At 42.2% G+C, this 288,358-nt stretch overlaps 10 protein-coding genes and 2 non-coding genes across 18 annotated transcripts; 3 read left to right on the top strand and 9 right to left on the bottom strand.

The window, feature by feature from the left end:
• Nucleotides 1-12,105: 12,105 nt before the first annotated feature.
• On the bottom strand, nucleotides 12,106-17,429 carry ppdpfb (pancreatic progenitor cell differentiation and proliferation factor b). Its single transcript, XM_070909747.1, has 5 exons — nucleotides 17,280-17,429; nucleotides 15,815-15,902; nucleotides 15,124-15,201; nucleotides 13,367-13,460; nucleotides 12,106-12,639 (listed from the first exon to the last, which is right to left on the bottom strand). The coding sequence occupies exons 2-5, from the start codon at nucleotides 15,867-15,869 to the stop codon at nucleotides 12,525-12,527; spliced, it is 342 nt and encodes a 113-aa protein (XP_070765848.1). The 5' UTR covers nucleotides 15,870-15,902; nucleotides 17,280-17,429; the 3' UTR covers nucleotides 12,106-12,524.
• Nucleotides 17,430-19,690: 2,261 nt separating this feature from the next.
• trnas-aga (transfer RNA serine (anticodon AGA)) lies at nucleotides 19,691-19,772 on the bottom strand. Its single transcript has one exon. It is a non-coding gene; the product is annotated as a tRNA-Ser (tRNA).
• Nucleotides 19,773-19,979: 207 nt separating this feature from the next.
• On the top strand, nucleotides 19,980-20,051 carry trnae-cuc (transfer RNA glutamic acid (anticodon CUC)). Its single transcript has one exon. It is a non-coding gene; the product is annotated as a tRNA-Glu (tRNA).
• A 3,640-nt stretch (nucleotides 20,052-23,691) lies between these two features.
• On the bottom strand, nucleotides 23,692-42,392 carry tpd52l2b (tpd52 like 2b). Of its 3 annotated transcripts, XM_070909744.1 has the most exons (9): nucleotides 42,167-42,392; nucleotides 38,881-39,038; nucleotides 38,075-38,223; nucleotides 30,116-30,163; nucleotides 27,570-27,671; nucleotides 25,859-25,885; nucleotides 25,361-25,402; nucleotides 24,537-24,585; nucleotides 23,692-23,924 (listed from the first exon to the last, which is right to left on the bottom strand). In XM_070909744.1, the coding sequence occupies exons 1-9, from the start codon at nucleotides 42,183-42,185 to the stop codon at nucleotides 23,838-23,840; spliced, it is 681 nt and encodes a 226-aa protein (XP_070765845.1). In that variant the 5' UTR covers nucleotides 42,186-42,392; the 3' UTR covers nucleotides 23,692-23,837. The 3 variants fall into 3 exon arrangements, with proteins under 3 accessions (XP_070765845.1, XP_070765846.1, XP_070765847.1); XM_070909745.1 differs by lacking the exons at nucleotides 25,361-25,402; nucleotides 25,859-25,885; XM_070909746.1 differs by lacking the exons at nucleotides 25,361-25,402; nucleotides 25,859-25,885; nucleotides 30,116-30,163.
• Nucleotides 42,393-45,643: 3,251 nt separating this feature from the next.
• trim101 (tripartite motif containing 101) lies at nucleotides 45,644-57,731 on the bottom strand. Its single transcript, XM_070909903.1, has 11 exons — nucleotides 57,720-57,731; nucleotides 57,030-57,239; nucleotides 54,065-54,249; nucleotides 53,802-53,976; nucleotides 53,171-53,266; nucleotides 52,858-52,935; nucleotides 52,390-52,545; nucleotides 51,708-51,730; nucleotides 50,032-50,156; nucleotides 49,152-49,579; nucleotides 45,644-45,730 (listed from the first exon to the last, which is right to left on the bottom strand). Exons 1-11 carry the CDS (start codon nucleotides 57,729-57,731, stop codon nucleotides 45,644-45,646), a joined length of 1,575 nt encoding a protein of 524 aa, XP_070766004.1.
• A 4,962-nt stretch (nucleotides 57,732-62,693) lies between these two features.
• Nucleotides 62,694-79,745, bottom strand: dnajc5ab (DnaJ (Hsp40) homolog, subfamily C, member 5ab). Of its 2 annotated transcripts, none has more exons than XM_070910654.1 (5): nucleotides 79,626-79,745; nucleotides 65,222-65,424; nucleotides 64,220-64,433; nucleotides 63,341-63,512; nucleotides 62,694-62,791 (listed from the first exon to the last, which is right to left on the bottom strand). In XM_070910654.1, exons 2-5 carry the CDS (start codon nucleotides 65,326-65,328, stop codon nucleotides 62,694-62,696), a joined length of 591 nt encoding a protein of 196 aa, XP_070766755.1. In that variant the 5' UTR covers nucleotides 65,329-65,424; nucleotides 79,626-79,745. The 2 variants fall into 2 exon arrangements, with proteins under 2 accessions (XP_070766755.1, XP_070766756.1); XM_070910655.1 differs by lacking the exon at nucleotides 79,626-79,745 and adding an exon at nucleotides 65,751-65,771 and having other exon boundaries at nucleotides 65,222-65,319.
• A 1,102-nt stretch (nucleotides 79,746-80,847) lies between these two features.
• adrm1 (ADRM1 26S proteasome ubiquitin receptor) lies at nucleotides 80,848-86,311 on the top strand. 2 transcript variants are annotated; one of them, XM_070910459.1, is made up of 10 exons: nucleotides 80,848-80,924; nucleotides 81,754-81,994; nucleotides 82,513-82,629; nucleotides 83,231-83,441; nucleotides 84,133-84,211; nucleotides 84,351-84,487; nucleotides 84,730-84,864; nucleotides 84,991-85,148; nucleotides 85,443-85,545; nucleotides 85,874-86,311. In XM_070910459.1, exons 2-10 carry the CDS (start codon nucleotides 81,785-81,787, stop codon nucleotides 85,960-85,962), a joined length of 1,239 nt encoding a protein of 412 aa, XP_070766560.1. In that variant the 5' UTR covers nucleotides 80,848-80,924; nucleotides 81,754-81,784; the 3' UTR covers nucleotides 85,963-86,311. The 2 variants fall into 2 exon arrangements, with proteins under 2 accessions (XP_070766560.1, XP_070766559.1); XM_070910458.1 differs by having other exon boundaries at nucleotides 84,130-84,211.
• Nucleotides 86,312-86,353: 42 nt separating this feature from the next.
• lama5 (laminin, alpha 5) lies at nucleotides 86,354-171,756 on the bottom strand. The gene is made up of 80 exons (XM_070909902.1): nucleotides 171,454-171,756; nucleotides 166,162-166,314; nucleotides 141,892-142,009; nucleotides 140,272-140,390; nucleotides 139,551-139,721; nucleotides 138,860-138,957; nucleotides 131,115-131,230; nucleotides 127,116-127,234; nucleotides 126,781-126,871; nucleotides 126,529-126,663; nucleotides 126,329-126,397; nucleotides 125,642-125,782; nucleotides 124,441-124,578; nucleotides 123,884-124,018; nucleotides 123,027-123,161; nucleotides 122,638-122,775; nucleotides 122,082-122,134; nucleotides 121,795-121,894; nucleotides 121,630-121,682; nucleotides 121,250-121,355; nucleotides 121,027-121,126; nucleotides 120,523-120,679; nucleotides 119,502-119,640; nucleotides 118,404-118,546; nucleotides 117,847-117,950; nucleotides 116,877-117,030; nucleotides 116,605-116,768; nucleotides 115,751-115,859; nucleotides 115,257-115,354; nucleotides 114,945-115,158; nucleotides 114,157-114,283; nucleotides 113,906-114,045; nucleotides 113,195-113,310; nucleotides 112,806-113,017; nucleotides 112,016-112,217; nucleotides 110,657-110,801; nucleotides 110,415-110,555; nucleotides 109,748-109,909; nucleotides 108,302-108,409; nucleotides 107,957-108,040; nucleotides 106,736-106,966; nucleotides 106,388-106,501; nucleotides 106,144-106,274; nucleotides 105,952-106,032; nucleotides 105,363-105,577; nucleotides 105,097-105,197; nucleotides 104,782-104,965; nucleotides 104,026-104,166; nucleotides 103,690-103,841; nucleotides 103,420-103,530; nucleotides 103,169-103,280; nucleotides 102,667-102,840; nucleotides 100,160-100,356; nucleotides 99,952-100,068; nucleotides 99,539-99,693; nucleotides 99,283-99,412; nucleotides 99,045-99,147; nucleotides 98,777-98,890; nucleotides 98,374-98,556; nucleotides 97,725-97,867; nucleotides 97,429-97,608; nucleotides 96,964-97,103; nucleotides 96,382-96,541; nucleotides 95,926-96,059; nucleotides 95,552-95,717; nucleotides 95,264-95,398; nucleotides 94,915-95,066; nucleotides 93,751-93,883; nucleotides 92,608-92,751; nucleotides 92,326-92,456; nucleotides 92,077-92,238; nucleotides 90,972-91,104; nucleotides 90,670-90,824; nucleotides 89,816-90,008; nucleotides 89,457-89,594; nucleotides 88,857-89,016; nucleotides 88,643-88,773; nucleotides 88,398-88,491; nucleotides 88,180-88,299; nucleotides 86,354-87,480 (listed from the first exon to the last, which is right to left on the bottom strand). The coding sequence occupies exons 1-80, from the start codon at nucleotides 171,754-171,756 to the stop codon at nucleotides 87,332-87,334; spliced, it is 11,109 nt and encodes a 3,702-aa protein (XP_070766003.1). The 3' UTR covers nucleotides 86,354-87,331.
• A 10,554-nt stretch (nucleotides 171,757-182,310) lies between these two features.
• rps21 (ribosomal protein S21) lies at nucleotides 182,311-185,699 on the bottom strand. 2 transcript variants are annotated; one of them, XM_070910511.1, is made up of 6 exons: nucleotides 185,662-185,699; nucleotides 185,142-185,225; nucleotides 184,954-185,017; nucleotides 183,419-183,490; nucleotides 182,893-182,948; nucleotides 182,311-182,374 (listed from the first exon to the last, which is right to left on the bottom strand). In XM_070910511.1, the coding sequence occupies exons 2-6, from the start codon at nucleotides 185,189-185,191 to the stop codon at nucleotides 182,365-182,367; spliced, it is 252 nt and encodes an 83-aa protein (XP_070766612.1). In that variant the 5' UTR covers nucleotides 185,192-185,225; nucleotides 185,662-185,699; the 3' UTR covers nucleotides 182,311-182,364. The 2 variants fall into 2 exon arrangements, with proteins under 2 accessions (XP_070766612.1, XP_070766613.1); XM_070910512.1 differs by lacking the exon at nucleotides 182,311-182,374 and having other exon boundaries at nucleotides 182,889-182,948.
• Nucleotides 185,700-196,238: 10,539 nt separating this feature from the next.
• On the bottom strand, nucleotides 196,239-220,757 carry LOC139289410 (cryptochrome-1-like). Its single transcript, XM_070911011.1, has 15 exons — nucleotides 220,663-220,757; nucleotides 218,565-218,728; nucleotides 209,961-210,069; nucleotides 209,610-209,752; nucleotides 209,029-209,213; nucleotides 207,607-207,695; nucleotides 207,215-207,355; nucleotides 206,621-206,932; nucleotides 206,287-206,438; nucleotides 202,481-202,683; nucleotides 202,088-202,198; nucleotides 201,832-201,978; nucleotides 200,997-201,077; nucleotides 200,523-200,647; nucleotides 196,239-199,694 (listed from the first exon to the last, which is right to left on the bottom strand). Exons 2-15 carry the CDS (start codon nucleotides 218,720-218,722, stop codon nucleotides 199,686-199,688), a joined length of 1,965 nt encoding a protein of 654 aa, XP_070767112.1. The 5' UTR covers nucleotides 218,723-218,728; nucleotides 220,663-220,757; the 3' UTR covers nucleotides 196,239-199,685.
• A 5,725-nt stretch (nucleotides 220,758-226,482) lies between these two features.
• On the bottom strand, nucleotides 226,483-230,281 carry LOC139288906 (ras-related protein Rab-7L1-like). Of its 2 annotated transcripts, XR_011597449.1 has the most exons (7): nucleotides 230,136-230,281; nucleotides 229,898-230,024; nucleotides 228,959-229,030; nucleotides 228,692-228,873; nucleotides 227,822-227,943; nucleotides 227,015-227,333; nucleotides 226,483-226,610 (listed from the first exon to the last, which is right to left on the bottom strand). XR_011597449.1 is itself a non-coding variant. In XM_070910365.1 (6 exons), exons 2-6 carry the CDS (start codon nucleotides 230,013-230,015, stop codon nucleotides 227,210-227,212), a joined length of 618 nt encoding a protein of 205 aa, XP_070766466.1. In that variant the 5' UTR covers nucleotides 230,016-230,024; nucleotides 230,136-230,281; the 3' UTR covers nucleotides 226,646-227,209. The 2 variants fall into 2 exon arrangements, 1 of the variants encoding a protein (XP_070766466.1); XM_070910365.1 differs by lacking the exon at nucleotides 226,483-226,610 and having other exon boundaries at nucleotides 226,646-227,333.
• A 2,797-nt stretch (nucleotides 230,282-233,078) lies between these two features.
• On the top strand, nucleotides 233,079-235,557 carry tmem81 (transmembrane protein 81). The gene is made up of 6 exons (XM_070909900.1): nucleotides 233,079-233,291; nucleotides 233,415-233,560; nucleotides 233,866-233,981; nucleotides 234,118-234,311; nucleotides 234,462-234,554; nucleotides 235,525-235,557. Exons 1-6 carry the CDS (start codon nucleotides 233,079-233,081, stop codon nucleotides 235,555-235,557), a joined length of 795 nt encoding a protein of 264 aa, XP_070766001.1.
• The last annotated feature ends 52,801 nt before the right edge of the window (nucleotides 235,558-288,358 follow it).

Genomic DNA, 288,358 nt, shown 5'->3' with positions numbered 1-288,358 from the left:
ACACCAAGGACTTTCTGAAGTAACAGATTTCTGGTTGAGCAAACACGAAAGTCTAAAACTGTGACAGGTTTCATTCATCTAATGAAAGATGCCAGAGCAGAATTATTTGAGTCATTTGCTCTTTGGCTTTTTAATTTGTGACTTGTGACTTGAAACTCTTGGCCCGAGTGCAGCTCTGCTCTCATCCGGCTCCAGTTGCAGCAGTTAACATGCGCTGCATCCACTGCACTCTGTTTGTAACGTTAACACAGTCGTCCCCGACAAATGCACTATTTCCTCCTGTTTGAGCGACGATCAGCAACAAGCCGTGTATTCAGCCGTGTTTTGGTGGAAATGTGATTATCTGAAGGGCGCTAAGAATATGAATAACAAAGGAAAAGTAGATTATGATGCAGGAGTCTTTTTTGAGTGAGTTTGACACCTAAAACACATTTTCAGTGGCGTACTCCTTTAATGTCACCTCCTACTACAGCATTAATCAGAACCCAATGAGTCTGAAGTGTGCACAAACCAAATCTACTTCATTTCCAACATTGCAAAAAGGAATGAAAGCATGTTAAAGCCTTCATGGAGCATGTGTACGGAGCTGCTGTTTGATGTAATCCACCAGAGATCAGAGGATTTACAGCTTGTTTTTGTCAACTCCCTGCCTTCTGAGACCTTATCGCTCCGCCGTCTGCTGGCGAGGCAAATCTCCTTGGCATCCATGTCATTAGTCAGGATTAATAGAGACTTGTTGTTTCACAGGCTGCAGGGCAAAGTCTGCTGGAACAATCATTTACAGCCGCAGGAGGTAGATAGTTTCATGCAACCACAACAAAATACACTGTGGTGGAATTAGCTTGAGGCAGTAAACAAGGGGAAACAGTCAGCTTCCATCAAGAGGAAGAACGCGCCTTTCAGCAGCTCCAAAACCGTCATATTTACATGACGATTAAAACTTATATTAAAATGTACAACTTCACAACGAGTCACCATCTGCCATCTCTCAAGTTTCCACAGAAAACAGACAGAGTGGAAAACCAGCGAGCGACTGTGTTTAAAATGCTGCTGCTGCGTCTGCTGCGTGAACCAGTGCAGCTTTGTCTACGCTGGTCAGACTGAGGAGAAGTGAAAGTGGATTAAGAGACTGAGGCTGAGCTGCCGGACAGAGAGAGTTACAGAAAAACGTGACATGTTGTGTCGTTAAAACAGCGGTGAGCTTGTCTGAGAAAATCATCACACACAGAAACCCTGTCATCTGAAACTGACGACTGTTTTAAAGTTCCTAACAAAAGTTTGCTCCACAAATTAAAATGAAGACCTCTAGAAGTGGCGACCCTCCACTCTGGAGGAGAAAAAAAAGGAAAGTTTCACAAACTGAGCTGCAGTATTATATCATTATATATCTAATATACGATGTCAGGAGCCCAGTTTCAACTGCACAGCCCAGACAAAGCTCATCTTCCAAAAACAAGCTTATTTGTAATTTTCACAGCTTAATATCTTATATATCATCTCTCAGAAAAGTGCACTACCAACATTAAGTATACAGAAGTGAACGGGGAAACATGCAAACCATCTGCTGCCCATTCTGCGATTCAGTTGTCTTTGGAATAAAAAGACAATAACATTTCCTCCGAAAGAAGCAGTTTGCATGAGCGATGATCGCCATGAACCAGTCCAGGGCTCTTCAGCTGACAGCTGACTTCAGACCCACACTTTTTTATTAATTAGTGTGTGAAAATCTAAAGTTTTCACATCGCAGAAGATGCAGCAAAGCATTACAACGCGAGCCTTGATGCGTGAGCAGGCGCTCTGGACGGTACTTTACCTGGACGAATGCTGTGAATAATACATTTCTGATCATCTCAGAATATCAAACTAGCAACTCAGAGTCGACTTGGACGGTTCAGATACGGCCACCACGGCATTTATTCTAGCGGTCACCAGTTAACGCAGAAGAAGACCTTTTCTCGCCGTTTGACGGGGACCCTCCAGTTACATCACTGTGACCTCTGACCTACATCCACCTCACATGTGGGTCACAGCGGAGCTAAAAGCAGCAGCTGTGTGTCTGAGAGGTAAAAATGGGGCCGCTGACCTTTTGACTTGGATGCTACTCGACTCTCTGGCTAAAACAGAAGCCACTCCTGAAACACAAAACTGCACCATCACTCTCGTGTGGGGGGGGGGGGGTTGGCAGACGTTGGCTTCATTTCCTGCACATTCTTGTCTGAAGTCTGGGGATGAGATTTAAAGAGGGTGGCGAGCTGACCGGAGGTGGGTCTTTGCATGAGAAAAGAAATGTTTGTTTATCATCAGTGAACCGTTCAAGCTGATTGAATTAGTGGTGCAGAGGACGGTGTTTTCACATATCCTTCCTCCTTCCTTCCTTTCTTTCCTTGTTTCATCGTTCTCTTTCCTTCCTTATTTCCTTATTTCTTTCCTCTTGTCTTTGTTGTTCTTCTGTCTTTCTTTGCTGTTCAGCTAATGTTCTCATTCAGGCCTACTGACGGATGCAACAGTTGAATAAGGAGAGATTCTTTCTTTTCCATATTAAAAGTGTTAATATGAGCTCGACGTACAGATGAACGAGGTGGAGGGAGAGAAAGAGAGACATGGTTACAGCTTTAAGGGGAGAAAAGGAGAAACAGACTCTATAGGAGGCTGAAACAACAGTGACCTCTCCCCTACATGTTACTGGCACTTCACACTTATATAAGCTGAGTTTAGGTTTCTCTTACACAACGCAGCAGCAGCAGACGATGAAAGATGGTCACATAAGAAATAGTTCAGGTCGGTTTTTCCAGGTTTATAGAGTTTACTCATCTTGTCACTGGATACAACTCTACACGGCATGTTTAAGTTTCTTTAAACCAAAAAAATCTGATCAAGTTTGTGACCCACATTTGAATATTCAAGCACTTTCATAAGAATTGCAAACAGCCGCATGACAATAACTTCATCATTCAACTCAGGTGGAATAAGAATAAATAATACGGGATAAGTGTATTTTTCTTAGCAAACAAACATTTTTACTCTGTAAATCTCTGTATTTTACGCTCTGTAGTTTGGACATGTTACGTCTTCATCAGTGTTATTGTCCACTCGTGTCTTTTCACTTGGTACTGATGATGAATGGATGACAATGGTCCTGAACATGTAGAAGGTGTATAGAGCCAAACAGTGGAATGTTCCTGATTGGCTACTTCAGTCACCTGATGTCAATCCACCTGATCAACTGCTGAAGACCAGAGTGAGGGCAAAAAGCCCCAAAACACAATCATTTATCCAGTAGAGGCCTGACAGAGGGTCTGCAGGGAACATCTGCCAATGATTTGACACCAAATATGAATTATTTTACTTTATTTAAGTTTATGTTAATTACTTTCTGTCTGTTGGAATCAGGGAACTATGTATAAAAAAGGCTTCATTCACTGTTTGGATATCCAGTGTGGATGTTAACAGCCTCAGATTGCTTTAGCCTCACTAACGTGATGCATTTGCATGTGAATCGGAGGTTGGATCACTCAAAAGGGGGCGAAAACAGCGCGATACGAAGCTCCAGTGAGTTACGAAGCTGTAGATGACCTCCTGATCACCTCCACCCACACCTCCTTCACTTGCATTGTTAGATCAAGAGAATGACGGAGGAAGTCCAGCAAAATACTAACGTTTTACTTGAAGAGTGTATTTCTTTATTTCGCGGTCTTCGTCCGTGCCAAACTGCTTACAGACTGCATGAGAGGATGTGCTGTTGCTGCAGCGGTGGAGATGCATCATAAACACCACACACGTGATGCAGCACAGAAGTCAATACTGAGAATTCAATCCGCCTCAGCGTGTGAAGAGAGCCTGCCTACATATGAAACACCACGAAGACTCAGAGCTGTGAAATTACCCACTTTAAGTCTGTCAAAGTAACATCCATTAGGAAACAAATCTCCCTAAATACACGAACGCCAATATTTACTTACACTGAACTGACAAACACACATCCAGCTGCATGTTGTTCTGTCTCTTATTATATATTTGCACATATAGAGCTAATCTTCCATGCTTTTATCAAACATTCGACGTTCAAACCCACAGAATCGCAGAACGAGGACAACAGTGAAATGAGTGTTTACAGGACAAACAAGAAAACCTGGAAAACTGGAGCAGCAAGGATTATCTGTAAAAATAAATGACCAGCTGCTTCCATGAAAGCTGTCACCAGCCTTAGATTTCAACACTAAAACAAATATTGTGGCAGCTCCTGTTACCCGAAAAAGTAACTTTTATCTAAAGCTAACACTGAACGAGGACAAACATACATGCAGCCCCCGGGCTGTTGACTTTGACTTTCAGGACACGTCACTTTAATCCTATTTTGACAGTTGATCACCAGCGTACCTGCCAAAATCCTCTTTATTATCTGATCCAAAGAAAGAGACCTGGTTTCTGAGCCACCTGACGGACCATAACCACAAATCAAATAACTAGCCTCTGTATCAGAAGGTGCACACATTTCAGGGTGGAACAGATGAAGTATTGTGACGGACAACTTTGGTAGTTTGTATGTTCCTGAGGTGCATCTCAGAGGCATCGCTTCAGAAGTGTTGGGAAATTATTTGATGCTGAATCTGACGAAGCCTCCCAGCTTCCCTTGTAAATTCCAAAGGACACATAATCGATCTTTGAGGCTTTACGGCTCAGATATTTGAAACCAGCAGGATCTTGACGAGCAGCAGACAAACAAAACCACACACAGTTTCTAATAATAGCAGCATCAGGTTCTGATAACAGCAGCATCAGTGTTCCAGGTTGAATAATCGTTTCCTCTGTTTGCTTTGCTCAGCTCAGTGTTTGCATTTCCCTCTTCACGGGTTAGGGTTAGACTTTATTCTTTGGACTCTCGGTTGGTGAAGTTTTCGGTCTCTGCAGGTGGCGCTCTATTCTCTGTCTGTTCTGGCTATAACTGCTCATGCCAGCTGACGAAGTTTTCTATGTGCCAACAGTTTATTTCCAGCACAGACAGACCAGGAACCCAAGTTGTGTCCCGGTTCAACAGCTTTATTTATTTTATTTGGTCATTATACAACACAGGATCGCACAATGAAGCGCAGTTGTAGCCTCCTCCACGCTACGCACAGAAAACAAATAAACGAATATTCAAATATTTTAAATTGGAATAGTATAAAACAAAGTGAATGAAGGTATCAATAAGGGAAGAAATAAAAAAGGAAAATATACAGATATTGACAATGAACTGTAACTTTATTAACTAAATTTATCAGAAGCTAATCTATTCTGCCATCTTTTACAAACAGGAAATGAGACGTGGATTAATTTTGAATTTGGACTTAATATAATCAGCAATGATTCTGGTAATCAATTAATTATCGAAGTTGTGTTTCAAGTAACAATTTTCAATTCCAGCCTTTTATAAGTGAAGATCTTTATTAGTCAGTCAGTCTGTCTTTATTGTCCACAAGGGAGAAAAGAAGTTTGCAGTTGTTTCAAAAAGATATTTGAACAGGGAACTTGTGAGGGACACTTTACTCTATTTTCTGACATTTAATAAACCAAGTAACCGATCAATAATAATCAATAATTAAAGTAATCTAGAGTTGCAGCTCCACAGTAGATGTTAAATCAAGCTGTGACTTTGGAATTTCAAAATTAAAAAACTTCACAAAAAGCTGGTAAACTGTCTATTTTCTGTCCATGTTGTTGGATGTGTGTTTCATTCAAAGAGAAACGCAGCTCTAGTAATATTTTTACTTCGTCATTAACACAATATCTGATGTCCAGCTGATGAAAGTGAAGTTTAGACTCAAATGTGAAAAATCAGACAGCTTTGTGGTTTGACCTGAGTCACGACCCCCCCCCACTCTCTCTCTCTCCCCAACCCCCCTCCCCAGGATGTTGACCCTGTAGGTCGACGACCCCAAACATCTGACTCGCCATGACCAGCGTCAACTCTCCAGCCTGTCTGCTCGCCCGCAACCACTTCTACAGAAGTATGATCACACACACACACATTGAACCTTTGACCTTTGACCTCTCTGGCTGAACTCTGCATCCCTCCAGGGAAAATAACATCCTTTGCTTCTTCACTCATTTTGCTGGACTGGGACGTTGTTGAGCGCTTTAAACACTATTTCTGTTTTCTATTATTTGAGCTACAGAATATCTGCTGGTTTTCTTTGAGTGTTTGATGAGAATCTTTCTTTTTTTTTCACAATTTATAGACTAAACAAATAAGCAAATCTGTGATCAATAAATTCAAATAATGAAAATTATCATTAGTTGCTGCAATATTTCAAAAAAGCTCATAATTGCTTTCAATAATAATATGTCAATAAACAGGGAGCCAAAACAAGCAATTCAGTTTGAAGATGTCACCGTAAGCTCTGGGACATTTTAATGGACGTTTTTTTAACTATTTTCAACCATTTTAAAGATAAATGATTAATTAGAATATTGAGGAAATAATTAGCACATTAATCAATGACAGAGATAGTCCTTCAGTTGCAGATATAGTGTGTTCTGTGGACACTGTTTCAGGAAGGATGACACGCAGCTTTTTTTAATGTCATGTTTCAAACAACCAATAAATCAATCAATCAATCAATCAGTCAATCAATAAATAAATAATTTGCCTCCATTGTTTCAGAGTGGAGACAGAAAAACGTTCACCAGGGTCTGGATGAGGGCCCGGGACACTGAGGGCAGGTAGAAACTCGCCTCTGGAGAAAACTGGAGGTAGTTAGAAGGTTTTGACAATGATGAATTAATCTACTGATGTTTAAGTTTGATAAGAATAACTTTGTTTAGTGAACAAAACTACACGCAAAGACAAATGCAGACATTAAAGAGGTACAACATGCGACTCTTTTCAGCATTAAAACGTTTTTTATTTTGTTGAGTTGTTTACTTCTTACCAACAATTTTCAGACGTAGAGAAATCTTTCATTTTAATCAAGGTAACGGTCGTCATATAAAGAGCATGCGTCAGCGTTGTGGTTGTCTGCCAGAAGCTGTCGGAAATGTACTTTTTACCCAGTTTAAAGTCACGTTTTTACACTTTTTTTTTTAGAAATTAAGCATTTTAGACATTTATCAGGGAAAAAAGCTGAGCAGACTCGCAGCCCCCCCCCCCCCCCCCGGGACGTCACGTGAAACTGCTTTACGATGAACACTGAAGGAATCCTAACTGTGAGGAGATGACTACTACTAACTCCCATGATCCCTCGCTACTTCATGACGTCACCAAGCGGCGTCTTTTGTTATTGTTTTGATTGAGAGAAAATTACATGTTGAATAATGACAAAACAGGAAGACGTCACAGTCCCGCCCACACTGTGTTTGACTGACAGGTGATCTTAAAGATGAGGAACAGAAACACTACTACTATTCATGCTCCCTTCTCCTCTTCTTCTTTCTCAGATTCTCTTCTTGCTTCTGTGTCACAGTGACATTTGCTTTTAGCAGCAGTGTTCACTTCATCTCTCTCTCTCTCTCTCTCTCTCAGACTTGCCCCCCAGTCCGGAGCAGATGAAGCCGGTGTTCAGCTGTCACAACGACTCCGTCAGACACAAACAGAAACAGCTCACCCTCTTGGTCACCATGGCAACGCCACCTGGTAAACCTATTTACTTACACAGTCACTATAAGAAGAGGGATCTGCTCCCATTCAGCCACAAAAGCATTACTGAGGTCGGCCACTGACGTCGGGTGATGAGGCCTGGCTTGTAGTCGGTGTCCCGGTTCATTCCGGCTGGGTGGGGTTGAGGTCAGGGCTCTGTGCAGGCCAGTCAGCATACGGGGGCCTTGTCATGTTGAAACAGGACAGGCCTGCTGGAACAAGAAAAGGGTCGTCCTCAATCTGCTGCCACAAAGTCAGAAGTGCACTGCTGCCTAAAATATCAGCATCATGATGAAAAAACAGCCCCAGGAAGTTGGATGTCAGTGATGAAATGAAATCTTTCTTTTTGGAAATGGACTGAAAACTTACCCAACATTTAGATCAAACATGCATCACGAAAAAAACATGCGATTTGGGTGAAATGCAAAAAATATATATGACCAGTGGAGGCCCTGGTGTTCAAATAAGTAGGTCTACAAGAACACATGCTGCATATACACAGACATGCCTGCACGCTCAGTAAGTAGGTCAGTATACAGTGTACACACACACACACACACACACACACACACACACACACAGCAGTCTTAAACCTAGTTCCAGTGGCCTTGTTAAACCAGGTTAAGTCCAACTGGTTTTTCAGACATGGTTTAGAAAAGTTATCTTTGGCCTATTCTGCATTTAAACGACAAGGCTGAAGTTATTTCAAAAGGCCAAAACTAACGCTGTGTCAGTCCGTCGCTCTGTACTTTCTGACTTCCCTGCTCTGTCTGTGGCTCCGAGGCCATTCTTTCCCACTGAGGACATAAATCTTTGAAAAGAGGCCACAAATAGAAAGTTCCCTCAAACAGGAGGAAACAGTGCATGTGTTGGGGACTATTTTCAGCCGGGGATGAACATTTGGCGCTCTAGTGTTTACGTCGTATTTGGGATTCGCTCAAAATAAACTACAGTGACTGAGATCGAGATGGAGAAGAGAATATCTGATCCTTCCCTCCCAGTTTGCAATGACCAGTGCGCCCAGTGACCCAGAAAAAAACGTATGAATTGATTCATTTGCACATTATGGATTTAACAAAAACTCACAGGTTGGATAAAAGGCAGGAGGAGCTAACGCAAGTTATACTTACAATAAGATATATTTCTAAAACTGTTTTATGACTCAAGTGAGACTCTGTGTTTCCCTCTCCTCCCAGGATTCCCAGGCGGCATTGGAAGCAAAGGATTATGGGTCAACATTGTCCTGGGCTCTTCTTCTTCTTCTCCTCTTCACTTCACCTCCAAACCAAGCAGCCCTGCTGATCGGGGCGTCAAGTAGAAGGAAACGAGCGCACCTCATTGGTTCATAAACTGAAAGGAAGTTAGGAAATCAGGATCCTTTAACTTCCCATTTCTCAGCCCTCTGCTGCTGCTCAGGATTTGACAGCCAGGGTCAAACGGACGAGCACAGACCAGGTGGACGAACTCCACGTAAAAAGACACTTAAGAAAGTACCTGATGTTTAATATCAAAGCCTGTTCATGCAGCGAAATATTTTAGATTGCAATGTGAAAGTAGAGGCTTCAAGCGGAGTCAAAAGTTACCAAATATCATCAAAAAGTTGGATTTTGATGATACGTGTAATGTGGAAACTGGTCCTGAAACTGAGCCTCACAAAGTGATCCCTTCAGGGGGCCAGCGCCGTGACAATCCAGGACTTTATGTTTGTAAGATTGTTCCCAGTGAGTTATTTTAACTCCAATCTCAAGTTAAATGTACAGGTAAAAAATACAAATATACACACACATATGTACCTAACAAGTACCTGGAGAATATGATTTATAGGCATCTATGTAGGACCACGATGCTTCATTTATAACAACATGTTGTGACACATTTTACCACCATCAAAAATGCAGATATTGCATTTGGCCAAATTATGATTTCAATAATATTTCGAAGAATTGTTCGGGATAATTAAATATATGTCATGATGTCCTGCCCAGGTTCACGGACATTTGAATTTAAATTCTGACTTTTTTTAGTTGGTTTTGTGGAAGAATGAAGACGGCTGCTCGTCTCCGACGCGTCCCACAGAAACCTGAAGTATCCACGGCAACAAATAACTGCAAGTCTGAATCTTGTGGGAGAAAAGCTGTTGAATCAAAAGTGCATTTTGAAATCAAGATGTGAATGTGAATAAGAGAAAAGATGAAGGGGGAAAATAAAATATGAAAAGTGTTTGGGGTCGTGTTTATGAACCATCAGGAACCTGCAGAAATTAATAGAGAAAATGATAGCCGAACGTAAACCTGATATTCACTGTCTTTCAGCTGTGTTTTGGTCTCCATCACTTTCTGAGGGAAATATCTGCCTCTGTCTCGACAGCTTCATGCTGCGGCTGAAAACTAAATTATGAGAGTGAACCAAAACAGTGAGCTGGTGGACGCTGCGAAGCTCTGCAGAGTCAGGTAATAACTCTCTGTGGGTCAATCACTATGAGCGGCCCTTTTCACATACAAGTAGTCATGTGATTAATATAAAAATATTGATTGTAGCCTAGCCCAGCCTCAGGATCTGAAATACTTGAACCACCTCCAAATCTGACCCTTGAAAATTCTTAATTCTATCATGATACTGATTTGAACCATAACACCCGGCACTGTGACCAGGGAGAGGGAGGGGAGCCCGACAACAAGAGACTGAGATCCGGATAGAGAAGATCAGCTACTTCACTCCCACTTTTCGATGACCCTCTGAACACCCAGTGACCTGGAAAAACTGCAGCGTGGGAGGACGGCCGGCCGCAGAACAAATCCTCTTTTCAACCTTTCAACACTGTCATGCAGAGGGGGCCACTTTACAGCAGCGCCGCTCCCATTGTTTGTCTTTCCCCCGTCTCATAGAGACACACAGAGACACCGAGGGGCTGAATAGGGGACAGCACTGCTTACACAAACCCATTTTACAGCCAAATGGGAAAGTCCTTGCGTCAGGATTTGTGCTGCAGTCAGCAGAGAGATTTTTCTCCACCTGTCAGGAAAAACTGTACAAGTGAAATGGTGTTTGCTTTCTGCACGTCCTCTGTGACTGATAGCACTGTTATCATATATCTTTATATATTTTTTACATTTGACTATTTTGAACTATTTTGTATCGGACTGCAAATAGTGATTATTTTCATTAAGGATTAATCTGATGATTAACACACATCTTGTAAAGTAACTAAAGTTATCAAATAATTGTTGTGCAGTTAAAAGTACAATAATACTGGACTGTAGTGGAGGAGAAGTACCTCAAAATGTGTACATAATTTACAGTACAGTACTTGAGTAATGTACCTAGTTACATTCCACCACTGCTTATTTCTCCATTAAATCAACAGCCTGAAATGACGTAAATATTCCTCTAGGAAATAAAACCGTCCAGACTAGAGGCAACATCACGTGACTGTCGGTGGGTTAGCTTGTTTATAAGTCTACAGGAGCGGAGGTGGTGGTTAAAAGGAGTTTACGAGACTTAAAGTAGTTATTTGGTTTCAGCAGCAGATGCACAACAAACACCAACAGAAGGTAACAACCTTCTTCACAGAAGGTGCGTTTGATTTATGCTGCAGGGCGGGAAGAGTGTGTGTGGAAGAATACTTATTAATTTTTATTTTTTTAATTATATTTACTAAATACCATTAGTGTATGGATGTTATCTAGAAAACTGGACTTTATTAAAAAAGAGGAAGCAACCAACAAACATGGGAGGTGGATGGAAGTGCGGTAACTACTGATAATTGGCATATAACCAACTTTTATAGCAGTGTGCTGTGTGTTTTTTTTATTATTAAGTGTTTGCCCTTCTTCCAGATGACTTCGAAGTTTAAATGTAGACTGTAAGGCATTTTTCTTTCCTCTGCTAAAGGCACTGAAAGCAGCTAATCCTGGAACTATCAACATGAGAGAAAAGCTTGTCCAGATATTATTTTGCAAACAAAAACACATCCAAGATTTAGGCCTTTAAATTTAAAAAAAAAAGGGAAGTTGAAAGCCGAGACTGTATAGAATACATTATATATGTTATATACGGTCTATGGTTGGAACCCTGGAATGTGTTTTTACCCATAGGAACTGCTGGATACAGTTTCCAGATGTGTTCCAGTGTTTGGACACTGATCCAACCAGCAGCAGCAGCAGTTGGAGGACGTGAAGTGCTGCTCTTTCAGTGTTTACTCAGTTCCTGGAATAGCCCTGTACAAAACCAGTGAACCACTCCCTGGCAAGCAGACACCTCCTGGTCCTTACACCGCTATGGAAAACATCACTTGGCAAACTAATAAATTATAAATCATTTATTAGGTTAAAAAGTTAAAATCATGTTAAAACCACAGAGAAGGTTGTATGTGTACTTAGATGAACATTGAATTCGAACAAAACTTCTTTTGTAATGTTTAAACAAACCTCTCTTCTGTTTGGTAATTGCAGTGTTTGAGAAGAACAAAGACGTGAACCCAACACAGAACATTAGGCTGCAAGAGTCTACTTTATTGCATTTGCAATCACAGGGTGACAAAAGTGAAAAATGTTAAACAAAAGGCATGTGGATGTCTACGCACCACAGTATGACAAACACTGAACAGTACAAATGTTAAAAAAAAGAACAAAGGAGCCTATCAGTTGCATCATCGTCTTGTTTTTTTTTTTGTTTGTTTTTTTTTTATTTGAATTATTTTTTTTTCTTGGTTGTCAATAAAAATAAAAAAAACACAAGGTTACCAAAACAAAACACAAGTAAGGCAGCCTATACTACAATGAATAATAATAATATAAAAAAAACTAATAAGGTTGTAAACGGGATGTCTTCCCGTCACCTAGCGTTGGTCGCTGGTTTGATCCCCCCCCCCCCCCCGAGGTGCGGCGTGGATCAGAGTGAGGCTGCAGGATCAGGAGGAGGTGGGGCTTCCTGCGTCGCTGCTCTCACTCACTTGGCGTTGCATCACCATCTCCCTGGCAACGCAGGTGATCTGACCATTCGTCACCGCACCTGGGACCCCCGCCCTGAGAGAGAGAGAGATTGTGAAAAGCTATTCTTGATACTGTATAAACACAAAGGGTGTGTCTGCCAGCTAAGCACACCAGGACAGATTTCATTGTCTACACCATGGATGTATTAAGGGAGCTCAATGCAGCGCGCCACTCAACCTTTCTGCCAATTTGTCCTAGTGGCCACTCGCGGTGTTGCAACGAAAACCTCCCCTGCAGCCCCTGAAGCATTTCCCTCAGAATATAAAAGACATCCGTATAACTGTTGACAGGACACCTCACACTTTAAACAAGCTCAGTTATGACTCTCTGTTCTTCCTTTTTAATATCTTTGATATTTGTTGAACTGATCCACAGCCCTGAAAAGCTCATTTTATTTGCGTGATACAGAGTTGGACTGAGCTGGACTGGGCGGGGCCAGCAGGGGTGCTCAGGTGCAGTGGGCCGGGCAACATGGAAGCAACTGCAGAAGCTAGAAAACCTTTCTGGCTTATGTGCTGGCCAATCAGAAGGAGGTGGGGCTGAGTCTGATATCCAGTTCCTATAATACATCCAAGGTCTACGCCCTGTCAGGTGGTTTTGGTGAACAACATGTAGCAACACGTTACACAACATTTATCAGTGGAGTCTCTAACAAAGTCTGAGACAGATAAATTGGGTGAAATTATGACACTGTAAGGACTATGACCAGGATTAGAGTAAATAAGACACCGTGGCTGTGTGTGTGTGTACTTATACTTACTTCTGCTGTGCCTCCTCCGTCAGTGGGGTCATCCCTGGCTGCTTCCCAAAGAAGAAACTGGACCACCAATGGCCAGAGTCCTGCTTGGGGAGTCCTGTGGAGACAGAACATGGAGGCATCAGGCTTTAAGTTTATACAGGTAACACTGCACCTACTGTCCATTTAAAACCAACCACAACATTAACTTCCAGAGGACAGTATTTAATAAACCTTCCTCAACAGATTAAAGATTAAAGACTAAATTGAGGAAAAGTACCAGCAGCTGCAGTCGCTGAAGGGAGACAGCAGACCGAGTACGACAATGTTAGATTGTGGAGTACGTGTGTTTGAGTATGAGGGTGTGTTTCAGCAGCTACACTCAGAAATGACTCAGGTTTCCCCTCTCAGGACTCGTGTTTGGCTCTGTGTCAAACTGACTGCGACACCTCGATTAGTGTCTGAACAGCTGCTTTACATTCAGGCTGTTATATTTATAATACAGCTGCTGTGTGCCATAATTAGCTTCTAGGCCAAGCTAATTCTAAAGTCATATATACTGTGTGTGTGTGTGTGTGTGTGTTTATACAGTCTACAATGTGATCTTGTTTCCTACATTTCATCAAGTATAAACCAATCATTGCTTACTTGGTTATAACACCAAGAAACAATGTAAACCATCTAATCAAGTATTACAATTTAATACTATACAGTCCAATACAGTCTTAAAGTTCTCTTTTCTCTGTTGTTTTTTCATCTGTTTGTGGTTGTAAATATAATTTTTCCATTATAGCTATGATTTTACTGCTAATTCCTCACTCATGCCACTTTTTATTTATTTGTGTATTTATTTTGTCCTTTTCAATCAAATTGAATTTCAGAAAACTAACAAAATAAGCAGTATGAAGGGCATGTGCACTGAACTGTCCATGTATGCACACACACACTGTCACCTACTGCACTGTGGTGTGTGTGTGTGTGTGTACACTTTTTAGCACCCTGACACCATTAAAAAGCTGACGCAGCCGTTAAAACAGGCATGCCAACACAAACCTGAGCCAGCACTAGACTGTTGGCCCAGCTGGTTTTTACATAAAGCTGCACTGAGATGCTGATCCAGAATTACTGGTCAAGTCAGCAGATATTAACTGGTGCTGAGGGTTATATTGGTGCACCGGGGCTGAACACGTGTGTGCCAACGCTGGGTTTTTTATGTGAATACTGACATCTGAATGGGAGGTTAAAGAAATCCCGTAATCCTGAGAGAAAAGTGAAAATACGTTTCTGCTCTTCCGCTCTTCTAGAAAGACCAGAAACGAGAGCTCGGTGTATTCCAGGATGACTCAACCATAGTAAGTCTGTGTGATCTGAGGCAACAGCTGACTCAACCACAGCAATGAGGTTAGTGAGGTTCCCGAAACTGAAGGTCTGCCTGCGATATTGGTGTTGTGACGTGGATCAAGCAATGTCACAATCTTTTGACATTTGTTGCTCAAACTGCACACAGGATGTGGGCCAGTTGAATAAAACAATATTCAAACAGCTGGCTATAGGCTCCGACAGGCAGAGACACCTGGATCCGGTACAGGGACACACTCCAGTGGTTGCTGATCCTCTTGAGCAGAACACACTTCTGTCCAAATACACAGCCATTTAAATGACTCATTCTCTTGTTAGAGTTTTGAGTTTTAACTTCCCATGAGGGTCTAAAGTCTGTTTCTAAGGCTTTTCCGCACTAACACACATTTTTTTTCCCCTTTTGCATGGATCCAAACACACACCTGGATGGTGAGGGATGACCTCCCCGCTGTACTCCGAACTGCCGCAAGAGCTGCTACTGGACGTAGAGCCGATGCGCCCTGCAGGAGGAGAGAACGATCAGAAAAAAGAGTCAACCAAACTGAGAAGGTGAAATGTAAGGTTCATTTAACATGAATTACTCTGAAGGGTTAAATATTTGACCCAAAGAAGCTGTAAGCTGTAATGCACGCTTTTGATTTGATTTACTGAGGCAGATAACAGGTCTGTTAGGTACCCTGGGAAACCTAAACAGAACATATACTTTACATATATCTACACGCAGAACTCCCATCATAACGAAGAGATAGGTGCCAAATATGTTGCTGTAACAACGGATGTGAGCTTGTATGACTTTAGCGTCTCGTGTGAAGCTATGCTACATATATGAACAAAAAAAAAAGAGAGGCTGGTTTTACACTTCAGACTCTGACCTGGTTACTAATACAATCAGCATTAAACCAAGCTCTCAGCTCCAGACCCAAAGTCACCCTGAGCATAGCCTACACATACGAGTCATGTTTTATTCAGGGTAAAGCAGTGACTCATTACATCTCAGTCTGAGGCACTTTAATGATGCTTTATCTAGTGGGAGTATACTGGGAAGTGACCCGACAGGAGGAAGGAGTCAGTTTCCGCTGTGATGAGGGAATCAAAGGAGAGAGAGAGACTCACTTCGGTAGTAGTCAGTGGTCGCCACGAGAGAACCGCCTGCTGGAATAGCTGCCATTCTACTGTTGATGGTCGCTGTATTGATGGAAACCTGCAGAGGAAAAACAGTTTGATCAACACCAGACTGGGCTACATCACTCACCCAAGCATTTTATTTTTATATTCCCTTCCAGACAAATGCCCACACACACACCGGTCCAAGCCAGACATTCTGATGATCTCATTACAGGGGCTTCAACTGATGATTACTTCATCATCAAAACCATATGTAATTAACCAGTTATTGAAATTATGGCTGCAACTACACTACACTGTTCATTATCGATTGATGTGCCCATTACTTTCTCAATTGATTAAGTAATTGTTTGGTCTACAAAATGCCAGAAAAAGGTGAAACATTTCTAACCAACAGTCCAAACCCCAAATATTCAGTTTACTATCATAGAAACCCACGAATATTCACACCAGAGGCTGGAACCACTGAATGTTTGGCATTTTTTGTAATCATGTATTATGAATCAGCTAGTTGCATATGTCTCATTATATGTCGGTTGTTTCCATAATGACTTTTTTCCGATGAATGGATTAATAACGTACTCCATAATCATGTCAGACAATACCAACAACAGGCAAGTGTTTGGCTGTTTTGCTTGATAAATTACTTCAATCACCGTTTGATTTGTAATCAGATTTTGATGGTGATTGATCAATCGACTAACCAGTTAATCAACGAATCCTTTCAGCACTTATTACATGCAGGAAAGGAGATAAAAATCAGAGAGAGAAACATCTTTGACTCGCAGAAACAAACGAGATGCTTCGATCAGGAACAAAGGAGACACAAATAAACTGATTATGTCTCACGACCAAAATATGTAATTTATAAACCCACTAAGAGTCCTGTTCTCTACGGTTTTGTCCGCAGCAGCACGTCCGCAGCTTCAGCACGATGACGCCACCCCATGTTCTGCAGGGGTCTTGTTTACATTAGAGTCGCTGCACCAAACCGACATTTTGACGTTATGACTGTGTTTCATCACAAACAGCAGGACGGACGCGTCATTTAAGGACACGATGCGAATAAATCAAGCGGATAAAGAGCCGGTCGTAAGGCTGGACCATTTATCTTGTACAGGAGGACATCGTTGTCTCTGACAAAAGACAAAAAACAACATCTACAGATCTGTTGACACTAGAATCGTCAGCTCGTTTAAATGTCGGCACCGCTGTTAATATGATTGTTGGCACTCTGGGACAGAAAACTGGACTACAACGAGAAAAGACTACACACACAAAACGTTTCTTCTTCTTATAAAACCCCAAAACAAAGACACCCACACAGCTCTGCAACAGCTGCCATTATAACAAGCGAGCTAGCTAGCATCGTTAGCTCGCCCCCTCAGCAGGAGCCCTCCACCAACAATAAAACCACCATTTTATAACCTCACACCACCCGAGAAACCCTCACCTGTTAGTGACCCAGACGTGCTTGATGTTCAGTAGCAATTCAACTCAGTCGGCGAGGCTGGGGGAGTAAACGCTAGGCGACGGGGCCCATTTGAAAATAAGTTTTGGGTGAATGTAACCCTCCAAGGTCCGAACGGATGTCAACGCTGCTTCTTGCTGGAACCAACGGTCGGCTCGTGCTTTTATAGAGAGGGAGGGTGACGTAGGCTGCCAGGGGCGGGGCAAACTGTATCATCACGTCATCATGTACTTCATGCAGCATGTTCTTCCAAATGCCGGCAAGAGTTACTCATATTTGTCTTTTTTTTTTTTTTACTTGATTGAAATCAACAAAATCCCCAAAACATCCATCTGTGAAATACGTACTGGATTATGATTAAATCCATCTTGTTGCAAGTAAATTCAACCTTTGTATGCGTAACTTCTGGAAAGTTATTCTTAGTTTATACAACTTCTCATCTGAACTTTCGCCTCAAACACTAGATTTCCATGAATGGGTGGAACAAACTTTTCTTTGTAAATTATATCAATCCCTCGATCGATCCCTCTGTTGCTCAATTTAAAAAACAACAACACATGACTCACGCTCACACTGAAGTTTGTGGTGATTTGTTGTCTCTATACTGATTTTTTAAAATATATTTTATTTTGTTAATTTCTGTTTTTACATTACAACATTTATAAACATTGTTGATCTGGTTCAATACTCTAATACTGTAATACTTTAGCCTACATGTCGCACAGTTAAAATAACATAAAAAAACAAATTTCAATGACTTTTATGGAGTCATACTGTCGGTCTGTGTCCAATCACTGACTTTATCATAGTTGACAGAGGTAATGGCCCCTACATAAACACTCTGCACCGTACAAGCAGCTCTCTCTTGTGGTGAAATGTATGAATTACAGTAGTGTCATCATCCCTCAGGTAAATGCAATATAGTAGGTACAGGAGAACGTTTTTGGTTGATAGAAGGGACACACAGTGGTGGAAGTACTCAGATCATTTCCTTAAGTAGAAGTAACAATACCACAGTGTAAAGATACTGTTACAAGTAATGCATTTGAAATTCCACTTGAGTAAAACTACATATATTACCAAAATGTACTTAAAGTATCAAGAGTACTCACTATGAAAAATGGTGATATATACAGTGCTGTGAAAAAGTATTTGCCCCCTTCCTGATTTCTTATTTTTTGCATATTTGTCACACTTAAATGTTTCAGATCATCTAACAAATTTTAATATTAGACAAAGAACCAGAGTAAATACAAAATGATTTCATTTAAGGGAAAAAAGCTATCCAAACCTACCTGGCCCTATGTGAAAAAGTAATTGCCCCCTAGACCTAATAACTGGTTGTGCCACCCTTTCTTATTGTTGAATCATGGACACTGACCTCAACTGAGGCAAGTGAGGCCTGCAGTTCTTTAGATGTTGTTCTTGGTTCTTTTGTGACCTCCTGGATGAGTCGTCGATGCGCTCTTGGAGTAATTTTGGTAGGCTGGCCACCCCTGGGAAGGTTCACCATTGTTCCAAGTTTTCTCCAGTTGTGGATAATGGCTCTCACCGTGGTTCACTGGAGTCCCAAAGCCTTAGAAATGGCTTTTTAACCCTTTCCAGACTGATAGATGTCAATGACTTTGTTTCTCATCTGTTCTTGAATTTCTTTAGACCTCAGCATGATGTTTTGCTTTTTGAGATCTTTTAGCCTGCTTCATTTCGTCAGACAGGTTCTATTTAAGTGATTTCTTGATTCAACAGGTCTGGCAGTAATCAGGCCTGGGTGTGGCTAGTGAAATTGAACACAGCTTTCCAAAAAATGTGGTTAATCACAGTTAATTCATGATTTAACAAGGGGGGGCAATTACTTTTTCACATAGGCCCAGGTAGGTTTGGATAGCTTTTTTCACTTAATAAAATGAAATCATCATTTAAAAACTGCATTTTGTATTTACTCGGGTTATCTTTGTCTAATATTAAAATGTGTTTGATGATCTGAAACATTTAAGTGTGACAAATATGCAGAAAAATAAGAAATCAGGAAGGGGGCAAATACTTTTTCACAGCACTGTATATATAATTGATCATACGTTTTGTATGTAAAATCATAGTAACTAATAACTACAACAGTTAAATATATGTAGTGAAGTAAAAAGTACAATATTTCCCTTGTAGTGGAGCAGAAGTATAAAGTAGTATAAACTGGTTATACTTGAGTGCACCTCGGTACAGTACTTTCCACAACTGGAAACTTGAGTTACAAAAATTCATATCGTATAAATAATTCTTCTAACGTTAAATATCAAAAGCACCTACATGTGTTCAATTCACACAGTTGAAGGTGATGATTTAATTAGAACAATCAAAGGTTTGTAACTACAGTAACCGATGTGATGAAGACAAAACGTCGTTGTCGGCAGGATTCGAACCTGCGCGGGGAGACCCCAATGGATTTCTAGTCCATCGCCTTAACCACTCGGCCACGACAACTTGCGACATTACGTTGTCTGTGCTGCAATGAAATCTCGCGATAGCCGAGCGTGTTTTTAGTTTCTGCTTTGAATCGGCGAAACGGAAAATTAGAGTGAGTATTCTACTATTCATACTCTTATCGGTATGAGTCAAAAGCCCGGAGCAGGAAAACAGCCTTCAGCAGTGCCAAGTTTTGTACATGTAGTGTGATTGAAAGCACAACCGTCCCTGGTGGTCTAGTGGTTAGGATTCGGCGCTCTCACCGCCGCGGCCCGGGTTCGATTCCCGGTCAGGGAACGCGCATTTTGTCATAGTAACTGTCAACTAAACATCATAACAGGTGAAACTCTTCTGCAATCCGACCCATGTGGTAGATAACAAAAGTGAAATGTAACATTACTATACCATTTTTTTTAAACAGTCAACAGAAAACAATTTGACAAAAAATCTAAACATTTCCTGGTTGACTTTTGGTTTTAGAGCAAAAAAGGTAGTAAAATAAGACCACCATCTGATCCACTTCCAGATTCTAGCATTAGGAGTTGTGTTCAATAAAAGTAAAAGACTAAAGTCAAAGTAATGTGTATTGTTTAAATAGCAGATTTCAAGGAGGACATATTTCAAATAGAGTCCAAACACCACTCAGTCATTTAAAGGAATGCTTTATTGATATCCAAACATATACAACAAAACCAAAACATGTTTTTAATTCATTCACCATAATCTTCCAAATCTGATCCCTTTTGATATTCTACATCAGCTAGGCCCAGGACCTAAATAAAGCTATAAGTACTCTACTGTCCTCCAGCCTCTGCAGCGGCTGGCTCTGAGCAGGCTCGTCATGTGCTGCACATCATCCTTTTCCATCGCCAGTCTCCCAAAACTGACTGCAGCTTTAAACAGGCGACAGCTACACAGCAGAACACGTCCATCTTAAGTCATTTAATTCAGTCTTTAATTCATATTTTTCTTGTGGGGTGACATCTTTCCAAAGCATCAACTATGAGGGAATTTCTCCACTTTGTGTAAGAAAAATATGATTTTAAAAGCCAATTCTGAAGTAAATGAGTTGAGATGAACATTTCTTGCATCTACTGTTTTCATGTTGGCGAAGCAGAAAGTCAGAGACTCCATGAGATTTAGAGGCAGAAAGAAAGATTTTGTAACAGATATTTAAATATTGGCAACTTGTTTTTACCTGATGGCAAATTATTTGTACAAAGAACAAAATCTTCTCTAAAGCCCACCTCTCCTAACAGAAGGAAAGCCAAAAAGGAAACATAACACCTAACAGGAATATGTTAACTACCAAAACGACAAACACAAACAAGAAAGTACACTGAAGTTGTGATACTCTGGCAGCAGTTTTGAAGCAGCCTGATGGTTTTGTTTATAAGCTGTGTATATTCCACTACGTGTTTGTTCGTTGAAGAGCTATTTCTGTTTCATCTGGTCATTATTTTTTTAATTTTCTGCTGTTTTGTTGGTCTACATGCAGGTTTAAACCTTCCTGGGAAGTTTTGGCTTAAATCATTTAAAGATCCAAAATATTAATGTATACAACTATACGCTTTTCTACTTCCTCAATAAAACACTTGTCCTCCCATGACACTTTGAGACGTTGCACTGAAGCTGAGCCAGGACACAAGAGCAACATTTTGTAGTTGTAATGAGTGAAAAAGATTTTTGGCAACACGAGAGGCAACATGAAACACCTTCGGGATATAACCAGCGAGACAATTTTGGCATTTTTTTTTTTTTCAAAGAGTTGCCCTGAATTTTGTTTGCTGGGAAAACAGCAGTGTAATATTTTGTCAAACCACCAGAGGCAATGTTGCCCTTGTATCAGCAACTTTAGCAGACAAAAAAACAAAAACAAAGTAAAGTATACAACCTTCTTCTTTGCTTTCAGGTTCACCGTCACCGTTTCTGTGGCCGTGTAGTTTGTAAGAGCTTCTGTTTTGTCACTATGGGGTCACTATAGGTGCACAACCATAAGGGCAACAGTGATTTTGTACAAAACGTTTGTGTTAGTTTGGCCTTGTGCAGTGTGTGTGTGTGTGTTCAGGACATTTAGTAGAAGTTAGTGTGTATTAACAGGAGTGCATTTGTGTTCATTAAGGGGTTGTTGGCAAAGTTTCGCCTATGACAGCGAGATGTTTTCCATGACACTTTTTGTGGCCCGTCGGACTCTAAATATCTTAATGCTAACTCCCTTTCCTTCAATCGAACCAGTCTGTACAACTAAACAAAACAAACAGAAAGAAAGAAAAGACTTTTCCACCAGCTAAACTATAATAACAGGTGAACCATTTAAAGTGAGTAAGGCCGATAGAGAAGCGTTGACATTCACCGGGTAGTGTACACAGCAAAGCATCGTCTCACACTGACTTCTGTGTGTTAACAAAAGGGAGCAGCAGTCAAACCAGGCTGGAAAGAAACACGCAGTCAAAGTGGTGTCAAAACACTTTCAACCCTTGAGCTTTAGTTTGACTTGGAAACGGCTGCAGCAGCAGAGCTCAAACAAATCATTTTGTCAAATGAAACCACTTCGATTATGTTCCTTTTCTTGGCCTGATCAGTGTAATGAGTCAGTTTCATTAACAGTTTTCAGACCACAGACGTACTTTAAACAGAAAAATAACTCATGCCCGTGAAACTGACCCATAGTGTTTCTTTGTTTAGCCTCCCCCTGCTTCTCCTTAAACCTCCCAACCTGATTACTACTGATCGGCAGCATCAGTGACAATATATTTATTCATATATATTTATACATATTGATAAAAGTTATGTAAAAACATTATGCAAAGCAGTGTAAAATAGTTTTAATACAAAATGGTTTAAGGTTTTTTTTTTTTCTGTTTTTACATCCTGGGGTGTTTTTAGGGTGTTACACGAGACCTCGGTCGACTTTGCATGGTTGGTTTTGTACAACTGAGATGAGATATGCACATGCATGTAGCAGTAATAGGTCTAGGAGGGGTTGAGATGTGCTGGATCCTGCCCCCCACCCCCACCCCCACCCCCCTCCAGTCAAACCCCTAACCTCTAACCTGCGAGTGTTCACCCCGCTGGCAACCGCAGAGCTGTGAAGCAAACCGGGGTACAAGTTGGAGAAGAAGGTGGGGATCCTGTGGTGACACTGGCAGGAGCTCACAGTGTGAACGCACGATTTAAGAGGAAGATAGAAGTCAGAAACTAGAAGACAGAACTAGAAGATTTAACTAGCATATAAACTACCATCTTGCTTATGCCCGTAAAATGCTCCTCCACCCTCCGTCTGCAGATATCCTGGTTCCTAAACTCTGAGTTGGGGCCCAAAAATGCACTTGCAGCAGTACTTTTTAATGTTTCACCATGGCCAGATTAACCCACCAGGGGGCCCCGGGGCAAAAATAAACTGTGGTGATTCTAAATCCATGGGCCGTACATTCAACCAATTTGCACTTAGTCACTTTATCTCAAACCAATTGGTGCACAGTGACCCTGGTGTTTTTGGGCCCCGCTTCGCCCCCTCTGTAATCCAGCCTTGTGTATCTTTAAGAAACACAGAATGATGAAGATGAAGTTTATTTTAAGAACCGGACATCTTATAATGCCGTATTAGCCTTTTGTGTAGCCAGGTGATCTGCTGAAACAGCAACAACCCGTTTATAAAAAGGTGTCTGAGGACTGCAGGAGACCAGAGAGTCTGGACTAACAAAGGGGTGAGGGGTTAACTGGGGAGGAAGAGGAGGCAGGAGGTGGTGATGTAACAAAGCAAGGTCTGTAAATTATTCAGGTTTAGACATCAACAAAACATTTTCCTTTCCCTCAACAGCGAGGCAGAAGAACGGAGGCCGTGGGACCAGTAGCGATGGGACCGGCGGGAAAAGCTCATCCCACCTCAAACCCACGAGTCCGCCTGTCAGCGTTTACAGACCTTGGGGGGGGGGGGGGGGGGGGGGCAAAGTGAGTGGCGGCGAGTCGGTGACGTGGAGGGTCGAAGGTCAGGGCTGACTCTGCGATGTGAGGTGATAACAGTACAGTCTCAGGTCGTGAGGAAGGTGGCAGCGAGGAGGAGGAAGAGGAGGAGGGATGCATTCAGAAAGGTGGGTTCTCCTGAGTGGGGGTGGTGTCAGTGGGGGAGCCGACGGCCTCCCCGTTCCCTTTGGGGCCAACAACCTTATACTGACGAAGAGGAGAGAGAGGAAAGAGAGTGTTATTGATCGACAGCGTTAACATAATGACTCTGTTTCCTGTAGATGTTCACAGACTGCATTTAAAATCCATTAGCGTGTCCCAAATCCACACTGCATGCTAAACACACGAAGCACACATGAAGTATATACTACATACTAGTATGTAGTATATACTACAAACTAGTATATACTACATACTAGTATGTAGTATATACTACAAACTAGTATATAATACACCCGGTCCAATTTGGACTTTTTCAAACAAAGCAAACCTTAGAAACAGAGTCCACTTTTATTGGTTGATTGACAAAATAACTATTTTGATAATTGATTAATCATTTCAACTATTTTTCAAGCAATAATGACAAATATTTTGTTATATTTATTATTTATATTCCCAAAAACGAGATGATTTATTGGTCTCATATAGTCTCTTTGACTTTGTTTAATAGTAAACTGTTAATTATTGGGTTTGAGACTGTTTGTCGGCATTTCTCACTTATTTTCTGACACTTTATAAACTAAACAATTACTCAATATAATAATCGTATGATTCTGGACTGTCTTGTAAACTGCTGAACACAACTAACTGTCTGCTCACCTTCAGGTTCCCCATTTTATCCTCAAATGACTTGAAGGTCGCAGAGTTCCTGCAGAACAGAGACACGATGTTACATTCACAACAGAAACGTGTTAACATTACATGTAATGACACCATGGTTATTAATAAGGCTGGTTAACTGTGAACTCCAGCCGTTAATAAAACCATAACTATTATTTATGTTCCACTAAATACATACTAATACTGTCCTACATGTTTAAAGTGTACAATATGATTTCAGTTCAAGATGATGTCACAACTAAGAAACTCACAGGGACACTGAACCAGAACCTTTTGAAATCATAAAAAGATACTGACGACAACATTAAAATTAAATTCTGTATTTCATAGCAGACATGTTCAACACATCACAAGCAAATAATGGATGAAATACACAAAAATACACTTTTCATGCTGTCACAGACTGAAATTCTCTTATCAGTTAGTGTTTGAATAAGATTCACAAGAATACAAAAGTTGTAATCGGATCAATTAGCTATTTGTTCCACTGAGGTTTCATCTTCTAAACAGGTCTTAGCCATGAAACAGATCTTTTTTTAACTGAAACATAAAAGACACCTTCTCATCCCGCACAATGCGAGGACGGTGCACGAAATATTGTGTCCACTCAGTATTTTATTTAACATTTACTCAACTTAAAAGAACCTCATGGGTAAAACGTCTGGCCACAGAGTCATAAGAAGCACAGACATGAACAGATTATCAACATACAGACAGAGTGATGCAGTAATGCAGGTAGAGGTAACGTGTTACACTGACAGGTAAACTGAAGCAGAGGCGAGCAGGTCTGAGTGTTACTTTACCTCATGGCGGGCATACTTATCGAGTGGCGAATGGAATAGTTGCTACTTTGAAAGCGTTAAAGAGAGGAGACAGAAGTGCAAGTGTTATAAAGCAAGCAAGCAGTGACACACACACACACACACACACACACACACAATATAATGCAGTTGATACACCAGTTAAAGGCTCTGTTGGCAGTCTTTAGTCAGCACTTGCCACAAAGCTTCATTTCTCATTCACATGTACTTTAAACAGCAGATTTCACTCAGAAACTAAAGTAAACTTGACGTGTTAATCACTGAAATGCTATGTATAACCATCATCAAAGTAATAGCAAAGCTAAGTATCTATGTGCTGGGGAAAATATACATTAAGGGAATAAATAATAGAGGATGCAATGTTTTTAAAAAGCAAAAGTATCAACAGCAAAGAATGGCAGAGCTTCTCCTCTATGACGAGTTACATTTCCTTCTCTTTAACAGATTTCAGGTTGGTCTGACAGGACATGTTAGTCTTACCTAAAGGAATTAGAGAAAGGTAGAGCTCTGCAGATCAAACCAAGGCAGCGATTAAAAACAAGAAGGAGAGAGAGCGTGAGCCAAAAGCAGCAGCATCGGGACACGAAACCCAAACCACAACAGACGACAGACGACACACAGCAGATACAGCCACGTTGTCAGCTGTGTAACTAAGGAGTTACGGTTAAGTGACATGGTTTTCATGTTTCCTTATCTTCATACCAATGTGATTTAGGGTTAGGAGCCACTGATGGAGGCCTAACAAGCTGAAATGTATTCAAATTGAATTACTAAGTACAAATTAAATGAATTACATCACTCCTTAGCAACACAACCTGCACTGACAACTGTATCAAGGATCAAAATAGGGACATTTAGGACAAGAAATAAATTAAATATGAGAGGAAACACGGTGGATGAACAGATGGAAAGCAGGCGACATGCAGGGAAGGACACTGCAGACACGTAAACAGTAAAGCCGGTGAAAACTGCTGAAATATGATTTTAGTGGGATCTACTGTATGAGAAGCAGCAGGCACGTATCACCTCCTCACACACACACACACACACACACACACACACACACACTTGCATGGAGAGCAAATGTCAATGTGGGTGGATAGATGGAAACATAAATATAATTATAGACGGTTGTGTAAGTCAACAAGGCGCCATCAGACAAGAGACAAGTGAGATGTAAAGGAGTCGGTGGTTCGTGCATCGTCACCGAGTCTATTTGTTTTTCCAGACGTACACATTTTCTCTCTCTCACCCCTCAATCACACGTGAGGAGTTGTTGCTTTGTTCCTTTACTGAACCTCGTCTTGTTACTCATGTTTTCTCACGTTTGGTGCTTTAAGTCTGACCTGAGGGAATCTTCAAAAGACCTCTGAACAGTTTAACAGAAGCAACATAAACACACAAAGTGTGATTTCAGGGTGAAAAGAAGAGGTTCAGCACATTACAGGGATGGTTCAACTATTTTAAAACAAACCTAATTTACTAAAGATGCCAGTTTATATTCAAGCGGCTCAACTTTAAATTTAGTGAACTTCACTTCACTGATGTCTGATGCTAAAAGATATAAATGTACTTTGAACAGATGGAAAATAAATGAAATCATGTTGAACCACCCCATGAGTGAGAGTTAGTAAAATGACCTTTCAGGCTATAAAGCTGTTAAATAGACAAACAAACACTACGGTCTGTTAGAGTCAGTCCTGCAGACTATCTACAGCTAAGGTTAGAGCAGAGAATCTGATCACTGGTCAGCTTGTTGAGACAAATTCAGTGCTACAAGAAAAACAAAGAGCTGTGGACAGTGTCACAGTAACCAAATAATTCAGCTGGCTTCAAAATGATAATAAGTATGTTTATAACCCAGTTATGATCATATTCAGGATGTGAAGTTAACAGAAGACAGAGAGCTCGTCCTCTTTGTCTCATCACATCCAGCTACGCTCTTATTTCTGAGTTAACTTCACATTTGAAGCTGCATTTACTGCTCTGCTGTTTTCTTTTCCATCTTGTCAACTGTAATGGTGAATAAAATAGCTCCATATTAACGGTGTCACCCTGTGCATCTGTATTATGACCAAATGTTTTGTATATTCTGGGTTTGGGATCTTTCTCTTTCAACACTGTCCACTCAGCTCATTTGTTCTTGCAGCCTGGCCAGAGCGTCTGCCATCTTGGCTCTGCTGCGTCGTACCTCATGTCGCCCAGTCTCTTGCTGATGACCGTGCCCACTGTGGTGAGAGCTGCACTGGTCTTCTGCCCCGCCTGGGAAAGAGTCTCCTGAGTCTTCTTGTATCTGCAGAGAGGAAAAGAGAAAGAGGGGGAGGAGGGAGGGATGGAAGGAGAGACGGAAGGTGGGAACAGGAGAATGGAAAGAGAACAATGGAGAAAAGAAAGGAGGACAGATGGTTGGAGTGGAATGAAGAAGATGTGGGACGACAAACAGAGAGAAGAGAAAAAAAAAGGACAGGACAGGAGGGGCGGAGGGGTGGATAGAGGAAAGAAAAAGATGACAGACAGCGAGCAGAAAGAAAGAAAATGGATGGAGCGACAGAATGAAGAAAAAGGCAGATGGATGGGAGAGGGGAGGGACGAGAGGGCAAAAAAGACAGAAATGAATTAGACCAAACCATTTGACCGCAGCGAACACAAAAGCTAACAGTGATTGAAGTTACTGCTCCGTAGAAATGAAGAAGCACAGTATTCACCACCTCAATGGCTACTCACACAGAAATACAGTCAGACATCCTGGGAATTTAGGCCACAGCAAAAAGGCTGCGTATCAAAAGAATATCCAGCAGCCTTTTCCTTTTGTAAATGTACCAACGTGTGTGTGTGTGTGTGTGTGTGTGTGTGTGTGTGTATGATGGCCACTCTGAATTTGACAGCTTACGATCATTTACAAAACAAACATCCGATTCTTTCGATCCTTTTTTCAGCATCTGCTGTATTAGAGAGGAGTTTCAGCACATAGACCAAATGATTCCCTGGAAACACCCCCGAGTACAGAAGCACAGAGAAACCCATCAGTGTTAAAAGGCAGGAATGATTCAGCATGTCCCACTGCAGCCAAGGGCTTGGGATGGTGATTACTTCAGTGCGATGGACAACCCCATCTCTCTGGGTGTGGTTATATATCACATATCACAATACAAACAGTATTTTCTGATGCACATTATAAAAATGCAACTATGACAATGTGTTGTATGTGTTAAACAGGATATTTTAACAGGACAAAGTGGATGAAACGACAATCCAGCTGGAAGTACAACAACTTACAGTTCTTCAACAGAGCATCTTTGTGTACAAAAGCTCAGCAAATAAACTTGAGGAGGGAATGTCAAACTGTTTCACAACAGTGGCTGTTCTGTGTACCAGGCTGGGTGTGGTGGATCATGGCTCGGATCATAAACCCCAGTGGGCTGCTGCCAAATACGTCTTAAGGTAAAACCCAGAGAACTCAGGATGGAGGTATTCAGATCTCTAATTTAGACGATTAAAATCAATGTGCGAGTTGTGGAAAAACATTTTCATGTAACTATTTTTAAAAGGGGATGTTTTGTTTGAGCTGTTTCAGGTTCAAGATACTCTGAATCAGAGCAAACTAAATAAACATGTATTCAACCAAATGGAGTCCAATACAGCCTTCAGCAAAAATCATTTAGCAGACTGGTGTGTTTCCCCTGAAGCCGACAGGAAGAAGTTTTACGTGTTGTTTGATTTCATTCAAGCTGAAATTCAGTGCATCATCTGTGACATTGAGTTGCTACAGGCCTCTTTGGTTTCAGTACATTCCTGTTGTCTGCAGTCTGCAAGAGCTCCTGTTTACTCTTAACATGTATATTACATACTAAAAACTAACACGTTAAGCTTTTAAGGCCTAGGTTAGTCTGTCCTTATGTATGCAGGAAACGATGGATTCGTGTGCAGACTTTTCTGTTCCATCAGAGAGGTATCGACCTTCTCTTCTCACCCTCAGACAGAAAGCCATTAGTAAGTGGATTTCCTAAAATGTTTAACTATTCCTAGAAATATCTGGGAAGTTGGCCTGACAACGGGAATCCACCAGAGAGACAGGTGTGGTCAGACTACACCTGCTAGTATGTGCATGCACACACACAAATACCCTCAAACAGACAAATGCTCGGAAATATGCACCAACTCAAATACATCCAAACTGGCAAAAGCTACCAACAGGCTGAAATAAACACTCCCTCACTGGCTGTTTGTATGAACACACACACACACACACACCTTGGTCAAAAGCCAACATCATCATCAACTGAGGCACTCAAACACACATCAAGTCTCAGCGGCAGAAGGTTCACACAGGTTGAGTAAATACAATTTTGGAGATAAGCTGGTGTGGCCGAGTACCAACGCACACAACTGTGTCCACCAACATGGCCGACCTTCCACACTAAAGCAACACTTGCTGAAGTATATATACACTATTTCACCATTTTAGCTGAATATAAAATGTATAACTTGTCTTTAAAAACATGTTTGGTGTCTTCAGACATAAAGCAGAGAAACATAAATACTAAATTCAGCCACTAACACAACTGAAAAAAGATAAAAATATACTGCAACACCCTCACCACCACAGCAAAAGGAAAACAGAAGAAAAAGGATGGATACAAGAGGGAAAACTCCCCAAAAACAAAGCCAAACTTAAAGAAACCTTAGCTCATCTACAAAAACAAAACAAGAACACAAAAGAGAAAGGGGTCAACTCACGCTTCAGATCGGGCAATGTCATCCAAAGTGGCTGAGGCAGACAGATATCTGAAGACACAACAGCAGGATAATGACACAGGGGAAGAGACACACACTCACAATATAGTACAGTAAAGCACAGTAGATCACAGTAGAGTTAGAGAGTTGTTTGTCATTTCCAACTTCAACGCGGACTCCAAGCGTTTTACTGGCTGGATTTTAACATTCAAACGAAGTTGGTGAAGCTTTTTCTTCACAGGAGAAATGACAGCGTTAACAACATACAACACAATGTAAAATCATAGGAGGAATGCCGACAAACATTTATATATTCAAATGATGAAACAAGACTTTGAGAGGTAGAAAATTAGGTGGGTGGAAAATTAATGAAATTAGATTTTGTACTGCAGGATACTGAATGTGACCCACACAAAATGAGCTCAATGGGATGGGAAACTGTTTGCTCATCACCAGAGGAGAATAATTTGTTTATCTAAACTGCGGAAGAATAATGCCAGCTTATGAACCCAACATGCGTTTATATTTATTTTCAATATTTACAATTGCATAAAAATCTGCTATAATGGAATCTGATTGCAGCAGACTTAGAACTACACTAATACTGTTATTTTATTAACTCAGCTGTTCTCACAGGTGCTCTAAACACCAACACTTCCTCCACAATGTGGAAAATATACCAGATTTCTGAGCTCCAGCTCAATGGAAAATCTTCCCTTCATCACATTTTCTTAGTGTAACAACACCAGTTAGGTAAATAACTAAAACAGGGTAACATGGCATCAGGTAAACGTCTCTCTGTATTGATTAAAAAAGTTTGATCCAGACCATTTTGTCCCATGACTTTACCACCATTGCCTACCCTTGCTTAATCCTTAGTCTTTTTATTTGTTTTAGCACTTAAATTTGTAATCTACGCTGACTCTTAATCAGTGGTTCCCAACATAAAGATCAAGATCCCCACAAAAGGTCGCCCAATAAATCAGAGGTGTTGCAAGGTGACTGTAACCACATTTCTTTTCCCAGTAAGTATTAGGCAACAGCGCGTTGCTGTTCGACTGGCCTGATGAAAACTACATTACTGTGTTACACATAACATTTTAGCAAAATGATGCTACAGTACATTGAAGTACACCTTGTACCTTGGAGATGTTGTGTTGGCTCACTGTGGAGGTGGGAAAATACTACAACGAAGCAGATGAGGGTGGCTGCTCTGATGAAATCATTTTGAATTCATTGTAAAAACTACAACCAAACTTCTCAAGCAAAGTGTCAATGCGCCATAGAGGTGTGCAGTATTTGCAGATAGCAGGAACTGATTTCCCTGCAGATCCTTCTGACTCAACACTACAAGTAACTGTGTTCAGCCAATTGTGTGTCTACACTGTGATAAGAGAGCTACAGGAAGCTGTGACGGCAAAAGGACACAGAAACACACTGTTAGTGGAAAAGCTGCATGTTGATGCTTCAGTGTGGAAAACAGTCCCATAGTAACTCTCAAACACCAAACAGGTTAATAGATCAAACACCAGATAGCACCGTCTATTCATGATTAGAGACAAAGCAAACACACACACAGAGTCCTGCCTGTACCGTATCTAGAAAAGGAGAGGAAGTGTGTTTGTGCCGACTGCTGTGTCAAACAATAGAGCAGATAAGGAAGCACAGCTAAAACACAAGAGATTCATGTGCTGGAGGCTTTGATCACTTTAAGATCCCAACGCTGTGAACGTCTCCCTCAACACAGCCAGCAGTACAAACAGCTTAATAGTATTTGTATATTCAAGTGGCTGCAGACACATGACCGCTTTATACAAGAAGACATCCTACAGAAGGACAGTGGTTCAGTCACATTCCAGAGATGTAAAACTGCCACTTTCAGCTAGCGTGCATGCAGTCAGCGGATGGCAGACTTTGACACACACACACACACACACGTTATCTGAATGCAAGTTGTGACTGCTCACGTAAAAACCAGAGAAGGATCTAAAGGTCTGCTAAACAGGATCAGTATCAAAATTCATCTTTGAACAACAAAGAAGTTGCTGTAATCATCCAATGTCACGTAAATCTAGAGATACATTTGACTTCAGCCTGATGAAGCCTCGGACTAAATACTGAAAAAAGATGTGATATCTAGACAGAGAATAAAGGTGTCTTCAGCAGAGCGATAAACAGTTTGTACTGTGGTGGTAACACTGTCTCTGTTGGTCAAATTAGCCTTCTGTTTAACAAATCTGGCTCACACTAAATCCTGGAAAACCCAAACAGGAAACAGTTTGAATTGGGGCAGACTTCAACAGATTCACAGAATACAAGTGTAATAGGATTCTTAGGTCAAAGGTGAACTCTTCTTCTTAAATTTGTCAGTCATAAGTGAGAGATGGAGCAACTGTATGCAGGCTGGTAGTGTGACTGCACACTTTACATTTTACATGCTTGGCAGAAAAAGGAAAAGCCAAGAAAGGTACAGCTCACAGTTGGACTGAAAACGATCTACGACAACCATCACTGCTCAGTATCCAACATGCTAAATAATAAAATAAAGGTGACCTAGCAGCTATCAGGGGTACATTTACTACCCCGGTCCAGCACTGTTACAGTAACGGGAGACGGCTCTGCTCCACACAAGGCCAGTCTCTATATCGTGACTTACATCAGCACAATGCTGCTTACAGTACAGCACAGTGACTTCATGCAGACCAGCCTCGTCACAGTACACCGTCTGTCCACACTTCACTGTTGAACTGCTGTATTTGTCTCACAGCAGGCAACACAATCATTTGAACAGAAACAGGGTTTTTGTCTCCTTTACATTTGGACGTTCGTGTGTAGAAGTTTTTCTTTGTCAAGGATTTATTTGTATGTAGAAAGAGAAGCGATAATTAGTAGAAAATACTACATTGTTGGGCGAAATACGCACACAGCTTTAGGGAAGGAGGTGAGACCTACTTTCTAAATTGTTATTAATTTCCCCAAGCTGTTAGATTTTTATTGTTATGTTAATAAAGCGCATTTTAAGTGAGCTGAACATCGAGTACAACAGCTGACTGACTCTCTGCACCCACTCTAGTTTTCATGGCAACACACTCTGAGGCTTTGTGCCTCCAACGTATTCATAATTCATAACCCATTTATTTCTTTGTTTAGATCCGTTCGGCTCTGCGGACCTCATAACCTCTCTCTCTCTCTCTCAACATCTGACTAAGCAAAACACCGTCTCTTTCTCTTCCCCTCCCTCCCTCCACCTCTCTCACATTCCTTTCCTCTCCTCCCACTTGTTCCTGCAGCAGCAAGTCTGAGCTGCCCGTCTGGTCGCCAGGCACGACCAGGGCACACGCATGTGTGGGTAAGAGATACAAACACACACTCTTCCTGTACTGTACTCGCCATTGTGTGTGTGTGTGTAGGCCTAAACCTAGAATAATGCGACTGCCTGCCTGTGTTTCTGCCTTTTTAAGCAAATATGTGTAATAATCCACAATTATTCTGGCTGTGTGGGTGAACACATAACTGAAAATCCAAGACGAGAAATGTGAGGGCAGACGTGGATGTCTACTTCTGTGTGCAAAAGTAGAACAAACACTACAAACCAAGACCGGTGCACCTGCCGCTGTTTGTGAATGTGTGCGTAAAAGTCCTGAATATCGTCAGCAGTGTCACCCTGTCAGGTTAGGCAGCCTAGCTGAGAGAGCTCGCCAATCCAGTTCATTTCAGAAGCAGCCACATGGAAAATTCCATTAGCTTCAGACCTCACAACAGCAGCAGCAGCAGCAGTTTGGTGGAAACAGGCAGAAAACTCACTGATGTTTTTCTTGCCGACTACAGAGATTGGACTCCTGGGGAAACCACCTCAATAGTTACTGAAAGTTTACTGAAAGGTCAGACGTACACGGTAAAATGAGTTCCCCTTCTGTTAATGCCAGTCAGGAGTCTGTCTCTAAATATTAAGCTCATTTTCTTTGTTTAATTGGTACAAACTGGTTCACTTGTTACCTGCAAAACTGCAATATTGATGCCAATATGAATAGAGCTATTAGTAATGAGGAGGCAGCTCCAATTCTTCAGTATTTCTAGACATTACAGATAAAGCTGTCTCTTGGTTGTGTTAAATCACTAACATGGCCATGGATGGATTACTGAATGGGTCATAATTTCACTTTGTATGTCAAAGAGCATCTGTCCATACCAAGTTTGATTTATTTGTATTAACCTATATTTTGGATTGTATTCCTACATAATACAGCTGCACAGTGTATACCAAAGCTACAATGAGTGTGTTAATATCATCAAAGAAATTTAAACACGTTTGATAGCAGAATAGCTCTACTTCAACAAAATGTGCCCAGAGGCCATGAACATGGCTAATTACTGACGCGCATCAGCTCAACACTGGTTATTGTATCATTAGATCATTACTGTTTTTCTATTGTGGGCCAATTGATTTTATTTAGCCAGTCAGGCCTCAGGCTGAAATCATTACGTAACGGGCAACCATTACCAGCGTGTGGCTTAATGGAGTCTAATCCTCGTCACATAAATGGTCAATGTGGGGGCATCAGACACAACAGAATCTTTCTTCGTGACTGGTGCTGCGGTGCCAAAAAGGCTAAATGACCACTGGGAGGCCCGATTATAATACAATAAATCCTTGACTTTTAATTCTAAACCTTTTTCTGCATAAAACTCCTCGTCTCATCGCTAAGAAAAGTCAAATGCAGAACAGTGTCAGTTTTCAACAGCGTGTCCACCGGTACTAAAAGCAGAGAGGAAGCGTCGGAAAAAGCTTAAAATATGGAAGAACGTGTGTCATCACTTCTGGATGGAGGAAGAGAGGACACCTGACCTCTGGGGGGGGGGGGAAGTAAAAAAACAGACGGATGATACTGACGGGACAGAAAACTGAAGAGAAAGAAAGAAAACCAACAGTCAAGGGAAATGAATAAATGATAAAGTGATATACATGTATATGATGAAGAAAAGAAAAGTGACACATCAGTATAAGTTCTATACATTAGTCTCAAACTTATTGAACCATCTCAACTTACAGCAACAGCTTAAAATAAATATGGTTATCAGACACTAAAAAGGTGAGTCAGAGGCCACAGTGGACAAACACAGATTCGGGGGAATCAGTTATGCAACAGGCTGCAGCGGTTAGAACCGAGACACACACCAAATCCCACCTCAGTGCTACAAGTCTAGCCACACATGCAAAAGGCCCCTGACAGCAGCAGGAGTACTGATCCCGAAGCTATCAAAGTAGGTTCCTCAAACCCAGAAAAGCTCCTAAACATGGTCAAAGACTAGGAAATCCATCAACTATAAAAATGTACCAGAGACATTATTACAGTTACAGGAAACGCCGAGTTCGGCATTGTGAAATAGAATTCACAATTCACAATTCACTTTCTCCAACAAAAGTTCAGCAGATTAATGCACACTCATTTAGAAGCATCTCATTCAACATGAGCAGAAAGAAGAAACAGACTACAGATGAATGTTTGTCTTCCTAACACAAGTTAAACACCAACTGTTGAAATGTGAGTGTTATCACACATGGTTAGAAGGTGAGAGCGGAGAAGGATCCACAGTGAGTAAAAGTCAGAGCGTGAGAGAGCAAACACAGCAGAAGCTCCCAGACATCACCGGCGAGCGAGCGAGCAACAAATAAGTGAACTCACAGATCCAAACTGGTAACTCTCTCATTCCACTCGCCCAGTTTCTCAGAGGCTCTCACATAGCTAGAAACAGAGGCATGAAGGTGTTACGCTGTAGAGGCTCGGCAAGGACTCAAAGCAGGCTGGCTCGGAGACTCTGTACTGTGGTGGCTTTCAATTAAGTTACTGACAAAACGTGATCTTAAAAATGTAAATAATAATAATAATACAATAAGAATAAATGATCTTTTTTCTTGCTGTCATTAGTTAAGGTCAAAATACTGGCTGTCAGGGATGTGTGTTCACTGAGCAAAGAGCTAGCATCTTAAATCACAAAGAACTTATGCAAATAAAGTCCATGTTGTGCAAGTGAGCAGATCTGCTCATCACTAAGAGCAAATTGCAGACTCAGTGCTTCACCTTCGAGGGTGATTCACAGAGGACAGCACACTGAAGCCTTAAAAGGAACGACCTCAGATCTGATCTGACATTTAAGGATTAAAATCCTTCTTTGTCTGACTTGTTGGAGCAATCCCATGAAATCTGCAAATAGTGACTGTGACAGGTGATGGTAATAAAAGTATTTAGGATACTGGAGCATTCAGTTTTTAGTTGGGTCAAGTGTACTGTAAATATGCCGGTGTTGACATTTGTCTCCATGGCAGCAGGCCAAGACCTTTTTATGTTAACTGTTGGGTTCTTCCACTTGTTGTAAAAGGCAGTATTTCGTTTATTTTGTTGGTGTTTACACAGAGATATTCCTGACTGTTAAAGTGTATATTAACCCACCAGCTTATGAAAACTCAGTAGTCAGGAATTGGGGTACCACAATTTTGTCCATATGATTCATTTAAAAACATCATAGATGATTAAGTATACAGTTTAAATCAAATTATTATCAATGTGTAATGAATTTGAGGAGTCATTTGTCCTGTATTCCTCAGATAGTAGCCAGAGCCAACGTTATTCAAGAGTCACACCCGTTTAATCCTGACACATTGATGAGGGCAGACTTTATATTCAATAAAGTACTAACAAAGACTATGAATACCCATCTAATAATTTGCATTACCACCAAATGAATTGTGAAGCTGAATTGTTGACTTGTTTCCTAAATGAGGCAACTGAAAATACCAAGTAGATCAAATGAAGGGTTAAGAGACACTTTATGAGTCCCTGAGGACAGATACATCGGCTTCATAATGAGTTAACATGGAGCGCAGTAATCATCTCTCTTTCCTGGAAAAACTCAGTAATGGCTTTCAGCAGTATCATTTTACAGAGAAGTTTGTGCTCATTAAGATTCTTCAAACCATCTTTTCCCTGCGTGAACACCTCCTGCTGAGGTCAACAACTACGGCTGCTCATTAATCATCTGTAATCATATCTTATCATTTTAGTGACTAAAATCAACTGGCAAATTACATTTTAAGGCTTTAACATCATCAGATTTTGCCAGTTGATACAGCGGCTGCAGTATCTTTAAAAACATGATTATTATATATCTGATATCGCAGCGCCTTCACCTCTGCTGCAGTCAAGGGAAGCCGCCTCCGTTTGATCTGTTTCAAAAGGTTCGCAGTCATCCTGTATAATGTAAACCTCTGCAGAAAAAATCTAAAGATACGTCTGAAGCCAAGATGCGTCACCACAGGATGGGTCATTTTGTGACTGGCTCTTTCTGATAATGCCGTTACCATCAGAGGACGCCTGCAGGGAGCGCTGATTCAAGGATCGGCCCACTGAACTTGAAATGTAACTTGGGGTAAGATTTTGTTCTAAAAATGTAGGAAGCGTCTAATCTTCCTCACTTATTTCTTAAAACCAAATCGTAAAAATCTATTTTCCTTGTTTTCTCTCATCTTGCTAAACTATTATTTAATGTGGTGACCCTCTTTAAAAAGGGAACCCTGGGTACCACCAGACAATGCATTTTTCCATAGAAGCTTTCTAAAAATCCAAAACATGATGCCACGGTTTTCTGTGCAAATCCTAAATTAAAAAGGGGCATATTCTACTGTATTGGACAGACAAATTACAGCACTCATCTTTTTACCAGGATAAAACATCAACAACTACAGCGCTGACGAGGTGACTAAGGCTGTGCTCAGATTGACATGCAGGGCCCCCCCCAAAAAAAAATCTGATAAGCCTTCCAGCCAACTAGGTGCTCAGGTAACAAAGGACCAAGTGTTTGTTTGTATCGCTCTCTCCAAGAACAACGTAATATCTGAGGGACTACTTTATGTAAATGTCTGTCTCATCTGTTGTGTTGAAATGATCCAGTCTGATTAATACATACGCGTTGGAGGTCTGTACGTCTTGCCAGCTCTTGGTGAGGTTCTGCTTGAATTCATTGAGCGGGCTGAGGCCGAGTTTCCTCTTCAGCTCTGCGGAGTGTCTCTCTTTGGCTGACAAAACCTGACGCAGGGTGTTGATCTCCTCCTCCACCTAAAACACAACAGACCCACCACAAAGAGTTGAGTCTGGGGTTTCCTCTTCATTCATGGTGCTCTACCGAACTACAGCTCTTTTCTTGCACAATACCTGGACCCTGCCACCGACATATTCTAAATTCTAAATGGAATGCAGCCATCATTGTTATAATTACAGCTGTGCTTTCCTGCCAAACTGTCTGCTGTGACACGGGCCTGACTTTTATTGACTTTTATTCCACCTCAACAAGTCAACTCAAAGATATTTATAGAGCACGTTTAAAAACAACAACAGGTGTTGACTTGAATAAATGAATCAGACAAAATTAACACTTTTGTATTACATATTAATAATTAAGTGGATTAAACGTTACCAGCGACGACTTAAAGCTGCTTGCTTAGTATATCTACCATCCACACTTATTCATTTCATTATGATGCAATAGGAGAAAATCCATCAGGGAAATAAATGCAAAGGTTGTGATTAAAATTGAAGCGCATGAAACAATCAAATCAAAAGCAATCAAATGTTGACATTTGTGAAGCTTTAACCAGTAAATGTTGTAAACAATTATTGATGAGTCACTCGTAAATGAGGTAGTTACATCACACGACTACTGTAGCCTATAGTTGCATGTAAGCATCTGGTGATTTCGGAACATCTGGGTCCTACCTTGCTGAGCTCAGTGCGGAGCTCCTCTGCCTCTTCCTCTGTCAGACCAGGTGGAAGAGGGTTGACCGAGTTCCCCACCGCTCCCTCCACCGGCACGTCGGACAGGCTGTCTGAAGGCTCCACAACAAGACCCTTGTTAGGAGAGTTCAGGTTGATATCTGGAGCGACAGGAGAGAGAGATATAAGAAGGAGAGAGGTGATGGGATAAAGGGAAGACGAAAAGGTGAAGAACAGCGTTAATGGGAGAGAGAAACGTAAACAAATACACAATTAGATCGGCTGAAAGAGTGGTTTACTCAGATGATCCCAAGTATCTATTTCACACACACAGAAACTGAAGCCAGGAGCAGGTTAGTGTTGCCAGCAGGAGATATCCGACAGGAAGAGAAAGTGGCAATTAGCAGAGCCAGGAGTTGCACTGCACTCTGGGAGAGTAACTTCAGACCCTTCCATCTGAGAACCACTAAACGTTTCACTTTCTGTAAACAGGAACGCCGCGATCAACTGGACCCGAAATATGAATACAAACAATAGGAGGAAGAAACTATTCCCCCCGAAAAAAAAAAGAACAAAACACAGCCATAAACTATTCTTGTGTAAACTTTAATTCATCCAGAGATAGTGGACAGCACAAAAGTACCAGTTTGAACACTGAAATCAGCCACTGTCTCTATGTCAATGAGTTCATCTTGCATCATTCACCTGAGGACGCCATCATACTTTTGGCAGCTACAGGAGGTTGGCACAGCCAGAGCTGGCATGGAGGACACAACAAGAGAAAACAAACTGGAGCCACAGCCTGAAACACTGGGTAGAAATAGGCTATATGCAGTTATGGTCCAACATTCAAACTGAATTTATTCCAGTGGATGATCCTATTATGAAAGCGAAACTCACACCTTGCGTTGCTCACAGAGACACCGGCGAACAGGCCATGTTCTGGAGTGTAGGACTGTCAACCTTAGTCTCACTGATTCAAGCAACAGACTAATTTTAGCATCTTGTACTGAGAGTTTTTGTGTAATCCCCCCCCCGGAGATCAATCAAGTATTTCTGATTCTGATGAAAGCAACACTGAGGTCACCATTATTCCCTGATTCACAGCGCAGTATCCACGTCTACACGATTGATTGCACAACACACCAGACAACAATAGGACAAACATATAATGGTGTTGCAAAGCACAAAGATTAGCATTATCTGCAGGTAGCTCTTGTGACGCTGTGTGATCCAGAGTCTCAGCAATAACATCCGCATACACGCTGGCGAGAGATATGACGGCTCCACCCTCAGAGTATATTGACTCAGACCGGCCCACAGAAACAACAGCAGCCAGGTTAAAAAGAGACGAGGCTCACATGAGAACTGAGAAGGGGGGTGACTACAAAAAAATGACTTCTTCCTGGGATTTAGACTTATAAGAAACTTTCAATCTCAGATATTCTTGTTGTGAATTTCTTTGATTTCCTACACTGCCCAGAATACCTTCTGACAACAGACTGAGTCCAAGTTCTGCTGCTTTCAGTAAAAGGTTAGTTGCTCATAGATGTCGTTAATAGCTTCATCTCACATTTTTTCTAGCGGTCTAACAAGTCTGTAAACACTGAGGCGTGTATGGGTTCACAGCCACGCCCCTTATGTAAAAACCCAGCCTTGCTGCTGCATTGCATCCTGGTCTATTTCCTGCTGATATGGATGTAGAAATAAGTCTCTGTGGCACTTCTATGATGGATCTCTCCCTGTATGATAGTTGAATGTCTACACAAAATAGCAGCTCTGTAAAAACGCTCTTGCTCTTTGATTTAAACTGACTGCAAATCTGACAGCTATTGTCAGTGTTTTTTCTCTACTGTGTTTGGCCCATTATTCACAGGAAAACAAAACAATTATCACCACACATTAAAATGGACAACAACAAAAAAGCAGAGGCACACCACAGGCACCTGCTAATGTTATTATACACTGGCAGCAGTGTCATGCGAGAATGCATCAGTCAGGAAAAATCCCCGGTTCAACTCAACAACTCCTATTCTCAGGTTTCACAGCATCATTTAGGAAACAGGAGATTTTATTTGGACAGACATGCCCTAGATCACTCCAGTTTGTCATACTTCAAGACAGACAAATGTAGGCAACCTTAATCACTTCCTAAAAGAGCTCATCCCGAGGCACAGGAAGCCTGATACAACACGACATGTCTATCATGGCCGCTCACTATTACAAAGTACAGGATACAGCCCTGGAAGTCTCATTAGGACGTTCCCACCACAATGACCCAGAGATGACAAATGAAGGCTTCAATGCTGCCTTTTACTTTTTTATGCCTTTTATTACATAAATCTGCACATTTGTACATATTTATATTCTCTATATTATACTCTATATTATATTTCTTGTAAATGCCTGTTTACTGCCTTCAGTACAGTAAGTATCTCAAATCAAAAAACAGTCAATTTGGCAAAAAGGTGAACCTGGTCAGGCAGGGTTGTATAATGATAAAGCAGAAGCCCCAGTATCTGTTTGGTGAAGTTTCTACTTCTCTAACCACCTAGATATGGTCTATCAGAGGCAGCTTTGTGGTCAGCTGAAGATAGAAGTCAACATCTGTCAATACAGTCAATAACGTTAAGCAGCAGCGATAGCATGTTAGCTACACGGCTGAATGCTCAGTTAGTCAGCAAATTTGCCTGTTGTTTCCTAATAAAGTGTGATTAAGATTGACTAGACTGACATGTATGTATTCAGGTAAACTGGAGGCTAAGGCAGGCTGGTGTTGCGTTTTGGGAAGCCACCTGAACAAACTGCTAACACTTGTTTTAGCTGACATTAGTCAATTTGTTTACAAGCATTAAGCTCGCCTCGTTAAGATCTGACGGGTTTGTAAAATGTCTCCAAGTCTCACAGAAAAGACGACACTGTTCACTTATTAATTGAGTTAGTGTCAGCCATATCAAATGAAATGATGCTGGGAAGTTGGTGACATTAGTAACACGATCCTCCTGCCTTTCCTTCTTCACTTGCTGCTCCTGTCCCTGTCATTTACCAGCGGGCCCGTCTTGTCCTCACGACTGCTCGACTATCAACATCTATTGGCTTTAAACAAATCAAACTTCCAAACAAACAAATTTAAAACAAAAGGATAGAGCTGCTGGCTACTTCACGGTGGATTCATTTATTACAGCCGTTGCCTGTCTGGTTAGCAAACAGTTTACGCCTTCCTGACACTAAGCTAACAGTTAAGCTACACGCTAGCTAACTTGCCCGCTAAGCTAACAATTAACGTTACCTTGACTGGCGGGGTCCATGGCGTCGAGTTGACAGAGCTGGAACTCCTTTCTTTTTTTTTGTTTAAAGTTAAACTCGACTGGTGTGAAATGTGGATAGCAGACTGGTTCAGTGTGCGTCCCCCTTGGTGTGTAGAAATCTTCCTGGTTTTAACGACTGCACCCACTCAGAGAAAGTCGTCGACAGGGACAGTCTGGTAGCTCCAACCCAAAACAGTCCGACAGCCAGCTCAGCTTAAACGACTCTGAGCAGCTAACGACAACGACACGGGCACATCCGGTGGGGAATTTCAGAATAAAGACTACGTGATAATTCTGCCTAATGATGACGGTACAAAGGTCTCTCTATCTCCATAAACATGTAAATAAATCTTAAATATCCTCATATGCTGTGTCACCAAAAACATATTTATGCTTTCTCACTGAACATAGACAAAAAGTATTCAGATCCTTTATGAGGTAAAAGTAGAAATACAATAGTCTAAAAGTGCTCCTTTACAAGTTCCTGCATTCAAAATGTTGCTTAAGTGAATTAATCAAAAGCATTGATTATGGAGAAACATTCCCTTAGAGTGTCATATTAATACATTGTATTATTGGATATTATTACTTAATGTTGTAATTTGTCAATGTGTAGCTAATTTTCTTTTATTCACCACTGGCTAGTTTAATGATAAAGCACTGCATCATATTTTCATATATATTAAGATCCTCTGTGGTCATTTTCTCTAGTGTTGCACCACTGCTACATTAACACAGACAAACTGTGCACACATTTATCATATACATATATATATATATATATATATATATATATTCAGATTTAATCGAAAATCTATGCCTACAGGTTTTGTTGCCTTGTATGCTGCCTTTAACATAAAATAATATAATACAATTATTATTATTATTATTATTATTAGTGGTGGTAAATTCTATTTCTTAAACACTCGACTTTAAATATACAGTGACCTGAATGTTTAGATGCCTGAAGTAAACTCTGGTTTGTTTTCGAGCTTTTATTTTAAAGGCGGGTCTTCCAAACAGGAAGTTGTGTTCCTCACTGCTAACAGCTGATCGATTTCTGAGAATCCCTTTTCCGGCGTGGTCAAACGACGTCACAGAGAGAGAGAGAGGCAGCTGTTGTCGAAATATTTCAGGTTGAGACTTTTCTCTGAGGGAGATGTGTGCGATTCTGTGTTGCTGATGTTTTAATATTTTATCGTTTAAAACAAACGTTTGCATGAGAGAGAACAAATGTCCTCACGGCCACCTCTCTCCACACACACACACACACACACACACACAGGTGACCAAAGTCAGATTTATTTCATCTTTACATGTATCAAACAAAACCAATATCTCATCTGAGCCACTCTGTCCTGCATTATGCAAAGACACCAGCTTACAGAACAACAAACAAAGTGCTCAAACACATGGAAACCTGCTGCAGTGAGTTCTGACTGTCAAAACAAAATCATAAAATGTTTTCAATAACAAACCAAAACACACTGGATCACATGTGAAACGTCCAAAATCACCAGTTCAAAATGGACGCCTGTGTCTTCTATAGAAAACATTCTAATAAAAAAACACAAAAGCACAATTACTTCTACTATTAATGCTGCTAAAGCTACTTCTACTCTACTTCCTCCTTTACTTCATCTGCTACTGCTCTACTGCTCATTGTCAAGCTACATCTAGTAGCACATATGACCAATAAAAGGCTGTTTAAACCTAAAAGCATCTCTTTGGATAGAAATAACTAACAGTAGGTTCTTGTGTCTACATGAGTTATATTTTTAAGGTAGGTTTTGTTGTAAATAAAACACTAAAATACTGTGATAATTACTGCAACATACATGTTTGTTCATATCTTGCAACCACATAGTGCATGGTACCATCACTACTTCTACTACAAGTTCTGCTATAACTACTAAAACCCCTAATACTTCAACTAATACTAGTGCCACTTCCTTTATAAAAACAGGGAATACTTTCCCTGTTACAACAACAACAACAACAACAACTATAAAGTACTACAATAATGACTACTATTCTCTACTATACTAATACGTTTTCAAAATAAGAGTCCAACAGAGTTTGTGTTTTTTCCCTCTGGGCACGCAGATCCAGAGCAGATCAATTCCTGTTTTGTTTTAAACTGGATGGATATTTAGAACAAAACAGAGATTGTGGATAAAACTTCAGTAACTCTGAAGTTTGTTTTCAGCCTCAAGGCTGCGCTGAGCTGCTGAAACTGACTCTGGAGTGAAGTGCGTCTTTCTTCGTCTCCACTTCCAAACGCTTCTCTCCGTCACTCTACTTCTTCTTGTGGAGGGAGTTTAGCCAGGAGAAGCAGAAACTGGGTCGACGAGGAGCCTCGCTGAAGGGGGAAGAGGAGGAGGAAGAGGAGGAGAGGGGAGGACTGGTCTGAGCAGGACTCCTAGTCTCAGTCTCCATCTGGAGCAGAGAGGGACAACAGATGATTTTACAGGAAAAGACATCAAACCTCATCATGAATTAAAACATGTTACATATTTTCCTTTTTTAACTCACAATATATTTTAGATAATTTAACAGAAAATGTATTTACGACATTTTGGAAATAAACCCTTCACATTACGCATACAATAGCATGTGAGGATGAACATCAGACCAAAAACAAAAAGCGATCCATGAATACATTTCCATGAACATGCAAACAGGTCACATTCACAACCATCACACACGATGTTAGAAAGAAAACCTGTAAAAGTTGTTGATAGATTAGATTTAGATTTGTCAGATAATTCAGTTAATTCATCCAGTCAGTTAGTTTTACCTGATTTTGCTGCCTTTACTGACTCAGGATTTGATTGTGTTCGACCACAAGATGTCAGCAGAGGCAGAGTAAAGTGAATGCTGCTGCCAGAGCTGAAGGGGCACTGACAATCACAGATTTATATTTAATAATAGAAAACTGTTATTTGTTATTTCACCAACTGTAGTATTTATTTCAATTCATAATAAACACCCCGTTTTTGGTAAATTTGTCATGAAAGTAAAATCTGTTACTGTAAAGTTATTCATTCCTTTTGAATTCTTCTTCTTTTTATTTTCATATTCGTCTTTTAATCTCATCTTCTTTTAATCTTTAATCTCACAAGTCATAGTAGTAACAACAGTAGCGGCAGAGTTTTGGAGAATGTTGCTGATGGAATTAAATTTAATTCAAGTCAAACAATATAAAAGAGATCACGTATTTTTATAAAGACATTAATTCATTACTCTGCATTATTTTCATGCCAGCAGTCAGTTTGTCTGAGTGGGTGTTTTTTTTTCAGATGCTCTTTTTAAAATATGGTCATCTAAATTTGAAATTAAACTCTTCAAAAAAAACTTTTCAAAATAAAAGCCTCCAACAGCACTTCCTGGTGGAGCCAGCAGGTGCGTGTACCTGAGCTGTGCAGCAGTGAGGATGGACGTGTCTCCTGTCGGTGTTATGTGCAAATGAAGCAGCCGATGTAAGCCCAAACCCTCTGCAGGATGACCAGGAAGGCCAACAGGTAGAAGAGCAGAGTGACAGCCTGGAGAAAGATGGAGGGGTGGACATGGAGCAGGAGGGAGACCGACAGAGAGATAATGGAAGGGAGGGGTGATGGGATGTAGAGGCAGAAGAGAAGGAATTACAGAAATAAAGGAGGAGGGGTGGAAGACAGAGGGGAGAAAATGAAGGATAGAAAAAAGGGGATGGAGGAAAAGAAGAGGGGATTCATGAGTTCATGGAAGCCGTTAAGACAAAAGACAGTGATGGGAAAAAATAAGGAGAGAAAAAGAAAGATGGAGGAAGACGCAAAGGAATTTCACAGATTGAAGAGAGGGAGGGAATGGGAGGAACAACAAAGAGGAAGAGGGAAATCAAAGATAAAGAAGGTGATGAATAGACGGCACATGGTCGATGAAGACAGAGGGGAGGAAAGGAGTTGTAGGGGACAAAAAGTGTGGTGGGAGTAAAGACAGGAGGACAAGGACAAAGGATTGGAGGGGTGACGTTGGGATGAAGAAAGGAAAGACAAGAGATGGAGTGATGAAGCTGCATCCAAAACAACACTGTGACACAGAAAGCTGTCGGGAACGGAGGAAGCGGAGAGGACTGATTCCTGTAATCACACAGGAGCTCGTTTAGTTTGTGGTCAGGATGATGAACATCCACAGACCAGACAATGGTGAACTTCCAACTGTTCACTGCCTCAGTGTAATGTCAGCTGAAGCTCAACTCGACTCTATCACGACATCTAATATTATTACACAGTAATAACAAGACTAACTGTAGAGTCTGCAGCCCACAGGTGCTTTGAGCTAAAGGCTAACGTCGGCACGCTAACATGCTCACAGCTTCCTCCTTCCCATCCTCCCTTCTGGTTCCAACATGACAACAACGCAGAGACTGAAGTGAAAGTGCTGCAGCTGTTTCAGCCAAGTTGCAAAAGTGACTCTGCAAAACATGAACAGCAAAAGAAGAAGAAGAAGAAGAAGATAATGTGGAGGTGGAGCCACATCAGCAGGTGGGTGAAGAGTGCAATAGACTGGATGACGATGACAGTGAAGAAGGTAAAGCCGGCTGACACTGACCTGCAGAGAGACAGAGGAGGTTATTTTGTTCTCTCCGTCCTCCTCTTTCTTTTCTGTAAACCCTGAACTACCAGCCTCAAACTCGGCCTCTCCATCTCCCGGTATCTTGCTATCTGTGCTCTCCGCACCGTGACCTCCTACATCCAGGCTGTCCTTGTTTGGTTCCCTCACAGCTACAGCGTCCTCCTCTAATCCAGACACACCGTTCTCCTGCTCCTCGCTTCTTTCATTCCACCAAGCGCTTCCTTTTTCCAGCCCTTCGTTCATCGTCTCAGCTTCAAAATCATCGTCTCCCCGCCCTCCTCCTTTCAGCTCTGAAGCACATTTTAGATCTAAAACATCTTCTTCAAGTTGCTCTATTGTGTTTCCATCACTGAGCTCAAAGTCATGTGAGCTTCCTCTCTCAAGCCCAGGACGAGCCTCCTCTGGAGGTATGGATGATGGACTATTATTATTATTATTATCAGAAAAAACGTCTAAACTAACTTCTCCAAGATCAAAGCTACCTTCTACTGGGCTGAAACCTTTATCCACAGCCCCAGGTAGGCACACCCAGCCCTGCATGTCCTCCTCCTCCTCCTCCTCCTCCTCCTCTGTGATAACAGCCTCTCCTGCTACAGAAGCACAGCCCAGATCAACAGGCCCCTTCAGGGGTTGAGGCTGGGATTCATGAGGAGGAGGCGGGGGTTGCTTGTCTGACTGGTGTGGGAGTCGAGGGAGAGGAAGGTATGGCTGAAGCTCAGTGGGAAGTGGGAGCTGTTGTGGCTGCAGGAGGGGGAGGAGAGGAGGTCCAGGGGGAGGTTTGTCGGAGTAAGACATGCTCTGTTTCTGGGTCTGAGAATCCAGACTCCATGGAGACTGTGGTTGTATTTGCAGCTCAGACACTTGGGCTGGGACTGCACCTTGAGCCTCGGTCTGGGTCCTGGCCTCCGAAAGGGACCCCCCAGCTGGTTGAGGTGAACTCTGCGCTGTATCATGAACCTGCGGCAGGACTTCTGCAGGACCAGGTCTAACCCTACGCCGGCTGTTGGGTTTGTACCAGCTGGGGTAAAAGGTATCATCTTCTTCCTGCTTCATCTGCATCTCCTCTTCTTCATCCTGGGCGTCACGACCGTCCTCTGTCTCACTCTGTGTCGGCCAATCACCTGCATTGCTCTCTGCCCCCCCCTCCTCACACTGATGTGTGAAGGAAGACAGTTAAAAAGCCACATGGAAGATTTTTTTAGCCCATTACAAATGTTTTTAGATTGATCTTCATCCTTCCAGGCTGACTTTGATTTTGGTTAATTTCAGTCCTTCAACGTTCAGTACATGTACAAACAAATCTTTAACAAAAGTGAACTGACTTCACTGAATCACCTCTGTAGTTAGCTAACAGTAGCTAACAGTTAGTTAGCTAACAGTTAGTTAACTACTGTTAGCTAACTAACCACACATAGTTGGCTGCTGAGCTACTGACCTCATAAACGGTGAATTTATCAGTCTAGTTTTGCACTGAGCTGAACTTTAAAGCTCTGCACTGCGTTGGCCAATCAAATATTCAAAGCAGGATAATCTTCCAATGTGAACGTCACTGGCTTTGATTCTTTGCCAGAGTAACGTTGCTGTTAGAAAGTAAGTCAGCAAATAAAACTTCATTTGAATATAATTCTTCAAAACTAAGGTAAAATGAGCTTTACAAAGAATAAGTCAACTGTGAGCAGGAGCAGCTTTTAAAAGCTTTACTGCTGATTTGTTCAAGGTCTCACCAAGATCTGAACTTTCAGATAAACAGCCATGTTTTTAAGACATTTGTGTTATATTTTTTTGTGCACACATTAGATTTGATTGTTTTGAATGCAGCCCTGTGGAGAGATTTGCTGTACCACGTGATAATAACGTTATTTAAACCAAAAATATATCGTCCACCATTTACTTTGTTTGCATTTCTTTTATACATTTATAGTCTTTATGGTTCATTGTGGAAAGAAGGAAATCAATCTAAAAACAATTTGTTAATTTTAGAAAATAATGTAAAAATCAAAGACATTGTGGTTAATGGGCTCAGCGTATTACATAAGAAAGAGAGACGGAAGGACAGGAAGCTGTGAAGGAAGATTTGTTTCGTCAAGCTGTTGAGTTCATTTTCACACATTTAACAGTTCGTTTATCTGCTGAAACTAATCAACACTTGTAATTATCGCTTACTAATGAACAGTGCAAAGTTAGCTGCTGAAGTAGACGTCGAGGGTTGTTATCTGTGAGTTACTGAGCATTAAAGCACCTTCTGGTGGTCGACAGACTTAAGAGCTTCATGTTTTATGTATTCACAAAAGAACCCAGGTGGTTTACTCCTAAAGAGAAGTGGTTTTCCTTGCAGCAGGTGAGGTGCTGTACCTGCTGAGTGCTCATTCCCTCCCCGTGTTCACAGACGTCTCCTTCTTTAACAGGATCAGGAGCTGTACATCCCTCCGCCTCCTCTTTCTCCTCCTCCGTTTTGGTCTTCATCAGAGCGGATTCTCCGTCATTTAAGTCTGAGTCGTCAGTCTCCGACTGCAGAACTGCCCCCGCAGGCTCCGCGGAGTCCCTCAACAGACCTGGTGCAGGTGGAACTGGGGCTGTTGTTGGTGCAGCTACTGTCTGTTCTGGTTCCACTGGTGGGGACATCAGTGGTGGGATCAGCTCTTTAACTGGTTCTAAAACAGATTCCAGGTTCTGGGTGGAGGTTTCCTGATGGTGCAGTGGTTCTATGTCCTGGACAGAGGCCTCTTTGGGTTCTTCTGGCTCTTGTTCCACCTCTGGTTCTTCAGGAACATCTTCAACAACTGCAGAGAGACAACAAACCTGTTGGTCCTGAATGTTTTGAGTTGTGCTAAAAGTGTTTCTGACTTTTAGGACATGATACGCTACTTTTCAAGTCAAAGATTTCTAGAAACAGTTTACAAGTGCTGACAGTTTTTGAAAGTGTTTAAGGTCCAAAAGATGCTTTCAGATGGTAAATATAAATATTATCAATCAATAACCCTTTCAGCTCTGTTACATTTTGGTCATTTTGGATCAGACTCATGGACCTTAAATCCACAGAAAGACCATGTTTATGTTACATCCGCTCTCTCGTTTCTGGCAGGCAGCTTCAGTTCAGCCTCAACAAGCACAGTGAGCATTTTGTGTTTGGGGTTTTAAAATGTTGACATCCTGAGTAAAGCTATTCATTCAGTAAAGGTGTGTTATATAAATAAAGTTTCAAAGCAAAGTTTCAAGAGTTCCCTCCTCTTACCTTTGAGGAAGTCTATGCTCTTCAGAGCTCTCTCCTGTCTGCTGAAGTTAAATCTGTAGTGGGTCATATTCTCAAAACCTGGTTCCAGTGTCTCGGCTGGACCGGAGCTGGTCGCTGATACCACTCTGAAGGGGGAGGAGAGAGGAGGAGAGGAGAGGAGGGGGGGAGAGGAGAGGAGAGGAGGAGGAGGAGGAGGAGGAGGAGGAGAGGAGAGGAGGAGAGGAGGAGGAGAGGAGAGGAGGAGGAGAGGAGGAGGAGGAGAGGGGCAGGAGGGGGGGGGGGGGAGAGGAGAGGAGGGGGGGGGGAGAAGGAGAGGGGCAGGAGGGGGGGGGGGTGGAGGAGGAGGAGGAGAGGGGGAGAGGAGGAGGGGGGAGAGGAGGAGAGGAGGAGAGGAGGAGAGAGGGAGAGGAGAGGAGGGGGGGGGGGAGAGGAGAGGTGGAGGAGGAGGAGGAGGACAGGGGGAGGAGGAAGAGAGGGAAAGGCGAGGAGGAGAGGAGGAGGAGGAGAGGAGGAGGGGGGGGGGAGGACAGGAGGAGAGGGGCAGGAGGGGGGGGGGGAGAGGTGGGGGGGAGAGGAGGAGAGGGGGAGAGGAGGAGAGGAGGAGGAGGAGAGGAGAGGAGGAGAGGAGGAGGAGAGGAGAGGAGGAGGAGAGGAGGAGGAGGAGAGGAGGAGAGGAGAGGAGAGGAGAGGAGGAGGAGGAGGAGAGGAGAGGAGGAGCGGAGAGGAGGAGGAGAGGAGAGGAGAGGAGGAGAGGAGAGGAGAGGAGGAGGAGAGGAGAGGAGGAGAGGAGGAGAGGAGAGGAGAGGAGAGGAGGAGGAGGAGGAGGAGGAGAGGAGAGGAGGAGCGGAGAGGAGAGGAGGAGGAGAGGAGAGGAGGAGGAGGGGAGGAGGAGGAGGAGAGGAGAGGAGGAGAGGAGGAGAGGGGGAGAGGAGGAGAGGAGAGGAGGAGAGGAGGAGGAGAGGAGAGGAGGAGGAGGGGAGGCGGAGAGGAGGAGGAGAGGAGAGGAGAGGAGGAGAGGAGAGGAGAGGAGAGGAGGAGGAGAGGAGAGGAGAGGAGGAGAGGAGGAGAGGAGAGGAGAGGAGGAGAGGAGAGGAGGAGGAGAGGAGAGGAGGAGGAGGAGGAGGACAGGAGAGGAGGAGGAGGAGGAGGACAGGAGAGGAGGAGGAGGAGAGGGGGGGGGGAGGAGAGGGGGAGAGAGGAGGAGAGGAGAGGAGAGAGGAGGAGAGGAGGAGAGAGGGGAGGAGAGGAGGAGAGGAGAGGGGCAGAAGGGGGGGGGAGTGGAGGAGGAGGAGGAGAGGGGGAGAGGAGGAGAGAGGGGAGGAGAGGAGGAGAGGAGGAGAGAGGGGAGGAGAGGAGGAGAGGAGAGGGGCAGGAGGGGGGGGGGGTGGAGGAGGAGGAGGAGAGGAGGAGGAGGAGATGAGGAGCAGAGGAGAGGGGCAGAAGGGGGGGAGTGGGGAGAGGGGGGAGGAGAGAGGAGGAGAGGAGAGGAGGAGGAGAGGGGGGAGGGGGGAGGAGAGGAGGAGAGGGGGGGAGGGGGGGAAGAGAGGGGGAGGAGAGGAGGAGAGGAGGAGGGGGGGGAGTAAAGAATGATCTGAATCAAACAAACGAGTCAGTTAAGAGATGAAACTACAAACAGGTTTTAATCCCAGAATGTAAACATACAACTCGTCACTCACTTTGTGATCAGCTCTCTTGAGTTCTGAAAGCAGGAAGTGAGAAAATAATCATTTCACTTTTAATTCAGTCAATCAACTCAATTCAGCACGAGATGCACAAAAGTCACAACGAGAAACAAACAAAAAAAATATGAAAAAGTGATGCTGAACAGTTCTCAAGTCTTTCATAGCTTTAACGTAACTACTCGAGTAACAGCAGTAGTAGAAGTAGTTGTTTACTGTGTCACGTACATACAAGTGTCCCGCCAACATGGACCAAACAACATTTCTCATAACTTCTTACAAACATCACGAAAGCTTTTTATAATTATCCAACCAGAAAAGAAGGCGTTTCACTCTTGAAGGATCACAGAAAGACAAACATGAAAAGGACTTCACATATCAAACACAGCCTTTTCCTCTTCTGCCTGTTTCTATGGTTACTGTCAGTGAACCTGAACGTAACTCTGCTCACAGATAAAGTTCTTCTTCATGAGACAATAATGTTTGTAATTCAGATTTGTACCTTCGCTTCGGATCCAGAAAGTGTTTCACAAAGGTCACTGAGTTAATCCGGATCAGAAATCCAGATCAAAGTGTTTATGTTAATGACACAGTGTTAATTAACCAGCAGTAACACACACACACACACACACACACACACACACACACACACACACACACACAGCAGTGTGCTGCCCACCTGAACAAAAGCAGCCATGTCCGACTCCTCCATGCTGCTCGCTGCCGTCTCCACCAGTCTGCTGTTGGCCTCCACGCTGTCTCCATAGCAACGCACCAACGCCTGGGCGTGGCCTGTCTTCTCTTCCTGCTCAGAGCTGATTCGCTGCGTCATCGCCTTCAATGCGATGAAGACAATATACTTAGCAGAGACTGTCATATCATGATACTGAGTCCGTCCATGTATTGAAATATAGTTTTTTATGTTTTTTTACTACAGCCAGTAGAATTACAGCTGCTACAGCTGTTGCCAGTATTGCTGCTATTACTACCACAACTGCTACTGCTATGTATATATGTATATATGTGAGTATGTAAGTAAAACTTCATTTATATGGCACAAGTGCTTTATATCAACATCAGTACAGAAAACGCTGGCGCCCTCTAAGACACTAAACAAGTGAAGCCAGAGAAAAGAAGAACGTCTGACCTTCCGTCTCTCCTCCAGGACAGAAAACACGCCATCGAACTTCTCACAGATCATCTGTTTCTGAGTCCTACTGTTCTCCTGCGGAGGGCAGAGTGAGGATGCTTTCGTGTTGCTTGTTTTCACACGATATATGAACTTGATACTGTATGTAAACTAAGTCTTCACCCTAAAATGTATTGATTTACATTATGAGGACTTGAGATTAGTCACTAAAAGGGAAGGCGAGTCCCCACAAGATGAGTAATACAAGGCCACACGCACACACACACACACACACACACACACACACACACACACACACACACACACACACCTCTATGTTTCTGCAAGCTTCCTCCAGCCCGTCGATCAAAGCCTGGACTTTGTCGTTGAACGCCACCAGAGAACCGACTCCGTCACTGAGCTCATCCTGGGAAACAAAAAGGAAATGATTTTTTTTATTGGGACTTACAGTTATTAGTTATTTTATGAACCCCAATAGATCACTTACACAATACTTTTGAGAGTAAATGTAATAACACAAAGTGTTAATGAGTATAATCTGTTATCTCAGGAGCATCTCAAAGTGCAATTTTTGAGGACACTACGTGGTGCAACTTTTTTTACACACTTAGATTGGGGTAAGATTAGGTTTAGGTTAAGGTTAAGTATTAATTCAGACACTCAAATAAAATGGTGGACGGTGTAAATTCTTGGTGGCAAATTAGGAGCAAAGTTCAACAAGTGCAGATTGATTTAAAAAGCTTGCACTGCATTAACACGCGCAACCTGACCATGGCTTTGACAAGGATACCACCTCTCTCTGCAAGCTGATTTGGTGAAGTTTGAATATTCAGCAGTAACATAAAAGTGTGTATAAAGTTACTAAAAGATGAAAGGACTCTGGTATAATCCTCTAAAGGTCTATTTTCCACACACACCATCACGTGTAGAGCGTTTTATACCTTCTGCTGCTGGTAGATGTCGGTCAGAGGAGCCACCTGACAGGTCTGATGAGCCCCGAACACTTTACAGAGAGAACATGTAGGAACCTGACAGGTGAGACAGTAGATGTTCACCTTCTCCCCCTCGTGGTCTGAACATGTCACCTGAGCGGGAGGTGGAGGAGGAGGGAGGGGGCTGCAGAGAGAGACAGAAGAAAGTCTTCAAATACCTCTCAGTATATATTTCATCAATCACAGTTCTCCTCCTCGTCGTCTCTGCTCGCCTTGTGGCTTTGTTGTTGTTGTTGCTGACTTCCTGTTTGTAGACGTCGATGATGTTCTCCACCAGCAGGTTCCGCTGCAGGCCGTAGACGCCGTGGCGATCCAGCACCACTTCATGTCTGCAGGACGGACAGCGGAAACGGCCGCTGTTCACCTGCATGGTGGTACGAGCCTGGAACAGGGAGGGCTGGACAGACAGAAATGATATTCAAATGTTGTAAATATTAAACGTTTTCCTCTTCAGCCCTCCAGGACTGCCTGTCAACACCCAGCAGTTGGAGTTTGTTGTCATACAACACAGCTGCATGCTGGGATTTCAATAATTAGCAACAGGTTTAGTATCAGTCTGGGTCACTGGTGGAGAATGTGTAAGATCTTCCGAATGTCTCCCTGGGTGAAGTCAGAGCTGGTTCAGGACGGGTTACTGGGCAAGACTGGAAAATCCCCTGTTCACCATCCAGCATGTAAACACTGTGAGGCTCACACACACACACACACACACTCATAGTGTTTACTCTCCTGATCTCTAAATCAAGTAAATACAAAGTGGGGACTGCTACCAGGAAGAGCAAAATAAGTAAAATTCAGCTGACCATTAATCCTGAAACATAGCACGCTATAGACGCTGTGAAGTTTAATCAGTTAAAGTTGTATTAATCCATCTGTGGCCACTAGGAGGCAGAATTACAGACACAAACTACTGACTTAGTATCACCTCATGAAGTTGTTTTGGCTAACCTGTTAGCAAACAGCTGCCTACGTACACGTCATCCCACTGGAGTCGTGTTTGTATATAAGTCCAGTATTCGCTCTCTGTTAGCTCTGTTTCTGGCAAATATCTGGCTCTTTAGCTGCTAAATGCTCCGCTCTGTTCAGCAGCTCGTCTCTAACTGTGTCTGTCTGGTTTTTTTATTTATCAGTGTAAGAATATTGATAAATGAGAGTTGTTGTCAATCAGTTATGATCTGTAATTCCAATAAGGTCCTGAAACCTAGAGGTCTAATCTAACTTGTGGGGGCCCATCGTTTAGCGAGTTATGGTTGAGATACTTTCCATCATGCTAATGTCGACCTTCTGTGTGTCTAATGTATCTTCACGTTGTTGGAAATCATATTTCTGTATTACTTTCTGTTAGTTTGACAATAAATAAACTCACTCGAAAATCATGTTGGAAACAAATTAAGAATGTATTTTATGAACTTTGACATATTTGGCCGCAGCACTAGCTAGCTTAAATTCAAGCAATAATGTTTACTGTCACAACAATTACTAACTCATTTGATAACTTTTTGATCTTTCTGATTTAAAGAAATAGTTCTACATTCAGGGAAATACACTCGTTTGCTTTCTGTCTGAGATTTAAATAAGAAGATTGATGGAAGTGCGGAGCTGGAGTCAGCAGTCTGTTAGCTTAGCTTAGCATAAAGACTTGAAGCAGGGGGAAGCAGCTAGCCTGGCTCTCTCCAAGACAAAAATAACAGCACCTTTATTGCTCACTAACACGTATTGTCTTTTATTGTAATGTCCCCAGTGTTTATGCTAAGCTAATCAGCTCCAGGGTCTAGCTGTACTTTTAGTTTTCTCATCTAACTGAAAACAAACGTTTACCAAAATGTCACCATATGAATGAGGTCAAGTAACTCGTTGGTGCTTTTGACAAAAAGACAGAAATATTATATGACTGATAAGATCACAAGAGAAAACCGAGCAGAAGTAGAAACCGATTAGAGGAGAAAAGAGAGGCAGAGAGACGGATGGAAGGTTAGAGGGTTACAGCGTCCTGAAATAGTGGCCTTTAATGAGCCTCAGCTGCTGCCGGGCCTGACGGAGGGATCAGAGCCGCTCAGAGAGGGAGAGCTGCTCTACTGTGTGTTTTATAACGGTGACACGGTTTCACAGTCGATCTGTAAAATCTGAAAACGGTGATCACGCTTAAAGCCCAAACTACACCATATGATTTGTTAAGCCTGAAGGTTAATAATAATAATATTAATCAGTCTACAGTGAGGGCTTGGAGAGAGAGGACTGTATTCATGGCTATAGATCCACTTGAAACTGGACTCCTCGTTAGACATTAAGAGTTGAGGACGGACAGAAGAACACTTAGTTGTGTTGTGGTTATTGGACTCACTGAAGCATTCTGAGCTGGAAAAACAGCATGTGGTCCGGTGGAGATGGAGGAGTTTCAGTGAGATCTTTTTATTGCATGTATGTGTATCAGTGTGTGTGTGTGTGTGTGTGTGTGTGTTTTGCAGGACAGACCTCTCAGTGTCAAAGGTCACGAACATGAGCATGACAGTGAAGAAGGAGTCTCTTAGGTTTCCCGCTCACGTTCCACACACATGCAAAAACACAACATGAAGACGCGTTTACATGCATCTTAACATACGCAAACCTGAACACGTACATGTAAAGTGTGTTCATGTGTGTGTGCGTGTGTGTGTGTGTGTGTGTGTGTGTGTGTGTGTGTGTGTGAGCATTTCAGGTTTGGAAATAGTAGTAAAGCTGCAGATGTCGGGGATGCTAAAGAGTGCAGGACAACAAGTAACTGGACCTATATTCTAAGAAACATTTAAATGAGGTGGTCTTAGGTTCTGTTCTGTTGACCACATGTCACATGTTATTATTACATCATTAGTGGCCTCCTTGTGTTCAGATCAAATCACACACACACACACACACACACACACACACATTCTGAACAATAGCAGTAAATGTAGGTCATGGAAGGTGATTTTCATGTTCATGAGCAAACCAGTTAAACATCCACACGTCCCATTTTAGACACTGATAATCCACTGTACACACACACACACACATACTTAAAACAAAGCCCACATCAGATGTGTGTGTGTGTGTGTGTGTGTGTGTGCAGTACTGCCCCGTGGTACACATACAGTACATATAAGTACAGAATGTATTTGTATGCGTTAGCGGAGGCCGAGGTGTGTGTGCCGCCTCACAGACCTGGTACAGCTCGTTGGCACACTTCCTGCAGAGGTTGTGCTGGCAGGGCAGGATGACCACCGGTTTGTTGAAGAGCTCCAGGCAGATGGGACAGATCAGCTGTTTCTCCAGCGTTGCCAGCGCCGCCTCCCCCTCTGCTCCCCCGCCGCCCTGCAGGCAGCTCAGATCCGCCGGCAGAGACACGGCCGCTCCGCCAAACCTCACCTCCTCCTGTTGACACCAGAACTGACTGAATGACCTCAGTGATCTGCTGCTGTCAGCCAGCAACTCTGCTCTGATGCCTTTACACAGTTTAGACCAAGAACTGTAAACTGCAAATACTTGAGTCTCTGCTGACCAGTTTCAAAAACTTTCTAGATTGATTTCCTCCGAGGGAGCCATTGTTGCCAACTTTGCAACTTTCCGAGCGGAAGGTCAGTTTAATATTTGTCTCCAGGGCTTGACTTTGCCAAAACACACCTCGTAATGCTTTGAGCAAACCGAAACTTCAACTCAAAGATCAGATGGCTAGCAAGCTAAATGTTCACTGTGGTGGACTAATGAGTGTAAAACTAATGTCACAAATCTGGGTAAAAGGTAAAAGGTAAAGTAACGAAACAGACAGCAGGCAACACAAGAAAACTCAAGATAGAGAATAAAGACAAAAATACAAGAAAACAAAAGCTGAAACAAAACAACCTGTTCACTCACCTTCCTCTCCATCTGCTGCTGATGATGATGATGATGTCTGTGAGCAGTTAGCTCCTCTCTCTCATTAAAAGCTCGACTGAAGAGGCAGTTGGTGTTCCTCCTCCTGCGTCTTTGCTTAGACGAGTAAATCCACACTTCTCTGTTGTAGTTTTCCAAAATCACAGCAGAGTTGAGATCCTGTGAGCAAAACACCAACAAGCACAGAGTCTCTCGGAGGCCCTCGGGGCAAGTTTGATATTTAAAAAAAAAAAAAAGTCAGTTAAACATAATTATCTATTGTAGTTTCTCAAAATTTCTGAAATGGCCTTTCGCAAGTTTTACATGCACAGAGAATCCAGGACACAGTGGACTTCAGTGACCCGCAGTTTCATTCAGTTGTTGGGTTGTTGTTTGAATGAAGCTGCCGACTGTTCAGATCACAGAGGGCAACAGCGTCTGTCTCAGGTCTGGAAATACCCACCTCAGTTTGAACATCAGCTGTCTGACATGAGGAAAGGGAAAGACACTGTTCATGTGCCAGTGTGAAAAATCACAGATGTGGACACTGAGAACACAATCAGAAGTCGAGCGAGGTCCAGAAGTCACATCGAGGTCAATCAGTTCAAGAAAAAGCAGTTTCATATCCGAGAAGAGAATCTCCTCTTCGGCTCCCGTGACATCGAACGCCGACACTAAATCTGCCTGGACAGGACATCAGGTGTCAGAGTCCAGCTGTCTGTCTCGTCCTGCCTCGCTCGTCCTCCTCTTCCTCACACATCAGACACTCACTCCGTTCCTCTTGTTTCTGCACAAGAAGCGACTGCTGTGATTGTTTGTGTGCAGCTTCCTCACCATCCACTGCAATGTGTGTGTCTGTGTGAGAGGACGCATGGGGGGCTAATTTGAGTTGGGAGGTGGGGGGGGGGCGTCGGGTTTCAGCTCAGTGCTTCTGAAATGATCCCAACACACACACACACACACACACACCATATCAGGCAGTGGCTGGTATGTGGACAGATTAAGACCATGCCAGGCTGTGCTCTTTCTACTGTTACACACACACACATACACACCTACGCTCGCTGTGCTAACTGTAGCATTTAAATATGTAATAATAATTACCACATTAGAATTGAGACACTTTTATTACTAATAAATAAACAGGACCACTGCAGAGAAGTCAGTCAAACTCTCCATGTCACTGTCATCGTGTTTCCATGCACAGTATAACCGCCCTATTTAGCATTTAACACTATATAACTATTTAATAAGTGGTTTATGAAACACTAATGTAGTTGTACACAAGATACCTGACGTGTTTATAAAACTTCTCCTTTTCAGATATATTTTGTATTATTTCAGCTGTGTTTTACTTACTTGTCATTTGTTATTTGTTTATACACCAGCCTCCACACCGGTAGAGTGCTGTTTAATTATTCTACTATTAAGCAATAAACCTGTAAATGTACACAGGAGGTTATAACTATAACTATAGCTAAATTGACAATTATAGCTAATTGTCAATTTCACTAAATTTTTTCATCATAACAACATTTTCTAATAAAAAGTGAGTTATTTCATTAAGTTCATCTTTTTAAAATGCCTTGTGGTGCTCCACAGGGTAGTTGTCTCGGCCCCCTTCTTTTCCTGTTACACATGCTTCCTTTGTGTGATTTCAATACACATAACATTAATTGTTAATCAATTAATCTCTGCTGATAACTTTACATTAAATATGAAAATAAATAAAAATTTTAGGGTAATTATACAAAACTACTTAGAAAGGACAAATTAAAGCCGATTAGATGTTTGGATTTAGTATGTGATGAACACTTACTGCAGATCAGATTTTAAAGGGGAAAAAACTTTTTATAGACTTTTTTAATGAAAAAAAGTTGTTTAAAGCCTTCAGGAGTTCTGCAAAATTAGATATATTACCTCAAGTGATGTCACTTGACTACTAGTCTACATATTTGCAAAAGAAAAGAATCTGGGGGTTTGGAGTTTACCAGACCTAAAGTCTTGAAATAATCCACAAGATCTTGTATTAGGGACTGAAAAGGCGTTCTGTGGTGTACCACAGGGCAGTTGTCTCGGTCCCTTTCTTTTCTTCTTATATATGCTTCTTTTGGGTGATATCAATAGAAACACAACATTAACATCATTTACATGGTAATTAAACAAAAGTAAGAATAGAATTTAAGAGCATTAATGGAATTCTTTCCACTTTCTAATCAAAGAAACTCAGTGAGAAGAGCTCTGAAGCAGCAGAAACATTTATTTTACAACAGTACATCAGATACTTCATTTACCCACACGTCTGCCTGACAGATGCAAACATGATCAGTCCATGCTAAAAACAGAAAACCTCTACGTCTCTATGTACTGTGCCACTGCGTGTATCTACAGCAGGTCGGCCATTTTGCCACTTCATTGTCAAAATGGTTTACATCTAAAATTCTATACATCCCCTTGACATACCAGCTAGTCGTTAATCAATCATTAAAAACATAAGAAAAATAAAATAAATAAAATAATGCTTCAGTATTATCATCATCTGGTCTCTATATTCACACTCAAATCAGTTAGTGTTAATCATGTCATTGTTTTAGATCTAACAGTGGAAGTTTCTTGACTCCAGGTTCATGTTTTTCAAGCTTCACGCTGCATTCACTCAGACACGGCTGCATGTTTGGTCAATAGAGGAAACATTAGAAAAAGAAAGGAGGGAGTCTAACAATGTGGCATTTCAGTGGTCACATGACATGAAGCACAAAACAAATCAAGTTAAGAGAAATTTGGTTAAAACAGAACATCTGCAGGTTTCATAAAAACCTTTTAAAAAAGGGCCCTCAAAACATCTTTTTAATCCTCAATAGGACCAGAGAAACTTTAAACTGGAAGACTAACTTAAGAACTAACTTGAAAACAAAAAAAAAAGACAATTTGTGGGACTTGATGGTGAAGACCTGCATTAACTTGATTTCACTCTTCTTGTGGCCTCAAACTGAGCTTTTTCATGAACCTGCAGATTCCCCGAAACAACCTTTGAAGTGATTGTGATTGGAAGGGGAGGAGAGCCATGGAGGAGACTTCTTGAGCTCTTATTGCACTTTCTCATGATATGTATAAATACATAATGAACAAAGTGTTTGATTGAGGAATCAAAAAAAAATATAGTGAATAAATCAGCCTGTTTGGTTCAGTGTAGGCGTTTTTTTTGTTTTCCTTTTTACAGAAATCAAATAGTTGACACAAACAACCACAACGTTTCTGTATTTTCTACTAAAGCACAGCTGGAGTGCTACTCAACAGCAAAAAAAGTGTTATTCTGGAAAACTGTACCTTAACTAAATCAGCCTGATTGTTGTGGATTGTGTAATCTACAAAACTGCTGCCACACGAACAAATAAGACTTTGGATATCAATATAATAATATCCTCCCTTCATTAACAACATAAATAAGAAAAACAAAAACAATGAAAAGTAAAAACTACAGAGACAACTAGAAGAAAGAGAAGTGAAAGAAAGAAGTTTCTGACCGACTCAAAGAAATACAGTGACGTAAAATCTAAACATACAGTTTACACGACATGTACAGCATTTTTACTCTCTCACAAAACAAACTGAAAACTAAAAAACAAAGAAAAACGGGGCTCAATCACTGTGTGTGTGTGTCTGTTCGTCCAGATGACAGAAAGAGGTCACTAATGTATGGTAATGTATTTGTAATAATAATAATAATAATAATGACAATAATACTGGACTCCCGCAGAAAACACACAGCTTTCAATGTGAACCAGGGAGCTCGATCCTTCACATGGGGAAGAGAACGTGGATCAAGGTTAAACAGAAAAGAAGGAAGAAGTGAAGAGGAAGAGGAAGAGGGCGAGGAGGAGGAGGACCACGGCAAATCTACAATGGAGTTAACAACGAGTAATGTGTTAAACTAGATGACTTTCCCAGAAGCACCCAGGATGTTCTGTGGTGCAGTAGAGAAGCAAACCACTCTGTATTATCAGCCTGCCGGTTAAGACTCAGTCCTAGCAGCTGAGTTTCCATCTTTCTCTCTGGTCATTAGACCTTTTGAACTGTTTCAGTCGCTCCGTCTGATTTAAGTGACGGGCCGTCGATGTCAGTGCGGCACCTGTTGCTCAGACTGAGAGGGGCTCCTGTGATGTTCAAATAAACATCCACACCCAGACCCAGTCCCATCAGCTCCTCACTGAACTTCTAGAAAAGGATCATGACCTACTTCCAGCCAGTGTCGGGCCTCAACACGCGTTCCCAGAGAGCTAAAAGGAGAACGCTTGTTTAGACGCTTTAATGATGAACAAAATCTAGATTGTTCTAGACAACAAGGGTAAAACATTGAAGGTATCACGAATGACTCTTTGCTTGAATAAATGGAAAGTTGCTACGCGTACAGTGAGCATCATAAGTCTTTACTGTTAAAAGTCATTGCATAGCTTTAGTGTTACTCGTCTTTCTCTCTCTGGGTTCATCTTCCATTTGTACACTTCCTAAAATGTTGTCCTCCTGCTCCTCAAACTCCAGACCAGAGTTTGCAAACACACAAGACGGCATTATCTAAACATTATGACAAACATGATTTGTGTGCAGGTAAAACCATCTTGTAAAGTATTCAGTAAACGCGTCTCTGTGTTTTGTCCCTTCTTCTTCTTCTTCTTCTTCCTCCTCCTCCTCCTCTCACTCGACGTTGATTTCAAATTTAAAAATAGGTAAAAGTTTGAGCTGAGCTGCTGAGCTCATGCTGACTGTGAGTGATGTGTATAGTATTTGCTGGTGTGTGTGTGTGTGTGTGTGAGTTTACAGCTGTAGATGAAGGGAACATAACAGATGAACTGACATGAAAGGTGTGTGTGTGTGTGTGTGTGTATTATTGGTTGAGCTGTGGTGAACTGTAATGTGAGCTGTATATGTGTGTGTGTGTGTGTGTGTGTGTGTGTGTGTGTGTGTGAGTGAGAGAGTGTGTTAGTATGCGTCGGTCCTGTAGCTTTGGTGGGCATCGGAGGTGAGCTGAGTGGTTTCTGTGGCTGAGGACGGCTGCATCACGATGGGCTCACCGCCATCTGGACACACACACACACACACACACACACACACACACACACACACACACACACACACACACACACACACACACACACACACACACACACACACACACACACACACACACACACACACACACACACTTAGCTGTGTGTCTATCTTCCTATAAATTGTTCTTAGAACTGTGTGACGACACATCACATTAGCAACAACACTTTATTAATTTAAATTAATCATTTAATTGACATTCTCTGGTTCCAGCTGCTCAGATTTGAGGTTCTGCTAATTTTCTCTGTTTCTCTCTTGTAAATTGAAGATCTTTGGGCCGTTGGAGTCAACTTGGGCTCTTGCAAATTATGATTAGCAGTTGTTTTTCACTATAATCTGATACTGATTGATCATTAAAAAAGAGAAATTATGGACTAATAGAGTATGAAAATAATACAATGTAATATACAACACGCTCAACACTTCAGAGGGTTGGACTTTAGATTGATTATGATGAGGTGTTGCATATTTATTCCCCCCCTCAGTGTTACAGCAGCAACCTGCCTGCCTGCCCTCACCTCTCTCGTCAGCGGTCATCTGGGCCTCCAGGTCCTCGGGGGAGACGTAGAACTCGGGCTCCTGGTCCATGGGCGGCCGAGGTTTACATTTACCGCAGCAACAGTTACAGCAGCAACACAGGCAACAGCAGAAGTAACAGCCTGTGGACAGGCAGCAGAAGACGAACAAGGCCTGTGGGACGAAGAGCGGAGACAGAGACGGAGAGGGATATTAAATATCAAACAGCTGATGGAGAGATAAACAATTAACATTCCTTGTTCTTGTTTGTTCTTTAACTTCACTCCATTTTGTCTTTAATCTTTATGCTGCAGCCAGCTGTTTAAGATAAATAGAGGTTGTCTGTGTTTAATCTAGTTGAACTACGCTTCTTTGACCTTTGCTTTTTCTTGTGCTAAATAATAAGTGTGATCCTTCATTCTCTGAAATAATTAGCCAGCACCAGCAACCACTTATTCCCCTTCCTCTTTCTTCTTCTTCGTCTTCCAAACGGAGCAGTCGCACCACAACATTAAAAGCTGCCACTGCAACGTGAAAACGTGAAAGGCCCTCTCTAGAGCCAGTGTTTGGTTTGTCCACTCTGGGCTACTGTAGATACATGGCAGTGCAACATAGCTCCCTCTGTAGGGTTCATTCTGACGAAAACACAACGACTCTTCGTTTCAGGTGATTATACACTATTGAAAGCATACTTATGAATATGATATTCCATTTCTGCCAATAGATCCCCCTTAATCCAACATATTGGTCCTTTAAGCTAAATACACCTGTATCTGGAAGGTGCAAACTACTTAACGTGGACAAACAAATCTGTTATCAGTGGAACAAGGCGCAGAACACTTAAAGGTCGGTCATAAAGACGGGCAGATTGTCCATCCTACCTTCGCCCACCAGCTGGACAGAACAAAGTAGGTGTTGACGTTCTCCTCCCCGAACTGCTCTGCGACGTAGAGCCCCAGCGAGCCGTATTTGTCGTAGATGTTCTTCTTGGTGGTGTCGCTCAGGATGGAGTGGGCGTTGTTGATTTCCTTAAACTTCTCGGCCGCATCTGGGTTGTCCGGGTTCTTATCTGGGTGAAACTTCAATGCCAGTTTCCTGTAAAAAAAGATAAGAGAGAGAAAATCCCTTTAAATATGGCAGTGAAATGAGACGCTAAAATAATTCCAGCCTTTATTACAGCAGACTGTTTGACTCGTGGGTGAAGTGTCCCAGTAAGACATGACAGTGTGACAGCATGCATAATACCAGGACCCCCAAACCCTCTTAAATATCAAAACACTTTTAAATATTTAAAAGTAACTCCCAATTAAAAAGGAAGGCAGCAACTTCAAGGCAGAACTAAAATGTGACCATTATTTTGCTGTTATTTATTTACATTTTGTTTTAGGGGCCATAGCAGGCAGAAGTCTTGATCTGTTTTGGTTTGTGTGTTAGGAGCTTGAATGGGTTGCAATTGACAACAAAACCACAGAGAACTTTATTTTGGAGAAATAAATGTTGTAGTAGTAAGTCACAGAGATATGAAATGTGGATAAATAGGAACAGAATAAGCCAAATTAGATAAACTAGATGGAGGGCTCCAGGATTAATTTTTAAGTAATTAAAAAAAAAAAAAAAAAAATTAACTGCTGTATTCAAGAGCTTAATTAATCAATATGAGCGTGAGCAAAATGTTAAATCATTTGCAACCAGAAACACTTCACAAATCATTTATTTCAGGATCCACTGAAAGGGTTGGTCTCAGGCCTCCGACGCCCTCTAGTGGTTTACAACATAAAACATCAAAGCTGGAGCACGGGGCTGTTGTGGTACATTATTATGTGTGTGTGTGTGTGTGTGTGTGTGTGTGTGTGTGTGTGTGTGTGTGTGTGTGTTACTTATACCTGTAACATTTCTTGATGTCCTCTGTTGTGGCGCTCTTGTCGACTCCCAACACGGCGTACAGCGTTTCTCCTGATGTGGAGAGAGATCTCTGTCTCTGCTGCTCCATGGCCTCTCTCTCTCTCACTCTCACTCTCACTCTCACTCTCTCTCACTCTCTCTGGTTCCTTCTCTCACTCGCTCCCTCGCTCACTCAGCCTCTCACCTGTCAGGTAGAAGAAACACAACAACATCTCTTGTATTAGGATGAATTTTAAACGACCAAATAACAAGACAATTTCAATGAATCTCCAAAAGAATCCATTGTTATTCTGTCCGATCCAGTCCCCAAACGCCAGGTGACAGTGTCGAGCTTGTCATCTCTCAGGTACAGGATGCCCACTTGGTCCATTAACCTCCTGCTGCAGATAGAAATCACACTAAACTGTGTCTTTTACAGAAGCTTAGATGGAAACAAAACCAGGCCTGAGCGTCTTCTGCCTTGTGTGAATGTAGAAACTTGATATAAAGAGGAAAATACCACCAGAGCACATTCGGAACATCAAGTAACATGAACAACTTAACATGAAGTAATGATCCAAATCTCACACTATTTTATACCGAATGTAAAGCTGCCTGTTTACGGCCAGATGGTGACGGACTACTTCGTTAACATGGTGCTGTGGGATTTAAGGGTGTGATGTGTAGAGGAAGAGAAAGGAATAAATGAGGTTAACTAGGGTAACTTAAGTTCATGTCACACAGCCAGGCAGGCAGAGAGATTCATTTCCTGTGTCCTGAATGAACCTCACATTTCCAGAAAGGAGCTGCGGTAGATGCTAACGAGAGCAACAAGAGCAAGAGGTGGAGGCGCCAACAGAAACTCTGTAGTGAAGAAGCAGGAAGTAGGTGAGAGCAGTTTAACAGGTATGTTAACAGGTATGTTAACTGACAGCGGGATGACATCTAACTGTGTGGTTAACCTGCTGAGATAATCAAGTCTAAAGTATTTAACCCTTTCACGTACAGCATCAGGCAGCAACAAACATATTCACACACACATCTATAGATATCTATAGATATATGTCTGTCTGTCTGTATCATGTAAGGCTGTGGACTGGTACTGGGCCTTGGAACATTTGCCACTGGGTCGCAAGGACATCATATGATTTGGAAAATAAAAAAGGTGAATAATAATAATATTAATAATAATAATAATAATAACCTTGAACTTGGTGCTGCGTTACTCTGCATCACTCCCTGTCACGCCCCAACAACAACATACTGATTTGAACTAAAGTAGGTCAGAGCAGCGTGCGAGCGTTCAGCACATCATGAAATGTGTGAGGGCTGCTGAGATCTGTATATTTTTAGATTTAGTCAGTAACCACAATGAAACACAGAGCAAATAAAGTCAGAGTTAAGTCTCTTGTTTAGTTTCGTTTGTATGGTGGCCCACTTTCTCTCCTGTGAGCTCTCTTTCACCCCCCCCGTCTCTCTCATATTTGTTGTTGGGGGGGATAAACAGAGATCACACCAGAATCAAAACTTACATAAACACGCATGTGAACCCACAAACAGACTAATGGGAGACTCCCGGTCTAACTTTATCTTTAAGAGTGCGTTGTGATAGGCCGACCCGGTCCGTCGGTCCGAGACAAAATAGAAAACACAAAAAATAGACCTCAGTGCAAAAAAAGGTTGGGAGACTCTCACGTAAGTGATGAAATGCTCTTACTTTATCTACAGCATTAAACAAGGAAGTGGTGACTATTACCATGACTATCTAAATATACTGCATGCAAAATGACATATACTGCACAACACAGAAAAACAGCTGTTCAGAAACAAATACAGCTTAAATCACGGCTGCAGCGTCGGTATTTTTGCTGCCGTGTTGTCGAGCTGCTGTGGCTGTAGCTCTCTCTTAAGATATTGGTGATTTGAGAGATGAAGCATTTGTTATAAAATATTAGCATTCATGCTAAATCATCTGGTACAAGTCTGATGAAATACATGAACGAGTTGAAGGATCAGTAGAGTCAGGGAGGATACTGCAGGTCAGTGCGGGGGCTACGGGGCAGCATGATAAGCTAATTCAACCAGAGCACCGTACGCTAACAACACAACACACCCATCAACAACAATAACAACAGGCCAATAAACCAACTTCAAGCAGGAAGAGAGGTGATTATAAGGCGTGTGAATATTTGGAGAAGGGGTGGGACGACGCTCAGCTTGGACACTAATTTGTGAATTTGCTATTTATGTACAAAAAGTGTTGTTAGGGCAACATCTGAGGTTTGAGGAAATCCACTGCCTGAACTGAGCAGGCCTAACCCGGGTTGATATAACCCCGTCAGACAACAGGTGTATGGGGGTTGGCAGGCTTAGAGACCACAGTAAGCCAATTCAGCTACACAGACAGACCAGACTGCTAGACTTAATTTAACAGGAAAAGAACGGCACCTTTCTGATGAGCAGTTATCTCACTGTGATTCAAGGGCTAAATATTGTAACGAGACATGTCAATGCGTATTAAAATACTCTTTGTGGTGTAATATTTATTCTTGGGAGGCTGAAATAATAAAAAACCAATGTGCTCCAAGTTACCTGACATTAAGCCATCTCAAATATCAAGTGAGAAATTTGACCACGGTTTCCAAAATGCAATTGTCTGATGTCACATTAAAATGGCAGCCATAGTAGCATAAAGGCAGCTGCTTTCATATTTCCCATTTCAAGCAGCAATGGCACGATGAACGTAGCTGAAACACCGTGTGATCTTTTAGTTAAGGGTGTTTGCCTTGACTGATCCCTCAGCCAGTCACACTCAGCCTTCGTGTTTGCCTCTTGCTCACCTAGCTTTAGATACACCTGGGCTTCACCCATTGCCCAAAAGTCCAGTTCACTAAAAAAGCCCAGTGGCAAGTGAGAAACCCAAACCCAGAAGGCTTCAGAAGGTCCCTGACATCACAGACTGGAGCCAAAAACCAAATAAAATCAAATAACGATATATTTCAGTGACTTTTTTTTTTTAAATCATAAAAACAACATAAACAAACATGTCTATAAGGCCCCCTTACATGTAGTCACTGAGGATATGTGAACACATGTGCATTGAACATATCTTTGGCTTTTTGTAGTGTAACATATGCAAACACTGATATAACTGCAATAAGATAAAACTGGCCAATAATATCAGGTCGGGCTCCATCACTCACACTACAAAGTATGTGTGTTAAACTGGGGGGGGGGGGGGGGGGGCACCAACAGGTAAACATGCCCTCTTCAATACAAAGATACCAAAGAAATTACTTTTTGAAATATTTACATTGTTGAAAGTCCTCATTTGTGTGTCAGCCATTAGTCTAAATCTAAAGCCCTATATGGCGCCAGATGGTCGCCATTGCCATGGCAACCCTACAGTGCCTCGACACGCCTGACAACACATCGATTTAACACCTGCTTAAATCCCGCCCACTGCTGTGCCTCGGATTAACCAGTCACAACACGGATTCACCACCCACCTGACCGGGATTAACCAATGAGGGCAATTCATCTGTACCCCCAGGGATTATCGTTATACTGAGAGACTGTGCTAGTATGTGTGTGTGTGTTTCATCACACCCACCCACCACTAAACCAAAGACTCTGCCCACCTGAGCCAGCAGCCAATGAGATTGTGTCTCGTTAAAAGGAGCTGCAAGTCAAATTGGCCATTCACAGGAAGAAACAGACCGGAAAGAATTAACACACGGTGTAATGAGGGCGACAGCATATGGCCTGTGTCTTAGAGTGTGACAGTGTGTGTGTGTGTGTGTGTGTGTGTGTGTGTGTGTGTGCGCTTCCATGCCGGAGTCTCACTTTTCTTAGTCCTGCACACCATATTTTTCTTTTACACTTGCAGTGAAGTACCTTTTATTGAGCTGCATCTGTGCTAATAAAGATTATTTTTTGCTTCACTGTCACATCTCATCCTTCATATGTCAAGTGACACAAAATCAAAACAGATTGCAGCACCTACACACAAATCAAAACCTCAACACCAAATCAATGTTCCTGAAGGGTCCAGCAACACACTTTTCTTTTTCTTCCCATGCAATGTTTAAAAAAGAAACTAGAAACAACACTCAAAAAAGATGAAGGGAAAATAATCCGTACAACTGAAATAGTAGATTGTCACATCAAGAGTGCAACCTTTTAAAAGAAAAAAAACAATGAACAAGTCAGCATCCCCTCTACATTTTGGATAAATCTACAAGCCCTCGTGGCTGAAAACCAGAGATAATTTAAGGGATAGCTTCCATGGAATAAACAGAAACGAAGCTTCTGATATTGTCCAACCTTCCTGTCGTGTGTCTAACTTCAGCTGACAATAACAAGCTTCACTGCGTGTGGAGGAAACAGCTGTATATGAGCATCAGTCCAGACGTTGTTTTGTTTGTTCTGCTCCGATTGTGTAACTGGGTCCTGCAAGATGTTCACATCGTCTCCATAACAAACAAAACATAACCAAACGGCCTGTGAAACTCTGAATAGCTGCCACATTTGGTGCTGTCTGCACACCCACTGTGACTGGATTAATAACACTGAACACAATGACATGTATGAGACCGTCTGTGTGTTTATAATTCCTGCTGTATGTACATAAATTCTCCCTCAACATCAGGGACTTCAAAGGAACGCACAGGAAATAACAGAATAAAAGCATCAAAACAAAAAAGTGAAATAGAAACGTGGCACTGACAACAAATCCTGTGCTATCATTAACCAACTGCAGGCTTCGTGCATGGAGGGGGGGGGGGGGGGGGGGGGGGGGGAGCATTGCTGTTTAAAAGATGTTCAGGAGCTTTGCCAATGAGCCTGAACACACAGCAGAGGGAAGAAGGAAACGTTATTTCCTTTGGGGAAGAACAAGGTTTTAAACTGCATTGTTCTTACCTGGAACAATAAAAACTTACGGAGTTCTCAAAACATGAGATCACATAACAGACACAACCAATAAACCAACTGGCCCTCATCGCTGTTTGAGGTCACTTAGAAACAGTGACTCCATATTTTGTCCACCACAGAGAACTGACAGGGTTATTTTTCATCTGTAAATGTTCCCCGCAGAACATCTTCATCTTTTAATGAACAAATTGAAGAGATACTTAAGAAAAATGTTTGTTTATATCAAGTGAATATCTGTAAGAGCTAATACATGTGCACCTGACTGGGGGCCGAACCCGAACATCCCATGCGACAGTGCTAACCACTGCACCACCGTGCCGCCCACAAGGCCCAGAACAACAAGCCTGCTAGTTAGACACAAAGACACTTCTCTATTGGAGAAGTGGGACGTTTTGGACGTTGCTTAAGACATGAAGAGAGAATATTAAGTAAGATGTGTGTTCGCTTTACTGGGATTCAAATCAGCAGTTCTCCCGTCATCACTTCATTTCACCAGACAAACGGTTGGAGAATACGGCAGTTATATATTACAGTGTGTGTGGAGCTGGAGTCACAACTGATGCATTTGTGTGCACTTAAGGCTGTTTTTCTCTTTTATTCTTCAGTGTGTGTGTGTGTGATTGATGAAAAATAGGCCAGGGTTCCTGTTGTCAGCTTGCATCAAAAGGAGCTGTCACTCCACTCACACACCAACTAGCTCGACGACAGTAAACTGAAATCCATATTTTATAGGAAAAGCAGCCGAGAAAAGCAAAAGATATTTCGTAAGTGCTGGTCCTTCATCTGAAGAAAGTTCTTCCTCTTCGCTGCTTATGTGACAGTTTACATTTCCTGTCCTTAAAGATTAGATTAGTCACTTCTTCAAAATCTCCAGATAACTGTGACTGTGAGAACAATAATGAAAAGCCAAGAGGGGTTGAAAAAACACCTCATTTATCAGTGGTCGTTCGTGTCACGAATGGTGTGAAATGTTTTAGTTGCACACTGTTGGTAGCACCAGGGTAAGAGATGTATTTGACTGACGAAAGTGTTGATAATTAAGTGGCTGTAATGCTGACAAACATATAGATACTCCAGAACGTGGCTGTATCGTGACTGAATGAGCCAAATACTGATATACCACTCACACTCCAGTGTACACTCGACGTTCAGGTAAACAAGCAGTCTGGTATTAAAGCTCTGTTTATCCAGGGATGGTTCACTGAACACCAAAGCTCTTCAATACACTCAGACACTGTTCACACTATATGTGTCGTTGTTTTAAAAAAAGGGACCGCTAAGTAGCGTCACACACATGCTGTATATTATCAACGTTTTAACCAAGAGATGCAGCTGTTGCACCAGCACAGGACTAGCACTAGGCTTGGTTGGTGGAAAGGGGGTATGCTGCCCAACAGGCCCACTACAGCGTACTGCACATTAACCGCTGCAGACAGTGCACACACAGCCGCAGAGGAGATGGCATGTGGTTTGGCACGTGGCAACATGCTGTATCTGAAAGTAATGTGTGTAATGTTAAATGCACAAGCAGTAAATGACTTCCTGTTTCAACAAAAAGATTTTTCATAAAAAGATGTGGACTGCATATTGTTAATTGCATTTATGGGACTAATTGTTCATATTAAATTTAAGGCCTGGTCTGAACAGGAAGAAAGAATGTCCTAAATAGAACTACAAAATGAAACCGTTGCAGTAGGGAAGACACGGATCATTAGTCAATATTATTACACACACACACACACTTATTTTCATCAATTAATTCATTAAAAGTGTCTTTTCATCCGTCTCTGTTTCTATCGTCAGCTGTTCTTCATAATGATTAAAGTCAGGATGTTCCCCAGATGATGAAGCGGATTCCCATTTAATTTTTTTGTGCCATTTAAAACGTTTGTGTGACAGTTGGATGAAAACAAATACAGCTGCTGCTTCTCTCCGTCCTGTTTGCTCCCTCTACCATTGTGTCAATCTCCCTCCTCTCCACTTCACATCCATCCTCCACTTCTCCTCCATCACACTTTCCTCCACACCTCCCTCTTTCTGCTCTACACCTTTGTCATCACTTCCTCATTAAATGTGTCATCTCATCTCTTCCCCTCTCTTTCCTCATTCTCGGATGACATTTTTTCCTCCATCCTCTCCTCTTCTTGCCACATTTCTACCCCTCTTCATTGCTTTCAATTTCCCTTATTTCTTACCCTTTCCATCTCCTAACTCCATCACCTTTTTCAAACCCCATCTTTCCTCCGAGTGTCGTTTACGTTTCTCCTCTCTGCATGCTGCTTACATGCTGATCATCAATTACTGAATTACTGCATTTCTCATTTTTATAAAGATACAGTGAAAAATATCTTCTAAAAGGCCTGTGAGGTTCAATATATTACATAACTTTATCAAGGCAGCGTTAACAATAGGGACATCATTTCACTTCCTCTTCAGCTCCTCTCTCACTGCTCAGATATTAATCTCTAAGTGGTCTTCCGGGAATTTGACCACAGCTCCTGTCTGCTGTTGTCAATATTGCTCTCATAACGGAGTAAAAATGCTTTAACAAACACCCGACCAAAGTTATTCATGTACTCACAGGCCTCGTATCAGCTGCTTAATGATAACAATTAAGATTATTAAAAAGCTGGCAGAGACACAGAGAGAATAAAGTGAGCAGTGAGAATCTTACAATCCATTAACTGCTGAATACAAAACATTTCAGCAGCTAAAATGTGATGATCGCTCGCTTTTCATTTGTTTCAAATCATTTAAATTAAAAACAGCCTACCTTTAGGGAATTTTTGGCCCTTTGTTTGACATATTTTGAATCAGTTATTATTTTTGGGGACATTTTGGTCCCCAGAAGTAGCTGCAGAATGAGCGCTCCTCCCTTTCACGCTACTCTTCTACTGAAATCATTCCACTACGTCAAGTGGTCACCTGTTTGGTGAAGATGTCTGCAACAGGTACAGGCAGCTGTGGACCCGGACCCTGGGTGAGTCTGAGTGAGACGGTCGGTTCCCGTTCAGGCTCAGAGATAACGTTATCTTCTGCCTTCTGCTTAGAAGTGGTGAATTTACAGCAACTTAATCCGATACAGTCGTTACCGTAGTTAGCACGCATTAGCTCGGGGGGCTAACTTGGCTAGTTTACTATATTACTGAACGTCGCTGTCGCCCTGAACGTCCCCCTGAACCCTGTTCAAGAATCTGGCAGTTTAATAAAACATTGCTTGATGGTCTATCAACTTTGAACAGCAAAATCCGATTCGACTGACAAACTTCTGAGTTGGGTACAGCCCCAATAAAACAAAAGTTAGTCAGTTGTAAGAGTGTACCATTCCTCATTCATTGTGATCAGGTTACTAACACACACACACACACACACACACACACACACACACACACACACACACACACACACACACACACACACACACACACACACACACACACACACACACACACACACACACACACACACAGCCTCGGCCAGTCCTGCCTGATAATCAATAGATGGTAATGCGACCTCAATGCTGGAGATTGACACAGTAAACACAGCTGCCACACAGATGCATGCAGGGCAGGAAACTAACCACTGGTGCATCTCATTAACTCACTCAAACCTTTCACCAGCATAGTAAAACAAGAATGCTTTAGATTTAGATTTTTAAAACACATTTTATCCCTTTTTGTTTGGTTCCTTTTCCAAGGAAAAGTGTTGTGCTCATTGAAGGCTGTTTACCCAGTGGGAAAAACAGCTGAGCCAATCAGAGCTTTATGAGAATAAGAACAGGAATTCCTTCTTCCTGCGTGTGCTTGAATATTCCTCCAAACGTTGTATAATTTGAACAAAGTTAACTGCAACCACAGCCTCTGTGTTGACTGAACATGATGTCGTCAAGACGGATATGCGACTTGCTGTGCCAGAAATCTCCAGAGAACTGGTGTGGTTTGTTAGAGGTGAAAACATCCCACATGATGACAGGGGACAAGCCCAGAAAGTGCTATTCAAATATGTAATTTAGCTTTGATTTGTCTATAAAAGACTCTCAGTCATTATATATATACATATGTACTTTGTTAACAGACACCTGCTGTTTGCTAATCAGCTGATGAGGCCTCTTGGTTCAGCTTGGTTCAAGTCAAGTTCCCTTTGACTCTGTACTTATTAGGAGAATCATGCTACCATTAAATAGTCAGCGCTTGCCCATACTTGGATAGCTGAGCATAACAAAATAAAACTGACTTCTTCAAAGAATGCAGAAACAAAATCAAGCTGAGCCCAAAGCGCCGACAACGCCATCATTCAGAGCAAAGGCTAGCTTCATACAAATTAGACACACACACACACACACACACACACACACACACACACACACACACACACACACACACACACACACACACACACACACACACAGACACAGACACACACACACACCTCTCCACAGCCTGATTTCCCATCAGTCTCTACATCTTGGCACAGGGATGCTGAGATGCAAAAAGGCCAATCCAAGTCATTAGCTAATGTCCAATCAGCTGTCTGTCTGCGTTCTTGCATGAGCCTTCTCAATGGACACACACATGCTAACAGTGCAGGAGGAAACATTACAGTAATGACCTGCACTCTGGGACACTGTGTGTGCATGTACTGTACTGTGCACTCCAATGGACCGAGTGCAGCCACCACTCACTGTACAGAAGACAACTTAAAATGACTTTGCAGAGCTGTAATCAGCAAATGTTTAACGTGTTCACTAGATAAATAAGTAAAATTCTTATTCACTCATTTATTGATCAACTATTCATGTCAGCAGTGCTGCATAGGTATACAGTCAATGTCCAAGATAGTTATCGCTTCATTACTCGATTATTTTCTCAATCAATCAATTAATTGTTTGGTCAATAAGATATGAGAAGAGTGAAAAATGCCAACAGGCCAAAACCCAAAGAGATTTAATAATAAAAACAAATAATTCTCTAACTTCTATTCTTCTAACTTTTAAGCTCTTGTTAAATTTATACACAGTACTACAATCAACTCAGCTTAAATAAGCTGCATTTCGTTTCAAATTTCTACATAAAAATGAATTTAGATGTGGTTATTTTAACGGGGCAGCCAGTTTACAAAATACTAACACCATCCTAGCCTTCCATAGCAACGGCTGAGGTTCCCTTCGGCAAGGCACTACATGTCCGACCTGCTCAGCGCTCAACAGAAGACGACTGAGGCTGTAACAGTCAGCTCAGGTGTAAGTGTGAAGCCAGCACTCCTGAAAATACTCTTCTATTCTCATCTTGATAAATCAGACCCTGTGGACAAACTGTGCCTTAATTAACGAGTTTGCTGTGAAACTCTCACATCGCGGCTTCTCTTATCACGTTATTCATTACTATGTCGTTTCACTGAGGAACTTCATACAGAAACATTTGCAGAGCGCACCCATGACCCGCCAGAACAAATCTGTCAAATCACTGTCAAAGATCAGAGAGGGGGGAGAGGAATGACAGAGGAAAAACATGGCGGGGGAGTCAGAGTGATGAAGATGGAACGACAGAGGTAGACTGAGCGGAGACTGGGTCAGGGAGACAGAGACAGACAGACAGACAGACAGAAAGACGGGATGTGTTTAGGGTGAGAAAGAGAGGGAGACCGAAAGTGTGAAGTGGCAACAGAAGGGAAAGTGAAGGTGACTATTTGACAGCCCCATGTGACTTGCGATCACAGGACTGTTACACCATCCTGTCTAGAGGACACGCTCATGACAAGACTCATGACCTGAGGCCATCAGCAGCCAGTCTTTCATTCAAAAGGGTTAACTGTGTTTCCTTCAGGGGATCTGTTCTTCTCTAATTAGTAACGTGATACACACCTGTAGATGGTAAACCACAGGTCATTCTACTACTCGGATTACTTAGATAAACAAATGGTGAGATTGGCCTCGTTTAGCTCACCTGGATGTCAATAGGATCAAGTCGCAGCTCTAAAGAAGGGAAAACAACTGCAAATATAAATGGCTTGTCTGGCTAAAGTATACATATTTATGATTTGAGCTTATATCAAATTCAAATCCACTTCCTGTTTACATGTAGTATCTTTCAGAAATGTCACACTTAACTGTCAACAACTAAACTATAATATTGTAGAAATCCTAACACCCAAATACAGTAAAAATATAGTAAAATTAACCTGACTCTTTGATTTCTTTCAACTAGCGATGTCAGTTTCGGTTAACTTTAACAACAATTTACACAAAATTTCCCCCTCTTACTTTGTATATTTTCACTGTTATACGCCACAACACCAAGGCAAATTCCTTGAATGTGAAAACCTACGTGGTAATAAACCCTTTTCTGTTTCTGATTCTCTCTGTGGATTAAAACTTTCAATAATGTTGCACTTCTGGCCACTCCTCAATAAGTCATGTCAAAGCAGGAAAAAGCTGATTGAAAAACCTGTAATGTCACTTATTTGTGGAACATGCATGAGAAGTTCACCAAACAGCGAACTGTGTTAACAGCAGTGTTCATCCCCCTGTGAGCCTGTTGGATCTGTCTTTAAGAAAGACTCAAAAACATAAGAACTGAGAGACAACAGCATATGAGTAAACGCGCATCACTGTGTAATAACAACATATATTAGGCTGGTCTCTCGCTCATTCATTGGGTTGGAAAATGAGAAATCAATCTGAAGCAGTTCTGTAAAGCTCAGTTCCTACAGTCGTCTATAACTCCTCTGATTCTAATGTCAGAGACTGAATACGAACCGTGTCAGCCTCCTACGTGAGGATACAAATATCAATACCAAACACCAGGGAGCCAAAGTAGGAATCCCAGCTGGGGGATAATTTTAGGTTTTCAAGGGTCACAGCAGAGACACTCTGACAGGAAACTGTCACACTGCACCACAGCTAATATAACTTTCTCAAGTTTAGAACAGGCACAATAACTGATGACATATCTATAATCAAATTTTAAATTCCTAATTAAACACATATCAGAAACATGTCGCATGATTTGAAAAAAATGTACTTTTCTCCCATTTTCCACAGATGCTCTCAAACTTTAACTTTTAATTTCTAGATTTACATAGGCTTGTAAACTATTTTCACTTTAAGTTTGTCAAAGAGGTCTTTAGTAGAGCTGAAACGATTAATCGACTGATCTAATGGTCGATAATCAACAGCTCTTTTGATAACCGATTCATTTTACAAACAAAAACTGGAAGCTTTCTCTGATTCCAGCTTCTCAAATGTGAGGATTTGGAGCTTTTCTGTTTTATGTCATTGCAAATGAAATACTGCACAAAACAAGACATTTGAAGATGTACATAATCGTTAGTTGCAGCCCTATTTCGTATAATAAATGACCAGTGAACTGAACCACACTTAGTTCAGTGTAACTGCAGTGTGGCAGTGGTGATAATCTCCCTCTCTGACCTAATACTGCTCTGTTATCTAGGTGTAACCTGATTTGATGTGACTGGCTTTTATATGAGTCACTGCTGATGACCACTTATACTACAGCTCATACTGATGACATCATGCACCTAAAGCCTTACACAGACCAGCTGACCCGGAAAAATAATACGATTTGGTCAAATGTTTCCTGGACATGTACTGTAAAATAAGGCTGACTCAGATGACATTTTTAACAGATAACTTGCTGGAAAGGGCCACTCCCTGACCATGATGCAATTTATGCATCATTTAAGCACTTAATGAATAAAAACATCATGCATTTAAACAGATGATAGCGAGTCACACCTCTGAATTCAGTGTGTCCTAAGGCTGAACTATGATGGCTGTTAAAATACTTCCCTGTCTCTCTGTCTCTAAAAAAGCTTGTACAGTTTCTGGGCAAGAATAGTCATTGTGAGATTGTGTAATCGGCCATTTGAGTCAAGGTTCACCACTGTAGATACATACATTTTCAAGAGATGTCAATATCAATAGTATTGTTAATAGAGTATTCATCTCTATTAATACTAAGTATCAGTACTTCAGTTGTGCAGCTGATATGTACTGATCATAGCATTTAATAATTAGTCACATGTCAAATGATCTGTGTGAAACTACATAGATGAGTCACATTTATCCATGCAAGCAGTTGATCTTCTTCACTAATAATAAAGATACAGCAGAACATTTTCACAGAAAGCTTATCTTAATCAAAGCGCTGGTCTAAAAATAGATCAATTTCTTTTCAGCTCTCATACTGATAGACTCTATGCTAATGCTTGTGTTTTGTTTTTTTTTTTTTTTTTTTTTTTTAATTCTATTTTTATTCTCCTGCTAGTTTGACTGTTATATTTAGCGACATGCTCCCAGAATCAATCATCACAAAAAAAATACAAATTCACAATCAGTCATATCCTGGAAGTACGTAGCATTGGACCAATACAATATTGCTTTTATAAAATTTACTATCAAACAAATGCAATACTATGCAGATACAGTACATTATGGCAACACCACTAACATCCACAAACAATACATGCAGCAACAAATCAACTTGAAAGAAAAATGCATTATATTTCAATCATTTATGTCCAATGACAAAAAAATGAATCTGGCTGGAACTTATTACTAAAGTGACAGTCTGACAGTTGGGAGTGAAAAGGTGAAGGACCTGCTGTAATGCCTGCTCACAAAAACATATCAGCATGACTTATAGTAGAGGACCGGGCAGTTAATTGCAGTTAATGATAGACTCAAAGTGGCTGACCAGAGCCATAACTTAGATGTTTATAATATACATGCATGCACTCTCTCACACCCACGCAGCCAGACAGTTTGCAACACCAGCTGCCGCTCCATACACACATCACGAGGACAGAAAAAGGCAGCAGCTCCACACCAGCTATTTTAGATTCGCTCGTAAGCAAACCAATAATAGGAACTGCCCCATTAAGAACAATACAATGGAAATAATTTAGACTTCTTAGCCAACGTTATATATTCTTAAATAGACTGGCTATTCTGTTGACGTGCTATTAATCAACTTGCAAGAGAAGTTGCACCTGTCTCTCCAACATCTCCACAGACAGGCGAGATCAAAAACACACTGGCCCCCCACTTGGCTGTAGACTACAAATCCGGATTTATCCTGTGGTACCTTCTCACTGTTTAACTGACCAAATCAATCACGGTAGAACCCACAATAATCGATATGACGCCTAGGGATCCGAGTCCAGCGTCTGCCTGCCCCCACATACTGTAGGACTTTCGGTTCGTGACTGGCAACAGAACTAGAAAATACCGGTCGGCTCGGGAATCAAACCGTGGTTAAAGCGGATAATCTCCAGGCACCGCATCAAAGGAACACAAACAGCATCCATGTTGGTTAGCCAGTCCACAGCCTAGCCTGCACTGAGCGATATGCCTGGTTTGAATAAGCCAGCTAGCATTTAGCTCGCTAACTAATCCAAGGGCAACAAAGCTGACTAATGTTAGCCCACTGGCTAACTCTGTGCACTTCTTACCTTTGTTTCCAACCCCGGGCAGTGCGTCTTCTGTTTGTTTTTTAAAGTGAAGAGTATCTCGATTTTTATAATACTCGCATCCCAGTTCAGCCTTGCTCTCCACCGCTAAACCATTCAAACAGCCGGCAGTACAGCCACTGAGCTAACGGCTACAGCGGGAGGGAACAAGCTGTCAATCCGTGTGGAGCGGTCGCACGGAAACCCTCCCATTCTCGTCTCTCGCGAGTTTTCATTGCCTCGACCACGCCCCTAACTACTTTCATTGGTCGACCCCAAGAAGCTGGAATCTCCTTAATAACATTTAATACATTAAATATGTTTAGTGTCTTAGGTTTATGAAGTGTTATAAATAAACAGCATCGGTACCCTCATCATCGCCACCACCATTATTATTATTACTACAATAGGCGTAATAATATAATAATATTTGTTAGTACACAATGTTTATTGAAAAACAGTACAGTTTTAATGTGAAAATAATGTGAGAGTTTTTCCAATATGTAATTATGACAATACATGGTCACATTATCCCAGAATAAACTACATGGTGTTTTTTGTAACGTTAGCATAACTTTAAAGCTGATTGTTAGCTAGCATCCAGATAAAAAAACCAAATGTTATTTTAACTGAATTGCTTTAATTTCAAATAATTATGCGTATTTTGTTATCTTATATAGTTCTCTAACCCTTTATTTTTCTAGATGGCAACACATGGTTCAAGATTGAGTGTAATATGTTCATTGAATAAAGTTACTTATGAATACATGATTTGCTGAGAAGCAAATGTTATATGAACAAGGGGTTAAATTGCGTAGAGCGAAATTAAGTTGCATTCCCCCTGTAGATATAAGGATTTAAAATAAACGTATATTTGTTATATTTATTATTAACCTGTCCAGGGTGTATCCTGCCTCTAGCTCAATGTCAGCTGAGATTGGCTCCAGCCCCCCCGCGACCCTGCAAAGGATAAGCGGTTACAGAAAATGGATGGATGGATATGTATTATTACATTATGTTAATGTCAGTAGTGTCACTAGCGTTTAAAACGGGCCTTGGCGAAAATTTGACAGAAAAACCGGTGGAGCCGGCATCCAATCACAAGGGCACGTCGAAATAACAACCTAGCCAATCACAGTACAGCAGGGCGGGACTTGCCGCAAAACGTGTGGGACGGGCTGAAAAAAGAAAAAAATAACGCCGCGCTCACGACGTAACAGGAAATCAACACGGAAGTGAGTTTCGTGACTAGCAAACGACGTAAAGAAAGAAACTTGGTTAACTCTGCTAACTCAACTTCAGGTATTTGAACACGATTCATTTGTAAACTTCAGTTTCACATTAAGCTGTTCAAATGACAGCCCTCTACAAGGTTGGCTGTTATTTTAGAAACACTTGCATGACTTTAGCTTGCTGAATAAATTTGAAGACTTTGGCCTCCGTCGCTCGTCGGTTTAGCCAAGTCATGGGCTAACGTTAGCATTGACAACCAACATGACACAGAACTCCTCACAGCTAACGATAGCTAACTAGCTAACTCGCTAATTCGCTTTGAAAGGTCTTTGTGACATAAACACACAGTTCCACACTCAGCAACAACATTGTGACTGCCAGACATCACGCATAAAGTGTTATTCTAAAAGAAGTTGCTGTAAGAATCAAGCATCGTTTGCCACTCAAGTCTCCTAACCTAACGGACAGTGCAGTTGCCAACTCCTTGAGTTCATGTCAACGTTTTCTGAAGATTCGAGTTTGCCTGCTTCCGATTGAATAGTTAGTTTAAGTTATTTGTATTTATTTAAGTAACTTATTTATGAGATATGATCGTCAGTGTTAGACAATATATTTCTAAGCCATATTGTCATATAGTATTGAGAAATATACGGGAAGAACGCTTTACAAAATAAGTAAAAGTAAAACTAGCTGGTGTTAATGTGGTGGTACATTTCTGTCTCTGTCCACAAATCCATGAAAACAATTCTGGGGTTCAGAAAAAATAAAAATGCACGAAATATTCCAACTTATGTTTCCTTCTTTTTGTAATTTTGTTACTCATAACTATAAATAACCATGCCATTGTAAAATGCTAGCATGGCCTTCTAAAGCTGACTCCTTTTTTCTTTTCCTCCAGTGTTCAGGCTGATTTACAAAGAGATCTAAAGATGTCGTCAGGCGCTCTGTTTCCAAGTTTGGTGAGCGGCTCTAGGGGAAGCTCCAGCAAGTACCTGGTGGAGTTCCGTGCTGGGAAAATGACCCTGAAGGGGAACGTAGTGACACCAGACAAACGTAAGGGCACGGTGTACATCCAGCAGTCCGACGACTCCCTGATTCACTTCTGCTGGAAGGACAGGACCTCTGGGAATGTTGATGATGTAAGTAACTAACTCTAGTCAGCAGTTATGATTTGCAATTTGGTAAATTCTCTTATTCAAATGACAAATATATATACTTAATGTAATCAGTGATTCTAGAAGGAGTGAAATTTGTAAAGCTAACCATTTTTTTTACTTTGTTGTTTATGTGATGATTTTAGGTCTGTGGCTGAGTAGAATTTAAGACCTATCCCCAGACATGTTATACATTCCACAAATACCGTAAAGAAAAAGAGGGCAGTGGCGGCATGCCAATGAAAAAAAGACTTTCTATCATCATTCTGTATTTGTACATACTAGCGTTTTTCATACAAGCAGTGCTGACACATTGAATCCAAATTTAGCTGGCCTTCTGCAGAGAAAGCAAGGTGACCATGACTTTATTTCAGAGCTGCAGTGACATTGCTGCTGTGGTTTTCCCTTTCAGTTGGTTGATGATGATTTGTTGTGGCAGAGAATCCTCAGTGTTTTTGCCCTCTCTCTCTTGAATGTCTTATGATGTGCCTTTCCTGCTCCAGGACCTGATCATCTTCCCTGATGACTGTGAATTCAAGAGGGTGAGCCAGTGCACCACTGGACGTGTCTATGTCCTGAAGTTCAAGGCCGGATCCAAGAGACTGTTCTTCTGGATGCAGGTGAGAGGAAGATTTTCTTTTTTAAAGGGAGAAGAAATGGAGACTGTCTTAGCGAATGCATGACATCTGTGTACATTTGGGTGCAGGCAGGTGGATGTTCAATAGAGAGGAAACTGAGTGGGAAAGTGAAGTGGGAGGCAATAAGAGTGATGAGCAGAGAAGAAGAGAGATTATTACAGTCATGATGACAGGCTGTGCATGGCTGTAATCAGTGTATTTGTCAGGCTGCCACACTTTTAATATTTATTCCCACCAGTGGTTTTCTCCTTTCATCTGCTCCAGTCTTTGATTTTTTTAATCAAAGAAACTAGGTTATGTCCTGTGGTTTTATAACTTATTAGAATAGATTTTTTTTTATTCCAAAAATATTTTTCACCAACAGTTGATACACGTTTTGTACACAGTTCTCAGCTATGTGTTGTGTGTATGAGTACTTTATACAAAACAGAGAGGCAAAACCACAATTAGTTTAATCTTTTTGGTCAAACCTGCCTTGTGTGACCACATAGGAATAACTTGGATATAATTGAGCCTGTTCGTTTTGTCTGTGGAGAATTTAGCTCTGACTTCTAGGAATTCTTGCTTGCCTTATTTCCATTAGGAGCCAAAGACTGACAAGGATGATGAGCACTGTCGTAAGGTGAACGAGTACCTCAACAACCCTCCAATTCCTGGAACAGCAGGCGGCGGTGGCAGCAGCGGCCACGAACTCTCCGCCCTCGGAGGAGAGGGGGGCCTGCAAAACCTGCTGGGAAACATGAGCCACAACCAGCTGATGCAGCTGATCGGACCAACAGGACTGGGAGGACTGGGTGAGCACCACTGGATATTTCTTTGACATGTATAAATCTTCAAATCACCACAGCAGAGACTCATTCATCTGTTGAGAGAAGGGAAGTCTTCCAGGTAACAACCTTCAAAAACAACACATCACCAATTTCTGTCACATCGCGTCTTCCCTAGGGGATCTTTTTTCGCGGTGGCAGCAGTTTCCTTCAAGTTGACATGTAAATGTATGTTTTTAAAGCCAAATTGCACCTTAAAAAGTCAAAGTATTACTTGTACTATGTACTTGCATATGGCCTGCTATATAAAAAGACCGGGGGATGTAAATAAGGTTTAGTAAGGGGCCCTCGTTATTACTCTTAATGAGACAAAAGCTCTTACTTAGTAGAATCACACTCAAGCCTTACTGCTTTTGAGTTTGTTCACTTTATTTTTGTCCAGATTTTCCAAAGTTTTATAATAAAATGTAATACACAGTACACACATAATACATAGTCTTTTGATCAAATATGATTAGCAGTGTAAAGTTATATATATTTCTAATCCAAATGTCCTGTAGTAATTAGCACATGTCGTGTTGAAATCTCATTTTAACAGATGTTTTCCCTGTACTCAACATGAAATGAAGCTAAAAGCTCACCGCTCTCGTATTTGTTTGAAATAAGAATCGGAGATCAATTTGGACCCTTTTTGATTTATTTGCGTTTGTCTAAGGAGGTCTGGGAGCTCTAGCAGGACCAGGACTCGCCAACCTGCTGGGCAGTGGAGGACCAGCAACCAGCAGCTCCTCATCCAGGTGAGCCAGAGCACCACACACATATCAGCACTGTCATTACAGATGTGGAATATAGGAGAAGTAAAAATATGATCAATTACTACAGAACTTATGAGCTCTCCTGCCTTCTTCCCTTACTTCTGCCCCCCCTCCTTCTCAGCTCTCGTAGCCAATCAGCAGCAGCCACTCCTGCATCAAGTGGAGCCCCCAGACTGAGCTCCTCTCAGGCCCCCACCACCCCTGTGACTCCTGCTGCCTCAGCTGTCTCCCCCACTAGTGTTGCTCCCTCCACCCCAGGTACATGAAGTACAGCACTGTCATTATGTCAGTAAGATTCACGGTTTTTCTTAGACTGGATAGCTGTACATTCATGGTAATTAGATGTTGGATGATATGCCAAGAGGTTGATTGATAGGTTTCTTCATACTTTATCAACGTTGAATGAATGTGGTGGAGAGCGGAAGATTAGAGAAGTGTTCCATTTTTAATACCTTGTTTACTCTTTGCATTGACACCTCCCTTGTCTGTCTCATTTGCAGCCTCAGCTCAGACCCCAGTGGTCCCAGCCTCCGTTGGAAGTCCTGCCTCCCACCAGCCCATCCAGCTCAGTGACCTTCAGAGCATCCTCGCCACCATGAACGTCCCAGCTTCGGCTGCTGCTCAGGGATCAGCGGGTGAGTGGCGGATGTCTGAATGTGGGGTCGAAGTCTTGGTGTGGGACTGAGTTAGGACTGCCTAGTCGCTACCAGCATCAGTATTTCATTCAATTTGGCTAACGGGACTACTCTCCTGCTCTGTAGTGGACCTAGCGAGTGTCTGCACCCCGGAGATGATGGCTCCCATCCTGACTAACGCTGAGATCCAGCAGAGGCTCCTGCCCTTCCTCCCCAGCGGAGAAAGTTTACCGCAGAGCGCTGACGAGATCCAGAACACAATCAACTCACCTCAGTTTCAGCAGGTAACAGAAAAACACAAAGTGGCTCCAAATAAACACTGAAGTTGTACTTTGAGACGGAGGCTGTGTTTTTATTATGCACGAAGGAAGACCGTGCACCCACACCCGATCAGCTAATCAGGTGTGTTCAATGGAACATATGCAGTTGGTTACCAGTAATCTTCATCATGGTGGTATTTGGTGACAGGCATTATAACAAGGTACCACAGTTCATTTAGTGAGGCTGTTTCATTGCTGCAGCTTGATGTCAGACAGTTTTGAATGAAACCCGATGACTGTGATTCCCCCCTACCTCAGGCGATGAGCATGTTCAGCAGTGCCTTGGCCTCCGGGCAGCTCGGCCCTCTCTTGACTCAGTTCGGTCTGCCGGCAGAAGCTGTGGACGCCGCCAACAAAGGAGGTGAGACACAAACACGCACAAGTGGTGGAACTAAACTAAAGTTGTTTCCACAGTGTAATACTGGGAATATATAAGATAAAACAGTATTATACGATTCCCTCTGTCCATACTGACAGCAAAGCAATTTTAATGGAGGAGATGGAGCACAAAATCCACAGTCCTGGTACTGCGTAAACAAAAAATAAATAAATAATCCGCTCTTATCGTTCAGTCGAAGCTAATATGACAGATTGTAACTCAGATTTCTTTTTTTGTAAAATATTTTCTCTAATCAATGTATTTCTTCTGTTATTTATGTATAATCGTATGTATTTTGTCTCCTTGTCAGACGTGGAGGCGTTTGCCAGAGCCATGCAGGGCAGTAAAGGAGACTCCAAAGAGAAGAAAGAGGAGGACGAGGACATGAGTCTGGATTAGAGCTCACACTGCCAAACCTCAGCTGAGTCTCAGTAGAAATCTGATTCCTTTTTATTTCAGTGCTTTCCTTCTTTACACCCTCTCTCTTTAATGTTTCTATACCAAAGGCAACACTCTGCTCCTACTCAGGATGAACAGCACACGCTTAGCAGAGCTGTGGACACCATGTAAACCGTTTGACTGAACTGTGTTTATCACCAGCTGTTTTGTTCTATTGATTACTTTTACTCTGAAAGGACAGAGTTTATGAAACAGTGGGGGGGGGGGGGGGGTTGAGCCTTAAGTTTGTTTTCTTTCTGTTGTTGCACCACAGTTGAGACTGAATGAGTGCTGATTTACTCTTAAAAAAAAATAAAAAATCATATTGGCAAACAAACACTGAGGAGTACAGTTTGTATGAAACAAAACTTTATTTAAAATACATTTACAACACATGGGGGGCCGGGAGTGAAGGGGAGGGACAGCTTATTCTTTCTGTGAGATATTTTTAAAAAGTGGTTATTATATTACATACAAGCTTCACACTCATGTTTGGTACATGTTTACATTTATGACGGAGTAGAGGCGGGAAACGCTGCCTGAAACCTGGACCAGGAGCTGACAGGTGGGATGTGGGAACAAGTCCCGTGTTTATGACTTGGGAATGTTCAAGTCAGCTGACAAGTCACGACTAGTGCGCAAGGGTTTAAATCACCGTGACAATAAAACAATATATTCATTAAATTTGGGTTTAATTGACATGTGGCCTAAGTGGGATATATCTGTTTCTGTGGTAATTACAACAACTCCAATATGCGTCACTGAAACTTAATTAACTCTGATATTCCCAAAAGTGCGGTCCTAGTCCCGGTTCCAGGTAACATTGTCCGTCAGCGCTGCCTGAGGATGTTGCTCATACGTTACAGTGTTCACAGTGTACCGACTCAGTAGGTATTTTAACATTCTCTGCTGGAGATGCACGATCAACCGCTGTATACAACCTTTACTTGAATATATATCACAAATTCAGGAAATTTCTTTGGGGCCAAAGGACAAAAATGTGTTTGCAAAAGCAAGAAAAATCAAGCTGTGTTTATTTACAATATACTACACATTTTATTGATTGATGATTTTCGAGTTACTTGATATGGTGCACCGGTCACTTGTATCAGTGCATCTCTATGTGCAGACGCTGTTGTAGCAACCTGTAGCACAAAAACAAACCAGTAATATCGCAACGACAAACAGGAAAATATAAAATATACATTTTTCTGAAAATAGAAAATAAATATTAATATATATATTTAAATTAGCTACAGTAACATGACGCCCACCACCAGTAATTTGCAGTTGGGGAATGTGAGGATAAGACTGTGTGTTTGCATTGGGTCTACATGTGAGGGCAGCCCTGCGTCCCCACAGCTCCGTGCACTGCGAGCGGTTTGGACAACATGGCAGGTCTGTGGTTGACCGTCGCTTGGCGGATGCAGCCGTGGAAGGCTGGCAGGGCAGCAGGTAGACCAGGAACTGTGACGCCATCTGGTGGACAGAGAGAGGAACAGCGTGTTACAGAGAAAAGGGGAGAGAAGTAACCTCCAACAGACACATGTCTAACCCCAAACAGCCAATCAGAACAAGAGTACATGTTCTCAGGTAGAGAAGCACATTTGCATTGTACTACACAGTATCAGGGCCACTGTTTCGAGTTTCTAATATTTTTAGAAAAAAAAAGTCAACATTAAGACAATTTGTGCTGAATCAGATATTGTCTTCAAATAATCGGTTAGATAATTTATTAACAAATGCTAAATATTTCCTGTTTGTGACAGTTCTGCTGCTTCTCTCAGTTTCAATATTTACAATCCTGCAATAGAGAGAAAGAAAGCCACATCACAAGAATACAGCTGTAATGTTATGGAAAAAGCCATAATGTCAGAAATAAAATAACACAATATTATGATGAAGAGTTTATGTTTGGAGAATAAACAATTTCAAGGAAAAGGTTGGAATGATGGGTGGATGAGTAACCAGATGAGGGATGTGGAGAATCTATAAGGACCTATTGAGGTTTCACCGTCAGCAGCTCATCAGGACATCATCAGACTATATATACTAGAACTAATATTCACCATATCAAATAATTGCACTGGACCGAAACAAGATCAGGTGAAAGAATCTGATTTTGACATCGTGCAAAGAAAGAGGGGTGTGTGTTTGTGTGAAGGTGTGTGTACTTACCGGGCACCCCTCCAAGGTAAACGGTCTCTTTGGCCCCTGCAGAGCGGCTCTGTTTGGGGCCGACGCTGTGCTCACTGGCTGCATCAACATGGAGCTGCAGGACGTTGTTCTTCTTCACCACTGGAGACACACAGACGACAGACCATCATCATCATCATCAGTGTCTCAGTGTTACGACAACAGCGTGACAACAGAACAAGTTGCTGATGTAAACTCACCTGTGATTGTGTGCCAGCGTCCATTACAGAGAGGTTCTTCAGGAGTGAAGGAGGTAGAGAATTCACCTTTGCCGCTGTTTACTGAAACGGTCACCTACACACACACACACACACACACACACACACACACACACACACACACACACACACACACACACAGTTCAGTTTTCCTTTTTTTAAATTTATTTTACAATTAGATAAAAATGTCTGCAGCTGTCATTAGAACACGTCACGCGAGGCCTCACCTCTCCCTGGCTGAGGACTAAGCTCAGGTGTTGGTCAGCTGATGTCCCAGAATGCAACAGCAGCCCAGAGTCAGAGACGGGCCGAACCTCCAACTGGATTTCCAGATCCCGACCCAGAACTAAAGACTCATCTGCGGGGAGAGAGAGAGCCTTCAGTCAGGACCCAAACAAGACTGAAATAAATCTAAAAACAGAGAAGAGTGATGATAACTACCTATAGCAATGTGTCCTCCCTGCCCAGAGAAATACGCTCCGGGCTGTAGAGGACTCTGGAAGCAGGGCACCGCCCCCTGGCTGTGGGCAGGGCTTCCTGCGGGGGCTTCGTTCAGCGTCAAGTCCCTGACACAACCGACAAAACCACCAGTGCCCGGGGCCTGAAGTTTATAACAAGACAACACAGACAGCTTTATTAACACATGAAGAAGAACAGAAGAGATGTGAGACGAAGTTCAGATATTAACTTTTTTTGGTTGATTGATTCTTTTTACTACAACCTGTGTCATAATTTTCTACAAACAAAATTTGAAAACGCAACAAGAATGAGACAACCGGTGCAGTCTAAATGTAAATGTTACCCTCATTCTGTTACCATCCCTGGGGGAAAGTCAGCAAAAGCTGGGAATCTCCAAAGTGAACTAGTATTTATTACCGATTCATTGCAGATCTCTGCCCTGAAGCTGGTGACCAACTGGATCGATTGTGTATAAATGTGTATAAATTACAGTAAAGTAGTAAATAAATATGTATTATTACATCCGGACGTGTAACAGAGCCTTATGTGTGTGTTATGTGTGTGTGTGTCTGGATGTCGTACCGTCAGTGAGGGCGGGACTCCTCCCACATATAAAGGCCCGGTGAGACGAGTCCTGTCTCCTCCGGGGATCTTCTTTGACTGAGCGCTGATGCCGTCCACTATCAGACTGATCTTCTCTCCTTCACGCTTTATAAACACCTGAAGAGACATAAAGACAGAGCAGGTGAGACACTGTTAGACTGTGAGGAGTTTTTATATGAGTTTTATTCTAATCTGGGTTACATGAGTGTATCCAGTTCATCAAACTTTTACATTTTTATTAAATGTTTTAAATCGCAAGATGAAAATAGAACGCAGCCTGTTGCAAATGTCACATAGATTCACACAGATCCACTTCCCGGGCAGCCCGGTCACCTCACCGTGTGCCACTGGTCGTCGTTGTACTTCTTGCGGCTGCGCAGGCTGACCTTCCTCTTTCCTCCGTCCAACAAAAGCAGCAGGTGGCCGTCTGACATGCTGAGTGACATCACAGCTCCGCCGCGCTGCCCGCCAGCCGCGTACAGCGCCAAACCATCGGAGGAGTTGATCCTCATCGCCATGGAGATGTGAGGCCTGCAGAGGGAGAGGGAGGGTGATCAAATATTAACACACAAACATCTCAGAACACCAAAAGCCAAAAATATCTAGATTTTGTCTGTCCCAGCACCAGTACAGGTGTATCAGAGCTAAAACAGCCTGTAGGGCTGCAGTGTTTGTGACCATTCTCTGTATGTTTGTCACCGCGGGCGACCCCTTCCATGTTAAGACATTTATTAACAATTCAGAATTCAACTTGTAGTTCTCCCTTAACTTCCCTCCTAACTTCTGTGGGAGTCTACAGCCTCACTAGCAGCTCTGTGAGGCTGAACTTAAATGCTAAATGCTAACATCAGCCTGCTAACATCAGCCATGACATGCTGATGTTTAGCAAGTATAATGTTTACCATGTTTTTAATCTTACTTCAGCATGTTAGCATGCTAACTTTGCTAAAAGGGCACCAGACAGAAGTCAGCTGAGGCTGACAGCAATGTGGACCAGATGATGGCGCTATAGGAGAAGTCAGGGGATTTTTGTACCAACTGTCATGACAATCCAACTAAAAGGCGTTGAGAAAACATTATGAAACACATTTCTCAATACGTTCAAATCTTCAAAAATGTTGCATTTCTAAAAAGATAAACATAAAACATAATAGTTTTTCCGACAGGGTGGAAACTTAGTTCACACACTCACATTGTGCTGAGCGAGCTGGGCAGAGAGTCGTATCTCTGGTAGCTGTGGGTGGAGCCGCTGAAGTGCGTCGCTCCGGCCTCCTGGTCTGAAAGGTCCCCCTGACAGGACTCCCTGGTGTTGCGACTGCGAGAGCCCGACGGCTTCTTGTGCTTTCCCTGAGAGAGTACATTTATTTTGTTTATTACTGGGTGCAGGGGTTCACCTGGTCTTTGTTATCTTATTCATGGGAAAAGCAGAATTTGCTCTGTGTGTGTGTGTGTGTGTGTGTGTGTGTGTGTGTGTGTGTGTGTGTGTGTGTGTACCTTGGGCTTGTTGCTGTGTTTGGGCTGAGCTGCGACGATCTGCTGAGGCTTTTTGGCAGCGGGACAGTCCAGAGGAACGTTGACGTTTTCTTTAGCTTTCAGCAGGTTCAAAACCATCTGAGGACTCGTGTCCCTAAAGACAAGAGACACACACATTTTAAACTGAAAAAACACTCAACATTAGTTATACGTTTTTAATATATAAATGACGTTTTGTGTAGTTTCAGTCAGAACCATCAGACCTGTAGTAAACACTGCCACTGCTGCTAGCTACAGTAGCTACGAAGCGTAATGTCTCATAATGGGAAAGTGTCATTTTAGGCAAAAACTTACATAAACTTGATTGATGATTTTGAATTATATTGGTTAATCCATCCACTGGGTCTGAGTCATATTAATTGATTCATTTTATTAACAGGAATTATTGTTATATACAGCTGGGAAATTTGTAAAATCAGTCTGTTAAAAGTGTCAGCTTGCTTATTGCTAACAGCTGTAGCTTCTTCTGTTTGTGCTCGGAGGTCTTCACCTGTTTTGTTTGTGAAATTAAGAAAAAGTCAGATGTAGTACTGAAGTGTTTCATTCATCATTTATGAAGTTCTGTGCTGCTCCAGCTGAGTGTTGATGGTCCACCTTCTCATGATCTACACATCAACTGTCACAGCTAATTAGAAACAGTTAAACTATAGATGACCTCTCTCTCGCTTATTCATTTTGACATGAAGATGATCTCTCCTGTATAACAGCAGCTAAACCTGAGCCAGATCACATGGTAACACTGGGTTTAGATGAGTCACAGATCAAAAACACAGTTGTGGAGTTTAAGAACAAAGTACACCTAACGTGTTGATCGCAAGCAAAGACTGTGTCGCCCACTGTGATGCTACTGTGATGTCTTTTTACAGTTTTACAGTTTTTACAATGAAATTCTGTGGCACAGAGGCATAAGTGATGACAGGCTTTGGCTACACAGACAGCACTTGTTCACAGGAATATTGTCATTATTGTATATTGTTATAATTATTCATTGTTGGTTAGATCATTTTTGATGTCATTTTTTCAAAGTCTTTGAACTGTTGTGCTGCTCCTGCCCTTCTCTTCTCACCTCTTGATGAAAACATTGCTGATGCATCCCGTGAGATTGGTGAGGCCGTGGTTGGGCATTCCTCCCAGGAAGGTGCTTCCCTCTGTGGTCTTCATCCTCCTGGGGTCCAGCCGGATGTCCTCCTTTGCTCTCTCCAGCACGTCGTCCATGTACAGACGCATCCTGGAGGGACAGTCAGTTTCAACACACAGGTTTGAAGCTGCATGCTGGTTCTTCACATGAGGGGTTCTACAGAACTTATCATCCTACCCGTTGATATTGTTGTAGATAGTGACGTAGTGGCTGTTATCATCGTTGTACGTCTTCTGCGTCTTATACCCGCTGTTGCCAGCTCTCACCACGACGTGGCCCTCGTTCAAAAACACCTGACACACTCCTTCCTGTACACACACAACAGCCACAGGTGTGTGTAAGACACAACTTGCAAGAAGATGATACTTGATACTTGAAAGTCCAGGACACCAAAGCAGGACAAAGGAAAACATCATGGTAAATGCTAATGGAGCAAGAGAGGTGGGAGGCTGGTCTGACCTGATCGTGGTGGTAGAACATGAGTCCCTCCTTCTTCTCGGTCCTGAAGCTGAAGCTGGCTTGGAAGTTGTTCCTGAGGGTGGGAATGTTGGTCAGAGCCAAGTCCAGGTAGCTTTGACCAGAGAAATGAGCCTCACGAGCCACCTGCATGAACACACACACACACACACACACACACACACAGTAGGTCAAGACACACTGTATTATTGAGTGCATGTGTTTATTTTCTTCTACTTGTGTTGTTATATTCCATAAACACCAACAAAAAGGCAGAATTAAAAGGAAAAGGGAACATTTTGATGTTTCTTACTATCTGATGAGGCAGATTTCTGTGTAAACTATTCATTTTAGGATGACAAGAACGCTTGGACATGAGCTAATAAAAGAGTGCCAGAGGAGGGCACAAGGCTGGTTCAGAAATTAGCTTTCAGACAGAATACAAAGTGTTAATGTTGTAAAGATTAGAAAAGGTGTACCACAAGTTTCTATATTAGCACCTTATTACTTACTTACTACTTATTATTACACCAGTTATTAAACAATATCGGGAGGAAAAGATTCAACAAAGATTAATTTGTATGCAGATGATGTGGTTATCTAAATTATATAATCGCCTCGTCTAAATCAAACCATTACTGACCACTAAACTGCCTCTCACACACTTCAGTTATAATTTCAGCAATTTAAAATAACCTTTAAGACATAAAAAATGTTGCCTATTCAGTACAAAATGTAGAAAACATTACTCTCGAAACTCGAGACTGAACTAACTGAATTGTTTTGTAAAAAGAAAAGGGTAGTAGAAGTTGTAGTAAAACAAGTTACATTGTTTTCTACTATACTGTTGGGAGCATTGTATATATTTGTTGTTTTTTTATTCTATTATTTTATCCCAAATTGTTTGTGTAATTATTTACAGACACATTTTAATTTCTTTAAATGATAATGTACATAAAGAGAATCACTGGTTAAATAAAGGGTAAATAAAAACAAAGGCACAGACTAGTATCTGAGCTTGATAGAGATTTTTCTTAATGGAAACTGTTGGCATCTGCCCACCTCCAAATGTACAATGTAATGCCATGGAGAAAACTGCATGTACTGCTTTTTACACCAGCTGAATGGTGAACTGTGTTGTCTTACCAGCAGATCACTGTCGCAGCCGAAACTGACTCCAGAGCTCGTCATCCTCTTCAGGTCGATGTGAGAGTTCTGCGCCTTCACGTTCCTGAAACAGCCCTTCAGAGAGCCCTGTTTAGGAAACATAGACTTCAACCTGGAAAGAGACAGAGACAGAATGAAACAGCCTGAAGACTCTTTAACTGACTTCATTTTTCATTTAAAGCTGTATTGATTGTTTTCTTTGGCCAATTAGGGGCAGAAAAACACACACCTTGGACTTATTACTGGCTTATATAGTTGTTACAGTTAACATGTTGCCTACTTTCACATACAGCAAACAGAAAAGTCCAACATTTACTCTCCTTTTACCTCCTACTGAGAAAAAATGCTAACTTTGTTGGCCCTGTGTTTGGGTGAACCACAACAGGAAATGTGCCATAAAAGCAAAATAATGAGCTAAAAGAGGCTAACAAAACTAGTCTACAGCCACGCTAGGGGCTCTGTGACGCTGACTTTAATTTGTCCTTAGGTTTCCTGCAAAACTAGTGACATCCCCATCAGCCTCAGCTGTGCTTTGTGTTTGTTGCTAATTAACAAAGTTTTGCATGCTAAATGCTAACATCAGCATGCTAACATGCACACAATAGCAATGCTAACAGTTTAGCATGCATGCTAACATTTGTTAATCAGCATTAAACAGCTGAGGCTGATGGGGACGTGATTAGTTTTGCAGGTATTTTGGACATAAACCAAAGTAGGACAAAATGTGTTGAAAATGTAAAAATGTAAATGATCTTAAAGGATCAGAAAAGTTATTACAATTAATCATGTAGGGAATATGAATATCTGCACCAAATTTCAACCAATCATCCAATAATTTCAGTCTGGACCACTTTATCTGGACATTTTATTTTGGTCTGTTTGTTATTTATCTTATCTTATTCTTTTACCTTCTACCTCCCACCATCAGACCACGGCAAATTCCTTGTAATGTATGTATGAAGTGGGGGGACCCCCTCTGGTGTGGCTAAAAAAACTGATTAGTGAAGCTTTAAAGAATAATAATAAATCCTCAAAAATTTTTTCAAGTTGTGATGATAAGATAAGATGATTGAAGAAAATTGAAAAGTGTGTGTGTGTGTGTGTGTGTGTGTGTGTGTGTGTGTGTGTGTGTGTCCTACTCACCCAGCAGGCATCTTGTGCTCCGGCACTCCTCCCAGGTAGTAGCTGCCACTGAACGGGGGGATGTTCTCTGTGAAGGAGTGGGTGTAGAGGCCGACGCGGTTGTTCCTCACCACAATACGGTTCGGGGTTGAACGCAGGATGATAATCTCCAGCTACACAGTCAAAAACAACATGTCACACACAGATTAGAAAACTTGAGGTGTAAATGATCAATACTATTTTTTATTTTAGCTAACAGGCAACCATTTTGCATCCTAAGGATCTCTATTTCTTCAATTAACGATTTCTAACACACATGGGAAAGACAAAGACAGACAGGCAGAGAGACGGAAAAACACGGCAGACTCACAGCTTTGGGGTCGGCGTCGCTGATCTTCAGGAAATCAGATGTATCGTCTTTAGGCTGGAGCTCCACCAGCTTACCACTGAAATCGTAGAAAACCTTCAGTCTGCCCTGGAGCACCACCAGACACAGGAACTGATTCTGATGGAGGACAGAGACGTGGAGAAAACAATGAGAAGAGAGCTTTCTTGGCAAATGTATTTATTTAATGTGTTTTATGTAAACGTGAAAACTTAATGAAGGACGCCAGAATGAATGAATGAATGAACACCAATGAATTATTGAAGTCTTTACCCCGTTTTGCAGCAGGAGCAGAACTCCGTTGTGTGACAGCAGTTTGACTTCCTGTTCGAAGCGCTGCATGCGAGTCGATTCATCAGTGAAGGTGATCTGAGCGAAGCCGGTGCCGTCGAAATACGCTGCGTCATTCACCCAGGCCTGAGTCAGCACCGGCTTGGACCTGTTTTTAGCATTTTTATTTCATTTAGAGGAAGACAAATGGAAAATATGAGAGTGAGTTAAGTCAAAAGAGAAAAGTGTTTGATCATTTCAAGTTCTTAAAAACAGACTGGAGGTTATTTATGTTTTTTTCAAGATGAGAAAGCCAGGGGCAACATCCAACAAAGATTTCAAATAAATAAATTAGCTATGACACTGTGTGCACTGACCTGCCATAAGGCTTCTCCTCTGTGGTGTTGAGTTTGAAGATGTTTTCAAAGTTATACAGACTGAGCACTTCCTCGTTGAGTGTATCTAGCTCGATGCAGCCCTTAAAGTTAGGCAGAGTGAGCGGGGCAGGGGGCTAAAAGAAACAAGAGAATAAAGATAAAGAACTTAGGAGCTGGATACTCGTACATGTATATGATTTCAATTTACATCAACCCTCAGATATCCTTAGAAACTCCTAAACTTGTTATGTTGTGTCAATGTGCAGCTAGCATGAGCAATATAAGCTAAAAGGCCAAGTTTTAAATTGTTATAGGTTGTGTTTATCATAGTGTTTCAGCAATTCACTGATTAAGAAATGTGTTTCATTTACAGGGTTGACTGCATTTAAATGAGGGCTGCCCTCCATAACTGAGCCCAACCCCTCAACAGAGGCACACAGCCCTCCATGTTCTTACTTTGAAAGTACTCGGGTATCCTCCAACATAGAAGACAGTGTCGTCGGTCAGGAGGTTGAGCAGCCCCTGATCTCCTCCAGCCTCCACATAGGCTTTGGTGACTCTTTGGTCGCCCTCAGAGGCTTCTGAAGACATGGACATTTGACCGTACTGGAGGGTCCTGCATTCAGCCAGACAGACAAATAGACATGCATACAGATTGAGGACAAGATACATGCGAATAAACAGTAGCAGTCGTGGAGGCTGAAGGATAGACGGGTTTGACCGCTGAGAGAGAGTCAATATCTTAACTTACATAATGAATACAATGTTTTGGACATAAATGTGTTTCTGAAACAGCATCTAGAGCAACTCTGGACACTTTACATTGGTTTAACTGTAATAAAACAACAACAGACTAACACAAGAATGGAAGGAAATATCCACTCTGTAGTCATAAAGCAGGCTAAACATTAGAAAACCTCTCAAGAACAAAGCAATGATAAAGCAGTTTCAAATATGTGCATGTAACCATGGCATGTATACATGTACATATTTTATTGTGTGTGTGTGTGTGTGTGTGTGTGTGTGTGTGTGTGTTACCTCTCCAGCACTACGCTGTTGAAGTTTCCATTAGACTTGACGTCTTCAGGCATCAGCACCTCAGCAGTTTCTCCTCCAACGTTAAAGTACCAACGCAGTCTCTTCCCCTCCAACGTCATGCCCAGGAACTCCTTACTGGACTACAAATACCAGACAGATAGTAATGAACTACAAAAACCCATACCGTTGTCTTCTCCCCTCAGATTCTATGCCAAAGATCTCCTTAGTGGACTACAACTCCTAAAAACTCCATAACGCCATAGTGTCATTGTGGAGATACGCTGCGTAATACTCAGAGCGGTACAGACATACTTAAATAAACTTCAAAAATATCTATAAATTACAGACAAAACAAGACTCATATGTATGATGTATAATAAAAAGACAAAAATACAATAATCCCACAAAAATATATCAAATAAAACAACATGAAATGAGCTTCTGTGTTGCCGTGGTGATGCTTACATTCTTGTTGCCAAGGTAGAAGACAAACTGTTGGGTGCCGTCGCCTTGCCGCCTGGCTCGTGCCGCCTCCGGCAGGGTGATGTAGAACTTCAGGGAGGTGTAGGCAGCCAGGTCGGCCAGGTTACGGGGAGTACGGACCTGAACGCCAGACTGCCCGTTAAACTTGACCGAGACGCCCACCTGGACGGAGGAGAGACGAGGAGACGAGGTAATAAGAAACTGCTGGAAGAAAAGCAGGCATTGTTTGTATTTTTGTGTGTGTGTGTGTCTGTGTGTGTGTGTGTGTGTGTGTGTACCTTGCTGGCAGCATTGCGCGCCTGCTGTATGAGCTGCCGGATGCGGCTGATGTTCTCAGAGATGTTTGGCATCTGGGCGGAGTGATTCTGCAGTTTATCCAGCTTCTTCATGAGCAAAGGAATCGTCTCACCCAGCGAGTTCACTGCAGAGCGCGAGTTACATCAAGTTACGACAGCTTCACTTTTTCATTAGGGATGTATCTATTAACGTGCCCATTATTCATTAATTATTTGATCAGAAAGTTGTGACAAATGTTCCATTTAATTTTTCTATTATTCTAATCGTCTGAACTGTTTTAATCTTGCCATTTAAAGCACTTTGTTTTGAAAAGTGCTGTATAAATAAAGCCATTATTATATCATTAATTTCCCAGAGTCAAAGATAACATCTTCAAATTGCTAATTGCCCAAATATATTTAATTTAGAATTATATAGAACAGAAAAGCCGAAACGAATTACATTTAATCGATAAACTAATCAAATATTTGACTAGAATATTTTTGAAGCCATCTGAGGGGACAATGAAGTAAACATATTACTGACAATGAGGCATCGTAGCTGAAGATGTGTAGAAATCACGTGATATAAAGACTCTTTTTTCAGGATGTTTCTTTGGCGATACATTCACACACATTCACACACTCCCACCGGTCTTGTTGGCCTCCATCAGGGCGTTGTTGATGTCGTCGTTGGTGGCGTTGGCGTCTCCGTAGGTCTGCTGCCATTGGTCCAGCCGCTCTTTAATGGGACGCAGGGCATCGTTGATTTGCGTGGCCGTGGTGTTCGCCAGTTCCGCCGCTCGCTTTGCCTCCTCGATGTCCTGACTCACATCTGTTCATCGCAGCAAAACAAGGACGAAAAAACTAACATGTTTACTGCTGGCATCTTCACCGTAGCTCTCTGAACATGCTTTCAGCTGCTTCCAGGTCTTGATGATATCTAGCGTTTGCTGCTCTTGAGTTTGAGGCTTAAAACTGCTTTAAACAAACGCGTCAACGCTAATTCAATGTAGTCATTTCTGTGTGTGTGTGTGTGTGTTGAATGTGCGTACTCGTGGTGAAGTTGAGGTTGTTCTGAACTGTCTCCAGGTCCTTCATCACTTCAACCTGTTTGGTTTTGGCGTCATCCAGTCGCTTCTGAGCATCTTCCAGCTGCGGCTTCAGATCTGAGCAGCCGAAAGAGGAGGGGAAAAAAAAAACAACCTTCAACTACTGAAACACCCAAACTGATTCCAGTTTCTACAAGACTCTTAACTTGACTTCATGACATCTCTTATATAAATCAAATCACAAGATAAAGACGTAAAGACGTGTGTTTACCGTCATTGAGTTCATCATTTAGCTTTTCGACTTCCTCCTTCAGATCCACACTGTGGTTCCTCAGAGATTCAGCCATCTGACTGAGATCCTGGTTCTTCATGGTCTGAACACACACACACACACACACACACACACACAAATAAATAAGTAGTTTTAATTTGTTGTCGTTTTATTAAAGCATAAACGTGTGTGTGTGTGTGTGTGTGTGTGTGTGTGCGTGTGTGTGTCCGTCCTGTACCTCCACAGTGTCGTTAGCAGCCTTGTCGGCCATCTTGGCAGCCTCCTCGGCCTCCTTGATGCTGTTGATGATCTTGTTGTAGGCTTGTGTTACATCCACAAATCCCCCCCTCTTGGTTTCTGCAACCAAACTGCAAACAGACGAAAACAACTCGTAATGTTTTTTACATTTGTAATATAAAGGATCATGAACATCTTTACCAACTTCTGATATTATCTACCTCTTAATTTAACAAACAGTCGGTCTCGTCTCTTACCTGGACAGGTTCATGGCTAAAGCGTTCAGCAGCTCGGCGTGTCTCTCGGCTTCCTCCACCAGGGGAATTTTAGAGTCGACCAAAGCAAAGGTCTGCACTTTCTTTGCTAACGGTGTCCTGGAGCCGTCCAGCTGGGCCGCCAACCGCTCGTACTCCTGAGAAAGACGTCAGACGAAGTGTTAAAGAGACGAATCTTATGATGATCTTAAACAGATCTGATTCGTAATATACGTATGAAACCCTGAGGCCCACGAAGAAGACTGCACAACGAGTTTCTTGTGTCTTTTGTGAAGTTGCTGAGTGGATTTAAACGACTAGAGTTTGAACACCAGGTGTGCTGCAGGTAAGCTTTGCAGAGCCTGTTCACAATGTTCACTACATGTTGAAATCTGTGTGTTTTAGTTTGTTCGAACCTCTTTGGAGTCGTGCAGCATGGGCAGCACGTCGTTGACCTGAGCCACATCATCTTCAGCCATCTGTAACTGCTCGTTCACCTCCTTCTGCTGCGACAGCAGGTCTTCTATCCTCCTCTGCGAGAGAGAGCGAGTCAGAGAGTCAGTACCACCTTCCATCACCGTCCTCTACTCCTTCCCCACCGCTCTTGTTCATGTCCCGGCTCACCTTGTTGTCCTCCAGGGTTTTCTCGTTGACGTTGTTGATCTCTGCGGCTCTGGCCGTGTTGTTCACAGCCTCGTTCAGGGCGTCTCGCAGATCCATCATTTCAGAGTGGAAGCGGGCCAGGCGGTCCCTGATAGCCTTGGCCAAGTCGTTGTTGTCTCCCTGACGACCTGCCAACTGTTTGTTCACACGATCGAACACTAGAGGAGGACAGACAGACAGAGACAGAGACAAAGAGGGGTAGTTTAAGGATATGTTTTGATCTGGACCTGGTTTCTCCTGTGGAGTGCTGGCACTGTGTAGACCATCCACACACTGACAGTACGCGCATGTAATACAGTGCATCCGGAAAGTATTCACGGCGCTTCACTTTTTCCACATTTTGTTATGTTACACCCTTATTCCAAAATGGATTAAATAAATTTTTTTCCTCAAAATTCTACACACAACACCCCATAATGACAATGTGAAAAAAGTTTTTTTGAAATTTTTGCAAATTTATTAAAAATAAAAAACTAAGAAATCACATGTACATAAGTATTCACAGCCTTTGCCATGAAGCTCAAAATTGAGCTCAGGTGCATCCTGTTTCCACTGATCATCCTTGAGATGTTTCTGCAGCTTAATTGGAGTCCACCTGTGGTAAATTCAGTTGATTGGACATGATTTGGAAAGGCACACACCTGTCTATATAAGGTCCCACAGTTGACAGTGCATGTCAGAGCACAAACCAAGCATGAAGTCAAAGGAATTGTCTGTAGACCTCCGAGACAGGATTGTCTCGAGGCACAAATCTGGGGAAGGTTACAGAAAAATTTCTGCTGCTTTGAAGGTCCCAATGAGCACAGTGGCCTCCATCATCCGTAAGTGGAAGAAGTTCGGAACCACCAGGACTCTTCCTAGAGCTGGCCGGCCATCTAAACTGAGTAATCGGGGGAGAAGGGCCTTAGTCAGGGAGGTGACCAAGAACCCGATGGTCACTCGGTCAGAGCTCCAGAGTTCCTCTGTGGAGAGAGGAGAACCTTCCAGAAGGACAACCATCTCTGCAGCAATCCACCAATCAGGCCTGTATGGTAGAGTGGCCAGACGGAAGCCACTCCTTAGTAAAAGGCACATAGCAGCCTGCCTGGAGTTTGCCAAAAGGCACCTGAAGGACTCTCAGACCATGAGAAACAAAATTCTCTGGTCTGATGAGACAAAGATTGAACTCTTTGGTGTGAATGCCAGGCGTCACGTTTGGAGGAAACCAGGCACCGCTCATCACCAGGCCAATACCATCCCTACAGTGAAGCATGGTGGTGGCAGCATCATGCTGTGGGGATGTTTTTCAGCGGCAGGAACTGGGAGACTAGTCCGGATAGAGGGAAAGATGAATGCAGCAAAGTACAGAGACATCCTGGATGAAAACCTGCTCCAGAGCGCTCTTGACCTCAGACTGGGGCGACGGTTTATCTTTCAGCAGGACAACGACCCTAAGCACACAGCCAAGATATCAAAGGAGTGGCTTCAGGACAACTCTGTGAATGTCCTTGAGTGGCCCAGCCAGAGCCCAGACTTGAATCTGATTGAACATCTCTGGAGAGATCTGAAAATGGCTGTGCACCGACGCTTCCCATCCAACCTGATGGAGCTTGAGAGGTGCTGCAAAGAGGAATGGGTGAAACTGCCCAAAGATAGGTGTGCCAAGCTTGTGGCATCATATACAAAAAGACTTGAGGCTGTAATTGCTGCCAAAGGTGCATCAACAAAGTATTGAGCAAAGGCTGTGAATACTTATGTACATGTGATTTCTCAGGTTTTTTATTTTTAATAAATTTGCAAAAATCTCAAAACTTTTTTCACGTTGTCATTAAGGGGTGTTGTGTGTAGAATTTTAAGGAAAAAAATGAATTTAATCCATTTTGGTATAAGGCTGCAACATAACAAAATGTGGAAAAAGTGAAGCGCTGTGAATACTTTCCGGATGCACTGTATGTGTTTGGAGAGATTAGACTTTAATCTTCTTTTTGGCCATTGTCATTTTGAAAAAGAAAGCTTTATAATCCAGATACAACACACGACAACTGACACTAAAATATGGTTTCTCCAAACATTAAAAACAGTCTGGCAGTTCAGCAATGTCATAAATCCTCAAAAACTTTATGTCCAAATTAATCTCAAGAGGCTGAATCAAAAAGAGTCCATGTGATTATTCTAAGCAGATATCAGGTGTTAAATTAAGTACTAAGTAGCTCTGACATTGAGTAGACTGATGATGAACTTTGATTCTTCCAGTTTAGAAAGTTTGGTGGCAAATCAAATTATAGCTCTTATAACCAAAGTAATGATTACTATTTATAGGACACATGTTGCGTCCCAACTTCCTTTTGCAAATCAGAATTTAAATTTAGTAAAAGTGTCTAAACATAAAATATATAAATATACATAAATAGAATATGATCAATATTTATAAAAGTGTTTTAGAGGAACTTATTCGTCAGTGTTTTATGGATGTGTGTGTTTGAACTGACGTTTCTCTGCCTCCGTCTTCTCCTTGTCAGCCAGCTTCTTCTGTCCCACACAGCTCCTGTACCTCATCTCCCTCAGCATGGCCTGCACCTCCCTCATCTTCCTCTCCCTCTCCCCGTCGTCCTGCTCCGCCTCTGTGTCATTCAGCGAGGACCGGTTCGCCATCAGCATGATATCTGTGGAAAGCATCACGAAAAAACGAATCAATCAACTCCTGGTTCATCTTTGGACAAACATCACCTTTTGTTTCTGAAAGACAGCAAACTAAAGTTTTCTCAATGTCATAACTGGTCTTCACCAGATTCAGTCATGTGTCATTAATGTATGTTATTTTCATTGGAGACAAAACTTACTTAAAACCTATTTCCAACCTTTACTTTCGGTATTGTGAATACAATTTGACCTAAATATTCTCTGAGATTTCTATACATTTGGAAAAAGACGTTAAGAATCAGTGTTTCTGTCCCAGCTGTCACATGATGGACTCATTGTCCTCCGTCCCACCGTTTAAATCCATGGTTATGTTGTTGATGAAGGACAGCAGGTCTTGCGCCCTCTGGTGTGTGTTAGTGGTACTGTCCCGCAGGTCACCGACCCGGTCAGTCATCGTTGACGCCTGAAAACACCACGACACACACGACACGCTCAGTTCCACGTGACGACAGACACTTTCACAACATTTTTTACTTTTGTGGTGACGAAGACAGAATAATTCTGTGTGTGTGTGTGTGTGTGAGAGTCATCAGTGACCACACCTTGGCCTGCAGTTCATCAATGTCGTCATTGATATTCATGATCTCAGCATCCAGCATGTCGGCCCGACTCCTGCTGTCATCCAGCGTGCTGTTGTAGTTCTCTAAGGCGCGCTAGAATCATGGGAGTTTATTTAAAATAAAATGCCTGTGCAGCATATATGACACCAACAGTACAGCAGTCTTACAGCCTGTGTTTGTGTATATCTGTGTGTGTGTGTGTGTGTGTGTGTGTGTGTGTGTGTGTGTGTGTGTGTGTGTGCGCGCACTCACAGCGATGTCCTCCACAGACTTGTTGAGGTTGTTCAGCTGAGCCCAGGCCATGGAGCTGGCGTTGAGGCTGCTCAGCTGACCGGCGACGGAGCGGAAGTTGTCGTTCATCTTGTCCAGATCCTCCAACAGGACGATGACACAGTTGTCGCAAGCTGCGAGGGGAAACACACACACACACACACACACACACACACACACACACACACACACACACACACACACACACACACACAATTTCATTCCTCCGTAATTTTTGTTCTGTTCTCGTTGAAGTTTTCTTTCAAACACAAAAGGAAGTCCTGCCCAGTTGCTGCCGCTCGTGCGTGTTTCACTTACGTTCACAGTGCATGCCGTGATGGTGGTCTACAGGCACGCTGTATTTTTGTGAGCAGGTGTCGCACTGTTTTCCTGTCATCCCGTCGGGACAGCGGCACTCTCCTGTCCGGGGGTCACAGCGACCTCCTCTGCAGTTACACTCTGGAGAGACGAGGAGTTCAACAGTGGGTTGATTTCATTTATTTATCTGGGGCAACTTGCAGCTTGTTACTGCACTCTAACTGTATTTTATTACATTAAATCTATTTCTTTATATTTTACTGATTTTATTCTGGTTTTATTATTGTTTTATATTTATTGTATTTTCTTTGTTTGCCTTTGTTTTTGCCTCTGTGTTGGAAATGTGGTATATAAATAAGGCTGTCTTGCCTTTAACCATTTTGCATCCCCAGAGTGATTAAATAAAAGTAGCTATGCTGGCTATCACTGCAAATATATATATACTACTCTACAAGTTCTAATATTATTGGTACTGCTGGCTACTACAGCTACTATTACTAATACTGCTGCTGTTGCTGCTGACGCCACCGTTTCTAATACTACAGCTACTGGTTTTCATTTGAATATGAGTCGAGTACACTCTACTGTATTGGCTGCAGTGGGAATGTGGACCATGTGGGCTCCTCTATAGGCTGCAAAGATGCTGTGGTCTGATTAACAGTTTACTAGGTGCTTTAACAAACAGAAAAGTCCACGAGCCATAACTAAAGTATGCAGAGTGCTTCACTGTATGTCGTAATTCACACATCCACTCACTCTTGCACCCGTTGGGTCCGTAGTCCCAGTGTCCAGGAGCACACTGTTTGCAGTTCGGCCCGTTGACTCCGGGCCGACAGGCGCACTGACCGCTCTGAGGGTCACATGGCTGCACGAGAGCCGCCGAGGCGTCACAGTCGCAATGGCGACAGCCGGAGCACGAGTCGAAGCCGAACGAGCCGTCCTGAGAGGACAACAGATTCAGGAGGAGACGTGAGGACAGATCGTAGCGTGCTAGCTGCAACATTTTTAAATGAATGAATTATATTTTCAGAGTCATAATGAAGATATAAAGAATGTAATAAAACCTCTCACCACACAGCGTTCACAGCGCGGCCCGGTGACTCCTGCTTTACAGCGACACTGTCCAGTCTGAGGGTCACATGACTCCATGCCGCACGGAGAACAGTTGCATTCTGGGTTAAAGAAAAAGCTTTTTAATTTGCTGATACATCGACGACATCACAGCGATATCTGTTCAAACATGAATCAGAGCGTCTTTATTTCACTGAAGCTTTTACTGTTAAACTGAGCAGCCTGATGGGATCAAATGAACACATGAATATATCGAATAAACTCACTGGTGCAGTTTTTGGCGGTGATGGCGTCTCCGTAGTAACCAGGTGCGCAGGTGTCACAGTGAGGCCCCGCCGTGTTGTGCATGCAGCTGAGACACTCGCCGGTCAGCGGGTGACAGTCGGTGAACAGCATGTTGGGGTCCGTGTTGCCGTGGCAATGGCACAGCTGGCAGCTGCTGCCGAGCACCATGGGGTTGCCATAGTAACCAGGGGCGCACCTGCGTTAGAGGACCATAGGTTACTTCTTGATGTGAAGTTACTCATGTGTATTTAGGAGAGATGTAAATAGTGAAGTTAAACCTTTTTAATGACAAAATATATTCACAGCGAAGGAGCCAGTAAGTTACAGAGGTAAACAGTGTAGTTCTTGCTTAAAAAACAGAAAAACTCAAAATATTAGAATTAAATAAGTAAATTAGTTAAAAAAAACAAACAAAAAAGTAAGATAGCACTTTCTTGATCCCTGGGGGGGTTTGGTAATAAACCTCTGATGCTGTAATGCATTAAAAATAAAGAAACAAAGCTTTTTAAAGGTAAGAGTTGAATTAGGCACTTCAACACCGCAGTGCAGTGTTGTCCGGAGGTTGTTCACCTTTCGCAGTGTGGTCCAGCGTAACCCGGCATACACAGACACTGCATCCTGTCGTTTTTCTGCAAACAACCCTCTGCAAAACTACACAGAGACAAAAAAAACACAAGGAGTTCAATTAAAATTCATCATTAAGTGAGAAATCAGGGGAGTGACGGTGAACGATGACGCTAACAGCGAGAGAAAAGTGCTGACTTGTTGGATTGGACCCTCAGTGGGCAGGGACAACTGGAGCATGACACCGCCTGTCCGTCAAGACTGTTGTTGCCAAGGAAACCACCCTGGCACTTCTCACAGTGGTCACCGGCTGTGTTATGCTGGCAGTTCTGACGGAGATAGAAAACAGTGACTGATCTATAAACAGTGCCAGAGGGGACGGACATCAAGAAGGACAGAAAGGTTTGTGTTTGTCAACCAGAGCATCACTGAAGATCCTCACCACACAGATTCCAGATCCGTCCAGACACTGATCAGAGCGCCCGTTACAGTTACAGGGAACACATTTCCCCAGAAACAGGCCAATGGTGTCTCTGTAGTAACCTGGAGCACATTTCTATAGAGAGGAGAGGAGCAGGAGATTATTAATCTGATGATTAGTGGACTGGCCTTTTTGTCTCTAAAATGCCAGAAAATAGTAAAAACTTAAAATGATATACTTAAAATATCATATTTACAATGATGTGTATGGGACAGTGTTTCTGATCCATCAGAATAAGTTGAAAGATGTTGGTATCATAAACGTCTAATTTAACAATAAATGCTGATAACAACGGCTGTGGTCCCTCACCTGACACGAGTCTCCCAGGTAGTTGGCGGGACACATGCAGATCTCCACGTTGTTGGCATGGCGACCGGCAGGCAGGCTCTCGGCGCCCTCCAGTACGGCGCCGCGGAGCGACACGGAGTGGGCCGACTGGGAGTGCAGGGCTCGGATCTGCAGAGACTCCAGACCGACCAGAACCATCATCAGCTCCTCCCGAGACACCAGGTTACCAGTCTGAGCGTGACGGAAACTTCCCTGTGAGGAGAGGAAGGAGGGGGGAGGAGGAGGAGGAGGAGGAGGAGGAGGTGAACAAAGGATCACTGAGAGGGCCGACATCAGTTCTTCTCTGGAGTTTGGTTTGTCTTTATTCCACAATGACCCCTCAGGGAGGTTTAAGGACACAGTTACACATAACAAATCTACAATATAAATATATAAATGAGCAAAGAAGCACAAACAGTAAATATTCAGTCGCTACTTAAAAGATCAACAGTTAAAAATGGGGTCATTTAAGGATCAGAGGAGCGAAGGACAGCGAACTAATGAGATAATAAAGTTAAAAAAAAACAGTTAACGGCACTAATATGTTCATGAAGGAGGGGACCAAAAAGAAAAGGAGGAGGGTTATGGATTTTGACTTTTTACTGGAGGAAGGAGAGTCCCATTCTTATGGGAGAGCAAAGAGGGGTCTTTTAACTTTTTCTCATCCCAGATTTACATTTTATTTAGAAATCATGTCGGAGCTAGTGGAGAAACACAAGAGAGCATTGTCCACAATGTCTGGAAAGAAAAGTTCCCCCTCCGGTGATCAACACTATAAAATCAAGACAACAGTGTTTTGGAAAAATAGGGCAAATCCGACATGCTGCTGCCGGCCTGCGTGAGTCGGGCTGTTAAATTCAGCTTCTCACATAAATCTCCCGGCTTGTGCAGCTTAAACAACCTCTGACGGCTCCTGCAGCGACTCTCCTGACCAGCAGTTAGTCACCCGGCTGGGTCCTGTTCAAAGAATAAGACGTCTTGGCAGCTTTACAGTTGAACGAAGATGTAAGTTACAACAGAATTAATTACTTTTGTATACTGCAAACAAAACCTGTCTGGTGATAAGATGGCTGGTGCGGCTGCCTCGAGCTTAATGCACCCATGCATGATTAGATTCACCTGCCCTGCGCTCTACACTGCCACCTGTGGTCAACTTAATATCAACAACAAATAATAAACGTAAATAAATAAACGGGACTTTACCTCCACCATGTGAACTATTCCCAGGTGAGGCTCTTCAGGTGAGGAGTACTCTCTCTCCATGAACACCAGGGTCATCTGGTTACCCTGCATTGGGGGGGGGGGGGGGGGGGGGCATAACAGAGGAAGTACTGTGAAGAGTGTGTGTGCAGAGAGAGTGTGTGTGTGTGTGTGTGTTCTGTATCATATAAAACAGCCAGAAGGATTCGAGGATTGGTTCTTTTAATAACACTCTCGTTGTGTGTAGACGCCTGTGTGTATGTGTCTGTGCACGTGTTTGTGTGTCATGATTCTGGCAGACGAGGATGTGTTGACTAGTTTACACTGATGTTTGCGCGTGTTTTGTACCTTGAGAATGATGTCAGGCCTGGAGGCCTCGGCAGGCAGAGACAACACGTCGCCTCTCATGGTCTGAGTGTGGAGACGGTACCTCAGATAACCTCCGTAGGACGAGACCTGGGGGAACAGGGGTAGATGGGAGTTCAAATGAAGCATTAAGAAAAGCAGACAGACAGACAGACAGACTCGGAGCTTCAATCTCATGCTATAGTATCTTAATCCAGACAACAATGGATTACACTCAGACTGTAGACCGTCTAGCAGAAACAAGATCTGAGGCCTGGGTTTTATCCGTGAAAGATAAAATGCCTTTATTTCTATGGAAACCATGCAGGTTTTGGCAAAGCTGACATTCGAAGCTTGTTTATGGAGCGTAACGGATCTCACACATGAAAGTTGTCGATTCAAACGTCTAGACAAAACCCTGATCTGTATCCAAACACCTCGTCTGAGCCTCTGGATCTGTGTGTTGTGTAATGTGTTTGAGACTTATGTACCGTCTGTCCCTTTGAGTCACAGAGCTAAGGGGAAGGCAAGGCACGGTTATTTGTAGAGCAGCTTTCAACAAAAAGGCAACACAAGCTGCTTTACATAAAACAAGTATTAACTTCTAATACGGCTGCTTATGTTTATTTAACATTTGGCTTGTCTAAAAGAATACTTCCAGGTAAGGTGTAAACAATGACCAGCCATCAGAATATTTCTTTATTTGGAGGACAGGAGTGAACTTTGGGATTGAAATGCCTTAAAATGATGTGAGGTGCGGTTAAACACATTTAAAAACAGATTATTGTGACTCGAATGATAGATTGTGATGAGTTTATGAGTTTTTGCGCGCCGGGTGCTTCAAGATAAAACATGTTCAACCCTGAACTGGAAGATGATGACGCTCATGTGAAGTTTAAGTTGAAGTTGAAGCATCATCAAATGCGACGCCTCCTCAGTCAACCTTCCACGAGTAAATACAGATTGATTTGATAAATAAACAAAAGCCGCCTCCACATCTCCAGTTGTTTTAAGAGCATTTCATTCTTGCGGCTCAGACACAGTTTGCCTGTTCATGCCGACCCTGTTATTATGTGTGTGAGTGCCAGTGTGTTTAAAAGCAAACTGTCAATCATCGTTCTCTGAAGAACAAAACTCACATTACTAATCTCACTTCAGTTCATGCCCCGTCTGTTCTCACAAAACGACATAAACACTGAACCACAGGTGATGCAGAGTGGACTTTAATGTAGTGAACACTTCACTACTGGAAGCAGCAGCATGAGACATTTTCATTATGTGACGCTGAAAGCTGGTTTAGTAAAGTAAGTTCATGTATTTTCACGCCGTGTCTCCTCACGTTAGCATTAAAGTTATATTTGTGTTTTTAGATTTTTGTACCTTGAGGGACAAATTAAGTATTTGAATTGAATTCAATCCCAGAATCTATTCACTTCCTTCCTCTCTTACCTTGTCCCCCAGGTAAGTCTTTGGTGCGTGCCAGTGGAGGTCCTGGTACACATCTGGCACATCGCTGAGGTCCGCCTCCACAAGGTCCTGACCAGGATACACTGCGACCGGTACTTCCTGTCTGTCTGCTCCCAGCAACACCCAGCCCTCCATGTCCATAACCTGCAGGAGAAACCAGAGTCAGAACGGCCATCAACACATTAGTTCAGAAAATGTTGAGAGAGAAATGTAAAAACTCTCATGACTGATACTAGAGGATATTAACTTTATTTATTCTGTGTGGGAAAAGTTGACAACAGCAATACAAGTGAGTAAAACATCAGAATTATAAAAGGTACAAACACTTAAAGGCTAAACTTAGCAAGTGTTAAAATATTTACTGGTAAATATTTGCTTGTTCCAACCTTTGGACTGTTAGATGGACAAAAAAGGGCATTTAAAACCAATTTGGGCTCATTTTATAGACAAAACAACTACTCGATTGGTCGAGAAAAACATTTGCACACAAGGTTTGAGCATCAAGAACCACAGAGTCTTCTAACTGTCTATGAAACAACATTAATATCTAATTCACGTCCCATCAGGACTTCAAATCAAGCCTCTGACTCATGATGAGGATTTTACTGAAAACACGACCAATAAAGTTGAAATGAACCAACGCGAGCACCTCGGTGTATCTCTTGTCAGAGCTGCGACAGCGGTCGGTGGCTCCGAAGCAGAAGCAGCTGGTGCAGCCCTTCGGGTTGGTTGGGTCCAAGTGGAACGTACCAAGTCTGCACTGATCGCATCGGGAACCCTGGACGTTCTCCTACAGGTGGAGGACACACAGCGGGTTGGGGACATACAGAGGAGAGTGTGTGTGTGTGTGTGTGTGTGTGTGTGTGTGTGTGTGTGTGTGTGTGGACCCACCTTGCAGAGACACTGTCCCGTGAAGGAGTCACACACTTCCTCTTCGGTTCCTGCCTCGTTGCAGTCACATGGCCTGCAGTTGGGGTAACCATAGAAACCGGGAGCGCAGCGGTCACACTGACGGCCGACTATGTTGATCTTACAGCTAGAAAAAAAGAATAAACAATGATTTATTAATGTTTGATCGGCCTATTGATCAAACGTAAACCCTACGAACTTTGACCGTTGAGGTGATGAAAGGTTTATCGCTCCTCATTAGCCATCACAAATCACTGATTAATCATAAATACTTCAACTCGTGACTGCAGGGTTCATGCCACTGTGTGTGTGTGTGTGTGTGTGTGTGTGTGTGTGTGTGTGTGTGTGTGTGTGTGTTGATGCCAGGTGCTGGGATGAGAGCCTTTAGGCAGAAAAACACACTTTCAGCTTTACATCCTTGTCTTGTCTGGACAAAGCTGACACATTCCTCTGCGTGTTTGTGAGGGAGGAATGATAGTGATTTCAGATGGATCTTGAATGCCTTAATGCTCACAGAGAGGCAAACAAAAAATGACTTGAGGAGAGAAAGAGGAAAGAAGACAGAAGATGGAGAGACGAAGACAGAAGATGGAGAGACGAAGACAGACAATTCTTTTACAGAGACGTCAGCGCATCACTGCAGCTACCGCCGCAGTCTGCTAAGCCGTAATTCTTTGCTTTAAAATGATTTAAATAAACATGTTCAGTTGTCAGGTTTAAAGTTTTGTGAGGGTTACAGACGACAGACTGCATTTAATAAAACCTCTTCTTTCTGTCTCGTCTTTGTCTCTCAGCAATCCCTCTCCGCTCTCAGGGTCTGAAGTGTGTTAGAGCGACGTACAGTAGCAAAACCGCATCAAATGAGGCCCATCATCGTGATTTAAAGATGGAAGGCGGACAGATAAGGACGCTGACAGACAGCTGCTGTGTTGTTGGCAGTCCTCTGACTGAGAGAGAGTCTGAGGGTTTAAAATCTTCAGTTTCCACAGACAAGAGTTGGCAAGTACAGCTGGCCAAACACACAAGCAATCAACCCAGTGAGAGAGTCAGAGCCAAGAGCGTGTCAGGAGACAGAAACGGGCGAGAAATAACTGCCTTTTTCGGTAATTGCAAACGGAGGCCTGACATTTGAGAGTTGAACTTGCTGAAACAAAAAAAACTTGCTTTCTATCACATGATGGAGCTGCAGATGATTTATGGAGTCTGAAGAAAAAGAGAACAATTAAACTGAGAGGAAACCGAAGGATGGGTCTGCTTCTGATTACGGCCCCCAAATCTGCTCGATCCAGAGGCACGACAGCGATAATCAGTCATCACGTCCTCTGTCTCGTCTCGTCTTACCTGCACTGTCCGCTGAGCGTATCGCAGCTGACATCGGGGGAGTCGATGCCAGGCCGAGAGCAGTTGCAGACCTCGCAGCCCACCACTGGGTGGCAGCCAAACGTCTGGGGCTCACACTGGGTGCAGTCAGGGCGCACAGTCCTCGGGGGGCAGATACAGTCACCGGTCACCGGCTCACATAACCTCGTACCACAGCTACAGGCTGGGGGGAGGACGAGGAGGGACATTAGAGATGTCTGTTAATCTCTTTCTTTAATACTGAATACTGATAAAATCCTCTTAAAACAGCGCCAACTGGTGCTGATGAAGTGATTTCATTTCTCTCAGTTGTACATTTCTGTCTGAATGACCCGTTACTGAGATCCAACAAGAAATAAAAACATGACTATCATCTACTGTATCAGTAAAACTCAACCAGTTCACATAATACATGCAATTAAAGTAGTTTAATAAAGCAATTTATTAACGTGAGAGCACTCAGGCGAGGTTTCACGTCGTTTGGCAGCCATATTGGAAATCCACATTGGTGTAGTTGATGAGATTTAGATGTTTTGTCCTTCATGGATTTCACACATTTTCTTTGTATTTAATAAATTATGTTAGAGTCATTTTCATGCTTTTGACCACAGTGCTGTCATGGCTAGCCTTCTTTTGTAGACTGACCACCAAGTTAGACGTTTGTCCTGCTGTAGTTCATGATGATCTGCACTTCCTGTCCGACTGCAGCAGCAGCCACGGCAGAGTAATGTTTAAAAGATGTATACATTCATATTCAGTGTGTGACACTCACGTCTGCAGTTGGGGAATCCCCAGAAGCCCGTGGCGCACATGGAGCAGTCTCGGCCAATCACGCTCGGCCTGCAGCGGCACTGACCGCCGAAGGGCTCGCAGGTGTCGCTCTCGGCTCCGACCTCGTGGCAGGCGCAGGGCATCGCCCCGTTGTTGAAGAAGGCCGACAGAGACACGGCCGAGCCGAGGCAGAACGGGGAGGCGGTGGAAGGACTGGAGGGACGAGAGAGGAAGTCATTCATTCACGTACCGTACAAGCACTCACTCACTGAAGACTCACACAAGAATTCATGTTGTGAGCATTTCACAAAGACTTTAAACACTGCCGTAATATCATGTAATATAATATAAAAACATTCCTTGCATATTCAGTTCTGCTAAGATACTGACTTGATGTAGAAGCTGTTTTGGCCGCAGCTGCTGATGAAGTCGTATGATTTATCCAGAGGTTCCTCATTCAGGTAGCTGGAGCTGTAGCTGGCCTCCGGCACGACCAGCACGTAATCCTGTGGAGACACGAGAACGTGAGACACAACCGAAGAGGATGGAGGGAGGAGAGAGGAAGAGAGGGAGGAGGAGGGCTCTTCATCTGTTGCATTAAGACAGCGCAGGATAAAAACAAACTGAGACTCTTCAGTCCTTTGACTTCCTAATTCAGATTAAAACATGCATGAAAAATATATATTCAGCGGTGATAAATACTTTTATATTTCTGACATCGTTTTTATGTTGAAAAACACACAAGCGTCATCAGCAGTAAACAAAGTCAACAGGAAACAGTCACGTCATCAGCAGCTTCAAACGGCATTGAGCTGAATCATGCGTCGACTTTTGATTTTAAAGTGAAGTCTTTTCCCACGTAACTTGAATGAAGCAGCAGCACCAGAAAAATGGAAATGGTCGTTGAAAAAAGACAGAAGACGTTGTGCTTTTATTGTGGAAATAATGAGAAGATGGTAAGAAGACTGAGGAGTGAGGAAGAGGGTGGAAGATTAGAAACGAATCTTTAGTGTTTGACACAAAAACGACTCCAGAGAGACTCAAATACAAAGAGAGGACAGGAGAGCATCAGAGAGGTAAAAGCAGGGCAGTAAAACTCACCAGCCACAGTGTTTTGCCGGCAGGTATCTGCACCGTGAAGAAGACCTCGTGGTCGGTCACATCCAGGATGATCTGATTCTCAGAGACCAGGACGTTCCGGCAGCCGTAAGCGTGCGGACAGAAGGAGGCGTTGGCGTGGCCTGATGCACAAGAAAACAAACTGGGTTCATCCGTCAGTTCATTTCATTTTAAACGTATTTATTGATGTTTATTCATTGTTATGTATTTACAAAGTACAAAGTGCGTCTTACCCTGCCAGATTCGTCCACCGTTAATGTAGACCTGCACAGGATAGGTGGGGTGGAGAGGCTGGTGATAGTGGAGGATGAAGACGTAACGCCCCAGGGCGTGGACACGGGTGGAGTACACCGCTGCATTCTGGGTACACAAAGATAATGGTGATGATTTTTAGATGTCAGAAATATCCATATTCCAGATTGTTCTTGTTCTTTTCTCTATTCTGAATAATTAATCTCACTCGGACTCCAGCAGGTTATTTTTGAAGGTCTGAATCACAGTTGTGAGAAAGCGGTGCCGCTGTTTTAGCACCAGATGCTTCTGGTTATGTGTCATCGCATAAAGTTAGAGTTTGTCTGTTCCTTCGACCTGTAACTGGAGCTCAGCGTGGTATTCTTCTTGTCTTATTCCTCTTAGATAAGAACACCTCAGGGAACATGTGTGCATCAGTCCAGATCGTAGTTGTCCTACTACACCTGCTGACTAACAGACATCTGTTTTCTTATACCCATAAACCTTTGCATGATGAGGTCATTTCCTACAGTTGGTTCACGTTTCAGCTGCACTCCTAATAATAAGCACGATAATAATTTTAGAAGTTGTACTTTTTTAACAAACAATAATAGTTCCTCAAAAAACAAAGCTATATATATACATATATATATATATATATATATATAATAGTTGGTAAATGGACCAAAGAAAGGAGGTAAAACACAGCTGCTGTGAAGATGCTCTTACAGGAGATTCACAAATGAAATAAAAGGTGCAGTCCAACTAGGAACTCCATCAGCGCCTGTACCTGCAGCGAGTCCAGCCTGACATGGTCGCTGTTATCCGCTCCGTGGGGAGGTCTGTCTCCTCCAGTCCAGGCCGGCTCGTCACCCTGGTAGGAGGGCAGAGGAGGAGCTGCCGCGGGGGAGGCCAGGATGGGCTCCTGCATGGAGGAGCTCTGGCCCTCCTTCAGGACCAGCGAGTCTGACGGGGTCTGGAAGCGCGAGGGGACGCAGGAGGAACTACAGAAAGAGAGAGAGAGAGAGAGGCGAGGAAGATGGTTTACAAAGAGTTTCCTGTGAATGTTTAGCTTTTAAAGCACGTGCAGTTGTTACTTTACCTGTCAGGTGAGAACTGCCCATGAGTGCTGATGCACTGGACTTTAGGTTCAACATACTCCATGGTAAACTGGTCTTTAGGCACCAGGTACACTTTGTGCTGAAGACGATGAAGAAAGACACAGGTTGGTAATAAATAAACCATTTGATTCATTGATTTTAAAAAGATCTTGTAGGCTCACACATGTAAATCAGATAATGCTCTCAGAAACGTATATGTGGCATTTATTTAAATATTTTGCGGTCGAAATGTTGGAAATTTGGAAAATGAAAAAACAACTGTATTCCAAAAATAAGTCATTTTCAGTCACGTCCTTCGTCCGTGTGATACATGTATGAAAACCAAGCTTTTCATGTTATGTTTTAGGGTAGCCACCTGAAAACAGAGGCTCTCTTTCCAAACACTAACTTCTTGAAAATATGTTTATGCCGTGTTCACAACACATCTCGAGCATCATGTGACCACTGCACCCCGGGTCGGTCACGTGACTCTCACCAGGAAGAAGCTGGCGCGGTCGGAGATCAGCTGGATCTCCGCGTCAGCGGGGAGAGAGAAGATGGCCACTCTGTTCTGATCATCGATGGCCACGACTCGACACAGGAAGCTGCGCAAACACACACACACACACACACACACACACACACGCGCGGTGATTAGGAGCTGTTGACAGACTTAATAAAGCTCAGACAGTAACAGCAAACTGTGAACCAGCTGAATCCACACGTTACAGTAAAAACACACAACTGCTCACTGCAGTCAGACCAAACACAGTATCCTCTTTGACATGACGGCCGGTTTCATCCTCCTGTCAACTGCTCATCATCGAAGCTATACAGTTATGTACAGCGTTCATGTCCCACTCCTGTCTAATGTTAATCTAATGGGAAAATGATGCCTGAAACTGGCAACACCAGTGTTTTTGAACTGGAGTTCCTGCTTTTAAATATCTTGGAAAAAATGTGACTCGAGCTTTTAAATATAAAAGAAAAGGTATTTTATTTCTGCTGTAAATTGTGGGACAAAACATTTAAATGTTTGTGTCTTTTGTTTTACTTTACTTCAACTAGGCTTCATTTTATGAATGATAAATGCCTTTTCTCAGCTATTAGTTTCTCCCTTGTTGTGCTGTTCTTCGGTCTATCATGGTATGAAAACTATGTCCCAACTCATCTGACTTCACGTGATACAATCTGTAAATCACACAGAACCTGCTGGTCTATCATCATTACCAGCAGCAGTAATATTGGTGGCTTGACGTGTCATCAGTGTCATTTTAGGAGCGTTTACGTAAAAAGTATGAAAGTAAGCGAGTTAAAGACCCTGAATCTCAGGACAGGTCTTCTTCGTACCTGTACTTGCAGTGCAGCAGGGTGACGCGGTGCTGGTGTGTTCGTGCTCCCGGCATGTTTACAGCGACAGACAGAGTTTGCGGCAATTCGTCCTCGCTGGAATATTCCACGACCAGAGCGTAGTCACCTGGAGACGACAGGCGACCTCGCAGCTCGATGCTGATCTGCAGGGGGGGGGTAAAAGGACTTTTGTCATTTTCAAGCTCTGAGTCTTTAAGTTTCTACCTGTCAAAAACCAACAGACACACAGCAGGTAACACACTCTGTCTTACATCGTAGCCACTGCAGACGGCCATGTCGGGGTGGCGGGGGGTGACCCTCTCAGTGGGGCAGGGGCGCGGCAGGTGGTTGTCGTTGACACAGCTGGCATCGTTGCCGGAGATGGAGGGGAAGGAGTCCAGAGACAGATACCTGTACAGCAGACAGCTAGACAGACACAAAGAAAGCAACAGACAGGCAACTTAAAACAGGGTTGTCTGTTGTCTATTGTGTCCTCACAAGGACAGAAAGACTTCATGTCCTCACAAGAATAGAATGGTAAGAAGGAAGGAAATTGATTATCACTGGATTTTTAATTACAACTTGATTTAGTATTATGCTTAGATTGATATTAAGATCTGAGTTAGATTTTGGTTAAAGGAATAGTTCAGTATTTTGGGAAATATGCATATCCTTTTTTGTACAACGAGAAAATCGATGCCACGCTCGTGTCCGAACGGTGAATGAAGTTAAAGCCAGCAGCCTGTTAGCTTAGCATAAAGACCGGAAATGAGGAAACAAGCCTGGCTCTGTCCAAAGGTAACAAGGTCCACTCTACAAGCACCTCTAAAGCTCACTAACATGTTAGATCTTATTTGTTTAATCCGTTCAAAAACTGAGGCGCACAGACTTTTACTTCTTCTTGGAGGTTTGTCTTCATCATGTGGTTGCCAAGCAACCAGCGTGAACTTCAGGAAGTCACTGCACTTTCGAAATAGTCCCACACATAACCCCCCCATAAAACGACAACTTGGACAGAGCCAGGCTAGCTGTTTCCCTCTGGTTCCAGTCTTTGTGCTAAGCTAAGCTAACTGCCTGCTGACTGTAGCCTCGTATTTACGATACAGAAGTGAGAGTGGCATCGATCATCTTATCTAACTCTCTGCAAGAAAACTAATGAGCGTATTTCCCCCCAAAATGTCAAACTATCCCTTCATGGATGAAGTGCAGCATTCATCGCAGAAAACACATGTGCATATGTACTTCTGGCTGGCGTCAGGCGCAGAGCTGTAGGTGCAGGGCTCAGTGACTCTGATCTGCAGGATGGGAGCTTCGTAGTAGGCACTGGGCAGCAGGACCAGGTAATCCTGCAGGTAAAACAGAGCACGAATACAGTGTTTCTGGGTACATGATAACAATAAGTACAAGCAGAGGAACGTCCGGGTCACACAGCCTGCGTCTGCAGCGCGTGTCATCTAGAGGTTCGGAGGCTCGCCTATTTTTAGTGTGTGCCGCACGCGTTTCTTAGCTAAAAGACAGTGAAAATGATCGGTTCATAGTCATATTGCCACCATACCAGCAACATCACACACATTTCACTACAGTTTCAATGTCTATATCTGTAGGATATGTCACAGGCATGAAAACGTTGTCAACTTGTCCTGATACGTGAATGAAATACGTCCATTCTGGTCAAAACATGACAATTCTCCCTCGGCTTTCTGTGCTAATGCTGGCTTTGCATCACCTGTTAGAAGCTTAAGTGTTTGTATGCATGTATGAGAGCAGATGTGTAGTGTGTGTGTGTGTGTGTCTCTCACCAGCAGGATTCCCTCAGCCTCGATAACCACAGTCCAGGTTCCCGGGTTCAGAACAAACGGCTCCACAAAGTTGTTCTGGGGAACGTTGACGAACGTCGGCTCCACGCTGGGAGCAAAGACGATCTGTTTGGACTGTTCTGAACCTTGAAACACACACAAACACCAGAAATATATAGCGTTAGATATTAAAATTGAAATGCAATCAAAAGAGAGAATTAAGTGAATACTGTAGATGCATTTTAGGGAAGAAAAAGGGGGAAAAAAACAATTATCATCATCACACTTATTGTGTTTGGTTAAGATTTACTTAAAACAACACACAGACAAACACTCACACACACATCTGTTCTACTGTTGTACTGTTCAGAAACACTCACACTGACACTCTCTTGTGATTGGTGGAGACCTACCTCTGCGGTTGACCTGATAGGCTGTTATTTTACCGTTGGAGGTGGCGCCCTCAGAGTTTACATATCTGAGGATGAAGCGAGTCAGATAGACGTCTGCCTCGCTCACATAAACCTGAAGCTTCACTGCCGTCTACAGGGACAGGGTCCAAAGAGGAGGAGCGGGAGGGGAGAAGGGGAGGTGTGGAGGGGTACAACATGTGAATCCTTTGTCTTAAATCCCTGAACTGTCTGCACTGATCTGTGGCCCTGAAGGCGAGAGGAGATGGAGCAGGGGCCGCCACCAACAGCTGTTCAAAACCACCAACCAACCACCACACACATCCCCGAAACATCTGTCTCATCTGACAGACAAGATACCCGTCAAGGAGCGAGGTGTGAAGGACGGGAATCAAACTGTGTTCCAAACCTAAGTCCTAAAAATGTGTTTTTCAGAATGTAATTAGTCCAGTCAGGACGTCCGTACGACTTGTACCTTTGGAACACAGCTGAAATCCGGCGCAAAGCATGGAAATCAAGACTAAATAGACAAGAAGAGTAGAAGTCAGGAGGTGCAGTTTTCGTGCCTCTGAAGTGGATGGAGGGAATGAGAAAAGACAGAAGAAGAAGAAGAAGATATTCCTCTTCTATCACTTCCTGTTCCAGTGTTGGAATGATAGAAAGCCAGAAAGAGGACGAGCCCGGCACTTACAGTTACCACAGTAGTAGTTCCAGCCCTCCTCTATGACCGACACCTTGCCCAGAACATCCAAACCCTCCCTGTTGACGTAGCGTAGCACCACATGGAAGAGGTCTGGAGAGCTGACCGACACCGACACCAACACTTTGGACTGACAGCAACAACAGGGCGAAGAAAAAGGACCGAGAGAAAAGAAGGGAGGGGACGATGAAGAGGAGGAGGGAAACATACGAGGGAAGAAGAGGGAGATGAAGACATGATGGAGGGAGGAGAATGAGGAAAAGACCAACACAAAAAGAGAAGCAAAGCCAAAAGCAAGACCTTAATACCATCACCGCTAACAGCAAACACTTCTAACCCCAAACACAACACAACACATTTCTCTTTGGATAACCACTTTTTAGCACAAACATCCACAGTAGCTCAGAAGTAGTTAAAAATATCTTTCTAATGCTTCTTAATGTCTTTGACCAACAAGCTAAATGAATTATGTGAAAAGTTTGACATTTCAGAACCCTATTAAGACTACGAATGAATGTTCAACCCTAACCCTAACCACTGAGGAGTACGTAAATGTTAAATTATAGAAAATGTTAAACTCTCATGTCCTTTGGAGGATATATGAGCTGAGAAGTAATTCTACCAGAGAGAAATATCCCCGTAAATGTTCAGCTGTGGGGCAAGAAAACCCTGTTTCATGCAGGAGGAGCAGACTTGACGGGCCACAGTCACAAAAATAAAACATACATAGTAAAGCACATTTTCTATATTTATACTGTAGTTTATTTTTTGGAAAACTAATCTGTGAGATGACAAGAAATATGACGATCATTAGTATTAGATATCTCGAGTCTATAATTCTACATTAATAGTAAACATTAGTAAACACCAGTTTCTTTTAAGCCAAATGATAACAAACAATAATCTTTATCTTTAATCGATCGGTGAGATATTGCCTCATCCAACCAAATCCCGGCACTGTGGAGTCACGGTGAAGGGGTCAAAGGTGAGGGGTTAGAAGTGACGTTCCTACCTGGATGGGGGACATCTGAGCGTAGCCTCTCCAGCTGAAGTCTGGGAACTCCAGCTGGTCGTAGCCGAATCGCACCGCTCGGCCATCCAGCAGGGTTCCCTCCTCAATCTCAAACTTCAGATGATGGAGGTCTGGGAAGTAATGGTCTGGACGAGGTCTGCAGACCCAGGAAGATCCATTTAGACACAGCGGTCTCTAGCAGCTTTTTCTCATTTTAAAATGTGTTTTTATTTATTTGTAAAACAAGTTTTCATGCAAATAAAGTCAGTAAATAATAAGATATTTCCTGTCTGGAAGTGAGCAACTGTAATTCCTTTCTTGCGCTTTCTATTTGTATTTTGAGTCTTATTAAAGTCTTATTGTATTGAACTTTCTGCATCATTAATAACCCATTACCAGAAGGTGGAAGGAGACAATGAGCGACTGCAAAATAACCCCCCCAAAAACCTTCTTTTCTACGTGTTCATCGTCAGGTAAACCCAAAACATTACACATATTACTCACAGATTACACTTCGGGCCCTCCACGTTGGGTCTGCAGCGACAGCGGCCGTTCCTCTCTCCACAAGACTGACCTGCTGAACCTCCAATGTCACACTGGCAACCTAAACACACAAATGTAAACGTGCAAAACGCTAGAGTCGCAAATACAAGACGGCAGCATCGCATCACTCGAGCGTTTGTTTTAAGGGGAAACCAACAAATAAAAAGTGTTATTCAACACTGACCCTGGCAGCCGAAGTAGCTGTGCTCCTGCAGGTTGTAGTAGCCGTCTTTACAGGTAGAGCAGGTTCCACTGCAAGCGTTGGGCTTACAGTGACACTGACCAGTTTCCTGTCAGAAGCAACAAGACGTTATTAGTATGATAACAGGATGCATGGAGATCTGATCTTACATCGTCTGTTTATTAACTCAACAAACAGCATGTATAACGTGCCATCATACGATCTAATGCTTGATTTGACGCAACCTAAAAAAATTGACCCTATGTGCAAATATTCACGTGCTAACTGCATCACAGCATATTCACCTCTACACGAGGGGACTACAGTTTAAAAGTCTAAAAACCGACTGGAAGTTTAGTTCAGAGGAAGTTTAATTTGCTCACCTGCGCACACTCTGCAACACCGCTGATGGTACCCGCAACGTTACAGTCACAGTCTGCAGGAGAAAGCAGACACACGGACTTCAGTTCATTCACGAGCTCCATTCATTACATTCAGACTAATGAAACGCATGTGAGATGTGTGTGTGTGTGTGTATCATCTCTTACTGGTGCATCCGTCAGGAGTGTTAGGGGACAGGCTCCAGTACAGGGGTTTACATTTGTCACAGGCCGGGCCCTCCACGTGTCGCCGGCACTCACACTGGCCCTGAAGGGATGATTGACAGGAAAATATAAGTCTGCTGGATGTTACAGTGCCGCAGTAAATAAATAATACAGATAAAACACAATGACACAGCACGTTCAGGATATTTAAACAATGGAATTATAAAAAAACATTTAAAAGAAATGCTAGTTTGGCTTACAATCAACCAATACACACAGGAAATACTTACCACTGGGGGCTGCACCACATACTGAACAGAGCCGGCAGGGTGACAGGTGCCAGCTTTAAAAGACAAAGGAACTAATATTATTGATGGTTTGTAAAAGTCTTCAGAAACATGAAACTGGAGCTCAGTGAAAAGGGAGAAGTCCATATTTTGATGCCTGAAACTCTCGTTTGCTAGTTAGCCTAGCTGACTTAGCTGGTTAGCTAGCCTGCTGAAAGTCTAACGTAATACTCTATAAAAACAAGAAGACACTGTCAATTATATTTGTAGGACAAATACGTGTGAAGAGTGTTTTCGAGGGTTTCTTTGGCTGCAGCCACAGATTGTAACTCGTGTCTCGTTCACGTCGCATCGATTAGGCCACAGACACGAGCAGCTGTGTCGGAGAAAGTAATCCAAGTGTTATTGGAGATATCAGGGCCTTCTCGTAATCTTACTTCTTCTTAACATGCTCTGTGTGTGTGTGTGTGATTAGCTGCAGGTCACACTGACTGCAGCTGTCACACCTCACTTCCATTATGTTGCGCAGACAGAGGGTTTACCCTGTGCGTGTTATTACCTTGGCAGTTGGGGAAGCCGTAGGAGCCGTGTGCACAGCTGTCACACCTCAGTCCCACCAGGTTGGGCAGACACACACACTGTCCGGTCACCTGGTCGCAGCTGGTGTAGCGGGAGCCCTCTGCAGAGCACTGGCAGGCTGGAAAACAAACACATAAACAACTCCAGTTATTTGTCTGTCTCAGCTGTTGTTTGATATGTATTGATTTATTTCTCTGGCAGCCAATAAGCATCATGTACGAGCTTCAAAAGAAGGTTTCTATTATTTTGTCCACCTGTATAGACTGAAAGGTAAACAGGTGAAACAACTTCCTGGGAGATCGGAAGCATTTTGATTTAAAGGGAAATCAGGCAGGAGTTTTATGGCATCATTAAAGTTCAGTGACTTACGTGTGCAGCTTGGGTAACCATAGTAACCAGGAGCGCACTGGTCACACGACGCTCCGCTGTAATTGGGCCGGCAGTGGCAGTGACCCGACGCAGTGCAGCTGGTGTCCAATGAGGTGCGAGGGTCACAGGTGCACACTGAGGAAAACCACAAGCGAGACATCTTGTAAAATAAGAGCTAAACGTAAAGTAACAGAAAGTATTTCCAACGGTAAGAAGAGTCGACTGACTTCCTGTTGGAATTAATTCACTGAATTCAGTTTCAGTTTTTGCGACTTTTCAAATTTTATTGGACCAAATTCAGACAATACAAATTCCAAATGTATTCATTGTTTTGTGGTTGTTCCTTTTGTAATGATCACGTATGCCGCTCTGCGTCACGTGATCCTGTAATACCAAATGTGGCCACTATGTCAAAATCATCTCAAAGCCCTGCGTTTTTCCCGGAGGCTCAGTGGCAGAAAATATTATGCCGTCAACGACTCCACCATCGTTTTTTTTTTATTTTGATGCAGCAGAATCCAAGTCGAGGGATTTAATCTCCCCGTCACATATTTCAGAGTAGTCTGGCCTCCTTTCCTTATGACTGTATTACTGTGGCTTTAATATTTTGTCCATTTCTGCTGCTGGATTAATTCTACCTCACACTGAAAAGGTGGAACCTGAATAAAGCATCATAAAAGTTAACGAGGCTGGTTAACACTTCATAAGAAGGTGCGTAAAGTTAAGTGTTTCCATGTGAGGCCACATGAGCTCAGTCCGACAGGATATCTCTCTCTTTTCTTTACAGAACGATCAGCAGAAACAGATAATCACTTTCTTTTCTTTATGCGTGTGTGTGTGTGTGTGTGTGTGTGTACCTTGACAGTTGGGGTAGGAGTGGAATCCAGATCTGCACTGTTCACATCGAGGACCCTGAAACTCTGGTTTACACAGACAACGACCGGACGCATCGCAGCCTTCAGGCAAAGAGCCGACTGTACTGCAGCCACACACTGCAGACAGACAGAGACAGAGAGACAGAGAGCGTCCATGTTACATGTCCTCATAACTGATTCAAGTCTCTGCTTACAGGACATTTTATAGTCACTATTAATTGAGAACGGTCTATTTCTTTTAAGTGTGTTTAATTACCTCATTTCCTCCTGGTGTCAACATCTGTATCTGTATCTTTATATTCTGACTGCTGTTTTAAATGTCACCATTTTCAACTAATAAACACTGACTGTTGATGCACACTGTATGCCTCTGTGATGTTATCATTTGAGACCTATTTATCTTCTTGTTGTCATGGTGTCAGCTTCTCGCCAGGTAATTGAAACAAATGATCATCTGGAGATTAAAATGCGTGTTTTTTTCCATTAACCCTTGTGGGAAAGTCTCAGAGAGACAGACACAGCAGCCACAGAGGACTCACGCTGGCAGAGCGGGTAGTTGAAGTAGCCCGGTGCACACCGGTCGCACTCGTAACCTTGGAAACCACTCCGACACACGGCGTGACCGGTCACCAAGTCACATGACCCGTCCAGACAGCCGGGACCTGAGCACTGACAGGCTGGAGGGACACACACACACACACACACACACACACACACACACACACACACACACACACACACACTCAGATAAATAAAACAGCAGTACCACAGGAACAAGAACAGGGAACAATATGTCTGAGTGAGTATTTTGCATTTTATTTCGAGGTGTCAAACTATTTACAATGATAAACACAGTTTAGTGGGATGCTGTTTATTCAGGAGTGTGTGTGTGTGTGTGTGTGTGTGTGAGGCTGCTCCTGGGTGGTAAACCAACACAGGATAAATAAACAAACCGATAAACAAAGCGCCTGGAATTCCTGCCTCCCTTTGTGTGTGTTTACATTTTTGTCTGTGTGAGAACAAATGGACCTGTGAAACTCAACTCTTACAAGCCAAACATTGCTGAGTGTCTTTTGTGACTCGAGACAGTGTGGAGGCGTAATTGTTGCTCTAAAGGAGGATTAATTAATTAATTAATTAATTAAGGACGAATTTTCACTTGAGACAAAATCATCAGGTCTTTAATGTGATGTCCAGTTATTACAACTTTTTACTTATTTACATCTTTACATGTGTTTGCATTGTTTATTCACTGCACTTTACTGTCTTTGTACTAGTTTTATGTCTTTTTCATTGTATTTGTTATTGTGTAAAATGCAGCACTGAAGAAATCCCGTCTACTGAATATTGTATATTGAGAGAATGACAATAGATTCCTCCTTGTAAAATGTTCTGTAAATTGTATTTGTTTGGCCAAAAAACATCACATTTCACCAAATGACTTTCCAGCCTGTCCATTCATATATTCTATTTCAACTATTTTGATAAACTGATTAATTGTTTGTCACTTTTCAAGCAAAAAATGCCAAATATTTGATGGTTTCAGGTTCTCAAACATTTTTCCTTGGTCTTACCATAACAGTAAATTGATAAATTGGTCGGACAAAACAAAACATATGATGACGTCACCCTGTAGTCTCTGATATTTTGAGTGTTTTCGGATGTTTTATAGACCAAAGGATTCATTGATTAATCAAGAAAATGAAAATAATCATCAGCTGCCATGTAGCCATCTCTCACCCTGACAGTTGAGTCCGTAGAAACCTGGAGCGCAGGTGTCGCAGTGGTCGCCAGTGAAACCTGGTTTACAGACGCAGGTCCGAGTTCGGGGATCCGGCCTGCAGGAGTTATCCACAGTCCCGGCTGCACTGCACTCACAGTCTGCAGACAGACAACGTAAGCAGGCTTGTTGGCGGTAATGTTTCTGGTCAATAAAGTTACTGAACTGTTGATACAGGTGATTAAAAAACACAACATAACAGAGGTTTAGTGGAAAAGATTCGACTGGTATGAGCACGACCACAGCAGGTGGTTTTGTATCTGTGAGGTTGGACTGAACTGGTGTTTTGGTCCAGATTATCACATTCCACTGAGATTCCAGTCACACCACACGGATTTTCCCAAAACTCCCCCAAACATCGGACTTTCACCACAAACATCAGCAGCTGAGCAGGTGAGAGGAGAACATGAGAAAACACAGATCCAGCACGAGTCGAGCTCCGTCATCAGCTTGTTTCTTCAGTCTAGTTTTAAATCTTTTCTCTAACCTGAAGTCATTCCTTCTGCATTATTTACTGATGACACTTATTCCTGAATACTTTGCGATGCTTTAGATAAGAGAGCTAAGACCTTAAAACAGCTTGAATAGGAAGTAACACATAAATATATCAAAGAGAAAATAAATGACAGCAGAGCAGAAAGTCTTACTGATGATCTCTCCTGCTGGTTTGGCTTCTCCGTTGTTGTTGTTGTTGTTGGTGGGATATGTGGGGATGGCTGATGGACACACAGAGAGAGGGAGATTAGAAACCAGGGAACTTCAGTTCTAATTTTCTCTTGTTGAATCTGAATGCTTTGTCCAGTCTCTTTGGACAGTTTCACGAGGCGTTTCCGTTGCTGTAACTCACGGTAGCAGTCGGGGAAGTTGACGAAGCCGCTGGCGCAGGAGTCGCAGTTCTCTCCGGTGAAGTTTGGTTTGCAGAAACAGCGACCGGTCAGATCCTCGCAGGTACCGTCTGTAAACTCTGACCGACAGTCGCAGCCTGCAGAGAGGCAGAGGAGGCCCGAAGATGAGGATGATAATGAGGCAAAGAGAATGCAAATGATGGATATGCAATATTTGCATTTGTTATGTTATTTGACGGACAGCTGTCACTCACGTGAGCAGGTCAGTGGGGATTCGATGGGCTGGTCAGGTGACCTGTAGTAGGTGGGGATGCAGCGCTCACAGTTGATTCCAGTGGTGTGATGCTGAAAGGGAAGAGTTTCTGTTACAGCTCCTCATGACTGTAACCAGTAACCAAACTTGTTAATGATTACTGATTACTTCCAGAAAGTTCAGGGGATAAAGAAGATGTCCGATACTGTGATTACATACAGCGGACACATCATCATTAACATAACAGGATGCGAAAATAAAATGATTCAATTCATCTAATAGTGGAACAGACAAGAAGGCAGTAAGTGCGTTTGGCTGGTTGGCGAGTGTTGTCACCTGGCAGTTGAGGCAGACTCCTCCTCCTCTGTAGTGGCCGTGGATATCGAAGCTGCCTCTCCTCTGATCCACCTCAGGGTCGTAGTAACAGTCAAACGAGTGACGGTGGCAGTTACACGCTGAAACACGAAACTCAGTTAGAAACGGACAGCGGGTAATGTGACGAGATAAAACAATGAAAATACTAATAAACTAATAATAATGACAATAAAACTAAACTGCAGTAAGGTGAGTGGACCTTGAGTTTATTATTATTATTATTTTTTGTCATATCTAGGTGACATTTTTCTAACATTTTCGTGTTGAAGAAACTCCTCTCTCCTAGACACCAAATAGCTTTTTCATGACAACTGCTGAATTATTAATCTACATATTCTACACTTTTATCATTTGTCTACCTGGTGTTGAAGTTTTCATAAAGAATCTAGAGATATTAATAAATTATCTGTAATGTTTTTTTAATTAGTATTACATAAATATGAGGAGGCAGTAAAAACATTACAAAGGAGGAATAATTGGCTATAATTTCTATGTTTTGTCTGACATCATTAAATAAACAGATTCAAACCTCGTAGATGTGAATCTGGAGGTGAATCAACACAAAAACTACAGACAAACATACACAAAGTGTTCTGAAACAACACTGTAGGTCTTCACCTGGGGGGTAAAAACTGCTGCAAGCCGAGAGACGTGAAGCAGGAGAAAAGAGAGTAAAGATGAGGAGGAGGAGGTGGAGGAGGAGGAGGCCGAGCAGTTAGTTAGTTACTATTAAGTTTACTAATATTCAGAATTGCAGCCACACAAAATGCTTCATTGCTCTTCACTGACGTCTGAAACAACCTCAGACTTTAATCTCCGGCTCTGTCATTCAGATTACACACCCTGCCGAGGATCATATTTAGTTTCCAAACAAACCACAGAGGACAGAAACGAGAGAAGCTGTAATTAACACAACCGCAGGAGCTCCACCGTTTCCTGACGGGACATTTGATGAAAGTCGGTTATCAGATAGTTTGAAGTTTGAAGTAGAAAGAGGAAGGCTGGGGATGTTTCCTGAATCATAAAAGGTTGATTTCATGTCTGATTGCAGCCAGCGATCAAAGGCTGGTGCAGGTCTCTCACTCTGAAACTGTTCATTCAAAGAGTCAAAGAAAACAACACGACACAAGCTGAAATGTTTGATTGTACATGTATATACATGCATACGTACGTAAAGACAACACATAGACATCTTATCTCTTTATCTTTATACGTGACACCTTTTTATGATCATATTGCGCTCTTTAAAGTTATTATTTAGAGATGAATGTAATCTTTGTGCTTTGCATGAACACCTGGTTCCTCTCTGGTTTTAACATGTAATCTATTCATCCTCAGTCGGGCTTTTTACGACCTCTCATACAGCCGCCATGCTACCTATAAAGCTTGTCCTTTGAAAGCAGCTCTGAAGGCAGATGTTCAGATCCTCACATTTCTGTGTAAATACAGGAAGGACCAGCTAAACTCTAGGCTACGACACAAATGACTCATTTTAGTTCATGTGTAATTGTAATAATCATTAGGAAGCCCAAACTTAAAGCAACAGTTCAACATTTTGGAAAATACGCAGAACTTTTCTTTCTTGCTGAAAGTTAGACGAGAAGATCGATTGATTCTCTGTTAGCTTAGCTTAGCATAAAGACTGGAAACAGGGGGAAACAGCTAGCCTGGCTTTGTCCAAAAGAAACAAAATCTGTCACCCGGCACCTCTAAAGCCAATTAACATGTTGTTTGATTAATCTGTACAGAAAGCGAAGCATTAAAAACTAAAATATTTAGCTTTCCTGGGGTCCTGTCATCACCATGGCGTTGCCAGGCAACCAGTCAAGAAAGATGTATACATATGTGTGTGTGAATGATTCCTTTGCCTTTGATTATATGAATAAAGAGTAACGGACGTCTGATACTTGACTGTATCATTGCACATGAATACATACGGTGAGAAGATTTCACACGTCTCTGAACTTAATCTAAGATAAAGAAAGAGTTGTTTGCTTACAACGTACAAGTGCATAAACTCCAGAACAACCTTTACTCTTCATACAGAGTCGGAGAAACCCTGATAGAGCTTTTTCTTCTTATCTGACCCTCAGCGACTGCGAGGTGCCGGCTGAATAAACCAGCGCCGCTTTGTCCTCCGGCTCCTGATAGCGAAGAGTGTTTTTCTCAGACTTGAGGCACATTTAAGGTTTTTTTTTTTCGTGTTTTGAAACCAACTAAAAAAAATCTAAAAAGACCTTTGAGGACGATCCAGCGCAGCGAGGCAGCAGAGTGATAAACTAAGCAGAGCAGAATAACTCAACCCGTGAACAGAGTGAAGTCCTGTCCTCAGAGCTGCTCCACTGGTCTCAGCTGGATTATATATTCTGTCACATGTTACTGAGGTTTTCTGTCCATATTTCAAAAGGTACCTCCTGCAATGGCTGGTAAAATCTGAAAAGATTATTTTGTTAGTAAACTACAGCTCCCTTGAGGCTTTGACAGAGCTGCTGTGGCTAAGACTCATTCAATTGTGTTCTTACTTCTTTATATCATGACGTTAAAAAACACTGGGTTTTTAAAAAAATACTGTGTAAAAAAGACAAAAATATGGATGTTTTTCTTAGGTCATGCCTCAGTATCTTATAATATATGTTATTATATTAATGAAGCCCAAATGAACTTTACAGAACATCTGAATTTGTGCAGCTTTGTGTTCCTCACACTAGTTAAAAGAGAGAACACTCATAATGCAAACATGAAGAGAACCTGACCCTCTGCAGTCTCTAGCTGCAGTAAACTGCAGTCTCTGCAGCAGCGCTGCAACAAATACCTGCGTCTCCCTCTCTCTGCAGTTTGGGTCGTATCATGTTGCCCTTTGGTTAACCTTTTTGCCATTGTGACACCCATGTTGTTCCTTGTTAAATATAACTGCAGCTTTGATAACAGACGGCTCTCACATGTAAATATAACCAGAGTTTTGATAACACCAAGACCCCCGACAGACCGCGACAGGACTCTGATAGTCTCCGTGAAATCCTTCAAAGAGGCTGATATGCCAGTCATCTATGTCCACGACTTAAACTAAACACTGGTGCATGTTTAAATATAATTATGAGCACAAAACGCTTATAAATTACGGTAAAATATGTGAAAAGAGAAAAGTAGTGTGGAAATCTAACCTTTTCTCCAAGTGACAACTTTTCTTAAAAAAATCAAGAGTTCAACTAATTTAAAAACTTGATGTCTAATCTGACCAACTGAAAAGTCATCCTGAAAGTAAAGACACATTCATGACTCAATAAAAGTTGAGAATCATCTGTGTTTTTAAAGATTTTAAAGTACACTAGCAATATTTTTCCCTTTTATTATTATTTTCGACACGAATGTATATCCAGCATGTGATTAATGCAAACAAATTACATATAAACAAAGGTTACAAGACAACAAACCTTTACAATGTGAAAAAAACTCAAAACAAGGAGTAAAATACGGGACCACAAGTACAAGTGGGTCCTACTGACTCCTACTGGGTCCTAGTGATCTACCCGTTCACAGTGGGGCCGGGACGTGTCTTCCATATGTTGCTACTGTGCTAACTTTTATGCTGTGTGAATTCACTGGCAGGATGGAGAGGGATCATTACGGCACGAATACGGCAGGAAGTGATTGAGATACTCAGTCCTGTATACATTTAACCAGAAAACCACGGAGCATTTTCCAGGGACACAAGTTGTCAAGAGAGCTCCCAGCAGCACTGCAGCCATGTGTCTGTTCAGCTTCATTAAGGCCAACTAGTTGTGTTGAACCAACACATGAAAGAAAACACATTCCTCTGCAGGGATCACTGACTACACTGTGTGTGTGTGTGTGTGTGTGTGTGTGTGTGTGTGTGTGTGTGTGTGTGTGTGTGTGTGTGTGAGGCCAAGCAGCACTTCCATATATGCTTGAGTGTGTGCGTCGGTGTCAGGCTGTACTCACATTCGCACTCGTTGGCGTTGTAGGTCGTGGCCGGTTTCCATGGTAACTGGTTGTATCCGGGGCAACACTGGTCACATGACAAGCCGCAGGTGTTGTGCTGACAGTCACACTGTAACCTGTAAACAACAACAACAACAACAGCAACAACGAGTGTGAGTAAAGAAAACAACACGTGTAGTTTACAATGATACAATTAACACAATTCAAGTTTTATTGTGACATCACCTCTCTATGTACCTTAAACCAAGTCTTCACCCTAAAATGTAATGATTTACGTTATGGGGACTTGCACTTGAGTCCCCACAATGTGACAACGTGATTAATACATGTCCACATACACACACACACACGCAGCGGACACAATAGGCTGAAACATGCCACGGTAACGTCCATATCTCGGCCCATTGTGCTTTGGGTTAAACTTCATGTGAACTTTTCTCAAAAGTTCACATTCCTCTTCCTCTTACCGTACTCCCGCCACTCCAAAAGGAAAAGACAGAAAGACAGAGGAGTGTGACAGAGAGTCAAAAGAAAAGAGAGAAAGAGTAAGTGGAAATAGACCCCCCCCCCCCCCCCCCCAACAATGAAGGAGTTAATCTTTCTCCTTCATCGACAGCGGCTGACTGCTTCACCCCGGCCTTTAATCGGATTAGGCTGTAAACCCGCGGCCTGCGGAGTGTGGCCAAAACACAGCAGGGAGGGAGAAAAAAACCCTCTTCACGCTATTCTCACGTCTCTCTGAGTCCTCTTCACCGGCCACAGAGGACCCGAGTCACGGGAGACAGAGGTGGGATCAAAAGGAAGGAAAACAAGCTGACAAAAGCACCGAACAAATGTCACTCCTGTGGTTTTTAGATGACTCAAACACATGCAGACATTCAGATAATATTTAGCTTTTCTTCTCAACTTTTGCTGATGACTCACTTCTGTAGCCCTAAAAACACATGATGTTTTACGATTGAGGAAAAAGAAGCTGAACTGATTCATCTGGCCTCTACATGTAAATGTATCCGTGTTGATGACTGAGGCTCACCGTTCATGATATCAACACAAGGCTGTGAGTTTGTGTTCAACTTGTATTTAATGTAATTATTGAGAGGTGAAACATCTTAAACCCACAAGTTTCTAACTGTTTAAAACGTCTGAAGATCTTTGTGTGTTGCTGCTCTCTGGTCTGTCCTGATAACGTGTCTGTGTATTGTGTTTCAACAGGCTGATTGTGTTTCCAGCTTTACTATCAGATCCATTCAGTCCCCCCCCCTCTCTCCATCCTTCTTTCCTCCCCAGCGATCAGGTCTGTTTTGGCGTTCAGCGTTTTAGGAAATGACTTTCAATGGAGGGTTTCCACCCAAATTCACTACTTCCTGGTTTCGATCGTTAGCTGTGGACCAGCAGCTTCCTGACTGACGGAGTAAACCTGGTCATTACTTAAAGGGTTACGCAGCTGAATTTCACTTTTCAATTGATCCATTTTTTGAGCTGCCCTCCCATCCCACAACCCTTTAGTCTCACATCACAAAATAAAAAAAGTCACTGATTTAAATCTGAGGATGTTTGACTGTTATTTGTTTTTTTACATCAGTGCTTTTACTTCTACTCATATAAACTGACTTAAGAACAGTAGGTCACCCTGTGTGGGACGCTCTCTCCATCATAATGCAGTCTGTGTTTCATGGCCAGTCGTGATAATATCAGCAGTGCAGCTACAGATCGAAGCCTTCAGCCTCCCGCTGGCTTTACAACACAGACCTCCAGTCAGCGGAGCTGCTGTCGACTATAACGCACCTGCTGGACATAACAGCGTTAAACAAAGTGCAGCATTGATGTAAGTTCTCAGATCTACATTCCTTCGCTCTGACACAAACCAGACAGAGTACCTCCGCAGCGCTTGATGAGGTCAGGAGGGATTTATTTGAATTCCTCATCCCGTGTTCCCATCAATCAAACACCTGTCTGCACGAAACAAGTGCAGATATAATGTAACTGCACGACTCCAGGGATTCGTCTGAATGTCTGAAGAATATTTGGAACTTCTTGGTATAAACATAAACCACATTGCAACATGATAAATATGTAATTCTTTAAATACCGGTTTTAAAGCGGAGCTTATATTTGAAGAGTACTTTAAACAGTTCAAAAGGATTCATGTCTCAGTGATTACTTCTTCCATTAAGGTTAATCTTTCTTTTATGTGTGAAATACCCCGATGAGTCACAAATTAAACACTGTCTATCTCCTGAAGCGCAGTCTTTTCTTCGGTAAAGCCAAACAGCTGGATCTAAAAAGGTCTCTCTGTATTCTTTTCTTTCGCTGAAGTATGTCTGGATTGTAGCTGATTGTGATTCGCTCTCAGGAGGGGAAACAGGTCGAACGTCTGTTAACAACCTCTCTGCTTCCCCTCTAACCTCTGCTCTCACAACTTTTACTGTATTTCTCTTACGCTTTCTATTCGCTCTGACCATTTGGAGGAATTTGTGAGTTATTGTTCTGTCAGCTACCAAGGGAGGTTTTTTGCAACTGTGTGATAAATCTAATAACCACTCCGTTGGAGAACTCGACCTCCATCATGGCAAAAATAGATAGACCAGTTCGAGCTAGTGGCTCTTCATCATTGACGCCGTTAACTGTGTGTTTCTTTAGCTTTCAGCAGGTTAATTTAGCAAATCAGAATCAGCTTTATTGGCCAGGAACATGACTCACAATGTTCATACACAGAAATAGAAATACAGATACATGATATATGTACAGATACATACATATATATATATATATATAAAGACACTGATGCTAACCTTAGCTTTTACCAAGTTGTATATCCTACACAGATACTACAGTCGCACTGGAAAAATGCATAACTTCACAACTTTAATCACTAACATTAATGTCTAGCACAATAACTAACAGTACATAAAGAAATGAGTACATAACAAGGTTTCCTGCTACGCTCTGTAGTGGGGGCACCGTGCCTCACCTTTTCAGGAAAAAACGCCACATATTTAATTAGCGAGGCGAATGTTTAAGCTGTCATCTAGTTACTACATCGGAAAGGAGACGAGATGCAACAATAAACAGACAATCGGACGCACATTTTACCTAATAGTTCAGTCTGCTTCGACTTAGTTCATAACATACCATCATCTAAACACAAAATCAGTCAGATTCATCAGTGGGGAAGTGATCAATCTCAGCATCAAAATCATCAGATCTGACCATGTTATCTCCTTCAGTCGTCTATTAATTACTGTCGGCCACCTCAAATCTTTCTACTCTGTGGTCTTCAAACAATATGAGACTTCTCCGCAGTTTATCTCTCCCCTCACTCTTTTTAAGATTACAAAAAAGCACAAGAACACAACTCATCTTCCTCCGCAGTTCCTTCCTCTTTATGCTTCGTTATTATCCCGACACTCGAAGGAAAAGTCTGTTTTCTCTTAAACCCAACATACACAATCACAGGTTCAGACACAATTCCAGCTGTGCTGATGATTAACCCAGATGTGGTCTCACCTCTCTGAGCTCTGATCCTGAACTGGAGGTGATGCAGAAAAGTGAAAGCAAATGGTGCCGAACAGAACAAACTAAGCAGCCAGCTGGCAACAATATGATCCAGTACGATGTCTGCACATACATGTGTCTCGTGTGCTGAAACACATTCACTTATTTATTCTCCTGTTGCTTGTTAAATGGGAACATTTAGGAAAGTTTCTACAGTTAGTTTGTTTTCAGTAAAACTTATTCAACCTTTATCATAATTATTAGGTGAACACATTAATATTACACGCTTAATTTGTGTCGTTTATCCACCTGTATCTGAATGTTTGGGCCCAGATGAAAGTTACCATAAACTTAAAATCAATTATGTTTTACGTATATCGTTTATATTTTCATTTAAGGCTGCAACTGCTTCTTTACACTCTTTGTATAGTTGCCTCTGGGATTACAAAATAAATCAAATGCATCTTTTACAGTTCAGTATATCAGCACACCATAAGGTGAAGGCACTTTAGCACATACAGTTTATTCAGGCTAACCGTTCGTTTGTCTCTGCTAAGCATCATTTAAAACCTCTGGTTACATGTTCAGTTAAAGCTCTATATTATTAACATGACATCTACAGTATAAACACACATTTACTGTGAGGAGAACAAACTGTGCGCACCACTACAAGCATATACAGTAAAAACAGCTCCAGTGGATTATAATGGTGCCTAATTTATTCCCAAGAGATGAGCATCAATGTGCTTTATTACTATAATCTCCTGAAATCCCTCTCATCTAATCCGAAGGGAGTCCAGAGACGCTCCTCGTTCAGGAGGTACTGTATATTTAGTGTGACTGTACTCTTCATCAGCCTGCAGACGCTCTCTGTTAAACTGCCATACGTTAACATGGCAGTATAAACACTTTCTGTAGTGTAAATATATACCTCGTCTTGCACTGAGGGTGTTTGAAAGAGATTAAAGGACGCGTACTGTGTGAAATCTGAACTATGAAACTAGAGCCATTAAAAACACCTCTTGGTTGAATTACACATAATTGTGTTTTGGAAGACATTTTAGATGTCGGTCTAACAAGTTCTGCAACAAGTCTTCTCACATTAGTTTTAACCCGTCGTTGCCAGTTTGGTGGGATTAACATCAAACAAGCAGGAGTTCTACAAAGCCTGACATATTTCTAAACCGTCCACAGTACGCATTCAGTCGCTTTGAATGTGCACGTCGCTAATCTCTGGACAAAAAGCAACGTGTTTTTTTATGAATTTGACATCCACCCTTAGCTAAAAACATGTTCCACATCTGGGGGAGAGGGTCTCCTGACTGAGCGTGTGAAGACGTGTGTGCACGCAAGCAGAGATGTAAAAGTACACACACATTGGGGCCCCCCCGAGATATTACAAACACCCATCAAACACAGGGCCCTCTGCATCTGTCTGCTCCGAACCAGCCACGAATACTGACAGACGCACAGAGGACAGGAGGTCAAGCCTTCGCTTTAAACACACACACCTGACGGAGAGGCTGAGGCTGAACTCTGGTCAGCGTCCTCAAGATACAGACTCAAACACAGATATGACTTCGGGACAATTACTGCAGTCTCAGTCTCAAAGTCTCCGTCTCCCCCGAGGGACTCGCAACTACACCGTTTAAACATCAAGCCAGGAAACCAGAACGTGACTCATTTTGAGCTGATAATGTAAATGATCTGCCGCTTCAGTAATTCAACCTGGATCCAGGTCATGAAGGTTCGTTAAGCTGCTGTTTGAACATATAATCATTCCTCTCCAAGTCGCAGTCCACAGACCCGTCCTAAAATATCTTCACTTGTTAAAAGTCTTTTTCACTTCTCAGCCGCTCCCTCCTCTCTCATCCCAACGAGGTTCATGCGTTTGGTTTTTCCTGTATTCCTCTCATGTTTCAGTGGTGTCCCATCGTTCTAACATACGACAGAGAGATTTATGTTCTGTTTATGGTTCTTATCTCTCAATCTTTTTATTTACATAACTGTTTTCATTCCTCCGTCCATATCTCCTTTTATCAACGCATATATCAGTTTTTACTGTGTTTCTTCCTCGGCTCAGTTTTTCCCTGTAAGTTAGAGAAAACACAGTGATCCATCCATCCATCCATCCATCTATAACAATGTCCCAGTTCCACACCTGACAATAATATATAACAGTATGCTCTATGCACTGATTGATGATATGCAAGAAGTTAACGTACTCTGCTGTCAAATGAACTACAATTACAAAATAAAAAATGTGGAGGAGGATCACAAAATAGAGCCACCTGTCTCTCTGTATCAACTCACATCTTAAATATCTTCTGCAGAATGTCGGGGTCACGGTGTAAACACCTCCCTGCAGCAGTAAATTCGCCTCCACTGTACATCAAACTGTCTGACAGCCCCCCCCCCCCGTCTCCCTCTCCTCCCTCTAAAATCCCTCCTTTCCTCCCAGATTCCCCTCAGAAAGAGCAACGTCACCGGCTTTCCAAGAGACTGTCTCCAGATACCTTTAACAAGTCTGTGCAAGTGTGTGTGTGTGTGTGTGTGTGTGTGTGTGTGTGTGAGTTCATGCATGTGTGATCATCTGCATGTGTGTGTGTGTGTAAAAGAGAGAGAAATTGGTGACAAATAATAAAAGTGTGTGTGTGCATGCACATAGAACAAGACAGATATTTAAAGGCGGATATGTGATTGTTGTGTGTGTGTGTGTGTCTGAGAGTAATGACGGCTTATTGTAAAATCCTCCACAGCCTGCAGGTAGCTACACACACACACACACACAAATAAACTGCACACACACACACACACACACACACACAAATAAACTGCACACACACCTACTTATTTACCCATGCGATTCACATACACAACTCACACAAGTTACACACACATTATTAAATGAATCACATACCGCCCACTTCCACCTCTCATGAGAGACCTACACTTATGTGGAAATTCACACACACACACACACACACACACACACACACACACACACACACACACACACACACACACACACACACACACACACGTGTATTAAAACAAGCTCAATCTGGTTCTGCTTCAACAATAAAAACTACATTAAGACCAGGAAGTTTATTTGTATGGAAGTTGTAATCAGACAATACATCCTCCTCTCCACCTCCAGCTGTTTTATTCCCATAAAGCTGCATGAACACACACACACACACACACACACACACACACATATATACAAAAACAAACCACTTTTCTGCAGCTTCCCGTCATTTCTTCCCTGTCTGTCCTTTCTCTTCCTCTGTGTTGAAATTAAATCAATAAACCGTCTCATTCTCTGTGAATCTATTCTCAAAATTAAGTTTATATATAACACTATTTCAGAAATTTCAAATAAATCAGAGAAATTGTAGATTTGGTGCTTCAACGACAATACGAAGGTCTCTATTGCTTGAATCATTATGACCTCATTATGCATTACTGCTCACATATACCAGAAACTACAATATTCACCAGTCACGACAGCCGCTTGACGACCAGAACAACGTGTCTCGCTGACTTTCATTGCTGCAGCGTATGCAAGCTAACTGCCTGAGCTGACAGCTCACAGATACACAATCACCTGCATGTGGTCGAACGTGTCACGGCGGAGTGTTACGCAGGTACTTTATTTTGTCAAGTTGGTACCAGAACCTTCATTTCATCTGACTTGACTTGGTTTTCTGCTTGAGATAGGACACTAACGGCACGACGTTGCATGAATTCATGCATTTCAGGTGTTTTCCTGATTGAAGTGTCAGGCTTTACTCTTTGTTTTCCCAGCAGGCTCCTGTGTTGTAACAAATCTCACATCGTAATTGCATTACAGGAATGCAGGTATGTTGTCCTGATGAGAACAGACAGAACTGGCACCGAACGGAACCACAGACAAGAATAATTGAAACCCTTGTGCTTCAGATCGGAGTCATAGCTCGGGGTTATGAACTCTGTAATGTTCGTTTGTGGTTCAATGTATGTGAGTGTGTGTTGGAGCAGGCAGACGTGTCTGAGTCACCGTAATAACATAAATCATCTTTATAACCTGCTGTGCTTACCGAGACACAAAAAAACAATCACACATGCACACTTCCACGCTACTAAATCCAGCCAAAATGATGTTGGTTTGCCACAAGTCTGTGAGTCATGACAGTGCAGTCTGATTCCCTGATGTGTGTGTGTGTGTGTGAGATATTCATTGATCGCTTGAAGGTCTGGTATCTTACTTGTAAGGGTCGTTGGGGTCCTCTGCGTCGCAGGCCTCAGCGTGTCCGTTACACACACAGCGTCCTCCGATACTGATGTCTTTGATACTGTAGTAATACTGTAAGATAAAAATATAGCATCAATATGTTGTCATATATAATGTTTTAGTTAAAGGGATAGTTCTTGCTTTCCTGATACCACTCTCGTGTCTGTACAGTAAACATGAAGCTACAGCCAGGAGACGCTTAGCTTAGCATAAAGACTGGACACGGGGGGAAACAGCTAGCCTGGCTCTGTCCAAATGTAACACAATATCCGCCTACCAACACCTCCAAAGCTCACTAATTTACAAGTTAAATCTTGTTTGTAAAATGCTGGAAGGCATTTTTTAAAAACCTTTGAACAGATTCGGGCCAGCTGTTGACATGAGAGTGGTGTCAATCTTCTAATTTAACTCCGAATATAAAATGTTGAACTATAACTTTAAAGCTGACCTCTAGTATGTGAATAAAATGGTTACTCGTTCTGACATTAAAGCAATTAAAGGGACATTTAAGGGGAGTTCAAGAACGCAAAACATTTCACATACTCTAGGTTTGGAGCTGCAAAGAGTCAACAAAAGTTTATAAAGTTTTACGCTCTTGCTGTCAGCCATTTTGGATCAGTGCTAGCTCTTTCCTACGAGGTAATGCGCGTGTTGCCTTGTCTCACCCTGCGGGTGACAGTGGGGTCGCGGAGCGCCTTGCCCATCAGGTGTCCCAGCAGCGTGTTGGTTCTCAGGAAGCGAAGCCTGATGTTGGTGGCCTTGGTGAACTCCCTCAGTACTGGTGAGTAGGAGAAGTTCAACGCCCCGGGCCGGCCGTTCACCAAGGACACCACGATCTGGGAGAGGGGGGGAGGAGGACAAAGGGATTATCAGCCAACCAACAGGTGTGGGAATATAAACATTACGGCCTGGGAAAGTCCTGCAGACGGCAGAGGGATGATATCAACCGAATCCACTGTAAAATATTCATAATATGACATCATGGCACAGACAAACTGTCTACTGTGATTCTGTATGGCATGATTTAATGAACGCATTGTTCTCCTGACTAGCACATTATGTTTTTCTTGTTGCTCCGCATGCTCATGTTTTATACTTATATACAATTTTAAGATGACTATAAAAATGTGAAAATAGAAATATCTCCGGCACATTTAACAATATTTAATAATGTTAAAATAAAGAATAAATAAAATGCAGTGCTGCAACAAACCATTATTGTCATTATCGATTAATCAACTGATTCTTTTCCCTAATGATCTATTTCGTTAGTTTTTAATCTATAAAAGGCAGAAAATTGTCTCAGAGTTCAGTCCAAAACGTATAAATGTCGATCAGCTAATATATTAACTGACTACTTGTTTCAAAGTATTTGTACACACTCACCTCTCCATTCTCCAGCGGGACGATACGCGAGTATTCGGTGGTGCAGATGATGTCGTCATCACTGTTGATCCTCTCAATGGTCTTCTGTCCAAAACGCTCAATACAGTCTCTCTTGGAGGCTACACACACACACACACACACACACACACACACACACACACAAACAGCTTATAATCAACCACATATTTGCAAACGTGTGAACGTCCCCTCATGTGAAACTTGTGCGAACCGTCTTGTGGCATTTTAATGATGCGTCTCAGCGTGATAATTAGAGGAGGGTCTCGGTTCGGTGGAGGTCTGTGTTTTACCCGGCGGTCCTCCTTAAATATACCTCTGCACAATCATCAGCCCCCACTGTCTACAGTAACTCTCTACCTAAACTACTGGAAACGTAACTCTGATCTAAATCTGAGAACTCCGATTCAACTATACATTAAAATTGCTAATCACAAATTCACAAATTCACAAATAAAGATTTCCAATTTAGGGGGGAAGAAAGTATTGACTGACTTGGGAGAATATTTAGTGATTTCTCAAGGCGGACTAGGAAAGATCTTATTTTCGTTTCACCTCATCGTCTAAAGGACTTCAGAGGAACCATCCTCTGCCTTTATAATTAAGCTGTAAACTTTCTTCATGACAGAGCGAACATTCCTGGAATAACTTCACTTTATCTCAGATTTGTCCTCGACACAGACGAACAGTGAAAGACCATGACAACAAGACAAAGAAGAGGAGGGGAGGGTGATTTTATAATGTCAAGATGCCAGGTCCAACCTTACTGGAGTGTGTGTGTGTGTGTGTGTGTGTGTGTGTGTGCGCTAACAGCTGCAGCACTTCAAACTAAAACTGTCAAATAGTTCTGAGATTTACAGCTTTGAGGCCAACACTAATTTGCTCCGCACTATTTACCACACCCCCCCCCCCCTCTGGCGATAAGACACTGTAGTTTGACACCAATGTTTCATATTGGAGAAGAGCTGAGCTGCTTTTTCTTATTAAGCTGAATTCTCAGGGAACGTTTTCTCAGCAGGCAGAGGTGATCTCGAGCATCCGGCCGGACTGACAGTCGGCACACTCGGCCCTGTTCTGGCACTGAATGTGCTCTGATTTTGGGAGTGCAGACTTGGGCCGATAATTAACTCCAGTTAGCGGCATTCAGGTCAGCTGTGAATGGCCGGTGTCAGTCCATGGCTCTTCTTTTGTCACGAGTCCAGGAACCAGGCGTGCCAGATTTAGGAAGCTTCAGGGCCTCTTTCTCTTTTACTCAGGTGAACATCAAGCTGCAACCTGTTGGCAGACATGCCTGGAATTCCCCTGCAGCCCACCTGGACTGACAGCTGCCATAGCCAATCAGCTGGCAGCTCTATGATGTAATGCTCTCCTGACCAACACACCAAACAACCAATCAGCCGCCTGCCCTCAGGGCTGCTGTTTAACCCTGAGATTAGAGGGAGAATTAAGCCGAACCCTGGGGGAGGTTAGGAAAGCATGAAGTGATGCTGATGGAATCTGACTCCTAATAACATCTGGAGTCACACATATGTATGTATGCACTGTATAGGTGAATATATATTCGTGTGTGTGTGTGTGTGTGTGTGTGTGCGTGTCTCTACTCACAGGCGAAGAACTGCCAGGGATGGTAGGTCTGCCCGAAGTCGATGGATCTCTCCAGAACCCAAAGGTCTGGACGGGGAGAGTTTGCGAACTTTATCAACACGTAGGCGACGTGGAAGAGCTGCAGAGACACAGAGAAGCAGAAGTTCACATTAAAGAACGTATTCAAACCTAGTTCACTTCGTTTGGGTTGTTTCTGAACGTTTCTGCTCAGCCGGATGGAGCACGTTAACTGCAGCATTACAAATGGCCTCAACACGTTCATCAACAGCAGAAATATATTTATAAACATGTCGGTCTCGAGGATCCCCGCTGTCATCCATGTCGGGCTGCAACTAACGACTTCTTTCCCTGTTTAATAATCTGCCAATTCATTTCTTAATTATTCTATTAATTCAATCATAAAATGTGAGATGCTCAAACAAATGTGTATTTTTGCTTGAAAATTGACTCAAATAATTAATTAACCAATTAGTTTCAGCTCTAAATCAGTGACAACACACTATATGTAGAGCCACTTTCTATATCTTTATCCATGCATTCAAGTGTCATGTGACAAATCTCAAATCAGCTTCATTAAACTAAAAGAACGCGTCTCATCTCTGTGTTATTAGACTGTCACTGCTCTGGTTACACGGAGTAATGCATTTATGGATTGAGATCGGTTTAATTTGGATCTAAAATGCAGTTTAACTTCATTTAGAGGACAGAAAAGAGAAGCCAAGAGACGGGCGAAAAAGAAAGAAAGGGATGGGACAGGAGATGAATGGAAATGAAAGCAGGAAAGGGAAAGTAAAGGGGTAGAGAGAGGAGAAAACAAGACAAGCTAATCGAAGCCGAGCTGTGAAACTCAACATCAGGTCGAAACCGACTACAGCACGTCTGATCTATTACGTCGTGTTACATGTTACGTTACGGGTTATTATCAAAAGGCCGACTCCTGTCACTAATGAGCACCAGATGCCCCTCAGCCGGGCTCTCTGGTTTCGGCCCGGCCGTCTGCAGCCTCTTCTCTTTTCACTTGTCATCCCTCATTCATTTCCTGAAAGGCCCTGAAGCTGGTTAGACGGCGATGACAAACTGCTCTCAGGGGCGGCGAGGCGAGCTCAGCTGGACTGTTTTGTCTGTCGGACCTTGAAATCGCTCCCCAGTTGAAACAGAACACACTGAAATAACACAATGACGTACATAATAACATTATAACTGATCGCAATCACCTTAATTCCGGCATATGATGCCAAAACATTCATTGATCCCATGACACCAAAAAATAACTACTCATTATTCATGTTCTTGTTTCATATCTTTAGAGGAACATTTCTACACGTCAACATGGAAAGGCTTTTGTTTCTTTCTGGCTTTGAACAGTCAACTCACATTTTAAAGACTTAAAGATTGAAGACTCCCTGGTTTGAGTCTGTATTCCCCATCTCTCTCTCTCTCTCTCTCTCTCTCTCTCTACTGTCAGATGTCGAATAAAGGCACACAAATATAACAACAAAATAAAAACAAGCTCAGATTTAGCTCTAACCTGCAGTAGCTTCGGACACGTTACACACACGACTTGTTCGACATGACAACACGAAGAAACATTTGATGACAACGTGTGACCCAAAGGCAGGAAGCAGTGAGACGAGAGACACTTCAGATTATTTTGAAACAGCTTTTGCACCACCGGGGATTTGCTGAAAATTGCCTTTTAATTTGATAGCTGACAGCTGTACTGATAGACAGGAAACAAGAGGAAAGAGGAGCAACAAATGTCGTGGTATGTGCCGTAAACGTTAGGTAGCTTTTTGAATTTTTTTGTCAGTATTATGGCCAAATACCAAACGTTTTACTTTTACTGTGTTTTCACAACTGGTGGGTGGTGCATTTCTGGACCAGTTCCTCCTTCAATAAGAAAACTGTACCAATCTTACTTTGTTCTTTCAATGACTTGGCTTTAGGCCTCCCACACACTGTGCTTTTACTTGCAAAACGTTGTATCTTGAATACGTTTTCGGTCCTTGTTTCGGTCCTTAGACCAGTCGTACCTTGTGAAGGTCTAAGGACCAAGATGTTGTGTATTCAATAAATGTGTTGAAAGTAAAAGGACAGCGTCTCTGGCCTATGGACACTTCCTCCAACGTACGTGTCCACAAGAAACTGAAGGTGTGCATGAACCTTTACAGTCAATGACTCAGCCTTGAAATTCCTTTTTGTATACTGTGTACACATATAGTCCTGAAGCAAAACACCTGACATTAGCTGTTATACTATATATTCCTAAATGTACACGTACATCTGTGGAGACAGAAGAACGTACAGTTCACACGGTCATTAATCTTCAGCTGCACACGGTCAGCGTGCAGACTTGGATGTAAAAACCAACCAACTTTCTGTTCATGTTACTACAAGTTCAACATTTAGTCTTTGTCTCCCCATCAGAGGACGGACACACACACACACACACACACTTTGATCATCCATCACTGGAGTTCGGCCTGTGATCTCCAGACTTCCTCCTTCTGACAGGCTGCTGAGGACAACACACACGCACACACACACACACACACACAAACAAACATTCACACACTTACACACACAAAGACGTGCAAAAACTAGCACTACTGCATCACTGTGGAATGCCAGAAGTGTGTGTGTGTTTCAGGCTGATGAATGAGAGAGGAGGAGGAGGAGGATGGAGGGACGGAGGAGGGGAGGGTCTCAACTTCATCCATCCATCTCCATCTGTCCAGCCATTCATACTTTGTTACTCCAAAGACAACAGAAAACTGCGGACTGCAACTTTCAAACATGATTTAGATCATTTCTCAAAGAATAAAACAGAGAAAACAGTTTCTATCGAGAAGAATCTGTCAACATGTGTATCACAACAAGTGTTCTACTTCAAACACAAATAGAGGCTATAGACGCTGTGTATATAAGCACACATGTTTATGTGTGAACGTGTCTGAAAGAGATCTAAAGGACAGGAAACAGAAAGCGAGGCCTCTACACGTCCCTCAGGGGCCAAAGATATTGAAGGAAAAATCCAGAAGCATTCCTCTGATTCCAGGGTTAAAGTTTGACGTGCTCAGGGAGCAACCTGAAGTTCAGAGCAGATCCTTTGAACCAAAGATGTTTTAACTGAAAACACAAGACTGAACATGCAGAGAAATCAGGTGATCTGCTCTGAACTCAGAGCTGTGTGACCTTTGGCATTTTGGGAAAGACTGAACTGACAGACTTTATCACTTTAAGACAAAAGAACGGAAGAAAGTTCCTGAAGAAATGAATGAAAATGCACCTCCAACATGTTATTTGCTTCAAGCAGCCTTTGACTGTAAAGGCAACAATCCACTCTGCCTGCATTTACACCTGCAGGTCTTGTCACCAAGCAGATTCCACTGTAAAACTCCCATGTGTGAATGAACTTCAGCCAAATCGCAAAGGAGCTTTGTTCAGTAAACCCACCAGTGTGAGACAGAGGTGACTAAAAGTCTCCACCATGGTCAACATGGCTACGCTGGGTAATCTAACACAATTATTATGAAATTAAACAGTCACATAGCACCTGTGACCGCATTGATAAGTGCTGTTTTTTCGATTTTTAATGTACAATAAAACATACGAAGCTCTGATAAACCAGAATAAAATGCTAAATTAAACTGTGTGTCTCTCTCGGCTGTCTGTCTCCAGCTCTCGGTGGGAGCCTGTCTGTTGCCTGGTCGAAACACACACACACACACACACACACACACACACACACACACTCAACAAAAGGTTTTGCTGACCCCCTTTTCCTCCAACACACACACACACACCTCCACAGGATTTATGGATTAGTGGCAGCCTCCCAGGTCAGCCTCTCTGAATTGCCTGTCAATCCCATCAATCAGACTGCTGTGTTACCATGGCGACGGGCAGCCAGCAACAGGTCAAACAAGGGGGAGGGAGAATATATTGATATTGGAAGAAAAGTACAGAGAAGAGAAAACAAAGCCGAAAAAAATGTATGGAAACAGAGTTTATTTGGACAGCAATGAAAACAAAAGAAGAAACTTAAACTCAGGTTTAAGTGCTTTAAGCGCTCTTAATGAGATTAAAGTTATGAGTCAGAGTTGAGGCATCTTCTCTCTGTGCCATCAAAGACGTCTCCGAACCACTTTGTCTCATACAAACAGGCAGAGACGGTAGTAAAAGTGCACTCAGTTAAGCCAACGAAAGACACAAGCGTTACTTCGTCATGTGACCTCGCAGGACGAGAGGTTAAGACCTGCAGCTCTGTACGATACGGGTGGACAGAAGGAGGATGAATGGAAGCCAAGTAGAGTTTCAGTTTATTATCAAAGACAAAGAAAAGCAGGAAATTCTCTTTGAGGAACAAAATATTTGCCATTTTGCTTGAAAAAGTGATTCACAAAATAGTTGCTGATTGTTTTTCTGTCGATTGACTAACTTATCTCAGTGTATTTACACAGGTCCTTCATAATGTAATGACTTATGATAGACCAGGCTTTACTTCCTGAATCCTGGGATTGAAGCTCAAACACCTGCACCTCAGTGTGTGTGTGTGTGTGTGTGTGTGTGGGTGTCTCCATACTGAAAGGGACTTTTTGGTAGTTTCAGTGGAGGTCAAGATGTATAGGAAATGTCAAAATGTAAATGAGAAATATTAACCCACATGTTTACCGTATAAGCCGGAGTGATACGTATGTCCTGATGTGTGTATACGTCTGAAGAATGCAGGTGTGTGTGTGTGTGTGTGTGTGTGTCTGGCCCCTGGCTGGTTTAATAATTGTACACATTCCTTGGTGGCACCACATTCCCGGTGCCTCAGGTAACCATGGAGATAAGACGGGAGACACAAAGGGACAGAGGGAAGGATGGAGGGATGAGAAATTCAGCAGGTACAAACCCTGCAGAGAGAGAGCGAGCGAGCGATGACTGAACATTCAAAAGATTCACTCCCTGTGAAATGAGGCACTGCTGAACAGTTCTCTGATTTACCACTCCACTCAAACGCATCATTTCTAACACGTAAGTTAAACTGAACTGTATCCACATGAGCCTTCGGGACTTCAGAAAAGGTCTCTATTTCCACGGGTGTCAATGTTAAGAGATGATAAATATCTGACTGGCTGGAATCCACATCTGGATCACCACCAACATCTAATCAACTGTTCTTTGGCTGACACCTGAGGGACGGGACGGACGACAGGGACACATGGAGGGACAGAAGTGAGGCCCAAGACAGAAAAAGACAAGAGAGGAAATGCACTCAAATGACCTCCAGAATAGGACACTGTTATCATGCTGTGTGTGTGTGTGTGTGTGTGTAGACGCGTGTGAGACATTTCTGTACAGTAAGCCGGGCGGATGTGCAGATTATTCTGGCGTCTCGGAGGCGTCAAGAGAAGAGGGTGATGGCTTTAATCCTTCCATTCACTCTTGTTTCCACCGACTGGTCTTATTATCAGTCAGTCAGGGTGTAATCTGTCTCAGTCCGTCTCTGCAGACAGATCCAGTGGTGCAGCTGCTGTAATCACACACACACACACACACCATCCCCAGTAGAAGAAAGTGAAAAGTTGATTCACTTCTTGACTTCTTGAACAGTGTATCAGCGTGTATCTCTGGAGAGACGGCAACTGTTCGGGGAGCGAGGGTCATTCCTCACATTCCAAGTCAATCTCAGTGTCTCTCTTTTTCCTTTCCTAATCCTCCCCGAACATGTCCTTATCTATACCTCCCTTTCCATTTCACATCTCCCTCTTTTTTCACACTTTCTTGTGTTCAAGCACGCTCTCTGGATGGTGTTCAGAGCGGCTTGGTTAGTTTAAACAGTGTTCTTGTGATGCCAGCGAGCTGAAAGGAAACGCCTCGCAATTCAGTCCAGTCGGCTTCACTGGCACACAAATGTGAAAAAACAAGACGTCACTTGTTGGGCTTTGGGAAATTGTGACAGATTTTCTTGACAGTTTTCTGATTTTACAGACTGTTAATCATAATCATGAGAGGAATTGAGTTGCAGCCCAGAATGACGCCGGTCCTCGTCAGGTACAGTTTTAGGGATTTAAAGAAATGACTAACGCTGCCATTTTTCCCATGAGGACAGTCTTGAAGAAACAACAGATGTCCGTAGCCCCAGTTGCAGCCATGTACAAGCTGTTGGGGTGGGTACCCGGGACCCTCCTCAATGACAGTCCTGTGGTGAGGGTTGGGACAAACCTGGATTAGGTCTTGGAATGGGTAAAATTTGAGCAATACTTTTTAAGTTTTGCATGGAGGAATATCACATTGGAGGAGGAAATTAATTTCTGTTCGTTCATCAAGGGTGTCCACACTGTCCCTTTATATCGCTCTGTCTCTCCAGGGGTTCGGGAATGTCCATCTACTCTTCCTTCAGAATTCCAGGACAGAATTCCTGAGGGAGAACTCTCACACCTCCTCTTAGATTACAGTGAGAACATTTTCTGACAGTTTCAGGTTTCACAGTTTAAAACAAGACGCCTCTTTAAATGTGTCCGGTTGAATTATAAGGGCTGAAAGCGATACGGCGTCTATCAAAGCAGAGGCTTTGACTTTTCCACTGTGGAGTGATTTATCCTCCAACACGACGGAGTTGCTTGAAACGCACCAGTTCACACAAAGTGTCATCTGAAAATGTCTGTACGCAAAAGTGTTTATAGTCGTTTCAAATGGCCACTCAAAGAAAAAGGGCAGGACGGGGCGAATTGCACAAATGAGTATATGATAATAACTAATAACTAACACTTAGAAGGGATAGGAATAGCTCGTATTTACTTATTAATATCACTATATTCATCATCTTCACCCAGGATTGAACATCCTGACAGAGATAAATGCACAAATAATAACCCTTTAAAGACAAAGATAAGCCTGGTCTGAAGTGGAGTCTAGTTAGCCCCAGGCTAACGCGCGGGGATATCTAATAATTTAAAGCCTGATTTAACCCGTGAGAGATATAAACAGGACATAAACTCGTTTAAAACATGATCTGGGGAACTCGTTAGCAGTCATTGAGTTCAGCAGTCGTCTACGTGTCATTTTTCTCCAGGTAGAAAAAGTCACCTGGAGCTACACATTACCTACAGGCTTGTAAATGAAAGGTACAGACACACTTTCAGAGAAGTCTTCCTAATAACGACCTGCATGTTCCCAATAACCGCCTCGATATTCCAACTACACAGTCCTCCAGGTGGCATTTCACTGCCCAGAGGCTAAAGATGTACAGAGACAACCTGCACCTTCACACCTTGAACACCTATGCATCCACGCAGCCGGCCCGTACACGCTCAGGCAGCCAGCTCAGTGTTTCTAAAACACTCCAGAAATGTAAAGATTACAGACTCCCTCTGTCTTTGTCTTTCACGCTGGTTTGCACAGTGTTAAAAGCTTCTGCTCATACCCATATATACCATCTCTGACATGTCAGGGCCGGACAAGAAAAGCTGGCTTAAGACTCTGTGATTTGCTGCGTTCCAGGGACTGTCACAAAGTCGGAAATACTGACTTCCCGCTGGAAAAAATGGAATGGCATGACCCCTCAAAGACAAAGTGGAGATATTTCTTGTACCTTTTACTTCCATATCTCAGAATTATAACTCTTGAGATAGTTTTCGGTACCCTGAATGTCTCATAATTAAAAGAAAACTCAAAGCTAAGTCATATGTACAAGATGTCAAATTTCTAATTACTTAAAGACTAAAAATTATTTACTTTTGGAGGCAAAACTACTCTTTCAGTTGCTAATGCTATATGCTAACTAGCCTGTCATCGCAAATTAACACTAGCATGACATTAGCTGCTGCATAGAGGACAGAATTTCAGATCGATCCACAACATCTCATGACCATCCATGTTTCTCTCGTGGTTTTTCCAAACTGGACGACCGGCTTTGTCGGGAAGTCTGGAAGAGGTCTGGAAGAGGTCTGGAAGAGGTGACAGAGAGAAGGAGAAGGAGTGAGAGCTGAAAGGGGAAGACAGTGAGAAAAGAAAAGCAGACGTGAAGAAGATAGAAGTGAGGGACGAGGCGAGAGATACGAGATATGAGGGATGACTGAGGCAGACGAGGAAAAGGGAGGGAGGGGGTGAGAGAAAATACAGAGAGGGATGAGGGGAAGGAGATGAGGAGTAGAGAAAGGGAAGGTAAAAGTGAGGAAGGAGCATCGCACCTCTACTGCTACTGTCTGTATCTGTCTGCGTTTTGATAAACTACTGAATAAAACCCAACAAACTGCCGTTTCAAACGTGGCTATTGTGAATGCAGCCCTGGCAAGAGAAGCAAAGAGAGGAAGATGATGGAAGAGAAGTGAAGAGGTGAAACAGATAGAAGACCCCGGAGGAACAGTTTATCCTCCAGGGTCTTCTACAGATTGATGCCTTGTTCCACAACTCTGTCTGACAGTTCAACATCCCTCCAGGATGTGGAAACTGCTGCACAGTGTGTGTGTGTGTGTGTGTCCTCTCTATCTTTGTGTGTTTTAGACCTTGAGAGGGAGGACATTTTTGAAAAGTGAGGACATTTTGTCCGGCCCTTGTCTCAGAATCAAATTCCTTGTATGCCGAATCATACTTGGCACATGAAAGCTGATTCTGAGTCTTCAAAGGGCTGTTTGAGGGTGAAGGTTAAGTTAGAATCAGTTTATTCTCAAAAAGAACTAGTTCGTGTGACGTGTTGTCAGACCACGTCGGAGGGCAAATGTTTATAGTTGACACAGTGATGAATACGGGGACCATGGTGCACTCCTGGCCGATCACGGCGTGAAGTGGGTGTGAACGTCGGACCGTCGGTTTCACAACGTTACAGAAATCGTAACCTACTCCGACATCTGATGAAGCACATGGGCTTCATGTTTAGGTGTGATTACTAGTACTTTCAGGACTGAAGGATTGTGGGTCTAAAGGAGGTGAGAAACAGGATTTAGACATTCCAGGACTCATCATGTCCTCAACTATTAGCATCACCCTCTCCCTCTCTTCGACACCACTGTACACTCCGAAGCTTCACCTCCATAATTACAAAGTCAGTCTCAGACTAAGCAATTTTTTTTCTTATATCAATAAACATGTGATCCTCCAGAAATCATTATGGACCAGTGAGAGAAACTTTGAAAACAAGAGATATTACACCTGACACTTGTCGGTGTAATTCTGAAAAACATCTTTAACTTACATTTCAGAAAAATAAGTCAAAAGCAACAAATAAATGGAAAGTGACACACTTTGAGTGATAGAAGATAATGATGACAAAGTTCAGAAGCTTCTCATCAAAAACATTCAGCTGACATGTTACAACCTGAACTGACCATGAAATTCATCTGGGAAAATTTATTCTGAAAATGTTCCAAAACTGTCCAAATTCAAAGGGAGGACAGAAGGAGAAGGAAGGGAGGCTTCCTCTCCTGTGACCTTGACTTCCTCCACGTTCCCAATCCACTCCTCCTTTCATGTGTTCCCTCCATCCCTTATTATAACAGACAGCGGGGGGAAATCCCATAATTAGTGAAGAATGGGAGGAGGAGGAGGAGGAGGAGGAGGAGGACGGGTGATAAGGGAGAGAGGAGGTGGGAGTACAGGTTGTCCTAATGAAGAGCGAGATGGTGGACGATGACCTCTTCACGGTAAAACACCGAACTACATTCAGACACAGAGACAAATGATGGAGATCTGTCTTCTGTCAAATACAGTTAAAGATTTGTGTCCAGCAGATAATCTGATTAAACTGCAACTTAACACTCTGGAAAACACTGAAAGTTATGAATAACAATGCATGAAAAACTTGCTGAAACATCATTTCTAGGAGGCAGAGGTGCAATTAATTCGTTTAGAGCTCAAGCTGAGGGACGCTTGCCCCACCTCTCCCCATGTGCAGAGAGGTCAAGGTCAGGGTCTGGAGCTGGAGGGGGGGGGGGTCATTGTCTTGTTCAGGGCCAACACTGAGGCTTAAAGTCTGGCTGAAGGACTCAGAGTACTGAGGACATACTGGCAAACTAGTTCCAGACTCAGCGGAAGGTGCACAGACATGTCACAGCAGCAGAGACACAGGTGTAACGCTAAAGACGGCTCTGTCCCATTTAAAGGCTCCAGTGAGCCACGTCATCGAGCCAGCGCAAACTGGCAAAACTAAATGTATGTGGCCATTGTTAATGTTATGAATTACACCTGTGCTTTTCCTGCTGTCTGCTCTATTACACCTGTCCAAAGTTACAACATCAACTGCAGAACCTCCTTTCTTCTTTTCAGAGTCTTTGTTCCAGAGGTTTGAAATTAACATCCAGAAACAAGACCAGTCAACTGTGGAAATATCTCGTGCACTTGTTTTTTATTTTGTGTTACTGTTACCAGGAAAAATACAACTTTAAGAGCCTCTAACTGACAGCAAAGCTTATTAGCTCTATAGACATTGTATCGGTGCATACTGTCCATCATGCAGACGGGCGGCCAGACATGAATGTTCTCCACCATGTCAGATATTCCCAGTATGTGTTACAGGGTAAGGCTGGATGTTAATGGTGACTGGGAGTGCTGAGGCTCCACAGCTGTCGGCTTTAATGGAAGCGGTCACAGTTGCTGCAGCTCTCAGCTTGTTTCCCTCAGCGGCTAATAAACACCTCCCCTCTGTCCGTCTTTCTGTATCTCTGCTTCGACGGGCGGGTGATGTGTTCACAGTTCGGTCGCTGCCAACAGCTGATGGCGACTCGCTCATGTGTCCAAAGCCCAGGTTGGGCGTCTTTCACAGAGACATGTGACAAGGAACAAGTGTAGAGCTCAGAGATGACAACAAACACACATAGCATCTGCCTCTCCATCCCAGCAACAACACACACACACACACACACACACACACACACACACACACACACACACACACACACACACACACACACACACACTCCCTCTCTTTCAGGTCGTCACCATAGTTTCTCAGTGTGATGAGGTTTTAAATGTGGACTTTGCCCCGTGGAGCGCGTCACGGCCAGTCACAGTCTCTGAACTCTGACTAAGCTTCATTAAGACACTGTTAACTGCTGGCTGAGCTGGACACACACACACACACACACACACACACACACACACACACCCAAAGTTACTCATTTATAGCTGATCATTCTGTCCGAACCCTATTTTGTTTCATTTAAGACGTCCGAAGAGTATTTTTCAAGGATTTTAGACTTCAGGACTTTACTCAAAGCTGTGTTACTTCTGTGTCCAATCAATCCACATGTATACACACACACACACACACACACACACACACACACACCCTGCCTTACCCTGCGCTGACTGTGTGTGTGTGTGTGTGTGTGTGTGTGTGTGTTGTGGGGGTTGAACACACACACAGTCAGTGCAGGGTAAGGCAGGCACACACCTCCTTTCCACTCCCATTCACAGTTTTATGACTTAACTATGGGAAAACACTCCCTTCTGTTTGCTGTCCTCCCCTTTGCCCCCCCCCCCCCCCCCCCCCCCCCCCACACACACACACACACACACACACACACTTCTGTTTGTACGAGGGGGGAGACATTCCTGCAGCTACACGACTGTAAGGCCAGATTCAGACCAACGACCGCGCTCGCTGCATCAGAAACACAGGTTCCTCCTTCGCAGAGCTGGATCATCCGAGAAGAAGCTCATCGTTACTCGACTGAACAATCAGATATGATATGAATAGATGTTGGACGTGAAATTAGCAGATATGTTGGTAATAATATTAATAATTGTCCCAGTGCGAACATATACAACATATATTCCTATATAGGATGCAGTTTTAATACAAAAGTCTCCATCTGACATCACGTAAAAATACAAAAACCATCCCTAAACCAGCACGTTGGCCTGTTGGGTCGAGTGAAACTCCTGTAACTAAACAAAAGTCACAGGTTTGATCCCCGAGATCTTGAGCAGCCACTGAAACACGTCGCTCTGGATTAAATGAAATGATTGTAGGTATGAACACCTGTATGAAGAGGGAAGTGTACCCTGCTGTGCTGCCTTCACTGTTTTCGTGATGTTGAATATGAACACCAGTAAACTTCCACTTGTGAGAGATGAACTTAGTGACCTACACTTCCTCTGAATGCTCGGTTTCCTCCCCTGCTCCTTCCTTTCATTCACCGGCAAAGAAAAGAGAAGAAACTCAAACAATCTGCTGGAGTTGACCTGGTTAAAACCAATATTTACTGTCACATTAAAGAGGGTAAACCTCTCTCTTTGTCCTCACACTCACATGTGTGGCTGCCTTTCTTCTGCCCATTCACGGAAAACGCTGATAAGTGAAATATGGTTAAAGATAATGGATGGATGGACAGCAGATAGTTTTCACGGCTAAATACATTCCAGCAGCTTTTAAAAGGAGAATAGGAGAGAGAAAAGCAATAGGAAGCCTGCCTTTAAGAATCTTTAAGAGATTTTTCTTTAAGCTTAAAGAGCTTCATCTATTCAGAAGATAAGCAGTGTTTGACCACTGAGGACAGGTCTTTTCAAAACTGCTCTCCAAAGTGAATAAACTTGAAATTACCAGTCTTAAATAGAAAATGCTGTTTTCTATTGCAACTCTGACACATTGACTCTTTGACATTGGAAATGGTTTTGAATAGTTTCATCTCACAATGAAAAACCTAGAAAATGCTAGAAGGGGGACCTCGAATTAGGATTATTTTGTCAAACCTGAAAACGCAAAAGAAAAAAATAAATAGCCTGGTCCAGAGGTTTTATTTCTCTTCAAGTTGTCAAATCCAAATAAGACAAGGCTTCAATGTGAAAGGGTAAAAATAAGTCATTGGAGGTTTTACAGTAAAGCATCAGCGTTAAATCCAGCCCGTCTCACTCCAGTTCGTCTATCACACTAAATGAGCTCATTGTGTGATAGCGGGCAGACATTAGCATCAGTCTATTCTTAGTCTGGCTTGGCAGAGCAGGAAGAAAACCGCTCAAAGTCACTGGTGTCCTTCAGGGAAGACGAGCCTGGCACAGAATGTGTTTTTCTGTCTGGGTTTTGTCTATGAGGGAAGCAGCACACACTCCTCACACACCGCAGCTGGACATCCATTACACGACAGGGTTTTGGGGGGGTTTACGCCGATATCTGAAAACGTGATATTTACTTGTTGGTTGAAATCAGCCGCTAGTTAGATGAGAATATTGATGTGTTACTTCGTTGTAAGTTGAGTATAGAACTTGGTGAAGAACGTGTTTAGCCTATTGTACATTGTATATTTAACACATTTAGAAACAAACACACAAAAGAGACATTTTGGTTTAATAGCTTGCATTTTCTAAACAACAGCTGGTCCCAGTGACTCTACGTAGCATCTACTAAAGTTTTCCACATCACTCACTCTCTAACTTTGAACAAAACTCAGGTAATTCTTGGGTGTACTGTTGACTAGCTTGCTAGCTAACATCATGCAACTAAAACTATTTTTGAGCTGCTGGAAGGAGGGTTTTCTCTCTTTTAATGGAGGCTAGCTGTTCCCCCTGCTTCCAGTCTTTGTGCTAAGCTAGGCTAAACACGCCCAGGACCAATCTCTTTACTGAACACATGCAAAACTTCTCATCAAACTCCTGGTTAGAAAGTAAGAAGCGTATTTTACACACTTCAGAGTATTTGTTTGATGTTTGAGTGTCGCGTTATTTTACATGAACTAAAAGGATGCAGTGAGAGTGAAAAATTGCAACAGCAGTAATGCGTTTGCATGATTGCTGAAGCATTTTGACCAGCACGAAACATCCGCCCTCACTTCACAACAACAATCCAAACTTCTCCATCTTGACTCGCACCTCAAGCAGAGTAAAAGTGGGTTAAAGGTGCTTTTGTGTGAAGAACATTGGTCTAATATGGTTTCGGCCTCCGAGAATGTGTCAACAGCTCACACAGACCTTGAAAAAGCTAAACATCCTTTGAATACCAAACACCGAACAACTGACGAGTCAATTTGTGTGTCGCCCTGCATGCGTGTGTGTTGTACGTGTCCATGGAAAGATCATATGTCCTTAAAAGGGGGGGAAAACTCCTTCGGGAGGACAGTTCTCTCTCAGTGAAGGAGTCTTTTGAATTGCATAAGGAGGAACTAAACTCATGGAGAATGAATGAAGCCTCGTGAAATGAAGTACAAGAATATAGACTTTGTTGTTTGCACACACCCGAAGTGACTGATTAACCAATATAACCTCCTTTTTTAATTAATTTCCCATTGAATCCCATTGAATCCCATTTCCTCCGTCTCCCTGTAAAGGATCTAAGACACTTCATCGGCTATTCACAACCAACTGTTTCCTCCATGTTTGTTCTCCGCCGTCTTTCTGAATGGCCCAAACACTCTCACTGACACAATGGTGTGATAAAAGGGCCCATTGAGAAGTATTCTGAATGCTAAGTCATTGGGAGGGCTCAGGACCACTGCCGCATCAAAAGGAGGTTGCGAGGGCGAGCAAACACTGCAAGACAATGGGACTGAGCTGAATGGACGTTCAGGGTCCCTCTGCCTGGAGGAGAGAGAGGCAACATGTCTGAACCAGATCGCAGAGTAGTTCTTCAAAACCATGTTCCCCTGTTGCCAATCATAAAGGTCCTGTTCAGCATTAAAATACGTCTGATTTGAATGAACCCAAAAGTACTGAAGAAGCACTAAAGCCACATTTAGAGACATCAGGGACACACATGACTTGGGCTGCATCTAACAACTATTTCTATTACTGGTTAATTATTGATCTATAAAATCTCAGGAAATCTCTAGTTTCCAGATCACAAGTTAACCTCTTAACATAGTTTCGTCCGACCAACAAGATATTCACTTTACAGTAATATAAAAAAAACAGAGAAAATCAGCAAATTCTGACATTTTAGAAGCTGGAACCAGGTCATGTTTGATATATGAAAATGATTAATTGGTTATTAAAATTCAACTCAGGACCACAGAGGACAACCTTGTCGACTGTATCATCTGTGTAAGATGAAGTCTTCGTATTGTAATGAGACAACTGGCAAAAATACATACAATTTGAAGTGTTTTCATTGAGTAGAGCCAATGTTCCACCTCCTTCCATTAATGTAGTTCATTTTTCCCCATGCGAGTCCATCCGTCTCAGTCAGTTTATCTGTCTTTTCTCTCTTTTCCCTCTTTTCCTCCAGTAGCAGGACAGGAGGAAACTCCAGCTGTCTGTCTCTGAGATAACACAGAGCTTAAAAAGCACGAGAGGTGGAGGGTGAGAGGCTGACAGACAACACATGAGGAGATGGATGGACAGCAGGATGGAGGACAGAGAAGAAAGGACAGGGGACGGACGGCAGGTACAAGGGTGAGAGGGCTGAAGAAAATGAGGAAGAGTCAGAGAGAAGATTTAGTGAGAGAGGAGGTGATAAAGGTTAAAAGATAACTTCTGTGTTGACAAGGTGAACAGGGCAACCAACGGCCAAGAGAGACAGAGGTGTGTGTGTGTGTGTGTGTGTGTGTGTGTGTGTGTGTGTGTGTGTGTGTGTGCGGTCAGGGAGTTCAAAGCAGCAGGAAGTTAACAACTGAAAAGCCTGACGATGACCTTTGACCTGTGACTGATCAACAGGTTGGAACAGACATCATGCATGGTGAGGGACTAACACACACACACACACACACACACACACACACACACACACACACACACACACACACACACACACACACACACGGTCATCATTAAGGCTGAGATATAATGAATCAAATCCAATCAAATCATTGCTGTTGTAGCACTGGGCATTACGGCAAATACACACATTTGAACACACACACACACACACACACACACACACACACACCAAACCACTGAAGAGTGGGAGGCGCCCTCTTATAATCACTTCCTCTGCTTTGATAATGACACACACACACACACACACACACACACTTGACATTTCAATCAAAGATGGAGTATGAATGGCTTCTTTTTCTGTCATTCCCAGCTGGAGTCCTTCTCTACTTCCCTCTCCCCTTCCTATCCTCCTCCTCCCACAAGTTTTCTCTCATTCACTCGCTCCTTCCTCCACGTTTTACTCTCGCAGAATCTCATTTCAGCTCAATAGCGTTACCACAGTGGAGTTACTGGAGTTAAACGCTACTTTAATTGGAGTTTGAAACTGCTGTACTGGGCATACTGGAGTTTCACAGCACAATATTTGTGTTTTAGGCTACTATTTAGGCTAATTTAAGGTATAAAAGGCATCTAAGTTTTAAGTTATTATATGATTGTGGGGCTATTATATTTGCATTTGAGACAACTTTAAACTTTAAGGCTGGGGACATTTAAATTTACCCACAGAAAAAACTGGTGGTCAACAGTTCAAACTTTAAGGGTTTAAAGCTACTGAACTGGAGTTATTGGTTACCATACTTGAATTGGAGGCAACTAAACTGCATTTCTGGGAACTATTCAGAACTTTTAGACTATTATACTGGACATTTTGCACGGGAACCTTTTCTAATATTTAGAGGTGCAGATGACTGACCATAATCATGTAGTGTGATCCAGCAATCATTGCGTTTTACTGCATTTAATTGGAGACAAAACATAGTGCACAAATGTTGTTTCATGCAATTCAGCAAATTGAAGTGGACTTGGCTGTCAGGTGTCAAGATACTGTACAGTCTGATGTATCGTGTGTTACAATTACATTCATCTTGCTTGGGCCTGTCCCGGGCAGAAGAATGAGAAAACTACGACACTTCATTCATCTTCATTTGTCAAAATACCGAAACTGAAGCTAAAAGTGAGGATGTGTTAACCTGCCAACATCAACACGACATACAGAAGCAGACCGATAAGAACGACCTCTGAAATATCAGCCAACTGTTTCGGACTCGTTCCTCCCTGCCTCCACCCATCCATCATCCCTCCTTTATTCTGGTTTAGATGTGACATCAGCTTTATCCCCTTTGCCTCTTTCTCTCTTCACTCAAAGCTGAATCACTCCTATTAAGGTCAGATTTCTCTCTCTCTCTCTCTCTCTCTCTCTCTCCACCTCTTTTTCGCCCCCTCTTTGCTCATTTTCCTGCCCAGTACACATAATGAATGACTGAAAAATGTGCACTGTGTGTCAGCGTTTGTGCATTTGTGTGAGAGGACACAGTTTCAGAGGCGGCGTTTAACCCTGAACGAGCGGCCGATGAGTTGATGGTGAGAGAAATAAGAGTCACTGCAGAGGACGGAGGGGGGAATGAATGACTGCAACTGTTGACCCTCAGAATGACAGCCAAGGAACTAAAGAGGACAAAAGGATTTAAATCGAGAAGGGCCGTTATTAAATGATGTGACTGAAACATGTGGTTGACTGAGTCATTGCGGAAAAAGCAGCAACAGAAAAAGAAAAAAAAGAAAGTGGAAAATTGCCCACACAGAAATAAATCCCTTTTTTTGAAGACTTAATGATGATGAGAACATATAAATCCTCTCTAAGGTGGACAATGTAGTATATTCACACTCTAAAAATGCACTCATACTGGTGCAAAACAAATCTTTAATGGTGCAATGGCTCTGACAAGGGGTCAGAAAACACACTGAAGTCACATAAAGCAAAACATTTTCATATTATCATTGAATCTAATGGCTCCTGGTTATGTAAAACAGTTGCTAGTACAGCTAGTAGTTGCTGATCCCACTGCGAATCAACACAAGCTAACTGTAATATGCTAAATGTCCAGTGGCAAATTGCAGGAAGGCGAAATAAATGAGGTGAAGAAATTCAAAGAAGACCTAAAAGAGCAGTAAATACTGACACAAACTTGATAACTACTCATTCCTCTCTGTTTTTTGGGTTTTCGATGACTCTTCTGATTATTTATTTTCCCATTAATCAATTAATCTTTTGGCCTATAATGTGACTGAGTGAAAATATTACAACTAAAATGCTAACATTTTAGTATAACTGCTGCTGAATGTCAAAAGGCTGCCTTTGTTCTGGCCTGAAGATTCATAAAGTAGTACTGATGAGAAACCAGAACGTGAGAAATTAATAACTAAGTACACCTGCTAGACAGATTTAATTTTCGACCGACTGCATTAGAACCTAACTAGCAGCTAACAGTGTGTTTTAGCTGTACAGACTTTAAACAAGAAGAGACTGACAAAGAAGAATTTAGGAGGCAGAAAGTTTGACACAGGAATGAGAGATGTTTCATGTCCATCTATGCTTATCCCCTCTTCATCATCACTGTGTCAGTCGTCACTCTACAGAAGAGTCTTTGTGGCTGGACGGAGTCAGACAGAAACAGAGAGAGACAAGGAGTGAAGGGAAAGACGGGGAATAAGAGTGAATAAGAGATGATGTCTCACACACACTTTCCAAGAATTGTCTGCTCAACTAGATGTTGTACAGCAGGCCACACACACACACACACACACACACACACACACACACACACACACACACACACACACACACAGGCAAGGTGTGTTTCTCATGCTCGTCGCTCGTAAATAGCAGATTTGGCAGAGAAAACACTGATCATAATCAGCAAGCCGAAGCCACACACACACACACATCCACGCTAATACAAACAACACGCAGAAGTGATCTCAGACTACTTCTGCTCACAGGCGGAGAGGGTAACACATAATGTTACAGTCCGTCATGTAGTAATCCATGAAATCGTCCTGGTGTCGGCTTGGATTATGCCGTATGGCGTCCCCCAGCTGTCCAAGGAAGATGTGTCTTACATGCTGAGGAGTTCTCCAGTTATTCCTTGTCTTTTTTTAAGGTTTAGGGAACCCAGTTTAATCTCGCTGACTTGATAGAACGGCGTGCATCGCCTCAAATCTTTAGTTAAGTTGCACTTGAACAGACCACATAGACTACAGCTGTCTGCCAGCTGACCAGCAACATGTACACACTTTCTTGGCCTACATGTGAGGAAATAACGGCTCAATGGTCTGCATTAATTCTCCGTCTGTCTAAAGTGTTTTATGCTCAGAATACTTCAGGACCTGTTGCTCATGTGGACCCGTTTAGTCCACTGAGACGGTGTATATAATATTACGCTTCACTTGACATCAAACTAAAGATATTTTTAGTTAACTTGCTTCGAACACGTTTGGTGTGAGCTCAGCTTTACGCCCAAAAAACCGTTGGGATGTTGCAAATATAAACCTCCGCCCTGCAGCTCCGAGCCCACTGGCACTTAAAAAGGTAACTGACGTTCAAACCACATCAATGGCAGGAAGCATTCAACCGGGAGCAGCTGGCACCGCGCTCGCTCTTACGCACGGTGAACAATGGAGCTACCTCAACACTGCATGCGAGAGTGTGTGTGTATGTGTCTTTCTTTTGTTTGTCCTGCAGGGAAACCTGCCAACACACCAGGAAATGAAGGGCACGTGACAGAGAGGAACACTTGAATCCCTCTAATAAGAAACTGCCGTCCAGTTCCAGTCAAGTCCCCCTTTGATATACCTGAAAAGCAGTTTGTGTTGCCATGTTGGGTCCACGCTGAGGGCTGTTTCAAGAGTCAGTTCACTACCTCTAACGGCATCTTGCCATGCGTATCGTTTTGGTTTCTGTCTCCACCTCGATACGACGGAGGTGAAACTAATTTCACTGATTATTTTCTTTCTCTTTGGTGGAAAGTGGTTCAAATAAAACTGTTGCATGACATGTAGAGCTGCAGCGATCAGCTGATGGATTCATCATGTGAATCAATTTTAAAGCAGAAATGCAAAACGTCTTCTGGTTACAGCTTCTGAAATGTTTTTTCTTTGTCATATATATGAAGTCAGTTGAACGTCTTTAGGTTTGATTGTGGTGCTTTCTGTTCCTTCACTTTGGTGAACTGACTCTTCAAGCATCTAAAAACATGTCAAATCACTGAAACAGCAGGAAGCCTGATGCAGCTCTGCAGACTTTGACAAGTGTGATTACAAGGAGACGCACTTTTTACACAACGAGGACGGATTATGGAAAAGAGAAGACCTCACCTGAAGGACATGTACACACACACACACACACACACACACATTCCCAACTGAAGCCTATATTGTGCTCTAATAATAGGCTGCTGAAACAGACAAACATCCCGTTCTTCTCCCCTGTCATCTCCTCCTCCTCCTCCTCCTCTTTCCATGCCCTCACCCGCCTTCCTCTTCTTTACCTCCGTTCTCTTCTCCACTTAAAACCTCCTTCCTGCCTTCCTCTTTTCCACGTTCTAGCCCTCCTTCCTCCCCTCCTCCTCCTCCTCCTCCTGCCTCCCTGGGAATTTTGTTTCACCTTGCCTTCATACTGGAATTCTCCCTCCTTCATGTCATCTATTATTGGCCTCCTTGTTTCCACCCCCCCCCCCCCTGCCTGTTACCTGTCATTACAGAATCCTTCCACTATCGCACACCTGAGGAATGAAGCTGCACACAAACACGCATCAGTGTTACACTGCGCTCAGATCACGCAGCGTTCGTACAAGACAACGGTGAATTGTGTTGAATTGTGTGACCTCATCGGATGATTCGTACTCTTCCTCCAGTTCATCAGGTACAGTAGCTGTCGTTCCTCTTTCATCTCTTTCCCTCCTCCTTCTCTGCCTTCCCCAGTGTGCAGATAAAACAGGAGTAGGCAAGGAGCCAGACAGGTACAGACAGAGATATCAGTTTATTTGCTTTAGATATTGAAAATAATGAGGTGGCATGGTTTCAACATGTTCTGCTGCATTTCAAACTGGCACTGAAGTGAAATGAGCTGCACCTATATTCTAAGATCATCTCTGGGGGTTTTGCTGCCACCCCAGTGCAACTATATCACAAAGTGAAAGTTTTGGAACAACTCAACAGCAACGTGTCTTTACAGAAACACTGACTTTCATACTCTTATCCGAAAGCTCTTTTAGCTTTTTCTGAGGCTCGCTCATGTATGAGTGCTCTGAGGACATGACGGAGAAGACGTTGGAGATGGAGGTGAGTTGGAGACGGAGTGGAGGACAAAGAGGAAAAACATTGCATAAATATCTAAGAAAAGGACAAGGAGGAGAATAAGGAGCAGAGGTGAAGAGGAAGAGGATAACAGCGAAGAGGGATGAGGGCAGGAGATAGAGACGCTCTATATTGGGCTCTGTGTTATCTGTGACAGACAGGAGAGGAAGAGGAGGGGGAGGAAGAGGTGTGTGGGAACTGATGCTCCTTAACTTAAAAGTCTCACCAAAACAGACGGAAGATAGAAAGGGAAGGAGAAGAAGACACTGGAGGACTTGCAGAAAGGAGATAGGCGGACATTGGAGAGCAGACAGAGATGAGAAATATGAGTCAACGTTGTTTATAACGCTTCAGATTCCAGTGAAATGTGTTTAATGAAGTGAGTGTTGGGTGGGTGCAGTCTGTGCATGGTACACCTGCTGCAGTAACGGGTATACTGATAGTGACTGTACAGTTTACTGCCAGCTGAATCTCATCTATTCTACTTGTAATAATCTAAATGTTAATGTATGCACAGTATAAATACAGTCAATGAGTCAGTGTCTGCTGTCAGTTACGCTTTCTTGCCGAGAGTTAGATCAGAAGACAGATACCTGCTAGCACTAGCAGCTGACTAACTTAGCTTAGCACAAAGACTGGAAACAGGGGGAAACAGCTAGCCTAACTTAGCTTAGCACAAAGACTGGAAACAGGGGGAAACAGCTAGCCTGGCTCTGTTCAAAGGTCCCAAAATCCACCTACCAGCATCTCTGAAGCTCACTGATTAACATGTTTTATCTCGATTGTGTAATCCGTACAAAACTATTTGTAGTTCTGTTTCCAGTCTCTGCGCTAAGCTAAGTTAGCCGGCTGCCATTCAGCTCACAGACACGAGTGGTATCAATCTTCTCATCTAAGTCGCCAAGAAATAAGAGTTTTTTGTGTAGCTGCTACCAGCAGAGAGGCAGAGAGGAGTTAGGGGTAATTTAACAAGCCTTCCCCTCTGCGGGTTGAGACAGGTTAACTTACATTCCAATCTCTCCCTCCTCTTTCTCTTTCATTCAGGCGGGGTGGGGGGGTAGGTGTGTGTGTGTGTGTGTGTGTGTGTGTGTGGTGGGGTCTTCAACACACTCTCTGAGCCCTGTCACACACACACACACACACACACACACACACACACACACTCGTAAACCCTGGCCTTAGCCCACCTACATTCTTTCAAGACAAAACTGCAACCTGGTAACTGGAGACCCCCCCCCCCCCCCCCCTCTCTTTAAGCTGTCTTCTTGATGTCGATGCCACCCAGAAAACATTTTGATACAGAAAAAAACATCCTTCTGCAACACTGAGACACTGAGACCAGATACCAGCTGGTTTTAGACAATTAGCACCTACATATCTTTCCGATATACGTTCTGGCCGTTTTTAAATAGTTCAAATCAAAGTAAACTGTATGCTATACTAGATTCTGCAGTCGTTCAGGCAGAACACCGGTTTAATATACATATACAGCTGAAACTAAGTCATTTTTTGAATTAATTGATAAGTTGTTTAGTCTATAAAATGACACAAAAAGAGTGAAAAGAATCCAAAAGGTGAAATCTTCAGATGTCTGTGTTTTAGACTGTTGGTTTGGACAAAACAGAAGATATTCAAATTACAAATGGAACCAGAGGATATTAGGTGTTTAAAAGAGGGCACTCCTACAGTTTAGTATCGCACTTCCATGAAGTTGAGGGACTCACAAGAGACAGATTAAAAAAAATCGAAGCAGCAGAGGTCAAAATATCCCGACTAGCCCTTAGTACAAGATCCAAAAATGATGGATTGTACAATTTCCTAATCAATTAATTGACAATTCATTCCAACTGTGTGCTCATCTATCTTCTGTTACAGGCCAAAGCTGAAGAGGCGTCTTTTTTGGTTCTTTTAAAAGAAGAATATTTAAAGAAATCATTTAAACAGGTTCAAACACGAAGCAGCAGTTTGAGTAAAATTGACATCAGGTACTTTTTTTTTTTTTACCAGAATCAATACACTAAACAGTCCGATTTGTACCTATTGATTCTGAAATAAATGATGGCCACACCAGATATATAACAACACAAATGTATTCATCATAACTGAATATATTGCATCATAATGTAAGTGAGAGCAAACCCCGCTGGGCTCGGATAGGATTCATTTTGTTCTTTTATTCACCCTTTTATTACTGCCACAAGGTAAACAGGCTTATAAAGGCCTTTACAAACTAAACACACACACACACACACACACACTCAGTGACAGTCACAGCTCCCTGCTTCTCTATTGAGACATTCAACCCTGAGAGAGACCGAGAGAGGAAGAGGAGGGAGGAGAAAAGGGACGAGAGATGGAACAGGGAAGGGAAACTGAATGCCATGGCAGAAAACACACACACACACACACACACACACACACACACACACACACACACAGTGAATGTCTCTGCACTGATGAATGAGGAGGGCACTCGAGCAGGAGAGCCTGCCACAAAAGAGTCGCATTCAGAGACATAAAAGGTTGTTCAAGAGCGACGTTCAAAAACACAAAAAGGTTAACTTGGAGCACAGGGGGACAGTGTGTGTGTGTGTGTGTGTGTGTGTGTGTGTGTGTGTGTGTGTGTGTGTGTGTTCCCTGTGTTTGTGAAACTTTACAAACATGCTATACATCTATATGTGTGTGTGTGTCATTGTGATGGATTCTCTGCAACAGCAACAAGAAGAAAAACAACATCTCTGAATATACTGATTTATCACTGAGGTTAGCTGCTAAACCAGTTAATCGGTTAGTTAGTAGGGAAAAGGCTGAACAGGTCATCACTGTGAGATGAGGAGAGTTTACCAGCAGCCAACAGACGTCATGTAGTTTCATAAAACAGCAGAGATTAATGTTGGAACCTGAATTCCAGGTGCAGAAATGTCCTCTACGATCCTCATAAACACGCTGATATTTTGAATCCTGAATCATTCTGTTAAGCTCAATTCCTAGAAAACGCTCAAAAGAAGCACGCTTTAAATAGGACTTGAATGTCTTTGCAAAATGTAGAAAACATTCAGGAGACTACGGACAACAATCACTGTGTCCGAAGCCTCCTCATTCACTCCCTACGTGACAGACTGTCAGTGGTTCGCTGTATATTCACACTACCATATCCTCCCTTTACCACCTACTTTTCAAATTGCCACGCACAATAGAAAACAACAGCCAGAGAAAACAATCTTTTGGACGACGATGGCGTTCCAGTAGCAGAAGAGTCAAAGCAGCGCAGCCCGCAGAGAGGAAAGCTGGATACAAACACAGGATGCGTGCGCTTGCTCCAGTATATCTAATAAGTCTTACCTGTCCGAGGTCCAGGGTGACGTTCACCTCGTTGAACTCGGTGCTGCGGGACAGAGGCGGGCTCTGCCACCATCGCTCCGTCCCGTCGATGGCGTTGGTGATGGGATGGGCGCGGTCGCTGTCGCCCTGGCTGCAGATGTCACAGTACTGGCCCTGAGAGGACGGAGGCAGAGATGTATTGAAGATTTAATCTTTAGTTGAGCATGTGATGTTTCAAAAGGCTCTATGACAGGACTCTGTACAGTATCACATCGAAAAGTCGTCTCAGTGAGGACAGCCTTCTCATGAAGACTGATATCAAAGAAGTTTGAATGATTACATATTTCATTAAACGTCACAGAGGACACACAAAAGCTTCCATGTACCCAACGAGAGTCTGCAGGGACTCTCTCCATATATATCTCAATCTTGACAAAAAAAGACTGAATTTCAGGATCTTGCTCGGAGACACTCAGACAGGACAGTGAATAAACACCCGCTGGTTATTGTGGGATTTGACCCTTAAGTCTTTAAGTTACAGTCGAGCCTCTCTAACAGCAGCTCAGTGTTTCAGAGTCGCAGTAAACTTCTATGAAAAGAAGAGATTTCTTTCACAGCTGTTTGTCCCTGAAGCTACCTGGCTCAGGTTTCTTATATTCCAACAGAGAGGTGACTCCTCTCAGGTTACTGCAACAGTGAGGCTCTAGCATGTATTGTACCTCCGCAAGTATGTTTTAATCTGTCCTAAATTTAGTCTGACTGTTGTGCTAAATTTGCTAATATCCTTCCAGAGGATATTAAACTTTAAATCCAGGTTAAAAACTGCCCCGTATTTATGTCTGTTCTTCACTCAGTTCTTTTAAGGTTTCTATTCTTTTAATTTGCATTTTGATGTTTTTATGCTGTTTCTCTTCATGTTTTTAATGCCTTATAATAATAAACGTGCCTTTCCTCGTCTTGCCTGACCACAAACTACATCGACTTTTTCCTAATTCATACATGTTTTAGAGCTTTTCCAACTATTACAGCAACCGTTGATTTGCATTAATCTCAAAACGACAACATGACATTAACATAATGAAACCAGCCATGACGTTCACCAGGATGGACGACATTTTCTCCAACATGTTTCAAGTGTGACTTTCATACTGAAATGAATGGAGACGAATGGCTGTCCGGAAGGTAAGTACTGTAGGCAGGCAAACATGTTCCAAAATCCAAAACACTGTGGCATGCTTTAATAATTAGTGCTTAAGCAGAGGTGGACATGTCCACTTGAAGTGGCCCCTCCACCTCTTTGGTTGCTAAAGCCTCTTCATTCTCAGATAATCCAGTGTGGCTCTCTGACCGTTTAACCCGATCACTGCTGGCTATGTGAGCGTTAGCATAAACTAAACAAGTGTGGACCTGAACAAAAGCCCGGGTCAGGAGATGTTATCGCTGCAGGTCACTGAGGTCAGAGGTCACTGCTCACTATCTGACTCCACCCCCCGACTCGTCTTCTCCTGTCCCACCTCCCACAGATCACCTGTCAATCAACCTTTCCGTTCTCCTGTGGATCTTATACAGCCTCACATTAGTTATCTGCGCACTTCATGTTACAAATCATTCCCAAAATGAGTCATTTGTGTGACAATTTAGTTCCACAGTTTAGTAGTTTGAGTTATTTAATTCTTAACTTTCTCAACACTCTCCACTGACCACTTGGATTGGATTCAGTTTGAGATACGTGGATGTGTTGGCAGAGACTCATTGCTGCCCTGAACAAGAGATTAGTGAGGAGCAAATGAAGCTCAATCGAATGCAGGATGTAGCAGGTTTAGGGCACATTATGAATTGACTGAACAAATAAAGTCATTTTAGAGTATGAATTACTACTCTGAGGTAACAGTTGGCTCTGCAGGTTCTTACTTTTTTTAAATTGGCTGTCTCTCTTCCTCATTCTTCTTTCTATCTTTTCTCTCTCTATTTGTAATTGACTAATTATCTCTTATGTTGTGGGCAGGAAATCACATCCAATCCACAGCTGCATGCAGGGAAATGAAGGTAACCAACCTTTGAAATCATTTCCTACCCAGGTATGTGATTATCTTTACAGAACAAGGCAGGTGTTCGGTGTAGTGAGATGTCTGCTTCTGTATTTCTGCCTCGCTGTCAAACTCTCTCACACTATTTCTTTCTCCTTTTCTCAGTTTTCTTTCACCCGTTCCATCGTCTCTTGTCACTTCCTGTCGAGAGCAAGCACGTCGACAAAAAGGCCGCCTGGAAATGAAGACGTAGAGCACATTCTCCTCTCTCTGCGGGTTACACACTCTTTCATTCAATCGTTTTTCAACTCTCTTCCCCCTTTTCTTTCTTTCCCTCCACCTTTAGGTGAATAAGAACAGTGAGTGAGGAATCCACGTCCTCAGGGCAGAGCCAAAGAGTTACTCAGTCAACACCTGCCACTAACTCTCTTAACATAACGCATGGCTTTTCTCACACTTCCTCTAACTCTTTCCGTGTCTCATGCACTGGGTCAAACTGGCGGAAAACAAACTCAATCTCAAGAACTGTCTCCTGAACAGCAGCTTCAAACTCTTCATCCTAGACTGAGCAGAAATCACCAACGCCAGCTCAGCCTCTTCCCCACATCCACCCTCAGGAGAGGAAATCTAGTTTGCTGATATCTTCTTGGAGAAATTCCAGGTAATTAAGTCTATTGAACAGTCAACAGATATGACTGGCTGCTACTTTTTACTCTCATAGTGCTCCAAATTAACCAAATCACACCCTTCGATTTTTATTTATTTTTATTTTATTGTAAGTTCATCTGTGTCTGGTTACAATATTTCAGGGTACTGAAGTCCTCAAAAAGTGATCAAAATTACTCTTAGACACTTAGACGCCGCCATGCTTTGACCTAAATGCTAACATCAGCATGCTAACATGCTTAAAGTGCAATGGCAGTGCTAAATGGCCATGTACACCATCTTAGTTTAGCATGTTAGCATGCTAACATTTGCTAATTAACAGTAAACACAAAGTACAGCTCAGGCTGATGGGACCACGGACTGAGTGACACAACGACCAGCATGGATAAAAACTATGTTGAGTATGATGATGATGATGATGATGATGATGATGATGAGTATCCTGCTTTTTAAATCCACCCAAAGAGAAAGAAAAACTATTTTAATGAAGACGTCAGTTCACAAAAGTACATGTGTTCTACGCGCTTTGAGAAAAAGGGATTCTTAAACTTTTCTAGTCATTTTCACACACACACACACACACACACACACACACACACACACACACACACACACACACACACACACACACACACATTCCAATCTCCAGTCCTCCTGCTGCTTTTAATTAATAAAAACACTCTCACGTCTTGCTGTCAAATCAAAACAGGATTAACCTCAACACAGAAAAGTGTGTGTGCGTTTTCTAGCTCTGTGTGTGTGTGTGTGTGTGTGTGTGTGTTTGTGTTGTTCAGGGGGTGCAGCAACCCAACAAGTGGGCCGAGCCACAATAGTCCAGCAAAGTGGGCTAAACCTCTTAGCCCGATCACATAATGCACCATTCCTCGAGCTAATGAGCAGATTTCTTTGGCTCATTTTGGAGATTTCCTGAGCTAATTATGCACCAACGCCGCCACTTCAACCAAACTGCTGCGAGCCGGCAGATCAGCGAGAGACTGGATGAAAACTCTGATGGGAGAACATTCGCCCTAATCCTCAGTGTGGAGAGGCTGAAGTGGGTTAATGTGGTCTGGATCACGTCTGCATATGGAGGGAATGAATCTCACAGAACAAATATTTACCAGCTAAGTTAATTACTCAACAAAATCTATAATTATTTCTTCCAACATCAGGTGGGATTAGTTTTTTTCCTGTGTTGCGCGTAAATTAGATTTCATAATAAACAACTTGTCGTTCAGACAGCCTGCTGTTCGTTCTCTGCCTCTACTGATCCATCTCATCTTCATCACGCCAACTTATTCGCATGCCTGTCACTTGTTTTGCAGACATGAGCTAAAACAGAAGTAACACCAGGGTTCCTTTCTGCCTTGTAGTAAGAACGAACATCACCACCAGAGGAAGCAGCACGCTGCTTCTCCGTGATCTCGCGGTAACAGAGCGGATAAACTCGGTCTGATTGGAGGACACGGGTCAGTCACCGCGAGGAATGTGGGGAACAGGTGGGAGAGAGAGAGAGAGAGGGCAATAAGCCTGCATGTTATCGCCCAGAGGGTTGCTTTAATGGTTAACCCGTGAAACTGCAATAATCCTTTGAGTGTTAACTAGTGATACCTGGAGGCTTAATTGTCAAACAACACAATGGGCCTGCTGTTGGTTTTCACAAACTCATCATCACATTAAAAACTCATCTGTAAAACGCACCTAAAGCGCGACGTTTAAAAAACCTCAGCAGTGGCTGAATTTCTGTGTCCACTCTAAGTGAAATGTTGCCTGTCCTTATATAAGTGGCCTCTGTTGCCAAGTCCTACAAAGGAAGCAGTGCATGAAATAATGACTTGGCAGAGCAGTTGGAGATTCATGCACACTGCTGACCCGCTCTGTTCGACTCTCTACTCTGAATGCAGTCAAGTGTGGAGGCCGGCATCCACAGAAGGTCTAACAAACGTGCAGTTCGGTGGCAGGAAACTTTCACAAACTGCTGCAAAACACCTGAATGTCATTAACTTTACTACTTCATTATAAAATGTGAAGATACAAATGTCCTTAACACACAATTAAGTCCTTAAAGTAGACTGATATTAGCAATATTACAGAAATATCATACCTGCAAAATGCAATAAAATAGGATAAAATCACTATAAGTCCCTACAAATATGAAAGGTATGCAAGCTGAGTGTTTAATGCTGCCCTACAGAAACACTTTAGGAGCATCAGCCACCAACTCAGCCACACTCCTGCCCGGAGGACGAACATGTACTAAACTTTTAACAATGCAAAAATGCAATTAAACAGGCTAAAACTCACAGTAACAATGCAGGAATATTACAGGAGTATTGTTGCAGTTTATAGGTTATAAGCACCTATTGAAAGATCATACACATACTATAGGAGTGTTATAACATGACTGGAGGCGATGAAGTCACTTTAACTCGCTGTGGAGCTCCACATGAGCTCCAAGTCCCTGGAGGACTAATCTCGGTGTACTACATTAGAGAGTATCAGTCGATGATGTCTCATATGATGAAGAATATCTCAGGCAATAACAACTCCAGTAGATTCAAGTCCCTGACTCACTGTTAGGCAACACCAGCAGAGTTTGATAAAGTTTTGTCCTGCTCACCTGGATGGTCTGGCTCGGGTCTCCGGACACCGGGCCTCCGACCAGCTTGCAGTACAGGTCGTGCACGGTCCTGCCGGTGTCTTCCTCCCCGCAGGTCGCCGTGGCGGAGATCTTGGTGCCCTCGGCCAGGTTGAAGTAGGGCGGGTGCAGGCTGTATCCGTTCAACCCGTTGGTCGGCAGCTCCTGCGCCGACAAAACGCGGCAGCAGGTCACTAACAGCGGCCACAGCAGCAGCGCGACCCGCGTCTGGACGCGCCGAGCCGGGGAGAGCGCAGCACCGAGCGGCGCCGGGACGCTCGCCATCATCTCCACCTGTTCGCTCGGTCCGATCCGAGCCAAAAAAAAACAAGTCTGAGGAATAAAAGAATCAGAGTTCAAGCAGATAAGAGCCGTTAACTTCTGTAGCAGAGAAGCATTTGGTGGGAAAAGTGTTGCAAACTACAGAAGAAAGAGAGAGGAAGGGGAGTTGTAGTCCTGGAGAGCGCTGCGTCGGGGTTTCTGTCCTCTCTCTCTCTCTCCCTGTCTCTCTCTGTGTCGCTCCACCAGGCACCTAGTCCAACTCAATCTGTAGTCGCCCTCCCCCCCTCCCTCTGTGTTGGCCCGTCCCCAGTGGTTGGAGGAGGGCACAGCTTCTATCAATGCGTGCTGTTTGAATCCCTCTCTAAAGCAATCAGCACGGCTCATTAACTGGCTCAAAAGAAAGAGTTTGGACCCGCAGGTGAATCTGATATACAGTTTATTCCATTTTTAATGGTTTTATGAGGATTTATTTCTCCCTTTGCTCACTTCCTTCCTTCCTCCCTGCTTCCTTTCAATTTCCCTCGTCTCCTTCCTTCTCTAAGTTCCTCCTTCCTTTTCTTCTCTCACCTCCTCTTTTCCTCCCCACCACTCATTACATTTCTTTTCTGTTTTTCTTTACTCTCTCAGTGATTGCAAGAATGTCAAAACTGCACCCACCAAGAGGCAAAACAACAAATGGGAAATCAAACCCCACAAACACAGAGGATGGGCACCCAGGCTGCCCGTCAAACACTCAAACAAATAAAAACAGAGACAGGTGCTCGCGACACACACACACACACACACACACACACACACACACGCGCACACACACAGACACACACACACACACACACACACACACACACACACACACACTCAAAGCACAAAGGCAAAGGAAGGAATCTGACATATGCAGTCATCTGTGGTATTTTATTTGCATAACTTTTATTATTAAGAGTGATACTTCCTCCTACTGTTCTCACTTTTACACTTTGAAGATCCAGATTATATAAAACTGTCGTGATTTCACGGCACTTTAATTTAAAATCTTTAATCAAATATAATGTGGACGAGCGGGCTTGATGTGTTCGAGAAGTAAACGAACACCTTTTTTCCAGAGCTTTCAACCGCATCTCACGGTCTTAATCACAAATTGTCGCATGAGTTAAGTATTAAACTTTGTCAGCTCAGCGGATATATACATATATACAACCACATGTTATTATGTCAAAGGTCAGGTCACATCTGAGAGATGTGGCTGAAAGCTCCAAAAGTAAATGGACCTTGAGTTAAGATTGTTTTGCGTGTAGCATTACACTTTTGCTAAAGCTCCTGCGGGTTGTGTTGACAGTTTGTTAGCATCACAGCTACACAATAAAGGTTTGTTTAGGAGATTCTGCCTTGGTGTAAATGTGTGTGTGTGTGTGTGTGTGTGTGTGTGTGTGTGCTGGTTAGACAATAGGAGACAGTAGGCGGCCTGTCATTCTTCTTCTGTGCTTATAATCTGTCCTCCTCTCACTCTCCGTCGAGCTGTAATCTCGTCTCTCTCCCCGGGAGCTGTCAGACTGTCCCATACAGACCTTTGTCCTCCTGCTGCTGCTGTTGCAGCTGTCAGTGTGCAGGAGACAGACAGAGAGAGAGACAGTGTGTCCACTCAGTATTCCCTCTCGACACACACTCTCTTAAACTCTAAATGGTTCATGTCACTGAAGAAAAGGCTCCGTCCGTCCTTTCCGCTGAGAAACAGACACCAGAATAATCCTCTTTTACTTGAGTTTGGAAACGCCGGGAGCTGCTGTCGTCCTTCTGAATAAGTTGTTCGCCCTCAGTTTCTTTCTCTTTTTACCACCGTGTGTCTGTGGATGTGAGAGCGCGGCTGTTGCGGAGTTGACTTGTTATTCAGCCAACACTAAAGGACATTTTAAAAGCTGTAGCTTGTGATCTACGTTCATTTTCTTGTTCTGTGTTTGCTTCTTCTTCTTCTTCTTCTTCTTCTTCTTCTTCTTCTTCTTGCATCAAGGATGGATTAAAGGGTGCGGAGGCTCCTGGGCACAGTGTCTTCAGAGGCACAGTGTCTGTTAGTCCAGGCATATATTCTAGGGGATGCTGAATCAAAGTAATCTGGGAAATGTAAGAATATTTTAACAGAATTGAGACTGGATGATGAGGCAGCAGGAAAAGCTGGCGCGCACACAAATGGTAAATTATAAAAGTTCATTACAAGAAACTTCAAGAATATCTTGAATGTCAAGGATTTTTTTTTAAACTGGAGGTCTAAAATTAACTATAATATATATATTATTATATAAAGTTTGTATAAATTCAATTAATCAAGTGGAGTATAAGTTATTGATGTTATATAGTGCACATTATATTCACACACACACACACACACACACACTGTGATGGACAGCTGATGTCCTGACCATCTGGAGCAATTTGAGGTTGGGTGTCTTTCTCAAAAACACTTCAACATGTGGACGCTGCGATTAGTGGACGACCCGCTCCACCTCCTGAGGCACAGCCACAGTTATAGATTCAATAAAGTGGAGATTACTGAACAAACGTTTAAACTGCAGAGCTCCAGAAATCACTGCAGGTTTTGTTTTGCAGGATGAGGGAAATGTCAGCTGGTGGGCCGGTCTGTCCGCCACTTTGGTCCCGACTGAAATATCTTAACAACTATTGGATGGATTTCCTAAATATTTGGGACCCACATTCATGTCCCCATCGGGATGAACTGTAAACACTTTGATGAGCTCTTAACTTTTCATCCAGCACCATCATCAGGTCAAAATTTCAATTTCTCCAATACTTTGATTTACGACGAAACATGTGCTAATTAGCTAATTCTAGCATGCCACACTCTAAACCAAGATACCTGCTTAGCGTCTGCAAGTTAGCATTGTCATTGTGCGTATGTTAGCATTTAGCTTGACTTAGCTACTGCCTAAGTACAGTCTTACATGGCTGCAGACTCTTAGTCTTGTGGAAACAAACACAATGCTACTCACAGCAGAACAGGCTCAGGCACATTTTCTGGATATTGTTGAATCAAAGAACTTCAGGTTTGATTTTTGGAAAATAACCCCCCCCCCCCCCCAAAAAAAACCACCCCACTGCACACAATTCTTATACACTTCTAGGGAACACCTGAGCAGCTGTGTGTGTGTGTGTGTGTGTGTTTTCTCATGGACTGTGGAGCACCGCCATCTAATGAAGCTACAGGAACCACTTTAGAAGATGAAAGAGTTTCTCCGCCACACACACACACACACACACACACACACACACACACACACACACACACACAGATAACAGCTGCTCAGGTGAGTCAAAGTAATATTTACAGTCAGGGTTCTTTAGTCAGGCAGGTGAAATTGCTGCCATGTTTGTGTGTTGTCTACACTGTCCAGAGTCCAGAAACCTAACACATCTACTTCCTCCATCGTCAGTGTAACACATGCTGAACTCTGACCTGTGGACCACTGACTGCCTCTCTCTCACACACACACACACACACACACACGGGCAGGGGTCAGTGACCTCCTGTAGTTTAAAGGAGTCTCGAGGCAGTGTGTTAATGCAGCAGAGCTTCATTCACTGACACACGAGAACATTCCACAGGCTGTTTGCAGGCTCACAGGTCACACTGGTGGTTAGTGTGTTCTAGTTCAGGGCTGCACCAATTTTCATTATCGATTAATCAGTTATCATTATGACGATGTCTTCAAATGTCTTGTTTTTTTTTCCAACCAACAGTCCAAAACCCCAAAGATATTCAGTTTATAACTATATGAAACAAACGTTCATGTTTGAGATGCTGGGACAAAGATTCATTTTCTGTCCATCGATTAATTGACTGATAATTTCAGCCCTACTCTGGTCTGCTGAGCGTTCCTCTTAACCTACAGATGAGTTTCTCCAGGCAGGAAAACTTAAACACAACAGCAGAAGAGGATCAGGTGGAGGAGACGTACACGGAGCAGTCTGATGTTGAGAAAGCTCAGTGGAAAGTAAAAGCAGCTGCATTAAATCAGCATCACAGACACAGAAATGCTAATAAATCTGCTAGCTTTTGTTGCTCTTCTTTTAATTAAATGGTGTTTAGCAAATACAGCGGTACTTTAGCACCACTATGTGCTAAGGAGTGTGGCTTAATTGATAAACAGGTTTGACCAACATGAACAGATAGTGGGCTCAGTGCGGTTTACACTCTTATACTCAGTGTTAATGGGTGAGCCTTGGAGGCGGCCAGGGTAACTGTTTCTCCCCCTGCTTTCAGTTTTTATGCTAAATTTAGCCAATAATCTCCCAGCTTTTGCTCCAACACTTGGAAAGAAGGCAAATAAGAATATTTCACAACATGTTGAGCTAGTCTTTTAACCTAACTCAGCTAACAGAGACGGGTTCAACACTTAAATGGTTGTCCTCCTCAGCAGCTCAGTCTTAGTTTCTGTCTGTGTGTTGTACCTGCACAAAGGTCACAGTGACCTTGACCTGTGTTGTAATGTGAGCGAGAGTCCTGTCTTCTTTGACTGTTAGTAAAGCCGAACACAATGCAGGTTCTGTCGCTGACACATCTCTCTGCTGACAGACAACTGCCCACGTGCTAAATGAACCTATCATCATGAAAGCTACATGCTCCAATGAGGTTTCTACTGCACAGAAGTTTTGGACGGGTGGACAAACTGTTGTTCGTCAAGACATAGTTCCAGCGCGTAAGTCCCCCTAAAACATCCCATTGCTATTTCTACGTTCTTGTTTGTGTTGCGATTAAATAAACAAGATACATATCAATGGTGGGCATATTTTTGAAACTTTGGACAGAGCTAGGCTAGCTGTTTCCCCCCTGCTTCCAGTCATGATGCTAAGCTAATGCTCTGTGTTTTAATAATCTGCCTTCATCTGGTTAAAATGAGCTTGTGAGCACAGTAAGATGCAAAGAGGAGGCCTGGTGGCCGACATGTCAGACGAAGAGAGGAGCAGGAGACTCAGAATAATGTGTACCAACAAGTGCTGAAGGAAAACAGACGAGCAGCAAAAAGAAACGGAGAGCCGTTAAATGGAGTCCCGTCATCGTCCAACAGAGAGGAGAAGAAGGAGCCGAGAGAAAAAACTCTGAGAAGAGAGAGACAAACAAAGAGAGAGGAAGAAAGAGGGCTCGTCGTTTCACCTCACTAATCCTCTCGTTCTCGCCGCCTTTCTTCCTGCACTCTATAACTAATCTACTTCCTGGTTACCAAGGAGACCAAAGGCGAAGTGAGGGATAGGCCACTTGTTGTCGTGGCAACTGCTAACTGTTCCATTAATTGAAACCACTTACCCCCTGCTGGTCCCTACACACACACACACACACACACACACACACACACACACACACAAAAGCAAAGGAGAAGTGTGGCTGAGAAATGCAGCCTCAAGGACACCAGTGTATCCTTTGCAGCCCTCAGTATCCCATAATCCATTGCTAGGGGGTCAACTTTTTAATGTGGCATTCAGGTGAATCCTCAACTCGAAGAATCACAAGTTATCACATCGTATTTACCAGGTTTTTACATTCAGGTGGTCAATAACTACTAAATATTGACTTTTACAAGTCTGGTGAATTTACACTTTAAACACAAAAGCACCACATATTTAAAAAAGAGATCAATAGTCCAGTAGAGCAAATGTAAAAAATATGGATTTCGTGCATCAGAAAATTAAAGTATTGAGTGAAAAGTTTCATCGGTAAATATTCCCAATCAAAGAGCCACTGCAGGAGGTAAATAACGGAAGCCAGGCGTGAAGTCCTGGTTCCACTGTCCTTTCTGATACTGCCATAGGGGGCGCTAAAGTGCACTATTTCCTACTTCTACGGTTTTAAACGTCACCACCAACTTGGCATCATCAAACTCTCAGTTTATGACGGGTGTTTACACTTTGTTGGCAGTTTGTGGGCAACTTCTCGTGTGAAAAAGTATTTTTCCAAGTCGACAAGGAGCACTCGAATAAGATAAGATAGTACTTCATCTATCCAGAGGGAAATTGTTGTGCAGCAGTTGCAGTACAAAGTAGGAAATAGTGCAAATATAAACAAAATCTAAGGATAAAAAAACCAAACTAACGCAAAAATCTACACAGTGCCCGATATGCAAACTGGTGAATTGTAGGGTGCAAATCCAAAAATAAGGAGGATGAAATCTTTTTCCTCCACCCAGAAACAGCAGAACAATAAACAAAGTGCACATTTTTCTTCTTCGTCTGCCTCCACTTTTAATTTAATAACTAATTTGTCCAGTATGGACAGCTGTCATTTGGACAGGAGAGGAACTGCTTTCATTCATAACTTGTTGGAACATAGCTGAACTTATTTTAGTCAACCAGGTGAACAATAACTGACGTGTCTGAGCCCATTTATATCATTGTTCTTGAAAAGCTCGATTTTCACCATTCACACTAAAACACAAGAGGATTGTTTCAGATTCGTGAATGATTTCGAAAAGCTCAGCTTCGGGGTATAAAGAACGTTGCATAGGGTACAACTCTGGGGAGTTATCACAGGGACAGTCTAAGACCAAGTGGCCTTAATGTGGAAGGTTTTAATACTCAGTTGGCTCAGTGTGAATAGAGCCCAACTTGACAGGTAAATGGTGTTTTCAAATTGGTGCACATTAGTGAAGGTGTAAGCTCAGAGCAGCTGCTTCCTGTCCTCACCCTGTAGTGAAAACCAGACGCTTCTATCTAAATCCATCTGTTAGGATCTGCCTTCAGTCAAAACTGTTCTTAATGCTGTTATCATCACATGCTACACACACACACACACACACACACACACACCCACACAATTCATGCTTCCCTCTCTTGCAGCCACAACTTCAGTATATTCAGATGATAACAGTATTGAGTAAATACTGTTTGTCTATTCCCAGCATTCCTCAGATCCTCTGCCTCCCAGATTGGATCAGATAGGCCTTTGAGACACACACACACACACACACACACACACACACACACACACAAATGTCACACACAGTGCTGGGGGCGGATATGTTTGAAGTGCTGTGGGCCGGGGAGGGGATGTTTGGGGTTGACAGCGGACTAAAGCGTGTGTGTGTGTGTGTGTGTGTGTGTGTGTGTGTGTGTGTGTGAGGCAGGTACCTACATGCCCTCTTCTTTGTCTTCTTCAATAAGATCCTTCAAACCACACACACTCCTGGTGGGCCTTCTCCCTCTCCCTCTCTTTTGTCCCTGGTATGAGTTTGCGCTGCCTTAAAGAAAAGATCCGACCCTCCGTTCAACACTTCAGACCACCATCATGTCCGAATGTTCACTTTGTACAGAAGAATTATCCAAATCTAATGGGGAGATTATAACTATACTAAGTATAAGTGAGGATTCATTTAACTTTAAGCTGCAGCCTCCATCCAGTCTGACTTTCCTCCCGTCTCTCTCATCAGTGTCTCTTTCACCTCCGCTCCCTTCATGGAGCTCCACTACTTTGAAGTCTGCTGGCGTCGGAAAGAGGACAAAGAGACACAAAGAGACGAGCCGGGCAGCTTCTAGGAGACGGACAAAGGGACGAACGAGAGAGATGGAAAGATAGAGAGGGGAAGAAAAAGAGTGAGTAGTAAGATGAGGAGAGGAAAGAGAGCTGAACAAAACCAAAAGCAGGACGTGAAGAGAAACTGTAAGATAACAATAACTGTAGGGTCAAATAAAAGCTTTTATATTCAGCTGATGAAGTTACTCAGTGTTTTATTTATGTTTTTTATTAGAAATATTCACTTAAATGTAATCTGAGTTTTAGCTGACACCTAGTGGCGTTTACAAGAACTGCAGTTGTGAAAAGTGTGTGAAAAGTATGCAGGGGGCCAGGTGAGGGGCTTCCCTCCCTTCATGTTAAGATCATTGTTTGGCGAGCTGCGACTCGCCGGGTGCAACAGCACGCATGTTTACCATTTCATGTGTGTGTGTGTGTGTGTGTGTGTGTGTGTGTGTGTGTGTGTGTGTGTGTTACACGGATCCTTAAATACACTACAAAAGCGGGAACCTTTGAAGCACGTGAACACACTATTATTGATAAGGATCTTTATCCATCCGACAATTCAATGGTGGAATGTAACTAAGTACATTTACTCAAGTACTGTACTTAAGTACAAATTCAAGGTACTTGTACTTTACTTGAGTATTTCCATTTTATGCAACTTTATACTTCTATTCCACTACATCTCAGAGGCAAATAATGCTTTTAATACTTTTTACTCCACCACACATATCTGACAGCTTTAGCTACTAGTTACTTTTCATATTACAATAGTTCAAACCCTTCCTGTATCTCCAAATTTGGCGATTGTGAATTTGAATGTTTCTGATGAAGAGTTCCTTTATGTGTTGAGAACTTCCTCGGATCAGCTGGAAAATGCAGCGTCACAAAGCTGAACAGCTCATGAAAAGTTGAACTTTTTAGAGATGCGACGCTACAAACACACACTGATCTTATAGAATATGATGCATCGCTGTAGATGAAACTAGCCAACAGGACGTTTACTTTGAATACTTATAGTATACTTTGCTGATAATACTCATGTAAGGTTTTGAATGCAGGACCTTTACTTGTAGTGGAGCATTTTCACAGTGTGGTATGAAAATACTTTTACCGAAGTAAAGGACCTGAATACTTCTGCTGCAACAATTTTGTCAGATGGTGTAAAATTAGAGGCTCACAGGGCCACGCATGGCTGTTACATATCATTCTCACGTGGCTGTTGTTTTTAGTTTCTAGTTTTTCTCACGCCAGACAGGTTTGCGGCAGCTAACGGTTAGTAATTTGTCCATAAACGGGAAGTGATGCAATTAAAATACACTGGCTGGAGCCTGTCATTTCACCTGAGAAAGAGGGGGGAATGAAAGACCACTGAGGAGATGAGAGCTGGTTACCTATTAACAAGAGCTGCAAGCGTTAAATCATAATCTGCACCATGCTTTAGAATCTCTCTTTGTTCTTTTAGTTTGTTTTCTGAGCATTAAACTATAAAACTGCATCAGGCACCAGACACACATCCAGTTTGGACTCTCGTTCAGTGAGCAACAAGCCCACAGCAGTTTCTATTGGCCGGACGTGCAGATGAACAGGTCACATTTCAGCGTTTGTGACCTGAACAGAGCGCTTTGCAACACTTTGAGTGGCCGCAAATGGAAGGTGAACCTAATATTGCCATACCTGGGTGCACAGTCCAACCAGGCCTGCTGGGAAAAGGCGAGGGAACGAGGGGGGGGGGGGGGGGGGGGCGATGAAGACGATGATGACATACCTCTTATCTGCTCGGCTACTCCCCTGTAGGAAAAAAAGAGGGAGAATGTGTGGGAACAATGCAGCGAAGCAGCAGTTGATGACAGCTATCATTGAGGCTGTGTGAGGTTAAAGACGCCCTGAAACCACTCTCACACACACCGCTGCACCGTCACCTCCACACTGTGCTTAGCCTAAATGACCACTGTAGCCTCCCCATGCCTCCACCTTGCCCTGTTATTCCCACATTGACCTCTATTTCATCTGCTGGCTCATTCTTTGAAAGCCAGATGGTGCAGAGAGTAACACACCTCTACCGCAACAACACTATTGTTGGAATTAAGTTACCAGATAATTAGTTGCAGCTCTGAGAAAGAAATTATTATGCACCATCTTTGATTTTGCAACGGCTGCGTTCATTGAAGCAATTTAATCACACAGTTGCAAAACATTGTACAGCATGTCAAGATCCAAAGCTGCAGCCGGACATGAGTAAGAACACACACTAACCTTGAAGAGGAACTGTCCTTCAGGGCAGCCACGTGTTGAATAATCAAACGTCACAGTGGACTATCAGGTCAGTTACAATGGAGAGCTCCATTGAGATTTTGACGAATTAACCAGGTGTCTCCTGTCTACATGTGTCCCGATTTAAAAGACAACATCGGTATTGTACATGACATTTTAAGATGGTCCGGCCTTCCTTTAGTTACAGGCAGCAATAGTTTCAATTCATCTCCAAGACACAGGCAGACTTTTGAGATACAATCACAGCGACGATCAAGTTAGCATTATTTGTTTTTTATCAAATTAAACTTGAATTAATTCTAAATTAAACTGCAACCATATAGAAATGAATGAACGGTCGGAAAAATACATCCAAAAAATCCACACGGGTTGCAGAAGTTGGTAGGAACGTAGAATACGTGAGGCTAAAACATGCAAAACCACCGTTGGCTCAAAAGGCTATTTTTATCTGGATGAAACCATGATCTAAGATGAGAAAGCTAAACTTAGCACTAGTTGTGTCATTTGCTGTGGCTGTTAACAAGTGGAAATGTTGACTATATGTTGTTCATTTTCTCAACTGGATCTTTTAACCATTTTTAAACCAAACTTTGACCAATTTAAAGCCGTCGTTTCAGTGACTGAAGAACATCAGACGTTAAAGCTGTTCAATTAATATTCCAGCAAACCTTAAAGCTCGATACTAAAACTTACTGTTGGCTGACATTTACTGTAACAAACACTTAACCCGTTTATATATAATTATTGAGAAATTACAACAATGGCAAAGAAAAGTGTTTTATTTTTTCATTTTATTTTACAAAGTTTCCACAGCTTCAGCATCACACTCAGATGTTCCTGTGAAACAAAGAAAAAAAAAAAAAAAGGTGTTAGCTGTCAAATCCAACTTGATCTAAACTCTTTGGATTGGATTTGCCTTGGAAATGAAGATAGACAAATTAACTATGAATTCATGATTATTTAACTATAAAATTCTATGTTTCAAAGATGTAAAATAAATAAAGAGCAGTTGCATGTTTATCTCTCAGCAGCAGCACTGATATAATCCAAGCACCCTTCTATTTTTATCGTACTTGGATTTTTTGGCTGTTATGGCTTACTGGGAACACTTGAATAGAAGTGTAAATTATTAAAAAAGGCCTATATATTTCCATATTATTTCCAAAGGGCTGTTACAGCAGTTACTGTGCGCAACTGATCCCTGTGTTATGAACAACCCCTTTCAAGACTGAAGAGGAAAAGTTTACATCTTTCAAACTCATTCTTATGCTTATATATAATAATATTTTCACATCTATACAAAATGTTCTCTGGTAATTCTGCCGTAATCATGAAAATTGAGAAGAGTGTCTTACTTTGCAACAACGGTGTCATTCTTTGCCAGCCTCAGGATGGAGTCGTCAGACTCACCCTGTAGGAGGAAAGGAAATAATGTTCATGCAAAAGCTTTCGGCCTGTAGACGATAACGTCACGGCAGAGGCAGGTTTCCAGTAGAGACTATAAGGGTCAGGCCCACAGCTGAGGAGGTAAGATCTTTTTGATTTCGTGAAGTAGAATATAAAATCTGGCCAAACACATTCAAAACCTTCTTCTGCGGTCCAATTTTTACAAACTGCACATCTACAAAAAATTTAAATGTGCACTAGAAACGAATCATAGCTAATTACTAAAAACTCCAATTCATGTCCAATATGCACACTTGTCACTCTGATCTTTGATAAAAATAAAATTAAAATACACAACTGGCTGTGACATGTTGGATCTACTGATTCAGTTTTACCGACAGGGCAGATTGATAAAGGATTAAAATGAGGACTTCACTGTAACGTCGACACGTCACTGGGAGTCTCCAGATAAGAATAGTCCTCTGCTAGACTTACCATTCTGCGGATGGCACCACAGATAGCGTAGGTCTTGAACTGACCATTGAAGCGACCGGTCACCTTGTCAACCTGCAGAGGACAGAGCACACTGGATAAGGTCGTCGTCATAGAAGCGTCAAACAAACAACGGTTGCACATGGGGAACTCGGAAAATGTAAGCTGTTTTTCTAAATATTCAAGTAAAAGACATTAAAAACATCTTTATCCACCGACACTGACTTGGTTTCGTGTCAATTTAGCATCTTAAACAATAACCAAAACCTACTGAAAAGGGTACCATACTAATGTTTTAGCAGGTTGTAGTTACTAGCTGCCATCATATTCCACATTTTTGATCATTTAAGAGTTTAGATTTGAGAATGTATCTTTTGTACTGTTTCAGACATGTACTGTTTTCAATTCATCCCTCAGCAACATTAAAACCAATTAAAAGCCTCCAGAAACATCACCACTGTGAACATGCATTCTTTGTAATAACATCTAAGTAAAGTATGTGTATTAATTTGTTTAATAACAACAAACACTAAGTGCTACGACCCTCAGACAATCATCTGCAACTTCTCTCACATAACCCATTGACTGTGTTTACCGTGACAACCAGAATGATAACACTGATTTTTCTGTTACGCGTTTATAGTTGTTGACAAAACTATTCCAGTCGCACTACTGTTTCCATGCTACGGAGCCCGTTTGGGGTCTGACACCATCACTATTCAAACTCACGCAGCCAACTCCATGCAAATTTTGTTTTACAACTGTACGCAAAGTAAATTCAGACGGAAAAGCATGTGTCGCCAAGTTAGTGGACTGTAACACAAAAATGGTCACAAACTAATACAATTCACAGATAAGGTGCAACATATCTTCAATAGTGTGACTAAGACGGAAAATACTATGAATCCAACTTTTTGGTCATTAGAGTTAAAGCAACCAGAATGCCACCTGTGTCCACACTGATTTTTAAGTGATCATCAAGTCAACATTGTCTTTTCAACAAGAGTATAAACATGTAATCGTTTGTGGTTTTGGGATTTGAAGTTTCGTTTTGGGATCACACTCTTTCAGCTTGGAGACTCACAGTTCAGTTAAGATGTTAATTAGCTAAGCGTAGGTTAAGTATTGCACATTTTATATATTTATTATAACTATTTGAAAAACTTGAACAATTAAAAGACACAGCTGGCAACAGAGTTTAAAAATTAACTGTTCCAAGTTTAATTTCAAATTTAAGAAAACTTGTATTCAGGCCAATGTGGTACGTGACCATTTTACAGTTCATTTAATTTGTTTTTCCCCCTTCATCTGCTTGTATTAATATGAAAACACCTCCACGTGATGTTTGGCGTATTCAACTGAATGAAAAAGACAAGGTTTCATATGAGTTTTTGTACTCAGCAAACTAAGATATCAATAGAGACAATGTGATCTTGATACAGAGTCTCCGGCATATTATTAACATTATCAAGAATAATAGATATTGACCATCCACACAGCATGTACATTTCTGCTCACATGTGACAAATTCACTTTACCTCAGCAATGTTGATCTGGATGGAGGCATGGTCCTTGGCTCCAATGATTCTGTTGCTAGCAGAGCTGCAATACACACACACACACACACACCTGTCATTTTATACTTCTTGTATGTTTCACCGTCGCATGAGGTAACCACAGGCCATCATCCAGATACCCCAGACTCACCCCCGTACACGCCACTCACCATTTACGTGGGACGTAAAGGTCCACAAATTCACCGGCGTCGTTCTGCATGTTTTAAAGGTTGTACAGGCGGTCGCCTACAAATCTGAAATTAAGAAATTAGATCAAAAACAGTCCCCAGAAAAGCGTTTTTTTTCTTAAGCTAACTTCCGTACCTCTAACACTCTAGCGGGCACGTTAAAAAGTGGTTCTGTTCAAACAGTCTATCCCAAAAACTACATAAAATATCACTGTAAAGAATAAAAAAAGACTTCCTCAATGTGATTCTACATAGGAAGCCGCTGGCTAACAGGAGAGCTAGCCAGCTAGCACACCAGTTAGCATCACGGCCGCATGTGACTGCCGACACACTCGACAGACGTCTGATATTTACGCACAACTTCCGCGATAAACACCATCCAAATATCATCTGCAGCTACACAGTCACATCATCTTTGACATTTATCACGGAAAATACGGCTGTGTAGAGATAAAGGACGGATTTAAAGTATATTCAAGACGAGAGCTCGACAGAAACCCACCGTATACGACAAATGGCCGACAGGAAAGGGAAAGCTTCTGACCCGGAAGTAGAAATATCTCTGTTTGTCGCCACCTGCTGGAATTTGTTACAACAACAACAATGATCCGCGCCAAATGGCCAAAAGCGTGGAGGCTCCCTGTCCACAAACCCTGTTTTTCATGGCCATAGAGTGTGTATGCATGCTAGTGATACAAAAAGTCCAAACATTATGATTATACTTGAATTTAATTAATTTTATTAAGGGTACAGGAAACTCAAGCATATAATGCAAAACAGTTTTCAGATTTGTATTGAACACAAATATTCTGAACGTTGCTGTTATTGCAGATTACCTGATAACAAATGTGTGACATACAAATGCTGCATATTACATCTTACAAACAATGCATGTAGGGGTTTTCTTATCTCCACAAAATCGGATTGCACCCTGAAAACATGCCATTCGGAAATCTGTGACACTGCCAAAAATTCAGCAATTTATGAAATTTCATCACATATAGTTAATTCATGTCACTGACATGCATACAACTTCAGCTATGATAGTTTCTACAATGAAATTATATTTAGCCTGCCATAAAGGATAGTTAAATATATATATATATATATATATATATATACACACACACATACATATATATATATACTGTATTCAATCGTAACCCATAAATATATAAATCAATTAGATATATACACCCACCCAATATAATTAGTTGGTACGTTACGATAAGACTGATGCAATAAAACAAAAATTATTAACAAAAATAATAATTCCAAAGGCACCATATGGAGAAACTAGTCCTAAAATATTATAACTCTCTTCTTTACTTCTTCTGCAACTGCAAATACAACTACTGCAACTACAACTGCCCCTACATCAAGGACTATGACTTGATGACTTGTCTGGTGGTCATTTTTGTAGATTCTTGACACATGTACATCCAACAGCCAGTCTGTAGGGACAGCAGCACCAGACATGGCCAGTACCGCTGCGCATCATCTTCTGGACTTTAATCTCGATGAAAATAGGCTTGGCGATCATGTCCTCCTCAGTGCATTGCTTGCACTCAGCCTTCACGATGGAGTGGGGCTCCCTGCCGTCTTCACGATCAGTTCTGGAAAAACACGGGAAAAAATGTCCATGAACACATGGAGGCATACATGGAAGCAGAGAGACAGATAAGGGTGGAGGTGACAAATTAGGGGACACTTAGGACTGGTTGATGCAGGGTTTAGAAAGCTGTGGATTTCAGCTTTAATACATTTTCTTGTTCGGTCGCAACTAAGAGAAATATTCAAATCCAAGATGTCATCAGTTGCATCAACTGATTTGTTCTGTATCATTTTATCCAAATTTCTCTGTAATTCTCACTATATTTTTCAGTATGTTAGAGGCAAGGCTCTAGGGGTGGCAGTGTCCACCACTTCAGTCCAGAGTGAAAATATTTCTACAAATATTTGATGGATTACTGTGTATTCAGTACAGACATTCATGGTCCCAACAGGGTGAATTATAATAAGTTTGGCGATCCCCTGACTTAACATCTAGCTCACATTGTTCAACATGTTGCCATTAGCTTTTAGCTCAAAGCACCACTGTGCCGAAGTACAGATCTGCTAGCCTGATTAGGTAGCTGTGTTCAACCATTTCTTTACATAACTGACAAGTAACTCAATAACCTGTATATTACATTAGAATTGTCTACAACCCCAACTGTACTGTTAGTAAATAAAAACTTTGTCAAAGTAACTCTACTTGTATTTAAGATTTGTTCCTCTCCTCTTTCTCTGGCCAACAGAAACAAAACTCACATCAGGCTCCAGGGTGCTATCGAAGAGTTTTGGAGGTCCGGCACGAGCTTGAAGTTGTGGTGGTGATATTTGGTAGCAGGTCGACAGCCACCTTTACAGATAGGACTGCTGCACACCGTCCCTATCAGTCCCAAAAGCTGCAAACACAACCATATAGATATATATTAGGGTCATAAAATCTATCATTATTACACTGCATGTATTTGCAGGTATTAACATTAAAGCACAGAAATGAATAACCTTAAAAGCCCATTAACTTCATTTGATTTTGACTTATCACTCAGCGGAATAAACCTCACAAACCTCTTAAACTGGTAAAAGTCCTTTCCCCAGATCATTAACAGTAAACTCACCAACAAAGCAGGGAAGTTCATGCTGAGGCTGAACTGCAGGAGCAAATGTCTTGAAAGCAGAGTGAAACAGGAATTTCCTTTATTTTCTTGTATAGACTGCTAATAGTCTGACAGGGTGGTATCCTGTTTCACAGAGCTGTCGGTGTCTACCTCTTTCTCAGTGCACCTTTGTTATTTTTATACTCATAGTGGTGACGAAAGAACACATTTGCATGGAGGGGAAAACAACGGAGGCGGGCATCATGGGCCATAGCCAAAAATATATTGTCATCTCATTTAGATATTCATTGAGATTCCTTGACTGTTTGTTTGTGTTGTGTCTGTTTCATTCCTCTGTTTTGGTTGCATTTAGTTTGAGCATCTACAGGTCATTTAAAAGTTATAATTTTTGCATAGTAAATATCAGGACTTAAAAGTCATTAAAGTATGAATTTTTGAGGTCTTATATTTACCTTTAATACTTTTTCTAAATGATCTGTCAGAATCAACAGAATTTCATGTTCTGTTAATCCATTTCCCTGTTGGTAAAATGAAATTTCTGGAGCTGATATTTTTATTAAATAATTACATTTATATCAGAATCAGAATCAGAAATAGAAACTGTTTATTGCCAAGTAACATACATTACAAGGAATTTGCTGTGGTCTGAAGGTGCTATTGTTTCGATAACAAATATGTAGAATATAAAAGGTAAAATGAGAATAAAATAAAAATAAGATAAGACGAATAACAGGGGGGACAGGGGTGATGTGTTTGTGTCCGGGGGGGGGGGGGGGCAACGTAAGTTTGTCAGGTTATATAAGTTTTTATTCATTTTGTAGACAACCAGACAGAACGATTGAACAAAATTCAAATTGATCCCAATCATGTCATCCTATTGTTTTCCTGATTTCCAGACCAGATTCCGTGCAGCACACACACACACACACACACAGCCACAGGGAAAACCAACAGGGATTCCTCCTGTAGGCGTGTCGGGGGATCCCACAGCACCATCATGATACTGGGCCACAGCTTCCTCTGAAATTGACATGGGGAAGCCTAAACACGCCCACGCAGAAGCTTTCACTTGGCTTTCCAAGGTGTGAAGTGACCAGTTGGCCGCCAACGCTGTCACATGTTCAGTTAGCTTGCTCCCTTGCTTTCAGTGAAACTAGTTAATAAGTATAAAATAAATAAATAAAATTAAACAAAGCATGCAGTGGCAGAGTTTGGACAGTAAGCAAGTACAGAAGTTGGAGCCTCATAGTTTTGAGTTCACAAGAGGAAGTGTGTCTCCAGATTTGAGCAAACAGGTGGGCCATAAAAAATGCTTCAATAAAAAACGCCCCAGCAACTAACTGTACTACAGTGAACAACACAATATAATGCACAAACGGTTCCTATTTACACACCAAGCAGACATGTAGCAACAATAGCATTCAAGTTGTGTTTTTGGTGAAGTCCAATATTCACTCTCCTTTTAATTCTGGTTTGGTCTCCACCAACTCCTGAGAAAAACACCAGGCTTTTTAAGCTGTAGATGTTCCACCTTTTTCACTGACTTGATAACTTAGTCTGCTGCTTGGTGCTGGAAAGGAAGCTTTCAGTGGATTTATCAGAATTTGTCTGCTTGTTTGGGGTTGATGAGAGCACTGAGACTGAACCATTCAGTAAATGTACCGCAAAACCAAAACAATGCTAAAGGCTGAGGCTAAAACGTGGCTAGGTCCAGTCAGAGCAGCAAGCTAGCAGTTGTGTTTTAGTCTAGATTTACTCCATTAAATTAACATGGTCAAGTTATCGCATTCATTTAGTTTGTTCTTTTCCCATCAACACCCTCTTTTTCATACAGTTATTGGAAATGTATGGATATGCTGCAGGTTTTGGCTGTTAAACACAACTGTATTACATGTATGCCTGTGTATTTCTATTGTGTGCATATTGTATTAATTCAACCCGGTTTTGAATCGTGTCAACCGTATACACCAGCATTAGCAGGTCCAGTTGCATACTAATGTGCACACAGTTAGCGCACAGCCCATATGAGCTCAGGTTTTCTTTGGGTTTTCAGTCTTACCGACTCCTGAGTGCCTTCTCAGTAGATCAACAGTAGCCATGTAACTTTTCAAGACACAGAGCCTTAAGGACTGTGTGCAAGAGGCTATTGTTCACAAGTGTCCTCCAACCCCATTGCCAGACAAGAACGTTGATATTGGACTATTCTGCAAAACCCCAGATTGTGTTCAATCAAGCATATCCACATTTTCAACAAACATCAACACAGGTTTAGTGACAAATCAGCAACACGGTTTTCAAAAGGCAACTGACTGAGGGGAGTGAAAGCCTGATCATCAGAACAAACAAGTCTTGGGTTGACATGTACGTGTGTTTGGAGTCAGTTTAGTGAGTCAGTCTGTGAGTCCTTTCTTCAGCTGTCACTCACTTCCCACCTGGCATTACTCAAACAACAAGCCCTGGCATTTAGCTCAGTGGGTGCTTTGTTGGCAAGACATTGACATATGGTACATACAGGTTTTACTAGAAATTAAAAAAATGACAAAGAGATTAAATGGAACCATGTGTGGGTAGCCGCCATGAGTTTGTAGCTACTCAGGTGATGTGGTAATTTTTGTGTTGTAATCCTTTTTGTAAAACTTTAAAATTAGTATATTATACTTGGGAATTCCTGGGGAAGACCTTGGATGCTTTGTCGCTGTTGCATAATTAAAATCAAACAGGTCGGTGGTACGAGAGGGCGGGAGAGTAGGAAAGTAGAGCAAAAGACGGGTCACACACACACACACCATGGAAAGTATATTCCACCCTGCTGTTGTTGTGTTTTTGTGTTGTTGCGTTCTTTATTCACACACAGCACACATGGAAAGCAGTTCCAAAACACTTTATTATGTTTGGTCACTCAGAAATGTTGTTTGGTCTTTGACTCACAGGGATATATCTGAATCTGCAGGACGTCACTGACAAAAATAAAATGATTTAAATAAAAATAAATAAATGTTCCCATCAGCCTCTCAATGCAACCTACTCACCAATACATGACTCAGCCAGCTGAGTTTGCATACATGAGTAATTTTGACACTGCACTGGCTACCTGCATCTTTTACTTCTTCCTCTGGCTTTCTTTCAGAAGATCTAGAGGGCATGGACAAACAATGCAACAATGCGGTACTTTTAACTCGACTACAATTATTTGACAGCTTTAGTTACTAGTTAATTTTCAGATGAAGATTTTACACACAACACTTATCTGCTTATAACATATGAGTTATTACAGATTAAACAACCCAACAATATATGAAGTAGATCAAATTAGCTCAGTCTTGATCAACTACAACATTAAAGTACCACTTACATATAAATACATCAACACAGCAAATAATAAAGATAAAATGATATAAAATAGACAGGGACCATTTTTATTTTTGGTACTTTACATGCATTTTGTTGCAAATATTTTACTCAGGGGTTAAATTGGTATTTGTGAGGGGGGGGGGGGGACCCTTGTGCAGTGAGGTTGGGGGGGTTGGTATATGGTCTATTTCTTCTGTAGAAACTAGTTCCAATAAAAACTGCGGATGTGGACTGTCCAGAGTAACAATGGCACCGCCTCTGGGAAGATATGACATTTGTTTAGACATTTTTAATGTTGTGCCACCAACTAAATTCCATTTACACACATCAGTCCAGTTCTCAGATCTTTACACTGGCTTCCTGTGCAAAGATCTATTTTTCAATTCAATTCAGTTTTATTTATATAGCGCCAAATCACAAAAGTCATCTCATGACACTTTACAAATAGAGCAGGTCTAGACCGACTCTTTATAATGTTATTACAGAGACCAACAGGTCCCAACATGAGAAGCACTTTGGAGACAGTGGCAAGGAAAACTTCCTTTTAAGAGGCAGAAACATCCAGCAGAACCAGACTCGAGAGACATAGAGGGAGGGAGAAAGAGACAGAGAGAAAGATAGACGTAGAGACACAGACAGACAGACAGACAGGTAGACAGACAGACAGACAGGCAGACAGACAGAGATGTATGGCAGCACTAGCAGTAGAAACAGCAGCCGTACTTATAATAATAATGGAAATATGACTGATAGTAGTTGTTACATCTGTAATAATAGCTGAGATTAATAATAGCAGCTTTAATAGCAACAGAACTACGACTAAACATAATAACTGCAGTGATGAGAGTCAGGCAGCAGCAGCAGCAGCAGCCGGGCGTACCAGGACCACGATCCACAGGAACCTGCGAGATGACAAAGCACAAAGAAAAAAAAAGATGAAGAGGGAGAGGAGGAAAGCTCAGTGCATCATGGGAAGTCCCCCAGCAGTCTAGGCCTATAGCAGCATAACTAGGGGGCTGGTCCAGGCAGGCCTGAGCCAGCCTGAACTACAAGCGTTGTACAGTTTCCCCCCGGGGGATCAATAAAGTATTTCTGATTCTGATTCTGATTCTGAAAAAGCAAAGTTTTAAGCCTACTCTTAAAAGCAGAGAGTGTGTCTGCCTCCCGGACCCAAACTGGGAGCCGGTTCCACAGGAGAGGAGCTCGATAGCTGAAGGCTCTGGCTCCTGTTCTGCTTTTGGAGACTCTAGGAACCACAAGCAGCCCTGCAGATCGATCTCAGTTTGTATGATCTGACTTTACAATACTATTGCTGATTTATAAAGCACTGAATGGTTTAGGGCCAAATACATTCCTGATCTGCTGCTCTCAGTTGGTCTGGGACAGGTCTCCCAGTCACTTCACAAACCCATGAGAACTTGCAGTCTGCTCCACTTCTCAGTTCTTTTAAATCAGGGATTAAGACGTATCTGTTTGCCTTTTATGAAGTTAAATTTGGGACTTCTTATTCATATTCTGCACATTGATTTCACTCCTTTAAATCCTATTTACACATTGCCTTGAGTTTCTTTTCTTAATCCCTTTTATGTGGTATATAAAGCACTTTGAATTGCTAAATACAAATAAACTTGCCTTAATTTGCCTTGTTAATTTTAGTTTCAAGGAGACTTTACTGTTTGCTTTAAATGCTTTGTAAATTTATGAGTAACTATACTTTCATTCTCTCATTCATTAATCTCTGCCAGATTGTAAAATCTATGATGAAACCTGCCTCACATGGGCTTGAGCAACGGCAACCGAAAGAGTTTCAGTGGGCCTGGCAATAAAAATATGTTGGGTGGAAACACGGCAATATAGAATATCAGCTACTGGCATGTCAAAATGCGACTATTGATTAACCATTGTAAAAGTTGTTGAAGTTACTGTCAGTTTACAGATTCTTTTCCGGCCTTATCCTCCTGAGATTTTAGTTTCACAACACTATGAAACACAATGACAATGCTAATATAGAGTGACCATATTTTCAAACCTCAAAATCGGGACCACTAAGTGTAGTGCACGTTCATGCACGTGCATGTGTATGTGCTTATGCACGCACCATAGGCGTTTTTATCAGGATGGAGGACAATTATTTCAGTGCTGAGCACACCTACCAAGTGTAACTTCCAACACCATGGACGGCATGAACGCAGCATTCTGGTTGCTGGGGACTTTATGAAGGAAGGAGTAGGCTAAGCCTCCAGGAGCTCTTTAGAAAAAACAAACCGCCATACCTTATCAAGCTTGCCTATGACTCATAGCCAAGCAACAGCCTTGATAATGACACATCGATTGACACACATACAGACAAATCAGTGGTGAATTCAGACATGTGGTCATTTATATTGGGTTAGGAAGGATAACAAATGGGACAGAATGTGACAAACGTCTATGTAAGCACTGAAAACATGTATAATATTATAATTGTTTTAATTGTGGTGAAAACTGGGACAATTTGGTAGGTCCCTCTCTAAGCTAGAACATAACATTGTGCCGTAAATCGAGCCTTAATTTTCTCGGGAGATCGTAAAGGCGGCAGGCAGAGCTGCACAGTGAAAGCGAGGCTTGCAGGGAACCAGTCTAAACGCAGATGGTGTCCTTATTCTACAGCCATTACATTGTACAATCAACATTTACTTCAAAATGTTAAGTTAAAGCAAAAGCTGTGTCTCTTGCCACTTTAAACAAGAGTATACACGGCTGCACAGTGTCTTGGCATCAGGCTCAGTTTGTTCTCAGCTGTGTGTAATCACACTTTCATGCCGCTGTTTAGCTTTCTGCATCAATTGAAAGGATGCTTGAATAATGGTGATGTAATTTCCTGAAGTCTCCTCCTCCTATCTCACCCCATGTGTGACAATTCAGTCCCTATAGTATGTAGGATGACGGGATGTTAATAACCACTGCGTCATTCTTATTAGACCATGAAAAGTGTGCAACATCTACTTGATGGATGAGCACAGAATGATGTACAAACATTCATGGTTCCCACATGATGCATCCTTTTCCTTAAACGCCACGACGAGGTTGATATTCGTGGTTTTAAGTAACACGTTTTGGGGCGTGTTTGGGGCCCTGTAGCTCACCTGTAGAGCGGGCATCCCATGTTCAAAGGCTGAGTCCTTACCGCACCCGGGCCCTTTGCTGCATGTCATCCCCTCCCTTCCTGTCTGTCACTATCAATTTAATGTTTAATAAACATTGCTTCAGACATTCATGTCCCTCTCAGGATGAATTGTGACAACTTTGGTGATCCCCCGTAATTGGGTTAAAATGCCAATGTATCCAGTAAACACCTGCAGTCCCATCAGCCTCAGCGATACCTTGTGTTCAGTGCTAATTAGCAATTATTAGAATGCTAACATTTAACGGCGAACATGGAAATCAATTTAGCTGCTAAATATCGGCCTGTTAGCATTGTCATTGTGAACATGTTAGAATAGTGACGTTAGCATTTAGCTCAGAACAATGCGGCTCTAAAAATATATAAACCGCTAGCTGTAGACTCTTAGTCTCGTTGTTATATGTGATGCACACACTGCAGCAGTATGTTGGATAAAACTGAATTACTGCACCAAACTGTTTACTTAGTGGAACTTATGTAATAAGATTTCAGCTATTTGAACTACGACGATTGTTTCCAGCTGACTAGAGGTTATCACAAATGATCACAAGTTTTATTGCAGTTGTGTAGTTAATAGATAGCAAAATCCCAAAATGTGTACAGAATAAATTGTAATGTTTGTCTTTTGGTTTCCATCAATGAGAGAAGAGTTTCTGTGATTGACTCACTCACAACTGAGATTCTTCCTACTGTATCAGACACGTGTTAGCTGCCTTACGTTGCAACTCACATGTGAAACTACTATTAGTCATTAGTCTAAACTGAGATGCCCCCCCCCCACCTTTGCTATACCTCTCTTATTCGGTCCTTTCTATGCATTCAACACAGCATATCCACCACATACAGAGCATGACTCAAGATTTGAGGTATTGTAGGTGTTGCAGTTGCTACTACCAGTCCGTGCAGAGCCAGTTCTCTGACTAAACCTCGTGCTGGCGTCGGCTCAGGTAGCAGGGATAGGTAATAGTCTGATGAGGTAAGTTTGTTTCTAAATGTAGCCTGCCTTACCTTCACTTCCCTGGTTCAAGCTGCTACATGCTTTGCATCTGCTGACTCACAAACAAAAAGCTGTTGTGGTTGAGCTAACGTTTCGCTGGGTGTGTAGCAAATGATGTGTGGGCTTTTATTGCTATTTTTGTGAAGACCAATGTCAGTTTTTAACCATTGTAGTGAGGACATTTTGGCCATTGCTCACTACTGAGACACTGTCTGGGTGTCTCCCAGTGTCCCAGCACGTCCAGCCGATATCCCCACTGCCCTCCCTACAAGACTTCCTACAGCGTTTCCTCTCAAAGCTGTGATCATATTTTGTTATTAGCTCGATCAAAATATTCTAAAATGTAATTTTCCTTTTTGAACCACTTTTTCTAAACTTATTCAAAAATGGACAAGGAGGACAGTTCATGAGAAAGGACAGCAGTGCTCAGGAAAATCTGAACTAAACTTTAGACTCGGTATTGGCCTCAAAACACGTGTCTGTGGGGGTGTGAGGACAGTTAACGGTCAAATAATTGCGTCTATGCTAATGAAGACGACAAAATGAAAAGGCGTCAAGTTGTAACAATTTTAATTTTCTGTCATAAACATGATCAAGCACAAGAAAAGCCTTTCACAACACAAGGAGAGACAGAGAAAGAGCATCATTTTACAGAGATGATAGATGGCATCTGTTTTCACCTTCACGTCGCAGAAGGGAGAACAAAAACAAACAAAAAAAAGCAAGAATAAAAACTTGGTTCAACTTGTTTTTTTTATAGTGATAAAAGCTACAAAAAACTAACAATGTTCAAATCCTCTTGAGAACATACAGAATTATAATACAGAAACACTACAATACTTTTATCTCCCCCTCCCAACCCCCCCCCCCCCCCCCCCCCCCCCCCCCCCCCCCCCCCCATCTCAGCCTCTCAATTACTCCTGAAGCCGAGGGCAGTATGATCACAGATGAACAAATATCGAGTACTGTACACAGACACGAGTCATCACTGCTCCACTGAAACCAGAACTTTGTCAGGAGAGCGCAGGCCAGCCGCCATCGTACATCTACAGCCCCAATCTGCAGGCTTTTATACATTTAGGCTGTATCAATGAAGTACGGGAATATAAGCTCTTTAAGTGACCGCTAAAAGCCTTCTTCTTGGTGTCTGTTGTGAGTGCGATGGTGGTGATTTCACATCAGAAGCCATACTAGAAACCTGACTTCAATTTTGGCACCTAGGGTGACTCTACAGTATCTGCATCACTAGTGAGAGACAAATAGAAATTGCAAGTGACGGGATGCTCTTATTTGTCATTTTTGCAGAAAAAAAAACAAAACTACTTCTGTTTGTCAGCTTGGCTCACAATCAGCCAATCAGTAGTCAGTTCATTTGTACAAAATTGTTCAAGCGTTTGTTCAAAATCTCAAAGTCGGATAGCAGATTGGGGCTTTCAGCAGACTTCACGAAACTCTGTTCTCTCCTGTCTAACTGTTAAGAAGGCTGTAAGTGTGTGTGTGTGTGTGTGTGTGTGTGTGTGTGTCAGTTTGGGTGGAGTATGTTATGTGCGCACACGTGTCAGCTTTGCATGTACCATAAATTCTCCAATATACAATCATCGGAGACTTTATTACTAATTTCTCATAACAACTGTTCACCATGAATGCAAACTCAACACTTCCTCCATCTGCACATTAAAAGGGCTCCAGATTGTCAGGGGGCAACCTTTTATTGTGAAACATCAACAGGAAGTGTTGCTGTCATTGACGGCAGCTCAAGATAATGAAAACATGGCGAAGTAGAACAGATCAGAAGGAATGAACCGGTGCGAACTGTTGGTTCAGGCACCAGGAACATATTTGTTTTTTAAGAATTACTTGTTGTAATTGTTCTTAATTTGAGAATTTACAGCGTATTTATGTGTAAGACTTTTATAAGTGTGTGTGTGTGTGTGTGTGTGTGTGTGTGTGTAGGGTGGGTTATCAACATCAGCAAGAGAAGCTGCTGGGTGTATTTTACAGAGGGAATTGTACATTCTCTGGTTCAATTCAACGGCATTCTGCTCACCAGGAGTAAAGGTGATAGTGGAGGGTGGATGGAACCTAAGTAAGACACCAACTTTGTCTCTCTGATGCTGTTACACAATCCTCCAATAGACAACTTTACAGCGGCCATTTTGCGACCCTTCCGATTTGTTTACTCTCAATCGATGTATCAGACTTATTACGTCATTACATGTCCAGGTTTGATCAGATATGTCCAGGTCGCAAAATGTCGCTATATACATATATATATATATATATATATAGTTGAACTCCTTGCACAGTAGTGGAAATCCGTCATCAGGAGGTACACGTTTCTGAGGAATGTTGGTTTGCTGACAGAATTAGGCTTATTTGGATCAGATGTCTTTTATTGTGACGACTCAACTTTGTTTTCTTTTTTTGCTTCCTTTTTCTTTAGTAAGTTTTTGGTTTTTATAAGAAATCTTAGAAAAATGTGACACCTTTGAGAGGAGTTTGCACCCAACAGCCTGTCTCCTCTGTCCTCGTGCTATCTAGCAGGAGTTACCTCGAAGCACATCTTCTTTTTGGTTGTTGAACATGTTGCACAGCAAAAAAGTTGACATTTTTCCAACACCACAAAACGCCTCAGAGATACTCCAAAGTCATACGTTTTTTTTTATCTTCCACAGGCAAAATCTGTTTTTGAGACATTTTAGAAACCATGAAGATTTGCGAGGAAACAGAGAGGTGAAAATGTGACTGACTTTTGAAGGGCCAAGTCAAATCAATATTGTATATTGTAGAAGGATCGCCCGGGCTCTGATGGTCAACAGCTGTGAGCTGAGTGATCTATTATTGTTATCTATGACAAATCAATAAAGAGGGAAAACAACGTCCGGATGACAACCATGCAGAACAGAGCCAGCTCATGTTTGACTGACGTTAATGGAAAGTGTGAAAAACTTGTGTATCATGTTTAAAGTAGCAAAGGCTCCAGATGGTTTCCCAAAAAATAAAAATAAATTAAAAAACATAAAAAAAAAACCAATACACTTACTTTAAAGAAAAGTTTTACTTCTTAAGCTACTTGTCCGCCTCTGAAGAGCTCAGACGTCACGCCATGGCAGTCCCACAAGAACGCTACACAGGAACTCTTTTACCCATAATGCCACATTCTAAAGGCAGTTTTACAGCCAGACAAAACTTCTCCCAACTAATCTACAGTAACACACTGTAAACATGTTTTTAAAGACCAACACAAGAAAGCGGCCTGACTGTTTGTTATCCTTGATGTTGAACCTTTTAAATACGGTCCGAAAAACCATTCGAATCCCTGTTGTTAGCTGCCGATACAAATCAAGTGATCACATATGCTAACCAGGCAGTGGTAGATGTTCCCAGGAAGGAGGATATCATGCTCACTAACCAGCTGGACCCCCAGTGTCTCACGAACTTTATATTTACATGCAAACTAGTGAGACAGAAGCTGAGAAATGACTCCTAACATTTTTAAATAAGTCCCTGAATCGACCTGCCAGGCTGTTACAGTGCAATCAGGGTTAATAACACAGTAATACAGTTTTAAAGATTAGCAAAACCCGTCCTTCATTTTTGGATTCCTGGGAAAAAACTACTTCGTTAAAAACCTCATCAGCTTATTTACAAGCGTATCATCTCAAAAACATGGGAAACATAAATATACAATATCCGTATAAACAGCGTTTTTCCAACGTAAAGACTCAACATATTCCTGGACTGAGACGGACGGGTCAGCATGTGTCGCGGCGTTTTCCTGGTTAACATTATGGGATGTAGCACATTACTACGAAGCAGTAATAAAAGTACAAAAGATTCTCTGACATAATTAGCCTGGTTTTACATGAGTGTGTGTGTGAGGGCAGACGAGGTGACTGATGGAGCTGTATTTTCTGCTTTTAAAAAAAACTAAATATTCTATTACTTACATTTACAGCTGCTTCAGAGTTCATACAGTATATACTGGCTGGTGGCAGCAGTTTTAAGACAATAATGTAGTTTCTTTTAATAAATAATTTGTCAAGCTGTAGGTTTGAGGCGTTTCATTTCTCTCCACGTTCCCGTCTGTCTGTACGCAACTACAAGAGGTCGGAGGTCAAAAGCCCTTTTAGAAATTGTGTCAAGAGCCACAAAAAGAAAAAATCACATTTTCACCTTTGTGTTTACACTCTGGGGGATTTCTGACTGTACAGACAGAGAGCAGTTTTAGATGCAGTCACGTCTGGAGCTGCATGTGGAGGACAGGTGGCGACGTTGGGATTTCCTCTCTCTCCGCTGGCCAGACGGTGACTCTAATGTGGATTCAGACGGTCCCATGTCTGCCAGCTCTAGGTGGTCTGCAGGGAAGTGAAGAGAAGACACAGTGAGGATCACAACAACAACAACAACAACAACACAGCATCGTAGAAAAAATCTTGGACACCTCATTTACAAATGTAGCAGGAAGGGATTTTTATCTTGGCTGCAAAGAACAGAAGAGGTGACTCATCGTCTCGCCTCGCTTCCACAGTTTCCGTTGCTTACTCGGACCGACCAGCCACCTGTTTTGTGTTTTTTACTGCATGCATGGCAACTTCATGACAGGCTGACATTTACATAGGTGGCTCTCTTTGCCGCCAATAGACTTTGTGATGATGAAACATATTGACTTTGTAGGTGTCTCCATGTGTTGTGGGATTGCCTTGTCAAAGGTTGTGCGGAGGATAAACAATAAACATCTGTCTTCATTCTAACTTTCGCTGCTTATTTTGGGTCAAGCTTTATGTGCTGTGTGGAAATTTAAAACTAACCTCAACAATCGCATCTATAATTCATTATGAAGTGTAAAAGAGCAACATACAAAAACAACACACACAGGCGTCACGGTGCATCAGGATACGCCTCTCTCATATTCCCCTGAGTTAACTCTCAGACTCCACTGTTTCAGCTGAGTCTAACTAATAAACTGGCAACTGAGTGTGTACCTCCAAATATGTACACATATATATGTACACACAGTTGGATTTGGTTAACTTACAGCTAAAGAGAAGAGAATGGTTGACAGAGACTTAAAGTCTGAGCTGCTATTTACGTCTTCAGTAGGAACAAACAGGCTCAGGAGTTGGGACAGTACTGAGAGACGTGACGTTAAAGACATTGGGTACTATGATGAGCAGTGGCCTGACCTCTGCACTCTGCCTCTGCATCTTGTGCACGGAGCAGGACGCCGGGTCTTTCTCCCCCGAGCCGTCACGTTCTGACTCGCGCTCCCGCTTTCCTGTGATACCGCCTCTGGTGTGCAGCAGGAGTCCTGAATGTGCCAGCAGGCAGGAAGAAAAAACTTTATCACCATCGGAAAGACTGTACGAGGTGGATGTGTGAGCACTAAGTCAAGTAAATGTGAGGTCTAGCTGGATGAATCTTCTGTGAAGAACCTGATGCTGGTGACCACAACTGGGGAGGACTAGAGTCGCCCTTTTGTGGCAGCATTCATAAACAAATGCCTTGATTTCATCTGAAATTTTGTTTTATACTTTAAGATTAATTATTATTTAAAAACAAATTTGTGCTTGATCAACTTATAAAAACCCCATCAGCATATATCATTTCTATCAAACGCTAGACTTGACAGTTGCACCATCATCCTTCCTGTGTCCTACCTGGGTGTTGAGGCACAGCAAACTCGTGGTAGAGTCGGCTGCTGGTGATGGTCTGGCTGGCGTCTGGCACTGAGAGGTATCCTGCAACACACACATCAAACAGACACTCTGAACGTTGTGCTTTGTGAAAGGGCTCAGCAGTTACCTATCACGTACTCATAACATGATAAATCACCCGCAAAGAAATGAAAACAACATGTACTGTATTTAGCTTATTTAAAAACTGACTGGCACAAGTCATGCCAGTAGGCTTTTTAAAGAGTAATTTAATACAAGACTCACTTTTTCGAGTTAGTAAATTATGTATACATCCACCTTATTACACTATCAGTTGATCCTGGTCCCATCCACCCCCCACCCACTTCATATAAGTACAGCAATCAACTGTGATCACTGTGGACATTATGAAGGTGTACTTTGCAAAGACATGGACAGAGTGAGAGCATGCAACTAAGAGAAGTAGAAGTAAAACTACTACTTATTTATTTATGGAATTATTAAACAGAGACATTAATATACATAGCTGTTAGCCAAGAGGCTATTTTGCATCTGTAGTCCCTGCTGCTTTTTTTGCTAAAGCCTCGCTGAGCTAGCAGTTGACTGAACCACCGTCTTGGCAGTCAGTTCCAAGGAAGCTGAGGTCCTACTAGGCCGTTACTGTCTAAATGCATAAGCTACTTGTCGGATGGTGCAGTCAGGAACAATGCTGCTGTAGTGACGATGGAAAGGCTTTGCTTTTTCAAACATGCAATTAGCAAAATATGCACAAAACGCAGACCGAATGTAAAGTGCTACGAATGCTAACAGGACACCCCCATGTCAGCAGATGACCTACCATGCTGTTGATGTTGTTGTTGCGGTTGCAGTCGGTGCTGCTGTTGTCCAGCACTGCTAGACTGGTTCTGTTCTTCATTGTCAAAGTTGAGTAAAATGTTCCCGCTGCCGTTACCCGCTGCAACGGAGCTCCCCGACACTCCAGGCACTGAAACAAGAAAGACACAGACTGATTGCCACACCGTTTCTATGACCAACTATGATTACAAGAAAATGTGTGAAACATCTTCTTTTTTTTAATCATAAAACTGACTTACAATGTGAGTTGTTGTTGTTGTTGTTGGTCCCTGGCTGCTGCTCTCCAGGAGAGTAGGCCATCATTCCTCCGTTCCCATTCCCATTGGTGGACGGCACTGATGCCAACAGGCCTGAAAGACACAAACACATATACACATATTTGTTTTTCCATCTCGAGAAGAGAGGAGATTTATCCTGAAGACAGATTTTTATTCCTCAGAGTAAGAAGAGTCCATTCGGCCATTTAACAGGGCCAGGCGAATGCAGTTGACGGCCTGACAGGAAGTCTGGAGTGCTCCATCCAACAAGTTTGTTTTCAGTGTGTCACGAGTATTACAGCCTCAAGGAGCAGCTAGCATAGCAGCTAGCATGGCTCTACAGCCTTTAGTCTTGTTAATGTATCGATGTCTTACCCAGTCCCCGGTATCGGCTAAGTTGCTGGTAGATCTGCTTCATCCTCTCGATGTTGAGCCTGCTCGCCTCTGCGTGGTGCACCATGGGCTTCGGGTAATGGACGCCGATTATGCACTTGGCGGCCGCCTGCACGGATTCCGGAGCATTCCACGGGTCGTAGATGAACTTAGCAGGGAAACCTCGGAGGATAGGTAAGTATCGTCTGGAAGCACAGGGAGACATTAGATTTGCCGGCTTGTGTCAACAGGGCGCGAGAGGATACAGAGGAACTCAGGGGCAACAGTGATGCAGGGATGCAAAAGGTTATTCTTTTAAAAACAGGTTGTCCAATATCTTACAGTAGTTGCAACAGAAGTGAACATATTACTAGAAAAACTCACTATTTCAAATGCAGTACAATAGTATTTTTGTAATCTCATAATATATTATGCATACATCTGTTAAGATATTAAGTTTTTTTTTCATCCTGAGAACATTATAACTGAATCATTGTGCTACATGATCACGATTTCAGTTGTAATTTTACAGCCTCTATGTAGTGAAATGCAGTACATGTAGTGTTAAATATGTAACTGATAAGAGCATGCTGGTCTTCAGCACATGCTTGCAAGTATTATGGAAAATAGCTGCTACAAAATGAACAACCACAACACTGCACAGTATGGCTACCGTACGGACTTCAGGAGATTCTGGCACTGAAGTGAGTTACCATCACAGTGCACACTGAGGACTGTAGTTCACAACGTGGTGGAAAAACGAGGGGCTGTGGTCCCGATCAACATTTACTGTAAGTTGGTGTGATAGCAGCCACACCGCAGATAAAAAAAAGACGTGATCCTCCGAGAGCTGAAGCCAATAAAACACTGACTGAAACCAGACAGAGAAGTCAACATCTCACGGGACCATTCCAACCTTCTGAACATGGTGTTTATTCCCTTGGGCTGTCGTGGATTTGCTCCACGTGACAAAGAAAGGCCACCTACCTACTGCACTTGGTCCGACCTTACCGGGTCCGAGGAGGGGAGACAGACAGGACAGAGGAGGGGGGCAAGTGGAACTGTGGGAAGTGCAGCGCTGACAGGCAGAGAGAGGGGGGGGGGGTGCGGGCGGTGCAGCCTTGTGGACCCGACAAACACACACACAACGCTCGGCGCTCCGGTTGCTACGGAGACCGCCACGTTGCCAGAGTGATCACTGCCGACTGGGTTGATGATGCTAGGAGACTTCTACTGTAACACGCGGTTAGAAAGCAGAGTGTAGTGACCCTCCCCCCACCCTGACCAGAGCAGGTGTATAGTGGACCAGTTCTGCCATCGAGACATCTGTTTTTTTTTTTCCTTGTCTTTCCTTCTTTAACGCCACTGAAAAAAAATATTCATTCAAAAACTACTTTCTTGTCTTCCCCTCTGGCTGCTCTTTGATCAAGGACGGCAGCGGCGGCTAAAAAACGCCCCCGTATCTGAATATTTAACATATTTAATATTTAACTCTTCTTAAAGCTCAGCGCTCACGTCCGTCTGTCCTCAGCTGTCAGTCTCAAAAAAAGTGACTAAAGCTAAATATCTACTTAAAATACTACTGAAAGTTCCTAGTCGATGACAGAAGTCTTCCATTATACCTCACAGCTCCAGGCCCCCCAACCTCCCCCTCCCACGATCAGACAGTGGTGGACTGAGAAAAGAGCTCATGCCTGCCCCCCCTGTCCCAGACTGTGGCGGTTGTCTTTTAAGTGGCCAGCGGGCTCAAAGCCCCACTGCTGACTGTCCCCTCCCACAACCGCAGCAACACACTCTGGGCTGGCCCACTAGGGGGCCCCCTCATTTCACCAAAAGGAACCACAAACCATTTGCCAGGAAGATCCGTGACCTGCCAGTGGCAAGCGGTCCTACAGAGGACAGCGGGTGGTGTGTCAGGAGGACTCTGTGCTGAGTGTAGGTGACGAGGAGTGTGTGTGTGTGTGTGTGTGTGTGTGCAGTTATAAAGTGAAACTGTGGGTTTTCTGAGAGGGAGATGGTATGTGAGAGGTGGTGCATTCAGATACAACACAAAATAAGCTTGTATATAGTTTGAACGGCTACAAATTGGACCTTGAATATTGTTTCACTCTGTTTATTGATAACCATGGATGTGTTTCCTCGCTGGGCAGAATGGGGCTCGTGTGTGAAGCAAATTTTGGCATTTTTAGATATCATCATTTCCACTACTTGATGTTTTCCAGCTCCTGCGGTAGTCTCTAGTTTCCGGTTTCTATTTCTAGTTAAAAGATTTTTAATTAGACAGAATGCTCCTTCACTGCAGTTTACGTGACCTAAAGCAAATCTGCATCCATTGACTTCAATTCACATCTTTCTACTGACTTTCTTAGAAGCATGCTGCTTTTTTTTTGTGCTGCATCTGAATGCAATTTGGGGCTATGCATGTCTGACAGAAGTTCTGTCTGTGTGTGTTTGTCAGTGCCTATATTAACCAGCCACTGCTCCAGGTCCACCTGAACCGGCAAGGCTGCATTCACATAAGCAGAACACCACTGAACATTTCACAAAGGGTCGGATGAGGGGCTTTGCCCAGCACCTGGACAACGGACTGCCTCGGGTGGCACGGCGCAGGTAACAAGTACCGGCGCCAGCAGAACTACAGCTGGTCCAACACCTCTCCTCACTACCCTCTGGGATATGCTTCATAGTCCTCTACCTAACAAATGCAGACAAGGCATTCGCATTTCCCAACCAAGCGGTTAGAATCCCTTTTGACGAAATGAGACGCTACCGAGTTACAAACCTGCCCAGAGGGTGCTGCTGGGGCGCGAGCAAAGTCCCGTCCCTCAGGGTTGCGCAGGTAAGTAAAAACAAACGATCACCTATTTCTCAACTCGGTCCCCGACTTCCATCCAAGGCAGCCCTGGCTAGCAGCCAGGCTGCACCTGGATGGGGGGGTGAGGGTAGGTGTGAGAACGGACAATCATCTTAAAAGCAATCAGCTACAATTTACGAAGAGGAGAGGGATAGCATAACTTTTCCCCCAATCCCCCAAAAACACAAACACAGAGCCACATCCAGAGAAAGAAGAATGACTCTACGCCTTTGCAGTAAAAATCATCTGGTCAACAGTCAACAAATCAACTAAAGATACGGTACGGATACAAAATCACCAAAGGGACATTCACAAACAATTAAAAGGCACGCAAAGAAGTACACTGTGAACACTGAAATTATTACAGAAGACATGCCTGATTCCAAAAACTAAAGTGCTGAAGTTTTGACAGAAAAGAAAATGGACCGATGGGCAAAAATAAAAAGAGGAGAGGAGGGAAGGATGTTTATTCTTTTTCATTCACTTACCCAGAGATCTGGAGGTCCCCTTTTATCCCTCCATCTTTCTCTGTTTAGTCTGGTAAATTAAACCTGTGATGGTGTATGAGCTGTGTGTGTGTGTGTGTGTGTGTGTGTGTGTGTGTCTCTATTTGTGGTCATTGCAATAGCTGACTGAACTCAGGACGTGGTGACATTTGTTTTCTTAAATGTTTTAAAATATCTCATTGAGTGTGGGAAATACCAGGTACTATGAAGTGATACCAACAATAGCATTATGAGATATTACATGTGACAAATTCACATATATTCATTTCTAAAGCTCCTTTGAGACACTGAACCTGCAATCATTTTGTATATGCACATGTGTACAGATGTGTGTCTGGTTCCCTGGTTTCCCTGTGTGTGCGTAGTCCAGAGAGACAGAGGGAGGCAGGGTGCCTTCCAGGTGCGGTGGGTGGGGGGGGGCGGGGGGCGATGCCTGGAAATGTACCCACCTGATGAAGTCCCCGTTGGGGTCGGTGCGGCGTCCGAAGCCCACGGGACAGTAGCAGTGGAAAAACTGCTGGAAAAATGAACTGCAGGACAGCCACATCCAGCTGCCTGCGTTCACGCTCCAGTCTGCATCTAGAAGCAGCTCCTCAAAGACCTGCAACACAAAGACAACACATGATCCAGATGTTTGTTTTGTCACGGGTCTAACAGAGAACGGGCACAGGGGACAAACTCTGATGGATATGCGGGAGGTTGTGAATTTCTAGCCTCTCTTTGAGGAGACACCTCCACTCCATCCCTCCCCTCCACCCGGTACTGTAATTCCTGCATCCTCACCTTCATCCCTTCCTCCCAGCTGATCCACAGGTCCCCCCTGGTGAGAAAGCAGGCCACTGCATGCCTGGCCAGGTGATGGATCCAGCCCTCCTGCCTCAACTGAGTCATGATGGCGTCTATCCAGGGGAAACCTGTCTTAGCCTCGGCCCACTTGGCGAGCGCTTTGGGGTTTTTGTCCCAGGGGATGCGGACGCAGATGGAGTTCCCCTCCATCTTGTCAAAGCGTGGGTTGTTGGTCGCCGCGGTGTAGAAGAACTCCCGCCACAGTAACTGACCGTACAGAGAGAGTGGAGGGGAGCTGTTCTTTTTCACCTGAATGAAAATAAACACAGAGACTTTAGGTTAAGTACAAAACGTTACGGTGGTAGTAAGGGAACTTCCAGACAAGATAAATATACATCTTGGTACACAAACATGCCGGCTGACTTTTTCACAGCATATTTAACTGGATGTTTAAAAGGATGTTTAATTGTATGTTGTTGTTTAAAGCTACTTTAATTACATGTATTACAAGGTATTTCCCACACTGTCCATAGCAGTTGATATAAACAGTTTCACTCAAAGTGAGCAGCACTGGAGGAGTTGTGGGCTCACCTTGCGGTAGAGGTCTGTGAGCTTGAAGTAGAAAAGGCGACAGGAGAGGCAGCCGAAGCGCAGGTAGGGGCTGAGGCCTGTCGGGCTGGCCAGCAGCGAGTTGGCGTTCATCCTGGGACGCTCGAAATTAGCAACCCACGCCTGGAAAATACAGAGACAGGGTTAGGGTTATAAGAAAGGTCATCATTTTAAAGAACATGATTAAATAAAACTTACAGTTTAGTTTCTGAATATAGTCGTATGACATTGGCTTTATATTACATGACAGATATCAGTCTGTAAAACCTGCAGTAAGAGAATTATTCACTTGAGGGTCTAAAAAAAAGGTGTCTATGTCAAAGAAAACCCAAAGTATGTTCCCCAAGTGTCCCAACAGGAGGTGCAGTACTGACTTTTCTCTCCAGATGGCGCTCTATCCTCGTCAGAGCCTCAGTCTCTCCCCCCGGCCACACAGCTGAAGGCAGGCCCTCGATGTCGAAGCCTGAAAACATTCATCTGAATCACCCTCCTGGCTTACAAACAATGTTGGATGAGTCAGCAGTCCTTCAGCTGTGTCAGTCAGTTATGTCATGAACGTTAAATTAAAATCTTATACGACACGTAGCTGCGTCCGGACAGTCCACTGTAAAACTTACTGTATGTAAGTATAGTTCAGTGAGACTGTTTGGTGTTCAGGACATATGTGAAACATTGCGTAGTTGTGTAGTAGTGGAGTACTCATAAAGTGAACAAACCTTTTCTAGCACCTCCTAAATCACATTGCAGAATTTACATTCATAAATAAACTCTATACTGAATGTTTGTACATGATTTATTTATACTTCTACACGGGACCTATCTTAGATCATGTTGTGTGGTAGAACTAACACTGTGAGCAGCAGATGGCTGCAGCACTGCAACAGTGTGAATGGAAAGTGGCCCTCTGTGGCTGCAAAGCAGACATCTTGACTGGCTGAACGTAAGAGGGTTAGCATGCTACCTGGCTAATTTAAGGCACAAATGACAGCTTGCGTGGAATAAACCTTTACAGAGAGACACCTGCACTGAAGGTTTTAGAGCGTTAACACCTTAAATATAGTTATTTATTTGTGAAATAGTTGCACAGGTGTCGGCGGCAGATGGCTTTAAAGCAGTTAATGGTATGAATGGACTGTAACCTTTTGTTAATGGAAACTAGACATCTGGATAGAAACTCAAAGAAGGAGTCACCTGACTAATCCGATTGTGTGGGTTTAGAGGAGATGCCTTTAAATAGAGAAACTTGGTTGACCTCTTGAGAAGGGTCAGTGAGCGCACAGTGTGAATCTTGGAAGGGATTTTCAAGTCTTTTTGACATTTGATCAGATTTTAGGCATCATATGATGAATTAATTCTAGTTAAAATGTAATTCTTGTCTTTCAATGACGATTTGTTTTATTTAGCCAAAGTTCTGCTGAGACAACATTTAAACACTGAAGCATTTCAGATGTTTGGTTTGAACATAAGACGATCATATTTTCTGGAGATTATGTTTGAAAAAGAAGAGGTCGTGTTATATTTGAGTACTTGGTAATTCCACATTTACAACATCAGATATCCCCTGTGAAAGCAGAGGGTAGAGGTGCAACACCGGCACATTATGGGTCGTATGTAGCCTTAATGTTGCTAGGCTAGTGAGTTTCTTCAAGTCCATTTATTGTGTGTCAGTCCTAAAGGTTTTTAGGAAATCCAGTATAAGCTACAGGGGTTTTGGACAAGGCCTAATAGTACCTGGGGAGAGTCTGTCCAGGTCTGTGCTGGTCTAAGTGCAGGGGAGTGTGTGTTGGTTTTCTCACCCAGCTCCTCCAGGGACGGGACCCCGTACTTGTCTCCGTGGTCATCAGAGATGGGGGTGACACACCGACCCATCAGGGCGTCCGACAGCGTCTCCACGGGCATCTCAGGAGGGTCCAGTCGACTGATCAGGGTCTGGAAACGCTTGTAGGTGAGAGGAGGCTGCCCGCCATTCAGCTCTATGATCCTGGGGAGGGGCAGAGACGGGGACTGGTCAAATTTGAATCTAAAATCACATCTACTCGACTCATTTTGCATTTGATGCCATTGGCTAATCCAGAACTACTGTTACCGACACATTTAAAATAAGTAAAGATTATTATTATTGTCATGAGGGAGATCACTTTGTTCCATTTCTTGTTGCCGTGAGAAAAGCTTTTGGTTTAAAGATGCTCTGATCAGTCAAATGAATTCCAAATGGTCAATCAGCTGTTCTAAAATCAGAAGAAATCAGACAAATAACTAAAAAGGAAAGCAGGGAATACACCCTCTAACACCCTGAAGACGTAAGGCATTACAGAGTGTAATCCAGCCCTGCCTCCAGTGAATTACAGTTGTGTGTGTGTGTTTGTATTTTCCTCACTTGTCCAGGTCGTAGAGGGTGTGTGATATCTTGACGCTGACCTCCACCCCTGCCTCCATGGCCAGCTTCTTGATGGCGGCGTCTCTCTCCTTGCCGAAAGGCTCAGAATCGTATTCAAAGGTCAGCCGAGAGATCTTCCACTCCTGAGACACAGAGAGAGAAGTTACCATAAAGACTTTCCATACAGAGTTTATCTGACCAACCATATTCAATTTGCAGTGACATAAAACAGCAAAAGGCTGCAGATCATAACGTCCGATCATAAGCCGGAAACAGCAACTCAATGGCAATTTCTGCTTGACGAATGACTTTAAATGAGATTATTAGATCTGCTGTCCTGTTGACGCTGACCTTAAAGAGTCGGGGGAAGACGTTGGCCGGTTGGCCCCTGATGACAAAAAGGCGAGAGTTGAGCTTCCGAAGGCTGGCGTCCAGATCCTCCAAACACTGGAGGAGAAACCTGAAGAGGGAAAACAAAGAGGAGGTGGAGGCAGAAGGAAGAGGACAACAAATGTATTACTGAGACTTTGATTATACTCTGCAGTCATGAAGCAAACACTGCTTTTTGGTCCTGACTGTGACTAAATTACCATAATCAACACGGACATGAAATGGTCTGCCCGAGGAGGATGACCTTTATAGAAAAGAAAATATAAAAGCGCTGTGTGTTCAGACACGAACTACTACAAACTACTGTGAAAGGTTAGAGAGAGTTTTGGTGTTTCTGCACGAAGGTCGTTTGTGACGCACACTTCCTCCAAACGGACCAATCACAGCTTCCGGTCAGGAATGTTTTAAAGAGTAGTTACTGACGCTGGCAGATGATGCTGACAGCAGTCCCTGACCTCCCAGCGTGGACATGCAGTGCCTGCGTGTCACAACTTTTGATTTGTTTGTATTTCGGAGCGTCACAAAACTGGTTCAGTTTTCCTTCTGTGATCTCGGTTAAATTCGATCAGATCAGCTTCGTCATTCCAGGAAATGTGTCTCTGTCTAATTTGAGCTTGTTTTAATATTATTGGAGTAGTATTTTACAAGTTGTGGCTAAAACTGAAGTGTAAATCTGAGTGTTTATCGATCTCCTCATCTACGTCTTGGCAAGACAGTGAATACATGTATTTACCAAAATGTTGAACTATGCCTTTAAAAGCAGTAGCCCAATATAAGACGAGCAGGATTAGCCTCTTATGATATATAATATAACTCATATTCATCTGCAACACTTGGGACATAACCAGTGCAACCACCATCTTGTAGCTTTAGCAGTAAACATCTCCACTGGGGACGTTAGGTTGGCTAAGTGCCTTGCTCGATGGTTCAACAAAGGGACACGCTGAGGGAAAGCAGATACTTCCCCCTCATTCCTCCAAGGTTTTGGTCTTCGACACAAACGTTTGCTCCTTTTCCATCATAAAGCAATGTTTAGTTGTTGATTAAGCAATGGAAGGACAAAGGGTGGTTAGACAGACTACACTGACTGCAGGCTGCCTGGCATCACATCCAAATTTCCTACCGACGCTGCCACACTGTGTGTGTGTGTGTGTGTGTTCACTTCACTTCTGGAAATTTTGAATCATCACTGAGGCAGGACGACTTAAAATCTAATTCACTGAAAGCTTTGATTTGAAACAAGTTCTGTTATTTCAGCTCCGCCTCAGCTGCGGACGCTGGTGGCTGATTAATTAGAGTACCGTGGATCTATTACCATGGTTACCACTGATTCAAACAAAGTACAATTGTGTCAGTTTATATGGTTGATCCATCCAAGAGTACAGAGGGATAAAACGTAATCCCTCCAGGATCATGGCACAGCAGTAAGAATAACACTGGAGCACGGTACAAAGTGGCACATGTGTGTGATGTGCAGCGGTGTCCGCACAAGATAGCGAGGCACCAAACGTCACAGTGCAGCAGTGCAAAGCTACTAAATACTGCACATCTCAGCGAAGAGCCGAAAGAAAGCCCGTTAGCTTCTTAGCATTAGCTTCCCGTCTCTATTACGATTGATTCTCCACTTTCATCATTAGTTTACAAAGTTCTGAATGGTCTTAGTCTGTCCTTGTATACTCCCAACTGTTGCCTCAGGTCATTGAACAGGATCATCTACAGCATCAAACAACAGCGGTTGTAAAACTGAGAAACAGCTCGTCCATGAACATCTGATGTGCAACGACTGGAAGTTCCTCTAAGAAACATTTGAAGTAGTCTGTAGTCTCACTGAGGTTTTTAATTTTATTCTTGCCTGTTTTATAGCATTTTAAGGTTTGCCTTTGCCACCTTTTAATTTGTCACTTTAAATGTTTTATACAATTGGATATCATAGGTGTTCAATTGATTTGAGATCTGGACACTGGGAAGGTCACAGCATATGATTCACCTTATTTCACATTTCATTAAATCATTCAGCGAAGCCTCAAGTCGTGTCCCATTTGTTGTGTTTCTCCGTTCATGTTTCCATGTATTTAGTTTATTTAATTGAACACTGTCATAGTTATAAAACAGTCTTGTTCAAGCAGCTATAATCGCTATTATATACATTATAATAACAATGTATGAAATGACAATATGACAACCCACTGTGCTCTACCGAGAGACTGGATAGAGGAGCCATATCAACTTTAACGGTGTCGATGTTATCGCAGGTTTGAGCAGTAATTGTATAACGTGGTAACGATAATTCACCACTGTCACAATAATACAACAGCACATCAAAGCTGACGTGAGGACTCCCTTTATAGAGCTAATGATCACTGTGTGGCATCTCTCACTACATTTCGGCCCGGCAACAGGCATCACGTCATGAGCAGAGGTCAAAGTGTTGAGCACTAGCCATCTAGACTGGGTTGTGTTTGACCTGCAGTCCTGATCATTAGCAGAATCTGGCGGGATCAGACAGCCAGGCAGCCAGACCATGTTCTGGCCGCTCAGTTCTGTTCCCTCCTGTCTGACCCCGTTAGCCTGATCATTAAACCAAAGGAGGGCCTGCTCACAGGCAAAGCCCCATTTGCTCCCAATCCGCACACAGACGGGCAGGCAGAGCCGGGCTGCAAGGTCGCACACACTCGAGGCACGTGCTGCTTATGCATGAGGTAGTCAAGAGTTGTGAAGCCTGTGGAGGAACTTCCACAACTGACCGTCTGGGTTTGGTCTTTTTGTAGACCAGCTCAGACGGCAGACGTACTCTGGGTTCAAATGGTAATTCTAATTTTAGTCTTTGGATTTCAAGAAAATAAGCTTATTATAAGCACATAGTTGGTCAGCTAGACAAACTGTAATAATGAAATATGATGATTCTTTAACCACATATAAACAGAGGGCTTTCCAGACCGCAGGAAAACTCAAAGCTGATGTATTTAAGGATATTTCCTGTCAGTGAATCCAAAAAAAAGCATTGGCTGCACGGCTTAAATACTTTAGCTTTTTCTGACAGGTTGCAACAACATTACTGCGTGTTGATCATTTGAGTCATTTCATACAGAGGCGGGCATGAGCTAAAGTGACAGATCAGATCACGTAAAAATGTGTGTCAATAAGCTTTATTGTCACACAACAACATTCTTAAACTGCCATCTGCCCTAAAAAAGGACACAGCTAACACGTCATCACAACATCGTAACTGTTGATTTATATTTGTTCTAACTGCCTTTCCCACACTTACAGTCAACTCTTCAAGTCAGTAAACAGTATTGAGGGCTCGACCTCAGAGTCCTCAGTGGTGCAAACCGTGTTTATGTCTGAAGGAAAAGTCAGCGAATCTGTTTTTCTGAAGACGTCATCAACACCATGGAAACAAAACAAAACCAGGTTGTGCATTTCTTTGCTTTTAGTCACAAAGTCAACAGTTAGTCCGGATAATGTTTTAATCTTATTCTTCTGGCTGCCCTCCTTTTTCCTCAGTGGACACCGAGTCGTGAAACAATATCAACAAATCTTTTTGGATGGCAAGCGATCAGCTGTTATATGTGTGTGTGTGTGTCCACATGCATTCAAGCAAATCCTTTCTTGTGCATGTGTGTGTGTCTGTGCACATGAGCACAAGCCCAAACGTGAATGTGTGTGTGTGTGTGTGTGTACACCTATGAGGAGTGTGCATGTGTTAATGCGTGAGCGGTAGTGCATTTTTCCACATTTGTGAGCCTCTGATTGTGTTTGTGTGTGTGTGTGTGTGTTGCTGGGTTGGCCACTTCCTCTTGATGTTCCTGGCTGCCTGCCTGTGTGTGTGTGTGTGTGTGTGTGTGTGTGTGTGTGTGTGTGTGTGTGTGTTTTTGTGTGTGTGTGTGCGTGGTCATGCATCAATCCTTATATAACTGCTAACTGCTCTGGCCTACATCTGCTGGAACACACACACACACACACACACACACACACACACACACACACACACACACACACACACACACACACACACACACACACACACACACACACACACACTCTGTGTCTCAGCAGAGGAGAGAGAACAGTAACTGAAGCACTGTGTAAGAACCCTCTAAAGTCAACTTTACTTTGCTTTTTAATGGAAATGACCCACCAAACTTTCCTCAACAGCAAAAGATGCTGAACATGAATCTGAAGGGGTCCATTTCATTGTTATTCCTGCATAGATAAATGTTGTCTAAACACTTTGAGAAACATCTGAAGACGTGCGTAACCTCAGATTTTGCGTGTTTGAGCAGATAATGAAGGCCGACGTGTTTGACTGTCGAACAGATGTACTGTGCGCTGTCTTATCTTTGCACCTCAAGTGTTTTCCTGCGTGTATCCGCTGGGTAAGAGGCCACACGGGAAAGCCGCCTCAGAAGTAGGTCACCATCACATAACCACTTACAAGTTTCATGCACTGGCACACTAACCTACATCTGTTGCACGGCCTTTTCTCACATTTTCCCCAAGACTGAAAATCAATTGATTACCCTATCTTTTATTGGTTTCTGCTGCGGCGCTCAAGCATTGCGATGTTATATATATCACCATGGTGGGGACACAGAGTACTTCTTAATCTGTTGTTTTCTCACTGTGGCTCTGGCTCTTTCTATCATTAAAATGCACATTTAACAAGAGTCTCTGAGGTAAAAACCTTTTTATTTGAGTTGTTAAAACAAGTTTGGTCAGAAAACGACTGACAATGCAGCCTGAATCTATAAAAGATGTTGGTAACACACTATCCCCAGTACAAGGAAAGAGAAGGTAATATTCTCCCTCTAAATCTAGAAGGCCTGATAGGTTTTAAGTGAATGAAAAGTTGTTCCAAGTTTATCAGTTGTAAAAGGTTAGACCTTGTTTTTCGGTCACGCAAGCAGAACCTACGTTATAGAGAGCTCTCTCTTTCAGCATATTGTTATCGAAAATGGCTCGAGAACACTGAGGAAATGGGTCAGATATGCATAAAGGCGAAAAAATTGAGCAAACAAGTACTTGGAACACAACTCAATACACCTGCATTAATTACAGGCATTTCAAATAATGAGATATAATAGCGTAATTTATGAAGGATTAAAACTTGAGAGTAATACAACACGACTAACTGTTGGTCACAGTCGAAAACTGTGAAAATACGGAAACTTAATAGTGGAGGTGGGGCTTGGATAATGATAATGAATGAAGATGTGATTAGAATTTTTGGTGAGGTGGAAACTAGAGCTACACTGATAGATCTGCCAGGCTGATGCACATGGGAAGATATATCGTCAGCCCATGAGGAACAAAAAGTAATTTAGAATCAGTGTCACAATCACATAGTGAGTCCACTGGAGAGCACTCATAAGATGATTTCCAACTGAAAAATGTCCTTGTGTGTATCTTAGTCACAAAAAACCCCAAAAACAAATCTAAGGGACCTGTATCAAGAGTGTTTGTGTGTGCCTGTACAAAAAGAAATTGCAGATACGTCATTGGATTTATTTTTACTATCAATATCGACCTCCAGTAAGGCAGTTGGATTGTACACGCCACTAATATTACACATTATAATATACTTTATGTATCATAAACAATACGTATAGTTTACTGAGCAATGGCACTGAGTTTGAAAGACTTCGCAGGAATGGTCTAACAAAAAGATGCTATAGAGTGGCATCATGGGAAATGTAGGATCCAGTGTTTAAGGAGCTCGACCCACACAAGAGACTACAAGTCTGGATATCTTCTGCTGCATGAATTTTGACCATTGTTTTTTTAATCCGGCTCTTGTAAGTCAAGCTGCCAACAAAACAACCCGGACCTGCAGGTGTCGGCGCAGCTGGACAGCTTTTAGTGTCATTGTCCGAGCCTGTGTTGACTTTTAGTGCTGCAGACATCCGTTTGGTTTACAGTGTCTATATATGGGACACACTGAATGATTTTGAATTTTAAAATGCAATTACCCCCCAGTGTGCATAACATGGGGCATGAGAATATAACACGTCTGTGTGCAGAGATCAGTGACCTCAATTCTGTTACTTTAACCTCCGTGCATCATCTTGTGACCCGTTATGCATCTTTTTAGCTGCCGCAGATAAAAAGTGTTTTTGTAGCCTCGAGTCTGACCGCAGTGTGTTTGTTGTTCGTCACTGCCTCAGCCCAGATAAGTGGGGCACATTCAGCAATTTCCTGCCCACTTCAATTGAAAATGTGAAATAAGATGCCCACTTTTCAGATGACAAAGTTATCAGACTCAGAGCTTTACCAACATAAAGGACACATATTCCCCACACTAAATGCTATCTTTCCAGCACAATGAATATGAATCATGACGCTTTTTCCTTCCTGAGAACTACTGAATCACTTAAAATTGGTCCATTAAAGACTTGTGCTGTGCAAAGAGGCACTGTTCAAACACAAAGAACTACATTTTAAATTCTAGTCAAGTCTTAAGTCCCAAATGGAGGGTAACCCATGGAGGTATGAGGACGTGTTTAAAATGATGCAAAAGACAATTAGACTTCCATTTCATGTAAACTTGCATACTGAATATTCTATGAATTTTATTTCATATTTTATGAATTTCCTAATCATTTTCTGGGAGGTTTCCTAGAAAGAACGATGTCATTTTCTACTAATAAATATAGAGCAGATAGAGACAAAGTTATAAAACAGTTATTTTAGTAAGAGTAAATTTTAACTAAAAGCACGTTCAGTGAGCTGCGGTGCTAGGATGCTAAAATCCTAATGACTGGAGAAAGTGACGCCGCCGCCGCCACCGATCTGCTCGCACTTTTAGTATCACGATCAGCTGGACAGCAGTGGGTCACTGACTTCATCATTGACTATTCCTGAGCGGGGACTACAAATAGCAAACACGGGCCAGCGAGCAATGAACGCTGGAGTGATATCGACTCTCCTCCCCTGCGGAGCAGATATGACGGTTTACAAACAGACACGACGCTCACGTGAACTCACACACATTCCCCAACGCGGGGGCCGAGGTAATCTAACAAGACACACACCACCAGTCTGCAGACACACACACACACACACACACACACAGCCTATTTACACACCAGTTCATCCCTGCAGCTTGTACACCTTTTCTAATAACCTACTTCTCCCCAAGAGTCTGCTCCGTTGGGAGACGGTGGACTCCTGCTGTAACCTATTCATCCAGTCACCGAGCCCTAAGTCTACCTGCTGACTGACCTCTATATTGAGGATTAAGTGAACGGAGAATAAAACAAAAAGGCACCCTGTGGCTGTGAAACCAGCTGAGCAGGTGGAGTCTTTTTTTAAAAATAATCTTTTGTCATCTGTGGTGCGTTCAAAACCACAACTAATAGCCAAAAACAAGTCTTAACAAGTCTCAATGATTTAGATGATCCAAATTCTGACTTTTTGAAGTTTGCCAGACAATGAGGAAAAGTCTCCCCTCACCAACCTGACCATTTGAAATCTAAAAGCCTTCGATTCAACAAATAAAATTTCAAAAGCAGAGAAATGCTGACATCATGTTGTGTGGTGAAGCACTGCAGCTCCTATTTCTCCTCCCAGCTCCTCATTATGTATGAGTCACAGCTTCCAGCTTCTTCTGTGACTGACGATCGTCATTATTGTACTGAAGGAATACACACTGTGCAGTTCACGGTATGAATGTACTGAATACAAAGACTATATACATCATTTTCCCCTTATTGCTTGTGCAAATTATTTTCTAACATGCAATGACAGTTTTTGGCCACTAGGGGCCAGCAGAAACAAGCTGTGGACACAACATTGATCACCTTTTAAGTTGATATGATGAACTTATTGGCAGACAGTTGCTTATTTACACATCCAGCATCCAGTTATGGAGCAACATGATCATTTATTTGGAGACGTGTTTGTGTCACCTGATGAGTGCAAGTCCAGTATTCGCTCTCTTCACTCTGATTTTGGTCTCTACCAACTCCTGAGGGAAACATCTGGCTCTGCAGCTGCTAAATGCTCCACTATGTTCACCAGCTTGTCTCACCAGCAGGTCGCGTACATCGATTGTAGCTGCTTTAAAAAGTTTGACTTGTTGCTAATTTGTCAAGATAAAACATCCATTTAAGTAAGAGTTGTGAGTGTTCATGGTCCTCGATTATAGGGCTGAGTGATATGACTGAAATCTATACCATGATATATTAATAAATAACACTTTTCTGATAGACATATCATGATATGGCAACAACTGTTTTTAAATGTAATATGTTTGGAATCATTGATTAAAACCAGTACGGTGACCCTTTAAAACTAAGGGGTGTTTCTCTGCTTTCCTCTTAATCATCTCATCACCTGTTTACCTGCTGACCAACAGGTTGGAAACCACATATTTAGACAAAACAATTGCGTAAGCTGGCTCCACGATGTGATCAGATGATACATCACGATATGATTCTACTCAGGGTGCTTTCAGACAGCGAGTGCTTGTAGTCTGTATACAACTTCTATACAAAAGCAAACCCCAAAAATCTAAATCTTAAAAAAAAAAACCCAACCCAACAATAACAAAAATCATCTTACCGCCACCTGTTGACCCCGACGTTGGAGGAGCCTGCGAACCAAGGGTCCAGGAAGTAAACACAGCGCACTGTGCCTGCCCCTCTGACTGCCTCTCGTAGCGCAGGGTTGTCATGGAGACGGAGGCCCTTCCGGAACCAGTGGATTGAATTTGGGGCCATCTTACTCTGAACGAAGAAGAAGAAGAAGAAGAAGAAGAATCACTGAGGTGGTCAAAGCAAACAGGGAAGGAAGTGACTGAATGGTGGTGAAATGCTGAATGAGGACGACGGCTCCGTATGGACACAGCAGAACGTGATGTGTCCATTTCACTCACCGATAGTACAAAACTGAATGTCTCCCAACAGGAGAGATAACCGAAGCATCCAAGTTGAGACGGCTGCCAACAGTGTGGGATGTGCCAAGAATAGAACGATCTGAACAGCACCAGCATCACACCGCTGTGGCCAAAGAGTTTTTATGCGTTTTATTGTTGGCAGAGACATTTTTAGACGTTTGGCGCTCGTTGAAATAGACCAAAACAAAAATAAAACTCAACTTTCAGAGTGCCAACGCATCAAGAGATGACACGTCTTAGGCCTGGGGATATTCATATATACAAAATAATCTGTTGATTAGTCGAGAGACGTTTATTAGAAGTAACTATGTAATCATGATCTAAAATCAGAAATACATCATGATATCAATTTATTTTGTAATTTAGTCATTTTTCCAGATGAGAAACTAAAACTAGAAACTAACTAAACATTAAGGTACTTCATCACATTGATAGAAAAATCGCACAAATATAAAATTGTTTTAATTGCAGGTTAATGCACTAGATGTACTGTATATCCTGACTGACTGAGGCCTGAGTCCTTGTTGGCCAGCGTGCTTCATTCAAAGTGCGAAAGTACATTTCCAAGCTGCTACGGTCTGAATTGATCTGCCTTGGGTTCGCTTTAAATAGGGCCACTGCTTACTTTAAAGCTACGGTGCTGCTGCCTCCTAAAACGCTCCTGGCCGGACCAACACTTCATCCAGGGTGATGACAAGAGTCTTGTGCAAGGAAGTTTGAGCCATACTGGGAACTGTCTAGGGAGCTTTCATACATCGTCAGCACAGAGAACTAAGGCCTAGAGAGGAAAAAGCTAAACCAAAACAAGGGTTGAATAAAATGCTGTTTGCTCTCAGAGCTGTTCCCAGAGCTGGTGTGGATCCTGGTTTACTGCAGAGCACAATCATTTGTCAGAAATGAACATAAACCCTCACACTCTCTGCCACATTGCTGATTTTTACAGCGTGACAATTTCTCTGGCACAGTAGCACAAACCCAACAGAAGGCCACCAGATTTTTAGGTGAGCCTCGGTGACGTCAAAAACATTTGTCACGAGAGTTGGGAATACTCATGTCTTATCTGCTAATTTACAATACCCCTCCACACTAACAGTACTTTAAAATAGCTGAAAATATCTGCTAATACTTGAGCCTTACAAGTGTTACATAGTAATTAGGTCATTGTCAATTCACAACCAATTCAATTAATAATGATTTATAATCATTACTGGCAAATGTAGCTATCTTAATGATATATTAGGGAATATTGTGAAAGTTCACTTAATGTGACCTTCATTTAAATGAAAATTACACAGCTCTGCTCCACTGTAAACACAAGCGTCCTGGTTCCACGGTTCTGATCTTAATATCAGTAATTCATCGGTTCACTTGACATTTAAACACAATAATATTTCAGGCAGGTGATTGTTTTAAAAAGGTGGTTTGTTGCTAAGTCACAGTGGTGGCTCCTGTGACTTCTGCAAAGGGAAATTAGGTCACACCGTCTATTCTGAATGGGAGGCTGATGGTGTATCTCCCTCATGTGAACTTCACCCAGAAACCAAATAACGCTACAGACAAAGAGCTGCTGGACATGTCAGAGTGGAATTTATGAGTCTAAACAGCTCTCGAAAAAACAAATGACTTGAAAGTTCAAGTCTCTGGCAAGGACCAAAACGGGGTCAGCAGAGCAATGCTTATGTAAGTGGTGGCGCTGTTTATAAAAGTATAGCCGGTTTTCCATTCAAGGAATAGCCTCAAAGCTACCAAAAAGACCCGTCTTACCTTGTGTTGGCTCCCTGGAGGTGATCTTTATGTCCAGCCCAAAGAAAGAAGCATTTCCTCCCTTAGTTTTGGTGTACCGGGTGGGTGCCTGTAGCCACAGCCGGGGAAGCCTCTTGTCTCTCTGTACCTGCTTACAGCCGCTGCACTACTTTGTTTCATAAGAGTTTGACTCACTGCGCATGCCCTGTTCTCTTAGGACACTCTCATGCTGCGTTCAAAGCACAACAGTTAAAACAATAATCGAGGGCCCATTTGTCGAAAGTGTCACGTCAGAGCAGTTATTGATGTTTTCAGTAATCGATAACTGAAAACACAAAACATGAGCGCGTGTAATATTATTTTTAGGATTGGTGATGAAATATCACGAAAACCATTAAGTTCATTTGAAATATTTCGTTTTATCTAAAAAAAGAAATGCAGCATTTCGTGTAATTGTACGTTGGTATTTTGTCGGTAACGATGATAACAGAATCAGAGAACTTACAAAACATGAAAATGAGCTCGATTTGTTGCCTGAGACCCTACGTGAACTGTAATATAACATTAGAAAAGTCTGATCTTTCATCTTCCCCGCAGTCCTCGAACGCAGCACTAGCCTTGTCAAACGTGAACGGCGACGTGCTTCCAATGCGGCGTTCCCATTGGTTGGTTTGACGTCACATGTGCGGTGCAGGTCACGTTTGAAAGGCGTGTAAATGCGGAAGTCCATTTTACGGCAGGAATCGGCTTGTTGAACGGTGAAAGATCATTTCATTAAAAAGCGCGTCTTCCCTCGTTGGCTCTGCTCCAGTTTGTGCTTTCTTTAAAGGAAGACGTGACCTTCTAGATCCACACAAACACCATAAACATAACTTTTATTTTGCTTTATTTTTTACTGCAAATATAGAAGTGAAGAGATATACTTATAGATGGCTAGATAACGTCAGCTTTGTGATTTTATTTTTATTTTTTATTTTTTAAATATTATCTCTTCTACTGCGTTGTTCAGCTCCAGGTCTTTTTTGGTAAGTCTAAAATCATATATAGGCCAATCATATGTGTAGTTCTGTGTTTCTTTGTTATGAGACAGTACATAGTATATATGATGTAGTTATATAGTGATGTAAGTGTTGTTGGATGGTTCAGTATAATGTGTCTTATTTCTTAATCATCCTTCAGTTGTAAAGCTTGTACAAACTGCTTTGGCGATACTGTACTTATTAGGTCATGCAAGTATAGCAAATTGGAATTTAGATGGATAGATGGATAATTAATGTATGTATAATTGCACCATGTACTTTGCTTTTTTCCACTTGTGTATTGTGTATTGTGTTTGTATGTTGTCAATTGTAGTGTTTATGTTTATGACCTGTATTTTGACCTTCCAAATGACATTGTTTTAAAAAGATAATCATTTTGATTGTATGACCATAACAGGTGCTGTAGTGAACAAAGACAAGACTTGAACTCTACTAAACTAGACTAAAAAATAGTTATTACACTTTTTTTTACATGGCTGAATGGGAATAGTGTTGGAATCACAGCACATTTGTGACATATTGATGGTTAGATAACAGGTTAACATCCATAAGCCCAAGTAATGGGGGGTGATAACACCTGGCATCACTCGTTTATATTCATTCCTTTGTTCTTGCTGTTGTCGTTGTAGTCTTTCTCTCCCCTGTTCACTGTATTTTCTCTTTTCCCTGTAAATCCAGTCTGTTTCTCACATGCTCCATTGTTCATCCACCTTACAAGGAATACATGTTTTTATGAACTGTTCATGCTATGCCATCAATTCTCTCTAATTAAAAAAAAATGATCCCGCAAACTATTTCATTAGTCCATCAAAAAGTATAAAACTGTTCAGCTGCCAGCCACCTGATCCTCTGTAAAAACATTATAGGGGAGGGAAATTGTTATTATAGTACAGCTGCCTATCAGCGCTGTCAGAAATCTTATAAAAACCCTGAACAAACCAACATGTTATTGTTTTACAGACAAGTATTCCAGCTCATGACAGATGTTTTGAAACTCAGTATTGGTCACAGTCGTGCTTCACAACGTCAACAGTGTCTCACCACCATCTAATTAACACGCTGTGTATATGTCACATGTTGCTTTGTGGCTGCTGGTGTGTAGATTCTCTAACATATTTTTATTTAGAAGGAAGAGAATCAGAATCACAATAAGAGAGAAAATAGTAAAAGAATAAATCAAAATGAGTATTGTAGAAGAATAAAACACACAAAGGGATGGAAAAACACTAACGTCTGTGTAAAGTAAACAGAACAGCAGATTTACGTCACTGCATTCATCAGGCATGCGACCTTCATCAGAGCACACCTGCGGCTCATCCAGACAATGTGTTTCTTATTCAACTCGGTCATAGAAAATGTCTAACGTTATCCATGATGCAACCGGTGTCTTTGCTTGTGCTGCTCCGGGGCGACAGAGGTAAAGGGCAGAAACACCGCCCCTCCTTGAGCGACTCCTTGAAGGAGCTACTGGGGTGCTGACGTCTTGTCTCAAGGCCTCGTCCAGTTTTGACGTTACTTCTGAAAATTCTTTCACTGAAGGGTTGTAGTTTACATCCGTGGGGAACCTTTTCCTTCACCTGCAGTGGTATGATTGTAAGTCATGGTTAAGTAAAACTAAAGCTACCCGGCTGGACGACGTCTCAAGTCACAATACTCCTTCAGTAAAAGGTCTTGTGTGCTCTGGTAAAAGTAGCCTAAACTGAGCTTAAGAGCAATAAGACTTCAGTGTTTTTCTTTGAAGTAAAAGTAAATGTAGTCACATACTTGTGTAAAATATGAATTCTTAATGAAGTCTCTAAAATATAGACAAAGTATTAATTCAAAATGCCTCATCTGAACTACTTCAGCCCCAAATCGTGGTTGGTATTCAGGTCACCACCCTGGAAATAGGAGTGGGTGTTAAATGGGTTAAAACCCCCAGTCCCCAATACAGCATCAGACAAAAGAAATTACTCAGATTTAGTTAGTCTCATGTTGATCCCTTTATACTTTTTGTCTATACCACTTGAAGACAACTGTACCGCGAGTAAATCAGCCTTTTCAGACCACAGTGAGCTAAATAAATAATGCAGACCAGCTTCGCAAGGCTGGTACAACACCATCAACTCCAATTTGTGTTTTATTCAGCTTGCATTTGTCTGTATGATGAAGAGTAAAAGTACCAATACAACTATGTAAAAATACTCCATTACAACTAAATATCCTGCTTTCAAAAGTAATCAGCAAAATATACTTAAAGTATCAAAAGTAGAAGTACCAAAAAATGATGCTTTTTAAAATGACTTTTTAAAAGGGGCCTAAATGGTTGGGAACCACTGGTTTAATCTTAAATAATGTATTTTATAAGTTTAAATTTTACTGAAGTAGAATTGTAGAGTAAACCTGCTGAATTACTTTCCACCATTGGATGCAGCCTAAGACACAACATGAACTCAAGGAGTCAATAAACGGACGTTTGGGAGTAGCACAGCAGCGTCAATGATCTCGTCACAGGAGGAACAGTTCCTTCTATCTCTGGCAGTCTTGCTCAGAGCAAAAAAAACCCAGCTTTGATACGAGAGAGGACACTCAGTCAGCTTGCCCTCATTAGCTGGTGGGAGGCCTCCTACGCTGCAGCCTCGGAGCGTCACGGTCGGGAAGCACTGAGGCCGGGAATAGAGATGTGCCAGACTGCATTCATCATTCCATAAAGAAATGAAGCTCTAAATAGATGGCAAAAGTGGTAATAAACCTTGATACTAAGTTTGATTTTATTTTGTGATAAAACACACACACTTTTTTAAGTGTTATTCGTTCAGGGACGTTTCACCCGCAGCATTAAACCAATGTGTTTACTGGCGGCTCCAAATGGCAACAAGGGAGAACTGCTGCAACTTCAATAACTTCAGCCGCAAGAAATGTGTATTTTTTCCTTACTGTTCAGTAAGAGGAAGAAAGTAAGTAAAATGTTTTTTAAGCACCTCTCAAGAGCAGACATCACAACAAAATTACAACAAATACAACTCATCATCTCCACCTTGGTTTGAGAGACATCGATTTGAAAAAGTTGGTATAAACAGCAAAACAGGACCAAATGAAACCCTTAATATCCTTGTAAATAGTCAAGGAGGGTTTAGAAACAAGTCTTGAATTTCTGAGTTTTGACTTAACTGCAGATAAAATGCATAAAAAGTGTTTTTTTTTATATTTAGACCGGCACAAGGTGAGCAGAGAGAAGGTCCCACAACATAAAAGTTCAAGAGCGTTTTCTCTCTGCAACAGCAGATTTGTCCATTTACAGCCAATGAGTCCCGCTGAAGTGCCCTTGTACCCGCCGTCATGCTGTGAGCCGCAAAATTATATGAATAGAAAAAAACACGAGTGACGCACGATGACTGACACGATACTTATTGTGTAATGACAACTACGTCCTTGCAAAAAGTCCATCTGTCCGACATCCGGTCATTTTGTTGAGGGTTCTCCAGGATGATGATGAGTCACGACCGAGGGCTTCTGCCTTCCTCCCACTCACTGGTAAGAATAGAAGCTCACACGGCAGTGCAAACACGCACACCAAAGAGCTCAAATTGAATTTCCTCAAACACACATGCATGTTGGCTGTAAATGACTCCAACACAGCTTCAAAGAGTCAAATATTTCTCTCCAGCTCCGGCTTGACCACGACCAGCCAGTGGATGTTACTGTGGATGTTCTTGTTCCCTTCAAGACGGATCTTAATGCGTTTGGTCCCGCCCTCATCTTTCCTCTAAGCCTCACGTTCAAGTCAAAATACCACTTTAAACACTGTGAAAATAAGTGAGTGGATGCAAACAGATACGAGTTGACTTTAGGCGCTGTGACCGGAGGCAAAGGTGTGTCGGCATGAGTTGAAAGTGTCTTAACTTGAGTGTGAAATGGGGGTCAAAAAGGATGTTCCCGTTATCTGCCAACAGTTTCTCTCATTTGTTCCTCTTATTTCAGTAGAGACAAGTTGTATGTGTGGGCAGAAAATAATAATTTGCACTGCTGAGAGCGAATCCATTTCATTCAGTGTTGGGCCACAATGGACATGAAACTCCCCTGTTTGAATCAGCAGCACACAAGATGAGTAACTGCTTCCTTTGCACTCAGCAGTTTAAACATGTTCACTCCAGGATTCTGGGTCACTGTGTGATCAGTTCAGCAGGAGGAAAAACTTCTCATTAACCAGGTTGAATTAATAAAAACTGACAACATATGATGTCGTTCAGTTATTCAGGAGACTACTGTGTTTCTGTGAGGTGCACGTTGAGGATATCATTAAAAGAAACCTTCATGATTATGTAGCTAATGGGTGTAGTTCTGTACAATAAAGATGGTGTTTTACATTATTATCATTTAAAAAAACTGCTTTTGACTTAAAAACAGAAGCAATTTACCCAGAAATCTCTGCTGTCATGTTGACAAATCAGAAGCAGATTGGCAGGGTATGTGTGAGCTTTTGATGTCTCCAAGGCACATGCACATCCATGTGACACACACACATACACAGAAAACACACCACACACCATTTGCCTCACTGGCACATACCCCCACCCCCCCCACCCCTGGTTGTTAGCACAGGGACACCATGTGTCTGACTGACTCAGCCTGTTGGAGGAGGTGGCTTGGCGGCTGTACTGAGCACGCTCCACACCTCGTTCTCACACCAAGAGATGAATCCCGTTAATAACTGCACACACACCTTCTCTCTGCTCCTTGTGTTGCTCTTCATGCCTCTCTCTCCGCCTGGTCCTCGCTGTCACACGATAACAGTCAGGACTGCAGTTGTTGATGACGGTGAGGCCTTTGTCTCACTCCACAGTGCGAGTGAGATGTTTGATGCTGGTTGAGTTTCTGTAGGCGACGCTCTTTTATTTGTCTGTTCAGCCATAGTGGCGTTCACTCCTGCTGCTGCAAATCTAAACGGTTCTGGAGAATTGAAAGAATATGAAAATTACAACAAAAAAAGTTTGTAAATATCTTTTAATAATTACGCACATAGTTGAAAGCAACACCATATTCTAAGGGATGGAGGGTCTGTGGATTGAGGTGGGACCTGATGTGGGGCAGCAGCTCATTTGCAGATACAGATGTGAGAGATTCATAGAATCAAAGCGTTTGCCAAACTCATACACACAGAAAGACAACTTAAACATTCCCTAATGAAACTAGGACTGGGGTTAAAGGGATAGAAACCCCCCCTCCCCCCAGAGTATTTCCTAATCCTACAGTGTCCAGACTATAATGTAGTTTTAGAAACACTTGTGAGATATTGCAGATTGCAGGGAGGCTGGATGCTGGATGAGCTGTTAGCGAAGATTAGAGGTGCACACCTCCTTACATCAACATCTAGGACGCCTCTGCTGGCAGCCGCCTTCTTCTGTCCTCTTCTCTGAGCGGACAGCCTCACTGAGTACTTGAGGGTTAAGTGCCTTGCTCAGCGGCACCTCAAACAACTCGAGCATCTAAACTAATGAGCAGGCTCTGGCTGTGTGTGCTTGTCCCTGTGATTTGATGAAAGCAGTGTGTCAGCAGCAGCCTTCCCCTCTGCTGTTGCACTCTGAGTCCAGGTGAGGATAAACGGTGTCTTGAGGTCCAGACTGGAACGAGTCCAGACTGGACTGAACACACAAAATCTCCTGCACCAACCTCCTGAAACACAACAGATGACAAATAAAACTTCATTTGATTTAAAGGTGAGCCAGACAGGCTAAATCTAGCACGTCTGGGTGCTGGACTCTAGCTAGCACACTAGCCCAGGTGATGCTAAATGGTGCTGATTCTCAGTCGGCCCAGCTCTGGTGGCTACCCTTAGAGCACATCAGCAGCTGTGCAACATTTGTTTTGGCCTCACAGCACAACATCATCATGCATACGAGCTTCACTGAGGTTTCTCCTCAGTGGATGATGAGTATGACTCTGTGTGACAGTGTGAGGTCTGAAATCTTGGAGGAACTGCAGGTAAAGAAATGTACGCCATGCATTAGACATAAAACTACATTTTTATAGAGTAAACAAAGGATAAACTCTGTATAAAGCACAAGTAAAAGTCATTTGGTGAACCGCTGCAGGGTTTCAGTTCCAGTCTATTCCCTTAAAATGTCCCTTAGCCACGCGGCATCATCTGAACTCTGAGTTACCTCATCGCCTCTCCGATGTTCTTGTTCTCTTTGACTGAAGTCTCCATCCAAGTCACGAAGCCGTTGGCCTTACTGAACCTGTCGATGCTGTCTGCCGACACAACCCGCTCAGCCAGGTCACACTGCAGACAGACAGGCAGGCAGGCAGACAGAGAGGGAGCAGACAGACAGGCAGACGTTTTGTTGTTATAAGGTGAGTGGTTCAGGATCTTGCAGGACCTGCTGAGGTCTAGGTCCTAGGTGTGCACAGGGCACTGGTTCAGATGTGTTTTATTGGGGGCTGTCCATCTGTGATATGATATTAATTATAATTATAATTATAATATATTTTCAAATGTTTTGAACGATGTGATATTTCAGTCTGTGCAACAAGTAGAGATACGACTCTTATCTCTCTTGAATGAACGATCAAGTTTGTGCATATAAATACTGTCACATAGGTACAAATACATCATGTGTATATTGTTACTACTTTATCCCGCAAAGACGCCAATGAAATGATTAACTTTGCTTTTTTAATTTAAGTGAGAAATATTCTTTCTTCCTGTAATTTATTTATCCCCTTGCCAGGGAAGAAGTGTAATGTAATTTACTGTCTTTTACCGAAAATCATGTTCAGTATTTTCCCTGCTTAACAGAAGACATTTCTCTGGAGAGCAATAAAAAAGGCTAAGCTTCACGAAATGTATGCACATGAAGAATAGATGAATTTAAAGGTCTTCGTAGAAGCACAGAGTCTTTAAAATGCAGAGAAGCTGAACCTGAAAATGTGAATCCATCAAGCAACAGTACATTGCTCATTTATTAATCCTGAGCCAGAAGGGTTTCTTGATAAATTATTCATTAGTTACAGTAAATGCACTGAATCACCTTGTTGGCCAGCAGGATGCAGGGGATGGAGTCTCCGTTGTGCAGCATGGCCTTGCTGTCAAGGTCCTGTTTCCAATGGCGACAGCTAAGGAAGCTGGACGAGCTGGTGACGTCAAACATCACCACACAGCCCAACGCGCCTCTATAATAGATCCTGGTCATGGATATGAAACGCTCCTGGCCTGGAGGGAGGACACAAAGTTCACTATGTCATCCATCCCTCCGTCCCTCCCTTCATATATCCATGTACTGGAAAACGTTTTGTACCTGCGATGTCCCACAGCTGCAGTCTGACTTTTTCTTTATCCGACCATTGCAGCAGCTTCACAGAAAAATCCACTGGAGAAACAAAGAAAAGATCTATTAGAGACAGAGAACTAGAAAGAGAAGAAGTGAAGTGAAAGAAGCGAGAAGTGAGAGAACTGAAACAGAAGTGAAGACAGAATCTTCAAAATAAATAATATTTCCCCTCAAAATGTCATGCTTTCATCACAAGAGACGGGTTTAACGTGTAAAGTGCGTATCACAGTAATATCAGGGTGAAAAGTGTCCCCAGTGAATCCACCATTTCCTCCTGTTTGAGAAACATTTGCTAAACGCTACAGTGTCCAGCTGGTTTATGGACAATACAGAGCTAAAGATGACGAGTTTACAGCCACGCTAGTGGCTCTGTGGCGTTACTCAATGCTAACGTCGGCATGCTATCATGCTCACAATGACAATGCTAACGTGCTGACCTTTGGCTTGGCTCTGAGTGGTGCCACAGACACCAACACAGTGTTGGTTTTGGTCTTTTCATGGGATTTGTTGGCAATAAGATATATCTAATAAAGCGCTATCAGTGACTCGTTGTGTCAATAAAGCTTCAATGAAGAGAAAGAATGTTAGAAAAGGGAGCGCAAGCAGCAGACACACTTTCTACCATATTTCATCTCTCTTCAAAGATTCAATGTGGACTTTTTGAATGAAGCCTAAAATCAAATTGAAAAACAGTTTCAGGAACTATATAAAAAAAAAAATATATCTCACCTGTTTGAAAAAGTATTTTGGAAAAGTTCTAAAAGGCCTTTTTACGAGCTTTGCATAAAACTAGAGGTACAAAGTTCAGCAGCAATGAAATATTCACATGCACACACAATAAAAAACATTAAGATCCTGTACAGTCACATTTTCACACAGATCACTGATCAGCTAACGCAGCCCTACCTCCCACTGTCATCTTGTACGTCTTGTTGAACTGTCCTTTGACGTAGCGATCCACAAAGGAGGACTTCCCAACATTTCCATCACCAACAACCAGTATTTTCAGCAGGTGCTCGGTCATCGCTCTCCTCTGTCAGACAACAACAAGTGTCAACGGCTCAAAGTTCCAGCATCAGGAAATGTGATTTATGAGGCAGAACTGTTCTTCTGTAACTAAACAAATACTTTACCGCATGCCCACCTGGATTTGACTTTACGTGAGCCTTTCTTTGCAGTTGTTGACCTCAAACATTTTACCTAAACTCAAAATGATTATGAAGATAACCCTGTTTCTCTATATTGCACCAACTCTGAATACGGTTTCTCAACCATAACTCTACAAACTGCTGACTGTCCTCTCTGTGTCGCTCAGCACTTGGATCGACTGGTTTTGCTTTCTGGAAGGAAGTTACCAGAAGCCGTAAACAGTTCAGCGTCATAAACCACACCTTCGTTCAACAGGAAACTAAAACAGTCAATGAAGCTGTGCACATTAGTTCCTCTCTCCCATGGTTCTCCTGCGCCACATTGTTTGAAATATGAAATACATTACATTACGCAAAGTCATGGACGGAGATATGGATCGGCCAATGACTCTCTAAGTGGTATTAGTATTTAAGTGGCATTGCTCTGCCAATTCTAGAAGCAATCCATGTTTCAAAGAGTGCTGGTTTGATTTTGATGATTCTCGAGACTTGAGCGCCTCCCTGCCGTCATCTTCAAACACCTCCGTTCCCTAGAGAGGCGCTGTTCTTTCCCTGCGTGCAGATATCTGCAGGTGAAAAGCAAATCAGTGTGTTTAATCACTTGGATTTCAGAAACAGCTGCTGCTTGGTTACTTTCCGCCCTTTGCTACGTAAACAACACATACTTCCTGCACTGGACGTAAATCGTGAGGTGAGGAATCGCCCAATATGGATGTAATTCCGAGCGGGCACTCCTCCTCTTCCTCCTCCTCCTCCTCGTCCACTTCCTCCTTTCACACCTCTCCTCCATCACACCTGTTCATCCTCTTCCTCCAACTCCTCCACTTCACTCCCTCTCCTCGTCTGTCCCATCTACATTTCTCTCTTCTTTTTCATTCACACTGAGGCATGTGGTGTTGATTACGTTCAGACTTGTACTGGTCTGCCAACTAGGCCACTGTTACTGGCTACCGAACATCCAGTCCCCCACTGATGCTGAGTCATCGCCGTGACTCTCTTTGTGTGTGTGTTTTTCGTGTCTTGGTCCTTTTCCCAGTATCAGTGGCAGCACCAGTGTAAAAATGACTCTTCTTGACAAACATAACTGCACCAGGACCGCCTGCTGTACTAGCAGGACCTACTGATGTGGCCAAAATGCAGCGTGTAGTATGCAGTATGCAAACAAAAGCACAATATGCAGCATGTCAAAAACATCAGACCAGTCTGCCTCACATACTGTGTCCCACAATGCAAAGCGCTGGCAGTGGTTTGCCATTAACATTATGTAAACTTTCACTTATTTCACCTTAGCAGTCCACCAAAATCTGTTTTTGAAAAAATAAGCAACCCAGTCATTGAATCTTCACTCAAATTAGATCTACAAGGCCTCATTTAAGGGTTTGTTTCCGACTTTCGTAAGGCAGGGCCATAATACCTGCATGATTATTGCTTCCACTTTCCAAAACCGGAAACCGGCTAAGTCTGGCAGGGCGTACTGCAAAATAAATCAACTTGACAGTTTCATACTGCATACTACTATGAGAAGCAGTGTGCAGTACATAGTGCATACAGCCATTTGTCAGTAGTATGTAGTAGTTTCGAATACTGCCTTTGTTTGGGCCTGAAAAACGAGGCAGATTTGGAACTTTTCCAGCAGGGGGAGCCATGGGCAGTAATATAGTCAGGGAGTGGAGGAGAATCTGTTGTAAGTACGTTGACATACATTCATTTTCTGTTGTTATTTCCCGTCACATGTGAAGCTGAACATCCCAGTGCGTTGCTTAGAAACGAGTTTAATGTGAGATATTTACATCATTTCTACTTTCCCGTAAAACATTTGGGCTAATAAATAATTTCTTCAAATAAAAACATTATAATTATAACCTGTATTATGAAATAAAGAGTCAAACAGTATATCAAATGCGGACACAAATAATTATTAAAGTAAGTAGGATTGACTCATGAGCATTCAGGGTCTGAGCAGTGAAGTCCAATGTAGTTCCACTGATCTGTACACAGTATAAATACAGAATAATGCAGGTTTTTTTATTAATGTGTCTATACATCTACTGATTTAACAATGTTCAATGCATAATAAAAAGCCAATATCTGTTCAATATAATGGCCTAAACTTTACAATCATTAGTTTTTAAAGGTATTCAAAACATGTATTGATTTGCCACTCAAAAATAAAATCTGATTGATTGATTGATTTCTAAACAATCAACTTACAGTACAGTCCTGTATGTTGGTGCCTGTGGTTTCTCTCTGGCGCTTGTCTGACACCTGGTGGTCATATTACAAACTGCAGCATAGTGCACATGCAACCAGTAGGTTTTCACTGGTCTGGTCAACATGAAGAAGAAATTAATAATAACGTCAAGTGACTGTATACTGTTTTTATACTTATTAATTCTGACAAAGAATTACAGGATATAGTAGAGAGTAACTGGTTGTCATGACACAACATTCAATTCTAAATAAACGTGATAATCAGATCCAGCAGATCAGGCTCATTTTTTTTTTACCTCAGTTCAGTTTGAATTTTATAAAGAGGATGAGTTAACTTTGACCTCCATAGCAGCTTCAACTGGACCTTTGAACACCGAGGCAGCAAATATCATAGGAGGTACTGTATGTTGTGCAGGTTAACGCAGTCATGGACTGATCCAACACCCAAAAACACAAATTGTTTCACATCACAAAATAACAACAAAATGATTAAAACATGTCCAGTATGTGATTAAGTTTCATTCAGTCCTCCAGATTAATGTCATCTAAGTGTAGGTAGCTACATCATTCTGTATATTGGATTGAGAAGTATGTTTCAATCATTTAGGTCAAGAAAATATACACAACATGTTGCTTAGAGACGAAACTTCAAATACAAAACAATGACATCACATGATGTAATCACAAAACCTTTTTCATTTCCTGCAGATTTACCGTCAAACATCGAAATGCTACGTGTGACTGTCAGGCTTCACCTTGTCGCACTCCTCCTCATTCTTCATCCTCTGACCTCGGTTGACCTGGAGGAGGCGGAAAAGGTGCCGGTGGAGGTCATCGTTGACAGCTCCCCCTGCAGCGCCACCTGTGGGCTGGGTGTGAAAACGCAAACTCTGTGTTTACTGAAAGACGGCGAGACAGCGATGGAGGACGATGGAGCAGAGGTATCAGAGAGAGACGTCTCAAACATCCAACACCAGTGATGGAGAAATGTAAGACTTTAACAACAATTATCACCTATTATCATTATTAAATAACAATAATATGTGGAAATGGCTTAATGGAAGGTGTCGGAGGAGTGTCGGGTCCGTAAGGTGAAGTGTCTGGAGTCGTGGCAGTGTGGACTCAGGACGATGACCGTGACCTCAGGACAGAGGGTGGAGATCGACTGTCTGGGAGAAGTCATGGAGGCGATGGGGAGGTTCTCCTGGAGGTAAGGATGGAGGAGAGGAGATTCATCACTTCATCAGATTACAGCAAAGTAATTGCCAGAGAACCAGGGCCCTTTGAGGCCTCATGGGGGTCCAGGCCTGGGGACAGGAGCCCACTGGCCAGCTGGTAATCCAGCATTGGTGGAATAACTGATCGGTATTAGCTAACAGCCCAACAAGGCAACAGACTGATGACACAACCTTTATTTTAGTTGATTTTTAATTGTTAAAAAAGTTGCATTTAAAGATGGCAGAGTTTCCGTTTCAGGGTCAGTGTTCAGTGTTCATGCTTTCTTCTACGGCTCAGGGTGTCGTGGCGTTACGCCCGAGGAATAATCAGCTCCGACGACTCTCTGTTCACTCGCTGGGATGCTCCTCTGCTGGACCGAGCGGTTCTGGACCCCGTCGGGGAGGAGGACGCAGGTAAACACACCTGTGCTCACACACACGGGTTTGTCCAGTAGGTGAAAAAGATTGGAGATACTGATGTGAAGTCAGTCGAACTCTTGCTGAAGTTGCTGATTCTCAACTAAATAAAATGTTTAAATGTCATTTCTAGGTACTTATCGCTGTGTCGTGCAGGACGCCACCTTCCGTAGGGTGAAGAGGGTTTACTGGGGGATCCGGGTTTTGCCCGTCGGGGTTCTGAATCTGGACTATGAAAGCTCTTTGGCCCGGTGGGACTCCCCTGGAAACCACCAGAACCGGACCATATCAGACCAGGATGACCACAGGATGGCTCTTCTGAACACAGTACGGCTTGTTTTAGGAGGTGATGGGTTTGGGGATGCAATGATGCACTCATGATTATTTTGGTTATCGATTTAGCCTCCAGATTAAAAACAAAAATCACTAAATGTTAATTTTTGGTAAAGCCAAAATAATGATCCTACCCATCAGCAGGTGCTGATCAGTTTGAGCCTCGCAGGCGTCGGGGCTGGACTGATGCTGCTGGGCCTCTGCTGGACAGCGAGCAGGAGAGAGACCAGGCATTTTGCACAAACAATTTGCCCTTTTCAGAGATGGCAGGAAGACGCTTCCATAAACCAACACGTATGTTAAAAAGAGTTTTCTTTGGCTTCGTCATTTTTTTTAAAGCGGCTATAATCCATATTTTTTATTATAACAATTCAAATAATGTAAAAACAATGTGACAGGTGTCACTCAGGGTTGTGATGAATATACATATACACATTATATATAATATATATATATATATATATATATATATATATATATTATCACCTGAATCTGCAGCTCTCTTCGGCTTTACAGACCTTTAATTTCAGCTCATTGTTTTTCTGTCCGGCCCACAAACTTACTGTTTTGGTTCACTCTCATAACGTTGTTTTCGGCTGCAACAGGCAGCTGTTTTGTGTGGAAAAGCTCTAAAAAGCCATTGTCCACGACCTGCAGAGACTAACTGGTGAAGAACGTGGAGCATTTAGCAGCTAAAGAGCCAGATATTTCTCTCAGGAGCTACCGGACTTACTTTCATCAGGTGACACAAACACGACTACAAATGAATGATGATGTTGCTGCCGGTTGTGTAAATAAGCAACTGCTTGCTAATAAGTTTGTCATGTGATGTTACATAGTAATACTAAGTACTCCCACATACTGGGATACAGTGATCCACGACTTAAATGTGGACCAGGGGTGTAAAGAGGGGAAGCCAATGGCCCCTTCCCTTCTTCTTACCCCCTACGTCCGGTGCCCTCGGACCAAACATCTTTGAATTCTGCCTTCATTTTGATCTCAACTACACATCTGCAAAGTTTCGTGACTGCATCTTGTGACGCAGACAGACAGACAGACAGGCAGACAGGCAGGCAGACAGGCAGGCAGGCAGGCAGACATATGAACACCACACACAGACTCAAAGCCACAGGCTGTCAGGCTGGTAATTAAACTCCTGTCAAGCCCTGAGTCTGAGTCCATGAGGTGTTGTGTAACTCTGTGCCAGGAGAGGACAGTGTTGCTTCATAAAAAGGTTTGAGGAACAGCGCCGGGTTCAATATGAACATCTTGGCAATCATTTCCTCTATCACAGCTGTCAACCTGATTTAGAGGGAAAAAGAGAAAAAGATCTTATCAAAAAGATGATGCATCTTCTGCAGAGTTTATGTTCATTACCTACAAACTATTGGATGGATGAAACGTGGGAGCAGCTTTGTTATTCTGTATATTTAGATCCTTACCTCTCATTTACTAACGTTTTATAGATCAGTTATAAGCCGTCTCTGGGTTGTCAGATTTGGGAAAAAATGTGGCTGATGTACCCTTTATATCTGGTAATAATGCAGTTACACATGTTGGTAATCCATTAATAAAAGCTTGTGGGTTTCCCATTTCCTGAAACGACTGATTCTGTTGCTTTTGTTGGGAGGAAAGTCTCATGGAAATGAAATGCTGTAACTATAAGCCTCCTGGTCAGTCATCCGTCTAACAACACCAGACACAAAACACATCTCATCCATAAGAGCTGCCTGCAGGACTCATGGCACATTGCTGAAACCTGTTTATGTAATAAAATAGTTCAAATTAACTCCACGTCAGTAATAATACCGTATAACACTGCTCTGCATAATAACTAGGCTATTTTTTTTATACTGATACTACTGCTAATTTTAGGACAAGTCAAAATATTAGCAGATGCTGACGCCATCAGACTCAGAGGAAGGAGATAACGGCAGCGTGAGGTGGATGTGATGAGCCTGTTTATTCGTGTTATTTTGGGAGGAGCAGAGGCAAACGAGGGACTCCGGGGAAATAACGCAAATGCAATTATGATGATATGCTTACCGTAATTCATTCATTTCCTTGCAGAACTTGACCCGCTAAACCCCGAAGAACGTCATTTCCCTCCAGATGCTTATTTACAACATCAGTGTGACAGATGTAACTGCACTGCACTCACGCTCGCTGCAACAAACAATTTAATTACTGCTCCACTGTAGCATCACAGAACACATTATCCTCTACACCGTGATGTTGCCATTGAATCAATATATGGGTGATATCCAGAGAATAACAACGACGAGCTCAGGTGTTGGATGTTGTGCCCCGGAGAGATGAGATCAACAAACACTCAGTCTTTTTAAACTGAAAATGAAAGTTAAGTAAATGTCAATGAATATTTTTTCAGCTATTGAACATTATACATGTATTATTTATTTGCTGCTCCTGCACCAGTTCTTCACCATCAACAGCCATCAATCCAATAACCAGAGTACACTTACTCAAGAACTGTGGTTAAGTATAAGTTTGAGGTACTTTTACTTTACTTTCATGCTACTTTACAGCACTAGAGGTCAAAAGAAGTGAATAATCACGTCCATCGCTGGATAACCAGGCAGAAACGGCACTACATATAGAAGGAATCATCAAAGAATGAACATTGAATATCCATTTTAATTTAATCTAATTCATGTTTTCCAGTCTTGTATATTGATTAATATTTTATTTGTGCCGTTGTTGGATACTATTCTCCCACAATGCAATGCACAAAGAAAATGCTCACAGCTGGCGGTGGTGAAACAGCTCCACAAAGATCTCATTATTAGAAATAAACAGTCGCAGTTTGATGGACGTCACACGTGTTATAAAAACTAAAAAGCATGTTGATTTGTTTGTTTGCTAACTGCTACTGCAGAATACTATGAATTATTGTGTAGTGGGGATTTGGGACGCTGTGATAGCGATTGAGTTCATCAATGAACCACGATCTCATCCATAGCAACAGGCTCATCCACGCCTCTTCTCTTAGCTTCGGAGTTGCTCTCAGTTGGCTTTGGGAAGAGGTCTTGAGAGGAAGCTCTTTGTTGGGAACTATTAACACCATTCAGGACACAATTTAAGACTCTTAGTGGTGGTACAGTGAGATCCTAGGCCCCCCTGGGCGACCGGACTTGACCTGGACCTGGATAAGAAACTCACCACACCTTTCCCTCTTTATTTTACCTTTAAACACACACACACACACTGAGGGTGACACACAGTTTCTGCCTCTCTGTCGCTGCTCATCTCTTCTGATCCCTCTGCCTCTCACCACTATATGAGATCTCTTCGCAGTAATTCACACTCAGTCCTCCTCACTCAGTGTCACTGTCACTATCGCTCACTGTCACTGGGTTGATTGGACTCTCACACTAACTCTTTCCCACAGATTCTCCCTCACTCACTGTGTCATTAGCTCACACTTCCATCTCGCCTCGTCTCACTCATTCAATTGTTCTCAGGTTGGATGAAGCGTGATGGGACCTGCCCGGACCCACAAGGGTCTCCTTGTCTTCCTCTCTTCCTGAATGAATGGCACGCCCCGCTCTTCATGCAAACTGACTGTGTCCTTGCCATTCATTGTTTCTACTGAAAGTTAAAAACTCTTAATCACAAAGCTCATAATCACGTCTCCAGCTGTCATTGTCTATATGATGGTACAGCTGATTAATGTTGGAGCTTACATGCAAAAATATGGATCTCAAGTCGGGACATTATGAAAACAAATGAGGATTCAGAGGATTGTGGAGACTTGGTAGAGTTTATTTTGCAGCTGCGTCATGTTGTGCAGTTGCAGCCTGACTGGGTGATACTGGTCCGTATGCAACAATCGAATTTCCCCTCTAGTGCCAATAAATATGGATATTATAGCCTGTCAAGTGCAGGGACTGCAGTTTGAAGATGGCACTGAAAAGTTTTAAATCGATGTTGCAGAACAAAGCCTCCAGCATGTTTTGAAAGACCAAGTCGTGCTGATTTTTATTATATGAATCTCATTTATGGACGTTAAATGGTTCCCAAGTTATGAACCTGAAAGGAAAGAGTGGATAAAAAAACCCGCAAATGGCTTTCATCAGGTTGAGCTGCTTAAATGATCATTTATTCAAGCCTGGGGCGTAGAGCTTTTTGCACAAAGTAATTTTTCGATCTCTCTTTCTGTCCTCTGTGGACTCCAGTCAAACGGTGCAACAAACGATGTTCTGTCTGTCGAGGCAGCATGTGCTAAATACAGTACGTACAGAGACGTGGCGTGACAAGAGAACACCCAGTAATGGTAGAGGACACTAAATTACAGAGAACAAGACAAGGCGCTGCTCTTAACGATCTGTCATCGAAATGTCTCGAGGCGAGTAAGAAAATGTTCCAGACGCTTACTTTCATTTCTAACATTGTTATTGCAGGACTCTTAGCATGAGCCCAGCCGTAGATAAGCAAGGCTGCAGTTAAACTAAGTATGAGGGCATTGCTTTTGTATAAAATAATGTAGTAATAATAATAATAATAATAATAAAGTAATATAATAAAGTAATATCTCCTTTCTCCTGTTTCCTGTCACCTAACCTGGAAAACTGTGCAAAAAGAGATTAATAATACATTTCAAAACACAATATGCTTAGTTCAACAGCATCTGGTTTGTGAGTATCTTCTGAGGACCCTGAATATATTTAATATGGAGAATTCGGTGGACCAGGTTTTGAAAGGCGAGAGTCCGCAGGCGACTCTCACACTGTAGTGCATGTATAAACCTGTCTCCTCATCAGCCAGAAAATATCTGACAATGAAGCATGTTGGATTGGTCATCACACAGTGAAATATCTTATTTTACCAAAAAGCAAAGGACCACTCAAGATCTGTTCATGGCGGTATAAAAGTGCCACTCTACTTCCTGCTTTGGCGCTGAACATAACTTACTGTAAGCTATTTCAACAAAAAAACAGAGGGGTCAGTATCACTAAAACAATATTACATCGAAACACAGTGAGTGCTCAAAGATATATATAAAGCAGATGAGCTATAAGCCCACAAGCTTCCACAAAATACCTGAAAATTTTAACTTAAAAAAGAAATGAAAATGAAATAAATCACCTCTTTGTTCGTAGGCTCTTAACCTTTCTCTGCTGCAGCTCATCCATTGTTTGTTTTGCTGCAGGCCTCCTCTCTAGCGTTCCCACTGCCAAAGCAGCATTGACCTTTCTTTGAAACACTCCTGCTCTTCTGTGTGTGAGTGCACGGTTTTTTAAAACATCCCTGAGGTGTCGAAACGTGCTCACCAGAACGGAAAACCCACAGAGGGCGTCACCTGTGATCCAGAGCAGATTGCACAACGTAAACTGGCATTTATACAGAGCTGGCAGGTGTCAGGGGAGACATTTTAATAAAGCAGATGCTATTAGCATTGTTGGCTACTGACAACTGACAAGCACCCAGGTGTCTGTAGCCAACATTGCTATTTGCACCCGGGGTGGACCCTAACTGGGTAAAAACTGTTAAAAGAAAGCATAAATCTCACCTTTGTGTCGCCTGTCGAAGTTTGTTCCTGTCTGTCTCTCTCTGGTCGCTCACGCTTGCTGGTGTGTTTTGTGGGATTACTCTTCATTCAAGTCTGTGAGATCAGACAAAGCTGTTCACCTTAAATGTCAGGAAATGTCTGGCAGGTTTGTGTCTCTGGGATTCAGAAACCACCATTCAAGAGATTTGAAAATATAACATCTTAGACTTTACTCACAATGTTGGCCAAACAGGCCGCGTTACTTCTTTCTAAACAGAGTCAGCTGGTTCTCTTTTTGTAATAATACATCGCATCTTTTTTCTGAGATGCTTGTGATCTGAGTCCCTGAGATGTAAGTTGTACCGTCAGTGTGCAGTACGCCACTTCTGCCACATCGTGTAGAGCGGGCAAATATGCAAAGCAAAAAAAGGTGACAGTTTAGGAATTAGAGGTGAATGCAGCTTCTAAAGGGCCAAGACTATTAGTTAGCTATAACGACTAGCTAGTTATAACTTCTCCCCAGTCAACGTGTGCACAGTATACAGTCTTATGCTCTCATCTCCGTACAGTACAAACACACACACACACACACAGTGAAAACAGTGATAAAAATGAATGAAATGAAATAAATAGTCTTGAATAAATAACAGAAAGCACACAAGGTTTGTGGTTTCGTGTCCCTGAGCCCTGCAGACTATTGACAAGCTGTCTTTAAAACAAGTGGTGTGCGCCTTAATGCTGGGATAATGCTTTCCTGATGGTAGCAGCGGAAACAAACGGATGAGACGGACAGGTTACCAAAACACACTTTTAAGTGCATGAAAAAATGTCTTAAAAGAATTGCCAGAATATCAACAAATATTTTCAGTTGAGTTTCAGAGTTTCAAGGCGGGTGATGGAGAAAATCACCATCATTCAACAGATTAATTAGTGCTGAAAATAATAGTTTGTTGTTAGTTCTGAGAGTGCAGAGGGGCACTGCAAAGATTTGTGGTGGTGTATCACTTCAACCCACCAGGCTCCATGTTTATCCGTTGACCACTGGGGCAGAAATTGACATATTGGATGCGACTGAGCGTTAAAGCATGTACCCTCCTCAGATTGTGTGTGTGTGTGTGTGTGTGTGTACGTGTACGCATGAGCATGTTATGCAAACAGACAAACCAAGCAGCTGAGTAACTATCGCAAGTATTTGCTCGACTTTGAGGTAAATTAAAAGGAAATACGATAGACGATTGGTGCTGAAATTGAGGGCATGGTGGGTACACAAAACACACACACACACACACACACACACACACACACACACACACACACACACACACACACACACACACGACATGATGGATGACCTTTTCTAAAAGACCTGCTCAGGTGCACCTGCTCAGTAATTGGAGACAGTCACAAGGGGGAGTCTGCGTGAGTGTGTGTGTGTGTGTGTGTGTGAGTGTGTGTGTGTGTGTGTGTGTGTGTGTGTGTGTGTGTGTGTGTGTGTGAGTGTGTGTGTGTGTGTGTGTGTGTGTGTGTGTGTGTGTGAGTGTGTGTGTGTGTGTGTTCTGCAGTGACGACAGAGTGCATTAAATTTATTTCACTTGAGGTCTGACATTTTTATATTGGAGTTACTGGTGAGAGCTGACCGCATGAATGTGTGTGTGTGTGTGTGTGTGTGTGTGTGTGTGTGTGTGTGCAGCATTACGCCAGCAGACATTTTATGGTTTGCTGGACTTACTGTCTTCTTCCTCTGTCCGTCAAACTACTGGGACTCATTTGTACCAAAACACCTTCGTTAAGAATGTATTGCTTATTTCCCTCCTGAACTGACAGTATGTCACGGGGCATATTTGTCCTCATCACCAGAGGACCACAGTTGGTTGGATCAGCTGTTTGTGCAGCAGAAACAGTAAGACCTAAAAACACCATACTTGGCAGATGGGTTGCAAATTCCACCCACTACTCAGGCACATGCAATGACACTCACTGATATCAAGGTGACGCTGTAATTGTCTAAAAATCGGCTCGTCGTCTGCATCTGGTCTTCCGCTCTAAAATGATTTTCTCAGTTTTCTCAAAATCCTATTTTCGACATCTCGTCAGAAACCGCTGAGTCAATCGTGCCATAACTTAGTCAGGATCATCTCCTGATCCTAAGTTGTTAAAGAAAAGTTCGATACTTCAATCCGTTTCAATTATACAAACCTGTCAATTTGTATTGAAATAGCAAAAACAAGCATCCAAATGCTCGCAAATCTGCCTGGACCCCGATCGTTGCTGCTCGCGGCTATATTTTCTCCTTCTCTTTTGATTTATCCCTTTCCTGTTTTCCTGCTGTTTACCTTCCTTTGTCTTTGTCAGTCCCTGCCTTTATCCGGCAAAGGGTAATTAAGAAAGAGAGCTGAACAGTGAATATGTCGGGAGAATTGCAGAGTAATGACTTATTAGCATAATTTCTTTCAGTGGAGAGCCTGTTGTCTCGTCTCCTTAATCACGATATCTTTTGATGTGGTGTTCAAGAGCAGCTGTCGTAATATCCACTTAATCCATACAGGCATGTGTTATCTGATTGAGTAGAACACATGTGCATTAACTCAGTGTTTCCAATTAGAGCATCATCATGCACGCTGTAGTGTTCTGACCTGCCACGCTGGAGGTTTCCTGCAGGGTCAGTTTTTTTTTCACAGTCTGATCACGAACACACTTGTAATGAACTCAATACAGATCATGAAATTTAAGAGCAGGCTGATGCACCAACTGTGCAAGACAAATGATCTGTGATTATAGCGATGTGCAAAGCCTCATTTCATTCACTCTTAGATGTCCAACTTTTACAGTTCCTGGCTCACCTCAGGCTTCACATTTGGCATCATTATGTGTTTAAATCTCACGTGTGAGAAGCTGAAATGAATGAGGTAAAGATCGCCTTCCTGATTACGCTGAGCTTCGTTTATTTGTGGTCGTGCGCACCAGATGCGTGAGGTTCTCGCATGATAATAAGGGAGGGAATGACATTCAGCTGGTTCCTTAATGTTAATGCACCGAAGTCTCTAGTGCGAGCTGCAAAATGAAAGTCATGAAGGTTGTGAGTCTGGTTTATAACCTCTGCCTTCTCCACTGGTTGTTGTGAAATCTATGCGGGGATACCCATCTACCCAGCATCCTCGATAAAATGATAAAAGCATAAAACACTTTCAGACATTTGGACCGTAATTGGTTAGATTACTTGATTTTCATTGATGCAGCTGCAGCGGTCAAACATTTCATTTCATCACTAAATGACTGTTCACTGAATATGAGTGTGGATGGTTGTCTGTCTCTGTGTACACCCTGGCAACATGGCCACGGTGTACCCCGCCTCTCACCCCAGTGTCGGCTGGGATCGGCTCCTGCTGCTTTTTTCCCCCTCTCTGCCTCCTGTTTTCTTTTTTCATTCTTCTTACACTCCCCTAACTGTCCATCATCTCCTGTCATTTCCTGTGCAGCAGCATGTCCATTAGGAACCCCTCTGCCATCTTCACTCACACAGACACCGCTGCATGCACCCACCCTCAGCGCACCGTATCATTTTAGTTTTCAAAGATGGAAAAACAGGGCGAAGTATTCCAGCATTACCCAAACTGTCATTTTTCAAATTATGTTTTAGTACTATGATAACAACAGCAGGCACCGTTTCCAGCCTTTTCTCTACTCTCCTCTTTCTGTTTTTTTTTTTCTGTGTTTGACAGCCGGCAACATGAAAGAGGAGGCAAAGTGCAAAATCAACCCCACTGAGGGAGAAATTCTGAAAAAAATGATGCAGGTAGCAGCTGTGGATGACTGTGGATGTTTTCACAACGCTGTTTCTCCGTCCACATGATGTTTTTGCGGGCTGTGAAATCAAACCTCTACTCTCTGTCTGACCTGGACATGATGGTTGCATGAAACACCACAAACAACAACAACCTGCTCTTTATCCGATTACGTTTTATTGGCCTTATTTATCATGCATCAGTGCTTTTTCTTACAGATTGTCTTTATCCTCATTTTTTATTAGCTGACAGCCTGAATTATCTGTTACTCTTTAATTGTCCACTCTGACTTCCACAACAGCTGAGCGTCCCCTGGGGAGCTTCTTTGCAGCACACACCCAACTAGGAGAGCTCAAATGAACTTTTTAATGGTTGCAAAACAACAGCAGACTCAGTTGTCTTTCCCCACAACAATTTATTTAATGCTGCTTGTAATAAAGAAGTAAACTAGAGTTAGAAAGGGCTAATCAAGCTTCGCGGAGACCCCTGCATTTATTTATAACTTGCTTTTTCAAGTCTCAGTGGTGTGTTAGGAGGCAAGAAGTCGCTCAGTGGAGTGGAAACTTTAAAGTATGGCGAGCAATTCTCCCGTGTGCAAAGCTGAAATGAAAATCTGGAAACCCCAGATGTTTGACCGTCAGCCAGAAATGTGACACTACCTCGATGGGGAGCACACGACATCAAGAGATTTCTTTTTTTTTGTTATGATTTCTGGAGCCACAGCAGAAATGCTAAAATAAATACACAAATCTAGCTTGAAGTCAAACACTGCTTGGCATTTTTGGTTTTGAGATAGTAGTGTCCCTTAGAAGCTGGTCAGGTCTTCTTGAAAGTTGCTTATTTAGCCATGTATATTTAATATCATAGAGAAGCACTTACAGACATATTGAGAGGTGCTTTGGGACAATTCTCTGTTCTCATTCACGAACACAAAAGGAGAGGAAAATGAGGGCACATTACGCTGTCAGTGTGATGCATTGCCTCACTGGAAAAAGTGTGTTAGCATGCTAACTAAATGAGCACTAAAGACAACATTAAACTGATGGGAATGTCAGTAGTTTGGCAGGTTTGTGGTCATAAACGTACAAAAAGTATTGGACAAAGTTTGACCTGATGGTGGTAAATATCTCGACAAATAGGACCAGAGTGGCGGACTGACAGCTGACTGATTACCATTCCTAGAGTCACAACACTGGCCCGGCTAAAATCCCTTTATGGGTGCATGGAGGGAAGGTGGGGAGCAAGTGAAGGAATAAAAAGAGGCCTATAAAAACCTGAAGAAAATAAGGATTAAATAAAGAAGTAAAGGCTCGTTCCATCTTTTACTTTTTCTCACTCTCTCTTTCCATCCTCTGGCTTCAAGTTCAAGAGCTTTGTGGAGTGTTTTACCATCAGTGCAGACTCGACTGTAGGGCCTCACACACTTCAGCATTTGAATATCAAGGTCTGCAGCTAATAAAGACAACAACAACCTTTGATGATTGTGAGTGGGAGTGTTTTTGTGTGTGTACTCATGCATGTATAGCAGAAAATGTCATTCATTAACCTTTTTTTCTGTTTATGTGAGTGTTCTTCCATCCAACAGATTCTTGTTAGGCGAGCTCTGCGCTCTACATACCATCGACTGTATAAAAGAAGTGGACGTAGCCACCGTCACCCATTGGGAAAATTGGGAAATATTACCCGTATTAACATCATATTTCTACAATAATCTATGATTATGTGTACAGCAGTGTGGAGTTCCTCTTTAAACTTTGGAACCTTCATCTCTTTAGAGCCGAAGTTCAGTCTTTCAGGAACTGATTTGTGTCACATAAGTTTGATGCATTATTCACAGTCCTCGCTCTACAGGACGCCCTTAAAGTCATTAAAAGTTCTGTTCAGTGTGATCTAACGGAACCTCTGATGGATATGTGGCTCTTTGAAGAGCCAGTGTTCAGTATCACATGAATTCTTCAGGCATTGAGGAAAGATGTGGCAATTTAACATCAGATCATTATCATCCTCTCTGACGAGGTTAAGACCGTCTGCCAAAGGTCTTTTGCAAAGATCTCAGGATAAAGGGATAGTTCAGTTCTGGGCAGATTTTGGAAGGATCAATACTTCTGATCCTTACACACATTTTGTTTGATATCATGTGGAAGGTAAATGTTTCTGGGATGCAGGGCGATTCTGTCTGGTCAGAGGTTGGTTCACCAGTTGGTTTACTGAACAATACTTGTGGGATTTAGGGTGATTTCATAGAGACAGGGCGACCTTTCTGGCATGCAGTGCAGTTTGGACCAGCTGGCTACCAGAGGCGGGACAGTATTTGTAGCATATGCTGTCTTTACAATGTCCTGTGACACATTTGCATTAATGATATGCGTGCTCCCTTTAAAGTGTGCGATATGTTTTTTTTTTTTTGCACCATCCATCCATGACTCTCCCCATGCAATACCCAAGCACTGATAAATATTCTAAATCTCACTACTGAGCTGTGTCCGGCAACACGTCTGCAATATGTAATGTCTTAAAAATACATCTCAAGTCCTGTGATAGCTATTATTATTATTAGAGAGGCCGAGATAGATCAGAGAGAAGATTACGATAAGGAATACTGAATGGCCAGAAAAAAAGGGAAAAACAAGTCTCCACCACAGGTCCATTGATTTTTGGATTATTCATTACTTCTTACACATGCACACAGGAGAAATTGATCGCACATAGAAGGCATTTCACACCCATTTCAGCTGAAAGCAGAAACTACGTCAGCTGCTTTAAACACCAAATGATTTGCTTCTGTGCAGAACCCTTAGTTGTACAGATTTCTGAAAACCGTTTAATCACCAGGTTTGGGTCATCTTACACTTTCAGTTGAGTGAAGAGAGAAATGAAGTGAAGGAGGAGCGCAATGTGGAAAATGAGGACGGGAAAGAAGTAAAGAAATAGGGGAAGGAAAAGGACGGAAACAAGTGGGATGAAGGACACAAAGAGGTTGTGACACATAAGAAAAGTCAAAATTTGGGTATTACTGTTTTTATGTTTTCTCTATATATTTACTTTCTTTGCTTGTTGAAACAGATCTCAAACACCATTTAAAGCTCAGGATCATCACCGTCTTTCACAGAGACAGGACCACTGATGACTTCACCCAGCACTGAATTGTAGGGTGGAGGTTTCATGCTGTGGTTGGAGTTCACCTCGACCCGTGATAGCAGCTCTGAAAAGGACAATTACTGAATTGAAATGGAGCCACTTGTTCTGTTGACCCTCTTTCACTTTTGCAATTTATCTCAGTTTTAATTTTCATGCTGTAATGTTCAAACCATAGTGTGGCAGACAGATGAACTGTCCACGCTCAGCTTTAATAGATTTTCACTGACAAGTGTTTGTGAGTAGAGGGCCGTAGAGGGCCATCTCTGACAGATTGAGGTCTGTTTTGATGGACAGAACATTTTGAGGAGGCTGAATTGTTTTGCAAATGACAGCTTTCGAGTTGTAATCCTTTAAGCAACAGAACTGAGAAGGCATTTTCCTCCAAGCAGCTGCATTTTGTGAAGACACAGAACAACATTTTGTCACATTTGTCAGTTCAGAGATGGATCCGTGGGACCACAAGTGGCCAGTCGAGTCGGCACAAACTTTTAGCATATAAATGAGCAGTTATTTTTCATGTCTAAGCAGTATTTACCAATGGAAAATATAGGTAACGAAGAGAATAACACTTGGAGCACAGGAGAATCTGCAACTTCAAACAAACTTCTGCAAAATCAGATCTTGTGCCTACGGGGCTGATTTGTAAAATCCAGTATTAAGCGTGACTTAATTAAGGTAATCTTCTCAAGTGAAAAATTCTCCCAGGGGCCAGAAGACAGAGATAATCTGAGTCATCGCCCGTCCAAATCAAATTGTTTAAAGATAGATGTTAAATTGCTCTATTTCATCTGGATACCTTTTAACCACCTATTCTGCACCAAGACAACTGGCAAACAAACGCCGCTGAAAATTTCAGCTGTCCAGACTCAGAACAAATCAGATCAGACTGTTTTAGCTGCAACACTCTGGAACAGCATCCCTTTAAATATCAGATCAGCGAAGACGGTGTCACATTAAAACAAAAAGTTTTCAAGGGATGGCATTGTTGGTCAGCCTGTCCACCACTTTGGTCCAGACTGAAATATCTCAACTATTGGGCAGATTACATGACGTTTGGTTCAGAGATTCATGTTCCGCAGCAGATGGAACCTAATGACTTTGGCGATCCCTTGACTTTTCATATAGCGCCATTATTTGGTTTTTCAAGTTTTAATTAGTTCAATACTTTGTTTATCTGTTTGGTTTGTGTAGCCTGGAAATTCTAAAATTACAGATCCAACTCTGTTTTTAATCTACATTTCAATTCTATTTTGAAGAGTAACTATTGTTTTTGCTGACCTCCAGTGGTTTAACCTCTCACCTTGCTGCAGTGAAACACTACTTTTCCACTGATAAACCAGATCAACTAAAAACAAAAGATTAGTTCAGTTAGTGGTTCTTGGTTGACAAACATTCATCTAATCAGAGGCCAAATAAAATGATTTGATAATGGAAAATTCCCTGCAATCACGAGTCCAACCATACACCCATGATTTATGTTATGTTGAATATTTTTAAAATGTGTACTTTAATATTTCCTGATTTTCAAGGCATCATCTATCTCACCATCTCCACAAATGAATAAAACAGCCTATGTTAGCTCGCTGACTATTCTTTTCTATTCTAGGGTCCATTTCAAGCCGATAAACACTGGCATCATTGATTTTCACTGAGACAGAATCACCGGTGACAGCTGTAATTATACCTTTAGCATTGAATTGTAAGGTGAAGGTTTCATGCTGTGGTTGGAGTTCATCTTGATGGATAGGACTTTTTGACGAGGCTGAACTGTTTTTCAAATGATAGAAATGCTTTCGAGATGTCGTCCTTTGAGCCAGTAGAACTGAGAAGCCATTTTCCTCCAAGCTGCATTTTGTGGAGTCACATTTATCTGTTCAGAGATGGATCAATGGGACCACATGTAGCCAGTTGAGACGGCCCATTCGGCTGCACTAAATGTCAGCTGGCTCCGGCCCATGCATGGCTGCCAGATTTGACTAGCTCTTGGGGGAAGTGGACTTGGACCAATTAGGGGCTGAGAGTCAACTCCAGATAGCATCTGGGCCAATAGTTGCCAACAGAGTGAACTCAACTTTGGCTGATGCTGTGTGTTGATAATTATGAGTCTGGGATGAGGCAGCAACAGGTCAAATTCAGGCTGCTATTCGGCAAAGCAACCACGCGATGAAAGTGAGAGATGTGGATTTAAAGCTTTACGACTGCAAATAGGCAGAGGGGCAAAGGTCCAATGGGCAAGGCCGGGATCACAAAAGCAAAGTCTAACACAATCTGTCAAAGAGTGAATGGGAATGGGCCGGTATATATACTGCAGGACGGACGATTAAAATGGGAACAGGTGTGCAGGTCAGGTGATGCGAAAACAAAGCTGACGGGAGACTAACTCATTTCATTTCATTCTCCTTTAGTATTTACTATTTCTAATGTTTCAGGTGCACATTTTCTTTTCCTTTTACTTTAGCTTTTACTTTTTGTCTTTATGTGAAACTTCTTCCTGTCTGTGTCTGCATATCATCCTATCTCTTGGTAATGAGAACAAAGGAGCAAAATCCAACCAGGTTCTTCATATAATGGGAACATTTTCAAAATGAGTAACTAAAATGTCAATTATCCATAATTGATAGTAGTTTGACTCACTGCATTTTGGGAAATAGGGGGAACTAAACCATACCCATGTAAGTCATGTGGCCATGCTGTTAATTAAATAGAATTTATAGCCATTTTGTAAAACCAATTTTAATGAGTTGAACTAGGGAATGGAGAACAACATGACTGTGGTGAATGAATGTTGTATACTGTATGTGTGAGAGGAAAGTGAATGTAATGTCTGCCGGATGTGTAAATAGGCAGCTGTTTGCTAACACGTTCACTATATTAGCTTTAAAAAGGTGATAATGTGATAGTGTTTATTGTCAGTCTATATCCAATATGAGACAGATGACTATCGACGATTCGGAAAAGCATCACGCTGATCTCAAAGATCCCCTATAGACGGCTTGTCTATGTTTGTCCTGTTATCCTTGGGAAGAAGAAAACACACAAGCACCTGAAATGGTGTGTGGTGCGTCACCAAGAAGCATAGAAAATATTGTGTCCTTGAGTATGGCAGTCCTTAACAGCCCTGCAGCTGACCCCTGACCTGCCTGTGGGTTGTAAAATCAATAACTAACTTAAGTAACTATGCAAATGCTCAGATGGACTTGAGTGGTTTGGCTACTTGTCAGGATAAAATAGACATGGCCTTCAGTGAACAATAACTTAAAACAATCGATTCAGAATTCCAATAAGTCAAATGATTAAACCTTCAAGGGCAGGGAGACAGCTAGGCACCTTGTACATTTATGTTCAGGGGTCACCAGGTTAATTGATGATAAAAGACCTACTTCTAATATTGAAGGCAGATAGGTCTTTAAATATTAAGATAATTGATGGCTCTGGTAAGATTTCATTGAATTGTAAATAGATACTATCTGCCAGCTTTCCCATTTGCCATAATCAAACACTTGATTAACACTTGTACGTGGGCTACGAGTGAACTCTAGGCCAGAGAGTTCAGAGGATGAATGGATCGATGGATCTGTTTTGTTCGTACCAACCTGTGTCATCTTGGAGCATACAGTTTTGTTCAAGCTGTAAAATTAACTATGGGCCATATTTCATGTTACAAAATCGTTAAGGTTTGAAATAGTATGGAAAAGTAAACTGGAGTGTAAAGTTGAATCCAAATGCGCTTCAAACAACTTGCAGATTAAGTGATAAATTGCTGTCAGACCCTCTGCAGTGCCAGGACTAAAACACACACTGCATATGTATATGTAATGCATATATGTATATATTAAATCGGTTGTTACATCTTAAACATTTTCAGGCATGCTTGCGATGTGACTCTAGAGAGATCAACCACTTTGATTCAGACTGAAATATCTGAACAACTATTAGATGGATTGACCTTTATAGTCCCCAGAGGATGAATCCTACTTATACTCTGACGCCACCAGGTTGACACTCTACTACTACTACTGGGTGGACTTTCCAGATTATGTATTCTTATGACTTTGGAGATCCCCTGACCTTTCCTCTGGCGCCACCATGAGGTTCACATTTGGACAACCAATCAATCCAAATTGGTTGCCATGAAATTTGGAACACACATTCATGTCCCCCTTGGGATGAATTGTAAACACTTTGGTGATCTTTGATTTTTCATCTGGCGCCACCATCAGGTCAAAACTTCAATCTGTCCGGTACTTAGTTTTTTTTTAGCATTTGCAAAACTAATGATTCGTTCCCATCAGCCTCAGGTTTTTTGTGCTAATTAGCGAATGCTAGCATGCTATTGAGCTAAACTAAATTCAATATGATAAACGCTTCGACATGTTAGCATTGTCATTGTGAGCATGTTAGCTACTGTGGCTAAGTACAGTCATGGTTATAGACCCTTAGCCTTGTTATGATATTCCTAATAGATTTGTCATATGTGATGCAAATCTTGATAACAGAGTGTTTTATAAAATAAAAATCCAAGTAGTGTTATTCAAGTAATGCTCTACTCACTGCTGCACCCTTAAAATTTAGTGTGGTGGCAGAGCTTTAACAAATGGTGCTGTACTGCGGTCACAGATTAAAGATTTTAATCATCAAAGGCATTCAACACAAAAATATGTAGCGAGGGATCGAAATATATAGAAGTCTGATGTTCACAAGACGAAGCAGCTTGATCTGTAAATAGTTCTCATTGATCTGCAGGCTCATTACATACGCTTCAGTGCCTCCACTGATAAAGATTACAACCTTAGGAAGAGATTTTATCTCGTATACAGGCTTATTTATTTGACCATACGTTGTCTTTACTCAAATGACTGATATTTTTTCCAATTTCTTTCTAAATATTATACAAAAGGATTATGGGTAAACTTGTAAATTCTTACAGAAACACACCAGTGCTAATGTAGGCAAACACAGCAGCAAGAACAGAAGTATTGAACATGAAGGTCAACAATTGATTGCCTCCACACACACACACACACACACACACCACAGGCAAAGGTAAATAAGGGAAAAGACGGAAAATTGAACTTTCAGGGGCTGTGTTTACTCATTATCTTGGTTTTAACTGGATTCCAAATGAACTGAGTCGCTCTGACCTTCATCAGACACCACATGAAGATAATCCGCTGTGTTTGTTTAACATATCAATTCAAGGTCACATGTGTTGTATAAGTGATTCATGTGGATTTAACAAGTCAGAATCTCTGACCCTTAGAGTCCAATCTTGTGATGACTTTGAAGACAATGCAGGCACAGGGGCAAGTTATTTTAAAGCTCAGGGTGTAATCACTTCTTGCTGACAGAAAAGGGTCAGCTCTGTTCTCTGGGAATTGTTGAAACATTTCTGGGAAGTGCAGGAGACCAAAAAAATGTTAAAACACTTCATCATAAAACAGATTCTGGAATACACAGTGATCTAACAGTGTAGGAGTATGAGTGATTACATTTTTCCTTCAACTTTCCCCCGAACTGAGCATGACCCCTGATATTTGACCGCAAGGAAACCAATTTCAGATTGTTCCCATAAAGTCCTTCAGGTTTAACTGGGTTTCGTTGGGTCATTTGATGAATGTTGGTAGTTTTTGGTTTTTAGCCTGTTAGCTAACCTCTGTTTAATGGAGATTTATTGGTATTTCACCATGCCTTTGTTGATCAGTCATCCGCTGCAAAACCTTGATTAACTTTGCGTGAAACACAAAGCAGAACGATATCTCAAACTCACAACGTTTGAGGGGAGAGAGCTATATGAGCTACATGTAGGTAATAAGATGGACATACCATCCATACAGATTATACACATGGTCCAGCGAGAAACACGAGACAAGGCCAGAAAAATGGAGGAAAAGTGTCAAATATCAACTATCTGAGTCTTACATTATTGTATTTATCTCGACAGAGAGAGAAAACTCAAACAGCGTAAATAGTATGAATCTTCTGATGAATAAAACACACATTTATAGTGTAGTAAAGACACACTTTTCTGTAAAGACACCTGCTGCCTCATAATAGGGGAGTCACGGTCAGAAGAACAAGTTCAGTCTGTCGTCTTATGAACAATCAGTTTGATTAGGATGAAAATATATCTATAAAATCTACAAATCACGTCGCTAAACTAACCTATGTGTCCTAACTCTTACTCACTAATTAAGGAGATTTGGTGTCACCAAAGACCCGTCACAATAAATTTCCACCACAAAAGGAAGTTAATCCAACAAAGAATGGATTCAGAGTTAAACCAAACTTATTTCTCATGTTTTTCTTCTTTAGACTATGGGTGTAGAAATAAATGGTGTTAAATATAACTGATGGAGCAGCACGCCTGGAAGCAGACTCTCCAAGCCCAGTATTTACTGTTGGAACCTGAAACCAGTCTTGATGAGCTCCAGATCTCCCTGTGAGAGACAAAGTTTGATAAAATGATTAAGAGTTTTATAAATACGTCAGAACCAATGATGGTCTCTTCTTACACAGAGATGAGGAGCGTATCACCTAAAGTGAAGATTAATGAGCGAATACACTGTAAACGTCTTTCATTTAGCTGCTATATCTGCACTGATTTGCAATGTCGGTGCAGTCCAGCATGTTTGTGTTTTCAGATTTTATCAGAGAGTGAGTCAAGAGGGAGAGAAATCAATGAAAGGAAACTGTTTCTTTAACCTTGTCTGGCTCTAATCAACCTGCTCCAATTTCCTTCTCCATTTATCTCTGTCTCTGTTTCAACTCGTCTCTCTTTCCTTGTTATTTTTATACAGTTATAGTTATATAACTATAACTCACTCACAAACACAGAAACTCACATCATGTTTACTCATGTTTCACTCATGTTTAGCAGGCTGCAGATTGCCCACTAGGGGGAGCTGTCACTGTCAAAGCAGTCCTACATCAACCAACCTGCTCCACCTAGGAAAGTAAATGACAGCAGCAGTTTCTACCTACATAGACATGACAGTTAGTTTGCACTGCGTAGTTTGCACTGTTCCACCAGCTTCTGTACGTTAAGGCAATCTCTCATTCAGCATTTCTTTCATTTGTCTCTCTAAAGGAAATGAAGTGTGTTCCTTAGGTTTCCTCTCTATGTTCTCAGACAAATCGGCCACTGCAGCATTTGCTCTTAGAAACCTGAAACCTTTGTGATTTTAACAAAGTTAAACAACAACTACGTGCAGGTACTGACGTCATTGTAAGTTGGTTTTGTCCATATTCATAAAACTCACCGATGCTCTCTTCCTTAGTCATCTTTTCCAATGTTCTAGTCGTAATCTGTGCTGTGCTAAATGCTACCGTCCTTGTCTGAACATATGAAGGAAGCCGCACAACATGCTGCTGCTGTTACAGATGTCGCTGGGATCACACCTGCAGAACAGAACCAAGAAGGTCCAGTTTCACTTCAGCTCTCTATTAAACTACTGAAAAACTATCCGTGGTGACAAGTAATTCATCACCAACCTCTTGATCTTGTCTCAAAGCGTGGTGGCAGGTTGACCGAAGCCTGGGAGGAGAAACTTCCTCATGAGCCGTCAAATATCTCGTGGAATCTCAGGTTTGGCTTAAAACTAAGAAAAAAGGCTGACACCTACTCTTTTTTTAAGATGACTGCATAAGAAATGAAAATAAAAAGTAGTTGGTGAAGCATAGGAGGAAACAAAGCTTGCGGTTCAGATCAAATGTGAAGAGTTTTGTCAATGAAACATTTGTATCTTCAGTATTTCTGAGAAATACTTAAAAAAAGACTTTGTACAATATGAAAAAAATGTAAATTTCTAATGCAAGATTCGCCTCCTTACAGCAAAGAGTCTCTCACCATCATTATTAAACATCTCAGCCAGTCAATGTTCAAGTGAAATAGCCTGAAAAGGGAGAAACCTAATATTTGCTGGGAAACACAGACCTCAGATGACCTGTTGTTCTTTTTTCTGGCATTTTCCATAACTTGTTGAGACAATCTGCCCCCCACCCGAGCAACATTCACATGTATTATTCCTACTGTTATCGAGTAGTAGCATATTGAGCTGCAGCTTATTAAATGGGGAGGCTGACTTTTGTTCACAGCCGGAGCTCATTCCTCAACAGGATATTGATCACATTGATCGGTGGCATGTTTACCGTCAGTGTAAACCACGGAGGGGTCCAGGTGCAAGACATGCTCCTGGATCCTAATCAAAACGAGAACTGAGGAAAGAGATATAAAGGGACAGAATAAAAGAGAGGACGGGAGGTCTCCTTTCCACTTTTCAGGCCCTTCCAACATTAAAGAACGGAGGATCAAACATTCACTGTGTTGAGCCTCATATTAGTCACAATAAGAGGAGAAACTTTACTTCTTTGAAATTCTTTAAGCTTTTCTCGTGTGCAATGCGTTTTTAAGTGATTGCTGCTAATGTTCTCATGCATCACCTGGCTGCATCATCCAACCAGATGTGTCTTGTTTTTCAAAGATTTAAATAATCTGATGATCTTAGTCCCATGGTAAATCTAAGGGCTAAAATAATCCGAGCCTTGAGATGCTTTTGAGGAATCTGTCAAAAAGATAACAAGGACAGTCAGCGCATTATATTTTGGGATTCAATTCCCTTCTCTTCTATAGCAGTTTCATCAACCTTTTAAATAGACTACTAGCCAAGGCAAAACTACAAATTACACCTTTATCATTGGTCCCAACATGGCTTCGCCCAAGTTCAACCTGAGCAGAGGTCCAATCAGCCAGAATAACTGAAAACAGCTTAGAGGTTTAGGCAACTAACGCCACTTTGTTAAAGTTAGAGAATGATCATAGTCATGGTCAAAAGAAACCACAGTTCACTGTAATTAGGACACTGGATGTTAACTGTGGTGTTTAGATTCAAAGTCCTACACTTTGTACACCCAACCATCCACCTCAAGCTCCTCCCTAAGAGGTTTTGTGGTGGTTTAGCGACATCACGCTACTTCTTGAGCTGTAATTTTACAACAACGACTTGTGCAGCAATGTTCACTCCATACATGGTGGTTTAGTGCGATGCTGCTCAGTCAAAAGCAGCTGAATTACCACATGTTGACACATTCAATCTGCTGCCCACAAGCTGAGGACATCCAATATGGCCGCCAGAGGGCATGTTACATTACCTGAGAGGGTCCATTGGCTCTAGTGGTGATAAAATCAGTAGAGAAATTATACTGTGGTTACAGTGGAGCGAAACTAACAAAAAGGAAGTTATTTTTAGCGAGGCATTTCATCAGAGGAGCAGCACATTTCAGCAAATGGATGCTTCGCCAGTGATTCTCATTTGAAGCCCACCAATCACACCGCTACCAGCTAGTGGGGCGCTGAATGATGTAGGTGTGATGTCAAACCTTCGGCCTGGGCCCACAGCAGCTGCTCATCCATCAGCGGAAAATCAATTGTGGGTCAATTAGCAGAAAGATCTGAGTGTGTGGATTGTGAATTAAAAGGCTCTTGCTCTGCTTCGCGAACCATCAGAGGTTCGCTTCTTGTGTGATCTCGAAGGGAATCTAATGGGGGCTTTGGAACAGTCTGGGTCTGTCTGTCAGTGCAACATCTGGACATCACAAGTCTGACCTTGATGACACTTGACACCGTGTTGAGTAAATGCTGTAAGGTTTCTTCCGGTCTGGCCCCCACTTGACATCAGCAAACTGGACTGATGAAAAAATGCAGAAAAAGACCTCCATGAACAATCGCGATTAGCGCTCACAGAAATGACAAATAAATTGAACGTAACGTGGGGTTTTGCAGAATCTTCTGGCCTTTTGTTGCCTGACGTTGCAGTGGGATGTAGTTTGCAGACATTTGGCATAATGTGTTTGTGTTTTCAGTGTTTATTTCTTGTTTCTGAGGTCTTCCCTGTGATTTGTTTGATCTTACTCGTTCTTTATTTTTTTAGTTACGTATGTATTTTTTCTCTTTTTCGCCCCGTACAGCACCACGCTGGTTACATGTGCTTTATAAATAAATCCATTAAAAATATATATATATGATTAGAAATATAATATTTCACAAATGCTTTATGAGAGAGAGGAGTGTTCCTTGATGGTGCGTTCAGGTGCTTTTGTGGAACTACTCAGACAGATATTATAAATGTCATCTCATTAAACAAAAGTGCTGCTCTCACTGCTGTGATGTAAAAACCATGAAACTGGACCCAGGAGCTATAATGAATCAGCTGCTATCAAGGCACGCATACGGTGCAGCAGCAGCCTTCACAGTAGCTTAATTACCCTAAAGTGCCATTTTAACGTCTACTTTAGCACAATACCTTTCTTAATGGAAAATATTTGATATCTTACTGTACTAGTACTTTATTTCAAAGATAACTTCATTTTACTTTATATTAAGCCCTCAAGATCCAAACATTAACACTGATGGATCCAATAACACAGAGACCAAATCAGCATCTACTTTCTTTCCACTCCGACTTTATGGACGCTTCTGCCTGACGTTTTATTCTTTTACTTTTTATGAACTCAAGCTGTGCTGTGTGAAACTCCTACCAAAAGAAAATTTAAACTTTCATTTCAACATGAGAGGACTGAAGACATCGCTTCAGATTTTCACTCCTCTTTTAGGTTTTCATCACTTGGTTGGTCTCAACTTAGCTTCCTCTGATATATGATGTAATTTGTGAGAGGACAGCCCAAAGACATTTTACATTTATCAAAGAAACTGCACCTTATATCAAAACACATGAATCAAATAAAATGGAGGATGTACTTTGGAATTAAATTAAATATAATTCTGTCATCATATTCACTAAATAAAGGCAGAGATAAAAACAAGTGTGTAAAGACATGAAATATGCAACCTGTGCACAATAAAATGGAAACTGTACAGATCATCTGATGCACACATTCGATGCCAAAAGCCTCCTTCTGGCCTGTACTTCATCCCCACATGATAATTGAATCTGCAGAAAAGGAAAGACTGAAAGAAAAACTGAAGCCATCCAATGCATTACTTTAGATCGATTCAAACAAACAAACAAACAAACCAAAATAAAGTAAAATCAATTCTGATCTGCCTTTGAGCTGCTCTCATGGATCTGAATGCTTTGTACTTTTGGAGGAAATTCATTTTGGTGCAAAAGTAAAGAAGCTCATTTTAAAAATGGTTCATTTCCCTGTTTCAATTGTCTTCATTACTCACTACAAAAAACTAAACGGGGTTGTTGATGAGGCCAGCTGCAGATGGGAGGATGGGTGGGAGGATCTTTCCTGTACGCCTCAGAGTCCTGGAGGTGCGCAGGTCCTGGAGGGACGGTAGATTGCAGCCACTCACCTTCTCTGCGGAGCGAATGGTACGCTGCAGCCTGCCCTTGTCCTCGGCAAGATTCCACTACTTTAGGCAAGGCAAGTTTATTTCTACAGAATCAACAAGGTGATTCAACCTGCTTTACATAAGAGAGAAATAGAAGCTAAAAATAAGCTAAAATAGAAGATGACAGAGGAACAGAGAGGATTTTTGACAGAAGTTTTTGACCTTCCTTCTCCTCCAGCGTCAGTCTTTTCAGAGCTCTTCATCTTATTCATCACTAAGTTTTGAAAGTTTGAAGACGCTGATCGAAGATTTTTAACTCCATTATGAAGATCAAGGTCCTCCAGCTTTATTAGTTAATGTCAGTGAGAGGGAGATGGAGGTGGACTCTATTTCATCCAAAAGCTCTTTGTCTCCAATCGGGAGCAGAATCTAAAAACGTAGATCATTTTTATATGAAGTGGAAAGAAGAGTGAAGGGGAATTGGTTGCTTTCTTTATCTTCTGTTATCAGTTGCAGACATGTAGTGAAGGAGTAGCAGGGCCTTTATAAATGTGTTTAATTTAAAGGATTATAGCTCTTATTGGAAAGCATATGGAGTCTGTCTACTTAAAGTAGCTGCAGACAAAGCCCCTGCTGTAATAGATGTTTACACTGAAAAATGAATATGAAAATCAGACGGTAAAATTTGAACAAAGATGCAGAAATGTGCTTTGAAGGGTTCATCAAGGTCCATTCATGCCCGAATCTCTTGTGATTTGAGACTCTGACACTAAAAAGAAAGATTTTTAGTAGCGTGTCAAATATTCAGGTATGTGGAAAAAGTAGGAAAAGTAAGAAACATCCAGGCAAGAAACACTGCAGGGTGACTCACAACGGCTTAAGACATAAAACAGCAGTGTCAACAACAGGCTGAAATTGCAATATGCCGAAAATAAAATATTGTAGATAGAATTTGAAGCAAACATCTAAAATCAACCTAAAATGTAATTCAAAGCAATGATCATCAGACAAACATGCATGATGTAAAAGTAAGTAAAGCACTGAAGCAAATCACATCATAAATCAAACATCTCCCACACAGTCATATTACAGTCTACAGGGTCTGACGCTAAAAATATATTTTTTGGGTGGATTATCACTTTCAAGTCGAGATGAAACGGCATTTTGAGATTATCTAACGTCCGTATCATCGCGTATTTCAAGTGAAACAGGATCTGCAGGCGGGACGTAACGCTGAGAGGCATTTGATTTGAAAGTTGAAAAGTGCTAGCTCGCTAACTAGTGAACGTTAGCTTATGTAAGCACACCTCATATTTTGTTTTAAAGGAAGAAAACATGATTTTGATATAAGAACACAAAGAAATAGGTTTTTTGCAGTCTTTTTGGCATATATTGTTAGATAGGTGCACAATATGACCGGGGATGAGATTTAAAAGGGTTAAAAAGGACTTTAAAACTTTAAATTTACAAGAAATTACATGAATCTCTGAGTGTAAACTTTGCAAATACAACTCACGTTTAGTCAGTTTACCTGCTGTTTATCTGTTATTCTTGAATATTCAAGGATCACAAATGTAATATTTGTCACATTATGCAGCAAAAAAATGGCCTGAAGCCTCCTTATAACCTTTCTCATTGTAATTGGTGAAAAACGTTCCTGTTATTTCTCTTTATCTTTTATTTATAATCTATCTCCTCAATGTTGAAGAACTCTGAGAGCACAGTAAGTCACTGCCTCATCTATTAGTGAGGGATATTTGATCACTGGGACATTTTACTGACCATTTGGTTGTAATTTTGGCTGAAGATAAGAATGTCACATATAACACGGGCACTATAAAGTCAACCTTTAAAGTAATGATCCAACCTTGAATTAATAATGAATGATGACCTTAACAGGATTAGACCGCTTTAAATGTCAGGTTGTGATGATCGAAAACATTCAGGATAGGACAAGTCAAAGAGGTACGGGGTAAAGTGAATCCACCCTCGGTCGTGTTCTTGATTAGATCATTTTACTGTATTTATGGTGGATGACCATTTATCGAAATCATTTCCTTTGACTGTTTCCACAAATGTGTACAGAGACAAGACAAAGAATGAGACAGACGGAGGACAAGAGTGCGAGTGTAGATGCCTTAATCTGTGATGTAACATCCTCAGAGATGCACTTCCTGATGTTTTCAGAGGGGGCAGTGACGTCGCTGCGTCGCTGTCTGACTCAGGAACTCTGTTCTGTTTAATTCCCAGAATGAAAGTCATGTTGTCTAGGTGTTTGATCCGGTGTGCCCTCAGTTTAATAGCTTCCTTGACATCTGTAATCTCCGCACTGACGAAGGATGATGAAATGTTTTGCATCGTGGATTTTGCTCCTGCATTTTATACTCGACAAATTCATCACTTCAGGCGTCAGTGTTTGGATTTGGAGTAAGTTCCAATCATGTGGTTAGACTGTTGGAGGCCCGATCTTCTGTTAAAAATCCCATAAAAACGATTGCTCCATAGTTATAAGTTATAAAGAATACAGTACCATCAAAAAGGCTCATAGTTATCCACTGACTTTGTAGTCTTTTATTTGATGCGGTACATTTCAGATAATGTTATATATCCATCATGTGTCCCATGGAATCGACTCCAATGTTTACGCTGGCTTCAGTGTGGAGGGTTTGTTATAATTCTCATTTAGTGGGCGGTGGGTTTATGGTTCCTCCACGCTACAAGATACAATGATCTCAATGCTCACATGAGGACACAACACATGGTCCCGCGGAGAACAATACATGCTTGTGCATTGTGGAGGGGGGGTTATGTCAACGCTGATTCAGGATCAGAGAGGTGGGTAAATAGCATTTTTGTGGTGTACAGAAACCTGGGTGAGATGTTTAAACACCACAGTACTCTAAGTTTAACAAAACGTTTTATTTCTTGTTGTTTCTTGTTTTCATGTTTCTGTAAACAGGATATTACCTTTTTTCATTCACAGATACTTGACATGGATCTATTAAACACTGGATGTGGAATATCCAAACATGGCAGCTCATTTAATCCAATACAAGTTGCTCATTCATCATGTATGCAAAGAATGTCTTTCAGGCTTTTAAAATATATTTCTTAGTGCAGGTCAGTTTTAAAGCTGTTTCATTTTAAACTGATGCATATGGAAACATACGGGGGGGGGGGGGGGGGCAACACGCCAACCGCCCTCAACATTTCCATTTGGAGAAACATGCTGCAGCTTCAGAAATTCAAAAACATGAAAACCCAAAACAAATACAACGACGGAAAGTGCTGCAACCAGGTCGAGCTGTTCTACTTCTGCTGTGTCGACTGGATGTGCAGCGTGTTTCTGTTGCATTTGTTTCTCGGGGGTTTGTGTGTTTTTGGCTTTGCATCATTTCTGCATTTGCAGCACATTTTCTTTTGTTTTGGCTTTTATCATTTTATGCATGTTTCCGTCGCTGTATTTGTTTTGGGTTTTTGAGTGTGTTTTTGAAGCAGCAGCACGTTTCTCCTAATGGGAATGTTTTGGGCCATTGTAGTGCGTTTGCGCAGCCATGCTAGCAGCTGTGTGAGGCTGTAGTTTGATTAGCTGGGAGCTAGACGCTAATGTCAGCATGCTAACAAGCTCACAATGACAATGTAAATATGTTTGTGTTTAACGTGGTCAACATCTTAGTTCAGAACATGGACGTCCGTAGCCAATTTAATGATAGAGACTGTGCTGAAAAGGCTAAGCTTCGTGCCCTCCTCTTGTTTGTTTTTGCTGTACATGCCGGATAACGTTGTGGTTATTTTGTAGGAATCTTTTCATAAAACGTTCTTCACAATAGAGCAAGAATTCACCTGAAGTGTTCTCTGCTCGGTGGGAAAGTCTCTGAACTTTAGAAAAGTTTACTTTGTCACAGGCGTAGTGGGTCAGCAGGGTATCGCTGTTATGAACTCATTAAATTAAGAAAGACTGTTTGAGCTCACCCCCGATGTTAATTACAGGCCTTTGAATGAATACCTTGATGACATCCCTGTTGGTGTGTGGGTGAGGAGAAGCTAATGAAGGATGTTAGAAAAAGAAGGAAGATTAAGAAGCGAGAGGTATTCTGCAACCAGAGACGGAGACAGATGTGGACATGAATACATTTAAATACAACTGTGGGATGAACAAAAGCACCGTGTTTAGATGATCATATTAGGTGATTAAATTCGATTTTGAAATATCACAAATTATTCACGACAGGATGTTTAGTTTACTGGGGGTCCAGCAAACCCCGAAACACATTTCCTATCAACAGAAATTACAATTCAGAACAATGCAAGGCTGCTCAGTGAATGAAAAGAGGAAAGGGATTATAATTTGTGTAATCTGATGTATCCATACAGAGGGAATCAAACAAGGCAGCGTAAGCATCCACCCCCAACCTCCCCCAAACTAAACAAAGTAAGTGAGTTGGACATGAGAGACCTCCTGATTCCTACTGACAGTCAATGTTGGTCAGTTTTAATTATGACCTAATCTAATTATTGCCCATTAAACTATAGATTAGATCCTTTTTTAATCCAAAAAACATATTCCGAAGTCGCTTTCTTAGCCCTGATTAGTGTCTGCAGGTATTCCTTTCAGGCTGCCTATCATCATCATCATAATCATCATCATCATCATCATCATTCAATTATTCCATTGAATCTGGCAAACAATAAACTGTTTTATTGGAGGCTTTAAAAAAAGGAGGATGACTTGAAATAGATAATCTCATTAACAAGAAGACCAAAACCAAAACAAAGGTGTATTTCTGTTCTGTTCTGTTTTGTTTCAGTCTGCAGTCTGAACTACAGCGTGCAACTGTCGTCTGCTATGAACGTAGAAGTGACACAGTGTGCAAAGTTTCCTGCATTAAACCACAGCGATGAAGTCGTGTTGATCAGGCGAAAAATCAAAATCAAAGAGCAATGACATCGCAGCTAGTTGTGTGTCCAACACATAGACTGTATGTAAGGATGGCCGACGCGTCTCCACTTCCTGAACCCAAAATATCCCGGATATGGCTGCTGCCATCTTGCGCAGGTGACGTCATTTGGAGCCAGAGTCTGTGCAGTGGTGACTGGGGGGTTAGGGCTAACCCTAACCCGCGGTATCGAGGCATCTTTTTTTTCTAAAACAACATCTGTCTTAAAGTAATTCTGTGAGTTAAGTGAAGAAGTCCAACAACAGCACAGAGAGTACAGCGGTTACACGATACTGTCCCTAAATGTCCCTAAAATGTCCCTCCTTATCTCTCCATGTCAAAGTGTCCTTGAGTAAGACCCTGAACCTGTGTGCCTGTGTGGGAGAGATTTGGGATCTCAGTGAGGATGGGACGATAAATCTCTGCTTCAGTCCCACACTGTGACTTTCTGGTTTACATCAGACATGCCTATAGTGCAGCTTTAAATCGACAATGAGAAATGGGCTGTTTAGGAGCCCACGAGGTCATTGCCAGGAGAAATCTGAGTCCAGAATATATATAATATGCTAAAACAATAAAAAGCTTTATAGCAAACTTAAACTCATCTTCTGGCTGTTTTAAAATATAAAAGGAAGAATCACATTATGCAAAAACTACGTAAGACTTTCTCACATTTAAAGCCTCAGCAGCTGAGATGCTGTTATTTGAAGTCACAGTAAACAGAGATAGGAGACCAAAACTCTGCATACATTTATCTCCTAATGTGCAGCAATTTGTGCTGCTCTGCATAATTTAACATGTATGAGTCACCGTGATTGCAGAAGACCATAGTGCAGGGCCAAAAATGCTCTAACCAAGAAAGTAAAGAAGAGGTGATTCTTTTCTGATATCACAGCTATTTGTGTTATAAGCACGCACCTGACATTATGTCTTTAAAATCACGGACTCGAGAGCGCACACCCTTTTACATCTGCCACCCGCCACACTTGGCTTTATTATAAATGGGGTTTTACACTGATTAACCAACACTGGATTTGATTTAATCGAGTCCCACTGATAGTTACTCATTCATAGTTGATTTTCTGTAGCTGTTGCTGTGGTAGCTCTGATTACTTGAATGTACATTTTGAGGTGTCGTGCTTGAATGGCCATCCGTCTCTCATTATGTACGTCGTCTTCTGTCTCGACACACTTTTGGTCTGACTGATTAGTGTGTGTGTGTGTGTGGATGTAAGCCACTGTCCCTTTGCTTTGTCACTGGGCAGAGCAATCAGCTGTGTGTTTTGTCTCCTTGGCGGACTCATGCTGTTTCTAAGCACAGCTGACAGGTACAGATTGGCCACCCTCATCAAAGAGCCCAGAAAAAAAAAAAAAGCAAAGAAAATCAGGACAGAGGAAAATGGGTTTTAAGGTGCAGCAGGTTTGGCCTTCCTGCATGATTTTCCTTCCCTTATTTTACCATTCCTGCTACTTTCTTTCTCCTTTGTCTTTCCTGTTATTTCTCATATGACTCGTTAATTTGACGCTCTTTCCTTCTAACCCCTTCACGTCAGACAGTTACAGACTTTTAAGAGACTGCACTTTCCAGCAGAGACATTCACAACATAATTTTCTGACATTTTCTTGTTTGCAAACAACTTGCTAGCTGGTCACACCAGAAAAAAAACATCAAATTTCTTAAGAAATTTTAACAAAGAACTGCAGAAGCCTAGCTAAAGTTCCTGGTAGTGGTACCTCCAACTTGGTCACATGCTTCAACACATCACAACTGGCTTTTGTCATGGGTGGGAAGCTGGTGAGGGATCATGTCTTTGCTGTTGCACTAGCAGTGCCTACTTGTTGGCCAGAGCAGGGATTGTAGGATCTAGAGGTAATAGTCTGATCCTCCCACATGTTGCATCTTCCAGGTGAAGCTCCCCACTTGCAGGTGAACAGAAGAGCTGGACGCACTGATGAGTCACTGAGGTAAAGCGTGTCTGTCTGTAGCTTTCCACAAGGCAACAGGCAAGTTAGCAGAGACTGCAGTGTAGAGTCCAATGGGCACTCAAATTGGGAGTCTGGCTTTCCTTGAAATCTGTTGTGAATTTCAGCGTCTCCTGTGGATGATTCCTAATGCTTTTGGTTGACCTTTCATCTAGTGCCACCATCAGGCAAAAAAAAAGTCCATTTGTACAAATATATCAAAACTAAACAGGTAAGTTGGCATGGAACTTACTGAGCACACTCATGCTCCCCAGAAGGTGAACCCTTTCTACTTTGGATGCTCACAGTGCTTTTCCTCTGGCACCTTCAGGCTAAAGTAGAGATTTATCATTACTTAATTTGCATATTGCCGTGACATTTATTTAGCTTCATTAAGAGGATGGACCCCTTGATATCAATGACCCAGTTACACCCTCGGGACGAGCTTTACATTTTTCACCCCACTTACTGGTAAGGCTCTAAAAATCGCAAAACCGTCAGTGCACTTTTATACTATGAGGAGTCATGAACATTTCAGTCACAAGCAGTGCTTCAGACTTTCGGTCTCATTTGAAGATTATATCTCTTTTTTTCGTCTTCTGCTCCTCTCCTTTATACTAATACCATCATGTCTCCTCTCGTCACTATTTTCTGCTATCTACCTGTCGATCAGTCAAATCACGTTAATCCTTCAGTGCATCAAACTAAGCCCTCGGTTCTGGCAGCTCTCTGGCGGTGCAGAGTTCTGGCCTGGTTGGCCCTTTCCCTGTAGAATTTAATTAGAATAGCCTTGCACACTCATACACTCGGTGAGTATACAAAATGCATGCTAACATGGTGCCACTACCTGCCACTGCATGCATGCACAGCCACATATCACAACACTCAGTGAAGCATACAAACTGGATCCACCCACGGTCAGCCATGCGGGTCTGTATGTCCTTGACTTTATGGCATTAGGTCTGCAATACCAAGAGCTTTCTCAGGTATGCAGACAGAGCAACATTTTTTGATTTGGGCTGTATATGACTTGACGTGTGTTGTTATGTTTACTTGAAAATGTCCTCACAAGAACAGGATAATGAGGAAAGCCGTCAAAAGTGAAGTCATATTGCTGTTGTTATTACATATATTATTTGCTCATAAGGGTTTTTGGATAAGGGATTTTGTGTTTTTATTTCAGGGTTAGGACCTGGATTAGTGCTTTGTTTTCTGTTTTAAACTAACAGCCATTTCATTCGCAGAACATTTAGTTTAAGTCTGTTACGCTTATATTGTAAGTGATAGTGAACCATGGTGCTATTTTTATGGATGCATCCTTTCATTTAAAGCTCGGGATGTCTCGTGGATCATTTTGTTCTGTACACATTTCAGTCGTTTTGATATTCCTATTGAATCTGATTGAAAGTTTTTTCATTTGTTTTCCATTTACACCGATGTATATTCAATGACATATTCCCCACAAACTTTCTTGTCTTTACAAATTTGGTTGGTCTTCCTTCGTTTATGCTATCAACTTTTTTTGCTTTTCAAAATGAACACTACAAAGTGCTGAACATAAAATAAAAAAATGTAAAAATGACTAAACAACAAAGGTGATCCAAAAATGAAAGTTGGAAGTTATTCAAAAGTAAATGATTGATGATAATCAGTAAAATAAGATTCAATAGTGATTTGACAAAGTTGTTTCAGAGTTGAGGAGTCCTGACAACTGAAGCAGAATCCTCTGAGGTCTGAAATCTGATGGAACAGCCATCAAGTTCCTGTCTGAGGAGCTCAGCCTGTGCACGGTTGGTCGGCGAGACATTAGGCAGTGATGACATTTACTTTATGTCATTTTGCTTTACCAATGTGTTTCATTATAAAGCGAGTGACTCTGTGTGTTGACAAGCTTTCTTTTTTTTTTGCCTCTAGGTAATGATTGGTGATTCTTGTTAGTTTCCAGGACAATTTCAGAGAACTGTTCAAACTGGCAGACAAGATGGACGAGGCTCTCTAAGCAGCTTATTATATTTAGTCAATCAGCCAGTTTGATTTGGTTCTGTAGAAAATGGAGGTGAAAACGAGGTCCAAAAATGATCAAGGTTATGGCTATGAATTCATGTGTGTCCATGCATGTTCACTGTGTGCTTTTATGTTCTGGGCATTTTGTCAATGCATGTCAGTTTGTCAGCGTTTGTGCATTCAAGCAGGCATGCACGGCTCCCCGGTTTGTGTGTGTGTGTGTGTGTGTGTGTGTGTGTGTGTGTGTGTGTGTCCAGGTGTGTCTAAGCGCTTGTGTGAGCTCATGTCCGCCTCCATGATGAAGATAAAGTAGCACCAGCCTGCCCGCATTCAGAGGGAACAAAAGGAGAATTCCATGTCCCGCTGCACTCCATCTCCTGTCTTTTCTGTTGCGTTTACTCTTAGAAAGGAAAGGATATTAATTCTGGACACATTGACTGAAGAGGGACAGATAAACACAGCCATCTAATTACAAAATGTAACCACTGATTTCTTTTCTTATTAAGTCACACGGGGTATCGAGATGAAAGGGAAAGAAAATCCCCGTCTCCCCTGACTCTCACTCTCCTGTCTGTTGCTTTAATCTCTTTGGTCTCAAGAGCCAAATTCAAACAGAGCAACAGGTAGAGAGACGAGCCACTCTTTATTATGGTGTGGTCTAAAATACTTTATTATGTTGTGGTGCAAAGACTGGGAGTGTTAATAATTAACCGTTTCACCGTTAATCAACAATATTCAGTATTCAGCTCTCTTCCTGAGGCTGGCCACTCCAGCGAGGCGCTATCGGAACCATCTCAGCTGGTATTCTCGGTCAACAACAGACACCAGACAAACTCCACAGCATGTCGACACGTTGCTATTTCTGACTAAACCAGTAGACAAGGTGTCCGCGAGTGAGGACTGAGGTAGGCCTGGTCTGTTTATTTTATTTTAGGACTATTCGAGGTCTGAAAAATGTGACTACGCGAGGGTCGGCTATCGCTCAGAAAAAGAAAATCTAAATAGAAATAGAGCCATACTAGCTGTTTCCCCCTGCTTCCAGTCTTTATGCTAAGCTAAGCTAATTTCCTCTTCTCTAGCTCCATCCTTAACACACAAATATGAGCGTGGTATCGATCTTCAGCTTCATCCATCTCTTTGGAAAGATTCGAATAAACATACTTCCCAAATGTATTCCTTTAAGAAGGAGAAGATGGCAACCCTCAAGAAGCTAAATGTATTTCCAAAATTAATAATAATCAAATTAAAATTCCTCTTGAAGAACACAGATATTTGTATATGTACCAGTCCCTCCAGGAATTTGTAGTCTTGCAAATATGATTGTTGATGAAAATACAACCATTTCCTGGGTTACTTATTTGAGCTTGTCCAATTCCTGCACTGTTTCTGCAAACATGAGTTGAAGCATTCAGTGTGCAAAATAAACGTTGAGCCCTGGGGAAGTCAAATCAAACTTTGACCTCAACAAGTCAAATCAATTAGTCACTGGTTACTGTAGATGTTTGAACTCTTAACTCCATACGGTTGAGGCAGGACCTGAAGGTCAACTGATTAAGGGTCACGGTTTCTTGCGTTTAGCTTTCAGCCTCTTGTGGACATTAGATCAGTCAGTAGTGACTGTTTGAAATCATGTCTGAAAACACATTTGTCTAGTTTTTATTGAATTCTGAAACACTTTGAGACACCCCCTTCTAGAGAAGTGCTATACATATACAGTTTATGTGGTTACTTAATATTTTATATCTTGTTTCTTGATTATATGGGTTCATTGCCAAGTTTACATATCAGACACACGAAACAGATTGAGTGAATCAGTTCCCTCAGATGACACTTGGGAAGCTGTCAAGGTTCCTTCTGCAATCACTTTTATGTTAGAGGGTATAGACATACAAAATGCCGATTTTATACATCAAAGTGTAAAATTAAAGCAGTAGCTATAGCAGTCATAATTATAATAATAATGGAAATATAATATGACTGATAATAGTAGTTACAGCTGTAATAATAACTGAGATATGATTAATAGTAATAATAACAGCTTTAATAGTAGCAGAACTACGACTAAACATAATAACTGTAGTGATGAGACTCAAGCGGGCCCATGGCAGCAGCAGCCAGGCGTACCAGGACCACGATCCACAGGAACCTGCGAGATGACAAAGCACAAAGAAACTCCAAGGAAGAGATAAATTTAGTATTATGCATTGGAGGGACATGAATGTGTAAAGATGGAGAGGGATAGGAGGAAAGCTCAGTGCATCATGGGAAGTCCCCCGGCAGTCTAAGGCCTATAGCAGCATAACTAGGGGCCTAATTATAAGCGTTATCAAAAAGCAAAGTTTTAAGCCTACTCTTAAAAGTAGAGAGTGTGTCTGCCTCCTGGACCCAAACTGGGAGCCGGTTCCACAGGAGAGGAGCTCGATAGCTTAATAGAAAAGAATAAACACAACATATCTGTGCTTGTTCATAAGGTGTTCATGTTGTTGTTTACATATTATTTTAATTTCTAACGTTGTTACTCCAGTGTGGTAATATTTTTGTGAGGGCTTTAATAATAGATAGGAAGCCAGGGACCTTCCTCTGAACTTGATGACTATGAGTACGAATGGTTTAACAAGGCCAAATCCATTTCATATATTCCTCTATACAGCATGTGTTAATGGTCCTCTTGTTCCCTTCTCAGCACTTTCTCATTTTCCATTTTCCATAAACTCTTCATGTCTTCACGATCATACATATACATAACTAAATCTGGCGTTCTAATGTGTCTTACTAAACAGGATTTTCACTGCCGTGAAAATCTGGGTTTCGTGCAACAGGGTCGAGCAGTGCTAAACTGAATTTATGCATCCAGATTCCTATGCATGATTAGTAGGGCTGACATAAGCCTGGTGACCATTAGAGGGACGAATAGGACATGATTATCAAGCAGGCTGTAGCTACACTCAGCCCTTCACTGTGTTGCCATGGCGCAACCAAAATTCTCATTTGAATGCATTTGGTCTTGGCTTCCTTTACAGGCAGCTGCAGAGGAGGAAATTATGACCAATATGTGTCTCCTCGCTCATCACTACATATTATATAATCATTCTTTCTCTCTCTACCTTAGTGGTAACTTATTTTCCAAATATGATTTTGATGGCTAACTACTGTATTACACATGTTTGCAGACGCAACAGTAATATTTAAATTTTCACTATGATTAATTAAGATGAATTCAGATTTACATCCAGCAAAACACATTCATCGTAGTGCATTTCCTTTAAGGCAGAAACAAGTGTGGCCTGCTGATGGCATGATCCTGAGGATTATTATCTGATGATAATGAGACAAACAGCAAAGACAGACAACTTGTCAAGTCAAGATAATTACATCATGATCTGTAATGGGATTCAAAAATATGGGTGGAAACAGTCACACAGTCACATGACAAGCAACAGATTCATTTTTCATTTATATAATTATAGAATCACGTTAAACCTAATCAAAACATTTGCCTTAAACACATTTCAAAAAGTAATCTGTTTCCTTCTATTCAGTCATAATCTACGATACAAACAATCTGTTACTGTCAAATAATGTATTTAAGTTTTCAATGTATGATAAAAAAAACTTAACTTTTATCTATGGTAACGTACAGCTGGTGCTTGGTCCTCGCATGTTGTCAAATCTTTTTGCCGTTTTCACAAAGCTTGGCCTGTTAGTATATGCAGAAGCTAATGTGTTTGTCACTGAAATCCATGTGCCGGGCAGCTGACCAAACAGGTAGTGCAAACCTCAATTCCTCGGGTTACCAAGGACATGGCAGGTAGCGAGGTCTCAAATGTTTTCTTGACGACCGCCACCGGCCATGCATTCATCCGTGAGAGCTGATTAGAAACAGTGACTTAGCAAGGACCTAGTTCACCTCTGCACTGCCGAGAAAACAGACTCATATGAAAGGAGAGCCTGATCCTTTGAGACTTTGAGATTCAAAGAGTGGCCTTAAGGTCCGCTAAATAATTAAATGATGAACTTATGTGGAATGACAACAATGTCTTTTAAAATGTAATTTAAAAACTGTTACTGTTTTTAAAGTACATACTGTAAAACGTAAGCCCTGTCTTAATGTCTTTCATTACAAAGCTCTACCATCAATACTACCATTTTATGTTCATTTAGAAATTATGGACAAAGCTCTTAATTACTTTCATTTCTACATCGGACGGTTTCACGCGACCTCCTCACCTGTGGTGCCCCCAAAGAGTCAATTTTGGGTCCACTTCGGGCCGCATACAGTATTTCACACGTTTTATGAATTTACCTTTACATTGTTGAATTGTTTAACGTTGCTCTGCACGAATGCTTAACATACCCAGATGTTAGACGAGTTATTTACTGGTGAAATGGTTAGTTTCTGAATCTAACCCAGAGACTGAAAGCTTGAAAGAGTGTCTTTTACATGTAAATGAACGTCCGTTACATTCAAGCCATTGCCAAACAAGTTCACACAACGCTGGTGAACCCTGTTGTCACCATGTAAACCTCTCTGTTCTTCTCAGTATACAGAGTTTTTAAATCTGGTGCACCAGAAGTGATGCGTTTTATGTCAACCAGCAACGATTGGTTTGTCTGAGCTGAATGGGGGAGCAACCATAGCAACGGAGTGGGCTACCACCATGTGCTACAGCAGAGCCATGTAGAGAGAGAGAGTCGCATCGAGGAAGTTCAAAATACTTGATCATCGCGGGATTCGTGAAGACTTCAGGTAGTTTGGGCAGTTAGAATGTGTAAATATAATACATCCACGTTAAATACAGAGACAGAACTGTGTTTTTTAGTATTTAGTTAGAGGACTCGGCTACTGAAAAAGAGACAAAAGTTTCACACGCCAGCTTTAAGAGATTCAAGAAAATGAGCTCAGACCAGTTGCTGACTCTTTTAAAGACAAGATAAATATAAATCTTTACATTAGAATCCAAAATAGCTACAACGCCAATAAACGTTGTCACTGTCTTGGCAAAATTTCTTCTCACAAGATTTCGACTTTGTATAGAAGAATGTTTCCGGACCAGTTTGTAGATATCTAACCCAGAAGTCTTTGCAGTTATGGACATTTTACATTTTTCACACGGTTACCAAACTGAACTTTGAAGATAAATAACAACAAAATCTCCTTAAAAAACAACCCATCTGCTAAAGTAAAAGGTATAAAAAAGTTTGATGCCGTCTGTCCATCTTCCACACACACACACACACACACACACACACACACACACACACACACACACACACACACACACACACACACACAGAGGCTGTCAGATTCACCTCATGTTTCATCCTGACTGACCATGACAGACACTATGTGCCATCTGCCAATCTGTGACCTTGAGACTAATGTGTTTGTTCATGTGTAGGAAATGTTGTGTACTTATGTGTGCATATTTTTGTGAGCGGGAAAAAGTGTGTGTGTGTGTGTGTGTGTGTGTGTGTGTGTGTGAGTGAATGGCAAAGATACAAGGTGACATGATTGGGCACAGCAGTGCTTTCCAATCTCTCTCTCTTCCTCCATCTACTCTCTTTACACAAATTATACTCTTACATAAGATTCATTCTGCATTTCAACTTTTTCTTCTTTCTGTGTCTCTTTATTTCTTCTTCGTCTTTCTTCCTTCCTTCCTTTCCTAACTCTCTTTCCTTCTTTCTTTCTTGCTTCTTTTTTTCCTTTCTTCAAACCTTCCTTATCATTTGACTCCAACACATGTTGTCTTACATTAGGTCACTCGTTTTTTTTTTGTTTTTTTTTCCCTCTGTGGGATTTGAAGCTGACAATAATCAATATTTTCTAACGTTTTCACAATTTTCATGATCAATATCAAGTATATATATGTTGTCAAGACTTGCTTTGGATTTTGCTGTTAGAGAGATGCATGAAGCTCGTGCTCCTTGTGGTTTCACAGTTCAAGCGTCAAGTTTTTGATGTACTTTTTGAAATTGCACCATTTGAACAAGCTGTTCTGAACTGCAGAGTCAGTATAATTGCCACCCAATCACAGTGGTAGCTTTTGAATTATGCTACAAACTGCCTGTTTCATTAGAGCTGCATGTGGAGCACTGGGAATAAAATAAATTGTTCCTTGAAATGAACATTTGGTTGAAAACAAATGTACTTCATAGACATACAGTAGTCATATCTGTTTGAATCATCTGGTATTTCTGGTTAAGGGGTTCCCAGATACTCTATAATAATGTGGTATTGAAGTGGGATGACACTCACTGGACATTATTACATAACACATGCAGACATGAATGCAGTGACACATATAAGTCGATGCACACACACACACACACACACACCAACATCTTCTCAGCAGAGTTCAAATCATATTAGAGTTTTAATAATCTTCCTCTCCTGGCAGGTTAAAGGAAGGCTGGAAGTGTGTGTGTGTGTGTGTGTGTGTGTGTGTGTGTGTGTCAGTGGCATCTCAGGTAATTTGTTCCACAGAGAGTTGACAGAGGTGATGGCTGGAGGGAGAAACTTTAAAGACAGAGAGGCAGAAGAGAAATGGAGCCAGAGGCGCTTTGGTTACTTTCATTTTCTCGCCTCTCCGCCTCCTCTTTTGTCACAGATGGCAGAGCTGGCAAAGTTTGATACGTCTGTGGTGTGTGTGTGTGTGTGTGTGTGTGTGTGTGTTGGTAAGGTTGCGAGTGGAGGCTTGTGTACTTGTGAGAACCGGTTGGAGTTTCATGCGAAGTGAGAATACTTCTGCACAGTTTGGAGAGACATGTTGGCTGATCCTCCTTACTTTAAACGGGCTTCGGAGTAATGCTGCATTCATATGGACTCAGGCAGACGGCAGATGGACGACACCTTCTGGAAAAACAAACAAACAGCCCGATGGAGTGGCGTAATTATTTTGGTAACGCGTGTAGCTATAAAATGCAGCTTTCTCTTAATATTCTACTGCAACCTTAAAATCAATGTTAAATTCCCTCCAAAACGTTAAGGTCATTCATTCCTTCCCAACATGTAGAGTGAAAGGAGAACTGCACTTGTGTAGTCCTTGTTTATGTTTGTCTGAAAAAGTTTTTAGCTGTCTGTTTTTAGCCTCAATTTGTTCGAGGTTATAAATTCCATCACGGAGGATGGCAAAAAGTTAAAATATTTAACTTTGGACAACAATGCCGTCTACCATTAGCGTTGCCAGCATTATCTGCCAGCCTCACCTAACTTTACCGCCCACTAAAATGATATCCGGTTTACCATCTAACATCTGCCTGAATCCATCTTAATGCAGCATAAATAACTTCATAACTAAAGCCAAAGCCAATATTTGCCTTTTTACTCTCTTTCTCACAATCCGGTACAATGTGCAAGTCTTTGTCTAGTCTCTAAGAGTTTCAATAATATGTACATATGAGACAAACATGTACGTCACATGGTTGTCAAGCAAACCAAGAGTCCAGGCTTTTTCGCCCCACCATCATTGTGGCCATTGGGAACAGGCATGAACACGTCTGTCTTTAGATGTGGTTGGACGATCCCTCATATGATCGTATTCATTTAAACGGTGCTGAGACCTTCAGCCACCGTGGAGTCTGAGTCAATACATGCACATGACAAAAACGTGTGTGTGAGTATGTGGAAGGTCTGTCTTATTGGTCTCTTGTTTCATGATGCTGACACATATTTCTCATTATTGACACAAGAGAAGCTGCACGAAGCACAAGTACAAATGTCTCTATAGAGAACATGTTTAAGTAGAATCAGTAAATAAATGGAATGACTGTTCTAAGTGACTTGTGAGGACCTGAGCACGTCTAAAGCTAACGAAAGCTCTCATGGACCTAAATTCATCAGCCACGTTGCCTTTGCAGTACAGTTATTCAGGATCTTATTGGATGCAGGACTGGAATCCAGACAGACAGTTCAATTCTGTCACAAAGCTCTCTTAGTAATTATTGGAGAAGTAATGTTGAAGATTGGAGGAAAACCTGAGGTTGGCCCATATTGACTTGACTTAAGTCCCTGCAGCATTTGATAAGCCCAAAACTATAATAACTAAAATAGTTAAGGAGATTTTTTTGGTTGGTTCTAACAAACTGTGTGCTTTGTGAAGTCTCTGTTCTTGGCCTGGACATCATGCAAAAGCAGTTTCCTTCTGTGAAAATCCACATAAAAAAACATTCAGACCTCAGAAGAGACCAAGATCCTCCCAAGAAAAACAGCAGCACCAGCCGTTTTGACAAATGCCCAATAACAACACATTTTAATGGACCATGACTTGTCCATCTGGAACAGAGGAGGACATTTCAGGAAGTCACTCTTACTGGCCAAGAAAACAGCAACTTTTTGTTTCAAACTTGGTTTTTGTTTCGATTAATCAATAGAAATATAAGGTGTTTATTAGTAGAGGGGCTGGTAGGCAGATTTTGTAACGTTCGGTTAAAACCAGGCTTTCTTTCCCCCCGTTTTTTAGTCTCAATGCTAAGCTAAGCTAGCAGACTGCTAGCTGTAGCAGCATAATAACCATATTTTCCGAAATGCCGATCTATTCCTTTAACCATGATGATAAAGGTCACGTTATGGAAAGTGACTTGTCGGCCGTGGAATATGGAATGAGGTGACTCGGTGCTCGATGCTTCCTAGACACTTCCCTGTGGACGTATTCTGGACACCTCCAACAGGATGGACACCCCAGGGATGACTAAGAATGCGCTGGAGGGGTTATGTATCCCATCTGGCCTGAGAATCCAGATGGAGCTGGAATTCCGTAAGTGACTGAGGAGAAGGACGTCTTGAACCCAGACACCTGGACCATGACCTGATTTAACTGCTGAGAATTGACGGATGGACGAACCATTAGGTTTTAGATGACGGACCCCTGATGACAGCTCTGTAATCGATAGTGGATCATTTCAATGTTGCTGCCTTTTTTCACGCCACTGTCAGTATTGCTTTTCATCCTTAACGGTCTCTTTTTATCCCCCCTCCTCTCTTGCTCTTCTGGCCATTAGCCAGGACTGATGTGTTATTCAAACACAGCGATGAACGGTTCAGTCTAAATGCGGTCGGCCTTGCAGCTTCCTTTTTATCTCGCGATTTCTTCACAAAAATTGGCGTCTGCAGCTGGTTAGTTTTATCTTGGTTTCACACATTACCACAACAGCGCACCGATGCTCGTTACGTGTTCAGTGGCGAAACTGACATGACAGAGGAGGCAGAGGATTTTATTTGTGTGGAGTCTGAAGGTTCATTTTTAACCCCGGAAATAGGACATGGATGTTTACAAAGTAGTAAACGAAGTTGCTCGGTAGAAGGGAGCAGGGAGGTGGGGGCGTCGAGGGAATCAAGGAGGGTAGAGAAGATGGAAAAGAGTTTTTGGGGGTTGAAGGAGGAAGATTGAATTTTGGATTCAATGAAAGAGACTGACAGGCAAAGAGGTCAGCTCATCTGACAGAGATCATAAACTACAGCAGTCGAGGACAGATGATGCAGATCTGCCACACCTCGTTGCTTTAAAATGGCGGCTCTGAAGCACGGAGGCCTGTTGCCTCGACTCCTCTCTTTTCGTGTCTCTTCCTCAGGTGGGAGAGACGAGGAAAGGAATCGAGGATATACAAAAAATATTTTTATTAACAAGACGCCCTGTCAAAGAAATGTCACCCCTCGTCTGATTTAGTGAAGTGGTCATGTGTTTATTCATGATTGTGCTGTATATTTTATAGTAGATATGGGGTTAGAATGGAAAAGGGGACAGCTCCTACATCAACACAGACAGTAACTAGATGATAATGAGCAGGTGTGGAGGCAGGTCAGGTGACGGGGACGAGCTCACAGGTGTGCAGAGCAGAGGAACACACTGAGGACGACCTGCGTGGTACTTTCCATGTACTGTCATGATGAGAGGAACTAACTGCATTTACTCAAATACTCCTTATGTATATATATATTTTTAAAAAACTGTATTATGCTACTTTATACTTCTACTCCGCTACATTTATTTGACATGGTTATGTCATTGTTACATTGGAGATTTTACATGCAAACCAGAGATCAGTTTAAAAAGGTAGTTAAAGGATTTGGCTGGTTTCTTACTGTCAGTATTTTCTATATCTGGACCACAGAGCTCCATTGTTGTCCAAAATACTTTTGATGGAAACGCTCACCAAGGCACAGATTGTGTATTAATTAACAAGTTCCCCAAGTTAAAACGACAAAATGCCTCGTTTGCAACTTTCTGACCTGATGCCACTATCAGCACTCTTACGCAGCTATGGTTAAGGTTTGGCTGGGTTTAGTCACATAAACGACTTGGTTAAGGTTCGGAAAACATTGTGACCTTTGTCGTTATGGTTGCAATAATAACCACTTGGGTACGGTCGAGGTCATGGTTGACGTTGAAGAGGGGGCGAACAGTTGACTTCTGGGTCAAAGTCCTTGTTTCTTTGCCCCAGTCCCTCTGTGGACTTCAGCTGACACAGCCCTCCATGTGAGGCTGATTGAACATAAACATGTGTTGTTTCTGGGCATTTGTTGAAACAACTGATGCTGCCATTTTTCTTGGGAGGACCACCTCGTATTAATCCGAGAGTCTCCTACAGAAATGTCTCCACGTACTGTTTTGTCGTAAAAAGCTTATAACTACATTTAACAGTCTTCATAAGTGAATGGAAATAATAATATATAATAATAACAATAATAAATTCCTTTGCGCTATTTGTTTACAATTTACAGAAACACTTGACTTGTCTATAGTCGGTGTATGTTGTTGGTCGTCGTTAGTTTACCTCTCTTTGCTCAACTTCATGTTTTTATCAGTGTGTCTATTTCAATCTCCTGTAAGTTGGTGTGTGTGTCCGAACAGAGCAAGTCAGAACCGGAGTCAAGTTCCTTTTATGTGTTCACATACTTGGCCAATAAAGCTGATTTTGACTCTAATAATAATAATAATAATAATAACCTTGTATCTGGGTGCTGCATACGGGTCAGTCACACAGTACTGAGAGATGGCTTTGTTCTTTTCGTGGGATTTGTTGAACAAAAACACAGAAAAGTGCCAGATCTTTTCAAAACCATCACCTCGACCAGCTTTCATTTGTATTTCTACATTGTTATTTCTACATTTATGTTAATAAAAGATCTGATATCGTCCTCCCCCTTTGACTCATCATGCTCTCATCTAGTTTTCTCTTTGTCACAGACGCTTGTTTTTCTTTCCCACTCTGATCTTCTGTTTCTGCCTCTTTCTTCTGCTCCGTCATTGTTCTCTTTCTCTCTGTTGCTTCCGGCCTCCATCTCTCTACCTGCACACCTCTGTTTCTTTCTATCTCTGCATACCTCTCCTGCCCCCCCCCACCCCTTTCACTCTCTGTCTGTCTCATCCTTGTTTATGCTCTCACTCCGCCCCCACACTCCCTTCGCTCTATCCTTTCATCCTTCCTCTCTCATCCTCATTTACCCTCTCACCCCTCCTCTTCCCACATACTCCCCTCCCTCCCCTCATTTCCATCATTATTTAACTGTCACCTCCTATTTCGAAACAAGCATTTGACTGATGACTGACGTGCCGACCTCAATAACTTTGTGCTAAATAAACGTATTATATCTTCGTAAATTTAAATTACATTTTATCATCCGATTTCTTAATTTATCTTTATTTTAAATTAAATCCCTCGTTCTCTCTTGTGCATCCGTTATCTTGATTATCACACAGAAAGCAGCTGAACAGTTTTTCCTGTATTTACATGGTGTTTCAATATTAGAACAGTAAAACTGAAAAGAACCAAAATGCTTAAAATGCTAACCTCTTCCTGACGAGCCTCCTTATTATGAACAGGGACTGGCAAAGGTAGACGTAGCATCATTTTATTCATACTGATGATAATGGGGATGGACGGCTGGGTGTAGATAATGACTGAACAATCATCTCCTCTCTTACCAACCTTTACCAAGTACTTTTAGTTGCTAAAAATCTAATCAGGGCTTAAAGACATCAGAAAATGCTCTTTTGAATCCTTTTTGGAAAAAGGTCGAACTGTATCTGGATTATGTGGATCATGACATCTGATCCTCATGCCTTTGCATTTACATCTGGTATTAATACATGTTTTCCAGATGTGGTCTGGTTGTGTCTTATGCAATACAATTCTGGTATAATGCGCTCTGCGTTGCATTTACACCTGGTGTTAATATGCTTATCCAGATACAGACTGTGTGTTAATTGCAGGTGGAAATGGGGTCTTGGACATGACCCCATTTTTACTGCTGCGCTTTGTGTTTCAGCCCAGGAGATAAATGTCGTCCTCGTCACTGCATGAAAAAGCAGAATGGTCCTCACTAGCAACAGGAAAAGAACGTCTCAGTATATCACTATTACTACCAAAACAGATTCCAGGACTAGCTAACTCTTCAACCCCCCCATTACTTTGGGTGAAGGTTATAATAATGATTGCAGCTTCTAGTTTTGTTATTTACCTTTTATTTTGCTTATGTACTTGCTGCTTCATATGTTTCTCTTTCTCAAGGTTTGTTGAGCTTTATTATAATGTGTGTATTTCATTGGTTTAATTGTGTATTTGTTTTTACTGTATCTGTGGGTGTATGGGGGGGTTTGGAGAGAATGGGATCTTTGTATTTGTTCTTGTGTTCATGATTTTTGATATAATGCTGTATGTCGTAATCTTTTTTTGTTGGTTGACTTAAAATATATAAAAAAACATTTAAAAAGAATATCTGGTGAAAGACTATAATAAATGCAATAAATCTGCACCCCATGCACGCTGCCAATGCTTTAATGAAACACCCCGTCCGGCTTCAACACTACATGTCCAGACTTCACGTCACTAGTGAGTTTGCAGCGTTTACAGTGTGAAGACTTTTGCTAAACTGATCTTTTCCTAAAACTAAACATCCCATGCTGCTTCTGTCTCGTCCTCCTTCCTGTCCTGCATCCATCCTTCATCAGCGCTGGTTCTCTAATCTGATCACTTCGCTCCTGGACACCAAAAAGCTTTTCATTAAACTGGCCTTGGCGTGGCTTCCAGATATCCTCGGCTGCTTCCTAATGAAAAGAGACATTATGAATATGAAAAGGGGTTTTAGGGCTCCAACACAAAGGCTGACCATAATGATATCAGACAGAGATTTGGAGTGTGTTATGGCTTTGTTTGTCAGGTAGTGTGTAGTTTCCTGTTTATGCAGGATGGTATGTAAATGTGAGTTTATGCAGCTCTTTGCGTGAATGGAAACATCTTGATTTTTCTTTTCTTGTTTGTTGGTGTGTTTATGCTTAATAAAGGCTTTCGTGTCTGTACAAGCGTTCACAGATGTAAAACAAAGAGTTTGCCTCCAACAGTGCTGCAGCCAGCAGGGGACCAACCACCAGCATTTTCGCATTATTAGAAAACTGCAAAATCATCTTTTGGAAAATAAATTCTACCATAAATATAATAGTCACCTACGGTAACAATCTACTCGCTGTTTTATCATTATATCATAAAAACAGTAATTCCATCTAGGGCCACTTAATTCAAGTTTTTACATGTGTTGTGCTAAATATCCTTCTAGAGAAATAATATAAAGACATACACTCACCACCATGGCTTAACACACACACACACACACACACACCAGAGCGCCACTTATGAAAGCATAAACTGCATCAATAGAGGAAAAGAAAGGTTGAGTGAACATCAGCTGTGCCTCTCCAAGACGAGAAGCACTTCAGAGTGAGAAGAGATGGTAAAGAGGGGTGCAGATGTGGCTCTCCTTTGTTATTTTGTACGATATCGATATCATGTCTTATATCCTAACCGAAGTATGTTCCACTTATGTGCACATTTATATATATATCTGCAAGAGCACAGTTTAAGTTTTTAGGGACCCCGAACCATTTTCTCCATGGCAGCCATTTTTAAATTCCCCAGTCCGGAAAAAGCTGTGGGTGGGTCACAACACCTAGACAGACTCTTTTGATCTGTACTGTGACTTTATCTTCGGTCAGCCAATCTCCGTATTCATCTGCACACAGCTGACTGAGTAAAAGGCAGAGCACACGCAGAATGAGTGTCAAAACATGCATGACTAATTTTTTAATATGAGCCCACTCACCAGCAGCATGGAGGCACATGCATCATCACAGGCTGACACACGGTGCAGCATACAGATATGCCACGTCCTGTTTATCACATTTACTCCGAGGATCTTCCAATCCCGCTGCCACCTCTTCTTCTGTCTGTCCAGTACGTGTTGCTATGGGTGTCTAAAGACGTGACGCTACTGGTGTGTTTCACCCTTAAACTACCTGTCAGGAGAAACATGAATCCAAAACACAAGACTGTGTTTCACTGTAAATGGGGTACCACTTGGATGCATGAGATGAACCTTCACGGTCAAATGAGTCATGAAAGTCACTCATTCACAAATTATGAAATATTCACATGTACAATACTGTGATACTGGATGACAATTGTGATGCAAACACATAAATATTTCCAGTAATGTGTGCACACACGTGGTTGAAAACCAGGTGTTAAAGCCTCCAGGAGCCACAGCAATCATTCAATTGAATGTGCATTTCATTTCTGAGTGGGTTTTTGCACTGAGAGCTGCAGCTGGAGCTGATAATTGCTCTAATTGGCTCTTTCACAGGCAGGCCGCCGAGCGCTGGCATTGAAAAAACCAACACACACATATTCAGAAGCATACTGGAGGTGATTAATCACGGCCGGAATATAGGTTATATAGTTATATATACGTCTGGATGTTAAACACAACACACAGCGTATATTTTCCTCGCATAAACATATAAAAACATTGCAACTCACCAATATCACTGAATGAGTGGGAGCTCTGGGCTTGTTTCCCTGCGACAAGACGGCCCCATCGAGGGGCTGTAATGGGAGACAGCGACACCCGAAGCGTGTTCCTTGCATTCATTGCAGGAAACCCCGCTTCTCAGAGATATGATGTTGGAGACGGAGGCAATGTTTTCACTGCCTTCGTGGCTTTCTCAGGATATCCAGCCTTGACGTTAATCCAGAATGCCGGCAGAGGCGTCGTGTCAAACATGCTTTTCAGCCCGCCGTCATTTGGAGGCTCGAGGAGTTGATCTTCTTCCCGCACTCCTTTGCGCTTCTCGGGTCAGCTGGAACGTTCAGATCCTGTCGACATCTACAGCTAGGTGGCCGCGCAATATATATTTCAAGATGATGTGCATGAGGATACGTTGTGTGTGCTGTCGCTGTCAACTAACACAAGTGGGGCAGAACTGTTCAAGTGTTTGAATGACTGCATGTCAGGAAAACTGGACAGACAACAGTTTGTCCCTTCATGGGAGAAGGACAACTGTCTTCAAGTTGGCAGATAAAGTGTGCGTTCAAAGCCAAACTGTCTCAAGCGACGCTTCATATCGTTCCTCGCGGCCCGGTTGCAAATGATGGAGTGATGGAGTCGCAGAACGTGGGCTGTGTGTGTGATTTGAGGAGAAAAACCATGCACCCCCTTTTTATCGCTAGACTTTCACTTTTTTTTTCTCATGGTCATGTTGATATTTTGATCATTCGTATATGAACCAAGACACTGAGCCATTTAGTAGATTTATTTTTCTTCTGGGAGAATGTAAACAGTCTCAGCATTGATGTTCGCAGAGGAAAATCAATCAAACTTGTGACCCTGGTAAAGTTTGCTTCACATCATTTGAGAAATAAGAACTGACTGCTCAAAAGAAAGTTTTGTCGACATTTAGCTCCGAAGTGCTCGTTTATAATCTGTCATGCAGCAGCACTGTGTCTTTATTTCTTCTTCACCACAGTGAGTTAGTGGCGAAGATAAGGACTCATCATCTGTCCAAACCTCTTTTCTTTGATACACACTGCCGAGGGCAAAGCTTCTTCCACCTGATTCTGCATCCTCCCACTGAGTTCTACAGGTGTTCACACCTGAAGTTTACCTCCATCGCTCAGGGCCGAGGAAGAAATATCCTTTTCGTTCTAGTCCATTTAGGGTTCACACTGTCTTAAAGACACAATGAAATAGCTTGTGGGTCAAAATAGGCAGCAGAGCACGAAGTGGAGTGTGTTTGTACTAACACCGAAGACGTAGTTGTGGGTGGAGGCCAACAGTCCCGTAAACTAGGCTCTAAGCTCTGTAATTCACTGCAGCTCCATATCTCTCTACCACTCTTTGCCCACTCTTTGAGTCATCCAATCAAATGTGAGGGATTTCCTGCATGAAAGTCAGTCGTGCTACGCGTGTTTTCATGTGATTTGCCATGTCGACTCATCTGTTCTCTTTGGGAAAAACAAGGCTTCCTTCAAATGAGGAGGGACTTCACCTGCATGAGGATGATAATATGTTTGTCAGCTTATCACACAAGCCCCCCCCCCCCCCAAAAAAAAAATGAGATAAGAGACAAGTCAAGTCAATTTTATTCATACAGCCCAGCATCACAAATCACAAATTTTCCTCAGGGGGGTTTACAATCTGTTCAGAATACGACACCCTCTGTCCTCAGACCCTCGATTCAGATGGGCAACCCCCCCCCCCCCAGCAAAAAAACAACAAGGCAGCAAAAAGGGCGTCTCACTCACTGTCTGCCTTTGCTTTCATGTTGGATTCCCATCAGTCTAAATTGCTCTAATTATCAGTGTGTGGAACTCAAATACTTACTTTTGCTTTTCACATGTAAATAGGAGCTGGTGTTTGTGGAGCTCAGCTTTAGTTTGCAAGTAATTTACGTTGTTTCTCCTTGAACCATCAACATGAAAATTCTGTCCCCCAGACATCCATTACATTTCTACAGTTTAGAGCTGGCAGAACAAACCATGAGCTTTCTGTTTATGTGCCATCTGATCTGAAAAATGAAAAAATAAAAGCCACTGAAGGCTGGTGTTGCTGCACACACATTAAAAGCTGAATGGCCACAAAGGAGCTAATAACCCAAGGTTGGCGGTGTTGTTAACACATTGTGACTGATAACATGTTTGACAGGCTGAGTTGTCTCATGCAGGCAATACAGAATGAAGAAAACCCTCAGAGTCTGTTTGAGAAGCAGCGAGCAAAGGCTGTGATTTCTATGAACTCCTGCGAATGTTTCTGAAGTTCACTCGTCAGAGGTTCACTGTCACATGTTGATGTCAGAAAATAGAGAGCGCCAACAGCTCAGAACTATTTCTAACTGCATGCTTTAAGTGGGACTACAGGGGGGGGAGAAACTAACTCAAGAGGAATAACAAAGGAGGCAAATGAGAGAAGAAAATGAAGACAATTCAACAGAAGTCAGGATAAAACAAAGTGGAGAGGATTTTATCAGATAAGCTTCATAAATAACATCATGAAAATACTATCTTTTTCTTGTTCACATACATTTACTACTAGTTACACACATAGAAAGTCCTTAGTATAGTGAAGCTGGTTGTATTATATTTATTAATTTACATGCTACAATACGATATACAGCAATATCATACAGTGATATAACACATATGTGAGCTATTTTTACTCAAAACCGCAGATCTAAGCACACACACATATATATAATATTACTGGATATAAGAACCTTTACAATGGTATTGTAAAGTATATGGTAAAAAGTATTTTCCCCCCCAAGTCTTTTTTGTGTTACAGCACTGACTCAAAGATGAGTTCATGTTTTTTTAACGTTGCTCAACAGAAAAAAACAACAACTTTGAATCAAAGTTGAAGTCAAAGTAAAAACAGATCTCTGCAAAGTGATCAAAATGAATTAGAAATATGAAATACATGTTTGCATAACAATCCACACACCTTAATGGGACACACCTAATAGTTAAATGGAGATCACCTGTGTGTAGTCAAGGTGTTTCAGCTGATTGTATTGGAAGGACACCAGAAACTGGAAGGTCTGACTACTGGTGACTGGTGCTACGTTTGTGTGTCTTGGTTCCTTTCTCCTAAAAACAACATCGTCTCTCATGTTTCGCCCGATAACAGTCTTACTAGTGCTGTTATCTCTCCTACTGCAGCATCATTACCAGCTCTAAAACATCAACTCTATCAGCTGGGTTAAAATCCCAGAGCAGGAAACAATTCCACATTAGGCTGGAAAAAGCACCATCTTCTCCGACAGATAACAGCTGGCTTATGTGGTTCACTTATCTGCACGAACACAGTGAAACAGCTGGTTGTTAAACGTAGAATTAAACTATGTCCTCTGCAGGAGAGGAGAGGGGAGCGGTTTACTAATATCACACACGCCGCCGGGAACAGCGCCTCGTTGTTTGGGAGATAATAGTTTAACTGCCGTGGTTATCGTTTGTAGAGAAACCAAACAGCTGCTGCTTTAACACAGAATCACACACTCGTCTGCAGAGGAGCCTGTTGAAGAGGATGAAGGTCTGCTGATGCCTTGTTAGACCTGTTGCCAGGAAGAAGTGTGTGTGTGTGTGTCCAACTCCAGGGTTGTTAAAAAACATTTATCCCCATTAAAGGCAAGACTTTCCTCATCCCTCTGCGCCTCTTTGCTGTCCTTTTCTTCATTTGTCTTTATTTATTTATTGGTTCATTGAAAATGGACAATACGCATTAATAAATATAACTGTAAATTTGTCAGTGTTAGCCAGTCAGCTATAGTCTTGAGTCTCCATTCTGACAGACATCCAGCTTTATCTCTTTTTCTTCGTCTTCTCATCTCCATCCCTTTCTCATCTTCCTTCACCCTTATCTCCGCAGTCCCAGACTGGCTCAGTATGATCCTCTCTGCGCCACTAAGCAACAGGGAAAACATTCGAGTCTCATGCAAGAACATTTTCATATTTTCACCCTGAAAAATCAACTCTCTCACCTGCACAAATGTTTCGTAAATTGCCCTTTTCAACTCAAATAACGCCACCTTTTTTTTAAAGATTATTTTTTGGGGCATTTTTGCCTTAAATTGATATTGACAGATGAGACGGGAAAGGTGGAGAAAAGGGGATGACATGCAGCAATTGAACCCAGGCCGCCGTGGCAAGGACTCAGCCTTTGTACCAGGTGAGCTACCGGAGTGCCCCTGAATGCCACCTTTTGCTGGGTAGGTGCCTGTTTGCGAGATTTGATCGTTTGCATAATAAACACCCTCAAATTTCGGTTTCATCAAAATGTCACCCAGATGATCACATGACAGATTTAGCGGTGTATAAAAATAGTACAGCTGTCAAAGACCTGTCATCGGAGCAGCCCCGTACTGTGACAGAAATAAAGACGGAATGATTTGACATCAAGGTAGATATTAAAAAGGTGGGAGGACAAGGAATTATTATACAGCAGGCGATGTTACACTGCAACAGAGGATGTGTCCCTGGACAGTGACACATGTAAAGACATCAGAGAACTTCACTGCTGTATAGGCTGTCATGACAAAGTATGCCAATTAAATAAGATAAGATACCCTTAAAAAGCTCCTTTAATTGGCAACACACGATGATTGTGGATCTCAAACTGAAACAATGCCCAGTGAAACACAAAGAGGCGATTTCCTGTTGAAAAAAGATCCACTTGAAGCCTCGTTAGCTCCCTCGTAGAATACATTGCAATAAGAGAGCTGGAAACGGCGCCTGGCTGCCTCTTTGCTTCAGTGGCCGTCCACCGGACTGAACGAAAAGAAAGCATTTTCTCCATAGACCACCATTATAAAAGAGATTTGATACTTCCTTTGGTAATACTTTCCCAGAGCCCCCATCTCTTACACAAGAGCTGATTTAGGAGAGGGGGAGTAATTACTGAAGTGCCAGTAACTCTTTAAGTACATACAAGTAAATATGAGTGTGTGAGTATTGAAGTGAGACTGACTTGAAAAATCTGAACCTGATCGCTTTCATTTGAAAAGAAAGCAGAGCGGCAGAAGCTTTAGGTATCAGACCTGCATTTGTCTAAAACATCTTCAACTTGTGCCCTTTGATCATCTTTAATCTTTCACGCTGCTGAGAGTTGAGGCATATTTGCTGTATATTTATTATATTACCCTTTAAAACCAGCCCATATCCTGCAGCACTGCAGGTAACCACATTTTACAGCTTTAATGGCTCTCTTATCGCCACCCGAGCACTGACTCTGGTTCATCTCCTCTCTGCTCGGATGCAGCTACTCTGCCCACTGAGTCACCACATAAGCCTCAGTTCAGCCACATTAGTGCTGCTTGTTGCCTCCCTCCTTTCATCTCCTCCAGACTAGTCTGACTTTCTCAGTGTATCATTCACCTCCATCCCGTCTTCTTCTTCTCTTCTTGCATCTCACCCTGGCGTCTCGATGAAGGACGATAGGGAGCAGACGACAAGAAAGCAGCGGTGACACAATCTGAGCGCCTCGGCATCTATCTGTCCGCCCGTCTTTCAATTCAAACCCGGTGACTCCGTCTTTTTTTCTCATTTCAATGTCAAGAGCGACCACTCCTCTCTTTTTCCTCATCACCCTATTTTCTGACTTTGTGTATCTCACTCACACACAACTGACAAGTGACTTTTGCAGTACATAACACCTGTGCACAACCTTGCCTGTGTGTGTGTGTGTGGCCGGAGACTATTTCATGTTTGACATTTTACTTTGTCCTCTGCAGGGGCACAAATTGCCTCCATGACAGAGAAAGTGCCGGAAAAAGTGAAATAAACACACATGTTCACGTGCACGCAAGCACGCAGCTTTCCCCTGGTGCTTCATTTCAATGAGGGAGGTTATTTTTTGATATAAAGAATTGTCGCTAAAAGGCAGATTAAAGTGTGACTCCTTGTAGTTTATTCTGCTGAACACTTCAGGGGCCAAACACACACTGGCTTTGCTAAAAAGGAGGCGCACTTCAATGTCTTTGACTCCTGATCCCTTTCACACACTCCCAAGTGTCAAGTCCTCCAGCCCTCCTGTTTTCTGATGTCGCAGTTGATTGCATGTGGTTTGGTCAGGTTTAAGCACAAACACGACTTCGACTACTAAGAATAACCACGCGGTTAAAGTTAGGATAGCCTCGCATATCCAGATCTCCACACTTTGGAGAAAGTTCTGGCTCAACCCATCGTCGTTCTGGGATAGGGCTTGTTTGTTTTTCTTTAAACCAATCACAATCATCTTGGGCGGAGGTGAACTGTCGTAATACCTACGGCCTCTAGAGGGCGTATTCACTTGGACGTAAACATACTATATGATGCTGTAGGCTTAATTCAGCACCTCCAGATAGCGAGTCAATCATTATCTCTTAGCTGGTACATCAGCATCTTTAGAAGACAGCGGAACAATCGTATCTGACAGGCGTATCTGACACTAGCGGCTTGTATCTTGGGTCTGGAAATTTCTTCTACACTGTCGTTTTTCTTGGGAAGTCCTCCTCATTCATGTTCCCCACAACACTGAGGCTTATGGCTTTTGTAAAAAAAACTGGCAGACTATGCAGAATTTCTCAGAAAACAAGGTTGAAATAAAGAAA

The sequence above is a fragment of the Enoplosus armatus genome, chromosome 8 (assembly GCF_043641665.1).
Source record: "Enoplosus armatus isolate fEnoArm2 chromosome 8, fEnoArm2.hap1, whole genome shotgun sequence".
Taxonomy (NCBI): domain Eukaryota; kingdom Metazoa; phylum Chordata; class Actinopteri; order Centrarchiformes; family Enoplosidae; genus Enoplosus; species Enoplosus armatus.
This window is presented reverse-complemented; position numbering and strand designations above follow the sequence as displayed.

What these genes read in the sequence shown, in the direction of transcription:
- ppdpfb (XM_070909747.1), bottom strand. Translation starts at nt 15,869, where the DNA reads ATGGCAGCTATTCCAGCAGGCGGTTCTCTCGTGGCGACCACTGACTAC. An exon ending in GGTCATCCCTCACCATCCAG is followed by an intron (nt 13,461 to 15,123) that starts GTGTGTGTTTGG and finishes CTGTCTCCACAG; the next exon opens with GACTCCCCAAGCAGGACTCT. An exon ending in ACGGAGGAGGCACAGCAGAA is followed by an intron (nt 12,640 to 13,366) that starts GTAAGTATAAGT and finishes TCTCTCTCTCAG; the next exon opens with GGCGGGGGTCCCAGGTGCGG.
- tpd52l2b (XM_070909744.1), bottom strand. An exon ending in TCCGCACTGAGCTCAGCAAG is followed by an intron (nt 38,224 to 38,880) that starts GTAGGACCCAGA and finishes GTTGTGTTTTAG; the next exon opens with GTGGAGGAGGAGATCAACAC. An exon ending in AAGAGACTGGGCGACATGAG is followed by an intron (nt 25,886 to 27,569) that starts GTACGACGCAGC and finishes TTTGATCTGCAG; the next exon opens with AGCTCTACCTTTCTCTAATT.
- trim101 (XM_070909903.1), bottom strand. An exon ending in AAGCTTGCAGAAACATAGAG is followed by an intron (nt 52,936 to 53,170) that starts GTGTGTGTGTGT and finishes TGCCCTCCGCAG; the next exon opens with GAGAACAGTAGGACTCAGAA. An exon ending in ACATGGCTGCTTTTGTTCAG is followed by an intron (nt 51,731 to 52,389) that starts GTGGGCAGCACA and finishes TCCTGCTTTCAG; the next exon opens with AACTCAAGAGAGCTGATCAC.
- dnajc5ab (XM_070910655.1), bottom strand. Translation starts at nt 65,771, where the DNA reads ATGTTACTTGATGTTCCGAAT. An exon ending in TGTTACTTGATGTTCCGAAT is followed by an intron (nt 65,320 to 65,750) that starts GTGCTCTGGTGG and finishes GCCATGGAGCAG; the next exon opens with CAGAGACAGAGATCTCTCTC. An exon ending in GACATCAAGAAATGTTACAG is followed by an intron (nt 64,434 to 65,221) that starts GTATAAGTAACA and finishes CTTTTTTTACAG; the next exon opens with GAAACTGGCATTGAAGTTTC.
- adrm1 (XM_070910458.1), top strand. Translation starts at nt 81,785, where the DNA reads ATGTCGTCAGGCGCTCTGTTTCCAAGTTTGGTGAGCGGCTCTAGGGGA. An exon ending in CCTCTGGGAATGTTGATGAT is followed by an intron (nt 81,995 to 82,512) that starts GTAAGTAACTAA and finishes TTCCTGCTCCAG; the next exon opens with GACCTGATCATCTTCCCTGA. An exon ending in GGACGCCGCCAACAAAGGAG is followed by an intron (nt 85,546 to 85,873) that starts GTGAGACACAAA and finishes TCTCCTTGTCAG; the next exon opens with ACGTGGAGGCGTTTGCCAGA.
- lama5 (XM_070909902.1), bottom strand. Translation starts at nt 171,756, where the DNA reads ATGGCGAGCGTCCCGGCGCCGCTCGGTGCTGCGCTCTCCCCGGCTCGG. An exon ending in ACGACGACCAGTGGCACACG is followed by an intron (nt 89,595 to 89,815) that starts GTGAGGTGACCG and finishes ATGTCTCTTCAG; the next exon opens with GTGTTTATAAAGCGTGAAGG. An exon ending in GAGTCCCGCCCTCACTGACG is followed by an intron (nt 89,017 to 89,456) that starts GTACGACATCCA and finishes TATAAACTTCAG; the next exon opens with GCCCCGGGCACTGGTGGTTT.
- rps21 (XM_070910511.1), bottom strand. Translation starts at nt 185,191, where the DNA reads ATGCAGAACGACGCCGGTGAATTTGTGGACCTTTACGTCCCACGTAAA. An exon ending in TCCAGATCAACATTGCTGAG is followed by an intron (nt 183,491 to 184,953) that starts GTAAAGTGAATT and finishes TGTCCTCTGCAG; the next exon opens with GTTGACAAGGTGACCGGTCG. An exon ending in GTGGTGCCATCCGCAGAATG is followed by an intron (nt 182,949 to 183,418) that starts GTAAGTCTAGCA and finishes TTCCTCCTACAG; the next exon opens with GGTGAGTCTGACGACTCCAT.
- LOC139289410 (XM_070911011.1), bottom strand. Translation starts at nt 218,722, where the DNA reads ATGGCCCCAAATTCAATCCACTGGTTCCGGAAGGGCCTCCGTCTCCAT. An exon ending in ACCCTCTACGACCTGGACAA is followed by an intron (nt 209,214 to 209,609) that starts GTGAGGAAAATA and finishes GCCCCTCCCCAG; the next exon opens with GATCATAGAGCTGAATGGCG. An exon ending in TCACAGACCTCTACCGCAAG is followed by an intron (nt 206,933 to 207,214) that starts GTGAGCCCACAA and finishes ATTTTCATTCAG; the next exon opens with GTGAAAAAGAACAGCTCCCC.
- LOC139288906 (XM_070910365.1), bottom strand. Translation starts at nt 230,015, where the DNA reads ATGACCGAGCACCTGCTGAAAATACTGGTTGTTGGTGATGGAAATGTT. An exon ending in GTACAAGATGACAGTGGGAG is followed by an intron (nt 229,031 to 229,897) that starts GTAGGGCTGCGT and finishes TTGTTTCTCCAG; the next exon opens with TGGATTTTTCTGTGAAGCTG. An exon ending in AACATCGGAGAGGCGATGAG is followed by an intron (nt 227,334 to 227,821) that starts GTAACTCAGAGT and finishes GTTGTGTTTCAG; the next exon opens with GAGGTTGGTGCAGGAGATTT.
- tmem81 (XM_070909900.1), top strand. Translation starts at nt 233,079, where the DNA reads ATGCTACGTGTGACTGTCAGGCTTCACCTTGTCGCACTCCTCCTCATT. An exon ending in TGGAGGACGATGGAGCAGAG is followed by an intron (nt 233,292 to 233,414) that starts GTATCAGAGAGA and finishes GCTTAATGGAAG; the next exon opens with GTGTCGGAGGAGTGTCGGGT. An exon ending in CGTCGGGGAGGAGGACGCAG is followed by an intron (nt 233,982 to 234,117) that starts GTAAACACACCT and finishes TGTCATTTCTAG; the next exon opens with GTACTTATCGCTGTGTCGTG.